The sequence below is a fragment of the Eleutherodactylus coqui genome, chromosome 5, assembly GCF_035609145.1.
Source record: "Eleutherodactylus coqui strain aEleCoq1 chromosome 5, aEleCoq1.hap1, whole genome shotgun sequence".
Classification (NCBI taxonomy): Eukaryota; Metazoa; Chordata; class Amphibia; order Anura; family Eleutherodactylidae; genus Eleutherodactylus; species Eleutherodactylus coqui.
This window is the reverse complement of record NC_089841.1, coordinates 69,132,496-69,420,853: the sequence shown is the minus strand read 5'-3', so window position 1 is coordinate 69,420,853 and position 288,358 is coordinate 69,132,496. Positions and strand designations below refer to the sequence as shown.

The 288,358-nt window shown below is 47.0% G+C and overlaps 1 protein-coding gene across 2 annotated transcripts; it reads left to right on the top strand.

Annotated features, from left to right (window-relative positions):
* Positions 1–62,456: 62,456 nt before the first annotated feature.
* On the top strand, positions 62,457–279,722 carry LOC136627520 (von Willebrand factor A domain-containing protein 5A-like). 2 transcript variants are annotated; one of them, XM_066602699.1, is made up of 24 exons: positions 62,457–62,516; positions 88,091–88,167; positions 131,844–131,988; positions 153,289–153,365; positions 192,175–192,377; positions 196,885–197,107; positions 197,976–198,145; positions 203,266–203,401; positions 206,269–206,438; positions 206,605–206,693; positions 206,950–207,094; positions 208,386–208,465; positions 209,654–209,768; positions 211,119–211,277; positions 211,494–211,597; positions 213,042–213,250; positions 232,169–232,186; positions 238,006–238,038; positions 240,235–240,279; positions 240,838–240,858; positions 263,907–263,948; positions 276,884–277,026; positions 277,664–277,790; positions 279,186–279,722. In XM_066602699.1, the coding sequence occupies exons 2-24, from the start codon at positions 88,104–88,106 to the stop codon at positions 279,263–279,265; spliced, it is 2,598 nt and encodes an 865-aa protein (XP_066458796.1). In that variant the 5' UTR covers positions 62,457–62,516; positions 88,091–88,103; the 3' UTR covers positions 279,266–279,722. The 2 variants fall into 2 exon arrangements, with proteins under 2 accessions (XP_066458796.1, XP_066458795.1); XM_066602698.1 differs by having other exon boundaries at positions 263,907–263,951.
* The last annotated feature ends 8,636 nt before the right edge of the window (positions 279,723–288,358 follow it).

Below are 288,358 nucleotides of genomic sequence, written 5' to 3'. Positions count from 1 at the left end.
CTTGTTGAAAAAATTGGTTCATGTTCAAGTATCAATACTTATGAAACTTTAAAAAATTGTAAAAACATTGGTAGATGAGCCTTTTGGGCTGCAGAAAAATTGGCAGTTCAGCGTAATGACATGTTTCTGGAGGAGGAGTAGCAGGAGGAGGACTAATGTCAGAGACAGATTGACAAAGATAAACCCCTTTTTTTCCTGCTTTTATCTGCGGTTGCAGCGAAAAGAATCTTTTGGTTCCGCTGCTCTCCGCTGGTGGAGAAGAGAAGTCTGGGGAAATCCCGGCTTTGTTCATCTTTATGAGTGTAAGCATGGCAGCACTGGCAGTTGACAGGCGGGTACGCTTGTCCTTGATGATTCCCCCAGCTGCACTAAACACCCTCTCTGACAAGATGCTAGGGGCAGGGCAAGCCAGCACCTCCAGGGCATACAGTGCAAGTTTGTGCCACGTGTCCAGCTTTGACACTCAATAGTTGTATGGAGCTGAGGCATCACGGAGGACGGTGGTATGATCAGCTACGTACTCCCTCACCATCTTTTTACAGTGCTTCCTCCGACTCAGCCTTGACTGGGGAGTGGTGACGCAGTCTTGCTGGGGAGCCATAAAGCTGACAAAGGCCTTAGAGAGTGTTCCCCTGCCTGCGCTGAACATGCTGCCTGATCTCCGTGCCTCCCCTGCTACTGGGCCCTCGGAACTGCGCCTTCTTCCGCTAGCGCTGTCAGATGGGAAGTTTACCATCAGTTTGTCCACCAGGGCCCTGTGGTATTGCATCACTCTCGAACCCCTTTCCTCTTTGGGAATCAGAGTGGAAAGGTTCTCCTTATACCGTGGGTCGAGAAGGGTGTACACCCAGTAGTCCGTAGTGGCCAGAATGTGTCTAACGCGAGGGTCACGAGAAAGGCAGCCTAACATGAAGTCAGCCATGTGTGCCAGGGTACCAGTACGCAACACATCGCTGTCCTCACTAGGAAGATCACTTTGAGGATCCTCTTCCTCCTCCAAAGGCCATACACGCTGAACAGATGAAAGGCAAGCAGCATGGGTACCCTCTGCAGTGGGCCCAGCTGTCTCTTCCCCCTCCTCCTCCTGCTCCTCCCCCTCCTCCTCCAAAACACGCTGAGATATAGACATGAGGGTGCTCTGACTATCAAGCGACATACTCTCTTACCCTGTTTCCTGTTCCGACCGCAAAGCATCAGCCTTTATGCTTTGCAGCGAACTTCTCAGCAGGCATAGCAGAGGAATGGTGACGCTAATGATTGCAGGATCGCCGCTCACCATCTGGGTAACTTTGAGGTAGACTCCTCAAAGTTTACAAGGACCTGGCAGATATCTGCCATCCAGGCCTACTCCTCGGTAAAGAATTGAGGAGGCTGACTCCCACTGCGCTGCCCATGTTGGAGTTGGTATTCCACTATTGCTCTACACTGCTCATACAGCCTAGCCAACATGTGCAGCGTAGAATTCCACCGTGTGGGCACGTCGCACAGCAGTCGGTGCTCTGGCAGATTAAACCGATGTTTCAGGGTTCTCAGGGTGGCAGCGTCCGTGGTGGAGTTGCGAAAATGTGCGCAGACGCGGCACACCTTGCCAAGCAGGTCAGATAAGTGCGGGTAGTTTTTCAGAAACCGCTGAACCACCAGATTAAAGACGTGGGCCAGGCATGGCATGTGTGTGAGGCTGCCAAGCTGCAGAGCCGCCACCAGGTTACGGCCGTTGACACACACGGCCATGCCCGGTTGGAGGCTCAGCGGCAAAAGCCAGCGGTCGGTCTGCTCTGTCAGACCCTGCAACAGTTCTTGAGCCGTGTGTTTCTTGTCACCTAAGCTGAGTAGTTTCAGCACAGCCTGCTGACGCTTGCCCACCGCTGTGCTGCCGCGCCGCGCCACACCGACTGCTGGCGACGTGCTGCTCACATTTCTTAATTGAGAGGTAGAGGTTGCATAGGAGGAGGAGGAGGGGGAGGGGGTTTTAGAGGAGGTGGCATAGACCGCCGCAGATACCAGAACTGAGGTAGGACCCGCTATTCTGGGTGTGGGTAGGACATGTGCAGTTCCAGGCTCTGACTCAGTCCCAGCCTCCACCAAATTCACCCAGTGTGCCGTCAGGGAGATATAGTGGCCCTGCCCACCAGTACTTGTCCACGTGTCCGTGGTTAAGTGGACCTTCCCAGTAACTGCGTTGGTGAGGGCACGATTGATGCTGCGGGAGACGTGCTGGTGTAAGGCTGGGATGGCACACCGGGAAAAATAGTGGCATGTTTTTGAAAGCCTCCGTTTCCACAAGCCTGTTCGGCAGCATCTCCAGGCTGATCAATTTTGCAATGTGCACGTTTAAAGCTTGAGCGTGCAGGTGCGTGGCGGCGTATTTGCTCTTGCGCTAGCGACAGCTAGACCCTGCGTTGAGAGACATTGCTGGATGTGGTGGAGGACAGCGGAGGTGAGGGTGTGGGTGCAGGCCGGGAGGCGCTCGTGCCTGTGTCCTGAGAGGGGGGTTGGATATGAGTGGCAGGTTAGGGCACAGGGGGAGAGGCAGTGGTGCGACCCGGAGGCGGTGAACGGCCTTCATCCCACCTTGTGTGGTGCCTGGCCATCATATGCCTGCGCATGCTGGTGAGGCCGGTAGTGGTGGCTCCCCGGCTGATCTTGGCGCGACACTGGTTGCACACCACTGTTCGTCGGTCGTCCGCACTCTCACTGAAAAACATCCACAACTTTGAACACCTTGGCCTCTGCACGGTGTCTTGGCGCGAGGGGGTGCTTTGGGAAACAGTTGGGGGATTCTTTGCTCTGGCCCTGCCTCTATCCCTGGCCACCCCACTGCCTCTTCCAACCTGTCCTGCTGCTGCACTTGCCTCCCCCTCTGAAGACCTGTCCTCAGTTGGCTTAACAAACCAGGTGGGGTCAGTCAGCGGCTCTTCCTCCGAATCCTCTATGCGCTTCACCCTCGGACTTACCGCCATTACTACTACCTCACTGATAGACAACTGTGTCTCATCATCATCGTCCTCCTCACCCACTGAAAGCTCTTGAGACAGTTGCCGGAAGTCCCCAGCCTCATCACCCGGACCCCTGGAACTTTCAAAAGGTTGGGCATCGGTCACGACAAACTCCTCAGGTGAGAGAAGAACCATTTTTTCCCAATTAAGGCAGGGGCCTGAGAACAGTTCCAGGGAGTCTGTCTGCTCATTAGAATGTGTCATTTTCATGGAGTGAGGAGGCTGGGAGGAAGGGGGAGCAGCAGCGAGAGGATTCAGAGTTGAAACAGTGGACGGCGTAGAAGATTGAGTGGTCGATACATTGCTGGATGCACTTTCTGCCATCCACGACAGGACCTGCTCACACTGCTCTGTTTGTAATAAAGGTCTACCACGTGGAGCCAAAAATAGTGATATGAAGCTGGGGACCCCAGAAACTTGCCTCTCTCCTAATCCCGCAGCAGTCGGCTGTGATTCACCTGGACTAGGAACTCGGCCGTGCCCACACCCTCACTTGAACCTCGCCCGCGTCCACGTCCACGTCCTCTAGCCCTACCCCTCAGCATGGTGGATTACGAATAGAGCAGACACAGAGCGGTGTTAATAATTATGGAATTATTGGCGTACAGTTGGAGGCTGACAGCGGTATTATAACACTAACTCCAGGCAGAAACAAAGAATACGGAAGGCTGCAAATAGGCCTAGCCGTGCAATAGTGATGCACTACAACTCCCACCAGACACCCTGTAAAATGCACACGGTTACAGGTAGCTGTAAGAAGGAGCTTTTATTAAAATTTTTTTGAAAAAGAATACAGGCTATATAGCGTGTATATGACTTTCCCTCTATCAGTGGCTGTCGCTGTACGCTGTGTGTGAAGTTGACGGCAGACACAGAGCGGTGTAAATAATTATGAAATTATTGGCGTACAGTTGGAGGCTGACAGCGGTATTCTAACGCTAACTCCAGGCAGAAACAAAGAATACGGAAGGCTGCAAACAGATCTAGCCGTGAATAGTGATGCAATACAATTCCCACCAGACAACCTGTAAAATGCACATGGTCACAGGTAGCCCTAAGAAGGAGCTTTTTTTAAAAAATGTTTGAAAAAGAATACAGGCTTTATAGCGTGTATATGACTTTCCCTCTATCAGTGGCTGTCGCCGCATGCTGTGCGTGAAGTTGACGGCAGACACAGAGCGGTGTAAATAATTATGGAATTATTTATGTACAGTTGGAGGCTGACAGCGGTATTGTAACGCTAACTCCAGGCAGAAGCAAAAAATATGGAAGGCTGCAAAGATGCAAATAGTGATGCACTGCAACTCCCACCAGACACCCAGTAAATTTCAGACGGTCAGGGGTAGCCCAACGAAGGAGCTTTTATTTAACTTTTTTGAAAAAGAATATAGGCTATATAGCATGTATATGACTTTCCCTCTATCAGGGGCTGTGGCCATACGCTGTGCGTCAAGTTGACGGCAGACACAGAGCGGTGTTAAAAATTATGGAATTATTGGCGTACAGTTGGAGGATGACAGCGGTTATGTAACGCAAACTGCAGCCAGAAAAAAATTATACGGAAGGCTGGAAAAAGGTCTGGCTCTGCAATAGTGATGCACTACAACTCCCAGCAGCCACGCAGGAAAACACACACGGTCACAGGTAGCCCTAAAAAGGACTGTTGGGGTTCTTGTAGACAGGATTCTACACTACCACTGTCCCTGTCTCACCAGCATTGTCCCTATACTCTGTATAATAGACTGCAGACTGAGAACACTATAGCTGTAATAGCCTGCACAGTCCGAGATGAAAAAAAAAAAATTTTGGTGCAAAACTGCTCACAGCAGCCACAACAGTAATGCACACGGTCAGATGTGGCCCTAAGAAGGACACTTGGGGTTCTTGAAGACGCTAACACTATCCCTAAATGAGCAACAGCACCTTCCCTAATCTCTGCCAGCGTGTGTATGAGGCGAGCCGCGGGCGGGACCGCTTTAAATACTAGGCGGTCACTTGATCTTGCCAGCCACTCACTGCAGGGGGGTGGGATAGGGCTGGAACGTCACAGGAGGAAGTTGTAATGCCTTCCCTGCATGTCTATTGGCCAGAAAATGTCGCTAAACATGCAGGGAAGGAAATGGAATTGACTCAAGTACCGCGTGGTGCTCGTCTCGAGTAACGAGCATCTCGAGTACCCTAATACTCGAACGAGCATGCTCGCTCATCTCTAATTTAGATGTATCAATTCTTAATATGATGGTTGCCTCAATGATAATAATCGTCAGATACTAAAATATAAATTTCAATGTATTAAATATTTTAATCTGTAATGTGAGATATATCATCCCTACTGTCAAGTATATCCCATATTCTGGTAGGAATATTAAGTATCTGGTATCAATTATATACCACACACAGCCTGTTGAAGATATGGCCAATTGTATGCCTTTCTAAAGATTCAAGTTCTATTGCTTATCTATAGCTAAACTAGCTGTTATATTAGGAGAAGGGCGGCTTGTCCGATATTTACTGTGCTGCCCGTTCCCAACACCTGAGCTTGGTGGTTATATTCCTAGTAGTCTTTGTTCATTTATTCCATCGACGCGTTTCTATAGCTATTTCATCATGATGGAGTGTATAAACTGTACTGGGTAACCTAATCCTTAACCCAGTTAGATATCATCAATAGGTGTTCAAGCCCTAACATACAGTACACGACCGGCAGCCTTTCCGGCTGCAATGATATAGATAGAGATGATATGTGGGTCTGTAGACCAGCCTTAAATACTTGTGCCTCAGCCCCCACCATCAAGGGATTGTCACTCTTTCTCCAATCAGTGTAAAGCCCCACTCCAACTACTGTGCCGAGATCTCGCGAGACTATGACGACACTGCGCATGCGCACTGATATGCCCGGCCCGGTATCCTTGTCGCTTATTAATGACGGTATCGCGCATGCGTATTGGTAAACCAGGCCCGGTGTTGTTGTCACTCAATAATGATGCCGAGACATAGCGTCACCATGACAACCTGGTATAGTACGCCGCGCGATACTGCTGTATAGCAGAGTCTGTGTTAACAATTCATGCAGTTCATATTGAGGACCCTTTTTAAGAGACAGATATATCCCATAGGTGATGATATAGAGATAAACAGGTAAAATCTTATTTCTTAGAACATTAACACAAAAATCACATAATGTTATCATTAGCACAGTCATTACCTACCATTAACAATCATCTCAATAAAGCGGTACAGATCACATTTTTCTTTCATTCTATAAGTAGAGATGAGCGAGCACCAAAATGCTTGGGTGCTCGTTACTCGGGACGAAATTATCGCGATGCTCGAGGGTTCGTTTCGAGTAACGAACCCCATTGAAGTCAATGGGCGACCCGAGCATTTTTGTATTTCGTCGATGCTCGCTAAGGTTTTCATGTGTGAAAATCTGGGCAATTCAAGAAAGTGATGGGAACGACACAGCAACGGATAGGGCAGGCGAGGGGCTACATGTTGGGCTGCATCTCAAGTTCACAGGTCCCACTATTAAGCCACAATAGCGGCAAGAGTGGCCCCCCCCCCCCTCCCAAAAACTTTTACTTCTGAAAGGCCCTCATTAGCAATGCATACCTTAGCTAAGCACCACGCTACCTCCAACAAAGCACAATCACTGCCTGCATGACACTCCACTGCCACTTCTCCTGGCTTACATGCTGCCTAACCGCCCCCCCTCCCCCCCACAGCGCACACCAAAGTGTCCCTGCGCAGCCTTCAGCTGCACTCATGCCACGCCACACTCATGTCTATTTAGAAGTGCGTCTGCCATGAAGAGGAACCGCAGGCACACACTGCAGAGGGTTGGCACGGCTAGGCAGCGACCCTCTTTAAAAGGGGCGGGGCGATAGCCCACAATGCTGTACAGAAGCAATGAGAAATATAATCCTGTGCCACCGCCATCAGGAGCTGCACACGTGGGCATAGCAATGGGGAACCTATGTGCCACACACTATTCATTCTGTCAAGGTGTCTGCATGCCCCAGTCAGACCGCGGTTTTTAATTCATAGACACAGGCAGGTACAACTCCCTATTGTGAAGTCCCTGTGGACCGACAGCATGGGTGGCTCCCTGGAACCCACCGGCGGTACATAAAAATATCCCATTGCATTGCCCAACACAGCTGAGGTAGTAATGTTGTGCTTAATGCAGGTGGGCTTCGGCCCACACTGCATGCCCCAGTCTGACTGGGGTTCTTTACAAGTGGAAACAGATGCATTTATAATTCCCTGTGGACCCACAGCATGGGTGGGTGCCAGGAAGCCACCGGCGGTACATAGAAATATCCCATTGCATTGCCCAACACAGCTGAGGTAGTAATGTTGTGCTTAATACAGGTGGGCTTCGGCCCACACTGCATGCCCCAGTCAGACTGGGGTTCTTTACAAGTGGACAGATGTAGGTTAAACTCCGTGTCCACCTACAGCATGGGTGGCTCCCTGGAACCCACCGGCGATACACAAAAATATCCCATTGCATTGCCCAATACAGCGGATGTAACGTCAGCTGTAATGTGGTGGGCTAAAAATTCATTTGATTACACTGTAGGCGAGGGCCCACAAAAATTGCTGTATCAACAGTACTAATGTACATCCAAAAAATTGGCCATGGCCAACCAAGAGGGCAGGTGAAACCCATTAATCGCTTTGGTTAATGTGGCTTAAGTGGTAACTAGGCCTGGAGGCAGCCCAGTTTAACAAAAAATTGGTTCAAGTTAAAGTTTCAACGCTTTTAAGAGCATTGAAACATATAAAAATTGTTTAGAATAATTAGATGAGTGAGCCTTGTGGCCCTAAGAAAAATTGCCCGTTCAGCGTGATTACGTGAGGTTTCAGGAGGAGGAGCAGGAGGAGGAGGAATATTAGACACAGATTGATGAAGCAGAAATGTCCCCGGTGAGAGAGAACGTAGCTTCCATCCGCGGGTGCAGCCTACGTATTGCTTACGTATCGCTGCTGTCCGCTGGTGGAGAAGAGAAGTCTGGGGAAATCCAGGCTTTGTTCATCTTGATGAGTGTAAGCCTGTCGGCACTGTCGGTTGACAGGTGGGTACGCTTATCCGTGATGATTCCCCCAGCCACACTAAACACACTCTCTGACAAGACGCTAGCCGCAGGACAAGCAAGCACCTCCAGGGCATACAGCGCGAGTTCAGGCCACGTGTCCAGCTTCGACACCCAGTAGTTGTAGGGGGCAGAGGCGTCACGGAGGACGGTCGTGCGATCGGCTACGTACTCCCTCACCATCCTTTTACAGTGCTCCCGCCGACTCAGCCTTGACTGGGGAGCGGTGACACAGTCTTGCTGGGGAGCCATAAAGCTGGCAAAGGCCTTGGAGAATGTTCCCCTGCCTGCGCTGTACATGCTGCCTGATCTCTGCGCCTCCCCTGCTACCTGGCCCTCGGAACTGCGCCTTCGGCCACTAGCGCTGTCGGATGGGAAGTTTACCATCAGTTTGTCCACCAGCGCCCTGTGGTATAGCATCATTCTCGAACCCCTTTCCTCTTCGGGAATGAGAGTGCAAAGGCTCTCCTTATACCGTGGATCGAGCAGTGTGTACACCCAGTAATCCGTAGTGGCCAGAATGCGTGTAACGCGAGGGTCACGAGAAAGGCATCCTAACATGAAGTCAGCCATGTGTGCCAGGGTACCTGTACGCAACACATGGCTGTCTTCACTAGGAAGATCACTTTCAGGATCCTCCTCCTCCTCCTCCTCTTCCTCCTCCTCAGGCCATACACGCTGAAAGGATGACAGCCCAGCAGCATGTGTACCCTCACCAGTGGGCCAAGCTGTCTCTTCCCCCTCCTCCTCATCCTCCTCATGCTCCTCCTCCTCCTCCTCAACGCGCTGAGATATAGACAGGCGGGTGCTCTGACTATCCAGCGACATACTGTCTTCCCCCGCCTCTGTTTCCGAGCGCAAAGCGTCTGCCTTTATGCTTTGCAGGGAACTTCTCAAGATGCATAGCAGAGGAATGGTGACGCTAATGATTGCAGCATCGCCGCTCACTACCTGGGTAGACTCCTCAAATTTTCCAAGGACCTGGCAGATGGCTGCCAACCAGGGCCACTCTTCGGTAAATAATTGAGGAGGCTGACTCCCACTGCGCCACGCAAGTTGGAGTTGGTATTCCACTATAGCTCTACGCTGCTCATAGAGTCTGGCCAACATGTGGAGCGTAGAGTTCCACCGTGTGGGCACGTCGCACAGCAGTCGGTGCACTGGCAGATTAAACCTATGTTGCAGTGTCCGCAGGGTGGCAGCGTGCGTGTGGGATTTGCGGAAATGTGCGCAGAGCTGGCGCACATTTCCGAGCAGGTATGACAAGTGGGGGTAGCTTTTCAGAAAGCGCTGAACCACCAAATTAAACACATGGGCCAGGCATGGCACGTGCGTGAGGCTGCCGAGCTGCAGAGCCGCCACCAGCTTACGGCCGTTGTCACACACGACCATGCCCGGTTGGAGGCTCAGCGGCGCAAGCCAGTGGTCGGTCTGCTCTGTCAGACCCTGCAGCAGTTCGTGGGCCGTGTGCCTCTTCTCTCCTAAGCTGAGTAGTTTCAGCACGGCCTGCTGACGCTTGCCCACCACTGTGCTGCCACGCCGCGTGACACCGACTGCTGGCGACGTGCTGCTGCTGACACATCTAGATTGCGAGACAGAGGTTGCGTTGGAGGAGGAGGAGGAGGAAGGTGCTTTAGTGGAGGAAGCATACACTGCCGCAGATACCACCACCGAGCTGTGGCCCACAATTCTGGGGGTGGGTAGGACGTGAGCGGTCCCAGGCTCTGACTCTGTCCCAGCCTCCACTAAATTCACCCAATGTGCCGTCAGGGAGATATAGTGGCCCTGCCCGCCTGTGCTTGTCCACGTGTCCGTTGTTAAGTGGACCTTGGGAGTAACCGCGTTGGTGAGGGCGCGTACAATGTTGCGGGAGACGTGGTCGTGCAGGGCTGGGACGGCACATCGGGAAAAGTAGTGTCGACTGGAAACCGAGTAGCGCGGGGCAGCCGCCGCCATCATGCTTTTGAAAGCCTCCGTTTCCACAAGCCTATACGGCAGCATCTCTAGGCTGATCAATTTTGCAATGTGCACGTTTAACGCTTGAGCGTGCGGGTGCGTGGCGTCGTACTTGCGCTTGCGCTCAAACTGTGGCACTAGCGACGTCTGGACGCTGCGCTGAGAGACATTGCTGGATGGGGCCGAGGACAGCGGAGGTGAGGGTGTGGGTGCAGGCCAGGAGACGGTAGTGCCTGTGTCCTCAGAGGGGGGTTGGATCTCAGTGGCAGGTTGGGGCACAGGGGGAGAGGCAGTGGTGCAAACCGGAGGCGGTGAACGGGCATCGTCCCACCTTGTGGGGTGCTTGGCCATCATATGCCTGCGCATGCTGTTGGTGGTGCCTCCCCAGCTGATCTTGGCGCGACAAAGGTTGCACACCACTGTTCGTCGGTCGTCAGGCGTCTCTGTGAAAAACTGCCACACCGTAGAGCACCTTGACCTGTGCAGGGTGGCATGGCGCGAGGGGGCGCTTTGGGAAACAGTTGGTGGATTATTCGGTCTGGCCCTGCCTCTACCCCTGGCCACCGCACTGGCTCGGCCTGTGCCCACACCCTCACTTGGCCCTCCGCGTCCTCGGCCGCGTCCACATCCTCTAGGCCTACCCCTACCCCTCAGCATGCTGTATTACCAGTGATTTGATTTCCCAGGCAGGAAAGAAATTGGCGCAAGGCTGCACTCAACCGTAGCTGGTTGCGTCTGATTTTTTTACGTTCTCCACGCAGCACACACGTACCCAGAGCCCTTAGGACTGACACAGGCAGGGCAAATAGAATTTTTTCCCTGCTTTTTACAAGGAACACCCACACTGCGTCTATTCAATGAATAATGTATGTCTTCTGGCCCTGCCTACACAATTCTATCCCTGTAGTATTTATGCCGGGTGCAATGCTCTGCATAGCCGGTTTTGAGAAAAAAAAAAAATGCAACACTGCTAACAGCAGCCTGGACAGTACTGCACACGGATAGATGTGGCCCTAGAAAGGACCGTTGGGGTTCTTGAAGCCTACACTAACTCCTAACACTCTCCCTGCCTAACCCCCACTTCTGTCCCTATTGCAGGGCGCAATGCTCTGCAGATTCAATTTTGGAAAAAAAAAATAAAAATACTGTGCTAACACAGTACTGCACACTAGTAGATGTGGCCCTAAGAAGGGCCGTTGGGGTTCTTGAAGCCTACACTAACTCCTAACGCTCTCCCTACAGCAGCTCCAGCACGATAGTACTTTCCCTCAGCTAAGTCACAAGGCTTGTGTGGCGAGCCGCGGGAGGGGCCGGTTTTTATACTCGGGTGACATCAGATCTCCCCAGCCACTCACAGCAGGGGGGTGGTATAGGGCTTGAACGTCACAGGGGGAAGTTGTAATGCCTTCCCTGTCTTTCAATTGGCCAGAAAAGCGCGCTAACGTCTCAGAGAGGAAACTGAAAGTAACCGGAACACCACGTGGTACTCGTTACGAGTAACGAGCATCCCGAACACCCTAATATTCGCACGAATATCAAGCTCGGACGAGTACGTTCGCTCATCTCTATCTATAAGTCCTTGTTTCTACGTACATTATACTACTATATCCATATAAGGGTGTTTCTCATTCTTCAGATGTTTCATGTGTGCTCTGCCCCATAGAGGCAACTTCTTCATATGCCCTTATAAATATATCTTTGTTACTTAGAACATTTAAGATGTATTCCTGCTGTCTCTGCATTCCTATTCATCTCCAGTCAGGGCAGCGCGGCCACTGGTTGCAATGGACGCGTGGCACTCCTACATCACCTAAGTCACCTGACTCAGGTTTCCGGGATCTCCCTGTCTCTGAGCTTCTCAGTGCGCATGCGCGCGATCGCATACCAATGCGATACTACGGCATAGGAAGGTATGTGACGATGTGCTCATTGGAGCAATAGGAACGAGCCCCTTGTCAAGGCAGGCGGGGAAACGGATACTTAAACCCCTGTTGTTACGGTAGATACCATCTCTGTCCATTCTATCACAGACAGCCGAACGGGCTGGTCATGTTTATTTTTGCTTAAACCATCCTAATGAAACAGCTCTTTTATCTTTAGTTGTGGAAACGAGTAGATGGAAATTAAAGGGGTTGTCCCGCGCCGAAACGGGTTTTTTTTTTTTTCAATAGCCCCCCTGTTCGGCGCGAGACAAACTCGATGCAGGGGTTAAAAAAGAAAACCGGAGAGTGCTTACCTGAATCCCCGCGCTCCGGTGACTTCTTACTTACCTGGTGAAGATGGCCGCCGGGATCTTCACCCTCGGTGGACCGCAGGGCTTCTGTGCGGTCCATTGCCGATTCCAGCCTCCTGATTGGCTGGAATCGGCACGTGACGGGGCGGAGCTACAAGGAGCCCCTCTCCGGCACGAGCGGCCCCATTCAGAAAAGAAGAAGACCGGACTGCGCAAGCGCGTCTAATCCGGCGATTAGACGCTGAAAATTAGACGGCACCATGGAGACGAGGACGCTAGCAACGGAACAGGTAAGTGAATAACTTCTGATAACTTCTGTATGGCTCATAATTAATGCACAATGTACATTACAAAGTGCATTAATATGGCCATACAGAAGTGTATACCCCCACTTTGTTTCGCGGGACAACCCCTTTAAGGGACACTATTAATCTTGGCTATCTGGTCCCCTTTAGATATATAGCAGCTAGAGGAATTATCATCTATTAGCTTATGCTAATTTGAGATAAAGGTCATAAATGTTAGCTACTAGGGGGTTAGTAGATCATCAACACTATTAGTATCTAATATTTACTACTTATCCTATGTATGTTCCTTGTTTAGGATCTACACTAGGTGGCGCTGATATACCAACATCATACAGTTAATCGGTTATTTGCCTATCCGTATAATCGAGTAGCATTCAATAAACTGCAGAAAATAAGCAGATTGAATGCGGAATATAACTTGATCTCCTGAAATATTTAAGTTTATCAATACTCCCAACTGTATAATACATTAGACTGGATACACATTTATTCAGTCACCCCATTTATTACATGGGATTGATGATTGTTACCAACTGATTATTATATGTAACTAAGCTCCACCATTTGCATAACCCACATTGTTGATTGGGATAGGTATGGTGTTACTGCTGTTTGAAGTGCAAACCCATATTTATATAGTATTTTCCACAGAACAGCATTTTCTGTGGTTGATTTGACAAATCTCTTCAACGGCTGTTTTTCCATTTTTATATTAGTGTGGGATATTTGTCCCATATAGGATTTAAATATGTGGATACGCCATTTTTACTATAATCAATAAAAGTTATATTTTATTCCTTTTTGGTCCTTACGGTGACAACTCATCAGTAATCAGACTCACACCTGGAAGGTAGTACTTTTGAAGATTAGGATTTATCTGGTCCCATATTTCGAGAAAAGGCACAAATTTGTCTGTAGCCCTTCGAACACTCCTTGACGACTTGTCATCAAATCTCAAAATGTTCATTAGGTCTTCAAATCTTCCCTTACTCATCACTGCATGGAAAATTGGGGGACTGTATTTCTTGCTCCACAGAATTTGGACATTTTAGAAAAGGGTGATTATTAGAGATGAGCGAGCACCAAAATGCTCGGGTGCTCGTTACTCGGGACGAACTTTTCGCGATGCTCGAGGGTTCGTTTCGAATAACGAACCCCATTGAAGTCAATGGGCGACCCGAGCATTTTTGTATTTCGCCGATGCTCGCTAAGGTTTTCATGTGTGAAAATCTGGGCAATTCAAGAAAGTGATGGGAACGACACAGCAACGGATAGGGCAGGCGAGGGGCTATGTGTTGGGCTGCATCTCAAGTTCACAGGTCCCACTATTAAGCCACAATAGCGGCAAGAGTGGGCCCCCCCCCCTCCCAAAAACTTTTACTTCTGAAAAGCCCTCATTAGCATGGCATACCTTTGCTAAGCACCACACTAGCTACAACAAAGCACAATCACTGCCTGGATGACACTCCGCTGCCACTTCTCCTGGGTTACATGCTGACCAACCGCCCCCCCCCCCTCCCCCCCACAGCGCACACCAAAGTGTCCCTGCGCAGCCTTCAGCTGCCCTCATGCCACACCACCCTCATGTCTATTTAGAAGTGCGTCTGCCATGAGGAGGAACCGCAGGCACACACTGCAGAGGGGTTGGCACGGCTAGGCAGCGACCCTCTTTAAAAGGGGCGGGGCGATAGCCCACAATGCTGTACAGAAGCAATGAGAAATAGAATCCTGTGCCACCGCCATCAGGAGCTGCACACGTGGGCATAGCAATGGGGAACCTATGTGCCACACACTATTCATTCTGTCAAGGTGTCTGCATGCCCCAGTCAGACTGGTAATATGTACCTTAACAGTAACCGCGTTGGTGGTAATGTGGTGGTGACTGCGGACCTAGTAGCGCGGTTTTATTTTGTTGGTTTTCGGAATGTGGCCAGGATTAAGTGGGCCGTGGCGGGGGGATGTTTTTGAGGCACTACGTGTCCTCTCCACGTGTCCGTGGTTATATGCACCTTAACAGTAACCGCGTTGGTGGTAATGTGGTGGTGACTGCGGACCTAGTAGCGCGGTTTTATTTTATTGGTTTTCGGAATGTGGCCAGGATTAAGTGGGCCGTGGCGGGGGGATGTTTTTGAGGCACTACGTGTCCTCTCCACGTGTCCGTGGTTATATGCACCTTAACAGTAACCGCGTTGGTGGGAAATGGCCTCGCCGCCATCATGTCTTTGGGAAGCCTCTGTTTCCACACCCCAGAGACATACCATTAGCAGCGGTACAGGCAGAGCCCATAATTCGTAACATTTCAGCCGTAGCATTAGGACAGGCCCCACTAACATATCACTAGCAGCATTATAGCGGGAGCGCAGTCTTCGTTCCATGTCAGCAATAGTAGCACTCAAGACAGGCCCCAGTAACAATTCCAAAGCAGCAGTATAGCGGGAGCGCAGTCTTCGTTCCATGTCAGCAATAGTAGCACTCAAGACAGGCCCCAGTAACAATTCCGAAGCAGCAGTATAGTGGGAGCGCAGTCTTAGTTCCATTTCAGTAGCTGCAGTATAGCCAAGGCCCAAGTTACATTTATGTAGCTAAAGTGTAGGCCAACCCCACACACACTTCTGTACCATGAGTGCAGGCGAAGAACATACAAATTGCTATGATTACACTGTAGGTGAGGGCTCCAAAAAATTGGTGTACCAACAGTACTAATGTACCTCAGTAAAAATTGGCCATGCCCAACGAAGATGGCAGGTGAAACCCATTAATCGCTTTGGTTAATGTGGCTTAAGTGGTAACTAGGCCTGGAGGCAGCCCAGTTTAACGAAAAATTGGTTCAAGTTAAAGTTTCAACGCTTTTAAGAGCATTGAAACATATAAAAATTGTTTAGAAAAATTAGATGAGTGAGCCTTGTGGCCCTAAGAAAAATTGCCCGTTCAGCGTGATTACGTGAGGTTTCAGGAGGAGGAGCAGGAGGAGGAGGAGGAATATTAGACACATGCTGTACATGCTGCTCGATCTCCGCACCTCCCCTGCTACCTGGCCCTCGGAACTGCGCCTTCTGCCACTAGCGCTGTCGGATGGGAATTTTACCATCAGCTTGTCCGCCAGGGTCCTGTGGTATAGCAACACTCTCGAACCCCTTTCCTCTTCGGGAATGAGACTGGGAAGGTTCTCCTTATAGCGTGGGTCGAGCAGTGTGTGCACCCAGTAATCCGTAGTGGCCAGAATGCGTGCAACGCGAGGGTCACGAGAAAGGCATCCTAACATGAAGTCAGCCATGTGTGCCAGGGTACCCGTACGCAACACATGGCTGTCTTCACTAGGAAGATCACTTTCAGGATCCTCCTCCTCCTCCTCCTCCTCATCCTCCTCAGGCCATACACGCTGAAAGGATGACAGGCAAGCAGCAGGCGCACCGTCAGCAGTGGGCCAAGCTGTCTCTTCCCCCTCCTCCTCATCCTCCTCATGCTCCTCCTCCTCCTCCTGAATGCGCTGAGATATAGACAGGAGGGTGCTCTGACTATCCAGCGACATACTGTCTTCCCCCGCCTCTGTTTCCGAGCGCAAAGCGGCTGCCTTTATGGTTTGCAGGGAACTTCTCAAGATGCATAGCAGAGGAATGGTGACGCTAATGATTGCAGCATCGCCGCTCACCACCTGGGTAGACTGCTCAAAGTTTCCAAGGACCTGGCAGATGTCTGCCAACCAGGCTCACTCTTCTGAAAAGAATTGAGGAGGCTGACTCCCACTGCGCCGCCCATGTTGGAGTTGGTATTCCACGATATCTCTACGCTGCTCATAGAGCCTGGCCAACATGTGGAGCGTAGAGTTCCACCGTGTGGGCATGTCGCACAGCAGTCGGTGCACTGGCAGATTAAAGCGATGTTGCAGGGTGCGCAGGGTGGCAGCGTCCGTGTGGGACTTGCGGAAATGTGCGCAGAGCCGGCGCACCTTTCCGAGCAGGTCTGACAAGCGTGGGTAGCTTTTCAGAAAGCGCTGAACCACCAAATTAAAGACGTGGGCCAGGCATGGCACGTGCGTGAGGCTGCCTCCACTAAATTCACCCAATGTGCCGTCAGGGAGATATAGTGGCCCTGCCCGCCTGTGCTTGTCCACGTGTCCGTTGTTAAGTGGACCTTGGGAGTAACCGCATTGGTGAGGGCGCGTAAAATGTTGCGGGAGACGTGGTCGTGCAGGGCTGGGACGGCACATCGGGAAAAGTAGTGGCGACTGGGAACTGAGTAGCGCGGGGCCGCCGCCGCCATCATAGCTTTGAAAGCCTCCGTTTCCACAACCCTATACGGCAGCATTTCAAGGCTGATAAATTTGGCTATGTGGACGGTTAACGATTGAGCATGCGGGTGCGTGGCGGTGTACTTGCACTTGCGCTCCAACACTTGCGCTAGCGACGGCTGGACTGTGCGGTGCGAGACATTGGTGGATGGGGCCGAGGACAGCGGAGGTGAGGGTGTGGGTGCAGGCCATGAGACGGTAGTGCCTGTGTCCTGAGAGGGGGGTTGGATCTCAGTGGCAGGTTGGGGCACAGGGGGAGAGGCAGCAGTGCAAACTGGAGGCGGTGAACGGCCTTCGTCCCACCTTGTGGGGTGCTTGGCCATCATATGTCTGCGCATGCTGGTGGTGGTGAGGCTGTTGGTGGTGGCTCCCCGGCTGATCTTGGCGCGACAAAGGTTGCACACCACTGTTCGTCGGTCGTCAGGCGTCTCGGTGAAAAACTGCCAGACCTTAGAGCACCTCGGCCTCTGCAGGGTGGCATGGCGCGAGGGTGCGCTTTGGGAAACAGTTGGTGGATTAATCGGTCTGGCCCTGCCTCTACCCCTGGCCACCGCACTGCCTCTTGCAACCTGCCCTGCTGCTGCCCGTGCCTCCCCCTCTGAAGACCTGTCCTGTGTAGGCGTTGCACACCAGGTGGGGTCAGTCACCTCATCGTCCTGCTGCTCTTCCTCCGAATCCTCTGTGCGCTCCTCCCTCGGACTTACTGCCCTTACTACTACCTCACTGCAAGACAACTGTGTCTCATCGTCATCGTCCTCCTCGCCCACAGAAAGTTCTTGAGACAGTTGGCGGAAGTCCCCAGCCTCATCCCCCGGACCCCGGGAACTTTCCAATGGTTGTGCATCAGTGACGATAAGCTCCTCTGGTGGGAGAGGAACCACTGCTGCCCAATCTGAGCAGTGGCCCGAGAACAGTTCCTGGGAGTGTTCCCGCTCCTGAGCATGTGTCATTGTAGTGGAGTGAGGAGGCTGGGAGGAAGGAGGAGCAGCAGACAGAGGATTCGGATTTGCAGCAGTGGACGGCGCAGAACTGTGGCTGCACGATAGGTTGCTCGAAGCACTTTCTGCCATCCAGGACAGGACCTGCTCACACTGCTCATTTTCTAATAAAGGTCTCCCGCGTGGACCCATTAATTGGGCGATGAATGTGGGGACGCCAGCAACGTGCCTCTCTCCTAATCGCGCAGCAGTCGGCTGCGACACACCTTGATCAGGAGCTCGGCCTGTGCCCACACCCTCACTTGGGTCTACGCGTCCTCTGCCGCGTCCACGTCCTCTAGGCCTACCCCTACCCCTCAGCATGCTGTATTACCAGTGATTTGATTTCACAGGCAGGAAAGAAATTGGCGCAAGCCTGCAGGCCAAATATAATTTTTTAACTTTTTTTAAAAAGGAAAGGCCCACTGCCACTAGTGAATGAATAATAAGTTTAATAACTGTGTTGCGGCCCTGCAAAAGTGTCACAGAACTTTACTGTTGCAGAGTTATTAACTGTGGCAGAGCAGGTATTTCCCAGGCAGGAAAGAAATTGGCGCAAGGCTGCACTCAACCGTAGCTGGTTGCGTCTGATTTTTTTACGTTCTCCACGCAGCACACACGTACCCAGAGCCCTTAGGACTGACAGAGGCAGGGCAAATATACTTTTTTCCCTTTTGTTAAAAAAGAAAAGGCCCACTGCGTCTATTCAATGACTAATATAACTGTGTTGCGGCCCTGCAAAAGTGTCACAGAACTTTACTGTTGCAGAGTTATTAACTGTGGCAGAGCAGGTATTTCCCAGGCAGGAAAGAAATTGGTGCAAGGCTGCACTCAACCGTAGCTGGTTGCGTCTGATTTTTTTAGGTTCTCCACGCAGCACACACGTACCCAGAGCCCTTAGGACTGACAGAGGCAGGGCAAATATAATTTTTCCCCTTTTGTTAAAAAAGAAAAGGCCCACTGCGTCTATTCAATGACTAATATAACTGTGTTGCGGCCCTGCAAAAGTGTCACAGAACTTTACTGTTGCAGAGTTATTAACTGTGGCAGAGCAGGTATTTCCCAGGCAGGAAAGAAATTGGCGCAAGGCTGAACTCAACCGTAGCTGGTTGCGTCTGATTTTTTTAGGTTCTTCACGCAGCACACACGTACCCAGAGCCCTTAGGACTGACAGAGGCAGGGCAAATATACTTTTTTCCCTTTTGTTAAAAAAGAAAAGGCCCACTGCGTCTATTCAATGACTAATATAACTGTGTTGCGGACCTGCAAAAGTGTCACAGAACTTTACTGTTGCAGAGTTATTAACTGTGGCAGAGCAGGTATTTCCCAGGCAGGAAAGAAATTGGCGCAAGGCTGCACTCAACCGTAGCTGGTTGCGTCTGATTTTTTTACGTTCTCCACGCAGCACACACGTACCCAGAGCCCTTAGGACTGACAGAGGCAGGGCAAATATACTTTTTTCCCTTTTGTTAAAAAAGAAAAGGCCCACTGCGTCTATTCAATGACTAATAACTGTGTTGTGGCCCTGCCTACACAATTCTGTGCCTGTAGTATCAATGCAGGGTGCAATGCTCTGCACAGACGATTTTGAGAAAGAAAAAAAAAAAGCAACACAGCTAACAGCAGCCTGCACAGTACTCCACACAGTTAAATGTGGCCCTAGAAAGGACCGTTGAGGTTCTTGAAGGCTACACTCACTCCTAACACTCTCCCTGCCTAAGCACCACTTCTGTCCCTAATACCGGGTGCAATGCTCTGCACTGCCGATTTTGAGAAGAAAAAAAAATTTCTCCACTGCTAACAGCAGCCTGCACACAGGTAGATGTGGCCCTGAGAAGGACCGTTGGGGTTCTTGAAGCCTACACTCACTACAAACACTCTCCCTACAGCAACTCCAATAGAACAGCACTTTCCCTCACTAGCTCACAAGGCATCTGAGGCGAGCCGCGGGAGGGGCCGACTTTTATACTCGGGTGACATCTGATCGCCCCAGCCACTCACAGCAGGGGGGTGGTATAGGGCTTGAACGTCACAGGGGGAAGTTGTAATGCCTTCCCTGTCTTTCAATTGGCCAGAAAAGCGCGCTAATGTCTCAGAGAGGAAACTGAAAGTAACCGGAACACCGCATGGTACTCGTTACGAGTAACGAGCATCCCGAACACCCTAATATTCGCACGAATATCAAGCTCGGACGAGTACGTTCGCTCATCTCTAGTGATTATACCTACCCGATAATCGGGTTTCCAGGAGTCTCCACGACAGCACCACCTGAGATCGCCTTCCTCCTGATAGGACAGGAACACACCGAGAGGTTAAAATCTCCCCCCCCCCCCGTCCCCCCTTCCTCAGTGTATTTTAACGAAACTGCCAGGGTAGGGACTAACTTAAATTTCTTTACCTATCTGGTATATGTAAAATTTTATTTATTATTATATATATATATTTCTTTCGGGAGGGAATGTACGGGTGCTGTCGTGGAGACTCCTGGAAACCCGATTATCGGGTAGGTATAATCACCCTTTTCCCAGGTCGTCTCCACGACAGCACCACCTGAGACGTACCAACTAAAGCTATTTTTTAGGGTGGGATTGCCGCCGAGAGGACCTTACGCCCGAAGGTTATGTCCTCATCAAGTTGCACTTTTACCCTATAATGTTTGACAAAAGTGTGTGGCTTTTTCCACACTGCTGCCTTGCATATTTGTTCCACGGAAGCCGAGCTATGCTCGGCCCATGAAGTCGCTACTGCCCTCGTGGAATGAGCTTTAAGAGTCGCGGGGGCCTCTTTCCCCAGGGTCCTGTAGGATTCGCTAATGGCCAGGCGGATCCACCGGGCTATTGAGCTTTTAGCTGCTTTTTTTCCCCTGTTAGGGCCTGAGAATTGGACGAATAGGTTGTCGTCCTGCCTCCACGGACCTGTGGCCTCGATATACTTCAGGACCGCTCTCCTGACGTCTAAGCAGTTTAGGGCTCTCTCCTTCTCGCTTTTTGGGTTATTAAAGAACGAGGGGATTACTATGTTCTGTGCCCTATGAAATGGAGACACTACTTTAGGCAAGAAGGTTGGGTCCGTTTTGAAGACTAATTTGGTGTCTGTTATTTTGAGGAGCGGGTGGCGGATGGATAGGGCTTGTAGCTCGCTAACCCATCTGGCTGAGGAAATGGCCACTAGGAAAATTGTTTTAATTGTGAGCGTTCTTATTGAGAGCCCTTCAATTGGTTCGAAGGGTTCTGCCGACATAGCCCCCAGGACCAGGTTTAAGTTCCAGTCTGGACATATATTAGTAGGTCTAGGTCGCAACCTATCTGCCGCCGTCAGGAATCTACTGATCCACCTATCCCCCGCTAGCTTAGTATCGAAAAGGGCACTAAGGGCTGCCGTCTGGACCCTTAGGTTGCTCGGGGAGAGGCCCATGTCCAGCCCCTCCTGCAGGAAGTCCAGGATTAATGGGATGTCAGCTACTCGAGGAGTCCTTTTCCTGACTCCAAGAGGTAAACCTCTTCCAGATCTTTTGGTAGATGCGGTTTGTTGTCTCTTTCCTACTTGCCAATAGCGTCCTGACTACCTTGTCTGAGAATCCTCTGCCTCTTAGTATGGATTCTTCAGTATCCAGGATGTCAAGTGGAGTCTGCTTATATTGGGATGATTCAGAGGCCCCTGTGTTAGAAGACTCGCGTGAGCAGGAATGGTGACAGGCTCCTGGATGCTCAGGTTCTTTAGAAGGCTGAACCAGCTCCTCCTTGGCCAGAAGGGAGCCACTAGTATCAGGGTGCATGCCTGTGACCTGAAGTGCTGCAGTACCCTTGGGATTAGTGGAATTGGGGGAAACGCGTACACCAGTTCTCCTCCCCAGTCCTGGCTCAGGGCGTCCACTGCTGCTGGCCGGTCCTCCGGTCTGAGGGAGAAGAAGTTCTCTACTTTGGCGTTGCGTCTGGATGCGAACAGGTCCAGTTGCGGGAGACCCCACCTGTCCATTATTACCCGGAATGCCACCTGGGATAGAGACCATTCCCCTGGGTCTATACGCCTTCGGCTGAGGAAATCTGCCCTTTGATTCAGGGATCCCTTCAGGTGTACTGCCGATAATGAGAGGATGCGGCCTTCTGCCCAGCGAAAGATTCTCTGCGAGATGCTTTGTAGGGCTGGCGACCTCGTGCCTCCCTGATGCCGAATATGGGCGACTGCTGTGACATTGTCAAATAGCACCCTTATGTGCTGGTTTCTTACCTCGTCCCCCAGTTGCTGGAGGGCCTTCCAGATCGCCTGCAGCTCTCTGTAATTCGAGGACTGGTATTTCATTCCCTGCGGCCATGGACCCTGTAGAAGCTTGTCTCCGACGTGCGCCCCCCATCCCCAGGAGCTTGTGTCGGTCGTGACCTGTGTGGCCGGGTTCTGTGTCCAGTGGACTCCCCTTCGCAGATTCCCTGGGGAAGTCCACCAGCGTAAGGATACCTTTACTGAGTTCCTTATCTGCATTCTTCTCTCTAGCGAGGTTTGCTTGCCGTCCCATGCCGCGAGAACTGCAGCTTGCAGAGATCTGGTGTGCGCCTGAGCCCATGCCACCCCTGGGATGCACGATGTTAGGCTTTCCAGGAGGGACATAGCCTCCCGGATTGAGCATGACCGTCTTTGAAGGAAGGATTCTACCCTCAGTCGGATCTTGTGCGCTTTTGACTCGGGGAGAAAGGAGCATTGAGCTTCTGAATCTAGTGTTATGCCTAGAAACACCTTCTCCGTGCTGGGGTCTAGGCTGGACTTCTCCCAATTTATTAGCCATCCTAGAAATTGTAGTAGGTTGAGTACCGTCGCCAGGTTTTCTGTCAGGAGTTCTCTGGACTCGGCTATAATTAGAATGTCGTCCAGGTAGGGGACTATGAGGATCGACCTCTGCCTTAGGTAGGCTGCAACCTCCGCCATGATCTTCGTGAAAATGCGGGGTGCAGAGGAGATTCCGAAGGGCAGGCATCTGAATTGGAGATGTCTTGTCCTCTTGCCCATCTCTATCGCGAATCTTAGGTATTTTTGTGAGTCCTTGTGGATAGGTACATGGAAATAGGCGTCCTTCAAGTCGATCGAAGCCATATAGGCTCCCTTGGGGATCAACCTCGTTGCTGACGTGATTGACTCCATCCTGAACTTTCGGTATTTGACAAAGATGTATAGGGGTTTTAGATTTATTATCATGCGTGTGCCCCCCCCCCCCCCCCTGGTTTTTCTATTAGGAAGAGTCTGGAGTAATGCCCCCAGGTCTCTTCCCTCTGTGGCACAAGGGACACTGCTTTTAGCTGTTGTAGGTCCCGAACCGCCTGCTGGAGCGGGTGCAGCTGTTGCGCTGGGCCTCTGGTAGTGACATATCTTCTCCTGGGGAGGGATACTAGTTCGATTCTGTATCCCAGCTGCAGGATCTGCGGGATCCATGGGCTCCTGCACACTGAGGCCCACCGATCCGCGAAGCCCTGCAGCCTCGCCCCCACTGGGATGGCGTCAAGGCTTCTGCTTGGCCGGATCCCCCTGGTGCGGGTTAAAGAGGAAATTCCTCCCTCTGCCTCCCTTGGGGTAACTCCAGCGGCCCGTCTTGCCCTTGCCTCTGTATGGTTCCTGCTGCTGGGCTTGGGCCCGGAAGAAGGTCTTCCCTTTATATTGTTTCTCTTCCGGGAATCCTTTCTTTTTGTCTGATGCCTTTTCTAGGATCTTGTCCAGATCCGGACCGAAGAGGAACTGGCCGTGAAAAGGGAGCGAACATAATTTGCTTTTTGAAGCCAGGTCGCCTGACCATGACTTCAGCCACAGAACTCTCCTGGCAGAGTTGGTTAGGGCCGTTGTTTTGGCCGAGAGTTTTACTGACTCCGCCGCTGCGTCTGCCAAAAAATTAGTGGCCATTTTCAGTATGGGGAGGGAATCTATAATTTGCTCCCTCGGTGTTTTATTTGAAATATGCAGCTCCAGCTGCTCTAGCCATACCCCCAGGGTTCTAGCAACACACGTGGCTGCGACCCCTGGTTTGAGTGTACTGGCGGCTGCCTCCCAGGATCTTCTTAATAGGCCCTCTGCCTTCCGATCCATTGGGTCTTTCAGTTGTGTGGCGTCTTCAAAGGGCAAGGTTGTCCTTTTCACCACCTTAGCCACTGGGATGTCCACTCTGGGTATTTCTTCCCAGCTTGAGCATACCCCCTCCTCAAACGGGTAGCGTCTCTTAACTCCCTTAGAGGAGAAGGATCCCATGTCGGGTTTTTTCCACTCTTTATATATCAATTTGGATATATTGTTGTGGACTGGGAAGGTATGTTTTCGCCTCTCCCCCAATCCCCCAAAGACCTCGTCTTGTATGGTGCGGGGTTCCTTGGGTTCTTCCATCTTTAACGTCGCTCTAACGGATTTAATAAGCTCTGTTAGATCTTCTCTATGGAAGAGGTATTTTTTATAGTCCTCTTCTTCTGAGGACTCCTCGAGCACCAGCTCTTCTGGTTCTGATTCTGAACTCTCTTCAGAGTCTGAGTGCTCCTCTGGGCTATACGCCTTCCTCCGGCGTTTCGCCCCTGATGCCGTTGGTGGCGTTTTTGGAATCGTCAGGGCTGACCGTAATTCCTCTCGGACAAGCTTCCTGACGTCTTGAGGAATCCCCCTGATTCCTCCTTGACTAATTTGGCTATGCATGTTTTGCATAAAGACCTCACATGCGAAGCCGGCAGTCTTGCGCCACATTCTGCGCATTTTTTCGCCTTGGATCTGGGAGGGGCATCCTTTTTATCCCCCTGGCAGATAAACAAGAAAATTTTTTGCGTATAAGGATGCAACATTCACACATAACACACCGAATATGCATACCTTATTTTGCCCCACTGGCTACTTACGGTTGCTGCGGCTGAGCATTCCGCAACCTCTGGTGCTGGAGCACTCATGTCTTAACGCTGGTGCTGCAGACACTCTTGGGGCAAAAGCCATATACTCACAGAGTGGCTTTTAGTTGATCTGCGCCATCTTCTCTCAGGTTCCTTTTGATTTTTTTGAATTTGGAGCCTTTAATTTTTAGCCCCGGCCCCTCCGCGCTCCGGCCGAGCCCGCCGCGATGACGTCATCGCGCTCGTCACGTGCCGCGGCGTCCCGCCCCCCTCCGTGCTCGTTAAGGGGGAGCAGGAAGTGCCGCGCTCGGTCCTAAGCCGGCGTCCGAGGAGAGCTGGGACCCGCTTTGAACCCCCCATGGGCCACCGCGGGAGGAACCTGGCCCGGGGGAACCACCCCATGTGGTGTCCCGGGAGTCGTTCTGCAGGAAGGGAGGGCAGGCTGGACCACTGCCCTCCGATCCGCCGGTAAGGATTTCAGGCTGGCGTCTCCACCAGCCCCTCTCGGTGATCCTGCCTCCTGGCAGGACAGGAAAACACTGAGGAAGGGGGGACGGGGGGGGGGGGGAGATTTTAACCTCTCGGTGTGTTCCTGTCCTATCAGGAGGAAGGCGATCTCAGGTGGTGCTGTCGTGGAGACGACCTGGGAAATTGCTTTTCAGGTCACCTGCGGTGATCAGCAGTCTAATCAAAGTCGAATTTCTACTGGGGGAAAAATTATGAACACACATGCTTGTTCTCCGACTACTGAAGGGAATATGACAAAAACCTAAAAGGATGTACTGAAAATTCTCAAAACCATTATGGCATGAGTCCGAGAGACTTACCTTAGGTGTTCCAGGGTTAAGAGTAAGGCCATACAGGTGGCTTTAAAGTAGCTGCAATGCATCCCTGTCACTTTGTGTCCGCTGAGGTTTTTAAATTAATTGATTAAGTAAACAGCAATTTCACCGACAAAACCGTAGGTCCGTTGACATTTATAGTTAATGGCCATGTTTTTTTACCTGTTTATAAACTGATGTTTATTAGAGATGAGTGAACGTACTCGTCCGAGCTTGATATTCGTGCGAATATTAGGGTGTTCGGGATGCTCGTTACTCGTAACGAGTACCACGCGGTGTTCCGGTTACTTTCAGTTTCCTCTCTGAGACGTTAGCACGCTTTTCTGGCCAATTGAAAGACAGGGAAGGCATTACAACTTCCCCCTGTGACGTTCAAGCCATATACCACCCCCCTGCTGTGAGTGGCTGGGGAGATCAGGTGTCACCCGAGTATAAAAATCGGCCCCTCCCGCGGCTCGCCACACATGCCTTGTGAGTTAGCTGAGGGAAAGTACTATCGTGCTGGTGCTGCTGTAGGGAGAGCGTTAGGAGTCAGTGTAGGCTTCAAGAACCCCAACGGTCCTTCTCAGGGCCACATCTACCTGTGGGCAGGCTGCTGCTAGCAGTGTTTTTTTTTTTTTTTTCTTCTCAAAATCGGCAGTGCAGAGCATTGCACCCGGCATTAGGGACAGAAGTGGTGTATAGGCAGGGAGAGTGTTAGGAGTGAGTGTAGCCTTCAAGAACCTCAACGGTCCTTTCTAGGGCCAAATTTAACCGTGTGCAGTACTGTGCTGGCTGCTGTTAGCAGTGTTGCATTTTTTTTTTTTTCTAAAAATCGTCTGTGCAGAGCATTGCACCCTCCATTGATACTACAGGGACAGAATTGTGTAGGCAGGGCCACAACACAAGTATTGTTCATTGAATATACGCAGCGGGTCCTTCCCTTTGCTAAAAAGGACAAAAAATTATATTTGGCCAGCCTGTGTCAGTCCTAAGGTCTCCGTGTACGTGTGTGCTGCGTGGACAACGTACAAAAATCAGACGCAACCAGCTACGGTTTACTGCAGGCTTGCGCCATTGTCTTTCCTGACTGGCAAATACCTGCTCTGCTAGAGTTAATAACTCTGCTACACTATAGTTGTGTGACACTTTTTGAGGGCCACACCACAGATATTAAAATTCTTGTTCATTGAATATACGCAGTGGGTGCTTCCCTTTGCAAAAAAGGAAAATAAATTATATTTGGCCTGCCTGTGTCAGTCCTAAGGTCTCCGTGTACGTGTGTGCTGCGTGGACAACGTACAAAAATCAGACGCAACCAGCTACGGTTTACTGCAGGCTTGCGCCATTGGCTTTCCTGACTGGCAAATACCTGCTCTGCTAGAGTTAATAACTCTGCTACACTATAGTTGTGTAACACTTTTTGAGGGCCACACCACAGATATTAAACTTCTTGTTCATTGAATATACGCAGTGGGGTCTTCCCTTTGCTAAAAAGGACAAAAAATTATATTTGGCCAGCCTGTGTCAGTCCTAAGATCTCCGTGTACGTGTGTGCTGCGTGGACAACGTACAAAAATCAGACGCAACCAGCTACGGTTGAGTGTAGCCTTGCGCCAATTTCTTTCCTGCCTGGGAAATCAAATCACTGGTAATACAGCATGCTGAGGGGTAGGGGTAGGCCTAGAGGATGTGGACACGGCCGAGGACGCGGAGGGCCAAGTGAGGGTGTGGGCACAGGCCGAGCCAGTGCGGTGGCCAGGGGTAGAGGCAGGGCCAGACCGAATAATCCACCAACTGTTTCCCAAAGCGCCCCCTCGCACAGGTCAAGGTGCTCTACGGTGTGGCAGTTTTTCACAGAGACGCCTGACGACCGACGAACAGTGGTGTGCAACCTTTGTCGCGCCAAGATCAGCTGGGGAGGCACCACCAACAGCATGCGCAGGCATATGATGGCCAAGCACCCCACAAGGTGGGACGATGCCCGTTCACCGCCTCCGGTTTGCACCACTGCCTCTCCCCCTGTGCCCCAACCTGCCACTGAGATCCAATCCCCCTCTGAGGACACAGGCACTACCGTCTCCTGGCCTGCACCCACACCCTCACCTCCGCTGTCCTCGGCCCCATCCAGCAATGTCTCTCAGCGCAGCGTCCAGACGTCGCTAGTGCCACAGTTTGAGCGCAAGCGCAACTACGACGCCACGCACCCGCACGCTCAAGCGTTAAACGTGCACATTGCAAAATTGATTAGCCTAGAGATGCTGCCGTATATCCTTGTGGAAACGGAGGCTTTCAAAAGCATGATGGCGGCGGCTGCCCCGCGCTACTCGGTTCCCAGTCGCCACTACTTTTCCCGATGTGCCATCCCAGCCCTGCACGACCACGTCTCCCGCAACATTGTACGCGCCCTCACCAACGCGGTTACTGCCAAGGTCCACTTAACAACGGACACGTGGACAAGCACAGGCGGGCAGGGCCACTATATCTCCCTGACGGCACATTGGGTGAATTTAGTGGAGGCTGGGACAGAGTCAGAGCCTGGGACCGCTCACGTCCTACCCACCCCCAGAATTGCGGGCCACAGCTCGGTGGTGGTATCTGCGGCGGTGTATGCTTCCTCCACTAAAGCACCTTCCTCCTCCTCCTCCTCCAACGCAACCTCTGTCTCGCAATCAAGATGTGTCAGCAGTACGTCGCCAGCAGTCGGTGTCACGCGGCGTGGCAGCACAGTGGTGGGCAAGCGTCAGCAGGCCGTGCTGAAACTACTCAGCTTAGGAGAGAAGAGGCACACGGCCCACGAACTGCTGCAGGGTCTGACAGAGCAGACCGACCGCTGGCTTGCGCCGCTGAGCCTCCAACCGGGCATGGTCGTGTGTGACAACGGCCGTAAGCTGGTGGCGGCTCTGCAGCTCGGCAGCCTCACGCACGTGCCATGCCTGGCCCATGTCTTTAATTTGGTGGTTCAGCGCTTTCTGAAAAGCTACCCCCACTTGTCATACCTGCTCGGAAAGGTGCGCCAGCTCTGCACACATTTCCGCAAATCCCACACGCACGCTGCCACCCTGCGGACACTGCAACATAGGTTTAATCTGCCAGTGCACCGACTGCTGTGCGACGTGCCCACACAGTGGAACTCTACGCTCCACATGTTGGCCAGACTCTATGAGCAGCGTAGAGCTATAGTGGAATACCAACTCCAACTTGCGCTGCACAGTGGGAGTCAGCCTCCTCAGTTATTTACAGAAGAGTGGCCCTGGTTGGCAGCCATCTGTCAGGTCCTTGGAACATTTCAGGAGTCTACCCAGGTGGTGAGCGGCGATGCTGCAATCATTAGCATCACCATGCCTCTGCTATGCATCTTGAAAAGTTTCCTGCAAAGCATAAAGGCAGACGCTTTGCGCTCGGAAACAGAGCCGGGGGAAGACAGTATGTCGCTGGATAGTCAGAGCACCCGCCTGTCTATATCTCAGCGCGTTGAGGAGGAGGAGGAGGAGCATGAGGAGGATGAGGAGGAGGGGGAAGAGACAGCTTGGCCCACTGCTGAGGGTACAGATGCTGCTGGGCTGTCATCCTTTCAGCGTGTATGGCCTGAGGAGGAGGAAGAGGAGGAGGAGGAGGATCCTGAAAGTGATCTTCCTAGTGAGGACAGCCATGTGTTGCGTACAGGTACTCTGGCACACATGGCGGACTTCATGTTAGGATGCCTTTCTCGTGACCCTCGCGTTACACGCATTCTGGCCTCTACAGATTACTGGGTGTACACATTGCTCGACCCACGGTATAAGGAGAACTTTTCCACTCTGATTCCCGAAGAGGAAAGGGGTTCGAGAGTGATGCTATACCACAGGGCGCTGGTGGACAAACTGATGGTAAACTTCCCATCCGACAGCGCTAGTGGCAGAAGGCGCAGTTCCGAGGGCCAGGTAGCAGGGGAGGCGCAGAGATCAGGCAGCATGTACAGCGCAGGCAGGGGAACATTCTCCAAGGCCTTTGCCAGCATTATGGCTCCCCAGCAAGACTGTGTCACCGCTCCCCAGTCAAGGCTGAGTCGGCGGGAGCACTGTAAAAGGATGGTGAGGGAGTACGTAGCCGATCGCACGACCGTCCTCCGTGACGCCTCTGCCCCCTACAACTACTGGGTGTCGAAGCTGGACACGTGGCCTGAACTCGCGCTGTATGCCCTGGAGGTGCTTGCTTGTCCTGCGGCTAGCGTCTTGTCAGAGAGTGTGTTTAGTGTGGCTGGGGGAATCATCACGGATAAGCGTACCCACCTGTCAACCGACAGTGCCGACAGGCTTACACTCATCAAGATGAACAAAGCCTGGATTTCCCCAGACTTCTCTTCTCCACCAGCGGACAGCAGCGATACGTAAGCAATACGTAGGCTGCACCCGCGGATGGAAGCTACGTTCTCTCTCACCATCCAAAACGGGGACATTTCTGCTTCATCAATCTGTGTCTAATATTCCTCCTCCTCCTCCTGCTCCTCCTCCTGAAACCTCACGTAATCACGCTGAATGGGCAATTTTTCTTAGGGCCACAAGGCTCAGTCATATAATTTTTCTAAACAATTTTTATATGTTTCAATGCTCTTAAAAGCGTTGAAACTTTAACTTGAACCAATTTTTCGTTAAACTGGGCTGCCTCCAGGCCTAGTTACCACTTAAGCCACATTAACCAAAGCGATTAATGGGTTTCACCTGCCCTCTTGGTTGGCCATGGCCAATTTTTTGGATGTACATTAGTACTGTTGATACAGCAATTTTTGTGGGCCCTCGCCTACAGTGTAATCAAATGAATTTTTAGCCCACCTGCATTACAGCTGATGTTACATCCGCTGTGTTGGGCAATGCAATGGGATATTTTTATGTACCGCCGGTGGGTTCCAGGGAGCCACCCATGCTGTAGGTGCACACGGAGTTTAACCTACATCTGTCCACTTGTAAAGAACCCCAGTCTGACTGGGGCATGCAGTGTGGGCCGAAGCCCACCTGCATTAAGCACGACATTACTACCTCAGCTGTGTTGGGCAATGCAATGGGATATTTCTATGTACCGCCGGTGGCTTCCTGGCACCCACCCATGCTGTGGGTCCACAGGGAATTATAAATGCATCTGTTTCCACTTGTAAAGAACCCCAGTCTGACTGGGGCATGCAGTGTGGGCCGAAGCCCACCTGCATTAAGCACGACATTACTACCTCAGCTGTGTTGGGCAATGCAATGGGATATTTCTATGTACCGCCGGTGGCTTCCTGGCACCCACCCATGCTGTGGGTCCACAGGGAATTATAAATGCATCTGTTTCCACTTGTAAAGAACCCCAGTCTGTCCTGGGCATGCAGTGTGGGCCGAAGCCCACCTGCATTAAGCACGACATTACTACCTCAGCTGTGTTGGGCAATGCAATGGGATATTTTTATGTACCGCCGGTGGCTTCCTGGCACCCACCCATGCTGTCGGTCCACAGGGACTTCACAATAGGGAGTTGTACCTGCCTGTGTCTATGAATTAAAAACCGCGGTCTGACTGGGGCATGCAGACACCTTGACAGAATGAATAGTGTGTGGCACCTAGGTTCCCCATTGCTATGCCGACGTGTGCAGCTCCTGATGGCGGTGGCACAGGATTCTATTTCTCATTGCTTCTGTACAGCATTGTGGGCTATCGCCCCGCCCCTTTTAAAGAGGGTCGCTGCCTAGCCGTGCCAACCCTCTGCAGTGTGTGCCTGCGGTTCCTCCTCATGGCAGACGCACTTCTAAATTGACATGAGTGTGGCGTGGCATGAGGGCAGCTGAAGGCTGCGCAGGGACACTTTGGTGTGCACTGTGGGGGGGAGGGGGGGCGGTTGGGCAGCATGTAAGCCAGGAGAAGTGGCAGTGGAGTGTCATGCAGGCAGTGATTGTGCTTTGTTGGAGGTAGTGTGGTGCTTAGCTAAGGTATGCATTGCTAATGAGGGCTTTTCAGAAATAAAAGTTTTTGGGAGGGGGGGGCCCACTCTTGCCGCTATTGTGGCTTAATAGTGGGACCTGTGAACTTGAGATGCAGCCCAACATGTAGCCCCTCGCCTGCCCTGTCCATTGCTGTGTCGTTCCCATCACTTTCTTGAATTGCCCAGATTTTCACACAAGGAAACCTTAGCGAGCATCGGCGAAATACAAAAATGCTTGGGTCGCCCATTGACTTCAATGGGGTTCGTTACTCAAAACGAACCCTCGAGCATCGCGAAAAGTTCGTCCCGAATAACGAGCACCCGAGCATTTTGGTGCTCGCTCATCTCTAATGTTTATCAGTTGACATTTATCAATCAATTTGTAAACCTTAGTGACCGATCTAGTTTTAAACACTAGCAGTATTTCTGTCACCACTAGGGGCAGATCGTTGCACTCCAAATTATTATTGAATTTAAAGGGAGGTGCCTCTTGCTGAAGCACAATTTAACTTCACATTTAACACTATTATGAAGTAATTCCAAAGGTAGTCAGTTCCGAGCTGGAGGGAGCATGGCTTAATGCCGAAACACCAGGAGCTCATTGGAGAATCCCAGCCTCTCATCCAACCATATATCATTCCATGCGTCGTCATGGGAAAATTAATCATATAAAATATGGTAGAGCTTAAAGGATTTTCCCAACACTGAAGCATGACTAATATACTATAATGGTTTCACCTAAATATCTGTACTTGCAGTATATTCATTAACTACTCATTACCAATCAAGTCCAATTTTGTCCTACTGCAAGGAAAACTGTACGTTCCAGCTCATTTGGAGGTCCTCAGTGAGGTACCCCTCTATGAAACCTATAGATTCTAATAGGATGTGAATAGGGGTTGTCTTTATGAAAGAACCTGCTTTAAACTGAAATCCTACGGTTCTCAAACATCATTATCTGCTTTTCTTTCCACAGCTCTAATAAGCTGACTTGCAGATATGATTCCATTCATTCTCATTGGGTTTCCATTAATTCCAATTATTAGGGCGCCCACCCACTGGCGTTTTTTTTTCCCTGCGAAATTCGCAGCATTTTTTTCTCTGCAGGGGTCTATGGGACTTGTAATGTTAAAATCGCGATCGCGCAAAATCGCAATTTACCGCGAAATCGCGATTTTGCGCGATCGCGATTTTAACATTACAAGTCCCATAGACCCCTGCAGAGAAAAAAATGCTGCGAATTTCGCAGGGGAAAAAAACGCCAGTGGGTGGGCGCCCTTATACTGTCATATTATACATTTATTTCTACTGTATATTATGTGAGTGTTTCCCAACAAGTGGTTCATAAGCTCCCAACACGCGGCTCCCCTGCTGTTTGCAGCTCTAAACATTATTGTGCAGTTGTGGGTGGGCATATTCTAACTAGGCACTAAGATAAAAGTCATATCCCTTGGCCATATTTAATAGGCTCAGCACCATATTTAAAATCATATTTAAAAGTGGAACACAAGCTACAAAAGGTTGGGGATCAATGTTGTTTACTCTGTTAGTTTACATTTTGGGGAGTAGTCTTTACTCTGGGTACTGTGCAGTCATCTGATATAGATAAAACTATACTATATATATATATATATATATATATATATATATATATATATATATATATATATATCTCCTCTTCTGCAATTTAGTAGCTACCTTCTTAGGAAGATATCGGTCTACAAATGTCTTGACTGTTTCCAGTAACAACCAACATAATTGTGACTGCAGTTTTGAAGTATAATTAAAGCTATAACTCAGAGTCAGTGCCAGATAAATAACGTATTTACAAAGTGACACAATGCTACCTGTATATATATATAGTGTAAGTACAAGTTATTGATACTGCTGTAATTAATTGTATTTTCCTGTGTTTTACCTATGGAAATGAGGAAATTCCATCTTTTTTCCAGTTGATTATACCTTCAAAATGCTGACGGATCCTGGAATCTCAAGCCTAAATTCTCCTCAATCCTGGGTATATCTCAGCAGGATGTTAGTAACAAGAATCCAGTTCAGGCATTGCTGCTGTGTCTGGGTGATCTTACTCGTGCTCAGACGGTCTTAGATATTTTATAAAGCACTTTACATTGCATGTCAGACTCTAAAAGCCCATAAAACAATTCAGCCATTATTATGCGATGGTCAAAACACTCTAATGGTTTTCCCCACATATTGGTGCCACATATAAAGAAAATAAACTACTCCTTTAAATCTACAGTGGATAAATTGTTTGATAGAAATTCCCAAGAGGTACAATTACTGATAAAAGACTGCCCGACTTCCAGGTGGCTACATGGCACAATAAAGGCATCACTTCCATGATACTTTTGCATATTTTATTCCGGAATGTTTAGCATCCCATAAATGTTTTCTGGTTCACACAGTACTACGCCATTTTTGCTATTTATCATCAACAATCAATTGCAGTTATTGGTCAGTTATTAGTGTTGCAGTCATCTGCGCCCATCACAGGAACATATTTATCAGTCGTAACAGTCACAGCTCACCGGTCATTCCAGTTTGGGATCAGAGTAACCACAGAAATAGCCCTGGCTCTCTTGATCCACACATCGGCGCATGATCAGTGTCATTTTCAGCATTGGACCTCAACAAGAACACTTCTCTGTGGGTGTGTAGATGGATTGGTAGGCTGGGAGGCGCATGTCCAAGCCGGTCAATCAGTGTCAGTCCCTGCACATTTATTCCAGCTCCTCCTAATGGAAGACGCTAGTTGTACTTGTAGTCTGAAAGGTGTTTCTGGTCTAGTCAGAGACTTCTGTCCTGTTCTACTGTCAGATAAGTGTGTTTGGTGTAAAGAATATTTTGGGTGTTTACCATCTACATCCTGCCGAAGCACTGTTTTTGTATTGGTATTCTATCTGGTTCATAGCCTGCTGCTTTGTCATATGCACTGCATATATTGTTATTTACTAAAGCAAATATTTTCCCTATCTTCTAAATAGGAGGTACAAGGTCACCCCAGTTCCTGAAGTGCGGTTACCCTCATCAGGGAAGTGCTCTGCTTTTAGGTAGGTTAGTAGGCTACGATCAGATTTCTCTTTCTCCCACTCTAGTATTTATTATAAATATTTTGTGTTCTCCGCTTTAGTATAGTGTTGTACATCCATCCTTCTGGATCAACAAATTACATCCGTTCCAGACGAGATATTTTACATCCAGTTCGGAAATAGAGATTAAAGATGAGAAAGTACAGTCAAACCTGGGGAACAGAGGAACCACTATTACAATATTACTTATGGGGAGGCACAGAGGGAGTAATAACACTTTGTGGGGCACTGAAATAAAGCAGATGCAGTTTTTTTTTTCTCTCTGTAGCTTTATGCAGCTGTGTCTATCAATATCCATGGGAGCTCTGGCTAATTATGGGGGATTAACAGTAAAGGGCGCTGTCCATTTCTGTATAACAGCAGTGAAATCAATGTCCTCATTTACCACCAGAGGAAAAAGAATGTGAGTGTGGAGAAGCAGTTACCAACAACTTCCAGAAAAAGGACAGTGATAAGAGACCCCATCTTTTCTCTCTAGTAGAGTGATCTGACCCATAGACTCTGAACATATTAATGGCATATCACTAGGATATTCCATCACTTTATGATCAATAGGGGTCCAACCTCTGAGTGTATGACTTGAGATTACTGGACATTGCTGAGTGTAATCTTTTATCTTATACAATGTAGCTATATTGTTTCATTTTTCCTAGAGATTAAATACATTGTACAGGGGGAGTATATTGATGGGTTATATTGCTAAACATTGTTACATTTAAAATCACATATAGTTTGCTTGTGGGTTCAATCTCCATTGCTTTTTACAGGTGATTAAGGGCAGAGTTACCCTTATCAAGGTCTGATATATTGCATTTGTGGAACATCCTGTGGCCTTTCCAAACAGAAGCGGAGCAGGAGTAGTACAGAGAAGCGCTATATAAAGCAAACAAAACTGAGTGTGTACTGTATGCTAAGTGTGCTGTTTCTTAAGTGTGTAACTTGAGTTGTAACTTTAGATATAGGGACTTATAAATTCACTTATATTTACTGCCTATTTTGTTTTTCACTTGCATATATTACTTTTATCTAGTCTATCTGTAAAAATCCCCATTTAAAATTTGCTCCAGGGGTTACAAGTGGGGTGGATGGTAGTTTTGAAGTGCAGGATGAACTCGGTGATAGTTAGAAAAAGGGGTAGAGTGAAGAGTGCCAGAGGAGGCTATGCCTGAAAAGGCGCACCCAAACAAGCTTGCAAAGTTGGCAGATGATGGGAATGCCATTGCAAAATTAGCACTGCTATGGCATGACAAGTCTTCTGACTGCCAGGGGAATGTCTGCTCCAGTAAGAATAGGAATAGGAGCACAGGACAGGCCAGACATTTACTGGTAGTAGGCGACTCCTTTATTAGGGGGACAGACTGGGCTATGTTCCACAAAGACTGGGATTGTTGAACGATATGTTGTCTTCCTGGCACTGGAGTTCAACACATTGCAGATCGGGTTGACAGATTACTGGGAGGGGCTGGTGAGGACCAGTGGTCATGGTGCATATTGATACCAATGGCAAAGTTAGAGGTAGGTGGAAGGTCCTTAAAAAGGATTTCAGGGACGTAGGCCATAAGCTTAGGGCAGAACCTCCAAAAGTAGTATTTTCTGAACTACTACCTGTACCACATCAGAAAGGCAGTGGGGGAATAGGGAGGTAAACAAGTGGCTCAAGAGTTGGTGTAGGAAGAAAGGATTTGGGTTCCTGGAGAACTGAGACAACTTTGCTGTTGGCTACGGGTTCTACCATAGGGATGGGCTGCATCTCAATGGAGAGGGTGCAGCTGTGCTGGGGTAGAAGATGGGTAGTAGGGTGGAGGAGTGTTTAAACTTGCAAGTGGGGGAAAGGGCAAGCAGAAAGATAGTGTAGACAGAGATCTGGTCTGATAGTGACCATAATATAATAAATGTCCACTTGACTTTCAAAAGGGAGTCTGATTGGGGAGCTACAAAAACCTTAAACTTTAGGTCAGATTTAACCAGCTCAGAGATGTACTTAACCTTATCGACTGGGACAAAGTCCTCAAAAATAAAAGTCCAGACAATAAGTCGGAAATTTTTAAAAGCATCATGAATACTCGCCATGAGTGGTTCATACCTCACAGAAATAAAAGGGTTCGGAATAGGAGAAAACTAATGAGGCGCAATAAATATGCAAAGGGGGGTACAAACAACAACAAAAAAAAATTAAACCAGTAAAACAAGAAGGCAGCAAAGAAGCACTAAAAACCCATAAGGAAAAAAAATTGTGTAAAAAGCAAATAAAAGGATCAAAGCTTGAGACAGAGAGACTTATTGCCAGAAAGAGTAAAACTAACACTAAACTGTTCAGCTATATAAATAGTAAATAGATTATAACAAAAAGTGTTAGCCCTTTGAAAACATTTAAAATTGTAGAGGGTGATAAAGGGAAAACAAATCTATTAAATATAGGTGGTATGTCCGAATGCCAAGGCAGATGGCTGCACATTAGTTGATCTCTCCGGGCACTGCAGCATCTTCAGCAGCTCACAGCAGGCACATCCATCACCTACCTGCACTCATAGCAAGCTCTAACCTCCTGTGTCCTGCAGAGATGCCTAGGGCGAAGAAAAAAGGCTCCAGCCTACCTAAGTTCACAGCTTTCTTAGCTGCTGCATCTTCTCTCCAAAATGGTGCTGGTTCCCATGCTCTGACTGGGGCTGCCAACAGGAGAGCCTGTGGCTCCTCTCCACCAAAGATAGCTGACCCAGCACCTCCAGACAGAAGGGAAGGCTGCAGCACCAGCCTCCAGAGAGGCCGGGAACAAGCAGGATCCTTGCAAGCTCACAAGTAGCGGTCTGTAAATGGATCTCCTTAATCTCAAGATGGATGCTGTGCTTCTCAGGCAGCATACAGTGGATCACCTTCATATTTTAAGGGTGCAGCTCTCTCCCTGTGTGTCTTACGTTACACCAAGCATGTTATCTCCCTCTGATGAGTTTAACAAATATATTACTTCAGAAATATTAAAGGCAATGTTTCAAGACCTTAAAGACGCTAAACGCCATGACATTGAAGAAGCTGTTTCAGCCATTCATGCAGGTATTGTTGCTATAGGTGACCATAAAGCTCACTTAGAGGAAAAGATGGAGGAATTTCTAACACGCTGGTACATGCACATAATAAAACCAAAGATGACATTGCCTTAATTAAAGCAAAATTAGCTGTCTTGGAGGATAGATCCAGAAGGAATAGATTCAGAAACATCCCTGAAAGCATTACAGACTCCCAACTTACTGAATTCTTCTTGGATCTCTTTGTTACTATTATACCAGAGGCGAAAAAAAACGATCTCCTAATAGAGTCCATAGACTACCTAAGCTGAAAAATATTTCAGCTGGGAATCCAAGGGATGTTCTTGCCAGACTCCATTTCTATCACTTTAAGGAATCCCTTTTAAGGGCATCATCCCACTCTGCCAAACTACCTAATCATTTCCGTCAAATTTTATTATTCTCTGATCTTTCTCCTGCCACCCTTGCCAAAAGGAGGGAATTTTTGCACTACACAAAACTCCTGAGAGAGGAAGAAATTAAATACAGATGGGGATTCCCTGTAAAGCTTTTAATTTTCAAAAATGGAATTACCTACACTGCTTTTTCTCCAAAAGATGCAGACATATATTTTTTTTAAAGTAGTATCTGCCCCCTTTTTTATAAAAACAATAAATCACCACTAAAAAAGAGATCTGCATCATTAACCCATGAATGGAACAAGATCCCTTCACATGACTCTCCTAAGAGTCCTCGATGAGTACCTCATATCTGTCATATCTGCTTATATGTGGTTTCTGATGCCGAGGGCAGATTTGTTATTCCAGTATGCTTAATTAACAATTCCCCTTATACTATTTGTACAGTATATGCACCAAACACAAAACGGCATGGCTTCATTAGAAATCTGTTAGAACAAATAGTAAGTATTAAGCAAGGGGCATTGATATCTGTGGAGATTTCAACATAGTCTCTGATTGTACTATGGATAGGATCACACACTTGGGCCCAAATAAAAATCTAAATATAGTTCTCCCTACATCATATAAGAAGTTATATGATGTTGTGAGAATACAACATATAAACAAATGTGATTATTCCTTTTTCTCTAACCCACAAAGTATACACCCGAATTGGCTTTTTTCTGGTAGATTAATGGCTTTTACAAAGAATTACTAATGCCAATATAGGCGTTATAACTTGGTCAGACCATGTGCCTGTATCTTTCTCTGTAGGAGAAGGCAATAATTTTACTTTGTCTTCACCATGGAGACGAAATAATTCTTTATTAAATGATCCAGTTTTTTGGAAGAAATTCATTGGAATTGAAGAATGTTTCCAGTTAAATTACTTACACGATACCCCCTATTCCTTCCATATGGTGTGCCCACAAAGCAGTTCTTAGGGGCCGCTTCTTGAAAAAAAAAAAAACAGTGTTTGAAAAACTACATAGATTAAAAGAAAGAGACTCCCTTTTAGGCAATATTAAACACATTGCAGACTTAAACAAAAAAAAAATTCCTTTCATAATCTGTCCATAATCAAAAAGGTGCGTTTCCACATATATTTCCAAGCCAAACTCTCCCATTATAGACAAGGAAATAAAACATCCAAGCTCTTAGCCAATAGAGTGAAGACTAAGTCTAGAATTCCTTACTTATTGAACTCTCAGGGTAGAAAAAGTTCTGAACCCAAAAAAATCTCTGAGAAATTCGCCAAATTTTTCAAGTCTCTGTATAACCTGAAAGATCAAGACGATATACCCCATTCAGATTCTCAGATTATAGACAACTTTTTGAGTGAGATTTCCTTACCCAGCATATCTAAGACTCAGATTAATCTTATAAAAACACAAATTTTACTGTACAGAAAACCACGGATACGATTTAAAGCTTTAAAAATTCATCTATTCACACAATTCATCCATGTGACACAGGTGTGATATTGCCTGTTGCCATTCAGACATGGTAGGAAAAACAGTTTCTCAAAGGATGTTAGTGCTGAACCAAAAGCGCAGTCATCTCTGTGGGTAGAGAAAAGAACACAGTTAGTAGTATTCTAACCAAGAAAGATTAAAGGTCAGCACATTTATTTCTAAGATCTTGGAAGGACGGAACCGAGGGGACACTAAGAATGTGATGAACCTGGGTGTCTTCTCATATCTCCGACATCAGGAAACGATCCCGGGTATTACCTGGCGGGAATGCTGGGTTGCGAAAAAAGGGGTGTAAGGGAACTATCCTCTCTAGATAAGATTTATTTACATAATTTGGAGTCCCAGAGTCTAATTGTCCATTTCAAAAGATAGTTCAAATAGATGGCTAGAGTCCTATCACTGGGTCTTATCCATGGGAGGAGTCTAGTAATCTACATGTACCAGGTTTACCCATTGCTTATTGGTAGCATGGCAGCTCAAATCCAAAGGTGCACCAAGACTGCAGCTGTATGATAAAGTCTGAAATTCAGCAAACTGGCCTCCCTGTTTGTCTTAGGGCTCACACCCACTTGCGTTTTTTTTAACGCTGCAATATCACTGCGTTTTTATAACGCGATTGTCAGTGGGACTTTCTAATGTTAAAAACGCATCGCAAGTTGGTGCTTTGCAATTTTCGTGCGATGCGTTTTTAACATTAGAAAGTCCCATTGACAATCACGTAAAAAAAACGCAGCAATATTGCGTGAAAAAAACGTGCAAGAAAAACACAAGTGTGCAGGAGCCCTTAGGATATGATTGACTACAGGTTCCCAGTTTTGGTCTCTGTTGTCCCCATACAAACTTGATCAAAGCTGATCGTAATCTGTTAAAGAACAATATAGGTAGCATAATGGGAACTGCCTGAAAGATGTATAAAAACCTGGGTGGCACATCCATTTTAAGGGTATTAATTCGCCAAATCATGACCGCTCCCTAGTGGCATATGAGGAAAGGTCTTTTAATGTGTGTTTCAAAAGAGCCAGATAATTCAAGGGAAACCATTTGGGATGGTCTGTTGGGATAAGTACTCGCAAGTATTGAGTAGCCTTCAGTTGCCAATTAAAGGGAAAATGTTATGAAATATGTTTTTCCTCTGCTGGTGATATGTTTAGAGCTTCTGGTTTTAAATAGTTCATTTTAAAGTTGGATAGATGGCCATATCGCTCAAACTCTTGTATCAAGAAAGGCAGAGAGATACCAGGCTGGGTGATGAAGAGTAAAAGGTCATTGGCATAAAGTACTATTTTAGAATAGACTTCCGCTACTGGCAGGCCTTGGATAGGGGAATTATTCCTGATTGCAGCTGAAAGGTGTTCCATCACCAACACAGAGTAATGAAGATGGGGGAAAGCCCTACCAGGTGCCATTTTTGATAGAAATGGGAGAAGACGATCTGCCATTCCCTCTGATTCTAGCTGTGGGACAGGTGTAGAGGGCAAGGACTCAATAAAAATTTAGGACCCAACCGTATTGTGTAAGAGTCTGACAGAAATCCCCAGTGGACCCTGTCAAAGGCTTTCTCTGCTTCTACAAATAGCAAACACATGGGTTCAGACCCAATCTGAGCCCTGGATGTCAAAAGTACAGTTTTTATAATATTAGCCCTAGCCTCTCTACCTTTAGTAAAGCCTACCTGATCTGTGTGTATAATGGAAGGGAGATAAGCAGAAAGTCTACAAGCTAACATTTTAGAGAAGTTTTATATCGAATTTTAGCAATGATATGGATCTATAATTGGCTGAGATTGTGGAGTCTTTGCCAAATTTCGGTAAGACACTAATACGTGCCTCTAAAGATTGTCATGGGAAAGGAGCTTCTGAGGAGATTGTGGAAAAGACCCTAGCCAAAAAAAAGGGTAAGCTGCTGCCAAAATTTTTTCATAAAAAACGAATGTGAAACCATCGGGCCCTCGAGCTCTTCCTTGCTGGGGTAGTTTTGATAACCTCCTGAAGCCCATATTCTGTAATATCTGTCTCTAACCTGTCCTAAATTCAGTGCCCATACTCGACAAGGCTGTCTCATAGAGAGATGCGTTCCTGTAACAGATGGTTTCAGATCTGCAAATTGTCTCTTTATGTCATACAGTTGAGAATAATAATTCTGAAATATCTCCAAAATCTCCTTAGGATTATGGGTGTCTATTAGAGATGAGCGAACGTGTTCTTCCGAGCTTGATATTCGTGCGAATATTAGGGTGTTCGTGATGTTCGTTATTCGTAACGAACACCATGCGGTGTTCGGGTTACTTTCACTTCCTTCACTGAGACGTTAGCGCACTTTTCTGGCCAATTGAAAGACAGGGAAGGCATTACAACTTCCCCCTGTGACGTTCAAGCCCTATACCACCCCCCTGCAGTGAGTGGCTGGGGAGATCAGGTGTCCGCCGAATATAAAAGTCGGCCCCTCCCGCGGCTCGCCTCAGATGCCGTGTGAGTTAGATGAGGGACAGTGCTGTTTGTACCTTATTAGGGCCACTGATAGCTGTGTGTTGGCTGCTGTTAGCAGTGGCAATTTTTTTTCTCTCAAAATCGCCTCTGCAGAGCGTTGCACCCGGCATTAGGGACAGAAGTGCTGCATAGGCAGGGAGAGTGTTAGGAGTGAGTGTAGCCTTCAAGAACCTCAACGGTCCTTTCTAGGGCCATATTTAACCGTGTGCAGTACTGTGCTGGCTGCTGTTAGCTGTGCTGCATTTTTTTTTACTTCTCAAAATCGCCTCTGCAGAGCATTGCACCCTCCATTGATACTGCAGGGAAAGAATTGTGTAGGCAGGGCCACAACACAGTTATTATTCATTGAATATACGCAGTGCTGCCTTTTGGTGGAAAAAAACGGAAAATATTTCTATTTGTCCTGCCTCTGTCCGTCCTAAGGGCCGTGGACACGTGTTGGCTGCGTGTGCAACCTTTAAAAATCAGACGCACCCAGCTACGTTTTACTCCTGGCTTCGCCATTTGCTTTCCTTAATTGGGAAAAAAAATACCTGCTCTGCCACAGTTAATAACTCTGCTACCCTCACGTTCTGTGACACATTAGCAGGGACACAGCACAGTTATTAAACTTCTCATGTTCATTGACTATACGCAGTGCTGCCTTTTGGTGCAAAAAAACGGAAAATATTTCTATTTGTCCTGCCTCTGTCCGTCCTAAGGGCGGTGGACACGTGTCGGCCGCGTGTGCAACCTTTAAAAATCAGACGCACCCAGCTACGGTTTACTGCTGGCTTCGCCATTTGCTTTCCTTAATTGGGAAAAAAAATACCTGCTCTGCCACAGTTAATAACTCTGCTACCCTCACGTTCTGTGACACATTAGCAGGAAAACAGCACAGTTATTAAACTTAGATTATACATTCACTAGAGGCAGTGGGGCCTTTCGTTTTCAAAAAAGGGAAAAAATTATATTTGGCCTGCAGTCTTGCGCCAATTTATTAGCTGCCTGTGAAATCAAATCACTGGTAATACAGCATGCTGAGGGGTAGGGGTAGGCCTAGAGGACATGGACGCGGCCGAGGACGCGGAGGGCCAAGTCAGGGTGTGGGCACAGGCCGAGCTCCTGATCCAGGTGTGTCGCAGCCGACTGCTGCGCGATTAGGAGAGAGGCACGTTTCTGGCGTCCCCACATTCATCGCCCAATTAATGGGTCCACGCGGGAGACGGTTATTAGAAAATGAGCAGTGTGAGCAGGTCCTGTCCTGGATGGCAGAAAGTGCTTCGAGCAACCTATCGTCAACCCGCAGTTCTGCGCCGTCCACTGCTGCAAATCCGAATCCTCTGTCTGCTGCTCCTCCTTCCTCCCAGCCTCCTCACTCCACTACAATGACACCTGCTCAGGAGCGGGAACACTCCCAGGAACTGTTCTCGGGCCCCTGCTTAGATTGAGCAGCAGCGGTTCCTCTCCCACCAGAGGAGTTTATCGTCACTGATGCCCAACCATTCGAAAGTTCCCGGGGTCCGGGGGAAGAGGCTGGGGACTTCCGCCAACTGTCTCAACAACTTTCTGTGGGTGAGGAGGACGATGACGATCAGACACAGTTGTCTTGCAGTGAGGTAGTAGTAAGGGCAGTAAGTCCGAGGGAGCAGCGCACAGAGGATTCGGAGGAAGAGCAGCAGGACGATGAGGTGACTGACCCCACCTGGTGTGCAACGCTTACTCAGGAGGACAGGTCTTCAGAGGGGGAGTCAAGGGCATCAGCAGGGCAGGTTGCAAGAGGCAGTGCGGTGGCCAGGGGTAGAGGCAGGGCCAGACCGAATAATCCACCAACTGTTTCCCAAAGCGCCCCCTCGCGCCATGCCACCCTGCAGAGGCCGAGGTGCTCTAAGGTCTGGCAGTTTTTCACAGAGACGCCTGACGACCGACGAACAGTGGTGTGCAACCTTTGTCACGCAAAGCTCAGCCGGGGAGCCAACACCAACAGCCTCACCACCATGCGCAGACATATGATGGCCAAGCACCCCACAAGGTGGAACGAAGGCCGTTCAGCGCCTCCGGTTTGCACCCCTGCCTCTCCCCCTGTGCCCCAACCTGCCACTGAGATGCAACCCCCCTCTCAGGACACAGGCACTACCGTCTCCTGGCCTGCACCCACACCCTCACCTCCGCTGTCCTCGGCCCCATCCAGCAGTGTAGTTCAGCGCACCGTCCAGCCGTCGCTTGCGCAACTGTTGGAGCGCAAGCGCAAGTACGCCGCCACGCACCCGCACGCTCAAACGTTAACCGTCCGCATAGCAAAATTCATCAGCCTTGAGATGCTGCCGTATAGGGTTGTGGAAACGGAGTCCTTCAAAAGTATCATGGAGGCGACGGCCCCGCGCTACTCAGTTCCCAGTCGCCACTACTTTTCCCAATGTGCCGTCCCAGCCCTGCACGACCACGTCTCCCGCAACATTGTACGCGCCCTCACCAACGCGGTTACTGCCACGGTCCACTTAACTACGGACACGTGGACAAGCACAGGCGGGCAGGGCCACTACATCTCCCTGACGGCACATTGGGTGAATTTAGTGGAGGCTGGGACAGAGTCAGAGCCCGGGACCGCTCACGTCCTACCCACCCCCAGAATTGCGGGCCCCAGCTCGGTGGTGGTATCTGCGGAGGTGTATGCTTCCTCCACTAAAGCACCCTCCTCCTCCTCCTCCTCCTCTGTTTCGCAATCAAGATGTGTTAGCAGCAGCATGTCGCCAGCAGTCGGTGTCGCGCGGTGTGGCAGCACAGCGGTGGGCAAGCGTCAGCAGGCCGTGCTGAAACTACTCAGCTTAGGCGATAAGAGGCACACGGCCCACGAACTGCTGCAGGGTCTGACACAGCAGACCGACCGCTGGCTTGCGCCGCTGAGCCTCCAACCGGGCATGGTCGTGTGTGACAACGGCCGTAACCTGGTGGCGGCTCTGCAGCTCGGCAGCCTCACGCACGTGCCATGCCTGGCCCACGTCTTTAATTTGGTGGTTCAGCGCTTTCTGAAAAGCTACCCACGCTTGTCAGACCTGCTCGTAAAGGCGCGCCGGCTCTGCGCACATTTCCGCAAGTCCCACACGGACGCTGCCACCCTGCGCACCCTGCAACATCACTTTAAGCTGCCAGTGCACCGACTGCTGTGCGACGTGCCCACACGGTGGAACTCTACGCTCCACAAGTTGGCCAGGCTCTATGAACAGCGTAGAGCTATAGTCGAATACCAACTCCAACATGGGCGGCGCAGTGGGAGTCAGCCTCCTCAATTCCTTTCAGAAGAGTGGGCCTGGTTGGCAGACATCTGCCATGTCCTTGGTAATTTTGAGGAGTCTACCCAGGTGGTGAGCGGCGATGCTACAATCATTAGCGTCACCATTCCTCTGCTATGCATCTTAAGAAATTCCCTGCAAACCATAAAGGCAGCTGCTTTGCGCTCGGAAACGGGGGCGGGGGAAGACAGTATGCCGCTGGATAGTCAGGGCACCCTCCTGTCTATTTCTCAGCGCGTACAGGAGGAGGAGGAGGAGCATGAGGAGGATGAGGAGGAGGGGGAAGAGACAGCTTGGCCCGCTGCTGACGGTACACCGGCTGATTGCCTGTCATCCTTTCAGCGTGTATGGCCTGAGGAGGAGGAGGAGGAGGAGGAGGAGGAGGATCCTGAAAGTGATCTTCCTAGTGAAGACAGCCATGTGTTGCGTACAGGTACCCTGGCACACATGGCTGACTTCATGTTAGGATGCCTTTCTCGTGACCCTCGCGTTGCACGCATTCTGGCCACGACGGATTACTGGGTGTACACACTGCTCGATCCACGGTATAAGGAGAACCTGCCCACTCTGATTCCCGAAGAGGAAAGGGGTTCGAGAGTGTTGCTATACCACAGGACCCTTGCGGACAAGCTGATGGTAAAATTCCCAGCCGACAGCGCTAGTGGCAGAAGGCGCAGTACCGAGGGCAAGGTAGCAGGGGATGTGCGTAGATCGAGCAGCATGTACATCCCAGGCAGTGCAACAGTCTTTAAGGGCCTGGCCAGCTTTATGGCTCCCCACCAAGACTGTGTCACCGCTCCCCAGTCAAGGCTGAGTCGGCGGGAGCACTGTAAAATGATGGTGAGGGAGTACGTAGCGGATCGCACGACCATCCTCGGTGACGCCTCTGCCCCCTACAACTGCTGGGTGTCGAAGCTGGACACGTGGCCTGAACTAGCGCTGTATGCCCTGGAGGTGCTTGCTTGTCCTGCGGCTAGCGTCTTGTCGGAGAGGGTGTTTAGTGCGGCTGGGGGAATCATCACAGATAAGCGTAGCCGCTTGTCAGCCGACAGTGCCGACAGGCAAACACTCATCAAGATGAACAAAGGCTGGATTTCCCCAGACTTCTGTTCTCCACCAGCGGACAGCAGCGATACGTAAGCAATACATAGGCTGCACCCGCGGATGGAAGCTACGTTCTCTCTCACCATCCAAAACGGGGACATTTCTGCTTCATCAATCTGTGTCTAATATTCCTCCTCCTCCTCCTGCTCCTCCTCCTGAAACCTCACGTAATCACGCTGAACGGGCAATTTTTCTTAGGGCCACAAGGCTCACTCAAATAATTTTTCTGAACAATTTTTATAAGTTTCAATGCGCTTAAAAGCGTTGGAACTTTAACTTGAACCAATTTTTCGTTACACTGGGCTGCCTCCAGGCCTAGTTACCACTTAAGCCACATTAACCAAAGCGATTCACCTGCCATCTTGGTTGGGCATGGCCAATTTTTACTGAGGTACATTAGTACTGTTGGTACACCAAATTTTTGGGGCCCTCACCTACAGTGTAATCATAGCAATTTGTATGTTCTTCGCCTGCACTCATGGTACAGAAAGGTGTGTGGGGTTGGCCTACACTTTAGCTACATAAATGTAACTTGGGCCTTGGCTATACTAAGGCTACTGAAATGGAACTAAGACTGCGCTCCCGCTATACTGCTGCTTCGGAATTGTTACTGGGGCCTGTCTTGAGTGCTACTATTGCTGACATGGAACGAAGACTGCGCTCCCGCTATACTGCTGCTTCGGAATTGTTACTGGGGCCTGTCTTGAGTGCTACTATTGCTGACATGGAACGAAGACTGCGCTCCCGCTATACTGCTGCTTCGGAATTGTTACTGGGGCCTGTCTTGAGTGCTACTATTGCTGACATGGAACGAAGACTGCGCTCCCGCTATACTGCTGCTTCGGAATTGTTACTGGGGCCTGTCTTGAGTGCTACTATTGCTGACATGGAACGAAGACTGCGCTCCTCCTATAATGCTGCTACTGATATGTTAGTGGGGCCTGTCCTAATGCTACGGCTGAAATGTTACGAATTCTGGGCTCTGCCTATACCGCTGCTAATGGTATGTCTCTGGGGTGTGGAAACAGAGGCTTCCCAAAGACATAATGGCGGTGAGGCCATTTCCCACCAACGCGGTTACTGTAAAGGTGCATATAACCACGGACACTTGGAGAGGACACGTAGTGCCTCAAAAACATCCCCCTCCTCCTCCAACAGGGAAAACATTCTTGGCAAATGTCTTTGCATTGGTTCGTCTGGTGGCAGTCCAAGAATTTCACCTTTACCGACACAACAAGAGAGCCCCCACACCATCCCCCCGCCACGGCCCACTTAATCCTGGCCGCATTCCGAAAACCAACAAAATACAACCGTGCTACTAGGTCCGCAGTCACCACCACATTACCACCAACGCGGTTACTGTAAAGGTGCATATAACCACGGACACGTGGAGAGGACACGTAGTGCCTCAAAAACATCCCCCTCCTCCTCCAACAGGGAAAACATTCTTGGCAAATGTCTTTGCATTGGTTCGTCTGGTGGCAGTCCAAGAATTTCACCTTTACCGACACAACAAGAGAGCCCCCACACCATCCCCCCGCCACGGCCCACTTAATTCTGGCCGCATTCCGAAAACCAACAAAATACAACCGTGCTACTAGGTCCGCAGTCACCACCACATTACCACCAACGCGGTTACTGTTAAGGTACATATTACCAGTCTGACTGGGGCATGCAGACACCTTGACAGAATGAATAGTGTGTGGCACATAGGTTCCCCATTGCTATGCCTACGTGTGCAGCTCCTGATGGCGGTGGCACAGGATTCTATTTCTCATTGCTTCTGTACAGCATTGTGGGCTATCGCCCCGCCACTTTTAAAGAGGGTCGCTGCCTAGCCATGCCAACCCTCTGCAGTGTGTGCCTGCGGTTCCTCCTCATGGCAGACGCACTTCTAAATAGACATGAGTGTGGCGTGGCATGAGGGCAGCTGAAGGCTGCGCAGGGACACTTTGGTGTGCGCTGTGGGGGGGAGGAGGGGCGGTTGGTCAGCATGTAACCCAGGAGAAGTGGCAGCGGAGTGTCATCCAGGCAGTGATTGTGCTTTGTTGTAGCTAGTGTGGTGCTTAGCAAAGGTATGCCATGCTAATGAGGGCTTTTCAGAAGTAAAAGTTGTTGGGAGGGGGGGGGGCCCACTCTTGCCGGTATTGTGGCTTAATAGTGGGACCTGGGAACTTGAGATGCAGCCCAACATGTAGCCCCTCGCCTGCCCTATCCGTTTCTGTGTCATTCCCATCACTTTCTTGAATTGCCCAGATTTTCACACATGAAAACCTTAGCGAGCATCGGCGAAATACAAAAATGCTCTGGTCGCCCATTGACTTCAATGGGGTTCGTTGTTCGAAACGAACCCTCGAACATCGCGGGAAGTTCGTTCCGAATAACGAACACCCGAACATTTTGGTGTTCGCTCATCTCTAGTGTCTATACTTCCTGAATTCTTAATTCGGAGGATATATGTTTGTGTGGCTCTTGGCTGTATAAGACGAGATAAGGGCTTGCCTGCTTTTTTGGAATATTCATAATAAAAACTTTTGCACTGGTATCTAAAGTGGAGATATTTTTGGTCTTATTTTTGATTTAAGCTCCTTTCTAGTCCTGACTAGGTTCGCCAATGTAGCTGGAGATAGCATTTGTTTATGTCAAATTTCAAAAATATTAATTTGTTGGAGAATATACATATATTATCTTTCAAAAGATCATCATTTAGTCGTCAAGTCCATTGGTGATCTATTTGATCAGGTATCGAGAGAAAAAAACATCTGAGCATGATCTCACCATATCATATCTCCAACAGCATGAGATAAATATAGGAAAAAATGTGGTAGTTGGCGCAATCCTTTTGACTCCAAGAGGCACAAGCTCGTGTTTTTAAGCTCATCTCCTCTGTTTTTATTAAAAGTTAATCCAGCATATAGTGATAGATGTGTTTCGGGGCTGTCGCACCCCTTCCTCAGTGTTTCAGCTAGGAACACACAGCCAGCATTGCTGTGTTCTCTTTGCAGAGGAGTGGAGCACTCATATTTCTAATAGCGGCCGTAGGATGCCAGGATAGGGCATAATACCCCAGTAAAAAAAACTGTGAGAAAAAAGTGTAGTCTGTGTCTTGTGGGTGCAAGATGCAACAGACGTCCACTAATTGACATCTGGCACATCTTTCTCATTATGCTCTTCTTCACTTGGTACCGATGGACATGACAGATAATATATTGGGGCTGATAAGGGTCAAGCTCAAGGGAAGAGTCCTGGGGGACTTCTAAAATGGAGCTGAAGATATGGCAAAGCATTTACTCCAAGTTTTGCAGCTCTATTTCTTCAGAAATAACCCGCATTCTAATGTCATTTCTCCTTCCCCTATTTTCTATGTCATCTGTGATTGTGACCCTGGAGTCCATTTGTTGTGTCTCGTTACAAACTAAGGCCAACTCTGTTTTATATGAGTTCTCCAATTTAGATATATAAGCCTCCATGTCCTCCGTTGTAGGTATAGCGTTACTATGCAAACTAAGAGCTCTAATCTCTGCTAGGACTGCAGTAGGGGCATAACTACAGGCTCAGGGGCCTGGGTGCACATCTTTCCTGGACTACATGAAAATTTGTTTGTAGCTGCTCAGGCGGTGTTTATGTTTTTTTGTTGCATTTTTGAACCAGAATTTAAAAAAACATCCAAAAATTATTCAAAAACCACATGTATTTTTTGAAGAAACGGCATATACTAGAGCCACATGTGGATTTAAACAATAAATGCATTTTTTTTGTTTGGTCAAAAACCACAACTGCAGTATCTCAGTGGAAGGGAGGTCCATGCGCTAGGGAAGTCTGTAGCTTGCAATTGGCTGCTGGCTCTCTGGGTAACATCCCACCCCTTCCTGAGTGCCTCCTACAGCTGGCCCGCAGTGGTGAAATGGCGGTGCCCATGGGCCCCCATTCGCTAAAGGACCAAGTCACAATTGCAAACCCTATGGTATACCAGTAAGCTGCAGGGCTTTGAGTTGGTTCATCTAACATGGGAGGTCTGTTGTATAGGATAGGGGAGGTGTGTTGTTGGCCATGTTTAATGCATTCTCCCTGTCCCAGGTGGATGGTGAGGAAGTCTTGCAGCACTTGTTGTCCCTGGTCAGATTTGAACCTAATACCAATCTACAAGAAGCTCCTCCTCTCCCTCCCCCTCCTCCTCCTTTTTCCCCCCTCCTCTCTCCTTCCCTGTCCTCCCTCAGTTCATCATCTTCAGTGTCCAACTTTGCAGCGGTAAGTAGAGATGAGCGAGCACCAAAATGCTCGGGTGCTCGTTGCTCGAGTCAAACTTTCCGCGATGCTCGAGGGTTCGTTTCGAGTAACGAACCCCATTGAAGTCAATGGGCGACTCGAGCATTTTTGTATATCGCCGATGCTCTCTAAGGTTGTGATGGAAATGACACAGAAACGGATAGGGCAGGCGAGGGGCAACATGCTGGGCTGCATTTCAGGTTCCCAGGTCCCACTATTAAGCCACAATAGCGGCAAGAGTGCCCCCCCCCCCCTAACAATTTTTACTTCGGAGAAAACCCTCATTAGCAAGGCATACCTTAGCTAAGCACCACACTACCTCCAACTAAGCACAAGCACTGCCTGCGGGACACACCGCTGCCTCTTCCCCTGGGTTACATGCTGCCCAACCTCCCTGCAAGGTGTCGCATAGCTCAATCGACACTGCAAGCAGAAAGCCGTCTGTGCTCTGCCCCCTACCCAACTCAGTCAGTGTCTTTGTGTCAGACAGGTCAAACACCGCGATGGGAACTAAGTTTGCACTAACAGCATAGGTGGTTCCTAGGAAACCCAAGAAATGAACAAAAAATTGATCTGAGCGGCCAAACATGGCAGACTTGCCCCTCGCCCACGGCATAGGCCTCGGCCCACAGATTCAGCAAACCTAGGCAGGAAGCGGACTTTCACTGCACCCAGGACAGAGGCCTCTGCACAGACCCTCAGCAATCGCGGGCCTACAGCGGACTCCAATGCTAGCGTAGCTGTGCACGTCTCATTAGCGCTGTATTGCTCCTGTAGTTTGTCCCAATGCAGTGCCCCGGATAGTAGAGCTAACGTCAGATTAAATACAGGTGGGCTTCGGCCCACACTGCATGCCCCAGTCAGCCTAGGGTTTTTTATAAGTATACACAGGCAGGTACAACTCCCTAATGTGAAGTCCGTGTGGACCCACAGCATGGGTGGGTCCCAGTAAGCCACCGGCGGTACATAAATAAATCCCATTGCAGTGCCCAGCACAGCTGAGGTAACGTCAGTTTAAATGCAGGTGGGCTTTGGCCCACACTGCATGCCCCAGTCAGACTGGGGTTCTTTATAAGTAGACAAATGCAGTTACAACTCCGTGTGGACCAACAGCATGGGTGGCTCCCTGGAACTCACCGGCGGTACATTAAAAAAATCCCATTGCATTGCCCAGCACAGCTGAGGTAACGTCAGATTAAATGCAGGTGGGCTTCGGCCCACACTGCATGCCCCAGTCAGACTGGGGTTCTTTATAAGTAGACACATGCAGTTACAACTCCGTGTGGACTGACAGCATGGGTGGCTCCCTGGAACCCACCGGTGGTACATAAATAAATCCCATTGCATTGCCCAGCACAGCTGAAGTAATGTCAGATTAAATGCAGGTGGGCTTCGGCCCACACTGCATGCCCCAGTCTGACCGGGGTTTTTAATACATAGACACAGGCAGGTACAAATCCCCTATGTGTAGTCCCTGTGGACCGACAGCATGGGTGGCTCCCTGGAACCCACCGGCGGTACATTAAAAAAATCCCATTGCATTGCCCAGCACAGCTGAGGTAACGTCAGATTAAATGCAGGTGGGCTTCGGCCCACACTGCATGCCCCAGTCAGACTGGGGTTCTTTATAAGTAGACACATGCAGTTACAACTCCGTGTGGACCGACAGCATGGGTGGCTCCCTGGAACCCACCGGCGGTACATAAATAAATCCCATTGCAGTGCCCAGCACAGCTGAAGTAATGTCTGATTAAATGCAGGTGGGCTTCGGCCCACACTGCATGCCCCAGTCTGACCGGGGTTTTTAATACATAGACACAGGCAGGTACAAATCCCCTATGTGAAGTCCCTGTGGACCGACAGCATGGGTGGCTCCCTGGAACCCACCGGCGGTACATTAAAAAAATCCCATTGCATTGCCCAGCACAGCTGAGGTAACGGAAGATTAAATACAGGTGGGCTTTGGCCCACACTGCATGCCCCAGTCAGACTAGGGTTTTTTATAAGTATACACAGGCAAGTACAACTCCCTAAGGTGAAGTCCATGTGGACCCACAGCATGGGAGCGTCCCAGGAAGCCACCGGCGGTACATAAATAAATCCCATTGCAGTGCCCACCACAGCTGAGGTAATGTCAGATTAAATGCAGGTGGGCTTCGGCCCACACTGCATGCCCCAGTCTGACCGGGGATTTTAATACATAGACACAGGCAGGTACAAATCCCCTATGTGAAGTCCCTGTGGACCGACAGCATGGGTGGCTCCCTGGAACCCACCGGCGGTACATAAATAAATCCCATTGCATTGCCCAGCATAGCTGAGGTAACGTCAGATTAAATACAGGTGGGCTTTGGCCCACACTGTATGCCCCAGTCAGACTGGGGTTCTTTATAAGTAGACACATGCAGTTACAACTCCGTGTGGACCGACAGCATGGGTGGGTCCCAGGAAGCCACCAGCGGTAGACAAATAAATCCCATTGCAGTGCCCAGCACAGCTGAAGTAATGTCAGATTAAATGCAGGTGGGCTTCGGCCCACACTGCATGCCCCAGTCTGACCGGGGATTTTAATACATAGACACAGGCAGGTACAAATCCCCTATGTGAAGTCCCTGTGGACCGACAGCATGGGTGGCTCCCTGGAACCCACCGGCGGTACATAAATAAATCCCATTGCATTGCCCAGTACAGCTGAGGTAACATCTGATTAAATACAGGTGGGCTTTGGCCCACACTGTATGCCCCAGTCAGACTGAGGTTCTTTATAAGTAGACACATGCAGTTAGAACTCCGTGTGGACCGACAGCATGGGTGGGTTCCAGGAAGCCACCGGCAGTAGCCTAAATAAATCCCATTGCAGTGCCCAGCACAGCTGAGGTAACATCAGCTTAAATTCAGGTGGGCTTCGGCCCACACTGCATGCCCCAGTCAGACTGGGGTTTTTTATAAGTATACATAGGCAGTTACAACTCCCTAATGTGAAGTCCCTGTGGACCGACAGCATGGGTGGCTCCCTGGAACCCACCGGCGGTACATAAATAAATCCCATTGCATTGCCCAGCATAGCTGAGGTAACGTCAGATTAAATACAGGTGGGCTTTGGCCCACACTGTATGCCCCAGTCAGACTGGGGTTCTTTATAAGTAGACACATGCAGTTACAACTCCGTGTGGACCGACAGCATGGGTGGGTCCCAGGAAGCCACCGGCGGTACACAAATAAATCCCATTGCAGTGCCCAGCACAGCTGAGGCAACGTCAGATTAAATGCAGGTGGGCTTCGGCCCACACTGCATGCCCCAGTCTGACCGGGGATTTTAATACATAGACACAGGCAGGTACAAATCCCCTATGTGAAGTCCCTGTGGACCGACAGCATGGGTGGCTCCCTGGAACCCACCGGCGGTACATAAATATATTCCATTGCAGTGCCCTGGACAGCAGAGCTAACGACAGATGAAATACAGGTAGGCTTCGGCCAAGTATGTTTTCATTGTTGGAGGAGGACGGGGAAGTTTTTGAGGCAGTACGTGTCCTGTCCCCGTCTCTGTGGTTATATGCACCTTCCCAGTGACCGCGTCGCTGAAAAGTTGTCGCGCCTGTGGAACCTAGTAGCGCGGCCTCGCCACCATCATGTCTTTGGGAAGCCTCCGTTTCCACTACCCTGTAACATTGCAGTAACAGCAGTATAGGCAGAGCCGAGTAACACTTACGTAGAAGCAGTATGGGCAAAGCAGCAGATTCACATTTCCCTGGCAGCAGTGTAGGGAGAGCAAAGCATATGTAACATTTCAGTAGTAGCAGTGTAGTCAGACCGCTGTAACAGTTACGTAGAAGCAGTATGGGCAAAGCAGCAGATAAACATTTCCCTGGCAGCATGTAGTGAAAGCATAGTATTGGTAAGATTTCAGTAGTAGCAGAATAGACAGGCCCCAGTAAGATTTACGTCAAAGCAGTATGGGCAAAGCAGCAGATTCACATTTCCCTGGCAGGAGTGTAGGGAGAGCATTGTATTGGTAAGATTTCAGTAGTAGCAGTATAGACAGGCCCCAGTAACATTAACGTAGAAGCAGTATGGGCAGAGCCCACTATTAGTTACATTTTTGTTATAGCAGTATAGACCTGCCCCAGTAACATTTCCGTTGAAGCATTAGGGGCAGAGCCACTAAAATTACAGTAGTAACTGTATACACCAACTAAGGTAACATTTCAGGAGCAGAAGTATCGGCAGACCGAAGTTACATTTCTGTTGCTGAAGTATAGTCAGACCCCTGTAGCATTACTGTGGCAGAAGTAAAAGGTAGGCAGAACAGAGTTACATTTCTGTAGCAAAAGTGTAGGCCAACCCCAGACACAGTGGTGTACTTGGATTACATTGTAGGCGAGGGCCCGAAAAATTGGTGTTCCGACAGTACAAATGTACCCCAGAAAAATTGCCGATGCCCAACCCAGAGGGCAGGTGAAACCCATTAATCACTTAGCGTACTGTGGCTTAATTTTTAACTAGGCCTGGAGGCAGCCCAGTCTAAAAAAAATTGGTTCAGGTGGAAGTTTCAATGCTTTAATGAGAATTGAAACAGATAAATATTATTTAGAAAAGTTATATGAGCCTTTTGGCCCACAGAAAAATTGCCCGTTCGCTGTGAACGAGATGTTTCAGGAGAAGGAGCCGGAGGAGGAGGACGAATATCATACACAGATTGACAAAGCTCTTTAGGTAGCGCTGCTGTCCGCTGCTGGAGAAGAGAAGTCTGGGGAAATCCAGGCTTTGTTCATCTTTATGAGTGTAAGCCTGTCGGCACTGTCAGTTGACAGGCGAGTACGCTTGTCCGTGATGATTTCCCCAGCTGCACTACACACCCTCTCTGACAAGACGCTAGCCGCAGGGCACACCAACACCTCCAGGGCATACAGCGCGAGTTCGGGCCACGTGTCCAGCTTTGACACCCAGTAGTTGTACGGAGCAGAGGCGTCACGGAGGACGGTGGTACGATCTGCTGCGTACCCCCTCACCATCTTCTTACAGTGCTCCCTCCGACTTAGCCTGGACTGGGGAGGTGTGAGACAGTCTTGCTGGGGAGCCATAAAGCTGGCAAAGGCCTTGGAGAGTGTTCCCCTGCTGCGCTGAACATGCTGCCTGATCTCCGCGCCTCCCCTTCTACTTGGCCCTCGGAACTGTGCCTTCTGCCACTAGCGCTGTCAGATGGGAAGTTTACCATCAGTTTGTCCACCAGGGCCCTGTGGTATTGCATCACCCTCAAACCCCTTTCCTCTTCTGGAATGAGAGTGGAAAGGTTCTCCTTATACCGTGGGTCAAGCAGTGTGTACACCCAGTAATCCGTAGTGGCCAGAATGCTTCTAACACGAGGGTCACGAGAAAGGCATACTAACATAAAGTCAGCCATGTGTGCCAGGGTACCTGTACGCAATATATGGCTGTCCTCACTAGGAAGATCACTTTGAGTATCCTCCTCCTCCTCAGGCCATACACGCTGAATGGATGAGAGGCAAGCAGCATGGGTACCCTCTGCAGTGGGCCCAGCTGTCTCTTCCTCCTCAGGCTCCTCCCCCTCCTCCTCCTCCACATGCTGAGATATAGACATGAGGGTGCTCTGACTATCCAGCGACATACTGTCTTCCCCCGCCTCTGTTTCCGCCCGCAAAGCATCAGCCTTTATGCTTTGCAGGGAACTTCTCAAGAGGCATAGCAGGGGAATGGTGATGCTAATGATTGCAGCATTGCCGCTCACCATCAGGGTGGACTCCTCAAATTTTCCAAGGACCTGGCAGATATCTGCCATCCAGGCCCACTCCTCTGTAAAGAATTGAGGAGGCTGACTCCCACTTCACCGCCCATGTTGGAGTTGGTATTCCACTATAGCTCTACGCTGCTCATACAGCCGGGACAACATGTGAAGCGTAGAGTTCCACCATGTGGGAACGTCGCAAAGCAGTCGGTGCACTGGCAAATTAAACCGATGTTGCAGGGTGCGCAGGGTGGCAGTGTCCGTGTTGGACTTGCGGAAATGTGCGCTGACCCGGCGCACCTTGCCGAGGAGGTCTGACAAGTGTGGGTAGCCTTTCAGAAACCGCTGAACCACCAAATTAAAGACGTGGGCCAGGCATGGCACGTGCGTGAGGCTGCCAAGCTGCAGAGCCGCCACCAGGTTACGGCCGTTGTCACACACGACCATGCCCGGTTGGAGGCTCAGTGGCGAAAGCCAGCGGTCAGTCTGCTCTGTCAGACCATGCAACAGTTTGTGGGCCGTGTGCCTCTTCTCTCCTAAGCTGAGTAGTTTCAGCGCGGCCTGCTGACGCTTGCCCACCGCTGTGCTGCCGCGCGACACCAACTGCTGTCGACGTGCTGCTGCTGACAAGTCTTGATTGCGAGGTAGAGGTTGCGTTGGAGGAGGAAGGTTTAGTGGAGGTGGCATACACCGCCGCAGATACCAGCACCGATCTGGGGCCCGCAATTCTGGGGGTGGGTAGTACATGAGCAGTCCCAGGCTCTGACTCGGTCCCAGCCTCCACTAAATTCACCCAATGTGCCGTCAGGGTGATATAGTGGCCCTGCCCGCCTGTGCTTGTCCACGTGTCCGTTGTTAAGTGGACCTTATCAGTAACCGAGTTGGTGAGGGCGCGTACGATGTTGCGTGAGACATGGTCGTGCAGGGCTGGGATGGCACACCGTGAAAAATAGTGGCGACTGGGGACAGAGTAGCGCAGGGCTGCCGCCACCATCATGTTTTTGAACGCCTCAGTTTCCACCAGCCTGTAGGGGAGCATCTCCAGGCTGATCAATTTGGCTTGAGCGTGCGGGTGCGTGGCGGCGTATTTGCACTTTCGCTCCAACGATTCTCTTAGCGACAGCTGGACGCTGCGCTGAGAGTCATTGCTGGATGGGGCCAAGGACAGCAGAGGTGAGGGTGTGGGTCCAGGCCAGGAGATGGTCGTGCCTGTGTCGTGAGAGGTGGGTTGGATCTCAGTGGCAGGTTGGGGTCCAGGGGGAGAGGCAGTGGCGCAAGCTGGAGGCGGCGAACGGCCTTCGTCCCACCTTGTGGGGTGCTTGGCCATCATATGCCTGCGCATACTGGTGGTGGTGAGGCTGCTGGTGGTGGCTCCCCGGCTGATCTTGGCGCGACAAAGGTTGCACACCACTGTTCGACAGTCATCCGCCGTCTCAGTGAAAAACTGCCACACCTTAGAGCACCTTGGCCTCTGCATGGTGGCTTGGCGCGAGGGGGTGCTTTGGGAAACTGCTGGTGGATTATTCGCTCTTGCCCTCCCTCTACCCCTGGCCACCCCACTGCCTCTTCCAACCTGTCCTGCGGCTGCAATTGCGTCCCCCTCTGAAGACCTGTCCTCAGTTGGCTTATCACACCAGGTGGGGTCAGTCACCTCATCGTCCAGCAGCCCTTCCTCCGAATCCTCAGTGTGCTCCTCCCTCGGACTTACTGCCCTCACTACTACCTCACTGATAGACAACTGTGTCTCATCGTCATCGTCCTCCTCCCCCACTGAAAGGTCTTGAGACAGTTGCCGGAAGTCCCCAGCCTCATCCCCCGGACCCCGGGAACTTTCCAAAGGTTGGGCATCGGTCACGACAAACTCCTCCGGTGGGAGAGGAACCATTGTTGCCCAATCTGGCAGGGGCCCGAGATAAGTTCCTGGGAGTCTGCCTGCTCCTCAGAATGTGTCATTTTCATGGAGTGAGGAGGCTGGGAGGAAGGAAGAGCAGCAGCCAGAGGATTCAGAGTTGCAGCAGTGGACGGCGTAGAAGACTGTGTGGTCGATCGATTGCTGGATGCACTTTCTGCCATCCACGACTGGACCTGCTCACACTGCTCATTTTTTAATAAAGGTCTACGACGTGGACCCAAAAATTGTGATATGAAGCTGGGGACCCCAGAATCTGTCCTCTCTCCTACTCCCGCAGCAGTCGGCTGTGATTCACCTGGACCAGGAACTCGTCCTATGCCCACACCCTCACTTGGGACTCTGCGTCCTCGACCGCGACCGCGTCCACGTCCTCTGCCCCTACCCCTACCCCTCAGCATGCTGGATTAAGAATCGAGCAGAGACAGAGCAGTGTAAAAATGTTTGTGAATTATTGCCGCGCAGTTGGTGGCTGTCAGCGGTAATATAACGCAAAATGAAGCCAGAGATAAATTATAAGGAAGGCTGCACTTAGGCCTTGCTGTGAACTATGCAGTTTGGATGGACGTGAAGTCCCACAGGCCACGCACGCAAATGCACTGGGTCTCCGGTAGCCGTAAAATGGAATTTAAAAAAAAATCTTATTATTTTTCTATGCAATGCAGGCTGAAGCTATGCAGTGTGTACTGCACTTTCAATCTATGGGCGTCGGGCACACCGTGCACTTGTGAGACAGCACACGTATAACACAGAGCATTGTAGAAAATGTGTGGTTTCTTGGCGTACACTTAGAGGCAGACTGAACTGACGCAACACAAAGTGCAGACAGAAAAATGTTTAAATGATGGCTGCACGCAGGTTCTGCTGTGCAATACAGAGGTACTACAACTCCCAGCAACCACGGAGTTAAATGCACATGGTCACAGGTTGCCCTAAGAAGAACCGTTGGGGTTCTTGTAGACAGGATTCTACACTACCACTGTCCCTGCCTGACCAATACTGCCCCTATACTGAAGTACAGACTGCAGCCTGAGAACGCTACAGCCTGCACGCCCGATATACATAAAAAAAAAATTGTGCAAAACTGCTCACAGCAGCCACAACAGTAAAGCACTAGGTGAGCTGTGGCCCTAAGAAGGACCGTTGTGGTTCTTGAAGACGCTAACACTGTCCCTATAGCAGCAGCAGCATCAGCAGCACTTTCCCTGATCTCTCTTAGCGTGTGTCTGTGGCGAGCCGCGGGAGGGACTGATTTATATACTCGGGTGACACCTGATCTCGCCAGCCACTCACTGCAGGGGGATTGGATAGGGCTGGAACGTCACAGGAGGAAGTTGTAAAGCCTTACCTGTGTTTCTATTGGCCAGAAAAGGGCGCACAAATCCTCAGGGAAGGAAATGTAATGGAGTTGAGTGCCGCGTGATGCTTGTCTCGAGTAACGAGGATCTCGAACACCCTTATGCTCCAACAAGCATCAAGCTCGGACGAGTGCGCTCGCTCATTTCTAGCGGTAAGCTGTGATTGGAAAGATGGCTGCATTGACTATCCGGCATTTTATTGCAATGCTTGTGTCTCCCTTTTTCAGATCTCATCCACACTTAACACTTCGCTGTGGCGTAATTGGATTCATTGTTTTATTTCGGGTCCTGATTAGGCATTGCGGTTGATTTTTGATCCGAGGAAGATGAAGTCTTGAATTGCTTTGATTTCTTCATTGTTGCTTTTGAGTTTTCCTGTACCATTACCGACTGTTGTCATGATCTTAGTTTTCTTGCTATTCACATACGAGGCCGGCGTCTTCAGTTCCTTCTTTATCTTTTAGCATGTGCAAGATCTTTCTGACTTTCTGCCAGCAACACAGTTTTGTCACATGGGTGTGACATGGTAAGAGATGCTTTAGCATGTAGCCTGCAGCTACAGAGTGTGTGACGGATGGCACCTGGTATCAGGAAGTGTTGCAATGTCTGCCTGAGGCTTTACTAGGAAAAGCTCCCCCTGTGTTATCACCTCCTCAGACTCACCTACGTTCCTTGCTATCTTGGAACCATATTCAGTTAGGCACTCGCGGTGCCTGCGATTTGCCTCGGACTCTTCATCAGGCCTGATTCACATGACTGATAGCTAGTTGCGCACTCCGTCCGTGTGCTGTGCGGGACGCCACACATTTCAGGTCTCATTCTCATTAGTTGGCGCTATTTAAATAACCATTTTGTTCATTTTCCATGCGAACTCTGACCATGTCACACAGTATGCACCATTACTGTACCCTTCACCATCTTGCAGGAATAAACATGTCTTAATCCCTCATGTCTTCCTCTTTATGGCCCCCCTGACTGAGGGCACATCCAGCGTCCTCTTCTCCCCCTCCTTAGATGACACACAAAGAGACCCTGAAGATATATTTGTGATGTCACATCCGCCGGCCTAGTGTGAAAGGTGGAGCCTCCAGCAGAGGGGCCTTTCCTGAAGCCTCAGCCTGCTTTCCCTCTCACCCCCCCATGCTGCTGTCAGGAGCTGCTAACACACATCTACTCAGGAGGACGGTCACAGCACAGACGGCTTAGTTACACTTATCATATTATACTGTAAGCTTGGATACACTTGCCTTACAGACAGTATCACACATAAGATTAGATACACTGGCTCACAGCACAGTATCACACATGACAGGATTAGATACACAGGCTCAACAGCACAGTATCACACTTGACAAGATTAGATACACAGGCTCACGGCACAATATTACACATGACAGGATTAGATACACAGGCTCAGCAGCTCAGTATCCCACATGACAGGATTAGATACACAGGTTTAGCAGCACAGTATCACACATGAAAGGATTAGATACACAGGTTCAGCAGTACAGTATCACACATGACAGGATTAGATACACAGGTTCAGCAGTCCACTATAGCTTATTACTGATGCTGTGCCAGATTTCTGGTGTAATCTGCACCCAAAAGAACAGATGTTACGCCTATTCCGTTTTCAGAAGTGTCTGGGGAAGGGGGCGAGGTGTGAGCGGAGTGAAGCTTTTAGAGACATTTATCATGTGACTTTTTAAAAAGTTGCAAAATCTGTTGCCATCTCCCCCAGTAGCCGGCGGTGTACAAAGTGTCTCCACATCTAGACATGCCGTGTTTAATCATACAACACATTTATCAGCATTGTGCGACATTTGATACATTTGTTGCATCTTTAAATTGAGGAAGAAGAGAAGAAAAGCTGCCAGAAAGCGGGTGTAAAACATCTCCTGATGATAAATACCCGCAGTATTCCTGCAGATTATCACAGTTCACAGCTCCGTACAGTATCATATTGCAGGATATGGTGTAAAACATCTCCTGATGATAAACACCCGCAGTATTCCTGGAGATTATCACAGTTCACGGGTCCGTACAGTATCATATTGCAGGATATGGTGTAAAACATCTCCTGATGATAAATACCCGCAGTATTCCTACAGATTATCACAGTTCACAGCTCCGTACAGTATCATATTGTAGGATATGGTGTAAAACATCTCCTGATGATAAATACCCGCAGTATTCCTGCAGATTATCACAGTTCACGGCTCTGTACACTATCATATTGTAGGATATGGTGTAAAACATCTCCTGATGATAAATACCCGTGTTACTGCAGATTATCACAGTTCACGGCTCTGTACAGTATCATTGCAGGATATGGTGTAAAACATCTCCTGATGATAAATACCCGCAGTATTCCTGCAGATTATCACAGTTCACGGCTCCGTACAGTATCATATTGTAGGATATGGTGTAAAACATCTCCTGATGATAAATACCCGCAGTATTCCTGGAGATTATCACAGTTCACGGCTCTGTACAGTATCATATTGTAGGATATGGTGTAAAACATCTCCTGATGATAAATACCCGCAGTATTCCTGGAGATTATCACAGTTCACGGCTCTGTACAGTATCATATTGTAGGATATGGTGTAAAACATCTCCTGATGATAAATACCCGCAGTATTCCTGCAGATTATCACAGTTCGCGGTTCCGTACAGTACCATATTGCAGGGTATCCCGGTGATTGATGGCCGGCTGATGTGTTCTGTGCCCACAGACTGCAGAGCTGCTGGGGGAATCTGCCACCGACACTCCCATCATCTATGACACGGCAGCCTCCTCCTATATACAAGCTTATGGGAAGTAACAGAAACAAATCCGGAGCTCATTACACAGGAGAGGCAGACGCACTGAGAAGACTGAGGTAATGTACATGCAACAGTATATGTATATATTGTATAGCGCATGTACTAGTATGGATAATATATATAAATAAATACAGTACAAATAGTATACAGTACATATATACAGGAAAATGTAGTATACAGTATAGTGTATATATAATAGGCATAGTACATGCAGCATACAGTAAATGTACACTCAGTGGACCCTTTATTTGAGTCCCCGCCCTTTCACGATTGGAGCATTGCAAGATGAGATCACATGACAAGTTTTCTGTGGATCAGTTTCAGAAATCTAATTGACGAAAGTGGTCAGAGGAGGATGTTAAGAATGGTTCTGCTGAAGAGCCAGTGCACAGTCCAAGCAAACTACAGCCGTTTATAAGACTGGTGCTCTTTTTAACGCATCTTACACACAACTTGTCATTTCCTAGCACTGATGGCTATAACAGCAGACCAGTTCCATCTTCATTGCTGCCTCAGGCTAACTGCACGTGGTGAGCATGATATCAGGCTGAGAAACTTGGCCCAATATCACACTCGTTAACTTGTCTTATACCCACAGATGAGAGGCGATTTTTCAGGCAAAATCTCCTAGCATCCCTTCTGTGAAAAGATTGGCAGTGTTTCCCATTGATTTCAATTGGTAACCTCACATCGCACGGCATGCGAGAGCCATATAATGCATTTTAGGTCCCATTAACATCAATGGGTCCTGAGTTCAAAGGAATGTAAAAAAATAGAACATGCCACAATTTTTTCCCTTGCTGCATTACAGTGAGGGAAAACATCGCTCATGTGTATGATCCATTCAGAAGTATGGAGTTCATATTCTCACTAGTTTTATGTGTCTAACAATGCACAAAACTCATGCATGATTCTCAGCTTTGTGAAGCCAGACTAACCTTTTACAGCACAGCGCTAAACACTGTACAACGCTCCCATTCATTTCAGAGGGACTGTTCACGCAAGGCTGAAAACGCTGAGTCTGCACTTTGACAGTGTTGCATGTTATATTTTCGGACGTTTTCAGCCCTGCGTTGTCCATTGAAATGAATGGGCAGCGGTTTCAGTGCTGATGAAAATGCGGCACAACTTGGTATCGCGCTTTTGGCAGCAATAAACGCTCTAGCTGCACTTCCTGAGTCAAAAAAAAAAATCAATACTCACCTTACAGGTGATCTCGCTGTCCCTGGCAGCGCTCTCAGGACTTGTCAGACAGCAGGGGAACTTTCGTAGTGACAGGGATTCAAAATCCCCACCTCCAGCGAGAGATTGCTCTGATTGGCTGAGTCGGCTGAGTGACAGCCGGCTGAGCCAATCAGAGCCAGCGCTGGATGCGTCCAATCATAGCCATTCATTCATTGAATGGCTATGATTGGACTCATCCAGCGCTGCCTCTGATTGGCTCAGCTGGCTGTCAGTCAGCCAATCAGAGCAATCTGCCGGCTTCACAAGGTCCCAACAGCGGCGACGGGGACAGCAGTTTAACCTGCTAGGTGAGTATTGATTTTTTTCCTTAATCAGCAGCCTTGGCTGTGTTTTCAGCTATGCTAAAAATGCAGCCAAAACGCTGGCATAACACATGCCAGCGCTGCTAAAACCGTGCAGAATCTGCAGTAAACACAGCGTTGAAAAACGCTGCATTTCTGCAAACGCCTGTGTGAGAAAGGCCTAATTCTTCATTCATATGTGTGCTGTACAAAAAACACTGTTTTTAATTTTTTTTTGGCAATTGTGTCATTTTAAAATCTATTTTTTTTTTCTGTTTAGATTAATTAAATAAACTGTGGGCGCAAAATACGCAATACACTCCTAGATGAATTAGCTAAGGGGTCTAGTTTTCAAAATGGGGTCATTTGTGGGGGTTCTCTATTGTTTTGGCCACTCAAGGGCTCTACGAGTGGGTAATGGGGCCTAAATCACCTTCAAGCAAAATGTCTGTTCTGAAAGCCACAGCTGCTCCTTTCGGTTTGGGCCCTGTAGTGCATACAGCCATAAGATTAGGGCCACAAAGGGTATATTTCTGAACACGGGACAAACAGGGGTATCCATTTTAGGGTGTAAATCCTCATTTTCACATGCATTATAAAAAAACGGTCTTTAAAATCACATATTTGCAAAAATATGACATTTTATTTTTTCTCCTCTAAATTGCATTAACTCCTGAAAAGAAACACTGCGGTCAAAATACTCATGACCCACCTCAGTGGATACATTAAGGGGTGTATTTTTTAAAATGGGGTCATTTGTGGGGGTATCTATCATTTTGACACCTATGAACCTTTGCAATCTTGGCTTGGTGTAGGAAAATAAAGTGTTCCTCAAAATGTTAATAATTATTAATGTTAAATTTGTACATCTCCTAAATGGTTAAAAAAAATAGTTTTTCTAATGTAAACAGATGGAAATATATAACTTATCAAAAACTTGCATAGTATGTTTGCACATATTTGACATATTGCAATTGAAAATGTGAAAAAAATGACAATGTTTTCAAAATGTTCCCAATTTTGGCACTTTTAATAAATATACACAAATTCTATTGCTCTATTTTTACCACTTAAGGGCTTATTTAGACGACCGTATATCAGCTCGGTTTTCACACCGAGCCGCTATACGGTGTCCTTGTCTGCAGGAGGGGGGGATGGAAGAGCCAGAAGCAGGAACTGAGCCCCCGCCCCTTCCCCTCGCCACTATTTGCAATGGGAGGGTCGGGGCAGAGCTAAGCGGCGGGACTTAGCTCCACCCCTGTATCACCGCTCCTATTGCAAATAGTGGCAAGGGGCGGAGAGGGGGCGGAAGCTCAGTTCCTGCTTCTGGCTTTTCCATCCTCCCCCCCCCCTGCAGACAGGGACACCGTACATCGGCTCGGCGGGAAAACCGAGCCAATATACGGTCGTCTAAATAAGCCCTTAATGAAGTACAATAAGTTGCGAAAAAATATTGTCAAAATTATTTGGATATGCAAAACCTTTATAGAGTTATTCTATGTTAAAGTGACACATGTCATATTTCCAAAAATTGGCCTGGTCATTTAGGCGCAAACAGGCTTGGTCCCTAAGGCGTTAATAGGCAGTATACCTACTTGGTGCAGCACACCTTTCTATGCCTTATCTATGTGCAAGTAGCGCCCTCTCCCCACACACCCAACACACACACACAGCATATTGTAGGTGTGTGGATGGTTGTTCATCAGTATATTGCACCTGTGCAATTGTCCTCCATATAGCAGTCTGCCTGTCTGCACGCTGTTGGGAAGTGGTGCTATACCTGCCCTTGTATCTGGCTATCAGCATACCAGTAAGTATGGCTGCTGGCAGTGATTTTTGATGGAGGTGGATTAGTGGTGTGGGGAATATTTTTTGCCACACACTCAATCCTCTGATACCTGTGGATGGATGTTAGGATGAATTGATGCAATGATTTGTAAATCTCATATAACCGTATTTTATTCACAATAGAACAGAACCCATATCAGAAGGTGAAAGTGAGACATTTTTCCATTTAATTTCAAAAAATGAACTCCTTTAGAAATTGATGGCAGCAACAAATTTAAAAAAAAGTTGTGACAGGGTTAACAAAAGGCTGCAAAAGTAAGTGTTGCTAATGAAAAGCAGCTGGAGGGTCAATTCTCTACTAAGTTACATGACTGTGTATAAGGGCTTATTCAGACGACTGTATATCAGCTGGGCTTTTACGCCGATATACCGTGTCCCTCTGTTCAGGGGGAGGAGGCTGGAAGAGTTGGGAGCAGTGCTCTGAGCTCCCTCCTTCTCTCTGCCTCCTGCCACTATTTGCAATGGGACGAGGCATTTGCATTATGAATTCCTCCGATGTTCAGTATTACTGTATTTGCTTACATGGGAGTATGTGTGATTCCTCTGACAATTCTCCTGTTAGAAACTGATGGGCGTAGACAGGAAAAACTGTTTGCCTGGCGATTAATATTGTCAATGACCCATTAAAGAAATGCAGGTGATTTATAACCAGGAGTTGCCGTAACGCACAAGAAACGCCCTTCAGTTATTACTGTCATGGTGCCGCTCACAGCTCCTGCATTTCACTTATTTCATACATATAGAAACCCTTGTGTACATTACCTACATAAATATTTGCATGCTTACTGCCGTGAATAGTGCGGCCTACGTGTGTGCAGGTGGAGACATTCATGTATTTGGTCATTTAGCCTCACATGACATCTCCATAATAACAGTACATCTTACGGGATGTGATCAGAATCTATTAGTAGTGCAGCCTCAGGCTTTGTGGGTGTAATATCAAGTGATCAAATCTCACAGTGATGGTTCATTCAGATGGGCAACAGAGTTGTGTCCTACATTCTCAGGCACAACTCACAAAGCGCTCAAACACCCCACCCATGTGCTATGCGATGTGCATATCTGCATGTTCTGTTGTGCAAGACTACCATGGAAATAGCACGCGCTGCGGTCTTCCCGTTTCGCAGCATTGTTGTGAGAAAAAAATCCACCACGTGAAAACACCCGTTGTAATAAGCTGTATTTTTGTGAGTTTTTTTGTGTATCTCGCAATGCACAAAGCTTGCACAATTTTCTCATCGATGTGAAGTCTCCCTAAGGCCCCTTTCGCACGACCGAAAAAAAAATTGCGTGAGATTTGTGTGTTGTGAGATGCACAAATCTTGCACGAATACGAACCCCATATAAATTAGCGGGTTTTTTTTCTGTATCACATTACGGGGAAAAAATCGTGGCCTCTCCTATCTTTGGGTGTTCCCTCGGAATGCCTCGTTCATTGTATTCAATAATAAAATAAAAGACCCGATGGTTTTGCATCCTGTACCTCACAGTTTGGATGATGACATGCCATTGGCCATCTGCATTGGAGGGCGTGTGAGAGAACGACATGGTGAACAAACACCTGAGTTCTCTATGGAATCAGCGGATGCAGAAGAACCCATGTAATTGGGATCTGTGTCCGGTGATTCCAAGAGAGGGGGCAGAGTCTGATTTGGTGGACGTTGTTTTCTGTGCAGCCGAACGGACACTTTGTCCAGACTTGTCCACATTACAGATCTCGGTCTGAAATGCTAGGTGGCCTGGAGGTTGGAGGGAAGGTTCCCCTGGGTCTGCATGTCATCTGGATATCATCCTCCAGGCTGGATCTTCCATACAAGATCTTTTCTGCTTATGGAAAAAATGTTGTTAGTGTTCCTAGTGGAGCTGGAATTAACTTGATTCATCATGAAGTGGTCAAATGCATGAGTTTAGGGGTACCCAATTCCAGTGCTATTGACACCACTTCTTGTCACAGAAAGTTTTGGAATATTTTGTCCCAGATGTATGTATTAAAATTGGTTTATTTCACACCGAGATTATTGCATTATGTCATGGAATCCCTCCCGACACAAGTGGTGTTTGGCTTGCCTTAGTTGCGGTTGCATAACCTAGTGGTGGATTGTGAAAAGGGGCACTGGAGCAGTATCCACCGGGTTGTTTTGTGCTTGAGAAAGGAGCTTGAAGAGCTCCGAAACGCGTTGCCCTACCTTGGGTCCATCTAATAAAATACTATTCACATCATCACTGAGGTGTCTTCCACCTTATTTAAGGAGATATTGATCTCAATTAGAACTCTTTTATTTGTGGTCTCATTAAGCAAGGCTTATGATAGGTGTTTTTTGAGGTTACCCTTAGCGCAGGATTTTTTTCTTTCTTTTACTTCTGTCAGGGCTGGTTAGGAACGAGTGACTGGAAGTCCCTACAACCAACCCTGTCCCAACCTACTTGCCCCCCTGGGCTAACCCCCAGGGCGACAACTGGGCGGCGGTCCCTACTCTGCACTAAAGGAACCCCGGGGACAGGGACAGGAGAGACCAACTAACCAGAAGACAGAAAACAACAAAACTCCAAGTCAAAACACACAGGAGGGACGTATCTCTTCAAAAAAGATTTATGAAAGACTTTATGAATCCTCCATGACTCCGGCTACACCAACTCAAAAGCCACCAGATTGCTGACTCTGGTAACGGGGAAAAGGTCCCACGAAACGTGTATAGATACACCAACTGACCAACGGAGAAGGAATCTGAGATGGTGCGTTTATTAGCATCACTCTTTAACATAACTCTTCTGGCCTGTTCTAAATTTTGTCTGACCTCACCCCAAACCTCTTGTAGCTTGGCAATTCTAGCATCAGCTGTGGGGTTCTCAGAAACAGAAGAACCCCCCAACAAACATCTGGGGTGATAACCCACATTACAGAAAAATGTCGAGGTACTGGATGCGGAATTGCAATGGTTAGTAATAGCAAATTCTGCCAACGCCAAAAACTCTGCCCACTGCTGTTGCCGAACGCTCCCATAGAGCCTGACATACTGAATAAGTTCTTGGTCCATGCGTTCCGTCTGTCCATTGGATTCAGGGTAAAAGGCTGTAGAGAATGATAACCCCTCCCCCAATTCTTACAGAATGCACAACAAAAACGGGTCACAAATTGTACCACCCAATCAGACACTACATCATCGGGGATACCATGCAACCGTACCACTTCCTTAATGAAAATGGACGCCAATTCAGTAACCTCTTCAATGGAACAAAATGAGCCATCTTAGTAAAACGGTCAACTACCACCCATATTACCGAATATCCTTGAGAAACGGGTAAGTCGGTAATAAAATCCATGGATACGTGCAACCATGCTCTGGATGGAACAGGCAGTGGCAGTATAGGCCCCTCAGGGCATCTTCTTCTACTCTTCCCATGAGCGCAGATGGTACAGGCCTCCACAAAACGTCTGCATAATTCTAACATACAACAGATTCCCGGGTGACCAACTAAGGCTGATGTATGGACCTCCTCCAGTACCTGCAACTGCCAGGCACTGGGTACGAAAAGCTTCCCTTCTGGAAGAGAAACCGAGACGTCAGCCTGAGCCGCCAAAATCTGGTTGGATATGTCTGATGTCAGGGCCGCCACCACTATCCCAGGTGGCAAGATCCCCTCAGAGTGCGAATCCTCCTACTCGGGAGCTCCAAAACTGTGAGATAAAGCATCAGCCCTGACGTTCTTACACCCTAGGATATATGTAACGACAAAATTAAAGCATGAGAAGAACAAAGCCTACCGGGCTTGTCACGAATTAAGACACTTGGCGAACTCTAGGTATATCAAATTTTTAGGATCCGTAAATACTGTAACTTGATGCTTAGCCCCTTCCAGAAAATGTCTCCACTCCTCAAACGCCCATTTGATGGCCAATAATTCTCTATTGCCAATATCATAGTTTCTTTCCGCCGGACCAAATTTCCTGGAAAAGAAAGCACGTGGCTGTAATTTGCTGAGAGGTGGAGCTTTGTGACAAAATCGCACCCACCCGATTTTCGGATGCGTCTACCTCCACCACGAAAGGCAGGTTAAGATCAGGTTGTATCAATATAGGGGTTGACGAGAATGCCTCCTTTAGGGTGCGTTCACACGAACGTATATCGGCTCGGTTTTCACGCCGAGCCGATAAACGTTGTCCTCATGTGCAGGGGGGGGGGGTGGGGGAGGCTGGAAGAACCCAGGAACAGGAACTGAGCTCCGGCCCCCTCTCTGCCTCCTCTCCACCCCTCTGCACTATTTGCAATGGGGAGAGGCGGAACGGGGGTGGGGCTAATTCCCGGAACTTAGCCCCGCCCCCGTTCCGCCTCCTCTCATTGAAAATAGTGCAGAGGGGCGGAGAGGAGGCAGAGAGGGGGCGGGAGCTCAGTTCCTGCTCCTGGGCTCTTCCAGCCTCCCCCCCCCCCCTGCACATGAGGACAACGTATATCGGCTCGGCGTGAAAACCGAGCCGATATACGTTCGTGTGAATGCACCCTTAGACCTACAAAGCCTCTATTGCCTGAGGTGACCAATTTACTAAATCATCGCCCTTTTTGGTTAGGTTTGGCCAGCATAAAAAAATAAACTTAGGGTAAAAATTTGCGAAACCAAGAAAGCGCTGCAGAGCCTTTAGACTGGTCGGTTGGCACTATTCAGTTATGGCGCGGACCTTATCGGAATCCATCTAAATGGCAGAATGGGTTATAACATAGCCCAAAACTAACACTTCTCCAATTTGGCAAATAATTTATTGTCTCGAAGACGCGAAAGAACAACTTGTAAATGCCTCACATGAGATTCCCAATCAGGAGAGAAAATTAATGTCATCCAAATATACCACCATGAAACTCCCTGTGATATCGTGAAAAATGGCGTTCATGAAGCCCTGGAAAACGGCCAGAGCATTGCATAATGCAAATGGCATTACCAAACCTTCAAAATGCCCAAACGGAGTATTGAATGTGGTCTTCCATTCATCCCCTTCACGGATTCTAATCAGCTTGTAAGCTTCCCTCAAATCGAGCTTGGAGAACTATGAGGGTTAAAATTCTAAGTGCAACACCAATCCGGCCCACCCCACTTGCCCCGTTGCCGGCCGTAAGAAGAGACACCACACACAGGAGTCTGGTCTAGCTCCTCACACGGGAGAAAAAACTGTGCCCTTTATTACAGATTACATGAGATCTTATACACTAGGGGGTGATGGGCTCATAACCATATATGGGCAGTCCGGATTTGCGGACTGAGACAGTGAAAATCATATAACAGTCATGTACATTTGAACATCTTGATATCTTGTTCCAGCGCTTCTGGGAAATCGGCCAAGTACATGCGGCCTTGTGTCTGGTTCCGTATCTTCTCTGAATTTCTTAGAACATCTCTCTCAGCCTTGGGATATCTGATGTAAGGCGAAGTATTAAAGTTTTTTCTCATTTGGAATTGAATAAAACTTGCATACAGGTATAAAAGCATGAAAAACACATATGGCAATATATATATATACCCTCACAAACCCCCCTAAAAAACTTAATATGGAGATCAAGCATCAGACCTTGCACTCTTCCTCGGTCGTCTCTCCCTTGCGTCAGGGTTTCTCCACTGCCCGTAAGTCCCTACTCCTAAAAGGGAAGGGATCCCTACCTAACCTCAGAAGGAGGCCATGGATTCCCTGGGCTTATTTCCGGGCCTCCATACCCTCTATCTGTACAAGTTAACACCCCACAGGGTGTGCCCTCGCCGGAACCTAAGGTCTTCTGCACTTTCCCTAGGCAAATGGGAAGTCCACTGACAGTCCATCTTATGAGACTGAGGCAGACACAGTACTAGTCCATCTCTCCATTCTTCTGGTAACGTATCTGGTTGGCATTATCGGAACTGGCTCTTCATCTTTTTCAAACAAGGGAAATTTTGGTCACATTGTCCAGTCCCTTACTCATATTCTTTTTGATCAAAGGGAAAATACACATACAAGAAATTACATACCCCACCTCCTTCTGCTAAAATCATATCCAGGGCTACTCTATTTTGGAACGCCATGGATGCAGTGGGCTCTAACTGGTCAGCTAACCCTTGCAAAAGCATCTCTAGTGTAGTTTACAAACCTCTGCTGATTGTAATAGATATAATTCATCTAATCTACATTATTAACAGTGACAATAGCAAATAAGGACTCAAAACTTGCTTTAACCTGATCTCTAGAATTAAATTAATCTGGCACCCCCCTTGGCACTCCTATTGTATCTATGTGTACATGTGGATCAAAGTTACCACCTGGAGTGTCAATGTCTCTCCTAGCACGATGCGGTGTTGGATTCTCACCCTCAGTGTAGGCTTATTGCACATTTCATTATATTAATTTGTTCTGAAACAGGGGGCTAGTGTACAGTAGTCAAAGGTGTGTGTGTTAGAGGAATTGTACCAAATTATAGCATGTAAAGGATATACAGGATCATTAGTTTTTTCAGTGCGAAGTGTGGATCCAAGTGGGCTTTCCTTCGAGCTTGACTGCAGTTGGGTGAACAACATCTGGTAAGGACATTTAAACAGGGTTTCTCGCTCAAACTTTTTCACATAGACCCTGTCACCTGGTTTTAGATTGTGACACTCATCTGTAGGACCTGAGAGAAAAGCAGAGACTACAGAATACATTATTGACAATTCCTTGGAGGAGCCTATGACAAAATTAACAAGAAAATCATTCACCAAACTCTGATACTGTGGCATGTATCCTCCTAAGGAAAAAAAACTAATGAAAGACACTCAATTCAAGATTTACCCGTTTCCTCTATTGCCTTTTGTATCTACTTTCCCCCTACTCCGCGGATGGTAGGGTGTGTGAAAAGCCTGGAAAATACCCAAAACAGACATGATGTGTTGCATTATTTCACCTGTGAAGTGTGTACCTTTGTTTGACTCAATCACTTCCGGTACCCCGTATCTGCAGATTACCTCATTCATGAGCTTCTGTGCGATTACCTGCTTATTTACTTTGGTAACAGAGTAGGTCTCCAACCTGAAAAACATTAACAACAACAAGCACATATTCATGCTTCCCAACAAGTGGGAGCTGAGTGTAGCCAATTTGCAATCCCTGAAATGGGTTGAGTGGTCTAGGCAAGTGTTATGTGGCAAATTTACTTCTGCCCTGTTGCTTACGGCAAAGATCATGCAAAATTGGACAAATGATGCAGCAGCTACAGAAAACCAAGGAGCCACCCGTCCTTGTTCAAGCGTCGACATCATTACTGCTTTGAGAGGTGCGTCTTTCCGTGCGTCAGCTGGGCCATCATGGGGCACAGGGACTATGGTAAGCAAGTTCTGTTGACTGTTCACCATACGCCGTCCCTTTTTAGTCCATTTGTAGTTTTAATCAAAGTTCAAAGCTATAATCAAAGTCCAAGTTCATATCAAAGTCCAAGATTTTTATCAAAATCCAAGATTTTTATCAAAGTCCAAGATTTTTATCAAAGTCCAAGTTTAGTCAAATTCTTCTTTTCTGAGGGGGCGTGGCTAGCCAGCAGCAGGAAGAGAAGCAGCAGTGAAAACTCCTGGCTGCTAGAAAACTCCGGTGCCAATAACTCCGGCCCAAAAGCTCCCACAGGGCCGAAACCACTACTGCTAGCACCACTGGGACCTGGGCTTTAAAACGAGACCTCTCACAGGTCTCTAGCTGAAACCGCGATTTTGCGGCCTACTGCACCGGGCGCATCCCCAGGCTAAATTTATAAACGCGGCCGACCGGAAGTGAAGGCCGGCCGCGATCGGCAGCAACAGATACCTCCTGCAAAGAAGCAGGCAAGGAGGAGCAGCCACTGGCAGGAAAGAGACAGCCGGAGAGCAAGAGGAACAGGGGAAACAAGAGCAACAGGGACACAAGTAAGTGCTCTCCCAGGACAGCCCCCACAGACACCAGAAGTGGAGCAGGCAGTGGGCCACTGCAGGGGAATTAAACTCTTTACATGAGGGTCGGAGCCTGACCTCCGAGCGTGATGGCTGCCTGAGTCCAGCGCTCTGTCTGCGAGGTGTTCCTGCGGGGTCCTATCATCAGCTTGACACAGCGGACATGCCGAAAACGGCGAAGGAGAGGAGCGCAGAGCAGTTGAGCACCCCTCGGGCGCTGAAGAATCAAGTCGGGATGCAGCGGTATCTGAAAGATCGGGACTCGCGGTCACCGCGCCAGCCGGCTAAGATGGCGCCGTCCCAAGAGACTGCTGCACCAGCATACAGTAAGGAGAGGGGAGGGGAGTCCTCATCTGAAGAAGAAGAGGATAATGAAGCCATATCAAAAGGCTTTATGAAGCAACTCCTTGCCGATGCCCTGAAGCCCCTAATTTCAGACCTTTCTGAAATAAAGGAGGATGTGAAACATCTGGGGAGAAGGGTTGAAGACTTGGAGGTCTCTTCCTCCTCCATCACTTCTCACGCCCGTGCTCTGACGCAAGTGTTGAAGGAACAACACGAGCACCTGAACCGCGCCATAATAGCCCAAGAAGACTTAGAGAACCGTAACAGGAGATGTAACGTTCGCATAAAGGGGCTCCCCGAGTCATATGAGGCGGACTCCCTCCTTAAGGTAGGAGCTGAAATTTTTGAACTTTTATTAGGAACTGAGAAAACTCTACAAATGGGCATTGAGCGCATTCACAGGGCTCTAAGACCCCCTCCTTCCATAAACGAACCGCCCAGAGACATTATTTGCAAAATGTTCTCACACCAAGACACCCTTGCGATCTTAAACGCTGCGAGAGGTCACAAAGGATTAAAGTATGGAGGGCACGCATTGCAATTCTACCAGGACCTTGCGCCCTCTACCCTCTACAAAAGGAGACTCATGCGACCGCTACTTGAAGCCCTCAGGGCTAAAGACTTACGTTACGCATGGCTGTTCCCTTTTGGACTTGGGATTACTGTAGGAGGGCGCAGGCTTACTATAAGAACCCCAGAGGATTTGCATAAAGCTTGGCCCTTGTTGGATATCCCCCCTCTTGATCTGCCGTGCTGGCTACCACTTCCAGGGTTCCCGAACTTGCCAAAACTACCTTCGCCGGATGCCTGGCAACCAGCCTCCAGCACAAAATCCCCGAGAGGGAAACGCAAGAAGGGGAAGGAAACCAGCAATAACGAGGACACTTGAAGCTTCCGTACGCTACTGATATTGTTCACCTTTTTACAGGCTGTACACACACGGACTGGTTATACGTTGTTAAGAAAATGCTCGTGTGGAATTATGCCGGCGTCCGAGCCTTCAAGCCTCTCGGCTCCTGACCGACCTCGCCTTCGCCGATTCGGTTTTGTATATTCACCATACAGTGTCGCAACATGTTTTGTTAGGCTTACTATGTTAAAGCGGACTTTCTCGCTATGATTGCACCCCTCTCATGCTCTACTTGAGAGGGGATTCAAGATCGTTTCCCCCCCCCTTCCACGGATGTCCTAGCTTAAGGACCCTGCTGGACCCCTGCAGTTCAGACTGTACATAGTTGATCGGACTTTATTCGCGTAAAGGCCGACCAACCCGCCTCACACCCACCTTACCCTCCCTCTTTCCATCTTCTCACGAATAGACGACCTTGTCGTCGTGAGACCCTACAGTTCTCTCCATTAGGAGAGTATAACCTATCTTTCTCGTTTATACGTCCCCTATAGTCTACCCTCCCTCTTGTCTCTGTTAAGTTAGTCCTCCCTTCCCAGCCTCTCTCGGGTTGCTCTCTCCTCCCCCCCCCTATCCCTTTACCCATTAGTCTCGTGTACCCGGCTAGGCGACTCCGTACACAGGAGGCGTAGCTGACCTTTATCTGCTCACGACTGACGCTTCTTTTTCTCCCACGCTCTCCAAAGCTAGGTGTGCTAGAGCCTATCTTAGCATGAATGAACCACTGAAATGGACCACGTGGAACGTGAAAGGACTGAACTCCCCATCCAAAAGGCATCACATTGCGCTGCTGTTGAGAAGGTACGGTACTAAAATTGCTTTCCTGCAGGAAACCCATTTCAGGGGAAACAGACGCTTATCACTCCCTGGTAGACAATTTACGCAGGCATATCACAGCACGCATCCGACATCCGCCGCGAGGGGAGTCTCTGTACTGTTCCATCATTCAGTAGCTTTTACATGTGAAGCCCAACATTCAGACGAAGAGGGAAGGGTCCTCTTTTTAAGAGGTAAACTCCTAAATCAAAAAGTGACTATCGCTAATTTGTATGCTCCAAATGTGGGGCAGGTGCCCTGGTTGTTGGGACAGCTCGAGACCCTAAAGTATTTTGCAGAGGGCCCAATTATCCTAGGGGGTGATTTGAATCTGACTCTAAGTCCCATTCTCGATTCATCGACCGGTAGGTCCCACGTCTCTCAGACTAAACTCAGACGACTGTACCGCAGTCTTTCGGAGTTGGGTTTGGTAGATGCTTGGAGACATTTTAACCCGTCCACGAAAGATTTTACCTTTTACTCCCATGTACACCTCTCCTTCCAACGCCTCGATTATTTTTTCATTTCCTCATCCCTTTTAAACACCCTCAAAGGAGCTAAAATAGACTCCATTTTAATTTCTGACCATGCTCCACTCCACATCAGCATAGATTTTATCCCTCCCTCTCCTCGGGAGTGGTGTTGGAAATTAAACCCATCGCTCCTGGACGCGGAGGAGGATAAACAATTCCTTAGGTCCCGCTTGGAAGAATTCTTCCGATTAAATAAATCCCCAGAGGTTTCAACTCCAATGACATGGGAAGCACACAAGGCCTATGCAAGGGGCTTATTAATCGCGCTGAGCTCTAGAATTAAAAAAAGGCATCAAAAAGAGACAGAGGAAAAGCTCCAGCAAATTACTAAACTAGAACAAGCCGTGAAAAGCTCCCAATGCAAGGCCTCATTAGATAAACTAACTAGTCTCAGGAAGGAACTGAAAGGTGATTTCGACTCAAAGTACAACAAGAAATATCTACACTTGCAAAAAATAGTTTATATACAGGGAAATAGGGGGAGTAAATGGACCTCTGCTCTTATCAAAAAAGCCCAGAAAAGAAACTTCATCAGTTCCTTAAAGACCAACACGGGTAGGACCGTTACATCCTCTAAGGACATAGCGGCGGAATTTCAAGCCTACTACTCCCAACTGTATAACATTCGCCACCCCTACACCCCGGAAGAGAGACAGACAGCTCACACACAGATACAGGCTTTTCTGAGCGAGTTAGACCTCCCTTGTTTAGACGAAGATGCAGCTAATACCTTGACGAGGCCAGTCTCCTCTCAGGAGGTGGAAGACATTCTGACCTCATCTCCATCGGGTAAAAGTCCCGGCCCCGACGGCCTACCGGCCGCCTATTACAAAGTCTTTAAATCCTGCCTGACTCCCCATTTAACGGAATTGTTTAACTCCCTACTCCGAGGAGATTCACTACCCAAACAAGCGCAAGAAGCGCATATCACGTTAATACATAAAGAGAACAAAGATCCTGAAGCCTGTGGAAGTTACAGGCCTATTTCTCTAATTAACTTTGACGTGAAGATGTGGGCTAAACTTCTCGCAAAAAGATTGGAAAGATACATCCCATCCTTGGTGAATGAAGAGCAGGCTGGCTTCGTCAGGGGCAGGGAGGGTAAAGATAATTCCATTAGACTTATACATGCAATAAGACACGCACAAACATTAAACATCCCATTAGCTTTAGTCGGCTCCGACGCAGAAAAAGCCTTTGACCGGGTCGACTGGCTATACATGCAAACAGTTCTCTCTCAATTTAAAATACCTTTCACTTTTATCACTGCCATTTTCTCTCTCTACGCCGCACCGTATGCCAAACTTAAAATAAACGAGATCCTGTCGCCCTCCTTTAACATTGGTAACGGCACGCGACAGGGATGCCCCCTATCTCCCTCGTTATTTATCCTCGCCCTGGAACCGCTCCTACAGAAGATTCGTCTAGACGCAGGTATCCGTGGGCTAAAAGTAGGTCAGAAGACCCTCTCTTTGGCTGCTTACGCAGACGACATTGTCTTCGTAATCACAAACCCGGAGGAAGGCTTGCCACGTCTTACCACTCTGTTAGAGGAATTCGGAACCCTATCCAATTTCAAAATAAATTACTCAAAATCAAAGGTCCTGAGTGTCTCGATCCCATCTAACCGGAGTAGGGCACTAAAGTCAAATTCACCTTTTACATGGGCCACAGCAGATATTGAATTCTTGGGTATACGGCTGACCAAAAAAGTGGAGGATCTGTTCTCGGCTAATTTTTCTCCTCTCCTACCTATGATAAAGAATTTGTTGCGCTCATATGACCTTCCTTTTTTGTCATGGTTAGGGAGAAAGAATATCCTTCAATCTTACGTTATGCCTATTTTCATATATAAAATGCGTCTTCTCCCGATCCATATCCCTAATACTTTCTTTAAATCATTGCGCTCAATTATTTTGAACTATGTATGGAGGGGTAGAAGAGCGAGAATAGCTTACAGCTTGCTAGAAAAAAGGTCAGATGGTGGTATAGATTTGCCTAACCCAAGGGACATATATCTGTCAACCCAACTAAGTCATTGGATGGAGCTGGTACATCCTATTAAGGATCATCTGGTACATGACTTTGCACTATCTTCTTACGGCCCCACCCTCCTTCAGGACTTATGGTGCCCTAAGCAGATCTTACGGAGACGGGTTACGGTTAGTCCCCTCCTGAGGGGAGCTATGGAGACCTGGCTTAAGCTGGGAGAGGAGTTGGCCCCTTGGCCCTCTCCTCTCACCCCCTTAAACGCTCTACACGCGACAATAGGCTTACAACTGGACCCATGTTCTGCTGGCAGTTGGAAGATCCTGTCTGATAAAACAATATCAGACTTACAGATGAGGGCCCACCTGCCTCCCTCGGATATCTTGGAAGCACTATTACCCGGACATAAGCTACCTTTTCTTGTAACAGCGCACATGACACATATTTTTAGAAAGTTCTTGGCCATGCATAGGTCGACCAGACCCCTATCTAATTTTGAGAAATCTCTTAACGACCAAAATAAATCCAAGAGGAAACTAGCTGTCATTCGTAATCAGTATGTCTCACCACCACACAACTCTAAACCAGCATTCATCACCTCCTGGGAGAAGGAGCTCAAGATCTCTCTATCGGAGAGTGATACGAGGGTCATTCTCAACAACTCATTCGGCACTTCCCCCTGCGTCACTTCACAGGAATCACATTATAAGCTGCTATCTAGATGGTATAGGACTCCCCAGTGGCTCTCGGACCATAAACTCACTTCTAAGGACTCCTGCTGGAGGTGCGACTCCGCAACCGGCTCCTATCTACATCTGTGGTGGGAATGCCCGGTGCTGGTTCCTTTCTGGAAAGATGTGGGATGCGTGCTGAGCAGACTTGCTCCAGGGTTAGTCCTTTCCCCTGAGATGGTATTTCTGTGGAGGCCGACCGCTACCTTCCATCCGCAGAAAAACAAATTGATAGCACTTTTGATTGACGTCGCTAAGTCTCTCATCCCCCTTCTCTGGCTTAGAAGGGATCCCCCTTACCTAGTTAAATGGAGAGAAAAGGTTGATCTCCTGTCGAGTTTGGAAGAGCTGACTAGCTATGCCAGAGGTTCTCATGAGAAATATCTAGAGACCTGGAGCCCTTGGCATGCTATCAGGGTAACCCTGTGACTAAATTATAGGCCCCCCTGGGCGCCTTGGGAAGGATACCCGGTCACCCATACCTCTGCAGAACCTTGACTCAGGATCTACCCTCCTATTATATTATATGGCGACCCCCCCGAGTTAGCCCTCACGATCTGTGGGCTGCTCCCCTAGCCGTTCCAATCCTCTTAGAGCGGGCTCTCACTATACACAAAGACAAACGAAACACGAGACACCACCCCTCCCCCCCCCTACTCCCACCCCCCCAACTTTCCCACTTTGTTCTGTTACCTAATGTACCCGTACCCCAGGTTCGTAGTTAATTGATAGTCTCTGGAGGCATCTCGTACGGGGCAGCCCCCTGTATGGCGATCTCCCTCCCCAAGTGGCTTTTGCTACTTTATTGCTGCTTTCGTCTCTAATCTAAAACGGAATGATTTGCATTTCATGTGATCATTTTACGTTTATGTAATCCTTTTTTACATGCTTCTGGAGACGTTGATCTATATTCTGTCTGTTGATTGTTAAAAACTCAAAATGTCAATAAAAATTTGATTTAAAAAAAAAAAAAAATTCTTCTTTTCTTCTGTCTTCCACGGCTTGAGGGCCGCTGCTTTTGCTGTGTGGTCTGTGATGGCGTTGCCTCTTGCTTCTCCGGTGTAGGAATTGGTGTGAGCTTTCCACCTTGTCAGGTAGAAGTGGGGTCTCCATGAGACTGCACCGCTGCAACATTCTTAATTGGCTGTCCTGCTGTGGTAAAAAACTGTCTGGCCTTCCATTTTGGGCCGTAATCATGAGCTATGCCAAATGCATACCGGGAGTCAGTGTAAATGTTTGCCGTCTTACCTGTGGCCACTCCACACGCCTCCGTGAGTGCTTTTAATTCCGCTTCTTGTACTGCGACATGCGGAGATATTCTGCTTTTTAGGACATCTTGTTGTGTAACCACTGTATATCCAGTGTGGAGTCGTCCATCACCCTGGTACCATCTATAAAAAACAACTCAAAATATGCATTATTAACAAGGGCTTTCAGTAACTTTTTTAAACTTAAATTTTCTTGTTGCATCAATGCTGGACAATCAGGCTGATATTTTATTTCAAAAAGATTAGAACCTTGTTGCAAAAAATTTAAAAATTTAAAAATGACTTGCAAAAAATTTAAAAATGGCTGATTTGCAATACCTAAAATGGCTGACTTGCAATACCTAGATCACCTATGCCTTCTCCTCCCCCCCTTTGAAACAGGGTACGCAATTGGAACAAGAGCACCCGGTTTCAAGGTATTACAACATTGTAAAAAGATTTGATGGAAGCAGATAAGGCCTGTAAGATGTTAGCACCTATAACAGAAACATGAGTTACAACGGGGAAGAATAATCTACAAAACATCTACTAATATTTGAAATGTGATATCCCTTTAAGTGAATTCATTATTAGTCTGTTCCTGCCTGCAGTCTTTATCAAATTTGAGACAGGAGAAAAAAAAACAAAACAGGAAAAAAAACTAGCTGCTCAAAATTCTCCCCCCTCCCTTGTGCAGGAGGGATGAAACATTATTACGCACTATTACATCATATAGCTCCACCCCTTCGATATTGGCACATTGCGTCCGTCTTCTCAGAACCATTTCAGCTTAACCGTCCACACGTCCACATCTCAACCAAGCAAAGTCCCATGCATGGGGTAGGACTTTTACCCCCAGTCAATTATCTGCATCACACATCACACACTCACCACAGCTCAAACACGGGTCACTAACTCACATCCATGCTCTCAAGTCTGCTCCGTCGCCCCCCTTTGAAGATGTACCAGTCCATGCAGATGCACGGACAAAAAAAGTTTGACAAACATACATACATCAGTTGAAAAAACATTTGAGGTGAGTGCTATTATTTTATAAAGTACATAATTCTATTGAGATGAGATTGTGAATGAACGTTATTTATGACAAATTATGTGAAAAAAGTTTGCTGAGTGACTGTAATATTCTATATTTCTTATCTACTGAAGCTATTATATGCTGTATTAAACACTGAAGTATTTAGTTTCTGTGACCCTGACTTTGGAGTGAATTCTGAAAGCCCCCACTTTTTCAAAACAAATCTCTTATCTCTCCGCGACTATGAAACACAAACTGATTTGTTTTAGCTTAAACTATTGAAAAAACATTCGAAATCATAATTAACACATATGCTGGGACCTTGCAACATTCATTTTCAACCCCTGTATAAGTAAGAATATACATTAGAAATTGCTATATTTCCCTGCCTACTAAGACAGTATAACTAATTAAATTCATTTCAATTCATTGCAAGCAAGCCAAGATATTAACCAAGGATGTTATTACATTTTCTCTCTCGCTGTTATCTTCCTGACCTTGGAGACTGAACACAAGCTCACAGCTATATGTCAACAGACTCTTCTCCCCTTCAGCTAACTATTTGCACTTACAGTATATATATATACACATATATATCCACCTAGTATGGATTATACATTATCTATTATCTATCTTGTATTATACACATTTTCATCTCTCTTTACCAACAAATCACGTGCATTGTACTTCTCTCCCCTACCTAACTGCCAATATAACCTTCAATAGACACTCTCCTGATGCCCTCTTGATCACTTACTGTACTTTTCAACATTTCACTTACGGATACTTTCTTAAACAAATAATGTGTACATACCTAACTTACTCTGACTGTCTCTCTCTCTTCTAGCAAACCTTGATCTTCCAAGGCACCTCTCGGTCCTAAAGACCTCCCTCCCAGACACCATTTTGTAATCTGCCATGCGGTCGGTGTCACACATTTTCATTAGAGTTTTCTTACATTCTACAAATTCATCCACACGGCGGCAGCCCTTGAGGGGCTCTGTCTTCTTTAATAAGATCTTACGCATATTAGAACAAAAACAACAATGATAATAACACGCTCCACAGAATGTATCCTTCTTAATTCCAAATTGTCAGGCCCTTATATACTGGCAAGGCAACCGAAGGTCTCTTCTTCTTATGGAACCAGCCCCATAAAAATGCATCTCTCTGAAATCAAATCGCTAGCCCCATATATAAGGCAAAACAACCGAGATTCCCTATTTCTATGAGACTTCTCACAAAATGCATCCCTCTCAGCATGCGTCTCTCTTAATTTTCAAATTGTTAGCCCCTTAAATACTGGACAAACAACCGAGGGTCCCTTTTCTTGTGAGACTAAATACAACAAACAACCTTCACTATCGTTAAAACACCATGGACTTCAAAGTACAAATAAACTACAGACTAATTTCTGGGTGAGCCATTGGTGCGCATATCACGGTCAGTGGTCCATGACGGCAAACCCGGAGCCCACACGAGTTACCGTGTAGAACTCTTAACCCAACCCGTCCGGTCACAAACCACAGATAGTCCATCCTGCTGCAAGACTCTCAGCGTAAAACACAACATAAATATATGTCTGTCTTACCTGGAGTTCTTGTGAGTTGATCAGGCTCGGTTTGCAGCAGGACGATTTCTCAGTAGCGTGGATCCGGGTGAATTGCGCTGTAAGCTCCGATTTTACCGCCCCACGTTGGGCGCCATTTATGAGGGTTAAAATTCTAAGTGCAACACCAATCCGGCCCACCCCACTTGCCCCGTTGCCGGCCGTAAGAAGAGACACCACACACAGGAGTCTGGTCTAGCTCCTCACACGGGAGAAAAAACTGCGCCCTTTATTACAGATTACATGAGATCTTATACCCTCTGCCCTCTCACCACTAGGGGGTGATGGGCTCATAACCATATATGGGCAGTCCGGATTTGCGGACTGAGACAGTGAAAATCATATAACAGTCATGTACATTTGAACATCTTGATATCTTGTTCCAGCGCTTCTGGGAAATCGGCCAAGTACATGCGGCCTTGTGTCTGGTTCCGTATCTTCTCTGAATTTCTTAGAACATCTCTCTCAGCCTTGGGATATCTGATGTAAGGCGAAGTATTAAAGTTTTTTCTCATTTGGAATTGAATAAAACTTGCATACAGGTATAAAAGCATGAAAAACACATATGGCAATATATATATATACCCTCACAGAACCATCTAGCCCCCACAACCTGATTAAGTAAATTGGGAATCAATGGAAGGGAGTATTGATTTACAGTAATCATATTTAACACCCGATAATCAATACAAACCGGAGACTACCATCCTTCTCCACGGACTCAAGAACAGTCCGGCCCCAGCACGAGAATCTGTATGGCGTATATGGCCCTCGGCCAAACCCTCAGTTAGATACTCTTTCATAGCCTCCCATTCTAGCACAGTAACATTCTAAATACCCCCTTTGGGAATCTTACTTCCAGGAAGGAGATCAATCTTGCAATCCCACTCCCTATCAGGGGGCAAAGCTTCCGAAAGCTGTTTGGAAAATACATCTGCGAATCCTTCTAAATACTTAGGTAGGCCGACCACCTCACAACCAGAGGAATGCAAATGGACAGTTGTCAAATGGTCCTGGCATCCGGTACCCCACTGTATCAACTCGGAAGCTGCCCATTTGATAATGGGGTTATGTAACTGCAACCATGGTAGCCACAAAACAACATTAACCGATAAACCTTCCATCACCAAAAATGTAAAGATCTCTGTATGTACAGCTCCCATTAAAAACCTTAGTTCCAGTGTAATCTTCTTTATCAAACCCGCGGCCAGCGGGGTGGCATCAATTCCAGACACCTGTACATTGGGATTTAAATCTAGCAACTCAGAAGCTATTTACTTGACAAAGTCAGAATTCACAAAATTAACTGCCGCCCCTGAGTCGACAAAAACGTGACCAGAAATGAGGCAGGAACCCAGCAGAATAAAGCAGGGTAGAAGAAACTTGGAAAAACCCAGAAGTACCCGAGTTCCTTCAGGAGATCGCCTTGGAGCGGAAGTTTTCCTGCTGCTGTCTCTGGTCACAGGTGGCGACACGATGTCCAGGGTCCCCGCAGTAGAAGCACAACTTGTTTCTTTGTCTGAAGGCCCGACGCTCAGATACTAACAGGTATCCCAGTTCCATCCTCTCAATCTGGTTACCAGGGGAACTGAGGTGTGGCTCTTTACAGGCCAAGGTGAGACTCTCCGATCTAGTGACCCCTCTGGCCCTTAGCCGCCGGTCAGCTCGTACTGCTAACGTCATTGCTGTCTCTAATGTCTTAGACTCCGGATGACCCAACAACAATTCTTTACCGACTCAGAGAGCCTGGTCAAAAAATGGTCCTTTTAAGGCTCGATCATTCCACCCAGACTCTACACAAAACTGTCGAAATTGGCTCATCGTATATCTGACCTCAGGCGGAGAAAAAGGCATCCACCGACTGATGAGAGGGGGAATCTGATGGTAAAGAAAGTCCAATTCTGTGGGTCCCCTCTTAGTCTGGAAATAACAATTCCAACCCTCTGAAGTTCTGACCCAGAGGATTGTGGCCGAAAACTAAAATATAGTCTGCATCCCTCACGGAACGCAAAGAATGCATTACGGTCACCAGAAAAGAAGTCAGGTAAAGTCACCTTGGGTTTACAAACAGACAAGGGTCCCCATGATACCATTGCCGGAGTCTCTGCCACTGCCTGCTCTTGGTGCGAGAGACGAGCCGACAAATCTTGTACTACCTCTGTCAATTTCTGGACCTGATTTATAACCACAGTAACTGCTTCCATGATGAACAGATACTCGGGGTCAATCTTCTACCCCGAATTTTGTATGGCCAGTGGTTCTGTCAGGGCTGGTTACGAACGAGTGACTGGAAGTCCCTACAACCAACCCTCTCCCCTGTCCCTACCTACTTGCCCCCCTGGGCTTACCCCCAGGGCAACAACTGGGTGGCGGTCCCTATTCTGCACTGAAGATACCCTGGGGACAGGGACAGGAGAGACCAACTAACCAGAAGACAGAAAATAACAAAACTCCAAGTCAAAACTAAGAGTTGATAAACACCAAAGAACTATCAAGGAATCCAGAGGGAGACAATAGGTCAGAGTAAACTGGGCCCGAGGACTGGAGCGAGCAACCTGAGCGGATGTTAGCTGGAGAACAATTAGCAACCACTGGCAGGGACTGACAGTGTCTGCAGAGCTAAATACCCAAAACCCAGCCTAAGTCAGGGTGGAGCCTGGTGATGCGCCAGCCGGTGATGCATAAAGTCAGGCCCTCCTCTGGCCATGCCCCCTAACAGGGGAACTACGAGCCCGAACGCCAAGCCCTGCCCAGCAGTGCACGGACCACATGCCCGACATCAGCCCGGACGTCAACCACCCAGTGACTCCCGGGCGGCAGTGCCACGCCCACGCTGCGCACCACCACCGGTGACCAGAAGTCCCCTCCTGACAACTTCCATGTATTAAAATTGGTTTGTTTCACATCAAGACTATTGGGGATCTCATGGGATCCCTCCTGACACAAGTGGTGGTGGGCTTCCCTTGATTGCAGTTGCATAACCAAGTGGTGGATTGGGAAAAGGGGGATATTATTAAATGGAATCCTTCTTGTAGTCGAGACGTTTTGTCCATGAAGGTATCTGCTGTTCAGGTGGTTCATGTATCTGCCTTAATACAGGAGTTTGTGAGGAGGAAATGGACAGGTTACCACTTCATGGAGAAGGGGATTGTTCCATTGGGCTTATCCCAGGCTGTAGGTTACTCAAGAGCCGTAGGTACACTTTTACGGTTCCTGAAAGACTGTCCCTTAAAGATTATATCCAGGACAGTCTAAAAAACAGGGCATATTCGTCCTTCTCACTCTCCATTGGCCACTAGCTTTGTAAAGAAAAAGGATGGGGGCTTGTGGCCTTTTTGGATTTCAGGGAGTTAAATAAAAACCTGTACCCATTGCCAATCATCCTTGATCTTTTTAGTCGGTTAAGGGGTGCCAGTTGGTTTACTAAGTTAGATTTATGTGGTGCTTATAATTTAATTGGTGTCAATGAGGGGGATAAATGGAAAACTACTTTTAACACACTCTAGAGGGACATTTTGAAAACTTGATTATGCCTTTTGGTCTGACTAATGCGCCTGTGGTATTTTACGCCTTGATAAATGAAGTTCTGCATAAATTTCTTGGTCACTTTGTATCAGTGTATCTGGTCCATAGTCTTATTTTTTCTCCAGATTCTCATGTTACATGTTCGTCTGGTACTTCGGGTGGGCTCCTCCTCCGCTCATTTTCCTAATAGAGGGGCTGGTCTTTGTAGTGATGATGTGCCAGCCTAACTTGGGCGGGGGATGGTAAAGTCACCTACATTAAGCCTCCAACAAGCCACCACAAAATCGCACAGCCTGGAGGGCTCCAACATGGTGCTGGCAATGCATATGTGGTCTCCTGTCTCCCTTCCTCGGCCATGGCTCTGGCTGATGGAGAGGAGGCTTGTGCAGCAGTGCTACTTCTCTTTTTAGACAGGTGCTGGCGAGTGCCAGTCTCCTCTTACTCCCTGATCTTCCTTCTAGTCAGGTACCAAAGCGGGGCTTAAACTTCTGGCTGACAACTGCACTAATGACTATATGCTGCTCCAATAAGTAAGGGGGTAATGCTACTAGTTGTATGAAGGCTTTGATTTTTTTTTCTTCAAGAACACCATTTTGGGGTACACATCACTTAGTGTTTTTCTATTATTTGTTTTTCAGTGGGAGGGGCAATATTAGTAAATCTGCTATTTATTTTTGGCTCTTATTTTATGTGTGTGTTTTATGGCATCCACCATGCCATATAAATAGCATAACTTTATTCTTCTGGTTGTTTTGATTACAGTAACTCAACTTCAAAAAACATCTGACATGTCAGAGTGAATTGTCAGATTTGTTCAGTGTGGGGGTTCAGGTGGTGAGATCTTCACTAATTGCTAAAATAAATAGGCAGAAGCACTGAGCTGAGTGCTTTGCCCAATTGGCTGTTATCAGCAACTGGTGTATGCACTCCATACATTCTCTGTGGAGCTTCTACATTACTCCAAGCAGGGAGGAGCGCTACTGCCCATCCTTTTTGGCAAGCTGTGAGGTTTCAGCACCTTCACCCCCATTTAATGAAGATTTCTAGCATGTTAGAAGATACATGCTATGTCAGAAGGTTTTTTACACAATAGTATGGCTGACAGGCCTCATGGGGCCCTAGAACACTGATTTCAATTTTGTATGGAGGCCCTTGTAAGTGATAGAGAGAAAAACCAAATTGCAAAGTTGAAGAGTAGCATGTGAGAAACAGAAATCGCATAGGGCCGCTGCTATGACTGAAGTAAGAAAAGCATACTTGAAGTGGCCTCCTTCTGCTACGATAGGGGCAGATCATCCTGAGAGTCAACAACTCGATCAGTCTTTTTGACTACTCTGTATAGGAAAATTAATGTATGCGAACACTTATCGGCCCAGCATATGCCAAAAAGACTTGTATAATGAGTGTATGGGGCCTATGGATGTTTGTCATGTTCGCGTGAAGTAGTTTTTTTTTATTATTATTATTATTATTACCTCTGGCTTTGTTGTATTCAGTGGGTCATCTTATGTGCATCATTTAAACTTTCCTCTGCTCATATCATGGAGCTCTGAGATCGTGAACTGATGAAGCACATATAGATATCCTGATGACTGTTGTTTCATATCTCCTAATAGAACAAGAACAAAGATGTCATTTCCTTCATGTTGTCCTCCATGTTGTGGTCTCATTGTGGTTGAGTCCAAAAAGCCAGGTGAGAAAATTTTTCCTGTATTTGCTTGTAAGCAAATTGTATAATATGTGAGCCCGCAGTCTTTGATGAACCAGCTTGTTAAGACCTAGTCTCTTCCTCAGACATTACTTGTGGTCACTCAGCACGCACTATTTGCACTGTATTCTGTGTATTTAGGTGACTTATGGAGAGATCAGCTTTATTCATCCATTCATGCGCCATTTAAACAAACTCCACCCAGAATGCTTTGTTCAGAAGAATGTTGTAGAGCCTAACAATGCGGAAATTAACTCTAAGAAGCCTGGGAGGAGATGAAGAGAACATGTCTTTTCAGTGGATATGGCCTTAGATAACATGTGTCATTCTTTCATCATACAGTATCAACTCCTCTTTGTGAATCTCCCTCTCGGGAATACTAGTTTACCTTAAGGAAATCCAGCTGGTATAGGAAGTCTTACGGGCAATGCTTCCTGGGAAAAAGTATGCAAATTAACTCTTCTCCATAAAGACGAAAACTCTATAGGCTAAGGAGATGTCCCAGAGACCCTAACCTGTGCAAGGCCCCTCACGCGGAAGAAGCTCTGTACAGGGCGTAAGTCTCTAGGTAGCGGACCCCAAAGCTAAGCTGAAGAAGGGGTTCTAGCCTTAATTCATTCAGTATCTAAGGAGCCTATAATATCACTCTCTGATCATCATATAAATTTGGCAATTGCACCCAGCCAAATGTTCATAAAGTTCTTCACAATCCAGACTTAACTTAGGAGCATATAGGTTTTTAAAATAGTAAAAAAACAAAAAACCTTTTTTTATAACTGGAGAAATATCAGGCCTTCTCAATGATTTACCTTAGGGTGCGGGCAGACGAGCACATAAACGGCGCGTTTTTGCGACCAAACGTATATACGTGACCATCTGAGGCAATGGTTTCGAATGTATTCGTTCACATGGGCGATTTTACGGCGCGTAAAAACGGCAATTTGAAAAAAAACGGAACATATGCGACCGAAATACGCGCCAACGCATATTCGATCGCCGAAAAGACCGTTTGCAAAGTAGGAACAAACGAAAATTCGCTTTCTGGCTCTGGTCGTGATCGGTGAAAAACGATCGCTCGGGCGATTATACGTTGCGCTCGTGCGAACGTAAATACGCCTACGCTCGTCTGCCCGCACCCTCAATCCCAGAAGCCAAAACACAACCCTGTGCTTCCTTTTCCTCAAAGACCTTTCACTTCATAAAAAGACTCTTTTTTTATGCAACACCTTTCAGATTATCTGCAAGTTGAGACTCTGCCCATTTCCAATTTATTTTTGGCTAATTAATGGGATAATATATGTTTTTGATCTTCATCTAAAGCTTGTAGCTGAAATGCCCTCATGACCTCTATTTAGACTTTTGTGTAAGCTAATCTTCTATATACATTAGTATAAATGCCTTCATTGCATCCCACACTAGAGACACTGAGCAAGAGCCAATATTAATCTGAAAAAATTCCAAGAGAGCTTCCTCTGTTTTAGCACTACCATCAAGCAGGTTCAACCAAAACGGATTTAACCTCAACTCTATCAAAACCAAATCCCCCACCATTCATAATCAATGACAAATAAAATGGAGAGTGATCAGACACAGACAGATAGGGCAATCTGCCATAAAGACCGGGATCGTCGAACGGTGTGTTGTCTTCCTGGCGCTCGAGTTCGACACATCGTGGATCGGATTGACAGATTACTGGGAGGGGCTGGTGAGGATCCAGCGGTCATGGTGCATGTTGGCACCAATGAACAAATTAGAGGTCAATGGAGGGTCCTCAAAAATGATTTCAGGGACCTAGGGTCCAAGCTTAGGGCGTGGACCTCCAGGGTAGTTTTCTCGGAAATACTACCTGCACCTAAAGCCAAACTAGAAAGGCAGCAGGATCTTAGGGAGGTAAACAAGTGGCTCCGGAGTTGGTGTAAGAAGGAGGGATTTGGGTTCCTGGAGAACTGGGCTGACTTTGCTGTCGGCTACAGGCTCTACCGTAGGGACGGGCTGCATCTTAATGGGGAGGGTGCAGCTGTGCTGGGGGACAAGATGGCTAGAAGGCTGGAGGAGTGTTTACACTGGCTACCCCACTATTTCTCATTTTGCCCTCCCCCCCCCCCCCCAGTCCCTAGTTTAGATAGCGACCTGTGTCAAAGAAATGGGAATGGGGGTCAAGCGCGCGCGCGCGCGGGGGGGGGGGGTTAGTACAGTTAGAAATGTGAGGACAGCCATTAGTACGAATAGCAACAAAACGAATTTAAAAAACAAAAATAACGATATCAATTGTATGACCACAAATGCCCGAAGTCTGATTGGTAAAGTGGGTGAGCTTGAAGCAAGAATGACTGATGAGAGTTATGATATAGTTGGAATAACGGAAACATGGCTTGATGATAAGTGTGATTGGGCGGCGAATTTACAGGGGTACAAGCTCTTCAGAAGAGACCAAAGGAACCAGAAAGGGGGAGGGGTATGTCTGTACGTCAAATCGAACTTAAATCCGAGACTACGGGAGGACATAGAGGTAGGAGAAGAACAGGTGGAATCTCTGTGGGTAGAAATACAGGGAAGAAAAAATAACAAAATCCTGATAGGGGTCTTCTATAGACCACCAAAAGCAACAGAAGAAACTGAAAATTTACTATTAAGGCAGATAGAAGAGGTGTCAAACCGCAATGAAGTAATTATAATGGGGGACTTTAATTATCCAGATTTATGGGAAAATGAGTCCTGCAAATCTCACAGGGGTGATAAGTTCTTGAGAGTAATTAAAGATAATTATCTGAACCAACTGGTGCAGGAACCAACAAGAGGGAGGGCCATTCTGGACCTAGTACTAACCAACAAACTGGACCGAATAAAGGGGGTACAGGTTGAGGGGCACTTGGGGAACAGTGACCACAATATAATCAACTTCCAGCTGTCATTCAATAAGAAGCCTTATCAGGGAGCGACAAACAAACTAAACTTTAGTAAAGCAAAATTTGATGAGCTTAGAACTACTATCGGTAACATTAAATGGGACAACATCCTCAAAAATGCCAGTACGGAGGACAAATGGGAAAAGTTCAAAAGGATCCTAGTCACTTCATGTGAACAGTTCATTCCCTTTAAAAATAAAAGGATCTCAACTAAAAGGAAACCAATGTGGCTCGACAAGACGGTAAGGGGGGCAATAAACGAAAAAAAGAAAGCGTTCAAACTACTAAAGCAACAAGGCAGCGAAGAAGCGCTAAAATCGTACAGGGAAAAAAACAAAATATGCAAAGATAGGATTAAAACTGCCAAGGAGGAAGCAGAAAAACTGATCGCCAAAGAGAGCAAAAACAACCCTAAACTATTCTTCAATTATATTAACAGCAAAAGGATTTGTAGGGAGAGCACTGGCCCTTTAACAAATAATGCAGGGGAAATCATTGAAGATGATGGAGGGAAGGCAAATCTATTAAATAGTTTCTTTTCAAGCGTATTCACAAACGAAAAGGAAATGCCACACGAGATACAGGGGAATAAAATAAACCCCTCGCAAAATACGTCATACCTAACGCAGGAGGAAGTGCGGAACAGGTTAAAGAAGAATAAAATCGATAAATCGCCAGGCCTAGATGGAATACACCCAAGGATACTAGGGGAACTAAGTGATGAGTTAGCTAGGCCGCTATACCTAATATTTCTAGACACTATCAAGACCGGTGTTGTACCATTGGATTGGTGCATTGCCAACGTGGTTCCAATTTATAAAAAGGGGACCAAAAGTGAGCCTGGCAACTACAGGCTGGTAAGTCTCACTTCAGTAACGGGAAAATTTTTCGAGGGGATTCTGAGAGACGCCATCGTTGAGCACCTCAAGGAAAACAAGGTAATAACTCCTCACCAGCATGGATTCATGAAGGGTTGCTCATGTCAGACAAATCTGATCAGTGTCTACGATGAAGTAAGCTCTAAGCTGGACCTGGGAGAGTCTATTGATCTCGTATATCTGGACTTCTCTAAAGCGTTTGACACCGTGCCACATAATAGGCTAATATACAAAATGAGACAGCTCGGATTGGGTGAAAACGTGTGTAATTGGGTTAAAAATTGGCTCAATGGGGGGGCGGAGCCTGACTGTGGAGCATGATGGCAGCTTAGGACCGGAGCTCCCACAGAACGGTGCCCTCAGAGAGCTCCCAGCAGCGATAATAGCGGCAAAATGCCCAAACAAGCAAAGGAAAAAGGAGGAGAAAATACCAGCACACCGAAGACATCTAAGAGCCAGACGGGGATGCAGCGATTTCTAAAGGAACAGGGCTCCCGCTCTCCTCACCCGTCCAGCAAGATGGCTGCGGCCTCGGAGGCTGATTCTGCATACAGTAAGGAGGGGGAGGGTGATACATCCTCAGATGAAGAGGACTCAGGAACTGTTTCCCGGGGGTTTATGAAAGAGCTGCTGACTAACGCTCTGCGTCCTCTTATCAATGAGCTGTCAGAGATAAAAGGTGATATAAGGCAGATGGGCTGCAGAGTGGAGGAGCTTGAATCTGCCTCTGCATCAGTCACAACACATGCTTTAGCTATGGCTGCAGTCTTAAAGGAGCAGCACGCTAATTTAAATAAAGCTCTCATTCTCCAAGAAGATCTGGAGAACAGAAATCGGAGATGTAATGTCCGCCTTAAAGGCTTACCTGAATCCTGGGCGACGGAAGCCTTGCCTAAAGTCGCCTCAGAAATATTTGATCAGTTACTTGGGCAAGACAGAGCAGCGACAATTTCTGTGGAGCGTATCCACCGCGCTCTGAGACCCCCCCCCCCTCCTCCTACAGAGCCCCCCAGGGATGTTATCTGCAGGCTCCTCACCCTTCAAGACACGTCTGCCGTCCTTAAAGCTGCCAGACAACACAAGGACTTAAAATATGGGGACTCCCCGGTCCAGATCTTCCAGGATCTTTCCCCTGCCACCCTATTAAAGAGACGAATCATGCGTCCTCTGTTGGAGGCCCTAAGAGCACGAGACATTCATTACGCATGGCTCTTTCCCTTTGGCATCAACATCACCTACAAGGGACGCAGACTTCTCATCCGTACTCCAGAAGACCTCAACGATGCATGGGAACACCTTGAAATGGACCCGATTGAGCTGCCGAACTGGCTGCCTCTCCCGGAGTTCCCCAGGCTCCCTAAGCTGACCCCCCCGGAGGTCTGGCAGCCAGCGGGTAGCCTCAAATCGCCCAGAGGTAAAAAAAAGAAAGCAAAGGACCCTCCTGCTGGCCCTGACGGGTGAAGATGAGGAGACTCTCAGGTTTTCTTTTTTCCTATCACCATCCTTTGGATGTACCTGTTGTTCCGCTGCTTCCTGATCTGGCGACCTTTTATTGTTTTCGTAAGATCTCGGCAACGTGTTCGTATATGATGACTTTGTTATTTACCGCGTTAAACAAGTTAATGCATTAATGTTCCTTTTCTTCTCCCCTATAGCGATCAACTACCTAAGGCATTTGCCCCTCAGCTCTAGGCTCCTGGGGGCGCCTACCTGTTCAGGCTACTATTGACGCAGTTGGTGGGCCTTCCCGGTAAGGCACACACAACTCGCCCTCATCCCCCAGCAGGGTCTGCTCAAGTCTGCTGACCTGCTGACCTAAATTTACGTTTTTAGTGTCGTAGTTTGCGCCACATTTTTTTTTTTTTCTCAGCACTTGTTCTCCCTTTTGTGTCTACCCAGTGTTTTCCCCTCTCACTCTCTGCACTTCCCCTCCATCTCCTCTTCCCTCCGTGTCCGACCGAGTGACAAGGAATTAGTTCTAAGTCACTAAGCGCTCACTTACATAATCTTGCTTCCTCTCTCTACCCCCTTGCTAAGGTACTTCCGGCCACTCCTGCGTGTCCGTGATGGCAAAACCTCTACTATTTACTACCTTCAATGTGAATGGACTGAACTCTCCTAGCAAAAGACACCACGTGGCCCTTCTTCTGAAAAGGTATGGCTCTGGGGTAGTGTTTCTGCAGGAGACCCATTTTAAAGGGGACAGATGCCTATCCCTTCCTGGGGGGCAGTTCCCGCTAGCTTTCCACAGCTCCCACCCCTCCTCCGCCTCCAAGGGTGTGTCCACACTAATACACAAGTCCCTTAAGTTTAGTTGCCAGGCTCGCAGATGAGGAGGGCAGAGTTCTGTTCCTGAGGGGCTACCTAAACGAAACTAAAATTACCCTTGCCAACCTCTACGCCCCTAATAAGGACCAAGTAGAATGGCTCACAAAACAATTAGAAGCGCTCAGGATCTTCGCCACTGGGCAGGTCATCCTGGGTGGAGATTTTAATCTCACCATCTCCCCCTCCATAGACTCATCGACTGGAAAATCCCAGATTTCACAGAGGAAATTAAGTAAACTCAGCAGATCCCTCGCGCAACTCCATATCGTGGACGCCTGGAGGTACTCTAACCCATCCTCCAGGGATTATACCTTCTTCTCGCAGGTCCACTCCTCCTTCCAGCGGTTAGACTATGTTTTTATTTCCTCCTCCTTCCTACAATACACGAAAAAAGCTGAGATAGACTCCATTGCCTTGTCGGACCACGCCCCAGTCCACTTGTCTATCTACCTTCCAGGCTCCACTCCCCGCGACTGGAGATGGAGACTCAACCCCTCTCTCCTGGATTCGGCTGAGGATAGAGCCCAGCTCAACAAAGCGTTGGAAGAATATTTCCAACTCAACACCACTGAGGATATGTCAGTTCCGGTGGTATGGGAGGCTCATAAGGCCTATGTGAGAGGCCTTCTGATCTCTGCTGGATCCAGAGCAAAGAAGAAACAACAGAAAGACATTGATGAGAAACTTGGTCAAATTGCCAAATTAGAGCGTGTGACTAAGCTCTCACAAAGTGTAGCGGCCATGGAGAAACTCACCTCCCTCCGAACTGAACTTAAACTCCTTTTGGAAGCTAGGTTTAACAAAAAGCATCTATACCTCAGACATATCTCTTACGCCCAAGGTAACAAGGGTAGCAAATTCACGTCGTCCCTTATCAAAAAAGCCCAAGCAAGGAACCTTATTAAGGCCATTAAATCCCCCACGGGCCATCGCGTCACATCTACCCCTGATATTGCCAAAGAATTTCAATCCTTTTATTCCCGTCTATACAACCTTAAAGATCCTCCCACTCCTGAAGAAAGAGCTGTCTTGAAAAAACAAATCGACCACTTCCTCAAAGACCTAAACCTCCCCAAAATTCCAGATGACGAGACCACATCCCTCCTGTCCCCAATCACCCCGCAAGAGATACAAGACCTTATAAACTCATCTCCCCCGGGTAAAAGCCCAGGCCCAGACGGCCTCCCCCTTATATACTATAAGGCCCTGAGTACTTCGCTCATTCCTAGATTAGTAGACTTGTACAATGCTCTCCTGAGCGGGACCCCCCTGCCTAGACAAGCGCAAGAAGCGCATATTACTCTGGTGCACAAAGAGAACAAAGACCCTGAGTCTTGCGGGAGCTACCGCCCCATCTCCCTGATTAATTTCGACATGAAATTGTGGGCCAAAATCCTAACAAAACGCCTAGAAAAACATACTACCTTCTTGATCAACCCTGAACAGGCGGGCTTTGTGCGGGGAAGAGAGGGGAGAGACAGTTGTCTCAGACTCCTACATGCTGCTAGATTTGCCCAAAAACGAAACATATCACTCGCCTTAGTAGGTACTGATGCCGAAAAGGCGTTCGATCACGTGAATTGGACATATATGGAGCAAGTCTTGCTACACTTTAATCTCCCACCCCAATTCGTCTCAGCGATCTTCTCTCCCTACGCAATGCCCCATGCGAGACTCAAGATTAACGGTTCTCTCTCCCCTTCCTTTGAAATAGGAAATGGCACTAGGCAGGGGTGTCCCCTCTCCCCTACGCTCTTTGTCCTGGCCTTGGAGCCTCTTCTCTAAAAAGTGAGATCGGACCCTTCCATAAAAGGTCTCAAAATTGGGAACGACACTCTCTCGACGGCGGCTTACGCCGACGATATTATTTTCCTTATTACTAACCCGGAGGAGGGGCTCCCTCGCCTGGTTTCTATGCTAGAAAATTTTGGTGACCTCTCTAATTTTAAAATTAATTTCACCAAGTCAATTGCTCTAAATGTTTCCATTCCCGCCAACCAAATTAATGCTGTCAAAAAAGTATCCCCATTTGCGTGGTCCGACACGACAATCGCTTTCCTAGGCATAAAGATACCCAAGAAAGCGGAAGACCTATTCGCGACAAATTTCCTCCCCGTCCTGGCCAAAGTTAAAAAACTGCTAAGATCATATGATCTCCCTTTTATCTCATGGCTAGGTCGTAAGAACATCCTAAAATCCTATGTTATCCCAATAATCCTTTATAAAATGAGGCTCCTCCCCATTTCCCTCCCAGCCAGCTTCTTCAAAGCACTTCGCACAGTCTTTTCCAGATATCTCTGGATGGGAAGGAGGCCTAGACTGGCTTATGGCCTGTTGATTAAAAGGCGCACGGAAGGAGGAGTGGACCTCCCCTGTCCATGGGAGTTCTATCTTGCTACTCTCTTGAACCACTGGATAGAGCTTACACACCCTAGTAGAGATCCGCTGTTACAACGCCTGGCAAAAGGATCCTACGGCCCTACTCTGATAGAGGATCTCTGGTTCCCTGAGGGGACGAGCAGAAGAGATCGGAAGAAAAATCCTCTTCTGGAGGGAGCAATGGAATCCTGGGCTGTCTTGGGGAGGACCTTGCCCCCCCCCCCTTCCCCTCGCACGCCCCTGTCTGCCTTATATAAATTTATGAATCTTTCCCTAGACTCTTGCTCGACACGGGCGTGGAGGATGCTCTCTGGCAAACACTTCCACGATGTACCTACCCTTGAGCAGGGGGCCGACCTCACTCTTACGGATCTCCTACCAAATCGCCCCCTCCCCTTCTTGGTGTCGGCCCATGTGATGAAGGTCCTGAGCGAATTTCGGAAAACCCGCGGTCCCTCTAGACCACTTACCCCTTTTGAAACCGCAATTGGCATCTTCCCTAACCCCTCTTTGAGGAAAATTTCTCTCATCCGCAAAAAGTTCGTTTCCCGCCCCTCGTCTGGGAAACCTGCCTTCCTCTTCTCCTGGGAGAAGGAGCTACACATTTCCCTCTCAGAAAGCGAGACCAAAGCGATTTTGAAGACAGCTTTCGGGCTCTCCCCCTGCGTCACCGCCCAGGAGTCACATTACAAGCTCCTGGCGCGGTGGTACAGGACCCCGCAGTGGCTGCATGACCATAATTTGGTGGCGGAGGACATGTGCTGGAGATGTGGGAGTTCCACAGGCTCCTACCTTCATATTTGGTGGGATTGCCCGAATATCATTCCTTTCTGGAAGGATTTGGCAATCGTGTTAAAAAAACTCCTACCAGACTTAGTGCTCTCCCCAGATGTGGTCCTCCTGTGGAGACCTACCCCTGCCTTCCACCCGTACAAGCACAAGCTTGTCGCCCTGCTGATCGACTCTGCCAAATCTCTTATTCCACTTTTGTGGAAGCAGAGGGACCCTCCGACGATGGCCCTGTGGAGGTCCAAAGTTGATAGGTTAGCGAATTTAGAGGAGCTCTCAAGGTGGTCAAACGGAACACATGATAGATTCTTGAAGATCTGGGAACCCTGGCAGGAAATTAGGAAGGCGGACTCATGACCCAGGCACTCTAGTCCTCTGCGGTTGAACTCTCCTCCTGGTTCCCCTGTGTGGCGGTTGATCCCCGAAACGCCGTTTGCTCCCCTTAGCTCTAAAGAGGGAAGATATCGGGCGACCGTTTGATCGCGCATACGATCAAACGGCACAACGAGACACGGATCTACTCTGGAAGTGCAGTACCCCTCCCCTCCCCTTTCCTACCACATCTCTCCCCACCCCTCCCCTCTCTTCCCTTCCCCACTACTCTGTAATTTACTCCCCCGACTGTTTGTCTTGTACTGTCTGTATCTAAGAGGCGGCTGAGCGCAACCTATAGCTATCTCACCTCAGTTACAGCCTCACACTCAAGAAGGGGTCCACATACCCCTCTCTTATCGCTTAAGTGCCCCCCCCCCTCCCCCCAGCATGTAGATGTATTGAGAGTTACGTTATATCTTGCTCCAGAACTCACGGGGGAGGCGCACCTGTGCCTTTATGGTTTATATTTGTACCCCTTCTTTGATATGTTTGTTATGTATATTTGTGTTTATTCTAAAACCAATAAATATTGATTTATAAAAAAAAAAAAAGAAAATGCCAATGAAAAAAAAAAAAAAAAAAATGGGCTCAATGATAGAAAGCAGAGAGTGGTAATAAATGGTTCATACTCTGATTGGGCCACAGTCACTAGTGGGGTGCCACAAGGTTCAGTATTGGGCCCCATTCTGTTCAATATATTTATCAACGACCTGATAGAGGGGCTGCACAGTAAAATATCAATATTTGCAGATGACACAAAATTGTACAATATAATTAATGCAATGGAGGACAATGTGCGGCTACAAACGGACCTAGATAAGCTGGGGGCTTGGGCAGAAAAATGGCAAATGAAGTTCAACGTTGATAAATGTAAGGTTATGCACATGGGCAGCAAGAATGGATGTTACTAATATTTGCTTAATGGGGTACCGCTAGGGAAAAGTGATATTGAAAAAGACCTGGGGGTACTAGTGGACTATAGACTAAACTGGAGTAACCAATGCCAATCAGCTGCTGCAAAGGCAAATAAAGTTTTGGGATGCATTAAAAGAGGTATAGGGGCGAAGGACGAGAACATTATCCTTCCATTATATAAGGCACTTGTCAGGCCTCACATGGAATACTGCGTACAGTTCTGGTCACCGGTGCTCAGGAAAGATGTTACGGTATTGCAGGGGGTTCAAAGAAGGGCAACTAAAATAATACATGGAATGACGGGACTGGAATACCCAGAGAGGCTATCCAAATTGGGACTATTTACTCTAGAAAAAAGAAGGTTAAGAGGCGACCAAATAACCATGCATAAGTACATGAGGGGACAATACCAGGATCTCTCCCAGGATCTGTTTATACCCAGGACTGCAACGGTAACAAGAGGGCATCCGCTACGTTTAAAGGAAAGCAGGTTTCATCACCAACATAGAAAGGGATTCTTTACTGTTAGAGCAGTGAGACTGTGGAACTCTCTGCCTGAGGATGTAGTGATGGCAAAATCCTTAAAGGAGTTTAAAAGGGGACTAGATGTCTTTCTGGAGAGGAAGGATATTATAGGCTATAAATCTAAGATTATTTGTTAATCCGGGTATACAGGCAGGTAGGAACTATTAGGGGTTGATCCAGGGAACAGTCTGATTGCCATTAGGGAGTCGGGAAGGAATTTTTTTCCCCAAAAGGGCAAATTGGCTTCTGCTCTTGGGGTTTTTTGCCTTCCTCTGGATCAACAAAACAGGAGGCTAGACAGGCTGGACTAGATGGACATTGTCTTCATTCAGCCTTACGAACTATGTTACAGTCCATGGTAGATCTTCTACTCTATGAACCACCAGCGTACCACTAGAGGGAAAGCTTATGCAAAGGAGCTAGATTGTGTTTGTAAATTGATTTTGCAGCTGTATGCAGCACGGTTTAGGTATGTGTACGGAGGGGGGCGCCGCGAGTTGAACTTTTGCACCCAAGATCCTGAGCCTCTAGCTAGGCCTCTGTTATGAATAGAAGGAAGCATAGATGGAGTACCTATTGTGAGGTCTATTCTAGTAAGTGTATTATGTGAACTAGAATAACAAGAGTATTTTTGAACTTCTAGATTTTTCACCCTCCACAGATCACATAACCCTAATTCCATTAATAAATGTATGAAAGTAATTTTCACAGATGTAAACCTTGAAGAGGCTGCAGCATTCACACAAGCATGGCAGTCCCCTTCAATCAGTTGATTGGTGCGGGTCACCAATGGCATCCTTCCATCGACCAGATATTGGAGGGTCAGATAGGTTGGCATGATTTAGACGTTGGATAACCACTGTAATATAACACTTTGCAGTTTTATATGTATCTGTACTTTACCAGCATATATTTACGTTATATAGCCAACTTTACGTATAATAATCTTTATTTATATAGCGCCAACATATTCCGCAGCGCTTACAATACAGGAAAAATAACACAAAACAACGGTTACATGAAGTAATCAATTGGTGGAAACAGTAGGAGTGAGGGTCCTGCTCCAACGAGCTTACACACTACAAACAATAGGGTGATACAAAAGGTAAAGAGGCTAGAGATGTGCATGGTATGGCGAGGCGGAGAGTGAGGGATCTTATACACATGTATATGTATTCTACGCAATTATAAATAATTAAACAGTTCAAGATTTTGCTCTAACTTACTAGCTACACTACTACACATACAATCATTTACGCAGATAACTATTCTAGCTTCTACAGCTCTTCCCTAGTAATTAGCAGCATTACTAGCCTTTGGGCTGCTGCACACGACAAATGTGGCATTTTCCTATCACTAGCTAACACACTATACAATCTATCCAACTAGACCTTATCAAACATAGCAATTTTTCCAAATTTAGCAGGTTAACTTTGCCAACCCTTCTTATAAGGCATGGTGGCTGAGCCCAGGCCTCCTTGACTCAAACACTAATCAGGCTCCTCTACCACCTCCCATGGTCACACCGCCAAACTCTCCTGTTTATTGCTTCTTTTATCCCCTTCCTAACAGGGTTCTGACACAATGCTCAGTGCCACAACATTCACTACCAGATTAGCGTCAGGCTCTGCATAGTGCTCGGTACCTCCTTCTCATGTAAACTGGAGGCCAGGAAAGTGTTTCCCTAGTGCCCAGTGATACTGGCTGCACGTAGTATAAATAAAGACAAATGGCTAGGTTGAATAAAGATAAATGGCCATCCAGTTCAGCCTGTTTCCACCCCTTACTCCCCCCCCCCCTTGTTTCCACTCCTGCCCCGCCAGAAGGAGGCAAATAAAAACCCCTGGATCAACATTTGAAAAGTTCCTACCTGGCTCCAAGTCTGACAGTCGGAAGATACCTGAATCAACAACCCTTTTGGTTAATTAACCCTTTCCAATCCAATTTGTATCCTGGTTTTCCTAGAGGTTTCACAGTAGCAGGAAGAACACCTGGGTATTTATTTACTTCGTCACAGTGAGGGTTCTCAGGTAATCTCTAAAACGTAACCTTTATTCAATCTCAAGAATAAAAAGGATTTGTTCAAACGAAATCCTAACTTTACAGACACACGAACAAAACAAAAAAAAAAAATATTATAAAATCCCTATTAACTAATAGGGAAAGAACAGCCAATGAGCCACCTTTGAAGAAATAAATGGTTACAAGGTACCGGGGGATCCGGAATTTCCGGTTCTTTTCAAGTTTCTAGTCATAGAAAACTTGAGACAAAATTCATCCAAGTTTGGCTCAATGGGAATAAACGTATTGTTCCCAAATTCGTGAACAATCACTACAGCTATTCAAAACGGATGAATACTGTCGATTTCAACAACAGGCCGTGGCTGTGTCTCTTGATTGTATTGGGACACACTTTTTACGGCTAGTTGGAGAAAAAATACTAAATGCGAAGCTGACAATCGTCAATCATTACGGCTCAATATGGTGTTTCTGTGAGCCAATGATTAGCCACAAAAAGAGTGCAGTGCATTAACTGCTGAAAAAAAGCCAAACTGGGTTCAACGCGTTTCCGCTACAGATAGCGTAGCCTCATCAGGAACCAATAGAAATATAAATCGGTAGGTCAGCTATAGAGGGATCGATAAGTCCCAAAAATGGGGACCTAACCCTCTTTAAATAGAAAGAGAGTAGACCACTCTAGCGCTTCATGAGAACAGATAGGTCCACTTTCCCACAAAAGATAAAGCTGCAGGAATAAAGTTGACAGGTAAGTCCCAAGGTGGGGAGAAACCCTACATTCATTCAGAGGAGATAGACGATCCTATCACTAGGTATAGAGAAATGAGCCCAGTTTCCCCCAGAAAGATTTTTCAGGCACAAAATAAAAAAATGGCAGCAACCAGCCTCAGTGGTAGGCAGGTACAGGACAGGAAGCGGAAAAACATACAAAAAGCGACTCCGGCCACCGGCTCACCAGTGTCTTCCTGTCCCTACAGATCAGTCCAAGCGGAAAGCCTCCAGGTGTATGCTGGAGGCAGGAAAAAAGAAGAAAGAAAACTCCCATGCAGCCTGCCCGCCCGTGGGGGGACGACTCTCTGGTCGGGCTGGCAGAGCTTGCGCGGGTGAGACCCTACGTGGGGACCCTCACCCACAGGATCCCAAACCAGCACCACGTTCCCTGCAGGGAACCCTTCCCCAGTGCGCTGCCCAGTGGGGTTGTCGCACTGGAAAGATGCAGCCCCGTACCTGCGGGGCTTGGAAGCCGCCCTCCACATCAGGCACCCGCTCCGGACATCAGGCACCCGGGCCATTATACTGGCTTCCAGAGATCCTCCGTCGGGCAGAGCGGCTGAGCAGGTATGCCAGCGAGGGGGGGGGGGAGAGCGCGCGGCGCCGGCCGACCGGCGCGCTCGATCCGACATCCCCGGACATCATGTGTCCTCCTCAGAGCCCCGGCGTAGAGTGTATCCCCCGGGTCCGGCGCGGCGGCATGACGTCAGCGCGGCCGCGTCACGGGGGGGGGGGGGCCTCGAGAAAAAAGGCGCCAAATTTGAAAAATTCAAAAAAAAAAAAAAAGGAGAAAAGCAGGATTTTCCCCACATGTCTTCGGTCTACACCTTAGGAAAAGATGTCGGCCAGAGAAGACACGGAGAGCAGCCTGCTGGTGAGTAGACCTCCGGGGGTCTCGCACCAGGGGTAAGGAAGGGATCAGGTGCTGGAAAACCCCCCTTTTTGCTGTCTCCGTCTCTTAGGACAGAGAAGCACAAAAGGGCAGAGAGGCCAAGAAGCGTGTGCGCAAGTGTCCGGTCTGCCTGCTGCGACTGGACAAGCGGCACACCAAACCCTTATGCGCAGACTGCACGGAGAAAGTGGTCCATGAGGAAGGCCCCTCGGGCATATCGGACATCTGAGCTATGATCCGCGAGGAGATTGAGGCCTCTCTCTCGTCTCTTTCCGTTCCGCCCCCCACGAAAAGGGTAAGGCGGTCACGGATAGAAGAATCAGACTCTGAGGAAGGGCTCTTAGAAGATTCCCCCTCAGAATCCATACCGCCCATTGAAGACTCGAGGAAGTACTTCTTCTCATCGGCGGATCTGGGGCAGCTACTAACAGCGGTCCGTCACACCATGCAGGTGGAGGAACAGACCTTCCAGGATAGCTTGTTCCGGGGGCTCCTACCGCAGCCCAAACCATCATTCCCGGTCAATGATATCCTAAAACAGCTTATCTTGACTGAATGGAAACAGGCAGAACATAAGTTTTTCCTGTCTAAGGAATTTAAAGATCGTTTGGTCTTCACCCCGGAAGACATTGAGTTCCTGGACACCGTCCCGAAAGTGGATTTGGCGGTCCCAGGGTCTCAAAGAAGGCTGCCCTCCCCTTTGAGGACATCTCCCAATTGCGGGACCCACTGGATACACGAGTGGATTCGGCAATGAAGAGGGCCTGGGAGTCGGCGGCACTCACAATGAAAACCAACATCACGGCCACGTCGGTAGCGAGATCCATGACGGTCTGGCTAGACCAACTCCAGACACTGGTCTCGCAAAGGGGTTCGAGGGAAGATATCTCCAACTGCCTCCCCCTCCTCCAACAGGCCACCGGCTTCCTGGCGGACGCCTCGATGGAGTCAGTAAGGTTCGGGGCCCGTTCGGCAGCACTTTCGAACACAGCCAGGAGGGCCGTCTGGGTAAAAGCCTGGACAGGGGACAATGCCTCAAAGAACAGGCTTTGCTCCTTGCCCTTCCAAGGACGCCGCATCTTCGGGCCTTCCCTGGATACACTCCTGGAGAAGGCTTCAGACAAGAGTCAGGGACTACCAGCAGAGAAACCCGTCAAGCGGCCTTCCTCCTCCTACCCCCCTCCCTTTGTTCCCCCGAGAACATACAGGGGGAAGGGGAAACCCAGACGCTGGTCTTACCCAAAGGCGGAAAGGGTGAGAATCCGCCCATCGGGATCCGGCAGGTGGGGGGCAGACTTAGGGGGTTCGCCAATAAATGGAGCGAAATAACCTCCAATCCCTGGGCCTTACGCCTGGTCTCAGAGGGCTATAGAATTGAATTTTCCGCCCCTCCTCCCCGGAGGTTCGTGGTTACCCCCTGCCAGTCACCCGCGTCGACCCGGGCCCTCCAGTCGGGGGTACGGGACCTACTGTCCCTGGGGGCCATTATCCCGGTTCCCGCAGAAGAACGGTTCAAGGGGTGCTACTCCCCCCTTGTTTCTCATCAAGAAGCCTAACGGGGCCTACAGAATCATAATCAACCTGAAATACCTGAATAAATCTATAGCATACCAAAGATTTAAAATGGAATCAGTAAGATCAGCGATCCCCCTAATCGCACCAGATAGCGTCATGGCCACGGTGGACTTAAAAGACGCCTATTATCATATTCCCATACACTCAGACTCCCAACAGTTTCTTCAATTCGCCCTGGTGATAGAAGGGTCAGTCTCGCATTACCAATTCGCATGCCTGCCGTTCGGGATTTCCTTCGCACCTCGGGTATTCTCCAAACTAGTATTGGAGATGGTGGCAGCACTAAGGTCGGACAAAGTACTAATTGTCCCATACCTCGACGATTTCCTGCTTATAGCAGGATCATCTTCGGAGCTCCAGCATCGGGTCAACCTCACCCTCCACCTGTTCGAGTCGTTAGGTTGGATCATTAACTTCGACAAATCCAGTCTTCGGCCCGAACAAAGGAAAAAGTTCCTGGGGGTTATCCTGGACTCACCACCAGTGCTCTTCCCTTCCGCTAGAAAAGCAAAAAACGGTCCAAGACGAGAGCCGGGCACTTTCGTTAGCCTCCCAAATCTCCCTTAGGAGAGGCATGAGGGTCCTCGGTCTCATGACAGCCTGTATTGGAGTAGTCCCGTGGGCCCAGTTACATGGTAGAACTCTCCAGGACTTTATCCTGAGCAACTGGGACAAATCACCAGCTTCCCTGGATCAGAAAGTCACCCTTACTCACAAAGCAAGGTCTTCCTTGGGGTGGTGGACGTCTATCTCCAACCTCGCCAGGTCCACAAGTTGGGACCCGGTATCCCCAGTATCCATTTTCACTGACGCGAGCGCAACTGGCTGGGGGGCCCACTTAGGCTGTCATTATGTCCAGGGGGGCTGGAACCAGAAAGAAGCCACTCAATCCTCCAATTACAAGGAGCTTTGCGCTGTCTGGAGGGCCATCCGGGGCCTCGAGACAGAGATCGGGAGTAGACCCATTAAGATATTTTCGGATAACATAACAACTGTGTCCCTCATTCGCCACCAGGGATCCACGCAGAACCCCCGACTACAAGACCTGGCGGCGAAAGTGCTCGGGTGGATAGAGCAGCGGATGCCTTCCGTTTCAGCGTTCCACGTAAGGGGCCCAGAGAATTCCATGGCAGACTACCTCAGCCGCAGGAGGATAGACCCTGGGGAGTGGGCGCTACATCCAGAGGCATTCCAATTAATTACGGAAAGATGGGGGACACCAAAGGTGGACTTGTTTGCCTCTCGGGAGAACAACAAGTGTCCCCGTTTTTTTTTCCAGGGGGGCAGACGGGGGCTCCCTGGGAATAGACGCACTATCCCAAGCGTGGGAATGGGACCTAGCATACGCCTTCCCACCTATCCCCTTGATCCCTCGGGTTCTAAAGAAGATCCAGGGGTCCCCGGGCTCCGTTATCCTGGTGGCCCCGTTCTGGCCCAAGAGACCTTGGTTCCCACTCCTGGCCGCTCTATCAACACAGGAGCCTCTACATCTGCCATGGAGAGACGACCTCCTACAACAGGGTCCCCTGATTTGCCCAAAAGCCCGACAGTTCAGACTAGCGGCCTGGAGGCTGTGCGGGTAAAATACCTGAACCAGGGCCTATCAGGGAGGGTGACCACCACCTTATGTGAGAGCCTCAAAGAGTCCACCAGGAACATATACACCAGGGTGTGGGACGCCTTCTCTAGGTGGTTGGGGCACAGTATTCACGACCTCCAACAACCAGACATTAATAAGATTCTGGAGTTCCTTCAGGATAGACTGGACATGGGGCTAAAACCTGGTACCCTTAAGGTCCAGGTGGCCGCCCTGGGAGCCTTCTTTGACTTCCCCTTAGGCGACCATAGGCTAGTCAAAAAATACCTTAAAGGAGCAGTCAGACTCCACCCCTTTATAAGGAAAACCATGCCCCCATGGGACCTGAATCTTGTTTTGCAGGCCCTTTGCGTACACCCCTTCGAGCCCCTGGAAGAACTCTCAGTTAAGACCCTCTCATATAAGGTTGCCTTCCTAGTGGCCATTACATCCGCCAGGCGGATCGGGGAAATCCAAGCCCTCTCTATAAAAACCCCATATATGACCATCTTCCCGGACAAGATAGAGTTTAGGCCCGACCCCTTCTTTCAACCGAAAGTCCTCACAGACTTTCACAGAGAGCAAAGAATAGTACTTCCCTCCTTCTGCCAGGAACCCCGTAACACTACGGAACAGAGGTTCCATAACCTAGACGTGAGACGAGCAGTCCTGAAGTACTTAGAGGTCTCACATACCTTCAGGAAATCTAATAACCTCTTTATTCAATTTCAGGGTCCATGCAGAGGAGGGGCCGCTACTAAGGACTCCCTAGCGCGGTGGGTCAGGAGGGCCATAGAAGAGGCATACAGATCCGAAGGGATCCCACTCCCGGGTGAAGTTAGAGCCCATTCTACTAGGGCGGTCGCCTGTCCTGGGCGGAGAGAGCCCAGGCGACAACCGACCAGATCTGCAGAGCCGCCACATGGTCAAGCACCCATACCTTTGTAAAACACTATCGTCTGGACGTGGGGGCCAGCCGGGACACGGCCTTTGGGCGGAAAGTTCTGCAGGCAGTGGTCCCTCCCTAAAGCCCTTGGTTGTTGGTATTCCTCCATGTGTATGCTGTCAGGATGACGAGGGGAAGACAGGAATTAGGTTTACCTGTTAATTCCTTTTCTTGAAGTCATCCTGACAGCATAGGGGCTTTTCCCTCCCCTTCAGTTATTCTTCTCTACGTGAAGTAACGTATTGTACTATGATTTCGGTATTAAAAATGAGTGATTAAGCAAAGCCGGGTCACTGTAGTTATTTGGTACACACTGGTGAGCCAGTGGCGGGAGTCGCTTTTTGTATGTTTTTCCGCTTCCTGTCTCAACAGGGGTCCAGCGGACAACCTCCATGTGTATGCTGTCAGGATGACTTCAAGAAAAGGAATTAACAGGTAAACCTAATTCCTGTCTTTATAATATTTTTTTTGTTTTGTTCGTGTGTCTGTAAAGTTAGGATTTCCTTTGAACAAATCCTTTTTATTCTTGAGATTGAATAAAGGTTACGTTTTAGAGATTACCTGAGAACCCTCACTGGTTTTCCTAGAGGGGCTTACTCTTTTTCTGCCGTTATACAACGCGCTATCTGCTGGCTAAAGTCAATACTGCATGAGGTGACATGCTGGATAGGCAGAGAGGCTGGCAATATTCAGTAAGAGAACCCCGACAAACTTCTTCCAACATCGGAGCTGTACAACCTTAGATTATAATGTCTTTAGATGTCAGACAGTGGATTGGAAAGGATTAATTTCTATATCCTGTAATGTTGTAGTGCTTTAAAAAGACATCTAGTCCCTTCTTAAACTCCATTATCAATTTTGCCATCACCACGCCCTCAGGCAGAGCGTTCCACAGTCTCACTGCACTTACAGCAAAGAATCCCCTTCTATGTATGTGATGAAACCTTCTTTCCTCTAGACAGAGGATGCCCTCTTGTTACTACCACAGTCTTGGGTATAAACAGATCACGGGAGAGATCCTTGCATTGTCCCCTAATGTATTTATACATCGTTATTTGATTGCCCCTTAGCCGACTTTTTTTCTTAAAGTGAATAATCCCAATTTTTATAGCCTATCTGGATATTTCAGTTTTCCCATTCTGTATATTAAATTGCCGTCTTTGAACCATCTCAAGCACTGCAACGTCTTTCCTGAGTACTGGTGTCCAGAACTGTGCACAGTATTCCACTTAAGGCCTGACAAGAGCCCTATATAGTGGAAAAATAATGTTCTCGTCCCTATACCTCTTACAATGACCTCCATTTCTCCTGTATGTGCATAACCTTACATTAATCAATGTTGAACATCATTTGCCATTTTTCTACCATTTGCAGCCGTATATTGTCCAATGTATTATTAATTATCTTGTCTATTTTTTTTATAGATTGCAAATACTGTTATTTTACCATGCAGTCCCTCTATCAGGTCATTGATAAATATATTGAACAGAATGGGGCCCAATACTGAACCCTTTGGCATCCCTCTTCTTTCTATCGACAAGCCATTTATTTACCCAGCTACACATGTTTTCGCCCAGAAACCCCTCGAATATTTTTCCAATTATTCAAGTGAGACTTACTGGCCTGTAGTTACCAGGCTCTCTTCTTGACCCCTTTTTGTATATTGGAACCATATTGGCATTGCACCAATCTAGTGGTACAACCCTGGTCTCAATCGAGTCCCTGAACATAAGAAATAGCAGTCTGTCTATCACGTCACTTAGTTCCCTTAGAACCCATGAGTGGATTCCATCTGGACCCGTCAATTTGACGTTTTAAATCTTTTTTATGTTTCAAAAGTATTTATTGAAAGAAAATTTAGACTGTTGGCAACATTCCAGCTGCATAGACCCCACGAAGAGAGCGAAGAGTTTAGCAAAACAAATAGAAATTCTTACCATAGAAAGCATCAATTAGCTCTAAAATGAATAGTTATAAACTGGTACAAATTCAAAACTAGCATTGTACAGGGTAGAACAATGACAGGGGAGGGAGGGGGAGGGGCCGAAGGTCCGAGCCCAACTGTAAAATACAATATAATCTCTGTTCTGGCATATTAACACAAGTCAGGGTGGTGCTATATTTAATCTCTTTTCTTCCATCTCTCAAGTTATTCAATCAATAATCTCTCACAATGATGACATGCTTAAGGTACAAATGGACATAGTTAGAGTTGTAGGTTAGGAATATTAACAAAAGTGATTCACGGATCCCAGACTGACTCAAATTGTGCAACCTTGTCTTGGCATATGGCAGCCAATCTCTCGTTCAGGAGTGTCCTATTAATTTGGGTAATGAGAGGATTGAAATGAAGAAACAATTTACACCAATTATGAGCAATATGGGTATGAGCTGACATAGTTATACATTGCATAAGCTTAAAGGAGGCATTGCATATCTGATGAAATAAGGTGGATAACCTTCTTCCAGAAGGCCCACACTATGGGGCAAGTCCACCAGGTGTGTAAATGGGTTCCAATGTTGTCACATGCCCTAAAGCACAGGTTGGAGTCCTCAGGGTAGATGGCATGTATGCAAGCTGGCACCATATAGGCTCTATGTAACACCTTTAAGGAAGTCTCCGTAAAGGCCATTTAGACACAATGATCATCTCTCAAAATTTGTTATAACGATCAAAAGTAAGCGATGGTTTTGCTTTTAAAGACCGATGTTTTACCTAACGAAAATCATTGGAAAATGGACGAAGCGGCCGGACGTTTCAGTCGTTAGATTATCGTTGTGTAGCGTTTGCTTTAAACGATAATTGAGCGATAGTTTGTTTGAAAGGCGCATGCAATTAGTGAAGGGGAGAAAAAAGCCTCTTTGTATTGGCTTGTGAAAATTGTGGGCGCGCTTATCTTGCCTTTTAAAAAAAAAAAAATGGCTGCTTAGTGGTGACAGAAACTAGATGTCTTTAATATAAAAGTAAAAAAAGACACCAATTATAGGCGATTTGTGTTAAGGAATGGTGAAAGACTAGGTGGTACAAACTATAGTATTTTTGTCATTGGAATGTAAATAATCTCTTGGTCATCCATGTCAAAAATACATGTAGTTTTGTGTATTGACCTATTAGTGACTAAAAGAATCTGTGGTTGTGTTTAGGGAAAAACATAGGTTTTGTAAATTGACCTTTAAAAAATTCTGTACATGTCAAGTTTGCTAATTAGAAAAAATAATTAAACAATGGCTAGTGTAGGGTTTTCCCAGCTATGGCATTGAAAAAAAGACAGCTGAATGTACACCCCGCCAAACAATTAAACACTCCCATCAAATCGCTGAATGGCTGAAAGAATGGCATTTAAACCAAACGAAAAGCGAACTGTCGACCAATGAATTTTATGCAGACTGAAAAACAATGATGAACAAATAGGTAACGAAAAATTCACAATGGGCGCACGTTTACACACAATGATTATCGCTCAAAAGACAGCTTTGAGCGAATCTTGAGTGATAATCGTTCTGTCTAAATGGGCTTTAAGACTAACTTGCCAGCTGTTTTTGCTTAGACTCTCACTGCAATGACACCATCTTTCTACTGTTAAGGAGGCATTTAAATCTGATTCCCATTGAATCATGTAAGGTAATTTGTCTTGTTCTGATTTATTCAGTGCGTTATAGAGATGTGACAACGTGCCTGGGTAAATTGGACAATATTTGCAGAGTGCCTCTAGTGGGTTCATTTCAACCTTAGTCTCTGGGGAAACCAAGGAGGACCACAAGTGGAATACTTGGATAATTCTCCAGCACTCTGTTTGGGGTGGCTGGAAATGGTTTCTGAAGGCAGAAAGTGAAGTTAGTCTACCATGGAGCAAGAATTCACTTAGTGTAGTTATTTTATTAAACTGCCACCAGGTAAAGCTTGAGGTATCAAATCCTAGAGGGAATGCTGGGTATGACAGGAGTGGGGTCAGAGGAGATGGTCCTGAACGAGAAGTCAACTTGAATCGCGCCCATAGCAAAATGGTGAAAACTAAAAGAGGAGCTGACATTCTGAGGCTGGTTGGGAGGATGGTCTTGGTCCAGAACAGGGTTGGCCAATTATGGGGACGTAATTGTATGTTTCTATGGCGACCCATAGAGGGGAGCTAGTCCCTGGCTGCATAAATTGGTGGGATTTGGGCTAAACCAGCTGCTTTATAGTAATTAAGGAGATTAGGAACAGATAGTCCACCTGATTTTTGTGGAGAAACATGATGTTTTTTGATATCCTAGGAAATGTTCTAAATAGGTATAATATCCTTGGTAAAAGCACAATTTTTATACTGTGAATCCAGCCTATCCAGGAGAGGTAAGGGCATCCCACTAGAGATGAGCGAACGTACTCGTCCGAGCTTGATACTCGTTCGAGTATTAGCGTGTTCGAGATGCTCGTTACTCGTGACGAGTACCACGCGATGTTCGAGTTACTTTCACTTTCATCTCTGAGACGTTAGCGCGCTTTTCTGGCCATAGAAAGACAGGGAAGGCATTACAACTTCCCCCTGCAACGTTCAAGCCCTATACCACCCCCCTGCAGTGAGTGGCTGGCGAGATCAGGTGTCACCCGAGTATAAAAATCGGCCCCTCCCGCGGCTCGCCACAGATTTGTTCTGACATAGAGGAGGGAAAGTGCTGTTGGTGCCGGAGCTGCTATAGGGAGAGTGTTAGGAGTATTTTAGGCTTCAAGAACCCCAACGGTCCTTCTTAGGGCCACATCTAACCGTGTGCAATACTGTGGAGGCTGCTTTTTGCAGTGTTGCACATTTTTTTTTTTGTATATCGGCCGTGCAGAGCATTGCGCCCTGCAGTAATTATTCATACTCCAGGGCCAGAAGTGGTGGTTAGGCAGGGACAGAAGACATATATTGTGAGGCAGGGACAGAAGACATATATTGTGAGGCAGGGACAGAAGACATATTTATTGAATATAGGCAGTGGGCCTTAGCAAAAAGATTTGGGGAAAAAAATCTATTTGGGCTGCCTGTGACTGTCCTCAGTGTACTGGGTCTGTGCTGGGTGTAGTTGTTCTCCTAATTCATACGCAGCCAGCTAAGTGTTACAGCAGGCTTGCGCAAAATTATTTCCTGGCTCTGTGTTGGCTGTTAAATCACCGCTGTATTCCAGTCCACAGTGCAACAGAGTGCAGTTATTTGACATACTCCAGGGCCAGTAGTGGTGACGCAGAGAGAGAAGACATATACAGTGTATATAGGCAGTGGGCCTTTCCAAAAACATTTGGGGAAAAAAATCTATTTGGGCTGCCTGTGACTGTCCTCAGTGTACTGGGTCTGTGCTGGGTGTAGTTGTCCTCCTAATTCATACGCAGCCAGCTAAGTGTTACAGCAGGCTTGCGCAAAATTGTTTCCTGGCATTCCGTAAGCGAAGTCAGCCTCCAACCACAGGCCAATAAGCGGCACATTTAATTACAGCGTTCTGTTTCTGCACTACTGGTAATACACCATGCTGAGGGGTAGGGGTAGGCCTAGAGGACGTGGACGCGGGCGAGGACGCGGAGGCCCAAGTCAGGGTGTGGGCACAGGCCGAGCCAGTGCGGTGGCCAGGGGTAGAGGCAGGGCCAGACCGAATAATCCACCAACTGTTTCCCAAAGCGCCCCCTCGCGCCATGCCACCCTGCAGAGGTCAAGGTGCTCTATGGTGTGGCAGTTTTTCACAGAGACGCCTGACGACCGACGAACAGTGGTGTGCAACCTTTGTCGTGCCAAGATCAGCTGGGGAGCCACCACCACCAGCTTGCGCAGGCATATGATGGCCAAGCACCCCACAAGGTGGGACGAAGGCCGTTCACCGCCTCCGGTTTGCACCACTGCCTCTCCCCCTGTGCCCCAACCTGCCACTGAGATCCAACCCCCCTCTGAGGACACAGGCACTACCGTCTCCTGGCCTGCACCCACACCCTCACCTCCGCTGTCCTCGGCCCCATCCAGCAATGTCTCTCAGCGCAGCGTCCAGACGTCGCTAGCGCCACTGTTTGAGCGCAAGCGCAAGTACGCCGCCACGCACCCGCACGCTCAAGCGTTAAACGTGCACATTGCCAAATTGATCAGCCTGGAGATGCTGCCGAATAGGCTTGTGGAAACGGAGGCTTTCAAAAGCATGATGGCGGCGGCGGCCCCGCGCTACTCGGTTCCCAGTTGCCACTACTTTTCCCGATGTGCCAACATTGTACGCGCCCTCACCAACGCGGTTACTGCCAAGGTCCACTTAACAACAGACACGTGGACAAGCACAGGCGGGCAGGGCCACTATATCACCCTGACGGCACATTGGGTGAATTTAGTGGAGGCTGGGACAGAGTCAGAGCCTGGGACCGCTCACGTCCTACCCACCCCCAGAATTGCGGGCCCCAGCTCGGTGGTGGTATCTGCGGCGGTGTATGCTTCCTCCACTAAACCACCCTCCTCCTCCTCCTCCTCCTCCTACGCAACCTCTGTCTCGCAATCAAGATGTGTCAGCAGCAGCACGTCGCCAGCAGTCGGTGTCGCGCGGCACGGCAGCACAGCGGTGGGCAAGCGTCAGCAGGCCGTGCTGAAACTACTCAGCTTAGGAGAGAAGAGGCACACGGCCCACGAACTGCTACAGGGTCTGACAGAGCAGACTGACCGCTGGCTTGCGCCGCTGAGCCTCCAACCGGGCATGGTCGTGTGTGACAACGGCCATAATCTGGTGGAGGCTCTGCAGCTCGGCAGCCTCACGCACATGCCATGCCTGGCCCATGCCTTTAATTTGGTGGTTCAGCGCTTTCTGAAAAGCTACCCACACTTGTCATACCTGCTCGGAAAGGTGCGCCGGGTCAGCGCACATTTCCGAAACTTTGAGGAGTCTACCCAGATGCTGAGCGGGGATGCTGCAATCATTAGCGTCACCATTCCTCTGCTATGCCTCTTGAGAAGTTCCCTGCAAAGCATAAAGGCAGATGCTTTGCACTCGGAAACAGAGGCGGGGGAGGACAGTATGTCGCTGGATAGTCAGAGCACCCTCATGTCTATATCTCAGTGCATTGAGGAGGAGGAGGAGGGGGAGGAGCATGAGGAGTAGGGGGAAGAGACAGCTTGGCCCACTGCTGAGGGTACACATGCTGCTTACCTGTCATCCTTTCAGCGTGTATGGCCAGAGGAGGAGGAGGAGGATCCTGAAAGTGATCTTCCTAGTGAGGACAGCCATGTGTTGCGTACAGGTACCCTGGCACACATGGCTGACTTCATGTTAGGATGCCTTTCTCGTGACCCTCGCGTTACACGCATTCTGGCCACTACGGATTACTGGGTGTACACACTGCTCGACCCCCGGTATAAGGAGAACCTTTCCACTCTCATTCCCGAAGAGGAAAGGGGTTCCAGAATAATGCTATACCACAGGGCGCTGGTGGACAAACTGATGGTAAACTTCCCATCCGACAGCGCTAGTGGCCGAAGGCGCAGTTCCGGGGGCCAGGTAGCAGGGGAGGCGCAGAGATCAGGCAGCATGTACAGCGCAGCCAGGGGACCATTATCCAAGGCCTTTGCCAGCTTTCTGGCTACCCAGCAAGACTGTGTCACCGGTCCCCAGTCAAGGCTGAGTTGGCGGGAGCACTGTAAAAGGATGGTGAGGGAGTACATAGCCGATCGCACGACCGTCCTCGGTGACGCCTCTGCCCCCTACAACTACTGGGTGTCGAAGCTGGACACGTGGCCTGAACTCGCGCTGTATGCCCTGGAGGTGCTTGCTTGTCCTGCGGCTAGCGTCTTGTCAGAGAGGGTGTTTAGTGCGGCTAGGGGAATCATCACAGATAAGCGTACCCGCCTGTCAACCGACAGTGCCGACAGGCTTACACTCATCAAGATGAACAAAGCCTGGATTTCCCCAGACTTCTCTTCTTCACCAGCGGACAGCAGCGATACCTAAGCAATACGTAGGCTGCACCCGCGGATGGAAGCATCGTTCTCTATCTCCATCAAAAACGGGGACCTTTTTGCTTCATCAATCTGTGTATAATATTCCTCCTCCTCCTCCTGCTCCTCCTCCTGAAACCTCACATAATCACGCCGAACGGGCAATTTTTCTTAGGCCCACAAGGCTCAGTCATATAATTTTTGTAAACAATTTTTATACGTTTCAATGCTCATTAAAGCGTTGAAACTTTCACCTCAACCAATTTTTATTTTAACTGGGCTGCCTCCAGGCCTAGTTACCAATTAAGCCACATTAACCAAAGCGATTAATGGTTTTCACCTGCCCTCTTGGTTGGGCATGGGCAATTTTTCTGAGGTACATTAGTACTGTTGGTACACCAATTTTTGGGGGCCCTCGCCTACAGTGTAATCCAATTAATTTTTAGCCCACCTGCATTACAGCTGATGTTACATCAGCTGTGTTGGGCACTGCAATGGGATATATTTATGTACCGTCGGTGGGTTCCAGGGAGCCACCCATGCTGTGGGTGCACACGGAATTCCCATTGTGGAGTTGTACCTGCCTGTGACTATTTATAAAAAACCGTGGTCTGACTGGGGCATGCAGACACCTTGACAGAATGAATAGTGTGTGGCACATAGGTTCCCCATTGCTATGCCCACGTGTGCAGCTCCAGATGGAGGTGGCACAGGATTGGATTTCTCATTGCTTCTGTACAGCATTGTGGGCTATCGCCCCGCCCCTTTTAAAGAGGGTCGCTGCCTAGCCGTGCCAACCCTCTGCAGTGTGTGCCTGCGGTTCCTCCTCATGGCAGACGCACTTATAAATAGACATGAGGGTGGTGTGGCATGAGGGCAGCTGAAGGCTGCGCAGGGACACTTTGGTGTGCGCTGTGGACACTGGGTCGTGCGGGGGGGGGGGGGGGGGGGGTTGGGCAGCATGTAACCCAGGAGAAGTGACAGCGGAGTGTCATGCAGGCAGTGATTGTGCTTTGTTGGAGGTAGTGTGGTGCTTAGCTAAGGTATGCCATGCTAATGAGGGCTTTTCAGAAGTAAAAGTTGTTGGGAAGGGGGGGGCACTCTTGCCGATATTGTGGCTTAATAGTGGGACCTGGGAACTTGAGATGCAGCCCAACATGTAGCCCCTCGCCTGCCCTATCCGTTGCTGTGTCGTTCCCATCACTTTCTTGAATTGCCCAGATTTTCACAAATGAAAACCTTAGCGAGCATCGGCGATATACAAAAATGCTCGGGTCGCCCATTGACTTCAATGGGGTTCATTACTCGAAACGAACCCTCGAGCATCGCGATAATTTCGTCCCGAGTAACGAGCACCCGAGCATTTTGGTGCTCGCTCATCTCTACATCCCACTTTATTAGGTATTGCATAAGCTTTAGGAAAAGGGGTTCATAATTCCATTTATAAATAGAATCTATTTTGTTTGGTAATCTGATTCTAAGATAGGATAAATATTGTGGGCAGATGTGGAATTAGAAATTTCTATCAATGAGTTTTTGAATGTGTGGCGGAACATTACAATGACATATGTCGGATTTTGATTGGTTTATTTTGACACCGGATGCCCTTTCAAAGCTACCCAAAACCGACAACAGATTAGGGAGAGAGGTTAAGAATTTTGTCGGTGTCAGGAAGAGGTCATCGGCAAAGAGACTGAGTTTTGAATTTTTAGAATCCACAGGGACCCCAAATATGTTAGGGTTTTTACATATGGCTATAGCTAGGGGTTCTATTGCCAGCGCAAACAGGACTGGAGAAAGTGGGCAACCTTGCCTAGTGCCTCTTCGCATCTTAACAGGAGTAGGCCTGGTAGAGGGGATTTTAAGAAAAGCTGTAGGTTTAGGAAAGGCCTCCCAAATCCCATTCGATGAAGGAACATTGTAGGTATGACCACGATAGACTGTCAAATGCTTCCTCAATGTTGACTGTGAGAACTGTTAACAGTGTTTTTTGGAGATTTGCTATGTGGATTAGTTTCAGTATTTTGCGAACATTATCGAGTGCCTGTCTGCCTGGGATAAACCCCACTTGATCACGGTGTATAAGTGAAGGGAGGATTTTACTGAGTCCGAAAGCCATGATGGATGTGAGGAGTTTGAGGTCAATATTAGGAAGGGATATGGGCCTATAATTAAATGGGATTGTAGGGTCCTTCCCAGGTTTTGGTATAATCGTTATGAGAGCTTGTAATAAATCTGGGTGAATTTGGCCGTGTTGTAGAATGTGATTGTATAATTCAACCAGATGTGGGATTAATATAGGAGCAAATTTCTTGAAGTACAAGCTAGTGTAGCCGTCCGGTCCAGGGGCTTTACCTCTCGAGTCGTTTAATCAACTTCTTCTATAGGGACATCCAAGTTAAGGTCTGAAAGGGCAGAGTCTGATGGTCTAGGGAGGTTAAGTTAGGAAAGAAAGGCGTTTGTCAGGGCGTCAGAGTTAGACTGGGGTGCTGTGTAGAGTTTCTGATAATATTGGTGTAAATTTGAGTACCTTTTGTCTGGGTTGGAGATGAGAGTACCTGCTCGGGTTCGGATCTTATGTATAGTATTGAGCGTTTGCCTCTTCCTTAGTTTACACGTTAAAAGGAGGTCCGGCTTGTTTGCATATTGGTAGTACATAGATTGTGTCCAGGCTAATGCCTTTTCTGTTTTGTGAGTTAAGATGGCATTTAACTCTAACCAGAATAATCCAAAGGAAAGAGGAAGCTGACTGTGAGAAAACTTTTTAGCCTTTATTTATTATGTGCCATATATCAGTGAAACTTCGGTTGCAACCAGGACCTTGGTTACCTTACTACTGCAAGAAAACCACTTCCTTACAAGACATGTACAACTAAAAACCGCTGACAGTTAACTTTTCTCTATTCTTTATTGTGCATACATATCAACCCTTGTCCTTCTAAACAAAAAGCACCTACATAACAGTCCTAATCCAAAACCACATATGATACTTTGATAGAAAAATATTAATAAAAAGTAAATACTGTATATACTCGAGTATAAGCCTAGTTTTTCAGCACATTTTTTTTGTGCTGAAAAAGCCCCCCTTGGCTTATACTCGAGTCAGAGAAGGCTTAAAAAAACCCTCCATACTCCCCTCCCAGTCGGCGTCTGTGTCTCCGGCGGCGGTGCGGCAGGCTGCTTGAATTCTCTCCGCTGTGATCTTCCGCCGTCCTCTTTGCTCGGCACAGTCATCCCCCGCCATCAGCACTGTGTAAGTAGGAGCTATGATTGGATTGAGCACCGGCCAATCACAGCCGGTGCTTAATCATTCACAGCCAATCCAGCTGCTTTAGAATTCTCCCTGCTCAGCTTTCAAATCCCCTGCTGTCAGTGTTGTGTAAGTAAGCGCTGTGATTGGATCGAGCGCCAGCTGTGATTGCCTGACGTTCAATCCAATCACAGCGCTTGCTTACACAGCATTGACAGAGCCAAGCAGAGAGGACAGTGGGGGATTACAGCAGGGAGAATTCAAGCAGCTTGTCACACAGACGGCGGCTGGGAGGGGAGTATGGAGGGTATTTTTTTTACCTAGTATATACTCGAGTATAGCTCGGCTTATACTCGAGTCAATAAGTTTTCCCAGTTTTTTGTGGGGAAATTTATTGTCTCGGCTTATACTCAGGTCAGCTAATACTCAAGTATATACGGTAAATATGGATGAATAAATAAATCTATAATTAACATCAATAAAATCAATAAACTTTAATAGATATATTTAAAACCATATAACACAAATAGGGCACTACACAAAAAACCTCTATATATCAAGAGGTGTACAGGTCTCTATCAGAAGAGACTATCACCACTTCATTTTAGTACCAGGGGTCCCTAATATGGGTACAAGTACTGGTAGAGTGGTAAAGAGAAAAAACGCAGGAACTAGTAGATAGAAAATTCCTTTCTTGATTAGCTTTCCCTGTCCTTATATCTTTCTTTTGAACATATTCATATAGTGTGGAAGTATTTCATTGGGATGAGTTGAATGTCATCATCACCCCAATATTTCTTCTAGTACGTGTTCAATAAAGATATAGTATGGGAATAAGTTTATCTTCCCTTTGTTTTGGGATTATGGAGTTACACAGGTGATAGCATCATATGGACCATTGGTATGTAATATTGATATTAAACAATATCCAATTGTCTCAGTACTGCCACCTTCTATGTTCTCATAATATAAGAAGAGAAAGGTACAGATGGTAGCCCTCTTTTAGAGAAACTAATCTTGGGGTGACCACTTTGTGTTTTCTGATGGTGATTCCACTTTATTCAAACAACTCAAAATTCAATATCAGCTAATAGTACTATGTATAATCTCAGTCTCAACGCGTTTCCCCGTTCGTAGAACGGATCATCAGGAGATCTTATCAGTTAGTGCCATCTGTGTATAGTTATATCTGCTCCAGCGTTTTTTAGAACAATAGCACATATATTATATCTCACTCCTATAGCCTTTCGATTTGAAAAGGCAGAAAGACTCACTAGCAGGTATTTTCAATGTACTGTTTGACTGTTAGGTAAATGAGCACCCAATACATAAATGATATCTTAGCTTGTCAGAGTATCCTCAGTGAGCTTAAAGAGCATTTTATCTGGTGCACTTTAATGAGGATTTATGCTTTTGTGCACGTGATATTCTTTTAGTTTTCTTTTTTATAGCTCACAGGTGTGCTCTATTACCCAGCAGGAGAGTGTTCATATGCTATGATGATGTTGAGCATATGTATCTCTTTATTTTACACCTAGCTAGCAAAGGTACAAAGGCCTTGCAATAGATGCAATAGATGCAACTGATATACCATAGAAGGAGTCTGACCTGTATCTCATTGGCATCTCCTTATTGCATCAACAGCATCCATTATACTGTGGGACTGCAAAGTAAATGTAGAAATCACAGTATGCTAGGGGACAGACAGAGTAAAGAGCTAACATAAATAAGTTAGCGTTCTAGGTAAAGATGCACTTGTGCAGGTGATATTATTTTAGCTTTCTTTTTTATTACTCACAGGTTGCTCTATTACCCAGCAGAAGAGTATTCATATGCTATGATAATATTGAGCATATGTATCTCTTTGTTTTACACCTAGCTAGCAAAGGTACAAAAGCCTTGCAATAGATGCGGTTGATATACCATAAAAGGAGTATGACCCATATCTTATTATCATCTCCTTAGTATATCAGCATCCATTGTACTGTGGGACTGCAAAGTGTATGCAGAGATCACAGTATGCTAGGGAAAAAACAGAGTCAAGAGCTAACATAATTAAGTTAGCATTCTAGGTAAAGATGCAGTTTTCTTTGCTAGGATTTAGTTAGTCTTTTTCTGCTATGCTATAGGATTCTCCATATATTTAGGATCAAAAAGGTAGCGCCTCTGGCCTTGATGGTAGGTCAGGGCTATCTGATAAGTATACACAGGCAGGTACAACTCCCTAATGTGAAGTCCGTGTGGACCCACAGCATGGGTGAGTCCCAGTAAGCCACCGGCGGTACATAAATAAATCCCATTGCAGTGCCCAGCACAGCTGAGGTAAGGTCAGATTAAATGCAGGTGGGCTTTGGCCCACACTGCATGCCCCAGTCAGACTGGGGTTCTTTATAAGTAGACAAATACAGTTACAACTCCGTGTGGACCGACAGCATGGGTGGCTCCCTGGAACTCACCGGCGGTACATAAATAAATCCCATTGCAGTGCCTAGCACAGCTGAAGTAACGTCAGATTAAATGCAGGTGGGCTTCGGCCCACACTGCATGCCCCAGTCTGACCGGGGTTTTTAATACATAGACACAGGCAGGTACAAATCCCCTATGTGAAGTCCCTGTGGACCGACAGCATGGGTGGCTCCCTGGAACCCACCGGCGGTACATTAAAAAAATCCCATTGCATTGCCCAGCACAGCTGAGGTAATGTCAGATTAAATGCAGGTGGGCTTCGGCCCACACTGCATGCCCCAGTCAGACTGGGGTTCTTTATAAGTAGACACATGCAGTTACAACTCCGTGTGGACCGACAGCATGGGAGCGTCCCAGGAAGCCACCGGCAGTACACAAATAAATCCCATTGCAGTGCCCAGCACAGCTGAGGTAATGTCAGATAAAATGCATGTGGGCTTCGGCCCACACTGAATGCCCCAGTCAGACTGTTTTTTTTATAAGTATACACAGGCAGGTACAACTCCCTAATGTGAAGTCCGTGTGGACCGACAGCATGGGAGCGTCCCAGGAAGCCACCGGCGGTACATAAATAAATCCCATTGCATTGCCCAGCACAGCTGAGGCAACGTCAGATTAAATGCAGGTGGGCTTCGGCCCACACTGCATGCCCCAACCTGACCTTGGTTTTTAATACATAGACACAGGCAGGTACAAATCCCCTATGTGAAGTCCGTGTGGACCGACAGCATGGGTGGCTCCCTGGAACCCACCGGCGGTACATAAATATATTCCATTGCAGTGCCCTGGACAGCAGAGCTAACGAAAGATGAAATACAGGTAGGCTTCGGCCAAGTATGTTTTCATTGTTGGAGGAGGACGGGGAAGTTTTTGAGGCAGTACGTGTCCTGTCCCCGTCTCTGTGGTTATATGCACCTTCCCAGTGACCGCGTCGCTGAAAAGTTGTCGCGCCTGTGGAACCTAGTAGCGCGGCCTCGCCACCATCATGTCTTTGGGAAGCCTCCGTTTCCACTACCCTGTAACATTGCAGTAACAGCAGTATAGGCAGAGCCGAGAATTAGTAGCATTTCAGCGGTAAGAGTATGCACAAAACCCTGTAACATTTCATTGGCAGCAGTGAGGACAGACCCCACTAACATTTCATTTGCAGCAGTATAGACAGACCCCAGTAACATTTCAGTAGTATCAGTATAGACAGACCCCAGTAACAGTTCAGTTCCAGCAGTATTGACAGACCCCAGTAACATTTCAGTAGTATCAGTTGCGACATGCCCCAGTCACATTTCAGTTCCAGCAGTGCAGACAGACCCCAGTAACAGTAACGTTGAAGCAGTATGGGCAAAGCAGCAGATTCACATTTCCCTTGCAGCAGTGTACTGAGAGCACTGCATTTGTAACATTTCAGTAGTAGCAGTATAGTCAGACCCCAGTAACACTTACGTAGAAGCAGTATGGGCAAAGCAGCAGATTCACATTTCCCTGGCAGCAGTGTAGGGAGAGCAAAGCATTTGTAACATTTCAGTAGTAGCAGTGTAGTCAGACCGCTGTAACAGTTACGTAGAAGCAGTATGGGCAAAGCAGCAGATAAACATTTCCCTGGCAGCAGTGTAGGGAAAGCATAGTATTGGTAAGATTTCAGTAGTAGCAGAATAGACAGGCCCCAGTAAGATTTACGTCAAAGCAGTATGGGCAAAGCAGCAGATTCACATTTCCCTGGCAGGAGTGTAGGGAGAGCATTGTATTGGTAAGATTTCAGTAGTAGCAGTATAGACAGGCCCCAGTAACATTAACGTAGAAGCAGTATGGGCAGAGCCCACTATTAGTTACATTTCTGTTACAGCAGTATAGACCTGCCCCAGTAACATTTCCGTTGAAGCATTAGGGGCAGAGCCGCTAAAATCACAGTAGTAACTGTATACACCAACTAAGGTAGCATTTCAGGAGCAGAAGTATCGGCAGACCGAAGTTACAGTTCTGTTGCTGAAGTATAGTCAGACCCCTGTAGCATTACTGTGGCAGAAGTAAAAGGTAGGCAGAACAGAGTTACATTTCTGTAGCAAAAGTGTAGGCCAACCCCAGACACAGTGGTGTACTTGGATTACATTGTAGGCGAGGGCCCGAAAAATTGGTGTTCCGACAGTACAAATGTACCCCAGAAAAATTGCCAATGCCCAACCCAGAGGGGAGGTGAAACCCATTAATCACTTAGTGTACTGTGGCTTAATTTTTAACTAGGCCTGGAGGCAGCCCAGTCTAAAAAAAAATTGGTTCAGGTGGAAGTTTCAATGCTTTAATGAGAATTGAAACAGATAAATATTATTTAGAAAAGTTATATGAGCCTTTTGGCCCACAGAAAAATTCGCTGTGATTACGAGATGTTTCAGGAGAAGGAGCCGGAGGAGGAGGACGAATATCATACACAGATTGACAAAGCTCTTTAGGTAGCGCTGCTGTCCGCTGCTGGAGAAGAGAAGTCTGGGGAAATCCAGGCTTTGTTCATCTTTATGAGTGTAAGCCTGTCGGCACTGTCAGTTGACAGGCGAGTACGCTTGTCCGTGATGATTCCCCCAGCTGCACTACACACCCTCTCTGACAAGACGCTAGCCGCAGGGCACACCAACACCTCCAGGGCATACAGCGCGAGTTCGGGCCACGTGTCCAGCTTTGACACCCAGTAGTTGTACGGAGCAGAGGCGTCACGGAGGACGGTGGTACGATCTGCTGCGTACCCCCTCACCATCTTCTTACAGTGCTCCCTCCGACTTAGCCTGGACTGGGGAGGTGTGAGACAGTCTTGCTGGGGAGCCATAAAGCTGGCAAAGGCTTTGGAGAGTGTTCCCCTGCTGTGCTGAACATGCTGCCTGATCTCCGCGCCTCCCCTTCTACTTGGCCCTCGGAACTGTGCCTTCTGCCACTAGCGCTGTCAGATGGGAAGTTTACCATCAGTTTGTCCACCAGGGCCCTGTGGTATTGCATCACCCTCAAACCCCTTTCCTCTTCGGGAATGAGAGTGGAAAGGTTCTCCTTATACCGTGGGTCAAGCAGTGTGTACAACCAGTAATCCGTAGTGGCCAGAATGCATCTAACACGAGGGTCATGAGAAAGGCATACTAACATAAAGTCAGCCATGTGTGCCAGGGTACCTGTACGCAATATATGGCTGTCCTCACTAGGAAGATCACTTTCAGGATCCTCCTCCTCCTCCTCCTCCTCTTCCTCCTCCTCCTCAGGCCATACACGCTGAATGGATGAGAGGCAAGCAGCATGGGTACCCTCTGCAGTGGGCCCAGCTGTCTCTTCCTCCTCAGGCTCCTCCCCCTCCTCCTCCTCCTCCTCCACATGCTAAGATATAGACATGAGGGTGCTCTGACTATCCAGCGACATACTGTCTTCCCCCGCCTCTGTTTCCGCCCGCAAAGCATCAGCCTTTATGCTTTGCAGGGAACTTCTCAAGAGGCATAGCAGGGGAATGGTGATGCTAATGATTGCAGCATTGCCGCTCACGATCAGGGTGGACTCCTCAAATTTTCCAAGGACCTGGCAGATGGCTGCCATCCAGGCCCACTCCTCTGAAAAGAATTGAGGAGGCTGACTCCCACTTCACCGCCCATGTTGGAGTTGGTATTCCACTATAGCTCTACGCTGCTCATACAGCCGGGACAACATGTGAAGCGTAGAGTTCCACCATGTGGGAACGTCGCAAAGCAGTCGGTGCACTGGCAGATTAAACCGATGTTGCAGGGTGCGCAGGGTGGCAGTGTCCGTGTTGGACTTGCGGAAATGTGCGCTGACCCGGCGCACCTTGCCGAGGAGGTCTGACAAGTGTGGGTAGCCTTTCAGAAACCGCTGAACCACCAAATTAAAGACGTGGGCCAGGCATGGCACGTGCGTGAGGCTGCCGAGCTGCAGAGCCGCCACCAGGTTACGGCCGTTGTCACACACGACCATGCCCGGTTGGAGGCTCAGTGGCGAAAGCCAGCGGTCAGTCTGCTCTGTCAGACCATGCAACAGTTCGTGGGCCGTGTGCCTCTTCTCTCCTAAGCTGAGTAGTTTCAGCACGGCCTGCTGACGCTTGCCCACCGCTGTGCTGCCGCGCGACACCAACTGCTGTCGACGTGCTGCTGCTGACAAGTCTTGATTGCGAGGTACAGGTTGCATTGGAGGAGGAAGGTTTAGTGGAGGTGGCATACACCGCCGCAGATACCAGCACCGATCTGGGGCCCGCAATTCTGGGGGTGGGTAGTACATGAGCAGTCCCAGGCTCTGACTCGGTCCCAGCCTCCACTAAATTCACCCAATGTGCCGTCAGGGTGATATAGTGGCCCTGCCCGCCTGTGCTTGTCCACGTGTCCGTTGTTAAGTGGACCTAGAAAAAAGAAGGTTAAGAGGCGACCAAATAACCATGTATAAGTACATGAGGGGACAACACATGGATCTCTCCCGTGATCTGTTTACACCCAGGACCACAAAGGTAACAAGAGGACATCCGCTACGATTAGAGGAAAGTAGGTTTCATCACCAACATAGAAAGGGGTTCTTTACTGTAAGAGCAGTTAGACTGTGGAACTCTCTACCGGAGGAAGTAGTGATGGCAAAATCGATAGAGGAGTTTAAAAGGGGACTTGATGTCTTTCTGGAGAAGAAGTATATTACAGGATATAAATATTAGGTTAAGGGTCAATCCTGGTATACAGGCAGGTAGGAACTATTAGGGGTTGATCCAGGGAACAGTCTGATTGCCATTAGGGAGTCGGGAAGGAATTTTTCCCCCAAAAGGGCTAATTGGCTTCTGGCCTTGGGGTTTTTTGCCTTCCTCTGGATCAACACAGTAGGATAGACAGGCTGGACTAGATGGACATTGTCTTCATTCGGCCTTACATACTATGTTACTATGTTACTATGTTATCAGTAACCAAATTGGTGAGGGCGCGTACGATGTTGCGTGAGACGTGGTCGTGCAGGGCTGGGATGGCACACCGTGAAAACTAGTGGCGACTGGGGACAGAGTAGCGCGGGGCTACCGCCACCATCATGTTTTTGAACGCCTCAGTTTCCACCAGCCTGTAGGGGAGCATCTCCAGGCTGATCAATTTGGCTATGTGGACATTTAAAGCTTGAGCGTGCGGGTGCGTGGCGGCATATTTGCACTTTCGCTCCAACGATTCTCTTAGCGACAGCTGGACGCTGCGCTGAGAGTCATTGCTGGATGGGGCCAAGGACAGCGGAGGTGAGGGTGTGGGTCCAGGCCAGGAGATGGTCGTGCCTGTGTCGTGAGAGGTGGATTGGATCTCAGTGGCAGGTTGGGGTCCAGGGGGAGAGGCAGTGGCGCAAGCTGGAGGCGGCGAACGGCCTTCGTCCCACCTTGTGGGGTGCTTGGCCATCATATGCCTGCGCATACTGGTGGTGGTGAGGCTGCTGGTGGTAGCTCCCCAGCTGATCTTGGCGTGACAAAGGTTGCACACCACTGTTCGTCGGTCATCCGCCGTCTCAGTGAAAAACTGCCACACCTTAGAGCACCTTGGCCTCTGCATGGTGGCTTGGCGCGAGGGGGTGCTTTGGGAAACTGCTGGTGGATTATTCGCTCTTGCCCTCCCTCTCTGAAGACCTGTCCTCAGTTGGCTTATCACACCAGGTGGGGTCAGTCACCTCATCGTCCAGCGGCCCTTCCTCCGAATCCTCTGTTCGCTCCTCCCTCGGACTTACTGCCCTCACTACTACCTCACTGATAGACAACTGTGTCTCATCGTCATCATCCTCCTCCCCCACTGAAAGGTCTTGAGACAGTTGCCGGAAGTCCCCAGCCTCATCCCCCGGACCCCGGGAACTTTCCAAAGGTTGGGCATCGGTCACGACAAACTCCTCCAGTGGGAGAGGAACCATTGTTGCCCAATCTGGCAGGGGCCCGAGAACAGTTCCTGGGAGTCTGCCTGCTCCTCAGAATGTGTCATTTTCATGGAGTGAGGAGGCTGGGAGGAAGGAAGAGCAGCAGCCAGAGGATTCAGAGTTGCAGCAGTGGACGGCGTAGAAGACTGTGTGGTCGATCGATTGCTGGATGCACTTTCTGCCATCCACGACTGGACCTGCTCACACTGCTCATTTTTTAATAAAGGTCTACGACGTGGCCCCAAAAATTGTGATATGAAGCTGGGGACCCCAGAAACTGTCCTCTCTCCTACTCCCGCAGCAGCCGGCTGCGATTCACCTGGACCAGGAACTCGTCCTATGCCCACACCCTCACTTGGGACTCTGCGTCCTCGACCGCGATCACGTCCACGTCCTCTGCCCCTACCCCTACCCCTCAGCATGCTGGATTAAGAATCGAGCAGAGACAGAGCGGTGTAAAAATGTTTGTGAATTATTGCCGCGCAGTTGGTGGCTGCCAGCGGTAATATAACGCAAAATGAAGCCAGAGATAAATTATAAGGAAGGCTGCACTTAGGCCTTGCTGTGAACTATGCAGTTTGGATGGACGTGAAGTCCCACAGGCCACGCACGCAAATGCACTGGGTCTCCGGTAGCCGTAAAAAGGAATTTAAAAAAAAATCTTCTTATTTTTCTATGCAATGCAGGCTGAGGCTATGCAGTGTGTATTGCACTTTCAATCTATGGGCGTTGGGCACACCGTGCACTTGTGAGACAGCACACGTATAACACAGAGCATTGTAGAAAATGTGTGGTTTCTTGGCGTACACTTAGAGGCAGACTGAACTGACACAACACAAAGTGCAGACAGAAAAATGTTTAACCCCTTAATGACGCGGCCATTTTTCTTTTTCCATTTTCGTTTTTTCCTCCCCCCTTTAAAAAAATCATAACTCCTTTATTTATCCATCCACGTCACTGTATGAGGGCTTGTTTTTTGCGGGATGAGTTGTATTTTTCAATGGTGCTATTTAAAGTACCATATAATGTACTGAAAAACTTTTAAAAAATTCTAAGTGGAGTAAAATGAAAAAAAAACGACATTTTGCCATCTTTTAGTGCGTCTTGCTTCTACGGCGCACAAATGGCAACAAAAACGACATGATAACTTTATTCTATGGGTCGGTATGATTACTACGATGCCAAACTTGTTTAGCTTTTTTTTTACTATACTCCTCTCTTTTTTTTTTTTAAAGACATAAAAAATTTTTCAATTATTTTCTGTCGTCATTTTGTGCGCGCAATAACTTTTTTATTTTTCCGTCGACGTAGTTGAGCAAGGTCTCATTTTTTGCGGGATGTCCTGTAGTTTCTGATAGTACCATTTTGGAATACATATGACTTTTTGATCGCTTTTTATTGCGTTTTTTCTGGGAGACAGGGTAACTAAAAAAGTGCATTTCTGGCGTTCTTCATTTTTTTTTCGGACGACGTTCACGGTGCGGGAAAAATTATGTGCTACTTTGATAGATCGGACTTTTACGGACGCGGCGATATCAAATACATATTTAGATTTTTTAATAATAGATATGGCAAAAGGGGGGTGATTTAAACTTTTACAACTTTTTTTTTTCAATTAAAAAAAAACTTTATTGATTCTTTTTTTTACTTTACTTTGAAGTCCCCCTGGGGGACTTTAAGATGCGATGCTTTGATCGCTCCTGCAGTATGACGTAATGCTATAGCATAACGTCATACTGCTTTTTGACAGGCAGCCTATGAAGCCACCCCACGGGGACGGCTTGATAGGCAGTCTGCTAAGGCAGCCCTAGGGCCTTTCATTAGGCCCCCGGCTGCCATGATACGTGCATGGCTCCCCCGATCGCACCGCGGGGGGGGCCGCGCAGGACCCCCGAACATCGTTCGGGGGATTTAAATGCCGCTGTCAGAATTGACAGCGCATTTAAATGGTTAATAGCCGCGATCGGCCGCGCGGCCGCTCGCGGCTATTGCCCGCGGGTGTCAGCTGTTATAAACAGCTGATGCCCGCACTGTATGAAGAGAGGTTGCCACACAACCTCTCTTCATACATACCCCGACGCTCCATGACGTACCGGTACGTCATTTGTCGTTAAGGGGTTAAATGAAGGCTGCACGCAGGCTCTGCTGTGCAATACAGAGGTACTACAACTCCCAGCAACCACGGAGGTAAATGCACATGGTCACAGGTTGCCCTAAGAAGAACCGTTGGGGTTCTTGTAGACAGGATTCTACACTACCACTGTCCCTGCCTGACCAATACTGCCCCTATACTGAAGTACAGACTGCAGCCTGAGAACGCTACAGCCTGCACGCCCGATATACATAAAAAACAATTGTGCAAAACTGCTCACAGCAGCCACAACAGTAAAGCACTAGGTGAGCTGTGGCCCTAAGAAGGACCGTTGTGGTTCTTGAAGACGCTAACACTGTCCCTATAGCAGCAGTAGCATCAGCAGCACTTTCCCTGATCTCTCTTAGCGTGTGTCTGTGGGGAGCCGCGGGCGGGGCAGATTTAAATACTCGGCGGTCACTTGATCTCACCAGCCACTCACTGCAGGGGGATTGGATAGGGCTGGAACGTCACAGGAGGAAGTTGTAATGCCTTACCTGTGTTTCTATTGGCCAGAAAAGGGCGCACAAATCCTCAGGGAAGGAAATGTAATGGAGTCGAGTGCCGCGTGATGCTCGTCTCGAGTAACGAGGATCTCGAACACCCTTATGCTCGAACAAACATCAAGCTCGGACGAGTGCGCTCGCTCATCTCTAGCGGTAAGCTGTGATTGGAAAGATGACTGCATTGACTATCCGGCATTTTATTGCAATGCTTGTGTCTCCCTTTTTCAGATCTCATCCACACTTAACACTTCGCTGGGGCGTAATTGGATTCATTGTTTTATTTCGGGTCCTGATTAGGCATTGCGGTTGATTTTTGATCCGAGGAAGATGAAGTCTTGAATTGCTTTGATTTCTTCATTGTTGCTTTTGAGTTTTCCTGTACCATTACCGACTGTTGTCATGATCTTAGTTTTCTTGCTATTCACATACGAGGCCGGCGTCTTCAGTTCCTTCTTTATCTTTTAGCATGTGCAAGATCTTTCTGACTTTCTGCCAGCAACACAGTTTTGTCACATGGGTGTGACATGGTAAGAGATGCTTTAGCATGTAGCCTGCAGCCACAGAGTGTGTGACGGATGGCACCTGGTATCAGGAAGTGTTGCAATGTCTGCCTGAGGCTTTACTAGGAAAAGCTCCCCCTGTGTTATCACCTCCTCAGACTCACCTATGTTCCTTGCTATCTTGGAACCATATTCAGTTAGGCACTCGTGGGGTCTGCGATTTGCCTCGGACTCTTCATCAGGCCGCATTCACATGACTGATAGCTAGTTGCGCACTCCGTCCGTGTGCTGTGCGGGACGCCACACATTTCAGGTCTCATTCTCATTAGTTGGCGCTATTTAAATAACCCTTCTGTTCATTTTCCATGCGAGTTCTGACCATGTCACACAGTATGCACCCTTACTGTACCCTTCACTATCTTGCAGGAGTAAACACTTCTTAATCCCTCATGTCTTCCTCTTTATGGCCCCCCTGACTGAAGGCACATCCAGCGTCCTCTTCTCCCCATCCTTAGATGACACACAAAGAGACCCTGAAGATGTATTTGTGATGTCACATCCGCCGGCCTAGTGTGGAAGGTGGAGCCTCCAGCAGAGGGGCCTTTCCTGAAGCCTCAGCCTGCTTTCCCTCTCAACCCCCAGGCTGCTGTCAGGAGCTGCTAACACACATCTACTCAGGAGGACCGTCACAGCACAGACGGCTTAGTTACACTTATCATATTATACTGTAAGCTTGGATACACTTGCCTTACAGACAGTATCACACATAAGATTAGATACACTGGCTCACAGCACAGTATCACACATGACAGGATTAGATACACAGGCTCAACAGCACAGTATCACACATGACAGGATTAGATACACAGGCTCACGGCACAATATTACACATGACAGGATTAGATACACAGGCTCAGCAGCTCAGTATCACACATGACAGGATTAGATACACAGGTTTAGCAGCACAGTATCACACATGAAAGGATTAGATACACAGGTTCAGCAGTACAGTATCACACATGACAGGATTAGATACACAGGTTCAGCAGTCCACTATAGCTTATTACTGATGCTGTGCCAGATTTCTGGTGTAATCTGCACCCAAAAGAACAGATGTTACGCCTATTCCGTTTTCAGAAGCGGAAGGGGGCGAGGTGTGAGCGGAGTGAAGCTTTTACAGACATTTATCATGTGACTTTTTAAAAAGTTGCAAAATCTGTTGCCATCTCCCCCAGTAGCCGGCGGTGTACAAAGTGTCTCCACATCTAGACATGCCGTGTTTAATCATACAACACATTTATCAGCATTGTGCGACATTTGATACATTTGTTGCATCTTTAAATTGAGGAAGAAGAGAAGAAAAGCTGCCAGAAAGCGGGTGTAAAATATCTCCTGATGATAAATACCCGCAGTATTCCTGCAGATTATGGCCGCCTGCAGACGAGCGGAAATCCCGCCGCGGGATTTCCCGCGGGATTTCCGCCGCTGAAAGTCTGCATAGGAGTGCATTACAATACGCACTCCTATGCAGACGGCCGCGGTTTGGCCGCGCGAAATCTCGCGCGGCAAACAAACCGCGGCATGTTCTAATTTTGTGCGGAGCACGCACTCACCTGGCCGCCGGCTCCGGTCTGCGCATGCGCCGGCTGCGCGGCAGCCGGCACATCAAAGAGCCGGGGCCGCCAGGCGCGGGTGAGTACGCGCTCGCCCCTGCAGGCTCTGGGGTCGGATCGCGCGGCGAGATTTCTCGCTGCCGGATCCGACCCGCTCGTCTGCAGGCGGCCTATCACAGTTCACGGCTCCGTACAGTATCATATTGTAGGATATGGTGTAAAACATCTCCTGATGATAAATACCCACAGTATTCCTGGAGATTATCACAGTTCACGGCTCCGTACAGTATCATATTGCCGGATATGGTGTAAAACATCTCCTGATGATAAATACCCGCAGTATTCCTGGAGATTATCACAGTTCGCGGCTCCGTACAGTATCATATTGTAGGATATGGTGTAAAACATCTCCTGATGATAAATACCCGCAGTATTCCTGCAGATTATCACAGTTCACGGCTCCGTACAGTACCATATTGCAGGGTATCCCGGTGATTGATGGCCGGCTGATGTGTTCTGTGCCCACAGACTGCGGAGCTGCTGGGAATCTGCCACCGACACTCCCATCATCTATGACACGGCAGCCTCCTCCTATATACAAGCTTATGGGAAGTAACAGAAACAAATCCGGAGCTCATTACACAGGAGAGGCAGACGCACTGAGAAGACTGAGGTAATAGTATATGCAACAGTATATGTATATATTGTATAGCGCATGTACTAGTATGGATAATATATATAAATAAATACAGTACAAATAGTATACAGTACATATATACAGGAAAATGTAGTATACAGTATAGTGTATATATAATAGGCATAGTACATGCAGTATACAGTAAATGTACACTCAGTGGACCCTTTATTTGAGTCCCCGCCCTTTCACGATTGGAGCATTGCAAGATGAGATCACATGACAAGTTTTCTGTGGATCAGTTTCAGAAATCTAATTGACGAAAGTGGTCAGAGGAGGATGTTAAGAATGGTTCTGCTGAAGAGCCAGTGCACAGTCCAAGCAAACTACAGCCGTTTATAAGACTGGTGCTCTTTTTAACGCATCTTACACACAACTTGTCATTTCTTAGCACTGATGGCTATAACTGCAGACCAGTTCCATCTTCATTGCTGCCTCAGGCTAACTGCACGTGGTGAGCATGATATCAGGCTGAGAAACTTGGCCCAATATCACACTCGTTAACTTGTCTTATACCCACAGATGAGAGGCGATTTTTCAGGCAAAATCTCATAGCATCCCTTCTGTGAAAAGATTGGCAGTGTTTCCCATTGATTTCAATTGGTAACCTCACATCGCACGGCATGCGAGAGCCATATAATGCATTTTAGGTCCCATTAACATCAATGGGTCCTGAGTTCAAAGGAATGTAAAAAAATAGAACATGCCACAATTTTTTCCCTTGCTGCATTACAGTGAGGGAAAACATCGCTCATGTGTATGATCCATTCAGAAGTATGGAGTTCATATTCTCACTAGTTTTATGTGTCTAACAATGCACAAAACTCATGCATGATTCTCAGCTTTGTGAAGCCAGCCTAACCTTTTACAGCACAGCGCTAAACACTGAACAACGCTCCCATTCATTTCAGAGGGGCTGTTCACGCAAGGCTGAAAACGCTGAGTCTGCACTTTGAGAGTGTTGCATGTTATATTTTCGGACGTTTTCAGCCCTGCGTTGTCCATTGAAATGAATGGGCAGCGGTTTCAGCGCTGATGAAAATGCGGCACAACTTGGTATCGCGCTTTTGGCAGCAATAAACGCTCTAGCTGCACTTCCTGAGTCAAAAAAAAAATCAATACTCACCTTACAGGTGATCTCGCTGTCCCTGGCAGCGCTCTCAGGACTTGTCAGACAGCAGGGGAACTTTCGTAGTGACAGGGATTCAAAATCCCCACCTCCAGCGAGAGATTGCTCTGATTGGTTGAGTCGGCTGAGTCAATCAGAGCCAGCGCTGGATGCGTCCAATCATAGCCATTCATTCATTGAATGGCTATGATTGGACTCATCCAGCGCTGCCTCTGATTGGCTCAGCTGGCTGTCAGTCAGCCAATCAGAGCAATCTGCCGGCTTCACAAGGTCCCGACAGTGGCGACGGGGACAGCAATTTAACCTGCTAGGTGAGTATTGATTTTTTTCCTTAATCAGCAGCCTTGGCTGTGTTTTCAGCTATGCTAAAAATGCAGCCAAAACGCTGGCATAACACATGCCAGCGCTGCTAAAACCGTGCAGAATCTGCAGTAAACACAGCGTTGAAAAACGCTGCATTTCTGAAAACGCCTGTGTGAGAAAGGCCTAATTCTTCATTCATATGTGTGCTGTACAAAAAACACTGTTTTTAATTTTTTTTGGCAATTGTGTCATTTTAAAATCTATTTTTTTTTCTGTTTGCTTAGATTAATTAAATAAACTGTGGGCGCAAAATACGCAGTACACTCCTAGATGAATTAGCTAAGGGGTCTAGTTTTCAAAATGGGGTCATTTGTGGGGGTTCTCTATTGTTTTGGCCACTCAAGGGCTCTACGAGTGGGTAATGGGGCCTAAATCACCTTCAAGCAAAATGTCTGTTCTGAAAGCCACAGCTGCTCCTTTCGGTTTGGGCCCTGTAGTGCATACAGCCATAAGATTAGGGCCACAATGGGTATATTTCTGAACACGGGACAAACAGGGGTATCCATTTTAGGGTGTAAATCCTCATTTTCACATGCATTATAAAAAAACGGTCTTTAAAATCACATATTTGCAAAAATATGACATTTTATTTTTTCTCCTCTAAATTGCATTAACTCCTGAAAAGAAACACTGCGGTCAAAATACTCATGACCCACCTCAGTGGATACATTAAGGGGTGTATTTTTTAAAATGGGGTCATTTGTGGCGGTATCTGTCATTTTGACACCTATGAACCTTTGCAATCTTGGCTTGGTGTAGGAAAATAAAGTGTTCCTCAAAATGTTAATAATTATTAATGTTAAATTTGTACATCTCCTAAATGGTTAAAAAAAATAGTTTTTCTAATGTAAACAGATGGAAATATATAACTTATCAAAAATTTGCATAGTATGTTTGCACATATTTGACATATTGCAATTGAAAATGTGAAAAAAATGACAATGTTTTCAAAATGTTCCCAATTTTGGCACTGTTAATAAATATACACAAATTCTATTGCTCTATTTTTACCACCTAAGGGCTTATTTAGACGACTGTATATCAGCTCGGTTTTCACACCGAGCCGCTATAGTGTGTCCTTGTCTGCAGGGGGGGGGGGGTGGAAGAGCCAGAAGCAGGAACTGAGCCCCCGCCCCTTCCCCGCCCCTCGCCACTATTTGCAATGGGAAGGTCGGGGCAGAGCTAAGCAGCGGGACTTAGCTCCACCCCTGTATCACCGCTCCTATTGCAAATAGTGGCAAGGGGTGGAGAGGGGGTGGGAGCTCAGTTCCTGCTTCTGGCTCTTCCATCCTCCCCCCTCTGCAGACAAGGACACCGTACATCGGCTCGGTGGGAAAACCGAGCCAATATACAGTCGTCTAAATAAGCCGTTAATGAAGTACAATAAGTTGCGAAAAAATATTGTCAAAATTATTTGGATATGCAAAACCTTTATAGAGTTATTCTATGTTAAAGTGACACATGTCATATTTCCAAAAATTGGCCTGGTCATTTAGGCGCAAACAGGCTTGGTCCCTAAGGCGTTAATAGGCAGTATACCTACTTGGTGCAGCACACCTTTCTATGCCTTATCTATGTGCAAGTAGCGCCCCCTCCCCACACACCCACACACCTGATAGGGGCTAAAAGAAATTAATATATGTTGCTTAGTAATCCATTTGAATCAATAAGGATGATTACTGCAAAATATTTTATGTGTAAGAGGACTCATGACTGTTTTGAGGAAGAAGCCTGTGGTTTCCTGTCTTCTGGAGCTCTACGCCTGACCTGAGTGGAATCAGGAAGGTCACCAGAACAGATGTTCATCAGTTTAGCAAGAGATGGCTTAACCACAGAGAGTTATCAGCAATTTCTAAAAAATGTGCTTGTCTAAGTCATATATCACAAGTCTAAGTCAAATGTGAAGTTATAAGTTTTTGTCAAATGTGAAATCACGAGTTTTTCCCTGTTTAACCACAAGTTCCATCCTGCGAGAGGAGAGGGATCGGCTATAAAAACCAAGACATGCAAATAATAAACTTAGAGCTCATTGCTTCAAACCATATACTGTGTGTATAGGTCTATGCATGGTCTCTCAGGAGCGCTCCTACCTAGGTCAATTTGGAAACGGACAACATCACTGACCAGTCTGTTTGAGCAGGCTAACCCCCGATAGTTTTTGGCGCCCAACTAGGGGGCGGGGCTTACCTTTACGGGACATCGCAACCAGTAGACTGAAACAAACTCCTGGCCCGTTGACGTGGACACTGGATCCTGAGACCCCAGACTGAAAACACCGGTGTAAAGGTAAGAGCTTGTCTTACTATTATACAGTCTGGATTCTTTAGATCTGTGTGTCTCTAACGGACTAGAGGTTAGTTGTTGCCTGTTTCAATATATTTTCTGCCCCGCCCATATTTTAGAGTGAATAAGTTCATTTAACTGTCCTAGACGGAAGAACTCACTCATTGGGACTTAGAGTCATGTTGTCTGTATTGGAGATTGAAAGAATTGTTATTGTTATAGTCTCATTTCTGGCAGTCATATTGTTACTCTGGATCTGTTATAATATTACTAAAAGTTCCCTAAGAGGCGAAGTCTGGTCTCCCCTGAATCCTAGTGTTTGAAGTTGACCACGTTTTAGTTCTGTAAATCTATTCCGGGACAGGGAACTGTGTGTTCCCAGATAATCTCAGTGATTATCTTAGTTTACTGTGTGAAATATACGTCCTGTATACTTAGTGAAGAATAGTTGGAAGTGGTCAAACATGGGGTCTGAACAATCTAAGACATATCAGACTCCTATTGAAATAATTAAAGATAGAGAAGGGGAGGACATTTGCAGACAAGCCTATAAAGTTTACAAACGTATAGGCCTCAAGAAGGCAGGAACATTCAATTATGAATTTTGGTCACAATATGAGGATAAGCATAGAAAGGAAATAAGAAATAAGGGTTTGGAAAAGGGCATGAAGGCCATCCTGGACTGCTCTAAAACAGCAGAAGACGAACACTGGGACTCCGAGTCCCGAGGCGAGGGCATTTTAGTTTATTGTCCTATGGCCCGGCCACCAATAGACGTTCCCATGGAAACCCCTACGGTTCCATTGGTCCTTCCTGTCATCCCGGCCGCTCCACCAATGTCTCCAAATAATCCCTTTAATTCTCTGCATCCCAATTTGCCGCCCCTGCCCCCTACGTATCCACAGGCTACTGCCCAGATGGATACACCTCCCTACAGCCCTCAATCAGGATCCCCGGGCCCTGAAGTAAATAGAGGTCCGGCTTGGGATTGTCCACGTTGTGGTCAACAGAATGCCTGTTTTAGAGAACTCTGTACGGTATGTGGGACTCCACGTCCCAGGGACCAGTGTAGACAACCGGTTCCCTTGTTCCCCGTTACAACCTCCGCTACCCATTATAGAGAAACAAACAGACCGAGTCCACCATTGGGCACGGTCAGACAAGAGGACACCGACAGACCATCGTCTTCTAATGACAGACCCACGGACGCACATAGACCAACTCCCGGGTCTACAGTCACTACATGGCGACCCTGGAGCGCCACAGACCAGATGGCACTGTGTCAGCAACTGCCCGATCCCCAGACAGAGCCAGCAGCTTTCCATAGAAAGTTGGAAGTCATACAGAAAAACTACTCTGCCACTTGGACAGACATGGAATGTCTTATGAATGTAAAATGTCCTCTGGGCCTTTACAATAGTATTACTCAATTTTGTGGTCTTGAAGAACGCCCAGATGACCCCCAGACATTACTTAGTGGTACTCAATATGTGGACAAGGTTAAGGCCTGGTTTAAGGATAAAGCCCAAGAAAGACGTACAGCCCTAACCCAGTGTAGACAGAACAAGGGCGAGTCTATTGAATGTTACTTTGGCCGTTTAGAGGAAGTAGGCAGAGATCTGGGTTTGTATGATTGTCCAAAAGCCATACGTAATGCTGCTTTTTGTGAAGCCTTTATGCAAGGAATAGATAAGCGCCTGTCCGACCGCGTTAAAGCATGTACCCCCGATTGGCGACAGGCCAAACCGCGTGATCTATATAAGAACGCTGTAGGATTTGTCATGGACACAGAAGACCACGCAAAGGGTGTTATGGTTAAACATTACACCATGGAGGGGGACACAGCCCAACTTACAGACCCCAGACGGGAGACCCGTAAGTGTTATAACTGCAGTAAGACTGGACACTTGGCCCGTAATTGTAGGGCCCCTAAACGCCCTAGACAGAACATGTCAGACGAAAGGGGGCAACAGGGAAGTACGGCCAATACCACATCATCCCACCCACAGGGAAACAACGGGTATACCAATTACCAATGAAGGTCTGGCACTCCTTCCCCCGTGTCCCTTATAGTTACTGACACACGTGGGCCACAAATTTTTCAGCCTCTAAAAATCCAGGGGAAGGAGGTGCCCTTTTTAATTGACACAGGGGCCACTAAATCATGTGTCAGTACCTCACAAGTCAATGACTTTAGTATTCCCCTCTCAGACTCCATAGCCATAGCCGTTGGAGTGTCCGGTGAACCAACACCCATGCGTGAGACCGAACCCATAGAAGTCTCCTTTCAAGGGTCACGAGTCCTCACTCGCTTCCTGGTGTCACCCGCTGGGGATTGCATCATGGGAACCGATGTGATGGGACCCCTGGGGTGCTGTATTCAGCTCCATCCTTCCGGTGAGGCTCATGTCAGTACCTCTGCGGCCGACCACCAGGTATTCTGTCTCATGGCAGCAGACTTGGTCACTCCGCCTCCTTCTTGTACTGTATATGTGTTGACCCCAGAAGATACACAGGTTCTCTCAGCAGTACCAGAGACCCTATGGGCAAAAGGGAAGACAGACTTGGGCCATCTCCACGTACCCCCAGTCATGGTATATCTCAAAGATGGGGAAAAAGCCCCCATGATCCGCTAGTATCCCCTAGCCATGGCACAGGAAGATGCAATAGCCTCCACTATTACAGAGTTATGTGCCTTGAATGCTTTAAAACCTTGCGTCTCACCTGCTAACACGCCACTCTTCCCGGTTAAAAAGAAAGGCAAGAAAGGCGAACCTGATACCTACCGGATGGTTCACGATCTAAGAGAAATCAATAAGGTGACCATCCTAGAGACACCTCTAGTTCCCAATCCCTACACTCTGTTGTCCACCATACCCTCCGGAACCTGTTGGTACACCCTGGTCGATCTTACCAATGCCTTCTTTTCTGTCCCGCTACACCCCGATTGCCAGTACCTGTTTGCCTTCACGTTCTGAGGAAAACAGTACTGCTGGACTGTCCTACCTCAAGGGGCACAAAACAGCCCAAATCAATTCACCCGATGTATGATGCTTGTACTTGATGCATGGACGGTCCCACCGGGTGTGGCCCTGCTTCAGTATGTTGATGATCTCCTACTCTGTGCACCGGACAGACCTGCCTGCGTTGCGGCCTCACTCAGCCTCCTTTGTTTTCTTGCAGACAGCGGGTGTAAAGCCAGTAAAGACAAATTACAGTTTTGCAAATCTCATGTTGTGTTTCTTGGTCACTGCCAAGGTCCTGGTACAAAACACCTCACGCCAGAACGTACCAAGGTGGTGGAGGACATGCCACTCCCCGCCTCCCATGCTCAGTTGCGGACATTTCTGGGGTTAGTTTCATATTGTCGGCCGTGGATTCGCTCTGCCTCCATGACCATGCAGCCTCTGTACGACTGCCTGAGTTCTAAGCCAATTGCTTTGTCTCCGGAAGCCGAATCAGCTTTCCATCAGCTGAAAATACAGATCACCAGTGCTCCGGCACTGGGTCTGCCAGACTATGATAAACCCTTCCAGATGTTCGTGACTGAGATGGCGGGACATGCTACTGCCGTCCTCACACAAGAGCATGGTGACAAAAAGCGCCCTGTAGCATACTACAGTGCACATCTTGACGCAGTAGCCAGGGGTTCACCCTCCTGTGTACGAGCAGTTCTGGCCGTACAAGCACTGCTTGAGAAAGCTTCTGAGGTGGTCCTAGACTACCCTCTTGTCGTCCTCACGCCCCATGACGTACATGGAATTCTGACACAGGTGAGCCGTAGACATCTGTCTCTTGCTAGACAGATCAAAATGGAACTTGCAGTACACTCTTCATCCAATGTCTCATTTCAACGTTGCACAACTTTGAATCCGGCCACCTTACTGCCATTAGGTGACACTGATTCAAATGGGGGAGTAAGTACAGGGGACCAGCTTTTCGCGAATTCCCTGACTGATGAGGAGGAGGCCTTTGACGCAGAACACCAGCACGACTGTGCAGCACTCATGGAGCAGGAGACAGCTGGGTTCGCACATGTCACTGATAAACCTCTCCTAAACCCCCACCTTGAAATGTTTGTGGATGGATCACGATACCAGAATGAGATGGGCAGATTTGTGACAGGGTTTGCTGTAGTATCAATGAATGAAGTACTGATAGGCCGCGCCTTGCCCCCACATATGTCAGCACAGGAAGCGGAGCTGTGCGCTCTGACCGAGGCCTGCAAATTAGCCCGGGGAGTCACTGCTAATATCTACACGGACTCCAGGTACGCGTTTGGCGTTGCGCATGACTATGGGCCGATTTGGCGCGCGCGGAGCTTCCTAACAGCTCAAGGCAGACCGATAAAGAATGGTGAGGCAGTAAGTAGTTTAATGTCAGCTATCATGCTCCCAAAGCAGGTAGCCATAATAAAGGTAAAAGCACACACCCAAGGGGACTCCTTGGAAAGCAGAGGCAACGAGAAGGCAGACGGAGCAGCTAAGGCTGCAGCCCTGCTGGACTGGAGGACACCCGTGTGCAGAGTTCAGACCAGGTCCTGCCCAGCGGAGGAGGATCCTGATCCCCCTGCCAAGGACCAGACTCCCTCTGTCCCACCACAGAAGGAGGTGGACCTACTCCCCTCAGGGCAAGAGCAGGAGCGCTGGGCAAGTGCAGGGGCAGTAAAAGGAAATGAAGGTTGGATGATGGGTTCCCGTATGTGTTTGCCTGCGGCTGCCTATCCTAGTATGGCCCTTTTGGCTCATGGAAAGGTGCACGCCTCGCGCAATGCTATGGTAGCCCTGGTGGAGAAAATGTGGTACGCTCCGGGATTTGACAGGATGGCAAAGGCATATGTCAAGGCTTGTGAAATCTGTGCACTACACAACCCCGGTCAAGTAGTAAAGACCCCTCGGAAGTGCACTCCGCGACCTTTGTACCCCTTCCAGAGACTGCAGATAGATTACATCCAGCTGCCCAGGTCAGGAAGGTATGAGTATGTCCTAGTGTGCGTTGATCTGTTTTCTGGGTGGGCTGAGGCATACCCGGTTCCCAGAGCAACGGCACAGGCCACTGCAAAAAAACTTGTGTCAGAGTTAGTGTGCAGATTTGGGGTACCAGAGACCATTGAGAGCGACCGTGGTACTCACTTCACTGGAGAGGTAATGAAGGAAGTCATGTCCGCCTTAGGAGTAGAGCAGGCGTTCCACACCCCCTATCATCCGCAGAGCTCCGGAAAAGTGGAAAGACTCAATGGCACCCTCAAACTTAAGATACAGAAAGCCATGGTTGAAACAGGAAAACCTTGGCCCGAGTGCCTACCTCTGGCCCTCTACTCAGTACGGACCACGCCAAATAGGAAAACAGGACTGTCTCCATATGAGATTCTCTTTGGCTCCGTGCCCAGGCTAGGACTGTATCACCCACAAGCTCTATCCCTGGGTCATGATAAAGTTACTTCCTTTGTGCAGGACTTATGCCAAAGACTAAAAATAACACGCGACCTAGTTTTCTCTTCTATTCCAGACCCTGATAGTTTGGAAGGATCCCACTCTCTGAATCCCGGAGATTGGGTGGTGGTAAAGAGACACGTCAGAAAGACTTTGGAATCTCGCTTTGACGGACCATACCAGGTACTGTTAACCACTCCCACCTCGGTCAAGCTAGAAGGCAAACCCACTTGGATCCATGCCTTACACTGCAAGAAAGTTCCAACGCCTCAGCACCACGAGGGGGGTGGAGAATAAGCCCAACCCAGGGTGGGGGAGGGGGATGGCAACCTGGACACCAGCATTGATAGTCTGGATAGGTGTATTATTTACCCTTTGTTTTCTTGGACTACTCTCTTTTCGGGACAATTCCTCACCAACTGTCGATGTAAGAAGAAGATGGACTGTTTGGGCGGAAGGACACCCCAACATGTGGGAATACCTTGCAAAAGACGTACTGAATATCTCCCACATGTGCATGCCCAACCTTCGGAGTGGGGAAGATATTTTACGGACTTGCTTACTGTCTATCCCCACTCCAATAAAGACACTTCGTGATATATATTCAATAGTGCATAACGATAGTGATGTGGAGGAGAGCAATGTTGTCCAGGAAAATACCTTTCTTAATGTATATGAATATTGTCCCCATTGTGATGCGGTCGAACATACACTTTGGTCAAATATGACTCGTTTCCGGGTCAGGAATGTCGCTCCGGCTGAGGTATGCTATAACTTCACGTGTAATAAAGAACATATGGGAGGTTGTGCGCAGAGAACCAGGGTGACTAGTGATTCCCAGAGACTCTGTAATCGCACAGTCGAGCAATGTAGAAAGGTACAGACTCCTATGCTTTGTAACCACACAGTCCGAAGCCCCAGCCATTTTAGGCACGTCCAATTACCATTAGGCTGGGTCCTGTCCTGCGGTAACCTGACTTACACATATATTCCAGCTAACCTGACCGGAGGTCCCTGCTCCCTAGCTAGATTAAGTATACTAATGTACCAAAAACCTAATAGCCCACAACTCACCAACAGACAAAGACGGGAGGTAGAAGGACTGGATAGCAACTGTGAAGGACCACCCACTCTACTTAGCTACACAGAACATACGGCACTGGCAGTCAGTATTGTGGGTGTTCCCGGGTTGGCACAATATAACGCAAGAGTAATCAATGGATTAGCATGCGATATGGTAAAGGGCCTGAATGCTACATCACAGGCCTTGGACCTTCTCTTACTAGACATACAAGGAGTCAGGAAAGCAGCTTTACAAAATAGAGCCGCCATAGATTACCTGTTGCTCGCGGTAAACCACGGATGTGAGGAATTTGAGGGGATGTGTTGTTTCAACCTCTCTGATCACTCAGAATCCATTCACCAAAAGATCAATACCTTGGGAAAAATAGCTACTAGCATAAAACAGGATCAAGACCAGGGATGGTTTAGTTTTCTTAACCCTGCAAATTGGTTCTCTGGTCTGGGAGGATGGTTCATGGGAATTCTACAGAGTATGGTACAGATAATTGTCATGCTGTTGTGTATATATATAGTAATCAAAGTCATAATCTCTTGTGTGGGCAAATGTACGGCAAAAGCATTTTCAGCCCCTGTGTAGGCCGACCCCTGCTGGATGAAGGCAGACATACTGTCCAGGGACCTGACTAGGCTGTCAGCGCCATCGGGCGATAGAACTGGACCCTGCGTGTGTCTTCCTGATGTCCAAAATGGGGGAATGATAGGGGCTAAAAGAAATTAATATATGTTGCTTAGTAATCCATTTGAATCAATAAGGATGATTACTGCAAAATATTCTATGTGTAAGAGGACTCATGACTGTTTTGAGGAAGAAGCCTGTGGTTTCCTGTCTTCTGGAGCTCTACGCCTGACCTGAGTGGAATCAGGAAGGTCACCAGAACAGATGTTCATCAGTTTAGCAAGAGATGGCTTAACCACAGAGAGTTATCAGCAATTTCTAAAAAATGTGCTTGTCTAAGTCATATATCACAAGTCTAAGTCAAATGTGAAGTCATAAGTTTTTGTCAAATGTGAAATCACGAGTTTTTCCCTGTTTAACCACAAGTCCCATCCTGCGAGAGGAGAGGGACCGGCTATAAAAACCAAGACATGCAAATAATAAACTTAGAGCTCATTGCTTCAAACCATATACTGTGTGTATAGGTCTATGCATGGTCTCTCAGGAGCGCTCCTACCTAGGTCAATTTGGAAACGGACAACATCACTGACCAGTCTGTTTGAGCAGGCTAACCCCCGACACACCCAACACACACACACAGCATATTGTAGGTGTGTGGATGGTTGTTCATCAGTATATTGCACCTGTGCAATTGTCCTCCATATAGCAGTCTGCCTGTCTGCACGCTGTTGGGAAGTGGTGCTATACCTGCCCTTGTATCTGGCTATCAGCATACCAGTAAGTATGGCTGCTGGCAGTGATTTTTGATGGAGGTGGATTAGTGGTGTGGGGAATATTTTTTGCCACACACTCAATCCTCTGATACCTGTGGATGGATGTTAGGATGAATTGATGCAATGATTTGTAAATCTCATATAACCGTATTTTATTCACAATAGAACAGAACCCATATCAGAAGGTGAAAGTGAGACATTTTTCCATTTAATTTCAAAAAATGAACTCCTTTAGAAATTGATGGCAGCAACAAATTTAAAAAAAAGTTGTGACAGGGTTAACAAAAGGCTGCAAAAGTAAGTGTTGCTAATGAAAAGCAGCTGGAGGGTCAATTCTCTACTAAGTTACATGACTGTGTATAAGGGCTTATTCAGACGACTGTATATCAGCTGGGCTTTTACGCCGATATACCGTGTCCCTCTGTTCAGGGGGAGGAGGCTGGAAGAGTTGGGAGCAGTGCTCTGAGCTCCCTCCTTCTCTCTGCCTCCTGCCACTATTTGCAATGGGACGAGGCATTTGCATTATGAATTCCTCCGATGTTCAGTATTACTGTATTTGCTTACATGGGAGTATGTGTGATTCCTCTGACAATTCTCCTGTTAGAAACTGATGGGCGTAAACAGGAAAAACTGTTTGCCTGGCGATTAATATTGTCAATGACCCATTAAAGAAATGCAGGTGATTTATAACCAGGAGTTGCCGTAACGCACAAGAAACGCCCTTCAGTTATTACTGTCATGGTGCCGCTCACAGCTCCTGCATTTCACTTATTTCATACATATAGAAACCCTTGTGTACATTACCTACATAAATATTTGCATGCTTACTGCCGTGAATAGTGCGGCCTACGTGTGTGCAGGTGGAGACATTCATGTATTTGGTCATTTAGCCTCACATGACATCTCCATAATAACAGTACATCTTACGGGATGTGATCAGAATCTATTAGTAGTGCAGCCTCAGGCTTTGTGGGTGTAATATCAAGTGATCAAATCTCACAGTGATGGTTCATTCAGATGGGCAACAGAGTTGTGTCCTACATTCTCAGGCACAACTCACAAAGCGCTCAAACACCCCACCCATGTGCTATGCGATGTGCATATCTGCATGTTCTGTTGTGCAAGACTACCATGGAAATAGCACGCGCTGCGGTCTTCCCGTTTCGCAGCATTGTTGTGAGAAAAAAATCCACCACGTGAAAACACCCGTTGTAATAAGCTGTATTTTTGTGAGTTTTTTTGTGTATCTCGCAATGCACAAAGCTTGCACAATTTTCTCATCGATGTGAAGTCTCCCTAAGGCCCCTTTCGCACGACCGAAAAAAAAATTGCGTGAGATTTGTGTGTTGTGAGATGCACAAATCTTGCACGAATACGAACCCCATATAAATTAGCGGGTTTTTTTTCTGTATCACATTACGGGGAAAAAATCGTGGCCTCTCCTATCTTTGGGTGTTCCCTCGGAATGCCTCGTTCATTGTATTCAATAATAAAATAAAAGACCCGATGGTTTTGCATCCTGTACCTCACAGTTTGGATGATGACATGCCATTGGCCATCTGCATTGGAGGGCGTGTGAGAGAACGACATGGTGAACAAACACCTGAGTTCTCTATGGAATCAGAAGATGCAGAAGAACCCATGTAATTGGGATCTGTGTCCGGTGATTCCAAGAGAGGGGGCAGAGTCTGATTTGGTGGACGTTGTTTTCTGTGCAGCCGAACGGACACTTTGTCCAGACTTGTCCACATTACAGATCTCGGTCTGAAATGCTAGGTGGCCTGGAGGTTGGAGGGAAGGTTCCCCTGGGTCTGCATGTCATCTGGATATCATCCTCCAGGCTGGATCTTCCATACGAGATCTTTTCTGCTTATGGAAAAAATGTTGTTAGTGTTCTTAGTGGAGCTGGAATTAACTTGATTCATCATGAAGTGGTCAAATGCATGAGTTTAGGGGTACCCAATTCCAGTGCTATTGACACCACTTCTTGTCACAGAAAGTTTTGGAATATTTTGTCCCAGATGTATGTATTAAAATTGGTTTATTTCACACCGAGATTATTGCGTTGTATGTCATGGAATCCCTCCCGACACAAGTGGTGTTTGGCTTGCCTTAGTTGCGGTTGCATAACCTAGTGGTGGATTGTGAAAACGGGCACTGGAGCAGTATCCACCGGGTTGTTTTGTGCTTGAGAAAGGAGCTTGAAGAGCTCCGAAACGCGTTGCCCTACCTTGGGTCCATCTAATAAAATACTATTCACATCATCACTGAGGTGTCTTCCACCTTATTTAAGGAGATATTGATCTCAATTAGAACTCTTTTATTTGTGGTCTCATTAAGCAAGGCTTATGATAGGTGTTTTTTGAGGTTACCCTTAGCGCAGGATTTTTTTCTTTCTTTTACTTCTGTCAGGGCTGGTTAGGAACGAGTGACTGGAAGTCCCTACAACCAACCCTGTCCCGACCTACTTGCCCCCCTGGGCTAACCCCCAGGGCGACAACTGGGCGGCGGTCCCTACTCTGCACTAAAGGAACCCCAGGGACAGGGACAGGAGAGACCAACTAACCAGAAGACAGAAAACAACAAAACTCCAAGTCAAAACACACAGGAGGGACGTATCTCTTCAAAAAAGATTTATGAAAGACTTTATGAATCCTCCATGACTCCGGCTACACCAACTCAAAAGCCACCAGATTGCTGACTCTGGTAACGGGGAAAAGGTCCCACGAAACGTGGATAGATACACCAACTGACCAATGGAGAAGGAATCTGAGATGGTGCGTTTATTAGCATCACTCTTTAACATAACTCTTCTGGCCTGTTCTAAATTTTGTCTGACCTCACCCCAAACTTCTTGTAGCTTGGCAATTCTAGCATCAGCTGTGGGGTTCTCAGAAACAGAAGAACCCCCCAACAAACATCTGGGGTGATAACCCACATTACAGAAAAATGTCGAGGTACTGGATGCGGAATTGCAATGGTTATTAATAGCAAATTCTGCCAACGCCAAAAACTCTGCCCACTGCTGTTGCCGAACACTCACATAGAGCCTGACATACTGAATAAGTTCTTGGTTCATGCGTTCCGTCTGTCCATTGGATTCAGGGTGAAAGGCTGTAGAGAATGATAACCCCTCCCCCAATTCTTACAGAACGCACAACAAAAACGGGCCACAAATTGTACCACCCAATCAGACACTACATCATCGGGGATACCATGCAACCGTACCACTTCCTTAATGAAAATGGACGCCAATTCAGTAACCTCTTCAATGGAACAAAATGAGCCATCTTAGTAAAACGGTCAACTACCACCCATATTACCGAATATCCTTGAGAAACGGGTAAGTCGGTAATAAAATCCATGGATACATGCAACCATGCTCTGGATGGAACAGGCAGTGGCAGTATAGGCCCCTCAGGGCATCTTCTTCTACTCTTCCCATGAGCGCAGATGGTACAGGCCTCCACAAAACGTCTGCATAATTCTAACATACAACAGATTCCCGGGTGACCAACTAAGGCTGATGTATGGACCTCCTCCAGTACCTGCAACTGCCAGGCACTGGGTACGAAAAGCTTCCCTTCTGGAAGAGAAACCGGGACATCAGCCTGAGCCGCCAAAATCTGGTTGGATATGTCTGATGTCAGGGCCGCCACCACTATCCCAGGTGGCAAGATCCCCTCAGAGTGCGAATCCTCCTACTCGGGAGCTCCAAAACTGTGAGATAAAGCATCAGCCCTGACGTTCTTACACCCTAGGATATATGTAACGACAAAATTAAAGCATGAGAAGAACAAAGCCTACCGGGCTTGTCACGAATTAAGACACTTGGCGAATCTAGGTATATCAAATTTTTAGGATCCGTAAATACTGTAACTTGATGCTTAGCCCCTTCCAGAAAATGTCTCCACTCCTCAAACGCCCATTTGATGGCCAATAATTCTCTATTGCCAATATCATAGTTTCTTTCCGCCGGACCAAATTTCCTGGAAAAGAAAGCACGTGGCTGTAATTTGCTGAGAGGTGGAGCTTTGTGACAAAATCGCACCCACCCGATTTTCGGATGCGTCTACCTCCACCACGAAAGGCAGGTTAAGATCAGGTTGTATCAATATAGGGGTTGACGAGAATGCCTTCTTTAGGGTGCGTTCACACGAACGTATATCGGCTCGGTTTTCACGCCGAGCCGATATATGTTGTCCTCATGTGCAGGGGGGGGAGGCTGGAAGAGCCCAGGAGCAGGAACTGAGCTCCGGCCCCCTCTCTGCCTCCTCTCCACCCCTCTGCATATATTTGCAATGGGGAGAGGCAGAACGGGGGTGGGGCTAATTCCCAGAACTTAGCCCCACCCCCGTTCCGCCTCCTCTCATTGCAAATAGTGCAGAGGGGCGGAGAGGAGGTAGAGAGGGGGCGGGAGCTCAGTTCCTGCTCCTGGGCTCTTCCAGCCTCCCCCCCCCCCCGCACATGAGGACAACGTATATCGGCTCGGCGTGAAAACCGAGCCGATATACGTTCGTGTGAATGCACCCTTAGACCTACAAAGCCTCTATTGCCTGAGGTGACCAATTAACTAAATCATCGCCCTTTTTGGTTAGGTTTGGCCAGCACAAAAAAATAAACTTAGGGTAAAAATTTGCGAAACCAAGAAAGCGCTGCAGAGCCTTTAGACTGGTCGGTTGGCACTATTCAGTTATGGCGCGGACCTTATCGGAATCCATCTAAATGGCAGAATGGGTTATAACATAGCCCAAAACTAACACTTCTCCAATTTGGCAAATAATTTATTGTCTCGAAGACGCGAAAGAACAACTTGTAAATGCCTCACATGAGATTCCCAATCAGGAGAGAAAATTAATGTCATCCAAATATACCACCATGAAACTCCCTGTGATATCGTGAAAAATGGCGTTCATGAAGCCCTGGAAAACGGCCAGAGCATTGCATAATGCAAATGGCATTACCAAACCTTCAAAATGCCCAAACGGAGTGTTGAATGTGGTCTTCCATTCATCCCCTTCACAGATTCTAATCAGCTTGTAAGCTTCCCTCAAATCGAGCTTGGAAAACCATCTAGCCCCCACAACCTGATTAAGTAAATTGGGAATCAATGGAAGGGAGTATTGATTTACAGTAATCATATTTAACACCCGATAATCAATACAAACCGGAGACTACCATCCTTCTCCACGGACTCAAGAACAGTCCGGCCCCAGCACGAGAATCTGTATGGCGTATATGGCCCTCGGCCAAACCCTCAGTTAGATACTCTTTCATAGCCTCCCATTCTAGCACAGTAACATTGTAAATACCCCCTTTGGGAATCTTACTTCCAGGAAGGAGATCAATCTTGCAATCCCACTCCCTATCAGGGGGCAAAGCTTCCGAAAGCTGTTTGGAAAATACATCTGCGAATCCTTCTAAATACTTAGGTAGGCCGACCACCTCACAACCAGAGGAATGCAAATGGACAGTTGTCAAATGGTCCTGGCATCCGGTACCCCACTGTATCAACTCGGATAATGGGGTTATGTAACTGCAACCATGGTAGCCACAAAACAACATCAACCGATAAACCTTCCATCACCAAAAATGTAAAGATCTCTGTATGTAGAGCTCCCATTAAAAACCTTAGTTCCAGTGTAATCTTCTTTATCAAACCCGCGGCCCGCGGGGTGGCATCAATTCCAGACACCTGTACATTGGGATTTAAATCTAGCAACTCAGAAGCTATTTACTTGACAAAGTCAGAATTCACAAAATTAACTGCCGCCCCTGAGTCGACAAAAACGTGACCAGAAATGAGGCAGGAACGCAGCAGAATAAAGCAGGGTAGAAGAAACTTGGAAAAACCCAGAAGTACCCGAGTTCCTTCAGGAGATCGCCTTGGAGCGGAAGGTTTCCTGCTGCTGTCTCTGGTCACAGGTGGCGACACGATGTCCAGGGTCCCCGCAGTAGAAGCACAACTTGTTTCTTTGTCTGAAGGCCCGACGCTCAGATACTAACAGGTATCCCAGTTCCATCTTCTCAATCTGGTTACCAGGGGAACTGAGGTGTGGCTCTTTACAGGCCAAGGTGAGATTCTCCGATCTAGTGACCCCTCTGGCCCTCAGCCGCCGGTCAGCTCGTACTGCTAACGTCATTGCTGTCTCTAATGTCTTAGGCTCCGGATGACCCAACAACAATTCTTTACCGACTCAGAGAGCCTGGTCAAAAAATGGTCCTTTTAAGGCTCGATCATTCCACCCAGACTCTACACAAAACTGTCGAAATTGGCTCATCGTATATCTGACCTCAGGCGGAGAAAAAGGCATCCACCGACTGATGAGAGGGGGAATCTGATGGTAAAGAAAGTCCAATTCTGTGGGTCCCCTCTTAGTCTGGAAATAACAATTCCAACCCTCTGAAGTTCTGACCCAGAGGATTGTGGCCGAAAACTAAAATATAGTCTGCATCGCTCACTGAACGCAAAGAATGCATTACAGTCACCAGAAAAGAAGTCAGGTAAAGTCACCTTGGGTTCACAAACAGACAAGGGTCCCCATGATACCATTGCCGGAGTCTCTGCCACTGCCTGCTCTTGGTGCGAGAGACGAGCCGACAAATCTTGTACTACCTCTGTCAATTTCTGGACCTGATTTATAACCACAGTAACTGCTTCCATGATGAACAGATACTCGGGGTCAATCTTCTACCCCGAATTTCGTATGGCCAGTGGTTCTGTCAGGGCTGGTTAGGAACGAGTGACTGGAAGTCCCTACAACCAACCCTCTCCCCTGTCCCTACCTACTTGCCCCCCTGGGCTTACCCCCAGGGCGACAACTGGGCGGCGGTCCCTATTCTGCACTGAAGATACCCTGGGGACAGGGACAGGAGAGACCAACTAACCAGAAGACAGAAAATAACAAAACTCCAAGTCAAAACTAAGACTTGATAAACACCAAAGAACTATCAAGGAATCCAGAGGGAGACAATAGGTCAGAGTAAACTGGGTCCGAGGACTGGAGCGAGCAACCTGAGCGGATGTTAGCTGTAGAACAGTTAGCAACCACTGGCAGGGACTGACAGTGTCTGCAGAGCTAAATACCCAAAACCCAGCCTACGTCAGGGTGGAGCCTGGTGATGCGCCAGCCGGTGATGCATAAAGTCAGGCCCTCCTCTGGCCATGCCCCCTAACAGGGGAACTCCGAGCCCGGACGCCAAGCCCTGCCCAGCAGTGCACGGACCACATGCCCGACATCAGCCCGGACGTCAACCACCCAGTGACTCCCGGGCGGCAGTGCCACGCCCACGCTGCGCACCACCACCGGTGACCAGAAGTCCCCTCCTGACAACTTCCATGTATTAAAATTGGTTTGTTTCACATCAAGACTATTGGGGATCTCATGGAATCCCTCCTGACACAAGTGGTGGTGGGCTTCCCTTGATTGCAGTTGCATAACCCAGTGGTGGATTGGGAAAAGGGGGATATTATTAAATAGAATCCTTCTTGTAGTCGAGACTTTTTGTCCATGAAGGTATCTGCTGTTCAGGTGGTTCATGTATCTGCCTTAATACAGGAGTTTGTGAGGAGGAAATGGACAGGTTACCACTTCGTGGAAAAGGGGATTGTTCCATTGGGCTTATCCCAGGCTGTAGGTTACTCAAGAGCCGTAGGTACACTCTTACGGTTCCTGAAAGACAGTCCCTTAAAGATTATATCCAGGACAGTCTAAAAAACAGGGCATATTCGTCCTTCTCACTCTCCATTGGCCACTAGCTTTGTAAAGAAAAAGGATGGGGGCTTGTGGCCTTTTTGGATTTCAGGGAGTTAAATAAAAACCTGTACCCATTGTCAATCATCCTCGATCTTTTTAGTCGGTTAAGGGGTGCCAGTTGGTTTACTAAGTTAGATTTACGTGGTGCTTATAATTTAATTGGTGTCAATGAGGGGGATAAATGGGAAAACTACTTTTAACACACTCTAGAGGGACATTTTGAAAACTTGATTATGCCTTTGGTCTGACTAATGCGCCTGTGGTATTTTACGCCTTGATAAATGAAGTTCTGCATAAATTTCTTGGTCACTTTGTATCAGTGTATCTGGTCCATAGTCTTATTTTTTCTCCAGATTCTCATGTTACATGTTCGTCTGGTACTTCGGGTGGGCTCCTCCTCCGCTCATTTTCCTAATAGAGGGGCTGGTCTTTGTAGTGATGATGTGCCAGCCTAACTTGGGCGGGGGATGGTAAAGTCACCTACGTTAAGCCTCCAACAAGCCACCACAAAATCGCACAGCCTGGAGGGCTCCAACATGGTGCTGGCAATGCATATGTGGTCTCCTGTCTCCCTTCCTCGGCCATGGCTCTGGCTGATGGAGAGGAGGCTTGTGCAGCAGTGCTACTTCTCTTTTCAGACAGGTGCTGGCGAGTGCCAGTCTCCTCTTACTCCCTAATCTTCCTTCTAGTCAGGTACCAAAGCGGGGCTTAAACTTCTGGCTGACAACTGCACTAACGACTATATGCTGCTCCAATAAGTAAGGGGGTAATGCTACTAGTTGTATGAAGGCTTTGATTTTTTTTTTCTTCAAGAACACCATTTTGGGGTACACATCACTTAGTGTTTTTCTATTATTTGTTTTTCAGTGGGAGGGGCAATATTAGTAAATCTGCTATTTATTTTTGGCTCTTATTTTATGTGTGTGTTTTATGGCCTCCACCATGCCATATAAATAGCATAACTTTATTCTTCTGGTTGTTTTGATTACAGTACCTCAACTTCAAAAAACTTCTGACATGTCAGAGTGAATTGTCAGGTTTGTTCAGTGTGGGGGTTCAGGTGGTGAGATCTTCACTAATTGCTAAAATAAATAGGCAGAAGCACTGAGCTGAGTGCTTTGCCCAATTGGCTGTTATCAGCAACTGGTGTATGCACTCCATACATTCTCTGTGGAGCTTCTACATTACTCCAAGCAGGGAGGAGCGCTACTGCCCATCCTTTTTGGCAAGCTGTGAGGTTTCAGCACCTTCACCCCCATTTAATGAAGATTTCTAGCATGTTAGAAGATACATGCTATGTCAGAAGGTTTTTTACACAATAGTATGGCTGACAGGCCTCATGGGGCCCTAGAACACTGATTTCAATTTTGTATGGTGGCCCTTGTAAGTGATAGAGAGAAAAACCAAATTGCAAAGTTGAAGAGTAGCATGTGAGAAACAGAAATCGCATAGGGCCGCTGCTATGACTGAAGTAAGAAAAGCATACTTGAAGTGGCCTCCTTCTGCTACGATAGGGGCAGATCCTCCTGAGAGTCAACCACTCGATCAGTCTTTTTGAGTACTCTGTATAGGAAAATTAATGTATGCGAACACTTATCGGCCCAGCATATGCCAAAAAGACTTGTATAATGAGTGTATGGGGCCTATGGATGTTTGTCATGTTCGCGTGAAGTAGATTTTTGTTTTTTTTTATTATTATTACCTCTGGCTTTGTTGTATTCAGTGGGTCATCTTATGTGCATCATTTAAACTTTCCTCTGCTCATATCATGGAGCTCTGAGATCGTGAACTGATGAAGCACAGATAGATATCCTGATGACTGTTGTTTCATATCTCCTAATAGAACAAGAACAAAGATGTCATTTCCTTCATGTTGTCCTCCATGTTGTGGTCTCGTTGTGGTTGAGTCCAAAAAGCCAGGTGAGAAAATTTTTCCTGTATTTGCTTGTAAGCAAATTGTATAATATGTGAGCCCGCAGTCTTTGATGAACCAGCTTGTTAAGACCTAGTCTCTTCCTCAGACATTACTTGTGGTCACTCAGCACGCACTATTTGCACTGTATTCTGTGTATTTAGGTGACTTATGGAGAGATCAGCTTTATTCATCCATTCATGCGCCATTTAAACAGTCTCCCACCCAGAATGCTTTGTTCAGAAGAATGTTGTAGAGCCTAACAATGCGGAAATTAACTCTAAGAAGCCTGGGAGGAGATGAAGAGAACATGTCTTTTCAGTGGATATGGCCTTAGATAACATGTGTCATTCTTTCATCATACAGTATCAACTCCTCTTTGTGAATCTCCCTCTCGGGAATACTAGTTTACCTTAAGGAAATCCAGCTGGTATAGGAAGTCTTACGGGCAATGCTTCCTGGGAAAAAGTATGCAAATTAACTCTTCTCCATAAAGACGAAAACTCTATAGGCCAAGGAGATGTCCCAGAGACCCTAACCTGTGCAAGGCCCCTCACGCGGAAGAAGCTCTGTACAGGGCGTAAGTCTCTAGGTAGCGGACCCCAAAGCTAAGCTGAAGGGGTTCTAGCCTTAATTCATTCAGTATCTAAGGAGCCTATAATATCACTCTCTGATCATCATATAAATTTGGCAATTGCACCCAGCCAAATGTTCATAAAGTTCTTCACAATCCAGACTTAACTTAGGAGCATATAGGTTTTTTAAATAGTAAAAAAAACCAAAAACCTTTTTTTATAACTGGAGAAATATCAGGCCTTCTCAATGATTTACCTTAATTCCAGAAGCCAAAACACAACCCTCTGCTTCCTTTTCGTCAAAGACCTTTCACTTCATTAAAAAGACGCTTTTTTATGCAACACCTTTCAGATTATCTGCAAGATGAGACTCTGCCCATTTCCAATTTATTTTTGGCTAATTAATGGGATAATATATATTTTTGATCTTCATCTAAAGCTTGTAGCTGAAATGCCCTCATGACCTCTATTTAGACTTTTGTGTAAGCTAATCTTCTGTATACATTAGTATAAATGCCTTCATTGCATCCCACACTAGAGACACTGAGCAAGAGCCAGTATTAAAGGAGATGTCCCGAGGCAGCAAGTGGGGTTATACACTTCTGTATGGCCATAATAATGCACTTTGTAATATACATTGTGCATTAATTATGAGCCATACAGAAGTTATAAAAAGTTTTTTACTTACCTGCTCCGTTGCTGGCGTCCTCGTCTCCATGGTGCCGACTAATTTTTGGCCTCCGATGGCCAAATTAGCCGCGCTTGCGCAGTCCGGGTCTTCTGCTGTTCTCTATGGGGCTCCGTGTAGCTCCGTGTAGCTCCGCCCCGTCACGTGCCGATTCCAGCCAATCAGGAGGCTGGAATCGGCAGTGGACCGCACAGAAGAGCTGCGGTCCACGAAGATAGAGGATCCCGGCGGCCATCTTCAGCGGTAAGTATTGAAGTCACCGGACCGCCGGGATTCAGGTAAGCGCTGTGCGGGTGGTTTTTTTAACCCCTGCATCGGGGTTGTCTCGCGCCGAACGGGGGGGGGGTTTAAAAAAAAAAAAACCCGTTTCGGCGCGGGACATCTCCTTTAATCTGAAAAAATTCCAAGAGAGCCTCCTCTGTTTTAGCACTACCATCAAGCAGGTTCAACCAAAACGGATTTAACCTCAACTCTATCAAAACCAAATCCCCACCATTCATAATCAATGACAAATAAAATGGAGAGTGATCAGACACAGACAGATAGGGCAATCTGCCATAAAGACCGGGATCGTCAAACGGTGTGTTGTCTTCCTGGCGCTCGAGTTCGACACATCGTGGATCGGATTGACAGATTACTGGGAGGGGCTGGTGAGGATCCAGCGGTCATGGTGCACGTTGGCACCAATGAACAAATTAGGGGTCAATGGAGGGCCCTCAAAAATGATTTCAGGGACCTAGGGTCCAAGCTTAGGGCGTGGACCTCCAGGGTAGTTTTCTTGGAAATACTACCTGCACCTAAAGCCACACTAGAAAGGCAGCAGAATCATAGGGAGGTAAACAAGCGGCTCCGGAGTTGGTGTAAGAAGGAGGGATTTGGGTTCCTGGAGAACTGGGCTGACTTTGCTGTCGGCTACAGGCTCTACCGTAGGGACGGGCTGCATCTTAATGGGGAGGGTGCAGCTTTGCTGGGGGACAAGATGGCTAAAAGGCTGGAGGAGTGTTTACACTGGCTACCCCACTATTTCTCATTTTGCCCCCCCCCCCCCAGTCCCTAGTTTAGATAGCGACCTGGGTCAAAGAAATGGGAATGGGGGTCAAGCGCGGGGGGGGGGGGGGGTTAGTACAGTTAGAAATGTGAGGACAGCCATTAGTACGAATAGCAACAAAACGAATTTAAAAAACAAAAATAACTATATCAATTGTATGACCACAAATGCCCGAAGTCTGATTGGTAAAGTGGGTGAGCTTGAAGCAAGAATGACTGATGAGAGTTATGATATAGTTGGAATAACAGAAACATGGCTTGATGATAAGTGTGATTGGGTGGCGAATTTACAGGGGTACAAGCTCTTCAGAAGAGACCGAAGGAACCAGAAAGGGGGAGGGGTATGTCTGTACGTCAAATCGAACTTAAATCCGAGACTACGGGAGGACATAGAGGTAGGAGAAGAACAGGTGGAATCTCTGTGGGTAGAAATACAGGGAAGAAAAAATAACAAAATCCTGATAGGGGTCTTCTATAGACCACCAAAAGCAACAGAAGAAACTGAAAATTTACTATTAAGGCAGATAGAAGAGGTGTCAAACCGCAATGAAGTAATTATAATGGGGGACTTTAATTATCCAGATTTATGGGAAAATGAGACCTGCAAATCTCACAGGGGTGATAAGTTCTTGAGAGTAATTAAAGATAATTATCTGAACCAACTGGTGCAGGAACCAACAAGAGGGAGGGCCATTCTGGACCTAGTACTAACCAACAAACTGGACCGAATAAAGGGGGTACAGGTTGAGGGGCACTTGGGGAACAGTGACCACAATATAATCAACTTCCAGCTGTCATTCAATAAGAAGCCTTATCAGGGAGCGACAAACAAACTAAACTTTAGTAAAGCAAAATTTGATGAGCTTAGAACTACTATCGGTAACATTAAATGGGACAACATCCTCAAAAATGCCAGTACGGAGGACAAATGGGAAAAGTTCAAAAGGATCCTAGTCACTTCATGTGAACAGTTCATTCCCTTTAAAAATAAAAGGATCTCAACTAAAAGGAAACCAATGTGGCTCGACAAGACGGTAAGGGGGGCAATAAAGGAAAAAAAGAAAGCGTTCAAACTACTAAAGCAACAAGGCAGCGAAGAAGCGCTAAAATCGTACAGGGAAAAAAACAAAATATGCAAAGATAGGATCAAAACTGCCAAGGAGGAAGCAGAAAAACTGATCGCCAAAGAGAGCAAAAACAACCCAAAACTATTTTTCAACTATATTAACAGCAAAAGGATTTGTAGGGAGAGCACTGGCCCTTTAACAAATAATGCAGGGGAAATCATTGAAGATGATGGAGGGAAGGCAAATCTATTAAATAGTTTCTTTTCAAGCGTATTCACAAACGAAAAGGAAATGCCACACGAGATACAGGGGAATAAAATAAACCCCTCGCAAAATATGTCATACCTAACGCAGGAGGAAGTGCGGAACAGGTTAAAGAAGATTAAAATCGATAAATCGCCAGGCCTAGATGGAATACACCCAAGGATACTAATGGAACTAAGTGATGAGTTAGCTAGGCCGCTATACCTAATATTTCTAGACACTATCAAGACCGGTGTTGTACCATTGGTTTGGCGCATTGCCAACGTGGTTCCAATTTATAAAAAGGGGACCAAAAGTGAGCCTGGCAACTACAGGCCGGTAAGTCTCACTTCAGTAATGGGAAAAATTTTCGAGGGGATTCTGAGAGACGCCAGCGTTGAGCACCTCAAGGAAAACAAGGGAATAACTCCTCACCAGCATGGATTCATGAAGGGTCGCTCATGTCAGACAAATCTGATCAGTGTCTACGATGAAGTAAGCTCTAAGCTGGACCTGGGAGAGTCTATTGATCTCGTATATCTGGACTTCTCTAAAGCGTTTGACACTGTGCCACATAATAGGCTAATATACAAAATGAGACAGCTCGGATTGGGTGAAAACGTGTGTAATTGGGTTAAAAATTGGCTCAATGATAGAAAGCAGAGAGTGGTAATAAATGGTTCATACTCTGATTGGGCCACAGTCACTAGTGGGGTGCCACAGGGTTCAGTATTGGGCCCCATTCTGTTCAATATATTTATCAACGACCTGATAGAGGGGCTGCATAGTAAAATATCAATATTTGCAGATGACACAAAATTGTACAATATAATTAATGCAATGGAGGACAATGTGCGGCTACAAACGGACCTAGATAAGCTGGGGGCTTGGGCAGAAAAATGGCAAATGAAGTTCAACGTTGATAAATGTAAGGTTATGCACATGGGCAGCAAGAATGGATGTTACCAATATTTGCTTAATGGGGTACCGCTAGGGAAAAGTGATATTGAAAAAGACCTGGGGGTACTAGTGGACTATAGACTAAACTGGAGTAACCAATGCCAATCAGCTGCTGCAAAGGCAAATAAAGTTTTGGGATGCATTAAAAGAGGTATAGGGGCGAAGGACGAGAACATTATCCTTCCATTATATAAGGCACTTGTCAGGCCTCACATGGAATACTGCGTACAGTTCTGGTCACCGGTGCTCAGGAAAGATGTTACGGTATTGGAGGGGGTTCAAAGAAGGGCAACTAAAATAATACATGGAATGACGGGACTGGAATACCCAGAGAGGGTATCCAAATTGGGACTATTTACTCTAGAAAAAAGAAGGTTAAGAGGCGACCAAATAACCATGTATAAGTACATGAGGGGACAATACCAGGATCTCTCCCAGGATCTGTTTATACCCAGGACTGCAACGGTAACAAGAGGGCATCCGCTACGTTTAAAGGAAAGCAGGTTTCATCACCAACATAGAAAGGGATTCTTTACTGTTAGAGCAGTGAGACTGTGGAACTCTCTGCCTGAGGATGTAGTGATGGCAAAATCCTTAAAGGAGTTTAAAAGGGGACTAGATGTCTTTCTGGAGAGGAAGGATATTATAGGCTATAAATCTAAGATTATTTGTTAATCCGGGTATACAGGCAGGTAGGAACTATTAGGGGTTGATCCAGGGAACAGTCTGATTGCCATTAGGGAGTCGGGAAGGAATTTTTTTCCCCAAAAGGGGCAAATTGGCTTCTGCTCTTGGGGTTTTTTGCCTTCCTCTGGATCAACAAAACAGGAGGCTAGACAGACTGGACTAGATGGACATTGTCTTCATTCAGCCTTACGAACTATGTTACAGTGTCAGGGAAAAATTTCTAAGTACAGCACCAATCAGGCCCACCCCACTTGCCCCGCTGCCGGCGGTAAAGAAGAAAACACCACACGGAGGTCTGGTATAGTTCCTCACACGGGGACATGACTGCGCTGCCCTTTATTACAAATTACATGAGATCTTATACCCTTTGGTCTCATCGGTAGGAATGGGTGATGGGCTCATTGGCTAAAATTCACAGCATAACCATATATGGGAAGTCCGGATTTCCGGCCTGAGACAGTGAAAGTTATGTACATAGTTGAACAGTCGTTATCTTGCTACGGCGCCTCTGGAAAAACAGCCAAGTACGCGTCCTTGTGTCTGGTTCTTCCTTTGCTGGGTTTTAAGATACATTTTGTCTTTGTCTCGCAAGGCCTTTGGAATATCTGATGTAAGGCGACAGATTAAGTTTTTTCTCATTTGGAATTGAATAGAACTTGCATATAGGTATAAAGCATAAAAAACATATGGCAATATATACATATACCCTCACAACAGTCCATGGTAGATATTCTACTCTAAGAACCACCAGCGTACCACTAGAGGGAAAGCTCATGCAAAGGAGCTAGATTGTGTTTGTAAATTGATTTTGCAGCTGTATGCAGCACGGTTTAGGTATGTGTACGGAGGGGGGCGCCGCGAGTTGAACTTTTGCACCCAAGATCCTGAGCCTCTAGCTAGGCCTCTGTTATGAATAGAAGGAAGCATAGATGGAGTACCTATTGTGAGGTCTATTCTAGTAAGTGTATTATGTGAACTAGAATAACAAGAGTATTTTTGAACTTCTAGATTTTTCACCCTCCACAGATCACATAACCCTAATTCCATTAATAAATGTGTGAAAGTAATTTTCACAGATGTAAACCTTGAAGAGGCTGCAGCATTCACACAAGCATGGCAGTCCCCTTCAATCAGTTGATTAGTGCGGGTCACCAATGGCATCCTTCCATCGACCAGATATTGGAGGGTCAGATAGGTTGGCATGGTTTAGACGTTGGATAACCACTGTAATATAACACTTTGCAGTTTTATATGTATCTGTACTTTACCAACATATATTTACGTTATATAGCCAACTTTACGTATAATAATAATCTTTATTTATATAGCGCCAACATATTCCGCAGCGCTTACAATACAGGGAAAATAACACAAGACAACGGTTACATGAAGTAATCAATTGGTGGAAACAGTAGGGGTGAGGGTCCTGCTCCAACGAGCTTACACACTACAAATAATGGGGTGATACAAAAGGTAAAGAGGCTAGAGATGTGCATGGTATGGCGAGGCGGAGAGTGAGGGATCTTATACACATGTATATGTATTCTACGCTATTATAAACAATTAAACAGTTCAAGATTTTGCTCTAACTTACTAGCTACACTACTACACATTCAATCATTTACCCAGATAACTATTCTAGCTTCTACAGCTCTTCCCTAGTAATTAGCAGCATTACTAGCCTTTGGGCTGCTGCACACGACAAATGTGGCATTTTCCTATCACTAGCTAACACACTATACAATCTATCCAACTAGACCTTATCAAACATAGCAGATTTTCCAAATTTAGCAGGTTAACTTTGCCAACCCTTCTTATAAGGCATGGTGGCTGAGCCCAGGCCTCCTTGACTCAAACACTAATCAGGCTCCTCTACCACCTCCCATGGTCACACCGCCAAACTCTCCTGTTTATTGCTTCTTTTATCCCCTTCCTAACAGGGTTCTGACACAATGCTCAGTGCCACAACATTCACTACCAGATTAGCGTCAGGCTCTGCATAGTGCTCGGTACCTCCTTCTCATGTAAACTGGAGGCCAGGAAAGTGTTTCCCTAGTGCCGAGCGATACTGGCTGCACATAGTATAAATAAAGACAAATGGCTAGGTTGAATAAAGACAAATGGCCATCCAGTTCAGCCTGTTTCAACCCCTTACCCCCCCCCCCTTGTTTCCACTCCTGCCCCGCCAGAAGGAGGCAAATAAAAACCCCTGGATTAACATTTGAAAAGTTCCTACCTGGCTCCAAGTCTGACAGTCGGAAGATACCTGAATCAACAACCCTTTTGGTTAATTAACCCTTTCCAATCCAATTTGTATCCTGGTTTTCCTAGAGGGGCTTACTCTTTTTTTGCCGTTATACAACGCGCTATCTGCTGGCTAAAGTCAATACTGCATGAGGTGACATGCTGGATAGGCAGAGCCGCTGGCAATATTCAGTAAGAGAACCCCGACAAACTTCTTCCAACATCAGAGCTGTACAACCTTAGATTATAATGTCTTTAGATGTCAGACAGTGGATTGGAAAGGATTAATTTCTATATCCTGTAATGTTGTAGTGCTTTAAAAAGACATCTAGTCCCTTCTTAAACTCCATTATCAATTTTGCCATCACCACGCCCTCAGGCAGAGCGTTCCACAGTCTCACTGCACTTACAGCAAAGAATCCCCTTCTATGTATGTGATGAAACCTTCTTTCCTCTAGACAGAGGATGCCCTCTTGTTACCACCACAGTCTTGGGTATAAACAGATCACGGGAGAGATCCTTGCATTGTCCCCTAATGTATATATACATCGTTATTTGATTGCCCCTTAGCCGACCTTTTTTCTTAAAGTGAATAATCCCAATTTTTATAGCCTATCTGGATATTCCAGTTTTCCCATTCTGTATATTAAGTTGCCGTCTTTGAACCCTCTCAAGCACTGCAACGTCTTTCCTGAGTACTGGTGTCCAGAATTGTGCACAGTATTCCACTTAAGGCCTGACAAGAGCCCTATATAGTGGAAAAATAATGTTCTCGTCCCTATACCTCTTTTAATGACCTCCATTTCTCCTGTATGTGCATAACCTTACATTAATCAATGTTGAACATCATTTGCCATTTTTCTACCATTTGCAGCCGTATATTGTCCAATGTATTATTAATTATCTTGTCTATTTTTTTCATAGATTGCAAATACTGTTATTTTACCATGCAGTCCCTCTATCAGGTCATTGATAAATATATTGAACAGAATGGGGCCCAATACTGAACCCTTTGGCATCCTTCTAGCACTGGTATGAACCATTTATTACCAGCCTCTTCTTTCTATCGACAAGCCATTTATTTACCCAGCTACACACGTTTTCGCCCAGAAACCCCTCGAATATTTTTCCAATTATTCAAGTGAGACTTACTGGCCTGTAGTTACCAGGCTCTCTTCTTGACCCCTTTTTGTATATTGGAACCATATTGGCATTGTGCCAATCTAGTGGTACAACCCTGGCAACTAGCATTGTACAGGGTAGAACAATGACAGGGGAGGGAGGGGGAGGGGCCGAAGGTCCGAGCCCAACTGTAAAATACAATATAATCTCTGTTCTGGCATATTAACACAAGTCAGGATGGTGCTATATTTAATCTCTTTTCTTCTATCTCTCAAGTTATTCAATCAATCATCTCTGAGGGTGCGTTCACACGAGCGTAGGCGTATTTACGTTCGCACGAGCGCAGCGTATAATCGCCGGAAAGAACGTTTTTCGCCGATCACGACCAGAGCTAGAAAGCGTATTTTCGTTTGTTCCTACTTTTCGAACGGTCTTTTCGGCCATCGAATATGCGTTGGCGCGTATTTCGGTCGCGTATGTTCCGTTTTTTTTTCGGGTTGCCATTTTTACGCGCCGTAAAATCGCCCGTGCGAACGAATACATTGGAAACCAATGCCTCATATGGTCACGTTTATACGATTGGGCGCAAAAACGCGCCGTTTATGCGCTCGTGTGAACGCACCCTCACAATGATGACATGCTTAAGGTACAAATGGACATAGTTAGAGTTGTAGGTTAGGAATATTAACAAAAGTGATTCACGGATCCCAGACTGACTCAAATTGTGCAACCTTGTCTTGGCATATGGCAGCCAATCTCTCGTTCAGGAGCGTCCTATTAATTTGGGTAATGAGAGGATTGAAATGAAGAAACAATTTACACCAATTATGAGCAATATGGGTATGAGCTGACATAGTTATACATTGCATAAGCTTAAAGGAGGCATTGCATATCTGATGAAATAAGGTGGATAACCTTCTTCCAGAAGGCCCACACTATGGGGCAAGTCCACCAGGTGTGTAAATGGGTTCCAATGTTGTCACATGCCCTAAAGCACAGGTTGGAGTCCTCAGGGTAGATGGCATGTATGCAAGCTGGCACCATATAGGCTCTATGTAACACCTTTAAGGAAGTCTCAGAAAAGGCCATTTAGACACAATGATCATCTCTCAAAATTTGTTATAACGATCAAAAGTAAGCGATGGTTTTGCTTTTAAAGACCGATGTTTTACCTAACGAAAAACATTGGAAAATGGACGAAGCGGCCGGACGTTTCAGTCATTAGATTATCGTTGTGTAGCGTTTGCTTTAAACGATAATTGAGCGATAGTTTGTTTGAAAGGCGCATGCAATTAGTGAAGGGGAGAAAAAAGCCTCTTTGTATTGGCTTGTGAAAATTGTGGGCGCGCTTATCTTGCCTTTTAAAAAAAAAAAAATGGCTGCTTAGTGGTGACAGAAACTAGATGTCTTTAATATAAAAGTAAAAAAAGACACCAATTATAGGCGATTTGTGTTAAGGAATGGTGAAAGACTAGGTGGTACAAACTATAGTATTTTTGTCATTGGAATGTAAATAATCTCTTGGTCATCCATGTCAAAAATACATGTAGTTTTGTGTATTGACCTATTAGTGACCTAAAAGAATCTGTGGTTGTGTTTAGGGAAAAACATAGGTTTTGTAAATTGACCTTTAAAAAATTCTGTACATGTCAAGTTTGCTAATTAGAAAAAATAATTAAACAATGGCTAGTGTAGGGTTTTCCCAGCTATGGCATTGAAAAAAAGACAGCTGAATGTACACCCCGCCAAACAATTAAACACTCCCATCAAATCGCTGAATGGCTGAAAGAATGGCATTTAAACCAAACGAAAAGCGAACTGTCGACCAATGAATTTTATGCAGACTGAAAAACAACGATGAACAAATAGGTAACGAAAAATGCACGATGGGCGCACGTTTACACACAATGATTATCGCTCAAAAGACAGCTTTGAGCGAATCTTGAGCGATAATCGTTCTGTCTAAATGGGCTTTAAGACTAACTTGCCAGCTGTTTTTGCTTAGACTCTCACTGCAATGACACCATCTTTCTACTGTTAAGGAGGCATTTAAATCTGATTCCCATTGAATCATGTAAGGTAATTTGTCTTGTTCTGATTTATTCAGTGTGTTATAGAGATGTGACAACGTGCCTGGGTAAATTGGACAATATTTGCAGAGTGCCTCTAGTGGGTTCATTTCAACCTTAGTCTCTGGGAAAACCAAGGAGGACCACAAGTGGAATACTTGGATAATTCTCCAGCACTCTGTTTGGGGTGGCTGGAAATGGTTTCTGAAGGCAGAAAGTGAAGTTAGTCTACCATGCAGCAAGAATTCACTTAGTGTAGTTATTTTTATTAAACTGCCACCAGGTAAAGCTTGAGGTATCAAATCCTAGAGGGAATGCTGGGTATGACAGGAGTGGGGTCAGAGGAGATGGTCCTGAACGAGAAGTCAACTTGAATCGCGCCCATAGCAAAATGGTGAAAACTAAAAGAGGAGCTGACATTCTGAGGCTGGTTGGGAGGATGGTCTTGGTCCAGAACAGGGTTGGCCAATTATGGGGACGTAATTGTATGTTTCTATGGCGACCCATAGAGGGGAGCTAGTCCCTGGCTGCATAAATTGGTGGGATTTGAGCTAAACCAGCTGCTTTATAGTAATTAAGGAGATTAGGAACAGATAGTCCACCTGATTTTTGTGGAGAAACATGATGTTTTTTGATATCCTAGGGAATGTTCTAAATAGGTATAATATCCTTGGTAAAAGCACAATTTTTATACTGTGAATCCAGCCTATCCAGGAGAGGTAAGGGCATCCCACTAGAGATGAGCGAACGTACTCGTCCGAGCTTGATACTCGTTCGAGTATTAGCGTGTTCGAGATGCTCGTTACTCGTGACGAGTACCACGCGATGTTCGAGTTACTTTCACTTTCATCTCTGAGACGTTAGCGCGCTTTTCTGGTCAATAGAAAGACAGGGAAGGCATTACAACTTCCCCCTGCGACGTTCAAGCCCTATACCACCCCCCTGCAGTGAGCGGCTGGCGAGATCAGGTGTCACCGGAGTATAAAAATTGGCCCCTCCCGCGGCTCGCCACAGATTTGTTCTGACATAGAGGAGGGAAAGTGCTGTTGGTGCCGGAGCTGCTATAGGGAGAGTGTTAGGAGTATTTTAGGCTTCAAGAACCCCAACGGTCCTTCTTAGGGCCACATCTAACCGTGTGCAGTACTGTGGAGGCTGCTTTTTGCAGTGTTGCACTTTTTTTTTTTTTGTATATCGGCCGTGCAGAGCATTGCGCCCTGCAGTAATTATTCATACTCCAGGGCCAGAAGTGGTGGTTAGGCAGGGACAGAAGACATATATTGTGAGGCAGGGACAGAAGACATATATTGTGAGGCAGGGACAGAAGACATATATTGTGAGGCAGGGACAGAAGACCTATATTGTGAGGCAGGGACAGAAGACATATATTGTGAGGCAGGGACAGAAGACATATATTGTGAGGCAGGGACAGAAGACATATTTATTGAATATAGGCAGTGGGCCTTAGCAAAAACATTTGGGGAAAAAAATCTATTTGGGCTGCCTGTGACTGTCCTCAGTGTACTGGGTCTGTGCTGGGTGTAGTTGTCCTGCTAATTCATACGCAGCCAGCTAAGTGTTACAGCAGGCTTGCGCAAAATTATTTCCTGTCTCTGTGTTGCCTCTTACATCACCGCTGTATTCCAGTCCACAGTGCAACAGAGTGCAGTTATTTGACATACTCCAGGGCCAGTAGTGGTGACGCAGAGAGAGAAGACATATACAGTGTATTTAGGCAGTGGGCCTTTCCAAAAACATTTTGGGAAAAAAATCTATTTGTGCTGCCTGTGACCGTCCTCAGTGTACTGGGTCTGTGCTGGGTGTAGTTGTCCTCCTAATTCATACGCAGCCAGCTAAGTGTTACAGCAGGCTTGCCCAAAATTATTTCCTGGCGTTCCGTAAGCGAAGTCAGCCTCCAACCACAGGCCAATAAGCGGCACATTTAATTACAGCATTCTGTTTCTGCACTACTGGTAATACACCATGCTGAGGGGTAGGGGTAGGCCTATAGGACGTGGACGCGGAGGCCCAAGTCAGGGTGTGGGCACAGGCCGAGCCAGTGCGGTGGCCAGGGGTAGAGGCAGGGCCAGACCGAATAATCCACCAACTGTTTCCCAAAGCGCCCCCTCGCGCCATGCCACCCTGCAGAGGTCAAGGTGCTCTATGGTGTGGCAGTTTTTCACAGAGACGCCTGACGACCGACGAACAGTGGTGTGCAACCTTTGTCGTGCCAAGATCAGCTGGGGAGCCACCACCACCAGCATGCGCAGGCATATGATGGCCAAGCAACCCACAAGGTGGGACGATGCCCGTTCACCGCCTCCGGTTTGCACCACTGCCTCTCCCCCTGTGCCCCAACCTGCCACTGAGATCCAACCCCCTCTGCGGACACAGGCAGTACCGTCTCCTGGCCTGCACCCGCACCATCACCTCCGCTGTCCTCGGCCCCATCCAGCAATGTCTCTCAGTGCAGTGTCCAGACGTCGCTAGTGCCACAGTTTGAGCGCAAGCGCAAGTACGCCACCACGCACCCGCACGCTCAAGCGTTAAACGTGCACATTGCCAAATTGATCAGCCTGGAGATGCTGCCGTATAGGCTTGTGGAAACGGAGGCTTTCAAAAGCATGATGGCGGCGGCCCCGCGCTACTCGGTTCCCAGTTGCCACTACTTTTCCCGATGTGCCGTCCCAGCCCTGCATGACCACGTCTCCCGCAACATTGTACGCGCCCTCACCAACGCGGTTACTGCCAAGGTCCACTTAACAACAGACACGTGGACAAGCACAGGCGGGCAGGGCCACTATATCTCCCTGACGGCACATTGGGTGAATTTAGTGGAGGCTGGGACAGAGTCAGAGCCTGGGACCGCTCACGTCCTACCCACCCCCCGAATTGCGTGCCCCAGCTCGGTGGTGGTATCTGCGGCGGTGTATGCTTCCTCCACTAAACCACCCTCCTCCTCCTCCTACGCAACCTCTGTCTCGCAATCAAGATGTGTCAGCAGCAGCACGTCGCCAGCAGTCGGTGTTGCGCGGCACGGCAGCACAGCGGTGGGCAAGCGTCAGCAGGCCATGCTGAAACTACTCAGCTTAGGAGAGAAGAGCCACACGGCCCACGAACTGCTACAGGGTCTGACAGAGCAGACCGACCGCTGGCTTGCGCCGCTGAGCCTCCAATCGGGCATGGTCGTTTGTCACAACGGCCGTAATCTGGTGGAGGCTCTGCAGCTCGGCAGCCTCACGCACATGCCATGCCTGGCCTATGTCTTTAATTTGGTGGTTCAGCGCTTTCTGAAAAGCTACCCACACTTGTCATACCTGCTCGGAAAGGTGCGCCGGGTCAGCGCACATTTCCGCAACTCCAAGACGGACGCTGCCACCCTGCGGACCCTGCAACATCGGTTTAATCTGCCAGTGCACCGATTGCTGTGCGACGTGCCCACACGGTGGAACTCTACGCTCCACATGTTGGCCAGGCTCTATGAGCAGCGTAGAGCTATTGTGGAATACCAACTCCAACATGGGCGGCGTAGTGGGAGTCAGCCTCCTCAATTCTTTACAGAAGAGTGGGCCTGGTTGGCAGACATCTGCCAGGTCCTTGGAAACTTTGAGGAGTCTACCCAGATGCTGAGCGGGGATGCTGCAATCATTAGCGTCACCATTCCTCTGCTATGCCTCTTGAGAAGTTCCCTGCAAAGCATAAAGGCAGATGCTTTGCACTCGGAAACGGAGGCGGGGGAAGACAGTATGTCGCTGGATAGTCAGAGCACCCTCATGTCTATATCTCAGTGCGTTGAGGAGGAGGAGGAGGGGGAGGAGCATGAGGAGGAGGGGGAAGAGACAGCTTGGCACACTGCTGAGGGTACACATGCTGCTTGCCTGTCATCCTTTCAGCATGTATGGCCAGAGGAGGAGGAGGAGGAGGAGGATCCTGAAAGTGATCTTCCTAGTGAGGACAGCCATGTGCTGCGTACAGGTACCCTGGCACACATGGCTGACTTCATGTTAGGATGCCTTTCTCGTGACCCTCGCGTTACACGCATTCTGGCCACTACGGATTACTGGGTGTACACACTGCTCGACCCACGGTATAAGGAGAACCTTTCCACTCTCATTCCCGAAGAGGAAAGGGGTTCCAGAATGATGCTATACCACAGGGCGCTGGTGGACAAACTGATGGTAAACTTCCCATCCGACAGCGCTAGTGGCCGAAGGCGCAGTTCCGAGGGCCAGGTAGCAGGGGAGGCACAGAGATCAGGCAGCATGTACAGCGCAGGCAGGGGACCATTATCCAAGGCCTTTGCCAGCTTTCTGGCTCCCCAGCAAGACTGTGTCACCGGTCCCCAGTCAAGGCTGAGTTGGCGGGAGCACTGTAAAAGGATGGTGAGGGAGTACGTAGCCGATCGCACGACCGTCCTCGGTGACGCCTCTGCCCCCTACAACTACTGGGTGCCGAAGCTGGACACGTGGCCTGAACTCGCGCTGTATGCCCTGGAGGTGCTTGCTTGTCCTGCGGCTAGCGTCTTGTCAGAGAGGGTGTTTAGTGCGGCTGGGAGAATCATCACGGATAAGCGTACCCGCCTGTCAACCGACAGTGCCGACAGGCTTACACTCATCAAGATGAACAAAGCCTGGATTTCCCCAGACTTCTCTTCTTCACCAGCGGACAGCAGCGATACCTAAGCAATACGTAGGCTGCACCCGCGGATGGAAGCATCGTTCTCTATCACCATCAAAAACGGGGACCTTTTTGCTTCATCAATCTGTGTATAATATTCCTCCTCCTCCTCCTGCTCCTCCTCCTGAAACATCACATAATCACGCCGAACGGGCAATTTTTCTTAGGCCCACAAGGCTCAGTCATATAATTTTTGTAAACAATTTTTATACGTTTCAATGCTCATTAAAGCGTTGAAACTTTCACCTCAACCAATTTTTATTTTAACTGGGCTGCCTCCAGGCCTAGTTACCAATTAAGCCACATTAACCAAAGCGATTAATGGGTTTCTCCTGCCCTCTTGGTTGGGCATGGGCAATTTTTCTGAGGTACATTAGTACTGTTGGTACACCAATTTTTGGGGGCCCTCGCCTACAGTGTAATCCAATTAATTTTTAGCCCACCTGCATTACAGCTGACGTTACATCAGCTGTGTTGGGCACTGCAATGGGATATATTTATGTACCGCCGGTGGGTTCCAGGGAGCCACCCATGCTGTGGGTGCACACGGAATTCCCATTGCGGAGTTGTACCTGCCTGTGACTATTTATAAAAAACCGTGGTCTGACTGGGGCATGCAGACACCTTGACAGAATGAATAGTGTGTGGCACATAGGTTCCCCATTGCTATGCCCACATGTGCAGCTCCAGATGGAGGTGGCACAGGATTGGATTTCTCATTGCTTCAGTACAGCATTGTGGGCTATCGCCCCGCCCCTTTTAAAGAGGTATATACTCGAGTATAAGCCTAGTTTTTCAGCACATTTTTTTGTGCTGAAAAAGCCCCCCTTGGCTTATACTCGAGTCAGGGAAGGCTTAAAAAAAACCTCCATACTCCCCTTCCAGCCGGCGTCTGTATCTCCGGCGGCGGTGCAGCAGGCTGCTTGAATTCTCTCCGCTGTCATCTTCCGCCGTCCTCTTTGCTCGGCACAGTTATCCCTCGCCGTCAGCACTGTGTAAGTAGGAGCTATGATTGGATTGAGCACCGGCCAATCACAGCCGGTGCTTAATCATTCACAGCCAATCCAGCTGCTTTAGAATTCCCCCTGCTCAGCTTTCAAATCCCCTGCTGTCAGTGTTGTGTAAGTAAGCGCTGTGATTGGATCGAGCACCAGCTGTGATTGGCTGACGCTCAATCCAATCACAGCGCTTGCTTACACAGCATTGACAGAGCCAAGCAGAGAGGACAGTGGGGGATTACAGCAGGGAGAATTCAAGCAGCTTGTCACACAGACGGCGGCTGGGAGGGGAGTATGGAGGGTATTTTTTTTACCTAGTATATACTCGAGTATAGCTCGGCTTATACTCGAGTCAATAAGTTTTCCCAGTTTTTTGTGGGGAAATGTATTGTCTCGGCTTATACTCAGGTCCGCTAATACTCGAGTATATACGGTAAATATGGATGAATAAATAAATCTATAATTAACATCAAATTCTATATTTGTAATCAAATAGAGTATATAATAAGTATAAAGTGAACACAGATAAATAGGAATAAATAAACACATTATTGATGTCATCATTAATAGTATATGGTAAAGTATGAAATAAATGCAAAAATAGATAAAACTTCACATTCATATCACACTCATAAATATGAATATATGATTTTATAATAATTCATCAAAGAATAATTCTGAAATTATCAAAAATAGAAAAAATGTCTACATATATTTAGCAAAAAAAAAAAAACATATATCATTAATAAATCCGATTTCATATATAAACCTTTTGGGAACCGTTTGTCTAATGTGAGTATCCAAAAGGCTTCCTGTTTAAGAAACTGATCTTGACCGCTTCTCAATCTCCTGATATTCCGTACTTTTTCGATTCCGTTAAAGGAGAAATTATCCACATTGCCCTCATGCTCTTCAACGAAATACTTAACTGCACCTGAGCTACAATATATTTAAGTTTGCATATGGTACACTCGATGACATAGATTACATTAGACTAATCGCAATTAATAAAATCTCTTATCAAAAAGTTATTTGTATTATTACTATTACTAAAGCTGAGTGTTTTATGTGCCTTATTGCATGCCCCACAACTCTGTCTGCCGTATTTAAAAAACTTTGAAATCAAACCACTGTGAATTAATTTTTGGGGGGTTTTAACCCCTTTCCGCTCCAGGGCATAAGTTTACGTCCTGGCAGCAGGGTACTTCATAAGTGATCTCACGCTATTCCGCAGATACCGGCATTCTGTATTACCATAGCCTGTAATCGCTGTATAAGCGATAAGGCATTGCAGGGCAGTAGCCCTGCAAATGCCTTATCACAGCGATCATCAGTGCTGTGCTGTAAGTCCCCTAGAGGGACACAAATAGTGTAAAAAAAAACGATAATAAAAATGAACAAAAAAGAAAAATGTAAAAAACAACCTTTTTTGTGCTTTTTCTCATATTAGCATAAAAAAATTAAAAAAAAAATTTAAATCCCACATATTTGGTATTGTCACATCCGAACGATGCGTACAATAAGTTGCACATGCTTTTGACTCTACACAGAAAAAATTGTTGAAAAAAATGCTAAAAACTAAGCAAAATGCTAATTTTTAGCGTTTTGCCTCCCTAAAAACGCAATAAAAGTGATCAAAAAAGCCGTATGTACCCCAGCATGGTACCAATAAAAACTACAGCTCGTCTTGCAAAAAATAAGCCCTCACATAGCTCCGTACATAGAAAAATACAAAATTTACAGGAATTTTGGTATCATTGTAATCGTACCGACCAACAGAAAAAAATTTATTGTGTCATTTATGCTGCATTATTAACACTGTAAAAAAAAATCTATGGCAGAATTGATGCGTTTTCTCTCCCTGTTATCATAAAAAAATAATAAAAGTTTTACAATATAGTCAATGTACCCACAAATAGCTCTATCATGTTAGGCGTTCGCTACGAGAGATGAGCGAACGTACTCGTCCGAGCTTGATACTCGTTCGAGTATTAGCGTGTTCGGGATGCTCGTTACTCGTAAAGAGTACCACGCGATGTTCGGGTTACTTTCACTTTCCTCTCTGAGACGTTAGCGCGCTTTTCTGGCCAATTGAAAGACAGGGAAGGCATTACAACTTCCCCCTGCGACGTTCAAGCCCTATACCACCCCCCTGCAGTGAGTGGCTGCGGAGATCAGGTGTCACCCGAGTATAAAAATCGGCCCCTCCCGCGGCTCGCCTCAGATGCGTTGTGAGATAGCTGAGGGACAGTGCTATTGGTGCCGGAGCTGCTATAGGGAGAGTGTTAGGAGTTAGTGTAGGCTTCAAGAACCCCAACGGTCCTTCTTAGGGCCACATCTAACCGTGTGTAGTAGTGTGGAGGCTGCTTTTAGCAGTGTTGCACATTTTTTTTTTTGGTATATCGGCCGTGCAGAGCATTGCGCCCTGCAGTAATACTCCAGGGACAGAATTGTGTAGGCAGGGACAGAAGACATATATTATAGATTGAATATACTCAGTGGTCCTTTTGAAAAAAATCTTGAAAAAAATTCTATTTGGCCTGCCTGTCACTGTGCTCAGTGTTCTGGGTCCGTGTCTGCTGGGGGTAGTAGTTCTCCAAATAAATACGCAGCCAGCTAAGTGTTACAGCAGGCTTGCGCCAAATTATTTCCTGGGGTTCCGTAAACGAAGTCAGCCTCCAACCACAGACCAATAAGCGGCACATTTAATTACAGCGTTCTGTTTCTGCACTACTGCTAATACACCATGCTGAGGGGTAGGGGTAGGCCTATAGGACGTTGACGCGGGCGAGGACGCGGAGGCCCAAGTCAGGGTGTGGGCACAGGCCGAGCCAGTGCGGTGGCCAGGGGTAGAGGCAGGGCCAGACCGAATAATCCACCAACTGGTTGCCAAAGCGCCCCCTCGCGCCATGCCACCCTGCAGAGGTCAAGGTGCTCTACGGTGTGGCAGTTTTTCACAGAGACTCCTGACGACCGACGAACAGTGGTGTGCAACCTTTGTCGCGCCAAGTTCAGCTGGGGAGGCACCACCACCAGCATGCGCAGGCATATGATGGCCAAGCACCCCACAAGGTGGGACGATGCCCGTTCACCGCCTCCGGTTTGCACCACTGCCTCTCCCCCTGTGCCCCAACCTGCCACTGAGATCCAACCCCCCTCTGAGGACACAGGCAGTACCGTCTCCTGGCCTGCACCCACACCATCACCTCTGCTGTCCTCTGCCCCATCCAGCAATGTCTCTCAGCGTAGCGTCCAGACGTCGCTAGCGCCACAGTTTGAGCGCAAGCACAAGTACGACGCCACGCACCCGCACGCTCAAGCGTTAAACGTGCACATTGCAAAATTGATCACCCAAGAGATGCTGCCGTATAGGCTTGTGGAAACGGAGGCTTTCAAAAGCATGATGGCGGCGGCGGCCCCGCGCTACTCGTTTCCCAGTCGCCACTACTTTTCCCGATGTGACGTCCCAGCCCTGCATGACCACGTCTCCCGCAACATTGTACGCGCCCTCACCAACGCGGTTACTGCCAAGGTCCACTTAACAACAGACACGTGGACAAGCACAGGCGGGCAAGGCCACTATATCTCCCTGACGGCACATTGGGTGAATTTAGTGGAGGCTGGGACAGAGTCAAAGCCTGGGACTGCTCACGTCCTACCCACCCCCCGAATTGCGTGCCCCAGCTCAGTGGTGGAATCTGCGGGGGTGTATGCTTCCTCCACTAAACCCTCCTCCTCCTCCTCCTACGCAACCTCTGTCTCGCAATCAAGATGTGTCAGCAGCAGCACGTCGCCAGCAGTCGGTGTCACGCGGCACGGCAGCACAGCGGTGGGCAAGCGTCAGCAGGCCGTGCTGAAACTACTCAGCTTAGGAGAGAAGAGCCACACGGCCCACGAACTGCTGCAGGGTCTGACAGAGCAGACCGACCGCTGGCTTGCGCCGCTGAGCCTCCAATCGGGCATGGTCGTGTGTGACAACGGCCGTAACCTGGTGGCAGCTCTGCAGCTCGGCAGCCTCACGCACGTGCCATGCTTGGCCCATGTCTTTAATTTGGTGGTTCAGCGCTTTCTGAAAAGCTACCCCCACTTGTCATACCTGCTCGGAAAGGTGCGCCAGCTCTGCGCACATTTCCGCAAATCCCACACGCACGCTGCCACCCTGCGGACCCTGCAACAATCGGTTTAATCTGCCAGAGCACCGACTGCTGTGCGACGTGCCCACACAGTGGAACTCTACGCTCCACATGTTGGCCAGACTCTATGAGCAGCGTAGAGCTATAGTGGAATACCAACTCCAACTTGCGCGCCACAGTGGGAGTCAGCCTCCTCAATTATTTACAGAAGAGTGGGCCTGGTTGGCAGCCATCTGTCAGGTCCTTGGAACATTTCAGGAGTCTACCCAGGTGGTGAGCGGCGATGCTGCAATCATTAGCGTCACCATTCCTCTGCTATGCATCTTGAAAAGTTCCCTGCAAAGCATAAAGGCAGACGCTTTGCGCTCGGAAACAGAGCCGGGGGAAGACAGTATGTCGCTGGATAGTCAGAGCACCCGCCTGTCTATATCTCAGCGCGTTGAGGAGGAGGGGGAGGAACATGAGGAGGAGGGGGAAGAGACAGCTTGGCCCACTGCTGAGGGTACAGATGCAGCTTGCCTGTCATCCTTTCAGCATGTATGGCCAGAGGAGGAGGAGGTGGATCCTGAAAGTGTTCTTCCGAATGAGGACAGCCATGTGTTGCGTACAGGTACCCTGGCACACATGGCTGACTTAATGTTAGGATGCCTTTCTCGTGACCCTCGCGTTACACGCATTCTGGCCACTACTGATTACTGGGTGTACACACTGCTCGATCCACGGTATAAGGAGAGCCTTTGCACTCTCATTCCCGAAGAGGAAAGGGGTTCCAGAATGATGCTATACCACAGGGCGCTGGTGGACAAACTGATGGTAAACTTCCCATCCGACAGCGCTAGTGGCCGAAGGCGCATTTCCGCGGCCCAGGTAGCAGGGGAGGCGCAGAGATCAGGCAGCATGTACAGCGCAGGCAGTGGAACACTCTCTAAGGCCTTTGACAGCTTTATGGCTCCCCAGCAAGACTGTGTCACCGGTCCCCAGTCAAGGCTGAGTTGGCGGGAGTACTGTAAAAGGATGGTGAGGGAGTACGTAGCCGATTGCAGCACCGTCCTCGGTGACGCCTCTGCCCCCTACAACTACTGGGTGTTGAAGCTGGACACGTGGCCTGATACTCTATTTGATTACAAATATAGAATTTGATGTTAATTATAGATTTATTTATTCATCCATATTTACCGTATATACTCGAGTATTAGCCGACCTGAGTATAAGCCGAGACAATAAATTTCCCCACAAAAAACTGGGAAAACTTATTGACTCGAGTATAAGCCGAGCTATACTCGAGTATATGCTAGGTAAAAAAAATACCCCCCATACTCCCCTCCCAGCCGCCGTCTGTGTGACAAGCTGCTTGAATTCTCCCTGGTGTAATCCCCCACTGTCCTCTCTGCTTGGCTCTGTCAATGCTGTGTAAGCAAGCGCTGTGATTGGATTGAGCGTCAGCCAATCACAGCTGGTGCTCGATCCAATCACAGCGCTTACTTACACAACACTGACAGCAGGGGATTTGAAAGCTGAGCAGGGGGAATTCTAAAGCAGCTGGATTGGCTGTGAATGATTAAGCACCGGCTGTGATTGGCTGGTGCTCAATCCAATCATAGCTCCTACTTACACAGTGCTGACGGTGGGGGATGACTGTGCCGAGCAAAGAGGACAACGGAAGATGACAGCGGAGAGAATTCAAGCAGCCTGCCGCACCGCCGCCGGAGACACAGACGCCGGCTGGGAGGGGAGTATGGAGGTTTTTTTAAGCCTTCCCTAACTCGAGTATAAGCCAAGGGGGGCTTTTTCAGCACAAAAAAAATGTGCTGAAAAACTAGGCTTATACTCGAGTATATACAGTATTTACTTTTTATTAATATTTTTCTATCAAAGTATCATATGTGGTTTTGGATTAGGACTGTTATGTAGGTGCTTTTTGTTTAGAAGGACAAGGGTTGATATGTATGCACAATAAAGAATAGAGAAAAGTTAACTGTCAGCGGTTTTTAGTTGTACATGTCTTGTAAGGAAGTGGTTTTTTTGCAGTAGTAAGGTAACCAAGGTCCTGGTTGCAACCGAAGTTTCACTGATATATGGCACGTAATAAATAAAGGTTAAAAACTTTTCTCACAGTCAGCTTCCTCTTTCCTTTGGATTATTCTGGTTAGAGTTAAATGCCATCTTAACTCACAAAACAGAAAAGGCATTAGCCTGGACACAATCTATGTACTACCAATATGCAAACAAGCCGGACCTCCTTTTAACGCGTAAACTAAGGAAGAGGCAAACGCTCAATACTATACATAAGATCCGAACCCGAGCAGGTACTCTCATCTCCAACCCAGACAAAATATACTCAACTTTACACCAATATTATCAGAAACTCTACACAGCACCCCAGTCTAACTCTGACGCCCTGACAAACGCCTTTCTTTCCTAACTTAACCTCCCTAGACCATCAGACTCTGCCCTTTCAGACCTTAACTTGGATGTCCCTATAGAAGAAGTTGATTAAACGACTCGAGAGGTAAAGCCCCTGGACCGGACGACTACACTAGCTTGTACTTCAAGAAATTTGCTCCTATATTAATCCCACATCTGGTTGAATTATACAATCACATTCTACAACACGGCCAAATTCACCCAGATTTATTACAAGCTCTCATAACGATTATACCAAAACCTGGGAAGGACCCTACAATCCCATTTAATTATAGGCCCATATCCCTTCTTAATATTGACCTCAAACTCTTCACATCCATCATGGCTTTCGGACTTAGTAAAATCCTCCCTTCACTTATACACCGTGATCAAGTGGGGTTTATCCCAGGCAGACAGGCACTCGATAATGTTCGCAAAATACTGAAACTAATCCACATAGCAAATCTCCAAAAAACACTGTTAACAGTTCTCACAGTCAACATTGAGAAAGCATTTGACAGTCTATCGTGGTCATACCTACAATGTTCCTTCATCGAATGGGATTTGGGAGGCCTTTCCTAAACCTACAGCTTTTCTTAAAATCCCCTCTACCAGGCCTACTCCTGTTAAGATACGAAGAGGCACTAGGCAAGGTTGCCCACTTTCTCCAGTCCTGTTTGCGCTGGCACTAGAACCCCTAGCTATAGCCATATGTAAAAACCCTAACATATTTGGGGTCCCTGTGGATTCTAAAAATTCAAAACTCAGTCTCTTTGCCGATGACCTCTTCCTGACACCGACAAAATTCTTAACCTCTCTCCCTAATCTGTTGTCGGTTTTGGGTAGCTTTGAAAGGGCATCCGGTGTCAAAATAAACCAATCAAAATCCGACATACGTCATTGTAATGTTCTGCCACACATTCAAAAACTCATTGATAGAAATTTCTAATTCCACATCTGCCCACAATATTTATCCTATCTTAGAATCAGATTACCAAACAAAATAGATTCTATTTATAAATGGAATTATGAACCCCTTTTCCTAAAGCTTATGCAATACCTAATAAAGTGGGATGTAGAGATGAGCGAGCACCAAAATGCTCGGGTGCTCGTTACTCGGGACGAAATTATTGCGATGCTCGAGGATTCGTTTCGAGTAATGAACCCCATTGAAGTCAATGGGCGACCCGAGCATTTTTGTATATCGCCGATGCTCGCTAAGGTTTTCATTTGTGAAAATCTGGGCAATTCAAGAAAGTGATGGGAACGACACAGCAACGGATAGGGCAGGCGAGGGGCTACATGTTGGGCTGCATCTCAAGTTCCCAGGTCCCACTATTAAGCCACAATAGCGGCAAGAGTGCCCCCCCCCCCCTTCCCAACAACTTTTACTTCTGAAAAGCCCTCATTAGCAATGCATACCTTAGCTAAGCACCACACTACCTCCAACAAAGCACAATCACTGCCTGCATGACACTCCGCTGTCACTTCTCCTGGGTTACAAGCTGCTTGAATTCTCCCTGCTGTAATCCCCCACTGTCCTCTCTGCTTGGCTCTGTCAATGCTGTGCAAGCAAGCGCTGTGATTGGATTGAGCGTCAGCCAATCACAGCTGGTGCTCGATCCAATCACAGCGCTTACTTACACAGCACTGACAGCAGGGGATTTGAAAGCTGAGCAGGGGGAATTCTAAAGCAGCTGGATTGGCTGTGAATGATTAAGCACCGGCTGTGATTGGCTGGTGCTCAATCCAATCATAGCTCCTACTTACACAGTGCTGACGGCGGGGGATGACTGGGCCAAGCAAAGAGGACGGCGGAAGATGACAGCGGAGAGAATTCAAGCAGCCTGCCGCACCGCCGCCGGAGACACAGACGCCGGCTGGGAGGGGAGTATGGAGGTTTTTTTTAAGCCTTCCCTGACTCCAGTATAAGCCAAGGAGGGCTTTTTTAGCACAAAAAAAATGTGCTGAAAAACTAGGCTTATACTCGAGTATATACAGTATTTACTTTTTATTAATATTTTTCTATCAAAGTATCATATGTGGTTTTGGATTAGGACTGTTATGTAGGTGCTTTTTGTTTAGAAGGACAAGGGTTGATATGTATGCACAATAAAGAATAGAGAAAAGTTAACTGTCAGCGGTTTTTAGTTGTACATGTCTTGTAAGGAAGTGGTTTTTTTGCAGTAGTAAGGTAACCAAGGTCCTGGTTGCAACCGAAGTTTCACTGATATATGGCACGTAATAAATAAAGGTTAAAAACTTTTCTCACAGTCAGCTTCCTCTTTCCTTTGGATTATTCTGGTTAGAGTTAAATGCCATCTTAACTCACAAAACAGAAAAGGCATTAGCCTGGACACAATCTATGTACTACCAATATGCAAACAAGCCGGACCTCCTTTTAACGCGTAAACTAAGGAAGAGGCAAACGCTCAATACTATACATAAGATCCGAACCCGAGCAGGTACTCTCATCTCCAACCCAGACAAAATATACTCAACTTTACACCAATATTATCAGAAACTCTACACAGCACCCCAGTCTAACTCTGACGCCCTGACAAACGCCTTTCTTTCCTAACTTAACCTCCCTAGACCATCAGACTCTGCCCTTTCAGACCTTAACTTGGATGTCCCTATAGAAGAAGTTGATTAAACGACTCGAGAGGTAAAGCCCCTGGACCGGACGACTACACTAGCTTGTACTTCAAGAAATTTGCTCCTATATTAATCCCACATCTGGTTGAATTATACAATCACATTCTACAACACGGCCAAATTCACCCAGATTTATTACAAGCTCTCATAACGATTATACCAAAACCTGGGAAGGACCCTACAATCCCATTTAATTATAGGCCCATATCCCTTCTTAATATTGACCTCAAACTCTTCACATCCATCATGGCTTTCGGACTTAGTAAAATCCTCCCTTCACTTATACACCGTGATCAAGTGGGGTTTATCCCAGGCAGACAGGCACTCGATAATGTTCGCAAAATACTGAAACTAATCCACATAGCAAATCTCCAAAAAACACTGTTAACAGTTCTCACAGTCAACATTGAGAAAGCATTTGACAGTCTATCGTGGTCATACCTACAATGTTCCTTCATCGAATGGGATTTGGGAGGCCTTTCCTAAACCTACAGCTTTTCTTAAAATCCCCTCTACCAGGCCTACTCCTGTTAAGATACGAAGAGGCACTAGGCAAGGTTGCCCACTTTCTCCAGTCCTGTTTGCGCTGGCACTAGAACCCCTAGCTATAGCCATATGTAAAAACCCTAACATATTTGGGGTCCCTGTGGATTCTAAAAATTCAAAACTCAGTCTCTTTGCCGATGACCTCTTCCTGACACCGACAAAATTCTTAACCTCTCTCCCTAATCTGTTGTCGGTTTTGGGTAGCTTTGAAAGGGCATCCGGTGTCAAAATAAACCAATCAAAATCCGACATACGTCATTGTAATGTTCTGCCACACATTCAAAAACTCATTGATAGAAATTTCTAATTCCACATCTGCCCACAATATTTATCCTATCTTAGAATCAGATTACCAAACAAAATAGATTCTATTTATAAATGGAATTATGAACCCCTTTTCCTAAAGCTTATGCAATACCTAATAAAGTGGGATGTAGAGATGAGCGAGCACCAAAATGCTCGGGTGCTCGTTACTCGGGACGAAATTATCGCGATGCTCGAGGGTTCGTTTCGAGTAATGAACCCAATTGAAGTCAATGGGCGACCCGAGCATTTTTGTATATCGCCGATGCTCGCTAAGGTTTTCATTTGTGAAAATCTGGGCAATTCAAGAAAGTGATGGGAACGACACAGCAACGGATAGGGCAGGCGAGGGGCTACATGTTGGGCTGCATCTCAAGTTCCCAGGTCCCACTATTAAGCCACAATAGCGGCAAGAGTGCCCCCCCCCCCTCCCAACAACTTTTACTTCTGAAAAGCCCTCATTAGCAATGCATACCTTAGCTAAGCACCACACTACCTCCAACAAAGCACAATCACTGCCTGCATGACACTCCGCTGTCACTTCTCCTGGATTACATGCTGCCCAACCCCCCCCCCCCCCCCCCCGCATGACCCAGTGTCCACAGCGCACACCAAACTGTCCCTGCGCAGCCTTCAGCTGCCCTCATGCCACACCACCCTCATGTCTATTTATAAGTGCGTCTGCCATGAGGAGGAACCGCAGGCACACACTGCAGAGGGTTGGCACGGCTAGGCAGCGACCCTCTTTAAAAGGGGCGGGGCGATAGCCCACAATGCTGTACAGAAGCAATGAGAAATCCAATCCTGTGCTACCTCCATCTGGAGCTGCACACGTGGGCATAGCAATGGGGAACCTATGTGCCACACACTATTCATTCTGTCAAGGTGTCTGCATGCCCCAGTCAGACCACGGTTTTTTTATAAATAGTCACAGGCAGGTACAACTCCGCAATGGGAATTCCGTGTGCACCCACAGCATGGGTGGCTCCCTGGAACCCACCGACGGTACATAAATATATCCCATTGCAGTGCCCAACACAGCTGATGTAACGTCAGCTGTAATGCAGGTGGGCTAAAAATTTATTGGATTACACTGTAGGCGAGGGCCCCCAAAAATTGGTGTACCAACAGTACTAATGTACCTCAGAAAAATTGCCCATGCCCAACCAAGAGGGCAGGTGAAACCCATTAATCGCTTTGGTTAATGTGGCTTAATTGGTAACTAGGCCTGGAGGCAGCCCAGTTAAAATAAAAATTGGTTGAGGTGAAAGTTTCAACGCTTTAATGAGCATTGAAACGTATAAAAATTGTTTACAAAAATTATATGACTGAGCCTTGTGGGCCTAAGAAAAATTGCCCATTTGGCGTGATTATGTGAGGTTTTAGGAGGAGGAGCAGGAGGAGGAGGAGGAATATTATACACAGATAGATGAAGCAAAAAGGTCCCCGTTTTTGATGGTGATAGAGAACGATGCTTCCATCCGCGGGTGCAGCCTACGTATTGCTTAGGTATCGCTGCTGTCCACTGGTGAAGAAGAGAAGTCTGGGGAAATCCAGGCTTTGTTCATCTTGATGAGTGTAAGCCTGTCGGCACTGTCGGTTGACAGGTGGGTACGCTTATCCGTGATGATTCCCCCAGCCACACTAAACACACTCTCTGACAAGACACTAGCCGCAGGACAAGCAAGCACCTCCAGGGCATACAGCGCGAGTTCAGGCCACGTGTCCAGCTTCGACACCCAGTAGTTGTAGGGGGCAGAGGCGTCACCGAGGAGGGTCGTGCGATCGGCTACGTACTCCCTCACCATCCTTTTACAGTGCTCCCGTCAACTCAGCCTTGACTGGGGAGCGGTGACGCAGTCTTGCTGGGGAGCCATAAAGCTGTCAAAGGCCTTAGAGAGTGTTACCTTGCCTGCGCTGTACATGCTGCCTGATCTCTGCGCCTCCACTGCTACCTGGGCCGCAGAAATGCGCCTTCGGCCACTAGCGCTGTCGGATGGGAAGTTTACCATCAGTTTGTCCACCAGCGTCCTGTGGTATAGCATCATTCTGGAACCCCTTTCCTCTTCGGGAATGAGAGTGGAAAGGCTCTCCTTATACCGTGGGTCGAGCAGTGTGTACACCCAGTAATCCGTAGTGGCCAGAATGCGTGCAACGCGAGGGTCACGAGAAAGGCATCCTAACATGAAGTCAGCCATGTGTGCCAGGGTACCTGTACGCAACACATGGCTGTCCTCACTCGGAAGATCACTTTCAGGATCCTCCTCCTCCTCCTCTGGCCATACACGCTGAAAGGATGACAGGCAAGCTGCATCTGTACCCTCAGCAGTGGGCCAAGCTGTCTCTTCCCCCTCCTCCTCAGACTCCTCCCCCTGCTCCTCCTCCTCCTCCTCCTCCTCCTCCTCTGGCCATACACGCTGAAAGGATGACAGGCAAGCTGCATCTGTCCCCTCAGCAGTGGGCCAAGCTGTCTCTTCCCCCTCCTCCTCATGCTCCTCCCCCTCCTCCTCCTCCTCCTCCTCTGGCCATACACGCTGAAAGGATGACAGGCAAGCAGCATCTGTCCCCTCAGCAGTGGGCCAAGCTGTCTCTTCCCCCTCCTCCTCATGCTCCTCCCCCTCCTCCTCAACGTGCTGAGATATAGACATGAGGGTGCTCTGACTATCCAGCGACATACTGTCTTCCCCCGCCTCCGTTTCCAAGCGCAAAGCGTCTGCCTTTATGCTTTGCAGGGAACTTCTCAAGAGGCATAGCAGAGGAATGGTGACGCTAATGATTGCAGCATCCCCGCTCACCATCTGGGTAGACTCCTCAAAGTTTCCAAGGACCTGGCAGATGTCTGCCAACCAGGCCCACTCTTCTGTAAAGAATTGAGGAGGCTGACTCCCACTACGCTGCCCATGTTGGAGTTGGTATTCCACAATAGCTCTACGCTGCTCATAAAGCCTGGCCAACATGTGGAGCGTAGAGTTCCACTGTGTGGGCACGTCGCACAGCAATCGGTGCACTGGCAGATAAAACCGATGTTGCAGTGTCTGCAGGGTGGCAGCGGGCATGTGGGACTTGCGGAAATGTGCGCAGAGCTGGCGCACTTTTCCGAGCAGGTATGACAAGTGTGGGTAGCTTTTCAGAAAGCGCTGAACCACCAAATTAAAGACATGGGCCAGGCATGGCACGTGCGTGAGTCTGCCGAGCTGCAGAGCCGTCACCAGGTTACGGCCGTTGTCACACACGACCATGCCCGGTGGGAGGCTCAGCGGCGCAAGCCAGCGGTCGGTCTGCCCTGTCAGACCCTGCAGCAGTTCGTGGGCCGTGTGGCTCTTCTCTCCTAAGCTGAGTAGTTTCAGCACGGCCTGCTGACACTTGCCCACCGCTGTGCTGCCACGCCGCGTGACACCGACTGTTGGCGACGTGCTGCTGCTGACACATCTTGATTGCGAGACAGAGGTTGCGTAGGAGGAGGAGGAGGAGGAGGGTGCTTTAGTGGAGGAAGCATACACCGCCGCAGATACCACCACCGAGCTGGGGCACGCAATTCGGGGGGTGGGTAGGACGTAAGCGGTCCCAGGCTCTGACTCTGTCCCAGCCTCCACTAAATTCACCCAATGTGCTGTCAGGGAGATATAGTGTCCCTGCCCGCCTGTGCTTGTCCACGTGTCGGTTGTTAAGTGGACCTTGGCAGTAACCGCGTTGGTGAGGGCGCGTACAATGTTGCGGGAGACGTGGTCGTGCTTGGCTGGGACGGCACATCGGGAAAAGTAGTGGCGACTGGGAAACGAGTAGCGCGGGGCCGCCGCTGCCATCATGCTTTTGAAAGCCTCCGTTTCCACAAGCCTATACAGCAGCATCTCCAGGCTGATCAATTTGGCAATGTGCACGTTTAACGCTTGAGCGTGCGGGTGCGTGGCGGCGTACTTGCGCTCGCGCTCAAACAGTGGCGCTAGCGACGTCTGGACGCTGCACTGAGAGACATTGCTGGATGGGGCCGAGGACAGCGGAGGTGAGGGTGTGGGTGCAGGCCAGGAGACGGTAGTGCCTGTGCCCTGAGAGGGGGGTTGGATGTTAGTGGCAGGTTGGGGCACAGGGGGAGAGGCAGTGGTGCAAACCGGAGGCGGTGAACGGCCTTCGTCCCACCTTGTGGGGTGCTTGGCCATCATATGCCTGCGCATGCTGGTGGTGGTGTCTCCCCAGCTGATCTTGGCGCGACAAAGGTTGCACACTACTGTTCGTCGGTCGTCAGGCGTCTCTGTGAAAAACTGCCACACTGTAGAGCACCTTGACCTCTGCAGGGTGGCATGGCGCGAGGGGGCGCTTTGGGAACCAGTTGGTGGATTATTCGGTCTGGCCCTGCCTCTACCCCTGGCCACCGCACTGGCTCGGCCTGTGCCCACACCCTGACTTGGGCCTCCGCGTCCTCGCCCGCGTCTACGTCCTCTAGGCCTACCCCTACCCCTCAGCATGCTGTACTACCAGTAGTGCAGAAACAGAACGCTGTAATTAAATGTGCTGCTTATTGGCCTGTGGTTGGAGGCTGACTTTGCTTACGGAATGCCAGGAAATAATTTGGTGCAAGCCTGCTGTAACACTTAGCTGGCTGCGTATGATTTTGTTTTAGAACTACTACACCCAGCAGAGACCCAGAACACTGAGCACAGTGACAGGCAGGCCAAATAGATTTTTTGCCCAATATTTTTTAGAAAAGGCCCACTGCCTATATTCAATCAATAATATGTCTTCTGTCCCTGCCTCCACACTTCTGTCCCTAGGGTATGTCACAGAACTGCAGAGTGTTGCACTGTTAACTGCAACACAGCGGTGATTTCAGAGCCCAGACAGAGCCAGGAAATTATTTGGCGCAAGCCTGCTGTAACACTTAGCTGGCTGCGTATGATTTTGTTGTAGAACTACTACACCCAGCACACACAGACCCAGAACACTGAGCACAGTGACAGGCAGGCCAAATAGATTTTTTGTCCAATATTTTTTAGAAAAGGCCCACTGCCTATATTCAATCAATAATTAATATGTCTTCTGTCCCTGCCTAACCACCACTTCTGTCCCTGGAGTATTACTGCAGGGCGCAATGCTCTGCACGGCTGATATACCAAAAAAAAAAAAAAGTGCAACACTGCAAAAAGCAGCCTCCACAGTACTGCACACGGTTAGATGTGGCCCTAAGAAGGACCGTTGGGGTTCTTGAAGCCTATAATAACTCCTAACACTCTCCCTATAGCAGCAGCACCAGCAGCAGCACTTTCCCTCAGCTAAGTGAGAACGCATCTGTGGCGAGCCGCGGGAGGGGCCGATTTTTATACTCAGGTGACACCTGATCTCACCAGCCACTCACTGCAGGGGGGTGGTATAGGGCTTGAACGTCGCAGGGGGAAGTTGTAATGCCTTCCCTGTCTTTCAATTGGCCAGAAAAGCGTGCTAACGTCTCAGAGATGAAAGTGAAAGTAACCCGAACATCGCGTGGTACTCGTTACGAGTAACGAGCATCCCGAACACGCTAATACTCGAACGAGTATCAAGCTCGGACGAGTACGTTCGCTCATCTCTAGAGCCATCCAAAGGAGTGTGTTGCAAGTAGAATTCTGAGCTATCTAATATCTCGGGCAAGAACAAGAGAAGTAGTGGTTTAATCCCTTAGTCACGAAGCCTGTTTGCGCCTTAGTGACGTAGCCAAATTTTGGAAATCTGCATGCGTCATTAAACGTAGCATAACTCCGTATAGGCTTTACATATCCAAGTGATTCTGACCTTGTTTTTTTGCCACATGTTGTACTTCATTTTGGTTGTAAAAAAAGACCAATATAATTTGTGCATATTTATTAAAAGCGCCAAAATTGGGAAACTTTTGAAAAAATTGTCATTTTTTTTCACATTTTCAACTGCAATATCTCAAATATGTCCAAACATACTGTACAAATTTTTGATAAGATATGTATTTCCATCTGCTTACTTTATTCTGAATGCACATTTGAAAAACTTTTGTGTTTTTTTTAACCATTTAGATGACGTACAAATTTAACATTACTTTTCAGCATTTTGAGGAACACTTTGTTTTCCTGCACCAAGCCAAGTTTGCAAAGGCTCATGAGTGTCAGAATAAGGCCTTAGTCAGACGGGCGTTTTTTCGCGCGATTTGCGGATCGCATGACGGATGCGCATCCGCAAATCGCGTGACCGGTGCGCGCAAGTCACCTGCAAATCGCCCGAAAATCTGCTCCTAGCCGCGTTTCATTAGAAACGGGCCGGAGCTGTCCAGCGCATTGCATTCAATGGAGACGGCAATAGAGCCGCCTCCATGTAAAGCAATGCGCTGCGGGCGAGCCCGGGATGAATTGTCGGTAAGGGCTTAAATATATAAGCCCTTCCCTGCAATTCATCCTAAAATGTGTTAAAATAAAAAAAAATTGTATACTCACCTTCTCCCGGCAGCCGGAGCTCCGTGCGGCCGTCCTGCAGTGGGTGTGAAGGGGGTGTGAGTAAGACCTGCCCCCTGATTGGCTCAGCGCTGAGCCAATCAGAGGCATGCCTCACTCACACCCATTCATGAATTCATGAATGGATGTGAGTCAGACCTGCCCCTGATTGGCTCAGCGCTGAGGCAGCAGTCACTCACCCATTCATGAATTCATGAATGGGTGTGTGAGTGAAACCGGTCTCTGATTGGTCAGGGCTGTGACCAATCAGAGGCAGATCATTCAGCAGGCGGGGATTTTAAAGCCCCTCCGGCTGAATAGTGCCTAGAAGCAGTTCAGGAGAACTGACAGCGGCCGCAGCTGAACTCCGGCTGCAGCGGAGAAGGTGAGTATACAATTTTTTTTTATTTTAACACATTTTAGGATGAATTGCAGGGAAGGGCTTATATATTTAACCCCTTCCCGACAATTCACCCCGCGCACGCCGGCAGCCCATTGCTTTCAATGGAGCGGCTGTATTGCCGCTCCATTGAATTCAATGGGCAAACATTGTTCTTCTCTGCCACAGCTGTTACAGCTGTGGAAGAGAAGAATGATTTGTCTTCTATATGTTCTCAATGGGGTCGGCGCTGCTGCCGCCGGCCCCATTGAGCGCATATACAGAAGAGAACAGGAATTGCAGATAGGTGCGATCTGCCATTTTTTGTTCTATAATTTATTGGACGAGCACATAAAAAGCGCTCATGTGTCCGATACCATTGCAAAGCAATGATTTTATAAAATCGCCGGACGCATGCGCATGTGGAAATCGCGGCTAAAAACGCCCGTCTGACTAATGTTCAGAGACATACCCATTGTGGCCCTAATCTTATGTCTGGATGCACAATGGGGCCCAAAATGAAAGGAGTAGTCGGTGGTTTTCAGAACATAAATTTTCCTTGAAGGCGTTTTAGGCCCCATAGCACTTTTGTAGAGCTCTTGAGCGGCCAAAACCAAACAGAACCCCCACAAGTGACCCCATTTTGAAAACTAGACCCCTTAACAAATTTACCTAGGGGTGTACTGACCATTTTGACTCCACAGTTTTTGAATATATTCAAGCAAAGCAAAAGGAAAAAAATGTGATTTTCGTTTTTTTGGCAATTCAATCATTTTAAAAACTGCTTTTTTTTGTACAGCACACACATGAATGAAGACTTGCACCCCAAAATGGATACCCCTGTTTCTCCCGTGTTTAGAGACATACCCATTGTGGCCCTAATCTTTTGTCTGGATGCATAACGGGGCCCAAAATGAAAGGAGTAATCGGTGGCTTTCAGAACTGAAATTTAGCATGAAAGTGATTTAGGCCCCATTGCCCACTTGTAGAGCCCTTGAGCGGCCAAAACAACAGAGAACCCAAACAAATGATCCCATTTTGAAAACTAGACCCCTTATCGAATTTATCTAGGGGTGTACTGTGTATTTTTACCCTACAATTTTTGAATAAATCTAAGCAAAGCAGTAGGAAAAAAATTACAATTTTCATTTTTTTGGCAGTTGTATCAATTTATAAACTCTTTTTTTGTACAACACACATAGGAATGAAGACTTTCACCCCAAAATGGATACCCCTGTTTGTCCCGTGTTCAAAACCATATCCCTTGTGGCCCTAATCTACTTAAAGGACACATGGCTAGGCCTATAATGGAAGGAGCACCCGTTGGATTTCAAGGTACAACGGAATAAATTCCAGGCTCCATCGCCCACTTATAGAGCCATTGAGCGTCTAAAACGATAAAGAACCCCCTCAAATGACCCCATTTTAAAAACTAGACCCCTTAACGAATTCATCTAGGGATGTACTGCGTATTTTGACACCACAGTATTTGAATGAATCTAAGCAAAGCAGAAGGAAAAAATTACAATTTTCATTTTTTTGGCAATTTAAAACAGTTTTTTTTGTACAGTGTACATCGGAATGAAGACATTCACCCCAAAATGGATACCCCCGTTTGTCCCGTGTTCAGAAACATTCCCGTTGTGGCCCTAATCTAATTATAGGACACATGGCAAGGCCTATAATGGAGGGAACACCCGTTGGATTGCAGGGCACAACTGAATAAATTCCAGGCCCCATTGCCCACTTGTACGAAATAAAAATTGACACCTTAAAAAAACCTCCCCTCAGACACTCCGCACCCTTTTCGGCATTCCCCAAATCTTAGATAAAAGTAATAATGTGAACTGTGTAGTATTTCTGAAGACAGAGGTAACTACGGAGGCTGGTTGGGATGGGCCCATGGGGCAATAAAACCGTGTATCCCCCCCTCCTCTCATGCTTTTTGGGGGTATTTCGTGACCTCAGTAGCGGGTATGGGGTGTAAAAAGTGGCGCTCTGTGAGTCTCCGTAAGCCTGCTGAGGTGCGGCGGTCTCGCACAGAAGACTCTCAACAAGCTGCTCCTGGAACTGCAGGAAGGCGAGCATTCCAAGGGCTTCTTGTAAATTACATATTACAGGTAGCAGTCTGAATAATGCCGGGCTCACACGGCCGTAGGTGGAATCCGCTTGCGGAGGCCCGCAGCGGATTTCAGCTGTGAGCCAACCGTGACCCTGCGTACGGCCATGTAATGTACTGCGCATAACTGCCTACTCACACAGGCGGTCATGCGCAGTACATTTTTTTTTTGTTGTTTGTATTTCCCGCACCGTCACTTAGCGATGACGCGGGTACCCGCAGCCCGTATACAACGTAGTTGCGTATGGGCAGCGGGTATATCCATGACCACGGAGCACAATGGGCTCTATGCTGCGGATATCCGCGGTAAAATAGAACATGATGCGTTCTCTTTTCTGCGAGTGGATTACACAATTCCGACCCACTAATGTGAGCAGAATTGTGTAATCCAATGCGATTGATCTGCGTATTACCGCGGATCAGACGCATGCAGAATCCGTAATTCCTATCCGGTCATGTGAGACCGGCCAAAGGTAGATCGCTACCTTTTTTTCACGTGACCGGGGACCGCTCAACGAGGCCACCCGTCACTGCTCCAGGCTCTCGCCGACCGTTGGTCGCTGGGAGCAAGGAGATTTTAAATTTCCTGTGCTCCCCGACTCCTGCGCATGTGTCTGGTATTTTGCCGGCGGTCGCATGGGCAGAATCCGGGAAAGTTCACGGATGAGGATCGCGTCGGGGTGCAAATACGGAGGCCTCCGTTAAAAAGATCGCATCGGTGAGGGGAGATGAAGCTTCACCTTTTTTTAACTTTTACGTGATCGCCATTATCCATTGAACAAGTGACCAGGAACCGCTCACCGCGGCCCCCCGTGAAATCTCCAGGCTCTCGGCTAAATTTTGTAGCCAGGAGCAGGGAGATTTTAAATTACGCTGGCAATCCACAGCTTTTGCGCATGCGTCCGCCACTTTGGCGACGGGCGCGTGCGCAGAAGCTGGGGTAAGGTCCGCATATAAATCCGCGGGCCTTAGGTACGTCATTTCATCCTCCCTCACGGATATGATCCGTGGGGGGTGATGAGATGTAAGATTTTTTAACTTTTTTTTTAAACTTTTTTTTTTACTTTTTACACTTTTTTTACTTTACATGATCACTGTCATCCATTGGATGACAGTGATCATGTCCCTGGTGACATCCCTCTGCTCCGGGCTACACATGGCAGCCTGGAGCAGAGGAATTTTAAATTTCCCGGTGCTGGAGCCCCTCTGTGCACGCGCCCGATGTCAATCATCGGGCGCGCATGCGCAGAGGGGGACTTCGGGTCCCGGAACATCGGGACACCGCTGAGGACCGGGGGTGAGTATTTTCACCTCCCCTCATGGATCCGATCCATGAGGGGAGGTGAAACGGACACTTTTTAAAAAACTTTTTAAAACTTTTTCGCGATCGCCGCTATCCAATGGATAGCGTCAATCGCGGGCCCGGTAACACCTCCTGGCTCCCGGCTACCTTCAGGAGCTGGGAGCCAGGAGATTTTAAATTTGCCGGGGGCTCCCGGGCTTCTGCGCATGCGGGTGACGTCATCATCTGGCTCGCATGCGCAGAAGACCGCTGGCGGGTCCGGGGGGACCAGATTCATCGGGGGCAGCGCGGAGAAGGCAGGTGAGCATTTTCAGCTGCCCTGATGGATCCGATCCATCAGGGCAGCTGAATCTTTACTTTTTTCACACTTTTATTTACTTTTTTGCGATCGCAATGCTGATTGCAATGCCAGGGGGACTGCCCACATCCTGGGGTGACAGCTCCATGCTGTCGGCTACCTGCGGGCACCGACAGCATGGAGCTGTCACGTCCTCAGGCAAGTGGGCATTAATCCAAAGAGGACGCATAAAACTACGTCCTCTAGGATTAAAGCCCACTTTCTGAGGACGTAGTTTCCCGATGGGGCAGTTGTTAAGGGGTTAAGAAAAGTTCTCCTGTGCTCAGGGTTCAAATTGACCAGTATTATGACGTTGAAGTGACACTTACTTAAGAGAGGGGGTCCGGGTGGATACTCATAGACACCCCCCTTACAAAGTCTAAAGTGACATGGTGATATAAATAAATAGTGGAGGAGTCTAGACAAAAAAGGATATGAATAAAATCAAATTTATTGGTAAAACCAGCACATAGTTACAGAAACAGAGATAAAAAGGTCAGACGCAACACGTTACGGAGTCTATAATGACTCCTATCTAGGGTACCTCCCAATTCCATCCTCTGATATGTGTCTGCTATTTTTTTGTTACGTTTTATTTATTTATTTATTTTATTCCTCTCCCTCAACCACGCTCTCCTCACTCTTTCTTTCTCTGGCTACTTTCTGATAAATTTTACTTCTAAGTTAACAATACTAAACCTACTTAGAGTTCAATATGGTTACTTTAAAATCTGGAAGTAAGTTACTAACTCCTTTTAGGATGTTAACGGGATGCTTAGTTATCTCTCTAATTTTAATAACCACCGAAAAAACGATCCATAGATCATGCAATGTGAAAGTTAAAATTGCTGATTTCATAGGTTCTAGGAAATTTTTCCCATCCTTTGGCAGTATCATGTAAAAATTAATAAGAAATGTATAAAATATGTTTTGAAATTACATAAGAAAATGTTAAGGTTACCGTTTTTACACATTTATATGGTCCTGCAAGACCGTTCTGCTATTGCTTATTTTATAATATTTGCAAAACTTTTATAAAAACGGATTAAACATAAAATAACACATAACATGTTAACAGCAGCAATTAAATTAGAACACCCTCCGCTTTGAAAGTATATAAGAAAGTTGAAGAACTTTTATATTCTCCAATAATTAAGCTTTATTCACATAAAACCAAACACCGCTTTCACAGATTAAACATTATTATTGTAGTAAAAGTGAACATCTGTAAAAAAAAAAAAAAATGTTTACGTCTAAGAGTCCCAAGTAGCTATGCATAGACCTACCTCGGCTTTGAATAGTACAAAAATGTACAAATCCAACAACAATGCAGTAATTTATACAATGCACAACGTGTATAATGAGGGTGACAAAAGTAAATGACACAGCATGAAGGCTAAAACAAAAATAAACAAACTTGACTCAGTTTGGACCTATCTTTCTAGTGTATTTGCGCGTGCACCGATGTATTTAAGCCCTAACAAAAAAGAAGCTAAACCATTGATGGGTCAGAATGAAACAATCTAATCTGAAGACCCCATACATTTCATTAGCGATACAAATGAGGTCTTCACAGGGTCAGCCAGGGCTCTTGGACTACAGAGTCATAGTAAGCCCCATGTCTGCCCCACCCATGATTTAACTAATTCGGGACACTTCTCACACACAAACAATTTTATGGGAAATGCAATATATACGTACATGTGAACTTGCCCTTTCTGTATATGTAACATGTACTCAATCCCATCAAGAACATCATTGACCAGATGTAAACATACAAGGTTGGTTCAGGTAGATGAAGCACAACTAATTTCTTCACTTTCTTTGGAACAATTAGTTCCTCTCAAGGGGATCTCCGTTGACGTCCAGGTGAAAGGCTTTGTGGCTGATGTGTCTGCGACGCTCAAGTACAAGAATGAGGAGGAGAAGGCGCTGGAGGCCATCTTTGTGTTCCCCATGGATGAAGACTCCGCTGTCTACACCTTTGAGGCCACAGTGGGGGGAAAGACCATTGTAGCCGATCTCCAGGAGAAGAAAGAGGTAAATTCTTGGTGTTTCTGAACTTATAACCTTGACAAATAAAGCTCATGTTTAAACAAGAGCCCTATGGTTCTGAGAAGCATGGTGTAGGCTTAAAGTAAACCACGAAAATTGCTTTGCAAATGAAATGAATTGTCAAGGACTCGTATGTTATCAGGGATCTAGGCTGCAAATAAATTGGTCAGTATTTAAGTTCAGACTGCTGCTACTGAGGAAATTGTATCATGCACAAGGTGAACAATTGGGCAGAAAATCATGTACTGATTGATCCTCACACTGTTATACCACGTAGAGAGAGAATATCTGCTTTCTGCTGAACCACATAAGGTAAGGCCTCATGTCCACAGGCGGATCGGTTTCCACATGCAGATTTCTGTAGCGGAAGACCTCTGGAAACCATTTGCAGGAGATCACGGATATAATGGTTTTTCCACATGGAGATACTCGAAAGCACTGCGGATCATCCGCGTGGAAAAAAATCCGCAACCCCACCTCCCAACCTTTTCCCCACCTCCCTAATTCATTTTAACCTTCAAATCTGCAGTGCATTCGCAATTGTATTTGTGGATGTACTGCGGATTGTCCGCACCCATTGACTTTTATTGAGCCTGTCAACACGGAATCCGCACTGAAATTGAGCATGCTGCGATTTGTTTCCTGCACCAAACAGTCCGCAAATCAAATCTGCATGCTTAAGTTCAATGCTTCCCTATGGGCACTTTGAATTGCGGATCTTTGCACTCCGCAAATCAAATCCACCCGTGAACATTCGACCTAAGTCTGATTCTACACAAGGTGAAATTGCTGCGGAATTTCCATGTCATTTACAGTAGCAGCAAAGTGAATGAGATTTTGAAAATCTAGTCTACATGTTGCAGAAAACTTCTGCACAAAACCCACACGGAAATAGACATGTGATGCGGAATTTAATTCTGCAGCATGTCGATTGTATCGTCATTTACTCTGCAAAATTCACTTCTTGTCAATGAAGGGCGGATTCTCCATAAATACTCAATAAACCCCGCAGCAAAATCCAACTCAAATGGTTTGGGTTTTGGGGCAGACTTCCTGATGCTGATTTGCTGCAGAATCTCCGCTGTGGACCTGCCATAAATGTGAACAAGATGCTATATGTCATGCAGAGGGTTGGGTACAACAGGGGGTTAGTACTGTAATTGTGTGACAGGTGTAAATATGCCTTCCCTGTATGTTTGCAGTCTATTCTAGTAGCCGTGTAACCTGTACTGTACTTCTGTATAATTGTAGTGTTACAGTTCTCTGTTTGGATATAAGGAATATACTGTATTAGGGTGACCAAATTTTCCCAGGGTCAAAGCAGGCTAGATGGGTGTGGTCAGGGGGCGGGGCTTATCACTCCATATGATTTTACATTTGCAGTTATAAAAAGTACAGGACCGCTTCAAAAAAGACGGAGCAAATTCTGCAGCATTTCTGCATCCAAAAAACAGTCAAAATTCATACCGTTGGTGCAGATTTTGACTGGAAATCAGCCGCGTACCCACAACTGACTTCATACTATGCAGCGCTCCCCTTCACCTTCTCTGAAGGCTTCCCGCTGTCAGCGCTCCCCGACTTTCGGTTCCCAGCAGCGTGTAGTGGCCTCACCTGACTAGCAGCGCCACACCTGACCAGGCCGCTGGGAACTGGAAATCGAGAAGCGCTGACAGTGGGAAGCCTACAGAGAAAGTAAGGGGAGTGCCACATAGTATGAAATAAGCTGTGGATATTGACCCCCACAGTAGGCCCTCTATGGCGAATATACTTACCTCCTCCTCATCAACTTGCAGAACCAAGGAGGAAAGGTCAGGCAATATGGGATGAAAGATCCCATATGCACACACTGCCATCAGTGTGTGCATCCAGCCTCAGTGCCACTGAGTGATTACCAGTCGTGGAGCTGGGGCACCCCGGCTGGTGATCACTTTAATGTTGACCTTTGCATCCAGAAAGTGGAAAAAATGGCTGTTCCGCTTGGGACCCTGGGGAAGGCAGGGACACAGAGTCCCAAAGCGGGACCATCCCACCTAAATTAGGACATCTGATTACCTTATATTAGTACATGATACATATGACTGTGTGTACTGAGCATGCTCACACAGCCCAACATGGAAGAATGATCCAGAACTCAGCGGAAGGAAGGGCTTGATGTTCACAGGAAGGAGCGGCTGTGAGGAGCTGCTCTGCAGATGACAGTTGGTGTGGACGCCATGAGTGTTACCACGGTAGCCTGCTCCAGGCTGGAGTAAGGAATAGGCCCAAGTAGGTAGTAAGAATTTCCTCCAAAAAGCGCTGTGAATGTGCAAGATAGTGAGTGATTGTCTGCCCTCGGGCCTAGTGAGAGGCCTGAAAATACAGTTCAGCAGAGTGAGGTGCAGTACAGGTGCTGCACTGTATATTACAACCATATAACCAATAAAGGGGTTGTCTGGTTACTATTAATGTTTTAAAATTAGGGCCCAATGGATTAAAACATTAAAATAAATGGTACTTGCCTGTCCCCAGCCCTGGCAAAACAGCACTGTAGCCCTGTGATTCTCCTGGTCTCTATTAACAGCGGAAGTCGGGTGATCCCTATCTGCCGATCAGAGGCCGCAGCATCACTGCCTGTTCTTCTGATCTACAGCGCTTACACCCTGGGCGTCATGGTGCCAGGAGTTATGAACATACAGGCTCCATATCTTATCCTGTGGCACATTTGCCCACAGATATTGCAACTGAGCCTCTCGTTCCTGCACTGTCATAGGCTGCCAAAGCTGGTGTTCCAGCGAGTCCCATTAATACTCAATGAGCAATTAAATGTGCTGACCAGGCAGGCCAAGAAAGCATAGCAACCTGGCAGAGGAATTTTTATGGAACCCTTGCTTTACGTAAGAGTATTATCCTGCTGAAAAATGCCCGTTGGAAGCCCTACCGTGAAGGCAACACATGTAGCAGCAGGATTTCCAGCACATTTCATTGAGCTGTTATTGTCACTGGACTGCAATGGCTCCCCAGATCATCACACCAGCAGTCAGGGCAGTGTGTCACGCCACAGCTAAGCAGGATTGATGTTCTTACCACGAGGTCTCCATATTTGAATATTTCCGTCGTTGGATACCCAAAAGAACCTGGAATCATTACTAAAGACGATATGGTTGCAGTCCACAGTAGTCTGAGTTACGCATTCATGACACCACTGCAAAGGAAGGCGATGGTGTTGGAGTGCAGATGGCAGGACACGTAATGGACACGATGACGTCAAATGTCCTTCTGCTAAGTGGCTGGAAATGGTCTGGGTAGAGACAGGGTTCTGAAATCATTATTTGGTAATCTATAAGTACTCCTAAACTTAGTCCAGATTTACATATAAATATATGTTTTTAAGATTAAATAAAGTAAAACAAATAAAAAGTTCTAAGACAAAGTCCTTATTTAGTCAGCTGTCTGGCTACTCACTTCTGTGTGAAGGTCATTTGCAGCTTTTGCTCATTCTTCAGGCCTTGTAATCTTCTGAACAAAATATGTGCTTCATGTAAGAAGATTAAGGCAATACAAACAAAAGAGACAAGATGGTGTTCAACTGATAATATAGTTTCTCTCACATAACGATGATGTCACTTGTCTGTGGATGGCGGACAACAAAACAGTTGGAGCGGCTGTTTCTTGCTAGGTGATCGGACAATCCTTTCCATTGGTGGTCTTTCGAGGGCATCCTGAGCCCTTTTGCCTTATGTGCATGCTTGCGCACATCCACTATTCCCAACACCTCCTATGAGTCTGGACAGAACGGCCCGGGTTGTGAGCAATTTGTTGATATATCTATTCAACTACTCATATTCCAATACTGCACTCCCTCTCTCTGACTCTGTTAACTGAGCAAACTCCTCTCTGTGTCGTAGAGGTGTCTAGAGGTTAACAAGCTCTGCATAAGCAGAAAAAGAGGTTCACTTCACACAAGTAGCCTCTGTGAGCCTTTCTATAGGCCAGAGGTGGAACTATTTTAAGGCCTCAGGTGATAAGACCGTTCATCTAATCACGCCACATATCTAATCATTTGCATATCTGCCTGAGATGGAACTGCATGCCTAGTTTTGCAGCAAAATGACAACTCCTCCTAGGTGCTTGATTTTCTTTGACAAGGAGTGTATGTGTACTCTACTGTACATAAATAGTTGAGTCGCTTTGAAAATATATTGTGTTACTTGAACTGATTTGGAGTTAAGCTCTGTATTTTAACTTAGAGCCAAAGTTACAATTCTGCTGTTTGCTATTGGAAACAGGACACACCCCAAATGGCTCATCTGAGCTTCCATAATGTGGAACATTTCCTTCATTACGTAACTGGTATAAAGAAACCACTTCCCATAGTGCAAATCTCCAAACAATATCTGTGCAGACACTGAACCAGCAGGGATTGCCACTGTTAATTCAGCAATCATTATTTAATATATCCTGGATAACAGATCCTGATGTGTTATCTCATAACTCTCCTTTTCTCTTTCTATAGGCACACAAGACCTATGATGAGGCCATCAAACAAGGCCAGCAGGCTTTTCTGCTGGAAGAAGATGAGAGCTCAGCTGATGTTTTCAGCTGCAACGTTGGGAACCTACCGCCTGGTCAGGAGGCGGCAGTGACCTTAAAATATGTGCGGGAGCTTCCAGTCGAGGCAGATGGAGCTGTTCGTTTTGTGCTTCCTGCTATACTGAACCCTAGGTACACCCCAAAAGGTAATGCTGTCAAATATCAACTAGGGTTCGAAAAAAGGTTCATGCTTTTTGTTATCCTAGACATACATGCCAATACCATTCAAATGTATCCTGTGAACCATATGACTTTGTCCTAAAAGGATTAGTGAAGATGTGTCAAGGATGATGAAAAATGAGGATTATCAATGCTGACAAAACTCAGTGGTGAATGATCACAAGGATGATGATGATGATGATGATAGAAACCAATGATGAGAGGAAGGATGATTGATTTCAGCAATGATGGATGAGTAGGATGATGGTAGTAAATGATGGTGTAAGTATGATCATAGATGATGATTATAAATTATGTTGATGGATAAAAAGGGCGATGGATGATAGAAAATGACAATTAGGAGAGCAGATGATGATACATAAGAAGGATAATTAATTATGGTAATGGTGGATAAATTAGGCATAATACAGTAGATGATGGTCTAAGAATGTCCAAAGATGGTGAAGTTGGATGGTAATATGTGATGGTCCTTGGTGAAACGTATAATAGAAAAGCAGGGTGAAGGCTGGGGAGGCTAGATAATAGTGATGGATGATGATAGATGAGGGGGATAATTGATTTAATCAATCGTGGACAATAGTGATGGAGTAGGTGATGTGCATAGGTGATGATGATGGATGATATGTGGTCTACTGGATGAACGGGGTAATAAAAATGATAATGAACATGGAAAATGAGGCTAGAAGGTAACAATGGTTGATTGCATACAGATGTCATAGTGAATGATGGGTGATGATGGTGGATGATGATACATAGCAATAATCACATTATCTTCTGGTCTATCAGACCAATTTACTTTTCCTGGTTTTCTCCTTTTTCATCATTCCCATACAGAACATGATGTGAGTGTGACCACCACCCGTCCACAGGTGCCTATTGAAGAGATCCCATACAGCCTGAGTCTGAGCGCTCATTTCCAGTCTGCTTACGGCATTGCCAAGATAGTATCCAACTGTGATATCAGCCCTGTGGAGTACACTAATGAGGACAAGACCACAGCCAAGGTGTGGACTGGATAAATCTTTAGCAAATGTGTGGCATGATGCAAAAAGTAATGCTGTTTTACAATTTTATTGTTTGTGCTACTATATCCTTAAACTAGGAATGGGGAAAGGGCAACAAGAGAGATGAGGGGGGGAGACAGTGGAGATAGAGTTCTGGGATCAAGAAAGGAAAATGGGGGTCGAGTGGAGGGAGGTGTTAGTACAGATAGAACTAACAAAACAGCTAATAGAATCATAAGTAGCATAATGAATACAAAACCGCAACCATATAAACTGTATGGCAATGAATGCAAGAAATCTAATCAGTAAAGTTGGTGAGCTTGAAGTGAGAATGTCTGAAGTAAACTACGATATAGTAGGCATATCGGAAACATGGCTTGATGAAGAATGCGACTGGGCAGTGAATTTACAGGGTTGCAACCTCTGGGGACCATGGAAGGGTCCATGGAAAACTGAAAAGGGGAGGTGTATGTCTTTATGTTAAATACTATTTAATCCTGAGACAACAAGAAGATATGTGTAGAAGATGAACACATGGAATCTTTATGCATAGAAGTGCAGGGAGGGAAGACTTATAAAATCCTTATGGGAGTTTTTTACAGGCCACATAAAATAACAGAAGAAGCTGAATACTTATTACTAAGAGAAATAGAAGAGGTGTCAAACTGAAATGAAGTAATTACTATAGGGGAACTTTAATTACCTAGATATAATTTGGAAAAATGAAACCTGCAGATCTCACAATGGTGATAAGTTCTTGAGAATAATTAAAGATAACTACCTTGCCCAACTTAGGGTGCATTCACACGAACGTATATCGGCTCGGTTTTCACGCCGAGCCGATATACGTCCTCCTCATCTGCAGCGGGGGGGAGCCTGGAAGAGCCAGAAGCAGGAACTGAGGCTCCCGCCCCCCCCCCCTCTGCCTCCTCTCCGCCCCTCTGCACTATTTTCAATGAGAGGAGCCGGGACGGGGGCGGGGCTAAGGTCTGTGAATTAGCCCCGCCCCTGCCCCGCCTCTCCCCATTGCAAATAGTGCAGAGAGGTGGAGAGGAGGCAGAGAGGGGGCGGGAGCTCAGTTCTTGCTCCTGGCTCTTCCAGCCTCCCCCCCCCCCCCCCGTGCACATGAGGACGACTTATATCGGCTCGGCGTGAAAACCAAGCTGATATACGTTCGTGTGAATGCACCCTTATATGGGAGCCAGCTAGAGGAAGGGCCCTTCTGGACTTATTACCCAAAAGAACGAACAGAATCATGGGGGTGCAGGTTGAGGTACACTTGGGAAATAGTGACCACAATATCATTAACTTCCAGTTGTCATGCAATAGGAAACCTTATCAGCGAGCGACAAAAGAACTGGACTATTGTAAAGCAAAATTTGATCAGCTTAGAATTACTCTCGGCAACATTAAATTGGACAATGTCCTCAAAAATAACAGTACACATGACAAATTGAAGAAGTTAAAAACATCCTAAATACCTCAAGTGAGCAGGTTATACCCTTCAAAAATAAAGAAAACTACGAATAAAAGGAAACCAGTGTGGCTCAGAAACGCCTTTCCACTAGCGTTTTTTTAACGTTGCGTTTTTTTCACGCGATTATCAATGGGACTTTCTAATGTTAAAAACGCATCGCACAAAAATTGCAAGTTGGTGCTTTGCGATTTTTGTGCAATGCGTTTTTAACTTAGAAAGTCCCATTGACAATCGCGTGAAAAATATCGCTGCGTTAAAAAAACGCTAGTGGAAAGGCACCCTAAGCGTGACTAACCACTACAGTTCTTTTTCACTGCGAAATTTGCAGCGTTTTTTTTTTTTCCAGGGATCTATGGGACTTCTTAATGTTAAAATTGCGATCGCACAAAATCGCAATTTACCATGAAATCGCATGAAAAAGGAAACCATTTAAATTACTAAAACAAGAAGGCAGTAGAGAAGCGCTAAAAACAAATGGGGAAAAAAACAACATATGTAAGGAAAAGATCACAGCTGCCAAGGAGGAGGCAGTGAGACTGATTTCCAAAGAGAGCAAAAATAACCCTAAATAATTTTTCAATTATATAAATGGTAAAAGGATTTGTACTGAGAGCACTGGCCCTTTAACAAATAATGCAGGAGAAACCAATGAGGATGATGGGGGGGGAAGGTGAATCTTGTAAGTAGTTTATTCTCAAGTATATTCATGTGAGAAATGTAAAAAGGAACCCCACTAAATATCACCTGCTTAATGCAGGAGGAAGTACACAGCCGGCTAAAAAAGATTAAAATCGAAAAATCGCCTTGCCTAGATAGAATCCACCCAAGGGTTCTAAGACAGTTAAATGACGTGACAGACAAACCGCTATTTCTTATATTTAAAGGGGTAGTCTCACGCCGAAACGTGTTTTTTTTTTTTTTTCAATAGGCCCCCCCGTTCGGCGCGAGACAAACACAAGGGATGGGTTAAAAAAAAAAAACGTTTAGTACTTACCCGAATCCCCGCTCTGCGGCGACTTCTTACTTACCTTACCAAGATGGCCGCCGGGATCTTCACCCACGATGCACCGCGGGTCTTCTCCCATGGTGCACCGTGGGCTCTGTGCGGTCCATTGCCGATTCCAGCCTCCTGATTGGCTGGAATCGGCACACGTGACGGGGCTACGAGGACCAGCTCTCCGGCACGAGCGGCCCCATTCACCACAGAGAAGACCGCACAGCGCAAACGCGTCTAAAAAAGCAAGAAGACATCAGAATTAGACGGATCCATGGTGACGGGGACGCTAGCAACGGAGCAGGTAAGTGAATAACTTCTGTATGGCTCATAATTAATGCACGATGTATATTACAAAGTGCATTAATATGGCCATACAGAAGTGTATGACCCCACTTGATTTCATGAGACAACCCCTTTAAGATCAGGGTTGTACCACTGGATTGGCGCATTGCCAATGTGGTTCCAATATACAAAAAGGGGTCAAGAAGAGAGCCTGGTAACTACAGGCCAGTAAGTCTCACTTCAATAATTGGAAAAATATTTGAGGGATTTCTGAGAGACGCCACCCTAGAATACCTCAAGGAAAATAATGGTATACCTCCTCATCAGCATGGGTTCATGAGGGATTGATCATGTGAAACCAACTTGTTGAAGTAAGTTCTAGGCTGGGCCTTGGAGAGTCTATTGATCTGGTACATCTAGATTTTTGTAAAGTATTTGACACCATGCTGCATAAAAGGTTAATATGTAAAATGAGACAGCTCGGTCTGGGCGGAAACGTGCAGCTGGGTAAACAACTGGCTTGGATATAGAAAACAGAGGGTGGTAATAAATGGTTCGTACTTTGATTGGGCCACCATTGCTAGTGGGGTGCTAGAGTGTTCAGTACTAGGCCCATTCTGTCCAATATATTTATCAATGACCTGATAGAGGGACTGCACAGTAAAATATCAATATTTGCAAACGATACAAAATAATACAAGATAATTAATACAACGGAGGACAATATACGGCTGCAAATGGACCTAGATACTCTGGGGGCTTGGGTATAAAAATGGCAAATGAAGTTCAACGTCGATAAATGTAAGGTTATGCACATGGGCAGGAGAAAGGGATGTCACCAATATACACTAAATGGGGTGCTGCTAGGGAAAAGTGATATGGAAAAAGACCTGGGGGTACAAGTTGACTGTAGACTTAATTGGAGCAACCAATGCCAGTCAGCTGCTGTAAAGGCAAATAAAGTTTTGGGGTGCATTAAGAGGTATAGGGGTGAGGGATGAGAATACTGTTCTTCCACTATATAAGGCACTTGTCAGGCCCCACATTGAATACTGTGTACAGTTCTGGACACCAGTACTCAGAAAAGACATTGCAGTGCTTGAGGGTGTTCAAAGAAGGGCAACTAAATTAATCAATGGAATGGGGGGACTGGAATACCCAGAGAGGCAATTGCGATTATTCACCCTAAAAAAAAAAAAGACAGTTGAGGGGTGACCAAATAACCATGTATAAATACACTAGGGGACAATACAAGGATCTCTCCCATGATCTGTTTATTCCCAGGACTGCAACGGTAACAAGAGGGCATCCTCTATGTTTAGAGGAAAGCAGGTTCCATCACCAAAACAGAAGGGGGTTCTTTACTATAAGAGTAGTCAGACTGTGGAATTCTCTGCCTGAGGGCGTGGTAATGGCAAAATCAATGGGTACATGGATTTATACAGCTCTCATTAAACTTAGTCTTCAGATATCTCCTAAGCTCCCTGTAGTGGTGGCTGAAGGCTGATATAAATTTATCATGCAACTCAGCATCCTACTGATGGCGGCAGGAACACCGAATTCTGTCATGTAATGATATGACTGTGAAGGAAAACAGAATTATAGATCTATTTACTCTAGTTAGTGCCAAAAGAATAGAAACACTTTATGAATGAGATTCCAAAATTAAAATCTCAACATCTTCCGACTTATTAAACTGATATACATTTGTAATTTTTTTCTCTGCTCAGAAAAGTGCTTTGGAGTCTTACAAGTAAGCAAGTACTAACTATTAAGCTGCAGGGTGTCAAGGCAGGTACTGAACTCATTCTTTATGTAACCAGGATAGTGATTACTCTGGGATAAACTGACCCAGCATGGACCATGGCTGCAGTTATATGGACACTATGGCAGGCTCCTAGTTAAACTTGAGTGGGTTCAAAGGTGGAGCGGACTACAATATCCACAGCAGTTATCAAAATTACAGTGATATAGATTAGAAAAGAGACGGCCAAGGGGCGACCTAATAACTATGTATACATATACTGTATCTGGGATCAATACAAAGATCTCGCCCGTCACCATTTATACTCAGGACTGTAGCTATAAGGCTTCATTTAGAATGCATCTTGCAGCCCGTCTATGGCGTTCATCCCAGGGTTCTGTCTGAAATGCTAAAATCGCATTCAGATGGAACCACAGGCTTACATAGCTAAAGACAGTTCTGGTCTGTGTTTTAGCAGGTTTCTGTTAGTTTCCAGCATTCGGTAGCTACTGTAGTTGGCTTTATCATAGGAACACTATAACAGGTAATATTATAAGAGAACTACATATCTCTATTAGTGCATGTGATTTATTTTATGGTGTGTCTTCAAATATTTCCAGGTATCACTGGCTGAGGGACACAAGTTTCAGCGTGACGTTGAGCTCCTTGCTTATTACTCAGAGATGAACAAACCAAGTGTGACTGTGGAGGCCGGGCAGGTATCTTCTGATGCTGTCAAGGAGCTAGAATCATCAGGTGACTCATATGCATTGTACCATGACCCTATTCTGCCCTAAATGCTATTCTCTACGAGGGTGAAATTCTGTTCCAGATGTCGGTCGAGATCCCCGAAAATGAGATTCGGATGGAACCCTGGGAAAAAACCATATACTTGCATTTGTCACACGAAGACCAATAAGATCCACTTTTGATAAAGTTCCCATTATATTAAAATATGTTGTATCTGAAGGATAGAACAGCATAGCTGATTACATTATTCAATCCTCCAAATATAATGCAAACAAATGGAAACATTGTGAAATGGAGACCTAATTGGTTGTCTTCGTTGGACAAATGAAATTCTTTGGTTCTTTCCAGGGATTCTATCTGAATCCTGTTTTCAGGAATTTAGAAGAAAGCCAGAGACAAAACCTCTGGACATGATGTGAGCCCAGGATTAGAAACACAAGTTAATATTCGTGTAGATATGATAGCTTTTACTGGATAACAAAATAAAAGGAATGATGTTACTATCATCAGCTGGTTTGGCAAACTTTCCAGCAAGGTAAACAATTGTTGCTCCTCAGTCCAAGTGCTGAAACTAGCAGATTGTCATTTATCGTATCTAAAATTCCTAAAACGATTACCTCGGCCAATCAAATCTCCCTTCAGAGCATCCAATGCATTATGTAGGAGTACTAAGTTGCTGAAACAAGTTTTTAATTCTATTTTCAGGATGAAGGGTGTACTGTACAGACAGATCTTCTACAGCTAGATTGGGATGTGTTATTAGTGCTAAACCCAGTCATCACTTAGGGAATTGTATTGATCTTGAATTACTTTATGGACAAAAGCTATGTTCTTTGGTGAACCACAAATCCAAGTCATACCTTTAACATCAACCATTGCATCCTCACTATTTGGCTGTGGCAGTAGCTCAGTGCTAGCAAACCCGTAACTAGCTTTTGGTGGAAAGGGACATTGCCTTATATAGTCTCTGCCACCAGGTCCAGCTAAGTAACACTACAAACCTATGCCTATGTATTCGTATGCTGTTGTGAAGCAATCAACATGAAACGCCTCACCAATAAGGGCATCTGAGGCTGGACCTCCTCAGCACCATATTGGTTGGGCATAGCCATTGCACCAGAGAACCTCAAAGGCATTACAAATGATCAGTAATCAAGCACAGGATGTCAGCACAGAACAGTATTGTCTTACTCTCTTGACCTGCAGGGAATTGCCATGCGACCAGAGGTCCTGCAGCAGTACAGATCCTGGCAAATATACAATCATGAAACAGGATAGTTTAATAATAATAATCTTTATTTGTATAGCGCCAACTTATTCCGCAGCGTTTTCAGGCATCGGATAAATGCAAAACAATACAACAATTACAATGTGAGGTACATTTGGTTTGAAACAAATGGGTCGGCGGTGGTACATGAGGTGCAAGGAAGTGAGGGGGGTGGGTAGGAGCGAGGCATGGGGAACACAGGCAGTAGGGAATTTCATGTGGAAATCAGTTATTAGAAGGCAAACGGGGAAGAGGCGGTAAGGAGGTGCTAGGGTAGAGGTCGTATGCGATAGGCAGGGTGTAAGGTGTGGGGAGCCATAGGGAGGGGCGGGGGACTAGGTCAGGGGATTCAGTATGCTTCCCTGAAGAGGTGCATTTTTAAGGCACGTCTGAAATTTCATCGGAAATTATCCGGATGCCTTGGGGTAGAGTGTTCAAGAGGATGGGTGCTGCTCTGGTGAAGTTCGTATTACAGGGGTGTTTAGTCTGAGTGTGTTAGCTGATCGGAGTGAGCGGGGTGGGTGGTGTACTGACAGGAGGGAGGCGATGTATGGTGGCGCGGCGCCATGTAGAGCTTTGTGAGTGAGGTAGAGGAATTTAAATTTAGTTCTGCAGTGGATGAGCAGCCAATGCAGTGACTGGCATAGTACAGAGGCGTCTGAGTAACGGCTGGATAGAAAAATGAGCCTAACTGCCGCATTTAGTATAGATTGGAGTTGAGCAAGTCTAGAGTGGGGGAGGCCGATGAGTAGCGAGTTGCAGTGGTCAAGCCTGGAGTGGATGAGGGCGACCACGAGTGTCTTTAGCGTGTCTGTGGTGAGGAACGGCCGTATTTTAGCAATATTTCTGAGGTGCATGTGGCATGTTTGGGCCAGAGATTGGATATGGGGGATAAAGGAGAGGTCAGAGTCCAGTGTGACCCCAAGGCAGCGGGCATGCCGTTGGGAGGTTGTTTTATTCAAATGGTGGCTTTTATACCAATTACAACTTTTATAATGAAGAAAGCCTGGAAACAATCAGTATGCCAACAAATATCCCTACAACAACCTGTCACAGATGTCCTCAACTTTACAGACTGAACTTTTGTTCACAGAAGGCATGAGATGTTCAAGGAGCTGTTTTGAAATGTTTTCCCTTATTAATGTGGTTTCTGAAAGAGACTGTCGTTTTTCAAAACTAACTTTCATATACTTTAATGGAGAGTGACTACAAAGAGGATCTCTCACTCGGGAGGACCGGTCCTGCCTTGTATTACATGGACAACTCAATGATGTGAACATATACTGTATAATGCTTAGTTCCCATAAGGTGGCGCTGTAGCAAAAGTGAACACCAACTGCCAGGTTTCCACTTAGATTTCAGTTAATTGTTAATTGTCACAGGAGCAGGAGACTTTGTGATTAGCTTGTTGTCATAGGTTCCTTCAAACTTGTAAAGATTGCCCAAAGCAGGCTACTTTAATTTTAATGGTTTTATTGACAGGACATGCCAAAACACATGACATTCCTCCTATATTTCCGCATTTGAATATGTCCATACATGAAGACTGTGCCTTGCTTCTTCTGTTGTACGCAACTAATTGATTTCTTGTTTCCCTATTCTGTAGGATCTTTGATCACCGAGTCTGTTGCCATGTTGAACTTTTATCCCAGTTTCCCAGCTGGACAGGAACAGACAAACTGTGGGGAATTTATCTTTGTGGTGGACCGGTCTGGGAGTATGGAGTGTCCAATGAACTCAGAGCCAAATGCGCCACTACGTTTTCAAAGTGCGAAGGTCGGTGAGCTGATTCCAGGGGACCACTGGGAGAGATCATCTACTTAGTAGCCATTTTGAATGGTTTATCATATAATCCACGCACCTTATTTACTAGAGGGGACATACAGTGTTCTATTCCTTTAATCTATCAAGTCACTCAGTTTTCTCTCTGTTTCTTATGCAGGAGACCCTGGTCCTTCTATTGAAGAGTTTGCCTCTCGGTTGTTACTTTAATATCTTTGGCTTTGGTTCAGATTTTGAATCTATCTTCATGTAAGTTTAATATGAATGCTTTTAGTATCACATTTGTGCATGTATACATTTTTGTAAACTTTTGGGGAAATGTTAAATTGTGCTTTTTATCACTTTTATACAGTAACACTGATCTTGGTAGCTTTTCATCATGCAAATTCTCCTTTTGATGCTCCACCCATAAATTCTTGAGCCATAAGACAATCTAGTGCTTCAAATTTTGCTCTGTTATTTCATTATTTATCAGTTTATTACTTCGCTTATTTTTGTTCTTCAGGGAGAGTAAGGAGTATACACAACAATCCATGGAAGAAGCTGTTAAAAAGGTCAATGAGATGGAAGCAGACTTGGGAGGAACGGAAATCTTGCAACCCTTAAAGAAAATCTATAAAACTGCTGGGATGCCAGACTACCCGAGACAGGTTAGCCACTCAAACAATCTGAGAACCTGTTTGGGTTTTATATGTGAGTGCTGGAACTGCTGTATTACACTTTGTCTACTCAATAACCAGGTATCTGTATAGGTTACATTTAATATGTACAGCTGTACAGGGACCCAACAGACAAGACAGTCCACCAGTATCTTCAAAAATGTATAATAGTGTGTCCTAGTGTCTGTTATATTACATTATAATATTAGGGTCTACAAACCTTCCCATTGATCTCAATCTACAATTGAGATCTTTACTAGAGATGAGCGAACGTACTCGTTTAGGGCAATTACTTGATCGAGCATCGCTTTTTTCGAGTAACTGCCTAATCGGGCAAAAAGATTCGGGGGGCGCCGGGGGTGAGCGGTGGGGTTGCGCGGGGGAGTGGGGGGAGGGGGAAGAGAGAGCGAGCTCCCCCCTGTTCCCCATTGCTAACCCCTGCTCCACCTCCCACCCTCACCCCCACCCTCCCCCCGGCGCCCCCCCCTGAATCTTTTCGCCCGAGTAGGCAGTTACTCGAAAAAAGCGATGCTCGATCGAGTAATTGCCCTAAACGAGCACGTTCGCTCATCTCTAATCTTTACGTATAGAGTAAAACCATCTTTCTGTATATATGACATCTGATGGAGCATGTAATTATTTCTCTCTGTTAGATTGTTTGTATGAAATTTAGGGCTTAGAGGGGTCTCATAGCAGCCCTATTTTGGCTCCATACAAAATGAAGCCATAATACAGCTGTGTGCCTAACCTCTTAGATTGTGGGTCTTTAGACCCTTCCTGATATCCCTGCAACCTCTTAGATGCTGTGGTCAAAGCTGACCATGGAATGCAAGTGGCTATACAGAGGAGGGGACAAGGTGTTATGGGATGACACAATATATTACAATACAAATGGATTGCTGAGTATTGTACAAGCCATCAAGAGATCACATGTTCAAACTCCTTTTGTATATGTAATGAAAAGTTTATTTAAAAAAAAACCCTACTTTTTTTTTTTTTTTACATAAAAAAGTATGAATAATCCTCCACCCAAATCAAAATAATACAAAGGCTATGTTCACATTACATGAATGGAACCTTACTTGGATGGGGAAAAGGGATTTCTCACTTGTTTTTTCCCTCCGTTTTTTAATTTAGCATTACAAGGGAAAGTCAGTATACAATAGGGAAGAATTTCTAATTTTATTGGGGTAATTTAAAAAAAAAGAATTGAACAACATACAGATTAATTTTGCCATTCTATGATAACTTTTCACTATTTTTTTATTTATGATGTTTTAAGGTTTTTCTTTTCACGGATGGAGAGGTTGGAAACACAAAAGAAGTGGTCAATGAAGTCCAGAAAAATTCTGATAACCACCGGTAATACTAACGACCCTCTCATGTTACTGTTTCAATCTGCATGCCTTTTCTCCCAAATGCAGTGACTGCCAACCTTTTTTGAAACATTAAAGGAATTGTCCGAGTTATAACATCTCAGTACAATCCCTTCCCCACTGAGTAACATAACTAATAATGATATACTCACCTCTCGCCGCTCCCACTGTGTCCTGCACCAGTGCACAATCCCACCATCTGGTCTGTTTACACCTGCAGTCTTCTCCCATTCATGGGACATCACAGGGGCTTCAATAATTAACACAGCTCAGCAATCAATCGGGATACAGGAGAGGTGAGTATATCACTATCTGTTACTCAGTGAGAAAGCGGTTTTACCGAGATGTTAAAACTCAAACAACTCCTTTAATTAACCCTGGAATCTTTTTTTTTTTCTTTTCCTCCCAACTCATTGGACCAATAGCCTTAATCCCACCTCAAAGAAGACTTGTAAAATAACAACCAGCATTATAGTTTCACAAATATTTTGCTTTGACTGACCCACCATCAAGTATCTTTGTATAGGCAGAAATCCTACATTTCTTAAGACAAAGATGACCGCTCATGTGGATGCTGTCTTCCGACAAACACCTGACCAGGTCCACACTATTATTTATCTTGCTGTTTCTTTGCTGTAATCACTATATAGCTCCTGGTGTTCAACCCGCTACCTGGTGGTGGATAGGTTGATTAAACAGCTGATTCTAGAGGTGTACATTATATAACTATAATAGCCCATGCATCTTTCTCTAGTGAAACAATACATGACAAATCAATGGATAATGTAGTGCATCATCCACGAAGGCCCAATGATTTTATACAGTTTCCTTATTATTTCATCCCTAGTTGATTGCCTGTAACCAAATATTTCTGGTCCTTCAATGGTGAATAGAAGAAAATATTTCAAGAGGCCAGTTACCTGGCATCTAAAACCACAAGAAATTGGGCAAAATACCGAACAATAAGCTAACATTACTCTTGGTTGATCATGGTTTTGAGGTCAGAGTGGAGCACAAACACTAAAATAGCTGAAAAGTGATTGATAAATTCATGATCACCATCATATACTTTGCATTACATTTTACAATAACATACATAAAGCTCCGGGGTAAATACCTTTTTGTACAGGTTAATTATGATATTCTTGATTTCATATTCTTGATTTCTGTGTAGATGCTTCACATTTGGCATTGGTGAAGGAGCCTCCACATCCCTCATCAAGGGCATGGCCAGAGCAGGAGGTGGAATATTTGAGTTCATCACTGGCAAAGACAGAATGCAGACCAAGGTGAGTGGCGGTCTTCTCTGTTGGATGCTTTCCTCCTTGACTTTCTGGTATTGTTGTCATTAGCATGTACACTGTGTCAGATCCCAATGAGGATTGTATCTGGTACAAAAGGCATCTATTCAGTATTTATTCACATATGCCCTTTCACTGATAAACATCCCAATAATAAGATATGGTTGTATAGATAAACCCAGCTAATGGAGCGGTAATGACATCTTGGATATGGAAATCCAATTGTTTTAAGAAATAAATTACAAAACTTTTTTAATCTACTCGGTTCTTCAGGCTCTGAAATGTTCCAAAAAAGGATTGCATCTGATACAACAGGCATCTTTTCACTATTTGTCCTTTTTACTGATTAACCTGTTAAGAACCAGGGTGTTTTGGGATTTTTTTTCTTCAGCTACCAAAATTATTTTAGCTACATATTTTTTTCTGTGATACATAGGGCTATTTTTTTTCTTTTTTTGCTGAATTTTTTTCCCGTGTTTTTTAGTTTATTTGGCATAAAAAGCTAAAAAAATGTTTTTTTTTTATTTAGTTTATTTTTTAAATTAGTAAATTTAAGCTAAAATAAAGAATTGGAATGAGTTCCTCATTTTCTTTTGGATGTTTTTGATATATAATTTGTATAGTTTTGGATTACAGGCCGCATGTGGCAACGGTTTTGGTTAGAGTCGGTGGTGGGTCATTTTCTTTTTTTATGTATTTTTCTTTTATTCTGTAAATTTTTTTACTCATTTTTGTAATTATTCTTTTTACCATCTATATTCCCCATGACGTCATATAAGATCTTTGGAAGTCGTTCACATTGTTTTTTTTTTGTATTTTTTACTTTTCCACTGTAGCTGGAGCATACATAAGAGCCCAAGTTACAGGGAAAAACATTCCCCTGTAGTGACCATAATCACTAACAGAGCTTATCTGGGTCTGTTAGGACCCTGCAGCTCTTCTGTGACAGAAGGCACCCAGCGCTCACGCAATACTTCCACTTTCACTCTTTAGTACATAGCGCTCATTGAGCGTGATGTAGCTTTGAAAGAAGAAGATAGAAGCGGTTAAGAACTGCTTCCCCCTTCTCCTCTGGGTCCTTGGCTGTGTCTGACAGCTGAAGACCCAACCTCCTCCTGATTGCAGGTGCAGAGGCTTTAATCCCACACCATATTTATGCTGGGATTAAAGCTTAGGACCAAGCACTGTATATTTACCGCACTTGGTCCTTAAGAGGTTAACATCCCAATAATATAAAGTATGGTCGTACAGATTAACCCAACTAACAAAGCAATATTTTGTATATGGAAGTCCAATTCTTTTAAGAAATAAATTACAAAACTTTTTTTCTTCTACTAGGTTCTTCGGGCTCTGAAATGTTCCTTACAGCCCACTGTGAAGAATGTCTCACTGACTTGGTCCCTTCCTTCTGGCATGGAAGCCATTCTCCTGTCTAAAGTCCCTACTGCCATCTTCCAGGGTCAAAAGGCCATTATCTATGCCCAACTGAAAGGAAAGGTAAGTATTATCAATTCCAAGAGCCCAAACCCCAAACACTCCACTCATAAAACCTCACCATTATCTTAACTTGCTTATCCCTAAGCCTTTTCTTCACCCCTTATATCTGTTGGGTCTATAAATAGTGTTCACAGCCACTTGTCCACTTGACTATGTTCATGTTTTATTGCATAACACCATTGGCAAGTCATTAAAGCTTACCTTTCCATTTCCTAGGTGGAGACTGAAGCGGAGGGGGAGGTTTGCCTGCAGTACAATTTTAAGGATGAACCTTTTAAAAACACCATTTGTTTCCCTCTTAAAGTTGAAAAAGTTGAAAGGTAATTTATTTCTATGGGGCAGTTCACAAGGAATCGCAAGAAACCTAGAGAGTAATGGGGCAACATAAAGAATTAAATCCAGCAGTGCATTTTGGGGGAAAATAACGTGAACATTAACAACCTGACTTACAGATTTAACATCCCCGCTATGTGTTCGGCTAGGGGTGTTAAGGGTGTCCGTAATACAGCTTTCACCTCTTCACCAGTTTGATCATACAGTGCCTCCATCCGAACCTTCTGCAGGCTTGTGACCATGGTGCGGTTAGACTCCTCCACCTGTGATTAATTTGGGAAAACTCCTAAAACTTATCTGAACTTTTTAGTAGAAAATGATTGTGGTCAATCAAAGCAAACTGCGACTTTATGGTTTCCCCTCTTCTTGGTAAATGTACTAACAGATGAAAACAGTTTGGCAAGTTTTGTAACATTCACCATGTGCATGAGGTAAACTGCAAGCTCATATAAACCCCCAGATAACCTGGACCCTATGCAGCGGGGCTTATCAGCTTCATGCAATTAGTTATAAAGGGATGTGGAGGATCCCTGGCTTTAAGGTTGGTTTAACCCATACATTTATACAAAATCTTTTATTCAGGTCATCCACGTTGTCTGTGGACAGGTGGATGCGTCTGTCAGTTGTCTCAGCCCCAGCTGCGCTGAACACCCTTTCTGATAGCACATGGGCAGCATGGCAGGCAAGCACCTCAGAAGCATGTTGTGCAAGCTCTGGCCACTTGTTTTTTTTTAAATCTTATCCACAAGCTGCAGAAATAATCCACACAAACCCTGTGCGGTAATTGTCAGGTGGTGTGTTATTCCTTCCTGCAGCATGTCAATTTTATCGCAGTTTCTGATGCAGAATTGTCTTCTCAATGAGGGGATGAATTCCGCACAGAAATATGCATTAAAATCCGCTTTCAAACCACCAAATGGAATGGGTTTTAAGGCAGGCTTTCCAATCCTGATCTGCAATGGAATGCTTGCTGCAGATATTGTGTTGCAAATCAGCCCTTGTGCTGCAAATCAGCCCCATGTGGACCCAGCCTCCAGGCCTCCCCTATCTTCTCCTTGTCTCCACTCCCTACTCCTCCTCCTTGACATGTCACAAACCAGCAGATCTCAGCAGCAGGTGTTCATACTCCGCACAAGATAAGCCTGAAAGTCTGTTCATTCATCTGAATGTAAATCTTCCTGCAACAGCACATGGATTTCCGAAAGCCCCATTCAGATGAATCAGCCAGTTGCAGTAATTTCTATAATAAATCTGTCATGTTTGAATATAACAAAAGAGTGAATTGTTGACTGATACAATTAATAACTTTTTGTTGTCCTGCCTCTTGATAGTAAGCCTGGTTTCTTCCTGGAAGAATTATATATAATGTCCATGCTGACAACAAACCAAGACACAGATTTACCCAACTTCTAATTCCCTTTCTTCCCCCAGACCCACCATCCATAGGCTGGCAGCCAAGTCTCTGATCTCAGAGCTGGAAAGTGGAACGGACTCAAAGTCTGAGGAGGTGAAGAAGAAAATCCTGGAGACCAGTCTGCAGTCTAGAGTCATCTCCTCGCTCACTGCCTTTGTAGCTGTTAATAAGGACACCAAGACTCCAGTGGAAGGTCCTCCAGTCCAAAGAGACATCCCCGCTCCAGGTACTGATCTCTTTACTGTCTGATTTACACCAGGATTTGTAGTAATGATGCCATGTAAAAATATTAATTATAACATACAGTAAATCCTCATAGAATATGATGGCATGGTGCATGGTACATTTTCAACTGTAATATGTCATATGTGCAAACATACTGTACAAATTTTTCATAAAACATATATTTCTATTTGTTTACTTTATTCTCGAAGGACATTTGAAAAACTTGTTTTAGTTTTCTTTTAACCATTTCGGAGACGTACAAATTTAACATTAATTATTAAAATTTTGAGGAACATTTTGTTTACCTACAAGAAGCCAAGATTGCAAAGGCTCATAAGTATTAGGGTTAGAGATGAGCAAGCACCAAAATGCTCGGGTGCTCGTTACTCGGGACGAAATTTTCGCGATGCTCGAGGGTTCGTTTCTAGTAACGAACCCCATTGAAGTCAATGGGCGACCCGAGCATTTTTGTATTTCGCCGATGCTCGCTAAGGTTTTCATGTGTGAAAATCTGGGCAATTCAAGAAAGTGATGGGAACGACACAGCAACGGATAGGGCAGGCGAGGGGCTACATGTTGGGCTGCATCTCAAGTTCCCAGGTCCCACTATTAAGCCACAATACCGGCAAGAGTGGCCCCCCCCCCTCCCAACAACTTTTACTTCTGAAAAGCCCTCATTAGCATGGCATACCTTAGCTAAGCACCACACTACCTCCAACAAAGCACAATCACTGCCTGCATGACACTCCGCTGCCACTTCTCCTGGGTAACATGCTGCCCAACCCCCCCCCCGCACGATAGTGTCCACAGCGTACACCAAATTGTCCCTGCCCAGCCTTCAGCTGCCCTCATGCCACGCCACCCTCATGTCTATTTATAAGTGCGTCTGCCATGAGGAGGAACTGCAGGCACACACTGCAGAGGGTTGGCACGGCTAGGCAGCGACCCTCTTTAAAAGGGGCGGGGCGATAGCCCACAATGCTGTACAGAAGCAATGAGAAATATAATCCTGTGCCACCGCCATCAGGAGCTGCACACGTGGGCATAGCAATGGGGAACTTATGTGCCACACACTATTCATTCTGTCAAGGTGTCTGCATGCCCCAGTCAGACCGGGCTTTTTAATTCATAGACACAGGCAGGTACAACTCCCTATTGTGAAGTCCCTGTGGACCGACAGCATGGGTGGCTCCCTGGAACCCACCGGCGGTACATAAAAATATCCCATTGCATTGCCCAACACAGCTGAGGTAGTAATGTCGTGCTTAATACAGGTGGGCTTCGGCCCACACTGCATGCCCCAGTCAGACTGGGGTTCTTTAGAAGTGGAAACAGATGCATTTATAATTCCCTGTGGACTCACAGCATGGGTGGGTGCCAGGAAGCCACCGGCGGTACATAAAAATATCCCATTGCATTGCCCAACACAGCTGAGGTAGTAATGTCGTGCTTAATACAGGTGGGCTTCGGCCCACACTGCATGCCCCAGTCAGACTGGGGTTCTTTAGAAGTGGAAACAGATGCATTTATAATTCCCTGTGGACCCACAGCATGGGTGGGTGCCAGGAAGCCACCAGCGGTACATAAAAATATCCCATTGCATTGCCCAACACAGCTGAGGTAGTAATGTCGTGCTTAATACAGGTGGGCTTTGGCCCACACTGCATGCCCCAGTCTGACTGGGGTTCTTTACAAGTGGACAGATGTAGGTTAAACTCCGTGTGCACCTACAGCATGGGTGGCTCCCTGGAACCCATCGGCGGTACATAAATGTATCCCATTCCAGTGCCCTACTCAGCAGAGCTAACGTCAGATACAATACAGGTGGGCTTCGACCCACAGTGCATGCCCAGTCAGACTGGTAATATGTACCTTAACAGTAACCGCGTTGGTGGTAATGTGGTGGTGACTGCGGACCTAGTAGCGCGGTTTTATTTTGTTGGTTTTCGGAATGTGGCCAGGATTAAGTGGGCCGTGGCGGGGGATGTTTTTGAGGCACTACGTGTCCTCTCCACGTGTCCGTGGTTATATGCACCTTAACAGTAACCGCGTTGGTGGTAATGTGGTGGTGACTGCGGACCTAGTAGCGCGGTTTTATTTTGTTGGTTTTTGGAATGTGGCCAGGATTAAGTGGGCCGTGGCGGGGGATGTTTTTGAGGCACTACGTGTCCTCTCCACGTGTCCGTGGTTATATGCACCTTAACAGTAACAGAGTTGGTGGGAAATGGCCTCGCCGCCATCATGTCTTTGGGAAGCCTCTGTTTCCACACCCCAGAGACATACCATTAGCAGCGGTATAGGCAGAGCCCATAATTAGTAACATTTCAGCGGTAGCATTAGGGACAGGCCCCACTAACATATCACTAGCAGCATTATAGGGGGAGCACAGTATTAGTTCCATTTCAGTAGTAGTAGCAGTCCAGACAGGCCCCAATAACAATTCCGAAGCAGCAGTATAGTGGGAGCGCAGTCTTAGTTCCATTTCAGTAATAGTAGCAGTCCAGACAGGCCCCAGTAACAATTCCGAAGCAGCAGTATAGTGGGAGCGCAGTCTTAGTTCCATTTCAGTAGTAGTAGCAGTCAAGGCAGGCCCCAGTAACAATTCCGAAGCAGCAGTATAGTGGGAGCGCAGTCTTAGTTCCATTTCAGTAATAGTAGCAGTCCAGACAGGCCCCAGTAACAATTCCGAAGCAGCAGTATAGTGGGAGCGCAGTCTTAGTTCCATTTCAGTAATAGTAGCACTCAAGACAGGCCCCAGTAACAATTCCGAAGCAGCAGTATAGTGGGAGCGCAGTCTTAGTTCCATTTCAGTAATAGTAGCACTCAAGACAGGCCCCAGTAACAATTCCGAAGCAGCAGTATAGTGGGAGCGCAGTCTTAGTTCCATTTCAGTAATAGTAGCACTCAAGACAGGCCCCAGTAACAATTCCGAAGCAGCAGTATAGTGGGAGCGCAGTCTTAGTTCCATTTCAGTAATAGTAGCAGTCCAGACAGGCCCCAGTAACAATTCCGAAGCAGCAGTATAGTGGGAGCGCAGTCTTAGTTCCATTTCAGTAATAGTAGCACTCAAGACAGGCCCCAGTAACAATTCCGAAGCAGCAGTATAGTGGGAGCGCAGTCTTAGTTCCATTTCAGTAATAGTAGCAGTCCAGACAGGCCCCAGTAACAATTCCGAAGCAGCAGTATAGTGGGAGCGCAGTCTTAGTTCCATTTCAGTAGTAGTAGCAGTCAAGGCAGGCCACAGTAACATTCCCATTGCAGCAGTTTAGGGAGATAACAGTCTCTTTCACATTTCAGTAGCTGCAGTATAGACAAGGCCCCAGTTACATTTATGTAGCTAAAGTGTAGGCCAACCCCACACACCTTTCTGTACCATGAGTGCAGGCGAAGAACATAGAAATTACTATGATTACACTGTAGGTGAGGGCCCAAAAAAATTGGTGTACCAACAGTAGTAATGTACCTCAGAAAAAATTGGCCATGCCCAACCAAGATGGCAGGTGAAACCCATTAATCGCTTTGGTTAATGTGGCTTAAGTGGTAACTAGGCCTGGAGGCAGCCCAGTTTAACGAAAAATTGGTTCAAGTTAAAGTTTCAACGCTTTTAGGAGCATTGAAACGTATAAAAATTGTTTAGAAAAATTATATGAGTGAGCCTTGTGGCCCTAAGAAAAATTGCCCGTTCTGCGTGATTACGTGAGGTTTCAGGAGGAGGAGCAGGAGGAGGAGGAGGAATATTAGACACATTGATGAAGCAGAAATGTCCCCGTTTTGGATGGTGAGAGAGAACGATGCTTCCATCCGCGGGTGCAGCCTACGTATTGCTTAGGTATCGCTGCTGTCCGCTGGTGGAGAAGAGAAGTCTGGGGAAATCCAGGCTTTGTTCATCTTGATGAGTGTTAGCCTGTCGGTACTGTCAGTTGACAGGCGGGTACGCTTATGTGTGATGATTCCCCCAGCCGCACTAAACACCCTCTCTGACAAGACGCTAGCCGCAGGACAAGCAAGCACCTCCAGGGCATACAGCGCAAGTTCAGGCCACGTGTCCAGCTTCGACACCCAGTAGTTGTAGGGGGCAGAGGCGTCACGGAGGACGGTCGTGCGATCGGCTACGTACTCCCTCACCATCCTTTTACAGTGCTCCCGCCGACTCAGCCTTGACTGGGGAGCGGTGACACAGTCTTGGTGGGGAGCCATAAAGCTGTCCAGGCCCTTAAAGACTGTTGCACTGCCTGTGCTGTACATGCTGCTCGATCTCCGCACCTCCCCTGCTACCTGGCCCTCGGAACTGCGCCTTCTGCCACTAGCGCTGTCGGATGGGAATTTTACCATCAGCTTGTCCGCCAGGGTCCTGTGGTATAGCAACACTCTCGAACCCCTTTCCTCTTCGGGAATGAGAGTGGAAAGGTTCTCCTTATACCGTGGGTCGAGCAGTGTGTACACCCAGTAATCCGTAGTGGCCAGAATGCGTGCAACGCGAGGGTCACGAGAAAGGCATCCTAACATGAAGTCAGCCATGTGTGCCAGGGTACCTGTACGCAACACATGGCTGTCTTCACTAGGAAGATCACTTTCAGGATCCTCCTCCTCCTCCTCCTCCTCCTCCTCAGGCCATACACGCTGAAAGGATGACAGGCAAGCAGCATGGGTACCGTCAGCAGTGGGCCAAGCTGTCTCTTCCCCCTCCTCCTCATCCTCCTCATGCTCCTCCTCCTCAACGCGCTGAGATATAGACAGGAGTGTGCTCTGACTATCCAGCAACATACTGTCTTCCCCCGCCTCCGTTTCCGAGCGCAAAGCATCTGCCTTTATGCTTTGCAGGGAACTTCTCAAGAGGCATAGCAGAGGAATGGTGACGCTAATGATTGCAGCATCGCCGCTCACCACCTGGGTAGACTGCTCAAAGTTTCCAAGGACCTGGCAGATGTCTGCCAACCAGGCCCACTCTTCTGAAAATAATTGAGGAGGCTGACTCCCACTGCGCCGCCCATGTTGGAGTTGGTATTCCACTATAGCTCTACGCTGCTCATAGAGCCTGGCCAACATGTGGAGCGTAGACTTCCACCGTGTGGGCACGTCGCACAGCAGTCGGTGCACTGGCAGATTAAAGCGATGTTGCAGGGTGCGCAGGGTGGCAGCGTCCGTGTGGGACTTGCGGAAATGTGTGCAGAGCCGGCGCACCTTTACGAGCAGGTCTGACAAGCGTGGGTAGCTTTTCAGAAAGCGCTGAACCACAAAATTAAAGACGTGGGCCAGGCATGGCACGTGCGTGAGGCTGCCGAGCTGCAGAGCCGCCACCAGGTTACGGCCGTTGTCACACACGACCATGCCCAGTTGGAGGCTAAGCGGCGCAAGCCAGCGGTCGGTCTGCTCTGTCAGACCCTGCAGCAGTTCGTGGGCCGTGTGCCTCTTATCTCCTAAGCTGAGTAGTTTCAGCACGGCCTGCTGACGCTTGCCCACCGCTGTGCTGCCACGCCGCGCGACACCGACTGCTGGCGACGTGCTGCTGCTGCTGACACATCTTGATTGCGAGACAGAGGTTGCGGAGGAGGAGGAGGGTGCTTTAGTGGAGGAAGCATACACCGCCGCAGATACCACCACCGAGCTGGGGCCCGCAATTCTGGGGGTGGGTAGGACGTGAGCGGTCCCAGGCTCTGACTCTGTCCCAGCCTTCACTAAATTCACCCAATGTGCCGTCAGGGAGATGTAGTGGCCCTGCCCGCCTGTGCTTGTCCACGTGTCCGTTGTTAAGTGGACCTTGGCAGTAACCGCGTTGGTGAGGGCGCGTACAATGTTGCGGGAGACGTGGTCGTGCAGGGCTGGGACGGCACATCGGGAAAAGTAGTGGCGACTGGGAACTGAGTAGCGCGGGGCCGCCGCCGCCATCATACTTTTGAAGGTCTCCGTTTCCACAAGCCTATACGGCAGCATCTCAAGGCTGATAAATTTGGCTATGTGGACGGTTAACGCTTGAGCGTGCGGGTGCGTGGCGGCGTACTTGCGCTTGCGCTCCAACACTTGCGCTAGTGACGGCTGGACGGTGCGCTGAGAGACATTGGTGGATGGGGCCGAGGACAGCGGAGGTGAGGGTGTGGGTGCAGGCCAGGAGACGGTAGTGCCTGTGTCCTGAGAGGGGGGTTGGATCTCAGTGGCAGGTTGGGGCACAGGGGGAGAGGCAGCGGTGCAAACCGGAGGCGGTGAACGGCCTTCGTCCCACCTTGTGGGGTGCTTGGCCATCATATGTCTGCGCATGCTGGTGGTGGTGAGGCTGTTGGTGGTGGCTCCCCGGCTGATCTTGGCGCGACAAAGGTTGCACACCACTGTTCGTCGGTCGTCAGGCGTCTCTGTGAAAAACTGCCAGACCTTAGAGCACCTTGGCCTCTGCAGGGTGGCATGGCGCGAGGGTGCGCTTTGGGAAACAGTTGGTGGATTATTCGGTCTGGCCCTGCCTCTACCCCTGGCCACCGCACTGCCTCTTGCAACCTGCCCTGCTGCTGCCCTTGCCTCCCCCTCTGAAGACCTGTCCTGAGTAGGCGTTGCAAACCAGGTGGGGTCAGTCACCTCATCGTCCTGCTGCTCTTCCTCAGAATCCTCTGTGCGCTCCTCCCTCGGACTTACTGCCCTTACTACTACCTCACCGATAGACAACTGTGTCTCATCGTCATCGTCCTCCTCACCCACTGAAAGGTCTTGAGACAGTTTCCGGAAGTCCCCAGCCTCATCCCCCGGACCCCGGGAACTTTCCAATGGTTGGGCATCAGTGACGATAAACTCCTCTGGTGGGAGAGGAACCACTGCTGCCCAACCTGAGCAGGGGCCCGAGAACAGTTCCTGGGAGTCTGCCCGCTCCTGAGCATGTGTCATTGTAGTGGAGTGAGGAGGCTGGGAGGAAGGAGGAGCAGCAGACAGAGGATTCGGATTTGCAGCAGTGGACGGCGCAGAACTGTGGGTGGACGATAGGTTGCTCGAAGCACTTTCTGCCATCCACGACAGGACCTGCTCACACTGCTCATTTTCTAATAAAGGTCTCCCGCGTGGACCCATTAATTGTGCGATGAATGTGGGGATGCCAGAAACGTGCCTCTCTCCTAATCGCGCAGCAGTCGGCTGCGATACACCTGGATCAGGAGTTCGGCCTGTGCCCACACCCTCACTTGGCTCTCCGCGTCCTCGGCCGCGTCCATGTCCTCTAGGCCTACCCCTACCCCTCAGCATGCTGTATTACCAGTGATTTGATTTCCCAGGCAGGAAATAAATTGGAGCAAGCCTGCAGGCCAAATACAATTTTTTCCCTTTTTTTTAAAGGAAAGGCCCACTGCGTATATTCACTAAATAATAAATGTGTTGTGGCCCTGCAATGTGTCACAGAACTGCAGTGTTGCAGAGTTATTAACTACAGCAGAGCGGTGATTTCCCCGGCAGGAAATAAATTGGCGCAAGCCTGCTGTTAAACTTAGCTGGCTGCGTATGATTTTTTTTACGTTCTCCACCCAGCACACACGTACAGCGAACGCTGAGGACTGTCAGAGGTCGGCCAAATACAATTTTTTCCCTTTTTTTCAAAGGAAAGGCCCACTGCTGCGTATATTCACTCAATAACAAATGTGTTGTGGCCCTGCAATGTGTCACAGAACTGCGGTGTTGCAGAGTTATTAACTACAGCAGAGCGGTGATTTCCCCGGCAGGAAATAAATTGGCGCAAGCCTGCAGGCCAAATACAATTTTTTCCCTTTTTTTTAAAGGAAAGGCCCACTGCGTATATTCACTCAATAATAAATGTGTTGTGGCCCTGCAATGTGTCACAGAACTGCAGTGTTGCAGAGTTATTAACTACAGCAGAGCGGTGATTTCCCCGGCAGGAAATAAATTGGCGCAAGCCTGCTGTTAAACTTAGCTGGCTGCGTATGATTTTTTTTACGTTCTCCACCCAGCACACACGTACAGCGAACGCTGAGGACTGTCAGAGGCAGGCCAAATTCAATTTTTTTCCCTTTTTTTTAAAGGAAAGGCCCACTGCGTATATTCACTCAATAATAAATGTGTTGTGGCCCTGCAATGTGTCACAGAACTGCAGCGTTGCAGAGTTATTAACTACAGCAGAGCGGTGATTTCCCCGGCAGGAAATAAATTGGCGCAAGCCTGCTGTTAAACTTAGCTTGCTGCGTATGATTTTTTTTACGTTCTCCACCCAGCACACACGTACAGCGAACGCTGAGGACTGTCAGAGGCAGGCCAAATTCAATTTTTTCCCTTTTTTTTAAAGGAAAGGCCCACTGCGTATATTCACTCAATAATAAATGTGTTGTGGCCCTGCAATGTGTCACAGAACTGCAGTGTTGCAGAGTTATTAACTACAGCAGAGCGGTGATTTCCCCGGCAGGAAATAAATTGGCGCAAGCCTGCTGTTAAACTTAGCTGGCTGCGTATGATTTTTTTTACGTTCTCCACCCAGCACACACGTACAGCGAACGCTGAGGACTGTCAGTGGCAGGCCAAATTCAATTTTTTTCCCTTTTTTTTAAAGGAAAGGCCCACTGCGTATAGTCACTCAATAATAAATGTCTTCTGGCCCTGCCTACACAATTCTGTCCCTGTAGTATTAATGCAGGGTGCAATGCTCTGCACGGCCGATTTTGAAAAAAAAAAGTGCAACACTGCTAACTGCAGCCTGCACAGTACTGCACACGGTTAGATGTGGCCCTAAGAAGGACCGTTGGGGTTCTTGAAGCCTACACTAACTCCTAACGCTCTCCCTATAGCAGCTCCGGCACCAGCAGCACTGTCCCTCAGCTATCTCACAAGGCATCTGTGGCGAGCCGCGGGAGGGGGCGACTTTTATACTCGGGTGACACCTGATCTCCCCAGCCACTCACAGCAGGGGGTGGTATAGGGCTGGAACATCACGTTGTAATGCCTTCCCTGTCTTTCAATTGGCCAGAAAAGCGCGCTAACGTCTCAGAGAGGAAACTGAAAGTAACCGGAACATCGCGTGGTACTCGTTACGAGTAACGAGCATCCCGAACACGCTAATATTCGCCCGAGCATCAAGCTCGGACGAGTACGTTCGCTCATCTCTAATTAGGGTGCATTTACATGAACGTATATCGGCTCAGTTTTCATGCCGAGCCGATATACGTCGTCCTCATCTGCAGGGGGGGAAGGCTGGAAGAGCCAGGAGCAGGAACTGAGCTCCCGCCTCCTCTCTGCCTCCTCTCCACCCCCTCTCCGCCCCTCTGCACTATTTGCAATGGGGAGAGGCGGGGCGGGGCGGGGCTAAGTTTAGTGAATTAGCCTCGCCCCGTCCCACCACTCCCCATTGCAAATAGTGCAGAGGGGCGGAGAGGGGGCGCAGAGGAGGCAGAGAGGAGCTCAGTTCCTGCTCCTGGCTCTTCCAGCCTCCACCACCCCACCCCCCCTGCAGATGAGGATGACTTATATCGGCTCAGCGTGAAAACCGAGCCGACATATGTTCGTGTGAATCCACCCTCAGAATGATATATACCCCCACAAATGAACCCATTTTCAAAAATACACTCCTTAATGTATTCACTGAGGGCTGTCATGAGTAAAAGTGAGGATTTGCACCCAAAATGGATACCCCTGTCTCTCCTGTGTTCAGAAATATACTCATTGTGGTCCTAATCTTATCTCTCTATGCACAACGGGGCCCAAACCGAAAGGAGCAGCCGGTGGCTTCCAGAACAGAAATTTTGCTTGAGGACGTTTCAGGGCCTATTGCACACTTGTAGTGCCCTTGAGCGGCCAAAATGATAGAGAACCCCTAAAATTACCCTATTTTGAAAATTAGACGCTTGACGAATTCATCTACGGGTGTACTGCATATTTTGACCCCACAATTTTTGAATTAATCTAAGCAAAGCAGAAGAAAAAAAAAATGTGATTTTCATTTTTTTGGCAATTGTGTCATTTTAAAAACTGTTTTTTTTTGTACAGCACACATATGAATGAAGACTTGCACCCCAAAATGGATATCCCTATTTCTCCTGTGTTCAGAAACATACTCATTGTATCCCTAATCCGCTGACTGGACACATGGCTTGGCCTATAATGGACGCAGCACCCTATTAGGCATTACCTAAATCTTAGATGAAAATATTAATAATAAACAGTAGTACTTACGGAGGCCTAGTTGGAATGGGCACAAGAGGCAATAAAACCCAGGATCCCTCCTCCTCCCATGCTTGCTGCAAACTCAACAATTTTTTCGGGGGTATTTTTTGACCTCAGTGGCAGGGATCGGATGTAACAAGTAGCGCTCTGTGAACCTTCACACCTCCCTAGACTGCTGAGGTGCGGCGGTCTCACACAGAAGGCGTTCAACAAGCTACTCCTGGAACGGCAGGGGACTTTTTGTAAATTACGTAGGCATTACAGGTAGCGATCTGAATAAGATAGATCACTACCTTTTTATACCACTTTACGATCACTGCTTCAGGCTCTTGGCTACTTTTTGGTAGCTGGGAGCAAGGAGCTGTCATGCTCCCTGAAACCGCAGCTTTATTCTACAGGGCCGAACTGTTTTCACAGCCCTGTAGAATAAAGCCCAGACACTTAGGACTTATCAGTCTTTTCATAATAGGAGCAGCCATGGCAGTGCTTACTGTATATATTAGAAATGAACAAAATTGATATTCAAAATCCGCACTGCAGTTTAGTTTTGCTATGGATTTTGTTTAGATTTCTTTTCTGCAGCATGTGGATGAGATTTGTTTAACCCTTAGCTGCCCAGAAACATTTGAGTGATAGCTGGCCTCCCGCTGCAACAGTGGGGATCCATAAGACACTGTTCCCCATTGTTAACACCTTACATATTGCACTCAATATTGATCACGGCATGTAAAGGGTTCACACAGAGGGAGGGTGCTCCTTCTGTGATGTCATCAGCCCTCTGCCATGTAATTGCTGAGGACAGAGGGGTGTGGCCATGGCAGCCAGTCACCAGTCAATGGCGTCCAGATTTGTCATGGCCTCTGATAGCTATTGTAAGCAATAGTGCATCGCAGTAAAGAAGTACTGCAATGCATTATCAGAGAGGTCATAGGATTACAGGTTTGAGTTCCGTACAGGGACATAAAAAAATTAAAGGAAAAAAACTGAAAAAAGTCACTTGTTTTACTCACGCTTTCCTCTTTGTTTAACAAAATATATATAAAAACTAGAGATGAGCGAATGTACTCGTTTAGGGCGATTTCGCAATCGAGCATCGATTTTTTCGAGTAACTGACTACTCGGGCGAAAAGATTCGGTATATATTTTCCAAAAAGAGGGTTGCTTTATGCAAACTAGAAAAACCTACATACATATAATATAGGTATCATTGTAATCCTACCAACCCCGTAGAAAAAATGCATCCTATCATTTATGCTGCTTGATTAGCGCTGTAAAAAAATGTCAGAAATCTTTTTTTTTTATCCTGCTCTGAAAAAAAATTAATAAGTTATGCTATAAGTATACGTACCCCAAAAATGGTGGCAATTAAAACTACAGCTTGTTATACAAAAAGCAAGCCTTCATTTGGTCATGTCAACGGAAAAATAAAAATGTTATAGCTTTTGAAATGTGAAGATAAAAATCCCCCAAAAATCGTTGCATACTTATGGCCACAATAGGCTGTAACTAAGGGGTTAATCTCACCCATTTCCCTGCTACGGTACTATAAATGCTGCAGATCTTCCATGTGGAATTTCCTCATGGAAAATCTGCAGCTGACCCATGTTAACATAGTAGGCTGAAAAACGAATTGTGGCCATCCAGTTCAGCCTCTTATCCTGCAATGGTGATCAGAGAAAGACAAAAAAACCCTCATGCGGTAGAAGACAATTTTTCTCATTTTAGGGGAAGAAAATTTCTTCATGACTCCAATCTGGCAATCAGAAAAATCCCCGAATTACCGACCTCTCTACAGTAATCAGTAACTATAACATGTAATATTGTAACGCTCAAGAAAAGCATCCAGGCCCCCTATAGTGAGTTCACCATCACCACATCCTCAGGCAGATAGTGTTAGGTATAGGGTTACCGCTGGGGACGCTGGCAGCCGGCGGTCGCGCTCTGCTCCTCCTGGCACCGCGGGTGTCAGGGCAGCTCTGGTCGAGGTTCCTCCATGTTGGTGGTTGCCCACTCCCGGCGGCGGCGCGTGCCCCTCTGTGCTCGGGGATGCACTCACTCTTGCCAGCTGCATGGCTCTCTGTATAGTACACAGCCCATGAAGAGCCAGTCTTATCATCTCTCCTATAGGCGTGTCACCTTTCCCCGCCCTTTCTGGGCGGGGACTTTCACATATAAGGCTGCTGAGTGCTAGCAGAGGTTGACAGGGTTTAGTTAGACTTAGCTCTGCTAGCACCCGCATATACTGTTCTCATCTGTTCTGTGCTTTGACCCATTTATGCCTTTGACTCTGTTCCTGTCTTGCTCCTTTTGTACTGCGCATGTGCCTCCCTGGTTTGACTCTGTTTTCCCTGACTACTCTCTGTGTTACCCTCTGTTGTTTTGCTCTTGGTAGGTTTTGACCCGGCTTGTTTGACCATTTGTCTTCTGTCCCTCACTCTTGGGATCCCTGTCATTAGGTCAGAGCAGGGACTGCCACCCAATTGTTGCCCTGGGGCTTAGCCCAGGGGGACAAATGGATAAGGATACGGGAGTGGACTGATTGTTGGGACCCCCTTCTGGTCGGCTGCTCCCTACCAGCCGTAACAGAAACACTGGCCCAAACGATTTTGGGTTTTTCTCTCAGACCTGCCCTGTTGAGTCCAGATATGGAGGCTGTATCCGCTCTGGCAAACCAGGTGCAAGCCCTAACTGGTTTGGTGCAGGATCTGTCAGCTCGACTTCAGCAGCAGGAACAAACCGCTACCAGAGCTCCACCGGCTGCCCTTGTGGTTCCGGGAGCATGTTGTGAGCATAAGGCCACCATGCCAGACTTCTTTTCAGATGACCGCAGAGCCTTCTTTTCTTTCCGGGAGGGTTGCAAGTTATACTTTAGTTTGCGACCCCACTCGTCTGGGTCTGAACACCAGAGAATGGGCTTGATTATCTCACGGTTGAGGGGTGATCCTCAAAATTGGGCGTTTTCGTTGCCTCTCGACTCACCACCCTGTCAGTCCGTCAAAGTTTTTTTTTCGGCCCCTGGTCAAATATATGATGAACCAGATAGGGCAGGGTATCCTGTCAGTAAGCTGTTAAAGCTTCGCCAGGATAGATGCTCAACGGAAGAATATTGTTCACAGTTCCGTCAGTTTTGCGTTGAGTCCTGGTGGAATGACAGTGCTTTAAAGGATTTGTTTCTGACTGGGTTGTCTGAGGCGGTACAAGATTTGTTGTTGTCACATCCAGAACCGGAGACGTTAGATCAAGCTATGACCTGGTCAGTTAGGGCGGACCGACGACTTAGAGCCAGACGCAACCCTCAGCACAGAGTACCTGCTGCTCCTCCAGGGAACCAGGCCCAGGCCTCACCTACCAAAGACGCAGAACCTATGGAACTAGGCTCCATGTCCCCACAGGAGCGTAAGGAGTATCGGCTCAAGCATCGGTTATACCTCTACTGTGGAGATCCAGGTCACCGGCTCGCCACCTGCCACAAGAGACAGCTGCAGGAAAACTCCTAAGTGATGACCGGAGTGATCACCTAGGAGCTCAGGTACTTCCGGTACATGGTTTCGGTTCCGGTTCATTCAGTTAGTGAGGAGGTTGTGTTACCTAAATATATTGAGGGTTTTGAGGACGTGTTTTCTAAACAACTGTCTGAAGCGTTACCCCCAACGGAAGTGGGATTGAAAGATAGACCGAACGGGAGGCTATGAAGGAATACATCACTTCAGATGTCGCCTGCGGGGGCAGGTTTGTTTTTCGTGGAAAAAAAGGATGGTGGTCTCCGGCCATGTGTTGATTATAGGGCCCTGAATAAGATTACTATCAAGAACCAATGCTCTCTACTCTTGATCCCGGATCTCCTAAATCAGATTGTGGGGGCCAAGAGGTTCTCCAAACTCGACCTCAAGGGAGCCTATAATCTGATTTGCGTCAGAGAGGGAGACGAGTGGAAGACTGCTTTTAATACACCGCTAGGACATTTCGAATGTTTAGTCATGCCGTTCGGGTTATGTAATGCTCCGACAGTTTTTCAGGGCTTTATGAACACCATTCTTCATGATTTGTTGGGCAGGTTCATAGTCATATATCTCGACGACATTTTGGTCTTTTCTCCTGATTGGGAGTCCCATGTCGAGTGTTTTTGTACTGCCTTGTTGCGTCTCCAGGAACATCACTTGTTTGCTAAGCTGGAGAAATGTCTGTTTGGGGGTACAGGAGATCTCGTTTTTAGGTTATGTCATTTCTCCTTCAGCCATACGTATGGATTCGGACAAGGTTATGGCCATTACTGAATAGGTGCAGCCCACCAATTTAAAGGCTTGCAATGCTTTTTGGGCTTTGCTAATTTTTATCGAAAATTTATCAAGAATTTTTCGATAGTGGCCAAACCCTTGACCGACCTTACGAAGAAGGGAGCAGAGATTGACTCCTGGTCTCCGGAGGCAGTAGAAGCTTTCGTACTTCTCAAGAGGGCCTTCTCTACAGTGCCGATTCTGGTTCAGCCTAATCTGAACCACCCATTCACCATTGAGGTCGATGCCTCGGAACAAGGAGTAGGGGCGGTTCTCTCCCAGGAATCATCAGGTCGGGCCGGTCTCCTTGTGCCTTTTTTCCTAAGAAGCTCAACCAGGCAGAACGCAATTATGATATTGGTAATAGGGAATTGTTAGCTCTAAAATGGGCCTTCGAAGAAAGGAGATACCTCCTGGAGGGGGCCTGGCACCCTATTACGGTCTTTACGGACCATAAGTACTTGGTTTATTTGGAGTCCGCTAAGCGCCTTAACGCCCAGCAGGCACGCTGGGCTCTGTTTTTCACGCGTTTCAATTTTGTTGTTACTTATGTGCCTAGATCTAAGAATGTGAAGGCAGATGACCTGTCATGCAGTTTGGGGGCCCTGAGGTGGACGATTTCCAGCCAGAGTGCATTTTGCCCCGGGTGTTGTGGTTGCAGCTCTGACATCTGACTTCTCCACTTAACTCCTGGCAGCCCAACAGGCGGTTCCCGAGGATCTCCCAGAAGGGAGGTTGTTCGTTCCTAGTGTACTACGTCTCCTTGTGGTGGAGGAAATCTATTCGTCTGTTCTGGCTGGTCATCCAGAGGTCCGAGGGACATTTGAACTGTGTGCCCAGTTGTATTGGTGGCCGCAGATGTCTCAGGATGTCAAGGACTTTGTTAGGTCATGCTCCACTTGCGCCCGGAGTAAGAGTGTACGTAGACTTTCTGATGGGCCGCTTCTCCCTCTTACTGTTCCAGATAGACCATAGTCCCATCTGTCGATGGACTTTATTACGGATTTACCCATGTCTCAGGGCTGTTCTGTTATTCTGGTGGTGGTTGACAGGTTTTCTAAAATGGGCCATTTTATACTGTTGAAGAAGCTTCTCTCAGCACCAGAGTTAGAAGATTGTGCGTCTTCATGGTGTTTGGATCGAAATAGTTTCTGACCAAGGAGTGCAATTCGTTGCCCGGTTCTGGCAGGCTTTCTGTAGGTGCTTGGGAATCGGGTTGTCTTACTCCTCTGCCTTTGACCCCGAAACCAATGGACAGACCGAACGTATGAACCAGGAGATTGTGCAATATCTCAGAATGTATGTAAGTGACCAGCAGAATCATTGGGCTGACTATTTGGTGCTGCCCAAGTTTGCCATGAACAATCGCACTAGTTCTGCGTCGGGTGTTTCTCCTTTCTTCTGCAATTCTGGGCGCCACCCCTGTTTTTCTGTCTTGTTCCCCTCCTCTTCCAACAATCCGTCAGCAGACACGTTTGTGCAGAACTTGCAGGAGGTGTGGGGCAAGGTGCGTAGTAACTTGGAGCATTCGCGGGTGGTGAAGCAGGGAAAGAGCATGAGCCAACATACAGTTTCAGAACCATTTGCCGTGGGCCAGTTGGTGTATCTGTCTTTTAAGAATTTGAAATTAAAGGTAACCTCACTAAAGCTAGTTCCTCGGCTCGTGGGGCCGTTTTCAGTCACCTGAGTTATTAACCCCATGGCATATGAGTTGGCCCTGCCAGACTCATGGAAGGTCCATAGGGTTTTTCACAAGTCACTGCTTAAAGGGGTTGTCCCGCGCCAAAACGGGTTTGTTTTTTTTTCAACCCCCCCTCCGTTACAGACTAGGCTCCCTCGTGCTGGCTCTCAGCCATCTGCTAGACTGCTTACTCACGAACTCCTGCCAGAAGATTAGCAGACTAACTTGCTAACTCCCTTGCACTCAATTTGCAAACACATATAAGATGCATGACACACCAGACATAACCCAGACGTTAACCCATTCAGTGCTGCAGAGGTGCAATACACATCAAATTCACTCACATAGAAGACACTGACAAGCCAAATGCACAAGACAAACACTTTTTTACTTATGGAGGGACCCCGTTAACTCTGGGCCACTATGCAAGTGCATAGGATATATACAAATCCTGATCATATGCTGTGTAAAATGTGTACTACAGTATATGAGAATCATAGAATGGTAGCGTTAGAAGAGAGCTCCAGGATCATTGCGTTCAACCCCTGCTCAATGCAGGAGTCACTAAATCATCCCAGACAGTTGTCTGTCCAGCCTCTGTTTGAAAACTTCCATTGAAGTTGAACTCACCACCTCCCGTGGTAACCTGTTCCACTCATTGATCGCCCTCACTGTCAGAAAGGTTTTGTCTAATCTGTGTCTCCTCCCTTTCTGTTTCATTCCATTACTTCTAGTCTTTCCTTGTGCAAATGAGAATAGGGAATAGGGCTGATCCCTCTGCACTGTGACAGCCCTTCAGATATTTGTAGGCAGCTATTAAGTCTCCTCTCAGTCTTTTTTTTGGCAAACCAAACCTTCTCAGATCCTTTAACCGTTCCTTATAGGACATGATTTGCAGACCGCTCTCCATCTTGGTAACTCTTCTCTGAACTTGCTGCAGTTTGTCTGTCTTTTTTAAATTGGGGTGCCCAGAACTGGACACAGTATTCCAGATGAGGTCTGACTACGGAAGAGTAGAGGGGATAATGACCTCACGTGATTTAGACTCTATGCTTCTCTTAATATATCCCAGAATTGTTTGCCTTTTTTGCTGCTACATCACACTGTTGACTCATATTCAGCCTGTGATCTATTAGTATACCCAAGTCTTTTTCACATGTGCTGCTGCTTAGCCCAATTCCTCCCATTCTGTATGTGCTTTTTTCATTTTTCTTGCCCATATGTAGGAACTTGTATTTCTCCTTGCTGAATACCATTCTGTTAGTCTCCGCATACTGTTCAAGCTTTTCTAGATCTTTTTGAATCTTCTCTCCCTTCTCTAGTGTTAACTATCCCTCCTAGCTTTGTGTCATCTGCAAATTTGAACAGCTTCTTCTCAATTCCCTGCTCCAGATCATTTATAAAAATGTTGAAGAACACTGAGCCCAGGACAGAGCCTTATAGTACCTCACATGATAGTCTTCCAATTGGATGTGCAGCCATTTATGACTACTCTTTGAGTACGATCACTCAACCAGTTGCGAATCCACCTAACAGTTGCCTTGTCAATCCCATATTTGGTCATTTTCTTAAATAAGGATGGTATGAGATACTTTGTCACATGCTTTACTAAAGTCAAGATATACTATATCTACCGCATTTCCCTGATCAGCCCAGTCCGTGATTCTGTCATGGAAGGAAATTAGAGTAGTCTGAAATGACTTGTTTGTTACAAACCCATACTTGCTCTGGTTAATTGCTCCATTCTCATCCAAGTACTTGCATACATGCTGTTTAATAATTTGTTCAAGGATCTTTCCCAGTATGGAAGTCAGGCTCACAGGACTGTAGTTTCCTGGATCCACCTTCTTCCCTTTTTTGAAGATGGGGACAACATTTGCCCTTTTCCAATCTTCTGGGACCCTTCCTGTACTGCAGGAATTTTCAAAGATTATGGCGAGTGGTTCAGCAATTACTTCTGCTGCTTCCTTCAGTATCCTAGGATGTACTTCATCTGGACCTTGAGACTTGAATTCATTTAAGTTAGCTAAGTTTCCTGAGTCCATCCCCTTTCTTTTTTTGAAAATAGGAACAACATTTGCCCTTTTCCACTCTTCTGGGACTTCTCCTGTTCTCCAAGAATTTTCAACAATAATGGCGAGTTGTTCAGCAATTACCTCAGCTAAATTACATGAATTCAAGTATGCAGGTTTAGATGAATTACATCCTTGGGTACTAAAGGAAGCAGCAAAGTGTTCCCACACAGTCTCTCTGCTTATAGATAGCCTGCATTCTTTTATCTTTTCAATAGCACAGGGAAGATCAGTTGATGTTACATTAACAAACTGAGAGAAAACAGATACAAAATAGGAATTTAAAAGTTCGGCCTTCTCAACATCATGTTTAACCAATTCACATTTTAATCCTTCAAACTTCCTATAGCATCTTTGGAGACCATTGCGGTTCTCTGCCATAGCTGTGACAGCTGTGGCAGGGAATTCCTTTATCCAAAACTGCTGGAAGTTAATATGCTACAACTACAGGTCTAGTCTATTGTACAAATATGGGTATAATCTTTTCTATTTGGACTTAGGTGGGTTTCAATATTTCCAAAAATGTTATCCAGGATCAAATTGATCATAACATTGAAGACAGATGTAGCAGAGCTGAATTGTTCATCTGGCTGTATTTTTTATGCATTGCAATAATCCATTCACTTCCACTCTTATTTTTATTTGATATACCTGAATTTACTCTGCAGTTCTTCCTTGTGATTGTTCCTAGAATGGACATTAATAACTGGTGTATTGACTCTTGTTCTCCAACTTCTCATCATTTGCTTTTCTGTTCACAGCTTCAAGGCGCGCTCCAGGTACAGTATAGTTCCATATATTCTGCTCAGGTTATCCTCTTGAATCCCTTCTTCTGTGTGAATTCAGCATACTGTGAGATATGCTTTAATACAGAGGTGGTACAGCTCCGACTTCTGGGGTCCCCACAGATCATAAAATGGATACCCTGCAATATCACAGTTAACATAGGTATGAGCAGGTGTAGTATAGCCAGGCAAAGAAAGCTCTTGGATGAGTAGTATAGCTTATTTAAAAGAGGTTTTCCAGGAAGAATACTATTGATGAACTATCATCAGAATAGGTCATTAATAGTTGATTGGCTGGGGTCCATGGCTCGGGATTTTGACCAATTAGCTAATCTGTACTCCAACCTCTGTGAAGTGTCCAGCGCTTGTAATTGCAAGTGCGACTCTCATTGAAATCAATGCGAGCCGTGTCTGCAGTTACAAGCGTCGGCCAGTACAGAGGTCAGAGCAGTGACTTTCACTGCTTCCACTTCGACTTCTATGTAATTGTGGCGCTGTCAGCGGGCGCACAGTCAGATTATTGTATAATTCTAAACTTAAGCACAGGTGAGTAACTAAAGTTGTAGTGCAGTCAGGGACCAAGTGAGAAAATAGGTGAATCATGATGTGCAGCTCAGTGCAGTCCTATGCATGTGTCCATCACTCAATTGTTGTCCAGGACTAAGATAAGAACCTCCATCACATCAGGAATCGCCAGATTTTCTTTTTGGATTCCAAGAGAAGTGATTACATGAAGGACTACAGGTCTGTTCTCCGTTATCATCTCTTTTCATACTGTAAGAAATTAAAATCCATTCCTGCTGCAGCGCGCCCAGCAGCACGCCAGTGAGGGGCATCCTCAGCTCTTATTCATCACTGGGAGCATACTATGGGCATAAGTGGGCAAAGATCACTCTACATGATTTATGGATCCAGGACATTTCATCTTATCTTCCTGTCATTATCATCTGCTTTTCTTTCGGGGGGGGGGGGGGGGGGGTGCAGAAGCTGGAAGGTTCAGTTATACTGTATCATAAAGGGAATATTTCATGCATTTCATTTTAGTTTCATGTAATATTAAATACTCTTGTATAAAACAAAAAAAGTAATATGGAGGTGATACCTTTATTAGCTACCCAGAAAATTAGATTACAAACTTTTGAAACCACATATGGTTTCGTCTTCAGACTATAGCCAGATTAAAAGACAGCTGGTATACAGCTGTGCGCTCCGAGCAGGGTATGCAGAACACAGCTGGAGCGCTATCTTTTTCATACTCCAGCTGTGTTCTCCGAGCTGGATACCAGCTGAAACAATAGTATCAGCAGTATTCCGCTGAGAACTCAGTGCGCGGCACTGATAAGACCCATAGTTGTCTTTCAGCTTGCTGAAAGACAACGATGATCGAATTGTTAATGAAATCTGCACGCTGGCACAATCACCTCCATTCAGAGTAAACGGGCAGTTGTTCACAGATAAATGATTGCATGTTTACACAAGCCGATCAGTGTTTGATTCTTATACCTGCATAAACTGAATGGCAAATGAATTTTCATTCATTGTTAAGTCACTGACAGTGTTTACACTGACTGATTATTGTTCACTTTTCCACAATCCAGCGATAAAATGAATTAATTGTTCTGGGTAAAAAGGCCCCCGATGTCTGGACAGTCATATCGTTTGATTTTCCCATATCCAGCGATAAGCTGAATGATGATCGGGACATGTTAAAGGGTCCTTAGAGTGTACAGGAAGTGATGGAGTATAGATCCTCCCCAAATATTCAGTAGTGACAGGGAAGCTGCAGAGCCTTATCTGGGGGTAATATTGTTACTATCCCGCCTTCTCTACTCTTCCATCAATACAATTGAGCGGTCATTAGCTCAGCTCTCCTTACTAAGAAAGAAATTTCACAGTTCATGCAGAAAAGCTGAGAAGTGAACTACAGACAATAGGAAATTGCTATAGTGGCAAGTGTGAAAACTGCAGTAGTGCAAGATTTCTTTTTGTGGATAAATGTATAAAAACATGACTGTATTAACAAATTAATTTATAATGAAAACCTGACGCAAATAAGATTTCATTTTCTGATGACAGATTCCCTTCAGAGGACATTTTCTTCTTTGCAGTAACTTATAACCCTTTTTATTAGTAGGACACTCTACCAAAATCCTAAACAGCTGAGTTGTATTCTCATTGATATTTTCCCTGCACAGTGCCACTTCTGACCAGCTGTTGTGTAGAGCACCACAATAGGGCACTATTCTAGTCAATTGGGCTGAGTTGTAAAATCGTAGAACAGAGTTAGAAGGGACCTCCAGCGTCATCGGGTCCAACCCCCTGCTCAACGCAGGATTCACTAAATCATCCCAGACAAATATTTGTCCAGCCTTTGTTTGAACACTTCCATTGAAGGAGAACTCACCACCTCCCGTGGTAACCTGTTTCACTCATTGATCATCCTTAATGTCAGAATGTTTTATCTAATATCTAATGTGTCCTTCTCCCTTTCAGTTTCATCCCATTGCTTCTAGTCTTTCCTTGTGCAAAAGGGTGGATCCCTCTGCACTGTGACAGCCCTTCAGATATTTGTAGACAGCTATTGTCTCCTCTCAGCCTTCTTTTTTGCAAGCTAAACATTCCCAGATCCTTTAACCGTTCCTCATAGGACATGATTTGCAGACCGCTCACCATCCTTGTAGCTCTTCTCTGAACTTGCTCCAGTTTGTCTGTCTTTTTTAAAGTGGGGTGCCCAGAACTGGACACAGTATTCCAGATGAGATCTGAGTAAGGAAGAGTAGAGGCAGATAATTATCTCTTGTGATCTAGGCTCTATGCTTGTCTTAAGAATTGTGCGAGCCTTTTTTGCTGCTGCATCTTACTGTTAACTCATGTTCAGACTGTAATCTATTAGTATACCCAAGTTTTTTCACATGTGCTGCTTAGCTCAATTCCTCCCATTCTGTTTTTTTTTCCCCTTTTTCTTGCCCAGATGTAGGACCTTGTATTTATCCTTGTTAAATACCATTCTGTTAGTCACCACCTACTGTTCAAGCTTTTCTAGATCTTTTTGAATCCTCTTTCCCTCTTCCCTAGTGTTAGCTATCCCTCCTAGCTTTGTGTCATCTGCAAACTTGATTAGTTTCCCTCCTCCAGATCATTTATAAAAAATGTTGGAAAAACACTGGGCCTAGGACAGAGCCTTGTGGTACCCCACTTGATACATTCTTCCCATTGGATGTGCAGCTATTTATGATCATTCTTTGAGTACAATCACTCAACCAGTTGCTTTGTCCATCCCATAATTGGTCATTTTTTTCAATAAGGATGGTATGAGATACTTTGACAAATGCTTTACTGAAGTCAAGATATACTATATCCACCGCATTTTCCCAATCAACCCAGTCGGTGGTTCTGTCATAGAAGAAAATTAGATTAGTCCCATGCTGGCTCTAGTTAATTGCTCCATTCTCATCGAAGCACTTGCATATATGCTGTTTATTAATTTGATCAAAGATCTTTCCCACTATAGAAGTCAGGCTCACAGGCCTGTAGCTTCCTGCATCCATGTTCTTCCCTTTTTCGAAGATTGGGACAACATTTGCCCTTTTCCAATCTAAGGGATAGGGACTTAAATTGCCCTATACTTTCTGCAGACTGCATTATATTTTTCTTTACCAAATGGAAAGCGGGGGGGAATATTTAAACATATTTTTCTTCCCTTTGAGCATGTAAGTTTTGTGTTGATCCCTCCAGGTATCTTTAAATGCTTCCCATTTTTCCTTCTTTTAGGGATTGTTAACAATTGTGCTTTGAAAATCTAATTTCACAATACTTTCCATCCTTCCTTTGGACATTTCTGTTCTTAAGAACATCCAGACATTGGATCCTTCTTATCCTCTTTTTGAGTCCATTAAAAGGTGCCTTTCTGAAATCCAACCTTGAGGTCTGAGTTTTCTCAGGTCTTCCTCCCCTTGTTCTCCAAAATTCAATGATAGCGTGGTCACTGCCTCCTAAGGTCCCAACCACTCTTCCTTCCTCAACCATTTACTACATGTTGGTAAGAATTTGATCCAAGATAGCAGATCCCCTTGTTTTATCTTCTAACTTTTGGGAGGTAAAGTTGTCAGCAAGAGCGGATAAGAATTTGTTGCATCCATTACTTTTACCTGAGATTCCCAACAAATGTCTGCATGGTTAAAAATCTTCCATAATCACTATGTCATGCTTTTTTGAGAGCTTGGCCATGTGATGTAGAAAGAGTTCATCAATATCTTCTGCTTGTCCAGGCAGCCTATAGTAAATGCCTACAATGGTGTCCTTTCTGTTCTCTCCTTGTATTCTTACCTAAATAGTTTCTACAGAACTCCCATGCTCTGAAGCTTCAATCTCTGTGGAGATGTATGCTTTCATAACATACAACACAACACCTCCTCCCCTCGTAATTCCTTTGCAGCTAAAGAGCTGCTCTTCCTTACTAGTGCTGGGGTGCTTTTGCTTTAGGGATTCAAGGGGGTTCCCAGCGGTTGAACACCGCAGTCAGTAATATATGGCATATCTTAATGTAGTGACAGTAGTAATAGTTTTGTAAGAAAGAGTTAACAAAAGAGTCACTTAATTTGGCAAAACTTGCACTAACTATATTAAGATAAATCAAACGACATAATATTTGATGCAACTCACTGCCTCTGTCACACTCCTTTGTATATTTTTGGCTATTGTACACTGATATTGTGTTCCAAACAATGGAGCTAGTCAGCAATATATTTTGCGCAGCCATTGTGAGTTGTTTAGTTGTGCCCTTTTGATGGATCCACCTGTTATGTCATAGAAGATTATAAATGGCCCATGGCAATCTTCTAATGCACGTTCTACCACTTTTTTGGTGCAATTTTTCCAGAAAGGTCTCCTAAGTTCACCATATAGTGGATAACAGGAATGGTAACAAAAAACGTAAAGATTAGAATATAAAACATGATTTATCGATCGCATCGCAGTGTGATAGGTTATAATGGGAGGTGTACTCAGATCCAATGTTGGCACTGAGTATACAGTATTAGGCCTCATTCAGACGAGCGCTGTTTTCGCGCTGCTAAGCTGCAAGCTCCATAAAGTCGCCCATTCACACGATCTGAGGCGCTTGCTCTGTGCTTTCAAGGCTCCCATAGGAGCCTATGGAAAACACGCAGCAAAGATAGGGCATGTCCTATCTTTGCACTCACCTCAGAACTGACATGTGAGTTTGCACTCGCATGTCCTATCTTTGTTAGACACGCTGATTCAGCGCGTCTAACAATTGTCCATGCGAACGCTTCTATAGGAACCTATTGGCTCCTATAAAAGTGCGTTCTGAGTGCTGCTTAGCAATGCTAAAAACACGCTCATGTGAATGAGCCCTTAGGGTAGGATCACATATAGCAGTAACCATGTAAATGGATAGTGTGGTCATAAATCAGCAATGCCCGCTAAGTGTAGACTTACTATTAGCTAATTTTTCTTATAAGAATCACCTGTAATTAGCCCTGGAAGGAGTCTTCCTCCATTTACAACTGCAGACAATGACAAGGTAAGTCCACCACCTATCAGCTAAAAATGGAGGCAATCAAAAGAAATCTGGATCATGCAGAGAATCCGCAGAGTGACAAACAGAAAACAAATTCATCTCCAATATACTTTTAGCAATAAATTCTATCATATTCCTTAGTTATTTAACTTGTAAAGTGAACATAGACTTGTAGTGTCACAGCTCTAATTCTCTTTCTATTTTTTCTTAACAGCTTACTTGATGTCTGGTATGTAAAGCTAATTCTCTTTTTTTTTTCTTCACCTAATAGCTTTCATGATGATGACCAGTTCATGTTTGTCAGGTTTGCAAAACCTTATCTTCTGCTTTAGCTTATTATGGAGAACAGATGGGATGTTATAGGAAGTGTACACACTATCACTATCCTATATTGTAATGACCCAACATACTCATCACCTAAGACATGCTCAAGTATCACCCTCAAAACCTACTACCGTCATTACTCACTAACATTCATTCCCAAACTCATGATGACCATCATCAACCAACACCATAACTGCCAAATACAATCTCAATCTGCATTGATAGGACCCACTACCATCCTCCTCCAACAATCAGCACCATCCTCACCCAACACCAGTCTGATCTAACAGGAGCCCTTCAGTAATTTACATCTGTGTATTGTGTCAGGCACTAGAACTCAGATGCTGCCATTCACTTAAAGGGGTTGTCCCGCGGCAGCAAGTGGGGGTATACACTTCTGTATGGCCATATTAATGCACTCTGTAATGTACATCGTGCATTAAATATGAGCCATACAGAAGTTATTGACTTACCTGCTCCGTTGCTGGCGTCCCCGTTGCCATGGTGCCGTCTAACTTCAACGTCTAATCGCCCGATTAGACGCGCTTGCGCAGATGGGTCTTTTCCCTTCGGCTCGGTCCGGCAGCAGCGGCGTTCTGGCTCCGCCCCCTTGTATGTGTCATCGCGTAGCTCCACCCCCGTCACATGTGCCGATTCCAGCCAATCGAGAGGCTGGAAGTACAGATGTAATTATTGCAGAGCAGTTTATAAAAAGAAAGCTGCACTGTGATTGGTTGCTATGGGCAATAAAGACAGTTTTTATGTTAGACAGTTTTGATAAATGAGGCCCACTGTTTGTGCAGTTTGCTCCATAGTAAGGCTCACTACCTAAATATTGCATAACATTTGTGAATAAAGTCCGAAACATTAAAGATTATAAAACACGGGGGCCCAGCATTCACTTCAGAACAGTCCTGTCTACACTCCTTTTTTTGCCCAAAGGACACACCTTTCACCACTCCTTAAACCCAGCAATGACGCTTTTAACTGAAATGGGCTTACCACCCATCCGGGATCAATTCAGTCTTTTTCTTCACACAGAGATTGGCAAAGCTGTGGATTCAGATGCCAACATTTATTGGTCCCCGTTCTCTCAAGGACAGGAGGTCATTGACCAAAGCTCCCTCAGCTCTTCTGTCCTACTCTCTGCTCAAGATTTACTCAGTTCAGGATCAGTCTTCCCTTTTATCAGATGGCCCACTCTCTCTGGTTTGATTCAGCTGAATTTCTCCTCAGCTGGTTCTCTTTCAGCACCTGTCATCTCTCCGCCGCTTACACACAGATCCTGAATGGATCCCCCCATTAGCTCTCCTCTGCTTATATACACACACACAGATCCTGAATGGATCCCCCCCATTAGCTGTCCTCAGCTTATACACACTCATCCTGATTGTCTCTCTCCATTAGCTCTCCTCTGCTTATACACACACACACACACACAGATCCTGGCTGGATCAACCCATTAGCTGTCCTCTGCTTATGCACACTCCCCCCCCCCCCCTCCCCTCATTAGCTCTCCTCTTCTTACAAGCACAGATCCTGACTGGCTCTTCCCATTAGCCCTCCTCCACTTACACACACAAATCCTGACTGTCTCTCTCCATTAGCTCTCCTTTGCCTACACACATATCCTGACTGTCTCTCCCCATTAGCTGTCCTCTGCTTACACACATGGACTCTGACTTGCTTCTTCTGCTTTCGGTTTTGCACATAGGAGCACTTATCACTCTCTTATTTGCTCTGTGTCTCATTTTGGTTTCACTTCCACATCACAGCAACTTGTGTCTCTATGGCAGCAACCAGGTCCTCAAGAGAGCCTCCCAGTGTAGCGACCGAGACGCAGGGCACAACACTAAGGAGATGGCAGGAGTAGTAGTTAGGAATGTCACGGGGGCTCTACCAACTCCTCCCTTGAGGGACCCGTGTGACCCTTTGCCAAGGCCCTGACAGCCCCCTTCAGGCCAACACTGGTGGTGAGATTTGCCTCTATATGGGGTTGTCACAGGTGATGCCATTTTAGTCAGTCATCCCATATAGGTATTACATGTGGATTTCAGAGCTGCTATCTCCTAAATAATTAATAACATCTATGTGGAACATTTGGAAGGGACCGATGTGAAGAAAAAAAAAATCACATGATCTATTTTTTCTTTTTTTTTTCCTTCTTACTTTTCAGAAGACTACGACGACTATTCAGACATGTATGTTAATTCTCCGGGTGGTAAGTTCTGTTTTTCTGAACTATGTTATTATCATCACATAAACTATTGAAGAAAAGTGTGCTAGTATACAGATGGGTGCCGTTTTGGCTCGCACTGGGGGAGTTTAGGCTGGGTTTAGGTGTTATTTTTGCAGCTGTTTTGCTGTGTATTTTGGGGGAAACTTCAGCTTCCCATCCAACAATATACTATTCTGTGTGCCCCATGTGAAAATATTATTCTATAGGGGTTTCTCAGGACTGAAACATTACTAATATTCTATAAAGCTTATCTGTAACAGCTGTATATGAATATTCATTATTCCATAACTACCCTACTACTCAATAATAGTCCAAACCAATTTTTTGTCCTGTTGCAGGAACAAATACTGCATAGTGACCATTCAGATAAATGGACATCCATTAAAAGCATGCCCGGCTCACTGGAGGGTCCCAAGTGGGGTACCCCCTCTATGAATTCTATATATTTAGGGTGACATGTAGATAGCGATTGTCCTTATGAGATAACCACTTTAATGTGAAATGCAGTTCTCAAACATTGCAATCTGCTTTTCTTTTCAGACATGGATTGCTTACCTGTAGGTAGGTATGATTCCATTTATTCTCATTGGGTTTTCCTTCATGCCAATTATTATACAATTATTACTATATTATACCAGTGGTTCAGGAGTCCCCTATATACAACTCTGCAGATGTTGGCAGCTCTACAGAGTTTTGTGCACTTCTGAGAGGTCACATCTAGAACTTGGCACTGTGCCAAGAGCAAAGACTACTCGAAAAAAAAGTCCAAGTAGTAGAGTAAACTTTTAAATATAGCAAATGGTGTTGAGCCAGACTGAATGGTGAAAGTAACAAATCCTATTTAATATCACCTAGAGATATGTCTTTTTATTTTATTACTGAACTATAGTTATGATAAGGCCCCCACTAGTGCACAATAGAGGATAGTGCAGAAGTAGTTATATCATTTTTATTACAAAACTAGTTCAATTACCTAAATTGTAACACATGGAAATTATAATTTAAAATTCAGAAAGTACATCAAATGTTTGTTTTTGACATAATGATCAACCATCGCACCCTCAAGATCGGTGCAACCTTGGAGATAAGTCACATGAACACATGCATCCCTACTAGAGATGAGGGAGCACCAAAATGCTCGGGTGCTCGTTACTCGAGTCGAACTTCCCGCGATGCTCGAGGGTTCGTTTCGAGTAACGAACCTCATTGAAGTCAATGGGCAACCCGAGCATTTTTGTATGGGATCTATGCTCCGCTAAGGCTTTCATTTGTGAAAATCTGGGCAATTCAAGAAAGTGATGGGAACGACACAGAAACGGATAGGGCAGGCGAGGGGCTACATGTTGGGCTGCATCTCAAGTTCCCAGGTCCCACTATTAAGCCACAATAGCGGCAAGAGTGGGGCCCCCCCTCCCAACAACTTTTACTTCTGAAAAGCCCTCATTAGCATGGCATACCTTAGCTAAGCACCACACTACTTCCAACAAAGCACAATCACTGCCTGCATGACACTCCGCTGCCACTTCTCCTGGGTAACATGCTGCCCAACCGCCCATTTCAGTAATAGTAGCCAACAAGACAGGCCAGTGGTAGGCCTTAAGTATTTTGCTTCAATTTTTTAAAATGGTGAGGTGAAAAACCAGACAGACACCGTATGCAGCGTATATATGCATACTTTCCCTCTGCCGGGATGACGGCGATCATGTAACGGACACAGCGGAGCCAGGAAACAATTATGCACAAGCCTGCTGTAACGCTTAGCTGGGTAATAATGAGCGACTACCACACCCAGCAGACACGCAGTAAACTGAACACGGTCACAGGCAGCCCAAAGATTTTTTTTTCCAATTAGTTTGAAAAAGCCCACTGCCTATATAGCCAGTATATCTCTTTCCCTGTACCACTGTCCCTGCCTCACCAGTACTGCCCCTATACTCAGTAAAATGACTGCAGACTGAGGACGCTATGATCTGCACGCCCGATATACAAAAAAAAAAAAATGTGCAAAACTGCTAAAAGCAGCCTCAACAGTACTGCACACGGTCAGATGTGGCCCTAAGAAGGACCGTTGGGGTTCTTGAAGACGAAGATAACAGCCTAACACTCTCCCTATAGCAGCTACAGCAGGACGGCACTTTCACTAATGTCTCTCAGCGTGCATCTGTGGCGAGCCGCGGCCGGCCCCAGTTAATATACTCGGGTGTCACCTGATCTCCCCAGCCACTCACTGCAGGGGGGTGGAATAGGGCCGGAACTTCACAGGAGGAAGTTGTAATGCCTTCCCTGTGTTTCTATTGGCCAGAAAACGGCGCAAACTTTTCTGGGAAGAAAATGGAAGTGACTCGAACACCGCGCGGTGCTCGTCTCGAGTAACGAGCATCTCGAGTACCCTAATACTCGAACGAGCATCAAGCTCGGACGAGTACGCTCGCTCATCTCTAATCCCTACACATTTGAACTGGAATGTTACTGAATTCCTCAGTGACAGCGAGCTTCAATTCGTCGCCTGTTGAAATTGGAAGCGTGTACGCTTTATGTAATTACAACGACGAGTGCTGTGGACTGATGTGGCCAAGTTCCATGTGTCCGAAGGTGGTACCAGACACAACTGTCTTTATTGGTGATCAGAAAACCCTGAAATGACAATTATCCTGGTGTGGTGTTCTGGGCAGGAATTTTGCATCAGGGATTGATGGGCCCATTCTTCTTTTTTGAGGGATCTGTGACAGCAAATAGTTACTTGGATCTGCTTCACCACTGTTTATCCTATCACCCAGGACTGGGATATTTTCAACAGCATGTGGTGGCTGCGGGATGGGGCCCCAGCTTATTATTCACTCTGTGTTTGTGACTGGTTAGATGAGATGTTTCCAGAACGTTGGATAGGCAGATGTGAGCCAGTGGAGTTTTTGAATCTCTAACCAGGAAGCGCTGACTGAAAACTACAAGCAAGTGCCGGAGCTGCAGAGGGGAAGTGCGCCGGAGTGATGTAGTATTTTGGGGGGGTTTTTAACCCCTTGATGACGCGGCCCCTTTTTCTTTTTCCATTTTCGTTTTTTCCTCCCCCCTTCAAAAAATTCGTAACTCCATTATTTATCCATCGATGTCGCTGTATGAGGGCTTGTTTTTTTGCGGGACGAGTTGTATTTTTCAATGGTGCTATTTGAAGTACCATATAATGTACTGAAAAACTTTTAAAAAATTCTAAGTGGAGTAAAATAAAAAAAAAAAAACGACGTTTCGCCATCTTTTAGTGCGTCTTGTTTTTACGGCACACAAACGGCAACAAAAGCGACATGCTAACTTTATTCTATGGGTCGGTACGATTACTATGATACCAAACTTGTATAGGTTTTTTCTTACCATACAATTTTTTTTTTTTTTTTTTCAAAGACATTTATTTTTCAAAGCCCTTCTCTAAAAATTCCTGTGGAAGCTGCCTGCATGCCATTGCTTTTAATGGGGCGGCAGCAGCGCTGGCCCCATGTAAAGCAATGGGAGACCATTGCGGTCCTCTACCACAGCTATGACAGCTGTGGCAGGGGATTCCTTCATCCAAAACTGCTGGAAGTTAATATGCTACAACTACATGTCTAGTCTATTGTACAAATATGGGTATAGTTGTGTCATGACATCTGTGCATCTACCTGTTGCAGAAACGTTGTCTGGATAAATTTATATCTATGGATGTGATTAGTGTATAATTCTAAACTTAAGCACAGGTGAATAACTAAAGTTGTAGTGTATCCAGGGACCAAGTGAGAAAATAGGTAAATCATGATGTGCAGCTCAGTGCAGTCCTATGGATGTGTTCATCACTCAACTGTTGTCCAGGCTTAAGATAAGAACCTCCATCACATCAGGAATCACCAGATTTTCTTTTTGGATTCAAAGAGAAGTGATTACAGGAAGGACTACAGGTCCTTTCTCCGTTATCATCTCTTTTCATACTGTAAGAAATTAAAATCCATTCCTGCTGCAGCGTGCCCAGCTCCTGCTGGTGGCAGTGCCAGTGAGGGGCATCCTCAGCTCTTATTCATCACTGGGAGCATACTATGGGCATAAGTGGGCAAAGATCACTCTACATGATTTATGGATCCAGGACATTTCATCGTTTGTTCTTGTCATTATCATCTGCTTTTCTTTCGGGGGGTGCAGAAGCTGGAAGGTTCAGTTATACTGTATCATAAAGGGAATATTTCATGCATTTCATTTTAGTTTCATGTAATATTAAATACTCTTGTATAAAACAAAAAAAAGTAATATGGAGGTGATACCTTTATTAGCTACCCAGAAAATTAGATGTACAAACTTTTGAAACCACGTAACGTTTCTTCTTCAGGCTAAAGCCAGATTAAAAGACAGCTTGTATACAGCTGTGCGCTCCGAGCAGGGTATGCAGAACACAGCTGGAGCGCTATCTTTTTCATACTCCAGCTGTGTTCTCCGAGCTGGATACCAGCTGAAACAATAGTATCAGCAGTATTCCGCTGAGAACTCCGCGCGCGGCACTGACAAGACCCATAGTTGTCTTGCTGAAAGACAATGATGAGCGAATCGTTAACGAAATCTGCACGCTGGCCATGCGTTAGACACCACGATTATCGCTCAAAAGACAACTTTTGGAGCGAATTTTGAGCAATGATCATTGTGTCTAAATGGGTCTTTATAGTCCTTTTATTTGGGACGATTGTCAGAACGTTCAATCGTTCAGTGAATGGAGGCAGATCGCTTCCAGGCACATACCTCCATTCAGAGTAAACGGGCAGTTGTTCACAGATGAATGATTGCATGTTTACTAGAGATGAGCGAGCACCAAAATGCTCGGGTGCTCGTTGCTCGAGTCGAACTTTCCGCGATGCTCGAGAGTTCGTTTCGAGTAACGAACCCCATTGAAGTCAATGGGAGACTCGAGCATTTTTGTATATGACCCATGCTCCGCTAAGGTTTTCATTTGTGAAAATCTGGAAAACCCAAGAAAGTGATGGAAACGACACAGAAACGGATAGGGCAGGCGAGGGGCAACATGCTGGGCTGCATCTCAGGCTCCCAGGTCCCACTATTAAGCCACAATAGTGGCAAGAGTGGGCCCCCCCCTAACAATTTTTACTTCGGACAAACCCTCATTAGCAAGGCACACCTTAGCTAAGCACCACACTACCTCCAACCAAGCACAATCACTGCCTGCGGGACACACCGCTGCCTCTTCTCCTGGGTTACATGCTGCCCAACCCCCCACACGACCCTGCGTCCGCAGCGCACACAAAAGTGTCCCTGCGCAGCCTTCAGCTGCCTTCATGCCACACGCTGGCCTCATAGCCACACCACCCTCATGTCTATTTATAAGTGCATCTGCCATGAGGAGGAACCGGAGGCACACACTGCAAAGGGTGGCAGGGCCATGCAGCGACCCTCTTTAAAAGGGGTGGGGCGATAGCCCACAATGCTGTACAGAAGCAATGAGAAATCCAATCCTGTGCCACCTCCATCAGGAGCTGCACACGTGGGCATAGCAATGGGGAACCCATGTGCCACACACTATTCATTCTGTCAAGGTGTCGCATAGCTCAATCGACACCACAAGGGGAAAGCCATCTGCACTCTGCCCCCTACCCAAGTCAGTCAGTGTCTTTGTGCCAGACAGGTCAAACACTGCGATGGAAACTAAGTGGGCACCAACAGCATAGGTGGGTCCTAGGCAACCAAAGACATGAACAATTAATAAATCTGAGCGGCCAAACATGGCAGACTTGCACCGCACCGACGACATAGGCCTCGGCCCACAGCTTCAGCAATCGTAGGCAGGAAGTGGACTTTCACTGCACCCAGGACATAGGCCTCTGCACAAACCCTCAGCAATCATGGGCCTAGAGCAGACTCCAATGCTAGCGTAGCTGTGCACGTCTCATTAGCGCTGTATTGCTCCTCTAGTTTGTCCCAATGCAGTGCCCCGGATAGTAGAGCTAACGTCAGATGAAATACAGGTGGGCTTCGGCCCACACTGCATGCCCCAGTCAGACTGGGGTTTTTTAAAAGTAGACACAGGCAGGTACAACTCCCCTATGTGTAGTCCCTGTGGACCCACAGCATGGGTGGCTCCCTGGAACCCACCGGCGTTACATAAATAAATCCCATTGCAGTGCCCTGCACAGCTGAGCTAACGTCAGATTAAATACAGGTGGGCTTCGGTCCACACTGCATGCCCCAGTCAGACTGGGGGGTTTTATAAGTAGACACAGGCAGGTACAACTCCCCTATGTGAATTGCGTGTGCACCCACAGCATGGGTGGGTCCCAGGAAGCCACCGGCGGAACATAAATAAATCCCATTGCAGTGCCCTGGACAGCAGAGCTAACGTCAGATAAAATACAGGTGGGCTTCGGCCCACACTGCATGCCCCAGTCAGTCTGGGATAGTTTTTTTATAAATAGACACAGGCAGGTACAACTCCCCTATGTGAAGTCCCTGTGGACCCACAGCATGGGTGGCTCCCTGGAACCCACCGGCGGTACATAAATAAATCCCATTGCAGTGCCCTGCACAGCTGAGGTAACATCAGATTAAATACAGGTGGGCTTTGGCCCACACTGCATGCCCTAGTCAGTCTGGGTTAGTTTTTTTTGGGCCATGTACTTTGAACACCGCGATGGGAACACTTAGTGCAACCCATAGTATGCACAGACCCCTGTAATAGTCCTGTAGCAAAGGTATAAGCTGACCCCACTAACAGTTATGTTGCAGAAGTCTAGGGAGACCCTATTAACACTTCTGTAGTAAAACGAGAATTTGTAGAGAAAGCAGTTCTTTGGATTTTGCAATCAATATCACCTGTCTTCTCGGATAATCTGGACGAAACCGCTACCCCATATCCAGGGTACGGTTGCGTTTGGGGTAAGTCCCTTCACTTATTTTATTTCAGAAAAGCGCCATTTCTCTCCACCCTACATTGGAGCGCCATTAATCTCATTTTTTTTGTTTTACTTCTGTAGTAATAGTATAGACGGACCCCAGTAACATTTCAGTAGCAGCAGTATAGGCAGAGCCCAATATCAGTTACATTTCAGTAGTAACAGTATCGACAGACCCCTGTAACATTTCCGTTACAGCAGTTTGGACAGAGCCCAGTATTAGTGAGATTTCAGTAGTAAGAGTATAGACAGATAGACAACACCTATGTGGAAAAGCTAGTATTTTCTGAGACGAGAGGGGCATTTGATTGCAATGAAAAGGATATTCAAGGTACTGAAAGTCTGCACTCCTCCTCATCTCAAGCTGAAATATGGAAAGGCTTCATTCATATGTTTTCTGTTGTCCATTTCAAAGTGTTAGCAAATAGCAATCCAAGTTTCCGACTACTACCACGGATCTTTCTTAGGAATTACCAAAGATGATCACAAGTAAAGGCCTCATCATCGGTCAGTCGAAAATCATTCAGGCAGTATGTGGTTCTCAGCTGGCCTGCTTCCACCAAGGATCGGTGCCTGCAGCTACTCTGTCCCTTGCCCTGCAGGTATGCTGTGTTCTATAGTCACCTGTATTCCGACCTCAGCTGTACGCTTATCTTTGGACTTAGCAGTACCAACAAGTTGGAAGCCACCATTGCTCTACCAGTCAGCTGAAAGCTTCAGCTAGGGATAACGGACTACTACCGCGGTTTTATTTAGTTGGTTTTCGGAATGTGGCCAGGGTGAAGTTGTGGAGTGTGGACCTATTAGCGCGGTTTTATTTAGTTAGTTTTCGGAATGTGGCCAGGATTAAGTAGGCCGTGGCGGGGGGTGGTGGGGGGGGCTTTCTTATTGTGTCGTTTAAGGTGAAATTCTTGGACTGCCGCCAGACGGACCACTGCGAAAGCATTTGCCAAAAATGTTTTCATTGTTGGAGGAGGAGGGTGATGTTTTTGAGGCAGTACGTGTCCTGTCCTCGTGTCTGTGGTTATATGCACCTTCCCAGTAACTGCGTTGGTGGAAAATTGTTGCGACTGTGGACCTAGTAGCGCGGTTTTATTTAGTTGGTTTTCGGAATGTGGTCAGGGTGAGGTTGTGGAGTGTGGACATAGTAGCGTGGTTTTATTTAGTTGGTTTTCGGAATGTGGCCAGGATTAAGTTGTGGAGTGTGGACCTATTAGCGAGGTTTTATTTAGTAGGTTTTCGGAATGTGGCCAGGATTAAGTGGGCCGTGGCGGGGGTTGGTGGTGGTGGGGCTTTCTTATTGTGTCGTTTAAGGTGAAATTCTTGGACTGCCGCCAGATGCACCACTGCGAAAGCATTTGCCAAGAATGTTTTCATAGTTGGAGGAGGAGGGGGATGTTTTTGAGGCAGTACGTGTCCTGTCCCCGTGTCCGTGGTTATATGCACCTTCCCAGTAACCGCGTAGCTGAAAAATTGTCGCGCCTGGGGACCTAGTAGTGCGGCCTCGCGACCATCATGTCTTTGGGAAGCCTCCGTTTCCACAACCCTGTAACATAGCAGTAGCAGCAGTATAGGCAGAGCCCACAATTAGTAACATTTCAGTGGTAAGAGTATGGACAGACCCCAGTAACATTTCATTGGCAGCAGTAGGAACAGACCCCAGTATGAGTTCTGTAGTATCAGTTGCAACAGGCCCCAGTAACATTTCAGTTCCAGCAGTGCAGACAGACCCCAGTAACATTTCATTTGCAGCAGTATAGACAGAACCCAATAACATTTCAGTAGTATCAGTTGTGACATGCCCCAGTAACATTTCAGTAGTATCAGTTGTGACATGCCCCAGTAACATTTCAGTTCCAGCAGTGCAGACAGACCCCAGTAAAATTTCATTGGCAGCAGTAGGAACAGACCCCAGTAAGAGTTCTGTAGTATCAGTTGCGACAGGCCCCAGTAACATTTCAGTTCCAGCAGTGCAGACAGACCCCAGTAACATTTCATTTGCAGCAGTATAGACAGACCCAAGTAACATTTCAGTAGTATACGTTTAGACAGACCCCAGTAACAGTTCTGTAGTAACAGTAGGGATAGACCCCAGTAACATTTCATTTGCAGCAGTATAGATAGACCCCAGTAACATTTCATTAGTACAAGTTTAGACAGACCCCAGTAACAGTTCAGTAGTAACAGTAGGGATAGACCCCAGTAACATTTCATTTGCAGCAGTATAGATAGACCCCAGTAACATTTCATTAGTACAAGTTTAGACAGACCCCAGTAACAGTTCAGTAGTAACAGTAGAGACAGGCCCCAGTAACATTTCATTTGCAGCAGTATAGACAGACCCCTGTAACATTTCAGTAGTCTAAGTATAGACAGACCCCAGTAATAGTTCAGTATTAACAGTAGGGAGAGACCCCAGTAACATTCCATTGGCAGCAGTAGGGACAGACCCCAGTAACATTTCAGTAGCAACAGTAAAGACAGACCCCTGTAACATTTACGTAGAAGCAGTATAGGGAGAGCCCAGTATTAGTAACATTTCAGTAGTAGCAGTACAGACAGGCCCCAGTAACATTTCCGTAGAAGCAGTATGGGCAAAGCAGCAGATTAACATTTCCGTTGCAGCAGTATTGGGAGAGCACAGTATTTGTAACATTTCAGTACTTGCAGTATAGACAGACCCTAGTAACATTTCCGTTGAAGCAGTATAGGGAGAGCCCAGTTTTACTTACATTTCAGTAGTAGCAGTATAGACAGACCCCAGTAACATTTCCATTGAAGCAGTATAGGGAGAGCCCAGTATTAGTTACATTTCAGGAGTAGCAGTATAGACAGGCCCCAGTAACATTTCCGTAGAAGCAGTATGGGCAAAGCAGCAGATTAAAATTTCCCTTGCAGCAGTATAGGGAGAGCACAGTATTTCTAACATTTCAGTAGTAGCACTATAGAAAGACCCCAGTAACATTTACGTAGAAGCAGTATAGGGAGAGCCCAGTATTTGTAACATTTCAGTAGTAAAAGTATAGACAGGCCCCAGTAACATTTCCGTAGAAGCAGTATGGGCAGAGCCCAGTATTAGTAACATTACAGTAGTAACAGTATACACAAACCAAGGTAACATTTCAGGAGCAGAAGTATAGACAGGCCTCCCAGTAACATTTATGTAGAAGCAGTATGGGCAGAGCCCAGTATTTGTAACATTTCAGTAGTAGCAGTAAGACAGACCCCAGTAACAGTTCCGTAGCAGCAGTATAGGGAGAGCCCAGTATTAGTTACATTTCAGTAGTAGCAGTATAGACAGGCCCCAGTAACATTTCCGTAGAAGCAGTATGGGCAGAGCCCCGTATTAGTTACATTTCAGTAGTAGCAGTATAGACAGGCCCCTGTAAAATTTACGTAGAAGCAGTATGGGCAGATTAACATTTCTGTTGCAGCAGTATAGGGAGAGCACAGTATTTTTAACATTTCAGTAGTAGCAGTACAGACAGGCCCCTGTAACATTTCCGTAGAAGCAGTATAGGCAAAGCAGCAGATTAACATTTCCATTGCAGAAAGATAGGGAGAGCACAGCATTTTTAACATTTCAGTAGTAGCAGTATAGACAGGCCCCAGTAAAATCTCCGTAGAAGCAGTATGGGCAGAGCCCAGTATTTGCAACATTTCAGTAGTAGCAGTACAGACAGGCCCCAGTAACATTTCTGTAGAAGCAGTATGGGCAGAGCCCAGTATTAATAACATTACAGTAGTACCAGTATACACAAACCAAGGTAACATTTCAGGAGTAGAAGTATCGGCAGACCGAAGTTACATTTCTGTTGCAGAAGTATAGTCAGACCCCTCTAGCATTACTATGGCAGAAGTATAGGTAGGCAGAACAGAGTTGCATTTCTGTAACAAAAGTGTAGGCCAACCCCAGACACATTGGTGTACCATGAGTGCAGGCGAAGCCCATAAAATTACTTGGATTACATTCTAGGCGAGGGCCCAAAAAATTGGTGTACCGACAGTACAAATGTACCCCAGAAAAATTGCCGATGCCCAACCCAGAGGGCAGGTGAAATCCAATAATCGCTTTGGTTACTGTGGCTTAATTTGTAACTAGGCCTGGAGGCAGCCCAGTTAAAATAAAAATTGGTTCAGGTGGAAGTTTCAATGCTTTAATGAGAATTGAAACATATAAACTTAAAAACATTGTTTACAAAAGTTATATGAGCCTTTTGGGCCACAGAAAAATTGCCCGTTCGGGGTGATTATGTGAGGTTTCAGGAGGAGGAGCAGGAGGAGGAGGACGAATATCATACACAGATTGAAAAAAGGTAAAGGTCCCCATTTTTTTAGGTGATAGAGAACAATGTTTGCATCCGCGGTTGCAGCGAAAATAATCTTTAGGTACCGCTGCTGTCTGCTGGTGGAGAAGAGACGTCTGGGGAAATCCAGGCTTTGTTCATCTTTGAGTGTAAGCCTGTCGGCACTGTCAGTTGACAGGCGGGTACGCTTATCCGTGATGATTCCCCCAGCTGCACTAAACACCCTCTCTGACAAGACACTAGCCGCAGGGCAAGCCAGCACCTCCAGGGCATACAGCGCAAGTTCGTGCCACGTGTCCAGCTTTGACACCCAGTAGTTGTACGGAGCAGAGGCATCACGGAGGACGGTGGTACGATCGGCTACGTACTCTCTCACCATCTTTTTACAGTGCTCCCTCCGACTCAGCCTTGACTGGGGAGTGGTGACACAGTCTTGCTGGGGAGCCATAAAGCTGGCAAAGGCCATGGAGAGTGTTCCCCTGCTGTGCTGAACATGCTGCCTGATCTCCGCGCCTCCCCTTCTACTTGGCCCTCGGAACTGCGCCTTCTGCCACTAGCGCTGTCGGATGGGAAGTTTACCATCAGTTTGTCCACCAGGGCCCTGTGGTATAGCATCACTCTCGAACCCCTTTCCTCTTCGGGAATGGGAGTAGAAAGGTTCTCCTTATACCGTGGGTCGAGCAGTGTGTACACCCAGTAATCCGTAGTGGCCAGAATGCGTGTAACGCGAGGGTCACGAGAAAGGCATCCTAACATGAAGTCAGCCATGTGTGCCAGGGTACCTGTACGCAACACATGGCTGTCCTCACTAGGAAGATCACTTTCAGGATCCTCCTCCTCCTCCTCCACAGGCCATACACGCTGAATGGATGAGAGGCAAGCAGCATGGGTACCCTCTGCAGTGGGACCAGCTGTCTCCTCCTCCTCAGACTCCTCCCCCTCCTCCTCCTCCTCAACGTGTTGAGATATAGACATGACGGTGCTCTGATGATCCAGCGACATACTGTCTTCCCCTGACTCCGTTTCCGACCGCAAAGCGTCAGCCTTTATGCTTTGCAGGAAACTTCTCAACAGGCATAGCAGAGGAATGGGGACGCTAATGATTGCAGCATCGCCGCTTACCATCTGGGTAGACTCCTCAAAGTTTCCAAGGACCTGGCAGATGTCTGCCATCCAGGCCCACTCCTCGGTAAAGAATTGGGGAGGCCGACTCCCACTACGCCACCGATGTTGGAGTTGGTATTCCACTATAGCTCTACGCTGCTCATACAGCCGGGACAACATGTGGAGCGTAGAGTTCCACCGTGTGGGCACGTCGCAAAGCAGTTGGTGCTCTGGCAGATTAAACCGATGTTGCAGGGTCCGCAGGGTGGCAGCGTCCGTGTTGGACTTGCAGAAATGTGCGCTGACCCGGCGCACCTTGCCGAGGAGGTCTGACAAGTGTGGGTAGCCTTTCAGAAACCGCTGAACCACCAAATTAAAGACGTGGGCCAGGCATGGCACGTGCGTGAGGCTGCCGAGCTGCAGAGCCACCACCAGGTTACGACCGTTGTCACACACGACCATGCCCGGTTGGAGGCTCAGCGGCGAAAGCCAGTGGTCGGTCTGCTCTGTCAGACCATGCAACAGTTCGTGGGCCATGTGCCTCTTCTCTCCTAAGCTGAGTAGTTTCAGCACGGCCTGCTGACGCTTGCCCACCGCTGTGCTGCCACGCGACACTGACTGCTGGCGACGTGCTGCTGCAGACACATCTGGATTGCGAGGCAGAGGTTGCGTAGGAGGAGAAGGAGGAGGAAGGTTTAGTGGAGGTGGCATACACCGCCGCAGATACCAGCACCGATCTGGGGCCCGCAGTTCTGGGGGTGGGTAGGACGTGAGCGGTCCCAGGCTCTGACTCGGTCCCAGCCTCCACTAAATTCACCCAATGTGCCGTCAGGGAGATATAGTGGCCCTGCCTGCCTGTGCTTGTCCACGTGTCCGTTATTAAGTGGACCTTGCCAGTAACCGCGTTGGTGAGGGCACGTATAATGTTGCGGGAGACGTGGTTGTGCAGGGCTGGGACGGCACACCGTGAAAAATAGTGGTGACTGCGGGCAGAATAGCGCGGAGCCGCCGCCGCCATAATGTTTTGGAAAGCCTCAGTTTCCACAAGCCTGTAGGGAAGCATCTCCAGGCTGATCAATTTGGCTATGTGGACATTTAAAGCTTAAGCGTGCGGGTGCGTGGCGGCGTATTTGAGCTTTCGCTCCAATGATTCTCTTAGCGACAGCTGGACGCTGCGCTGAGAGACATTGCTGGATGGGGCCGAGGACAGCGGAGGTGAGGGTGTGGGTCCAGGCCAGGAGATGCTCGTGCCGTGTCGTGAGAGGTGGGTTGGATCTCAGTGGCAGGTTGGGGCACAGGGGGAGAGGCAGTGGCGCAACCCGGAGGCGGCGAACGGCCTTCGTCCCACCTTGTGGGGTGCTTGGCCATCATATGCCTGCGCATGCTGGTGGTGGTGAGACTGGTGGTGGTGGCTCCCCGGCTGATCTTGGTGTGACAAAGGTTGCACACCACTGTTCGTTGGTCGTCCGCAGTCTCAGTGAAAAACTCCCACACCTTTGAGCACCTTGGCCTCTGCACGGTGGCTTGGCGCGAGGGGGTGCTTTGGGAAACAGCTGGTGGATTATTCGCTCTGGCCCTGCCTCTACCCCTGGCCACCCCACTGCCTCTTCCAACCTGTCCTGCGGCTGCAATTGCCTCCCCCTCTGAAGACCTGTCCTCAGTTGGCTTATCACACCAGGTGGGGTCAGTCACCTCATTGTCCAGCGGCTCTTCCTCAGAATCCTCTGTACGCTCCTCCCTCGGACTTACTGCCCTTACTACTGCCTCACTGATAGACAACTGTGTCTCATCGTCCTCCTCATCCACTGAAAGGTCTTGAGACAGTTGCCGGAAGTCCCAGCCTCATCCCCCGGAACCCGGGAACTTTCCAAAGGTTGGGGATCGGTCACGACAAACTCCTCCGGTGGGAGAGGAACCATTGTTGCCCAATCTGGGAAGGGGCCCGAGAACAGTTCCTGGGAGTCTGCCTGCTCCTCAGAATGTGTCATTTTCATGGAGTGAGGAGGCTGGGAGGAAGGAGGAGCAGCAGCCAGAGGATTCAGAGTTGAAGCAGTGGACGGCGTAGAAGACTGGGTGGTCGATAGATTGCTGGATGCACTTTCTGCCATCCACGACAGGACCTGCTCACACTGCTCGTTTTTTAATAAAGGTCTACGACGTGGACCCAAAAATTGTGATATGAAGCTGGGGACCCCAGAATCTTTCCTCTCCTACTCCCGCAGCAGCCGGCTGTGATTCACCTGGACCAGGAACTCGGCCTATACCCACACCCTCACTTGGAACTCTGCGTCCTCGTCCACGTCCTCTAGCCCTACCCCTACCCCTCAGCATGGTGAATTATGAATAGAGCAGACACAGAGCAGTGTAATAAATTTTTGAATTCTTATTGGCGTGCAGTTGGAGTGAGACAGCGCTTATGTAACGCAAACTGCAGCCAGAAAAAAAAATATTCAGAAGACTGCAAGCACGCCTAGCTGTGCAATATGCAATACTGATACTCCTGAGCTCACACCAGCCATGCAGTGAAATGCAGAGAGTCACAGCTAGCCGTAAGGATTTTCCTTTTTTTTTTTGGTAATTTTTGTACAATGCAATGCAATGCAGGCTAGATTGCGCCAATGTGAGTTTCGCTCTATGGGGGTCTGTCACCGTGCGTGCAGTTTGCAGCAGACACACAGCGGTGTAAAAAATGTTTGAATTCTTATTGGCCTGCAGTTGGAGTGAGACAGCGCAAACTGCAGCCAGGAAAACAATTATTCGGAAGACTGCAAGCACGCCTAGCTGTGCAATAATGAGGTACTACAACTACCAGCAGCCACGGAGTTAAATGCAGACGATCACAGATAGCCCTAAACAGGTGCTTTTTTGGGGTAGTTGTTGACAGGATTCTACAGTAGCACTGTCCCTGCCTCACCAATACTGCCCCTATACTCTGTAGAATTGGCTGCAGACTGAGAGCGCAATATTCTTCAGAGCCCAAGATGAAAGAAAAAATTTGGTGCAAAGCTGCTCCTAGCAGCAACAACTGTAATTCACATGGTAAGATGTGGCCCTAAGAAGCACCGTTGGGGTTCTTGTACACTACCCACTGTCCCTGCCTGACCAATACTGCCCCTATACTACATAGTACACACTGCAGCCTGAGAACGCTATAGCTGTAATGGGGCTGCACGTCCGATATAAAAAAAAAAATCTATTGTGCAAAACTGCTCCCAGCACCCACAACAGTAGTGCACTGGGTGAGCTGTGGCCCTAAGTAGGACCGTTGGGGTTCTTGCAGATGCTAACACTCTCCCTATAGCAGCAGCACTGTCCCTAATCTCTGCCAGCGTGTGTTTGAGGCGAGCCACAGGCGGGACCGCTTTAAATACTCGGGGGTCACTTGATCTCGCCAGCCACTCACTGCAGGGGGGTGGGATAGGTCTGGAACGTCACAGGAGGAAGTGGTAATGCCTTCCCTGCTTGTCTATTGGCCAGAAAATGGCACTAACATTTCAGGGAAGTAAATGTTATTGACCCGAGTAACGTGTGGTGCTCGGCACGAGTAACAAGCATCTTGAACACCCTAATACTCGAGCGAGCATCAAGCTCGGACGAGTGTGCTCGCTCATCTCTAATGTTGACACAAGCTGATCAGTGTTTGATTCTTATACCTGCATAAACTGAATGGCAAATGAATTTTCATTCATTGTTAAGTCACTGACAGTGTTTACACTGACTGATTATTGTTCATTTTTCCACAATCCAGCGATAAAATGAATTAATTGTTCTGGGTAAAAAGGTCCCCGATGTCTGGACAGTCATATCGTTTGAATTTCCCATATCCAGCGATAAGCTAAATGATGATCGGGACATGTTAAAGGGTCCTTAGTGTACAGGAAGTGATGGAGTATAGATCCTCCCCAAATATTAGGTAGTGACAGGGAAGCTGCAGACCCCTATCTGGGGGTAATATTGTTACTATCCTGCCTTCTCTACTCTTCCATCAGTACAATTGAGCTGTCATTAGCTCAGCTCTCCTTACTAAGAAAGAAATTTCACAGTTCATGCAGAAAAGCTGAGAAGTGAACTACAGACAATAGGAAATTGCTATAGTGGCCAGTGTGAAAACTGCAGTAGTGCAAGATTTCTTTATGTAGATAAATCTATAAAAACATGACTGTATTAACAAATTAATTTATAATGAAAACCTGACGCAAATAAGATTTCATTTTCTGATTTCCTTCAGAGGAGATTTGCAGTAACTTATTACACTTTGTATTAGTAGGACACTCTACCAATATCCTAAACAGCAGAGCTGTATTCTCATTGATATTTTCCCTGCACAGTGCCACTTATGACCAGCTGTTGTGTAGAGCAGGGGTCCCCAACCATCGGTCCGCGGACCGGGGCCGGGCCGTTAGGTGTCTAGCGCCAGTCCGTGGCACCGCCGGGAACTTTTCTTCTCAACACAAGGCCCGCGTGCCGAATCCGGCCCGCTGCCTCGTGTTATGTGGCCCGCGGCGTCGCTCACCACTGAAGCGATTACCAGCGGGGGCGCCGCAGCTCCCCGCTGGTAATCGCGCTGATCCCGGTGCACGCTGACGTCAGTGTGCAGCCAGGATCCTCCTCCCCGAGTCCCCTTTTCATTAGTTCCGCAGGAGAGGACTCGGGGAGGAAGCGTGCCGGGCTACACACTGATGTCAGGGCAAGCAGAGAGAGAGCGACGCTGACAGCAGGGAGGAGGTAAGTATATGGATTGGGGGGGTGCTTATTACTAGGGGGGCTGTTTATTTCGGTGGGAGTGGCTGCTTACTACTGGGGGGGACTGCCTATTACTGAGGGGGGCTGCTTGTTACTGGGGTGGGGGGCTGCTTATTACTGGGGGGGGCTGCTTACTACTGGGGGTGGGGCTGCTTACTGCTGGGGGGGCTGCGTATTACTGGGGGGGCTGCTAATTACTGGGGGGGGCTGTCTATTACTGAGGGGTGGGGACTGCCTGTTACTGGGGGCGGGCTGCTTATTACTGGGGGGAGCTGCCTATTACTGGTGGGGGGCCTGCTTATTACTGGGGGTGGGGGCTACTTATTACAGGGGGAGGGGCTGCTTACTGCTGGGGGGGGCTGCTTACTGCTGGGGGGGCTGCGTATTACTGGGGGGGGCTGCGTATTACTTGGGGGGTGCTTATTACTGGGGGGGCTGCTTATTACTGGGGGTGGGGGCTACTTATTACAGAGGGGGGCTGCTTACCGCTGGGGGGGCTGCTTATTGCTGGGGGGGCTGCTTATTACTGGGGGGGCTGCTAATTACTGGGGGGTGCCTGTTACTGGAGGCGGGCTGCTTATTACTGGGGGAGGGCTGCCTATTACTGGTGGGGGGCCTGCTTATTACTGGGGGTGGGGGCTACTTATTACAGGGGGAGGGGCTGCTAATTACTGGGGGGGCTGGTTATTACTGGGGGGGCTGCTAATTACTGGGGGGTACCTGTTACTGGGGGCGGGCTGCTTATTACTGGGGAGGGCTGCCTATTACTGGTGGGGGGCCTGCTTATTACTGGGGGTGGGGCTACTTATTACAGGGAGAGGGGCTGCTAATTACTGGGGGGGCTGGTTATTTCTGGGGGGGTGCTTATTACTGGGGGGAGCTGTCTATTACTGGGGGGGAGAGATAAATTATATGCTGCCCTATGTGTGTTGGGGGGGAGATAAATTATATGCTGCCCTATGTGTGTGCTGCCTGGCGGGGGGGGGGATATATTATACTGCCCTATGTGTGTACTGCCAGGACATTCTAAATCAGGGGTCCCCAACCACCGGGCCATTAGGTGTTTGGCGCCGGTCCGCGGCACCGCTGATGCGATTACCAGCGGGGGCGCTGCAGCTCCCCGTTGGTAATCGCGCTGATCCCGGCGCACACTGACGTCAGTGTGCAGCCAGGATCCTCCTCCCCGAGTCCCCTTTTCATTAGTTCCGCAGGAGAGGACTCGGGGAGGAAGCGTGCCGGGCTACACACTGACATCAGGGCAAGCAGAGAGAGAGCGACGCTGACAGCAGGGAGGAGGTAAGTATATGGGTTGGGGGGGGTGCTTATTACCAGGGGGGGCTGCTTACTACTGGGGGGGACTGCCTATTACTGAGGGGTGGGGGCTGCCTGTTATTGGGGGGGCTGCTTATTACTGGGGTGGGGGCTGCTTATTACTTTGGGGGACTGCTTACTACTGGGGGGGCTGCGTATTACTGGGGGGGCTGCGTATTACTGGGGGGGCTGCTTATTACTGGGGGGGCTGCTTATTACTGGGGGGGCTGCCTATTACTGGTGGGGGGGCTGCCTATTACTGGTGGGGGGGCTGCCTATTACTGGGGGTGGGGCCTGCTTATTACTGGGGGTGGGGCTACTTATTACAGGGAGAGGGGCTGCTAATTACTGGGGGGGCTGGTTATTTCTGGGGGGGTGCTTATTACTGGGGGGAGCTGTCTATTACTGGGGGGGAGAGATAAATTATATGCTGCCCTATGTGTGTTGGGGGGGAGATAAATTATATGCTGCCCTATGTGTGTGCTGCCTGGCGGGGGGGGGGATATATTATACTGCCCTATGTGTGTACTGCCAGGACATTCTAAATCAGGGGTCCCCAACCACCGGGCCATTAGGTGTTTGGCGCCGGTCCGCGGCACCGCTGATGCGATTACCAGCGGGGGCGCTGCAGCTCCCCGTTGGTAATCGCGCTGATCCCGGCGCACACTGACGTCAGTGTGCAGCCAGGATCGTCCTCCCCGAGTCCCCTTTTCATTAGTTCCGCAGGAGAGGACTCGGGGAGGAAGCGTGCCGGGCTACACACTGACATCAGGGCAAGCAGAGAGAGAGCGACGCTGACAGCAGGGAGGAGGTAAGTATATGGGTTGGGGGGGGTGCTTATTACCAGGGGGGGCTGCTTACTACTGGGGGGGACTGCCTATTACTGAGGGGTGGGGGCTGCCTGTTATTGGGGGGGCTGCTTATTACTGGGGTGGGGGCTGCTTATTACTTTGGGGGACTGCTTACTACTGGGGGGGCTGCGTATTACTGGGGGGGCTGCGTATTACTGGGGGGGCTGCTTATTACTGGGGGGGCTGCTTATTACTGGGGGGGCTGCCTATTACTGGTGGGGGGGCTGCCTATTACTGGTGGGGGGGCTGCCTATTACTGGGGGTGGGGGCTACTTATTACTGGGGGTGGGGGCTACTTATTACTGGGGGTGGGGGCTACTTATTACAGGGGGAGGGGGCTGGTTATTACTGGGGGGAGGGGCTATCTATCACTGGGGGGGAGATGAATTATATGCTGCCCTATGTGTGTGCTGGGGGTGGGAGATGAATTATATGCTGCCTATGTGTGTGCTTGGGGGGTGGGAATAAAATTATATGCTGAACTGTGTGTGTGCTGCGGGGGAGATAAATTATATGCTGCCCTATGTGTGTGCTGGGGGGGAGATAAATTATATGCTGCCCTGTGTGTGTGCTGGGGGGGGGGAGATGAATTATATGCTACCCTATGTGTGTGCTGGGGGGGGGAATAAAATTATATGCTGCCCTATGTGTGTGCTGGGGGGGGAGAGATAAATTATATGCTGCCCTATATGTGTGCTGGGGGGGGAGTTAAAAATATATGCTGCCCTATGTGTGTGCTGGGGGGCGGAGATGAATTATATGCTGCCCTATGTGTGTGCTGGGGGGGATAAATTACATGCTGCCCTATGTGTGTGCCGGGGGGGGGGGGGGAGATAAATTATATACTGCCCTATGTGTGTGCCGGGGGGGGGAGATAAATTATATGCTGCCCTATGTGTGTGCTGGGGGGGAGATAAATTATATGCTGCCCTATGTGTGTGCTGCCAGGTGGGGTGGGGGTGGGGGGATATATTATACTGCCCTATGTGTGTACTGCCAGGACATTCTAAATGTCATAATTAGATAAGTATGCACTAAACTTCAACCCCCTTCATAACCCCACCCCATATAACCAAAGCCCCACCCATGCCCCGCCCAACCCTTCCGGGCCTTGTAAAAATGGTCTTGCTTGAAGCCGGTCCCAGGTGCCAAAAAGGTTGGGGACCACTGGTGTAGAGCACCACAATAGGGCACTACTCTAGTCAATTGGGCTGAGCCCTTCAGTAATTTACATCTGTGTATTGTGTCAGGCACTAGAGCTCAGATGCTGCCATTCACTTAAAGTGGTGTTAGGGTTAGTGGAGGAAAGTACCAGTTTTCACCCATTCACTGGATGCATGAAAACTGGTAGATCAGTGGAGGTCCAACATCTGAGACCCCCACCGATCCTGAAGACGGGTGACCCATACTCTCGCTATTTTGCAATGCAGGATCCCTTCCTTCTATTTCGTTAATATATCAGCCACTGTTTGTGCGTGCATGGTAGTGACACCATTCAGTTCAATGAGGAAGACAGTTGTGCAAATATCAAACTTTTACTAAATACCCTGTGGGCCTGATTTGTCAAAAAGAGAGAAAAACTGTTGTTGGCCATAGTAACCGATCCCAGTACAGATGCAATTATTGCAGAGCAGTTTATAAAAAGAAAGCTGCACTGTGATTGGTTGCTATGGGCAATAAAGACAGTTTTTATGTTAGACAGTTTTGATAAATGAGGCCCACTGTTTGTGCAGTTTGCTCCATAGTAAGGCTCACTACCTAAATATTGCATAACATTTGTGAATAAAGTCTGAAACATTAAAGATTATAAAACATGGGGGCCCAGCATTCACTTCAGAACAGTCCTGTCTACACTCCTTTTTTTGCCCAAAAGGACACACCTTTCACCACTCCTCAAACCCAGCAATGACGCTTGAACTGGATACCGCAGTTTTTAACTGAAATGGCCTTACCACCCATCCGGGATCAATTTAGTCTTTTTCTTCACACAGAGATTGGCAAAGCTGTGGAGTCAGATGCCAACATTTATTGGTCTCCGTTCTCTCAAGGACAGGAGGTCATTGACCAAAGCTCCCTCAGCTCTTCTGTCCTACTCTCTGCTCAAGATTTACTCAGTTCAGGATCAGTCTTCCCTTTTATCAGATGGCCCACTCTATCTGGTTTGATTCAGCTGAATTTCTCCTCAGCTGGTTCTCTTTCAGCACCTGTCATCTCTCCCCGCTTACACACACAGATCCTGAATGGATCCCCCCATTAGCTGTCCTCAGCTTATACACACAGATCCTGAATGGATCCCCCCATTAGCTCTCCTCTTCTTACAAGCACAGATCCTGGCTGGCTCTTCCTATTTGCCCTCTTCCACTTACACACAAAGATCCTTACTGTCTCTCTCCATTAGCTCTCCTCTGCCTACACACAGGTCCTGACTGTCTCTCTCCATTAGCTGTCCTTTGCCTACACACATATCCTGACTGTCTCTCCCCATTAGCTGTCCTCTGCTTACACACATGGACTCTGACTTGCTTCTTCTGCTTTCGGTTTTGCACATAGGAGCACTTATCACTCTCTTATTTGCTCTGTGTCTCATTTTGGTTTCACTTCCCCATCACAGCAACTTGTCTCTCTATGGCAGCAACCAGGTCCTCGATAGGGCCTCCCAGTGTAGCGACCGAGATGCAGGGCACAACACTAAGGAGATGGCAGGAGTAGTTGTTAGGGATGTCACGGTGGCTCTACCAACTCCTCCCTTGAGGGACCCGTGTGACCCTTTGCCAAGGCCCTGACAGCCCCCTTCAGGCCAACACTGGTCGTGAGATTTACCTCTATACGGGGTTGTCACAGGTGATGCCAGACACACACACGGGTAAATCTTAGAACACACAGTTGCTGGGAATGGGTAGCAACCAGAACTTTACTTGAAGCTTTCCAACAGGTGAATTTACAGGCAGCTTGTTGGTAAAGTACACGCCAGTGCAGGAAACAGTTGAGGTCACGGAAGAGAACACAGGATAATATCAGGCCCACAGTCCAAGTTATCTGTGCAGCACCGCTCCTGGAAAGCAGAACACTCCAGAGGAGGGGAAAGAGATACTCCACTGAACACTCATACCTTTCTTCCAGACACTGCATGGCAGACTTCACTTATTCCTTAGGGATTCCTTATTATGCCTTAGGGAGATGAGGTCTTGGGAAAAAAGTCGATAGCTCTCTTCCATTCTTCACCACATGTAGTTTGAAGGTACCTACAGGTGGCTGGCAATCCCTTTCACAACAAGAACCCAAGAAGCACTCAGAAGAAGAACCTGAAGAACTCTCTTGCACACCTTATAAGCACATGTATCACCCAACGTCATGTGACAAGACAAAATTGTTACATTTCCAGACATTCGTAGACAGTAATCTCTTGCTCACTGCAGCTGTGCAATACACATAACTAGTGACAGGACAATCTGCACAGTGCATCCACAGTGAGAACATGACATGTGAGACAAATACAAGACAGTTATGGAGGGGCTAGATACATAGACTTCAGGCCACTACACCAGCACTTAAACGATCTTGGTCTCTGGATTCCGGTTAGCTGGTTTTCTTTCGTGATCATCTCCCACTTTCTGTAGCTTTCTACAGGCAGATCCTGCATGGATCTTCGTCATCATGCATATATGCTGGCCACTAAATATTTCTTCTGTCTCAACTTGTCTCTGTTCACAAGAGCTCTTTTTTTGTCTCTGCTCTGTATTCGGCCCTTTTAGGCTGCCTGTCCACGGGCATTGCATTACTAACGGCTATAATCCGTTAGACATAATAGCTTTGCTATGGAAAGCGCAGCCCTCTGTCCATGAACAGAAAATCATAGCGATTCTCCACTCGCAGGATTCAAATCGCGGCATGCCGCGATTCTCTGCGGTAATCCTATCTGTCAGATAGGCTCACTGCAGAGGACTGACAGCTCTCCCCCCTCATCGCCCACGGCAGAATATCGCTAGCGATATTTCGCAACGGCCGTGGACAGGGGGCCTAACTCTCAGTCACGAAGCTGCCCTCTTCTCTGATCTCTTCTGGACCCCACTCTCTCTTTCAGCAACACAAAGGAGCGCCCTCCTTCAATTTGCTCACTGTGTGTCACATCAACACTTCATTTGCACAACGCCCGCTGCACAGACCTTTACATGTCCCCCTTAACTGGCAGGCTTCTGATTACTCTGCCCCCGATTCTTTTCCCATTTTAGTCAGTCATCCCATATAGGTATTACATGTGGATTTCAGAGCTGCTATCTCCTAAATAATTAATAACATCTTTGTGGAACATTTGGAAGAGACCGATGTAAAGAAAAAAAAAATCACATGATCTATTTTTTCTTTTTTTTTTCCTTCTTACTTTTCAGAAGACTACGACGACGATTCAGACGTGTATGTTAATTCTCCGGGTGGTAAGTTCTGTTTTTCTGAACTATGTTATTATCATCACATAAACTATTGAAGAAAAGTGTTCTAGTATATAGATGGGTGCCGTTTTGGCTCGCACTGGTGGAGTTTAGGCTGGGTTTAGGTGTTATTTTTGCAGTCGTTTTTCTGTGTATTTTGAGGAAAACTTCAGCTTCCCATCCAACAATATACTATTCTGTGTGCCCCATGTGAAAATATTATTCTATAGGGGTTTCTCAGGACTGAAACATTACTAATATTCTATAAAGCTTATCTGTAACAGCTGTATATGAATATTCATTATTCCATAACTACCCTACTACTCAATAATAGTCCAGACCAATTTTTTGTCCTGTTGCAGGAAAAAATACTGCATAGTGACCATTCAGATAAATGGACAGCCATCAAAAGCATGCCCGGCTCACTGGAGGGTCCCAAGTGGGGTACCCCCTCTATGAATTCTATATATTTAGGGGGGCAGGTGGATAGCGGTTGTCCTTATGAGATAACCACATTAATGTGAAATGCAGTTCTCAAACATTGCAATCTGCTTTTCTTTTCACAGCCATGGAATGTTCACCTGATTCCATTTATTCTCATTGGGTTTTCCTTCATTCCAATTATTATTATTGCACAATTATTATACAATTACGATCTGTCACACAACCCTTTTGTACGACAATGCAATCCTATTATACAATTATTACTATATTATACCAGTGGTTCAGGAGTCCCCTATATACAACTCTGCAGATGTTGGCAGCTCTACAGAGTTTTGTGCACTTCTGAGAGGTCACATCTAGACCTTGGCACTGTGCCAAGAGCAAAGACTACTCGAAAAAAAAGTCCAAGTAGCAGAGTAAACTTTTAAATATAGCAAATGGTGTTGAGCCAGACTGAATGGTGAAAGTAACAAATCCTATTTAATATCGCCTAGAGATATGTCTTTTTTTATTTTATTACTGAACTATAGTTATGATAAGGCCCCCACTAGTGCACAATAGAGGATAGTGCAGAAGTAGTTATATCATTTGTATTACAAAACTAGTTCAATTACCTAAATTGTAACACATGGAAATTATAATTTAAAATTCAGAAAGTACATCAAATGTTTGTTTTTGACATAATGATCAACCATCGCATCCTCAAGATCGGTGCAACCTTGGAGATAAGTCACATGAACACATGCATCCCTACACATTAGAACTGGAATGTTACTGAATTCCTCAGTGAGAGCCAGCTTCAATTCATTGACTGTTGAAATTGGAAGCGTGTACGCTTTATGTAATTACAACGACGAGTGCTGTGGACTGATGTGGCCAAGTTCCATGTGTCCGAAGGTGGTACCAGACACAACTGTCTTTATTGGTGATCAGAAAACCCTGAAATGACAATTATCCTGCTGCGGTGGTCTTGGCAGGAATTTTGCATCAGGGATTGATGGGGCCCATTCTTCTTTTTTTTGAGGGATCTGTGACAGGAAATAGTTACTTGGATCTGCTTCACCACTGTTTATCCTATCACCCAGGACTGGGATATTTTCAACAACATGTGGTGGCCGTGGGATGGGGCCCCCGCTTATCATTCACTCTGTGTTTGTGACTGGTTAGATGAGACGTTTCCTGAATGTTGGATAGGCAGATGTGAGCCAGTGGACTGTCCAGCTCGCTCCACAGATCTTACACCACCTGACTTTTTCCTATTGGGAAATGTTAAGGATAAAGTTTACACAAATCTCATTTGTGAGATGAATTGAAGCTGGCTCTCACTGAGGAATTCAATGACATTCCAGTTCAAATATGTAGGACGCATGTGATCATGTGACTTATCGTCTCCAAGCTTGCATCGATCTTAAAAGGGTTCTGTCAGCTAAAATAAATCAATACTTACCTATTCCTCACCCTGTCAGTCTTCTTACTGCATCTTCTCCCGGCCGATTTTTTATTTTTTTTCCCCTGTCTTCTGCAGTCCCCCCGGAATCACGTCACCTCCAGACAGCTGGATCCTCTTCTTCCTGTGACATTATGTCCATTCTCGTCATTCTGATTCCTGCAGGGCAGTGAAGGTTACATCACTAGTGACGTAGCGCTCACTGCCTACCAGGGAATGCCGACTCCTAGGCCGTGCTATTGCTGAGACTGCGCATGCGCGTTGTCTTGTGGCAATAGTATATGAACATTTGCGGCAAGACAGCGCGCATGCACAATTTCAGCAATTGCCCGGCATTCCCTGCTAGGTAGTAAACGCTACGTCAATAGTGACATAGCGTACAGTGATGAGCCGTAAGGAGACTGACGAGAATGGACGTTCCAAAACAGGAACAAGAGGAGCCGTCTGGCTTGTGGTAATGTTACCCGGGAGAGTGGAGGAGCCAGGAGAATATCGGTGAGGAGAAGATGCAGTAAGAAGACTGACGGGGAAGGAATAGGTAAGTATTGATTTTTTTCTAATGACAAAGCCCCTTCAAGGCTGCGATTGTTGATCATTATTAGAGATGAGCGAGCACCAAAATGCTCGGGTGCTCGTTACTCGGGACGAACTTTTCGCGATGCTCGAGGGTTCGTTTCAAGTAACGAACCCCATTGAAGTCAATGGGCGACCCGAGCATTTTTGTATTTCGCCGATGCTCGCTAAGGTTTCCTTGTGTGAAAATCTGGGCAATTCAAGAAAGTGATGGGAACGACACAGCAACGGATAGGGCAGGCGAGGGGCTACATGTTGGGCTGCATCTCAAGTTCACAGGTCCCACTATTAAGCCACAATAGCGGCAAGAGTGGGCCCCCCCCCCCTCCCAAAAACTTTTACTTCTGAAAAGCCCTCATTAGCATGGCATACCTTTGCTAAGCACCACACTACCTCCAACAAAGCACAATCACTGCCTGCATGACACTCCGCTGCCACTTCTCCTGGGTTACATGCTGCCCAACCACCCCCCCTCCCCCCCACAGCGCACACCAAAGTGTCCCTGCGCAGCCTTCAGCTGCCCTCATGCCACACCACCCTCATGTCTATTTAGAAGTGTGTCTGCCATGACGAGGAACCGCAGGCACACACTGCAGAGGGTTGGCACGGCTAGGCAGCGACCCTCTTTAAAAGGGGCGGGGCGATAGCCCACAATGCTGTACAAAAGCAATGAGAAATATAATCCTGTGCCACCGCCATCAGGAGCTGCACACGTGGGCATAGCAATGGGGAACCTATGTGCCACACACTATTCATTCTGTTAAGGTGTCTGCACGCCCCAGTCAGACCGCGGTTTTTTAATTCATAGACACAGGCAGGTACAACTCCCTATTGTGAAGTCCCTGTCGACCGACAGCATGGGTGGCTCCCTGGAACCCACCGGCGATACACAAAAATATCCCATTGCATTGCCCAACACAGCTGAGGTAGTAATGTCGTGCTTAATGCAGGTGGGCTTCGGCCCACACTGCATGCCCCAGTCAGACTGGGGTTCTTTACAAGTGGAAACAGATGCATTTATAATTCCCTGTGGACCCACAGCATGGGTGGGTGCCAGGAAGCCACCGGCGGTACATAGAAATATCCCATTGCATTGCCCAACACAGCTGAGGTAGTAATGTTGTGCTTAAAGGAGATGTCCCGCGCCGAAACGGGTTTTTTTTTTTTTAAACCCCCCCCCCCGTTCGGCGCGAGACAACCCCGATGCAGGGGTTAAAAAAACCACCCGCACAGCGCTAACCTGAATCCCGGCGGTCCGGTGACTTCAATACTTACCGCTGAAGATGGCCGCCGGGATCTTCTACCTTCGTGGACCGCAGCTCTTCTGTGCGGTCCACTGCCGATTCCAGCCTCCTGATTGGCTGGAATCGGCACGTGACGGGGCGGAGCTACACGGAGCCGCTCTCTGGCACGAGCGGCTCCATAGAAGACTGCTGAAGACCCGGACTGCGCAAGCGCGGCTAATTTGGCCATCGGAGGCCAAAAATTAGTCGGCTCCATGGGAACGAGGACGCTAGCAACGGAGCAGGTAAGTAAAAAACTTTTTATAACTTCTGTATGGCTCATAATTAATGCACAATGTACATTACAAAGTGCATTATTATGGCCATACAGAAGTGTATAGACCCACTTGCTGCCTCGGGACATCTCCTTTAATACAGGTGGGCTTCGGCCCACACTGCATGCCCCAGTCAGACTGGGGTTCTTTACAAGTGGACAGATGTAGGTTAAACTCTGTGTGCACCTACAGCATGGGTGGCTCCCTGGAACCCACCGGCAGTACATAAAAATATCCCATTGCATTGCCCAACACAGCTGAGGTAGTAATGTCGTGCTTAATGCAGGTGGGCTTCGGCCCACACTGCATGCCCCAGTCAGACTGGGGTTCTTTACAAGTGGAAACAGATGCATTTATAATTCCCTGTGGACCCACAGCATGGGTGGCTCCCTGGAACCCACCGGCGATACACAAAAATATCCCATTGCATTGCCCAACACAGCTGAGGTAGTAATGTTGTGCTTAATACAGGTGGGCTTCGGCCCACACTGCATGCCCCAGTCAGACTGGGGTTCTTTACAAGTGGACAGATGTAGGTTAAACTCTGTGTGCACCTACAGCATGGGTGGCTCCCTGGAACCCACCGGCAGTACATAAAAATATCCCATTGCATTGCCCAACACAGCTGAGGTAGTAATGTCGTGCTTAATGCAGGTGGGCTTCGGCCCACACTGCATGCCCCAGTCAGACTGGGGTTCTTTACAAGTGGAAACAGATGCATTTATAATTCCCTGTGGACCCACAGCATGGGTGGCTCCCTGGAACCCACCGGCGATACACAAAAATATCCCATTGCATTGCCCAACACAGCTGAGGTAGTAATGTTGTGCTTAATACAGGTGGGCTTCGGCCCACACTGCATGCCCCAGTCAGACTGGGGTTCTTTACAAGTGGACAGATGTAGGTTAAACTCTGTGTGCACCTACAGCATGGGTGGCTCCCTGGAACCCACCGGCGGTACATAAAAATATCCCATTGCATTGCCCAACACAGCTGAGGTAGTAATGTCGTGCTTAATGCAGGTGGGCTTCGGCCCACACTGCATGCCCCAGTCAGACTGGGGTTCTTTACAAGTGGAAACAGATGCATTTATAATTCCCTGTAGACCCACAGCATGGGTGGGTGCCTGGAACCCACCGGCGGTACACAGAAATATCCCATTGCATTGCCCAACACAGCGGATGTAACGTCAGCTGTAATGCAGGTGGGCTAAAAATTCATTTGATTACACTGTAGGCGAGGGCCCACAAAAATTGCTGTATCAACAGTACTAATGTACATCAAAAAAATTGGCCATGGCCAACCAAGAGGGCAGGTGAAACCTATTAATCGCTTTGGTTAATGTGGCTTAAGTGGTAACTAGGCCTGGAGGCAGCCCAGTTTAACTAAAAATTGGTTCAAGTTAAAGTTTCAACGCTTTTAAGAGCATTGAAACATATAAAAATTGTTTAGAAAAATTATGAGTGAGCCTTGTGGCCCTAAGAAAAATTGCCCGATCAGCGTCATTACGTGAGGTTTCAGGAGGAGGAGCAGGAGGAGGAGGAGGAATATTAGACACAGATTGATGAAGCAGAAATGTCCCCGTTTTGGATGGTGAGAGAGAACGTAGCTTCCATCCGCGGGTGCAGCCTACGTATTGCTTACGTATCGCTGCTGTCCGCTGGTGGAGAAGAGAAGTCTGGGGAAATCCAGGCTTTGTTCATCTTGATGAGTGTTAGCCTGTCGGCACTGTCGGTTGACAGGCGGGTACGCTTATCTGTGATGATTCCCCCAGCCGCACTAAACACCCTTTCCGACAAGACGCTAGCCGCAGGACAAGCAAGCACCTCCAGGGCATACAGCGCTAGTTCAGGCCACGTGTCCAGCTTCGACACCCAGTAGTTGTAGGGGGCAGAGGCGTCACCGAGGATGGTCGTGTGATCGGCTACGTACTCCCTCACCATCCTTTTACAGTGCTCCCGCCGACTCAGCCTTGACTGGGGAGCGGTGACACAGTCTTGCTGGGGAGCCATAAAGCTGGCCAGGCCCTTAAAGACTGTTGCACTGCCTGGGCTGTACATGCTGCTCGATCTCCGCACCTCCCCTGCTACCTGGCCCTCGGAACTGCGCCTTCTGCCACTACCGCTGTCGGATGGGAATTTTACCATCAGCTTGTCCGCCAGGGTCCTGTGGTATAGCAACACTCTCGAACCCCTTTCCTCTTCGGGAATGAGAGTGGGAAGGTTCTCCTTATAGCGTGGGTCGAGCAGTGTGTACACCCAGTAATCCGTAATGGCCAGAATGCGTTGAATGCGAGGGTCACGAGAAAGGCATCCTAACATGAAGTCAGCCATGTGTGCCAGGGTACCTGTACGCAACACATGGCTGTCCGCACTAGGAAGATCACTTTCAGGATCCTCCTCCTCCTCCTCCTCCTCAGGCCATACACGCTGAAATGATGACAGGCAAGCAGCATGGGTACCGTCAGCAGTGGGCCAAGCTGTCTCTTCCCCCTCCTCCTCATCCTCCTCATGCTCCTCCTCCTCCTCCTGAACGCGCTGAGATATAGACAGGAGGGTGCTCTGACTATCCAGCGACATACTGTCTTCCCCCGACTCGGTTTCCGAGCGCAAAGCGGCTGCCTTTATGGTTTGCATGGAACTTCTCAAGATGCATAGCAGAGGAATGGTGACGCTAATGATTGCAGCATCGCCGCTCACCACCTGGGTAGACTGCTCAAAGTTTCAAAGGACCTGGCAGATGTCTGCCAACCAGGCCCACTCTTCTGAAAAGAATTGAGGAGGCTGACTCCCACTGCGCCGCCCATGTTGGAGTTGGTATTCCACTATAGCTCTACGCTGCTCATAGAGCCTGGCCAACATGTGGAGCGTAGAGTTCCACCGTGTGGGCACGTCGCACAGCAGTCGGTGCACTGGCAGATTAAAGCGATGTTGCAGGGTGCGCAGGGTGGCAGCGTCCGTGTGGGACTTGCGGAAATGTGCGCAGAGCCGGCGCACCTTTACGAGCAGGTCTGACAAGCGTGGGTAGCTTTTCAGAAAGCGCTGAACCACCAAATTAAAGACGTGGGCCAGGCATGGCACGTGCATGAGGCTGCCGAGCTGCAGAGCCACCACCAGGTTATGGCCGTTGTCACACATGACCATGCCCGGTTGGAGGCTCAGCGGCGCAAGCCAACGGTTGGTCTGCTCTGTCAGACCCTGCAGCAGTTCGTGGGCCGTGTGCCTCCTATCTCCTAAGCTGAGTAGTTTCAGCACGGCCTGCTGACGCTTGCCCACCGCTGTGCTGCCACGCCGCGCGACACCGACTGCTGGCGACGTCCTGCTGCTGCTGACACATCTAGATTGCGAGACAGAGGTTGAGGAGGAGGAGGAGGGTGCTTTAGTGGAAGAAGCATACACCGCCGAACATACCACCACCGAGCTGGGGCCCGCAATTCTGGGGGTGGGTAGGACGTGAGCGGTCCCAGGCTCTGACTCTGTCCCAGCCTCCACTAAATTCACCCAATGTGCCGTGAGGGAGATGTAGTGGCCCTGCCCGCCTGTGCTTGTCCACGTGTCCGTAGTTAAGTGGACCTTGCCACTAACCGCATTGGTGAGGGCGCGTACAATGTTGCGGGAGACGTGGTCGTGCAGGGCTGGGACGGCACATCGGGAAAAGTAGTGGCGACTGGGAACTGAGTAGCGCGGGGCCGCCGCCGCCATCATAGCTTTGAAGGACTCCGTTTCCACAACCCTATACGGCAGCATCTCAAGGCTGATAAATTTGGCTATGTGGACGGTTAACGATTGAGCGTGCGGGTGCGTGGCGGCGTACTTGCGCTTGCGCTCCAACACTTGCGCTAGCGACGGCTGGACTGTGCGGTGCGAGACATTGCTGGATGGGGCCGAGGACAGCGGAGGTGAGGGTGTGGGTGCAGGCCATGAGACGGTTGTGCCTGTGTCCTGAGAGGGGGGTTGGATCTCAATGGCAGGTTGGGGCACAGGGGGAGAGGCAGCGGTGCAAACCGGAGGCGGTGAACGGCCTTCGTCCCACCTTGTGGGGTGCTTGGCCATCATATGTCTGCGCATGCTGGTGGTGGTCAGGCTGTTGGTGGTGGCTCCCCGGCTGATCTTGGCGTGACAAAGGTTGCACACCACTGTTCGTCGGTCGCCAGGCGTCTCGGTGAAAAACTGCCACACTGTAGAGCACCTCGGCCTCTGCAGGGTGGCATGACGCGAGGGGGCGCTTTGGGAAACACTTGGTGGATTATTCGGTCTGGCCCTGCCTCTACCCCTGGCCACCGCACTGCCTCTTGCAACCTGCCCTGCTACTGCCCGTGCCTCCCCCTCTGAAGACCTGTCCTGTGTAGGCGTTGCACACCAGGTGGGGTCAGTCACCTCATCGTCCTGCTGCTCTTCCTCCCAATCCTCTGTGCGCTGCTACCTCGGACTTACTGCCCTTACTACTACCTCACTGCAAGACAACTGTGTCTCATCGTCATCGTCCTCCTCACCCACTGAAAGGTCTTGAGACAGTTGCCGGAAGTCCCCAGCCTCATCCCCCGGACCCCGGGAACTTTCCAATGGTTGGGCATCAGTGACGATAAACTCCTCTGGTGGGAGAGGAACCACTGCTGCCCAATCTGAGCAGGGGCCCGAGAAAAGTTCCTGGGAGTGTTCCCGCTCCTGAGCATGTGTCATTGTAGTGGAGTGAGGAGGCTGGGAGGAAGGAGGAGCAGCAGACAGAGGATTCGGATTTGAAGCAGTGGACGGCGCAGAACTGTGGCTGGACGATAGGTTGCTCGAAGCACTTTCTGCCATCCAGGACAGGACCTGCTCACACTGCTCATTTTCTAATAAAGGTCTCCCGCGTGGACCCATTAATTGGGCGATGAATGTGGGGACGCCAGAAACGTGCCTCTCTCCTAATCGCGCAGCAGTCGGCTGCGACACACCTGGATCATGAGCTCGGCCTGTGCCCACACCCTCACTTGGCCCTCCGCGTCCTCGGCCGCGTCCACGTCCTCTAGGCCTACCCCTACCCCTCAGCATGCTGTATTACCAGTGATTTGATTTCCCAGGCAGGAAATAAATTGGCGCAAGCCTGCAGGCCAAATATAATGTTTTCGCTTTTTTGCAAAGGGAAGGCCCCACTGCGTATATTCAATGAACAATACGTTTAATAACTGTGGTGTGGCCCTGAAAAAGTGTCACACAACTTTAGTGTAGCAGAGTTATTAACTCTGGCAGAGCAGGTATTTGCCAGTCAGGAAAGACAATGGCGCAAGCCTGCAGTAAACCGTAGCTGGTTGCGTCTGATTTTTGTACGTTCTCCACGCAGCACACACGTACACGGAGACCTTAGGACTGACACAGGCAGGCCAAATATAATTTTTTCGCTTTTTTGCAAAGGGAAGGCCCCACTGCGTATATTCAATGAACAATACGTTTAATAACTGTGGTGTGGCCCTGAAAAAGTGTCACACAACTTTAGTGTAGCAGAGTTATTAACTCTGGCAGAGCAGGTATTTGCCAGTCAGGAAAGACAATGGCGCAAGCCTGCAGTAAACCGTAGCTGGTTGCGTCTGATTTTTGTACGTTCTCCACGCAGCACACACGTACACGGAGACCTTAGGACTGACACAGGCAGGCCAAATATAATTTTTTAGCTTTTTTGCAAAGGGAAGGCCCCACTGCGTATATTCAATGAACAATACGTTTAATAACTGTGGTGTGGCCCTGAAAAAGTGTCACACAACTTTAGTGTAGCAGAGTTATTAACTCTGGCAGAGCAGGTATTTGCCAGTCAGGAAAGACAATGGCGCAAGCCTGCAGTAAACCGTAGCTGGTTGCGTCTGATTTTTGTACGTTCTCCACGCAGCACACACGTACACGGAGACCTTAGGACTGACACAGGCAGGCCAAATATAATTTTTTCGCTTTTTTGCAAAGGGAAGGCCCCACTGCGTATATTCAATGAACAATAACTGTGTTGTGGCCCTGCCTACACAATTCTGTCCCTGTAGTATCAATGGAGGGTGCAATGCTCTGCACAGACGATTTTTAGAAAAAAAAAAATATGCAACACTGCTAACAGCAGCCAGCACAGTACTGCACACGGTTAAATTTGGCCCTAGAAAGGACCGTTGAGGTTCTTGAAGGCTACACTCACTCCTAACACTCTCCCTGCCTAAGCACCACTTCTGTCCCTAATGCCGGGTGCAATGCTCTGTACTGCCGATTTTGAGAAGAAAAAAAAAAAAAACACTGCTAGCAGCAGCCTGCACACAGGTAGATGTGGCACTAAGAAGGACCTTTGGGGTTCTTGAAGCCTACACTAACTCCTAATGCTCTCCCTACAGCAGCTCAGGCACCAGCAGCACTGTCCCTCACTAACTCACAAGACATCTGAGGCGAGCCGCGGGAGGGGCCGACTTTTATACTCGGGTGACATCTGATCGCCCCAGCCACTCACAGCAGGGGGGTGGTATAGGGCTTGAACGTCACAGGGGGAAGTTGTAATGGCTTCCCTGTCTTTCAATTGGCCAGAAAAGCGCGCTAACGTCTCAGAGAGGAAACTGAAAGTAACCAGAACACCGCGTGGTACTCGTTACGAGTAACGAGCATCCCGAACACCCTAATATTCGCACGAATATCAAGCTCGGACGAGTACGTTCGCTCATCTCTAATCATTATGTCAAAAATAGACATTGGATGTACTTTCTGAATGTTTCATTCTAATTTGCATTTGTTACAATTTAGGTTACTGACTGGTATTGTACTTGCATTACATTAAGGCCTCTCTCACACAGGCGCCAGCAATATAGGCAAGAGAAAATCACAGTGATGGTGCATCCGTGTTCTGTGCGATATCGCTGCGTTTTCTGACAGTGATATCACAATTATGTGTAGCGCTCTTTTGCTGTGATTTACAGGTAGTCCCGATGTATAAGCCCTACCTCGATCATAAGCCCTGGCTGCAATTTTAAAAAACACAATGTATCACGTAATAGGCAATGTCTGCTCAGTCAATGGCTGTGATTGGCTGAGCCGCGGCGCTCGAGAGCCAATCACTGCAGCCCTTGATGAGCCAATCAAAGCTAGTGCTTCCTGGAAGTGGAGTTTTGAATCTCTGACCAGGAAGCGCTGACTGAAAACTACAAGCAAGTGCCGGAGCTGCAGAGGGGAAGTGCGCCGGAGTGATGTTGTATTTTGGGTTTTTTTTAACCCCTTAATGACGCGGCCCCTTTTTCTTTTTCCATGTTCGTTTTTTCCTCCCCCCTTCAAAAAATTCGTAACTCCTTTATTTATCCATCGACGTCGCTGTATGATGGCTTGTTTTTTTGCGGGAAGAGTTGTATTTTTCAATTGTGCTATTTAAAGTACCATATAATGTACTGAAAAACTTTTAAAAAATTATAAGTGGAGTAAAATGAAAAAAAGACATTTCGCCATCTTTTAGCGCCTCTTGTTTCTACGGCGCACAAACGGCAACAAAAGCGACATGCTAACTTTATTCTATGGGTCGGTAAGATTACTACGATACCAAACTTGTATAGGTTTTTTCTTACTATACTACTCTTTTTTTTTTTCAAAGACATTTAATTTTTTTCAATTATTTTCTGCCGTCATTTTGTGCGCGCAATACCTTTTTTATTTTTCCATCGACATAGTTGAGCAAGGGCTCATTTTTAGCGGGATGTCCTGTAGTTTCCGATAGTATCAATTTGGAGTATATACGACTTTTTGATCGCTTTTTATTGCATTTTTTCTGGGAGACAGGGTAACTAAAAAAGTGCATTTCTGGCGTTCTATATTTTTTCTTTTTCGGACGACGTTCACCATGCGGGAAAAATAATGTGCTACTTTGATAGATCAGACTTTTACGGACGCGGCGATACCAAATACATATTTTTATTTTATGATTTAGATTTTTTTAATAATAGATATGGCAAAAGGGGGGTGATTTAAACTTTTATAACTTTTTTTTTTTTTTACAATTAAAAAAACTTTATTGATTTTTTTTTTTATTTTACTTTACTTTGAAGTCTCCCTGGGGGACTTTAATATGCGATGCTTTGATCGCTCCTGCAGTATGACGTAATGCTATAGCATTACGTCATATTGCAATTTAACAGGCAGTCTATCAAGCCACCCCACGGGGATGGCTTGATAGGCAGTCTGGTAGGGCTGCCCTGGGGCCTAATCCCCGGCTGCCATGACACCTGCACGGCTCCCCTGATCTCACCACGGGGGGGGGCTGTGCGGGACCCAACAGCGGCATTTAAATGGTTAATAGGCGCGATCGGCCAAACGGACGATTGCGGCTATTGCCCGCGGGAGTCAGCTGTTATAAACAGCTAACGCCTGCACTGTATGAAGAGAGGTTGCCATGCAACCTCTCTTCATACATACCCCGCCGCTCCATGACGTACCCGTACGTCATGGAGCTGGAAGGGGTTAAAGGCAGCTAGGGCTTACTTTAGGGACAAACAGTAAAATTTGTACTGTAAAATTTGCGTTGCACCGCACAAAAACATTTTGTCGCCCATGTAAAAGCTGGCTAAAAATGATATAACTGCTTCTGCTCCACCCTGTAGTTCATATGCTGTACATAGTGTATATAACACCCCTCTACATTGTAGTAGCTAAGCTCCTAAAGAGCTCCCTCTACATGCTTTCTGACTGTTTCCAATAGCAATCAAAATTGTGACTGCAGCTCTGGAGTATAATAAAAGCTAAAACTCGGATTCAGTACCAGATAAGTAATATAATGTATTTACAAAGTGACACAATGCTACCTGTAAATTACCTCTATATATAAAGTGTGAATGCAGGTTTTAGATATTTCTGAAATCTTCACTACATAATGCTTATTATTTTAAGTACAATGTTGTTAACTGTATTCTCCTGTGTTTTACTTGTGGTGAATGTACAGATACAGCTGCCGTTGAGGAAACCCCAACTTTTGTCAGATTGATTTCTCTTCAAAATGCTGACGGTTCGTGGAATCTCAACCCCGAATTCTCCTCTATCCTGGGTATATCTCAGCAGGACATCAGTAACAAGAATCCAGATCAGGTATGATTTGATGTTGTATGGAAATAACTTAATCAGTGTCTAATACGTTCTGCAACCTTCAATTATACTTTCTGTTTTAGCCCCTTGGCAACATCTACCATCCATGTACGGTGGATGTGCACAGGGTTTATATGGAGTGAGCCTGGGAGCTGATCCCGCTCCATATACAGAGTCTTGGCCATCTTTGACTGATGATTTTCAGTGGAACAGCTGTGATTGGAGATAATTCCAATTGTAGCCATTACCATTTAGAGTCCTCATTCATTGTTTAGTTTCTGTATGCAGAAAACTGAATGATGGATTGGCACATGTAAAAAGGCATTCAGTCGTTCATTTATAAACGACTGCCTGTTTACTGTGAAGGGGGGCCCGACAGGTTGTCTTATGCAAAAGGGACCTAGGTGAGCCCCCTTTTCTATATCCGTTATCACCATAATCACAGGGGACCTATTGTCTTCAAAATCTCGCAGCAAGTTGTAACCATTACTTGAGCGATAAGATCTCAACTTCAGATGTGTTTCTCATAATTTCCTGTAACTTCCTTGGATCACAGATAGTTTTTTCTTGTGTCCTCCAATCTAATGTCCTGCAATGTACCTGAAATAATATATATTCCTATTTATACTTTCCTCATTAGAATATGGACTCATCAGTGTGGGCGACAGTCCTGGCGCTGATCTGGCTCCACTCATCTTGTCTAAACCAGAAAGAGGAATGGGAATTACTGGAGTATAAGGCCATGTCCTGGCTTAAGGCCAAAGCAGGTAAGTTCCTGATTAGTGTTGAGCAAAATTTTCAAAAGTTTGATTCAGTCCGTTTGTCAACATACGACAGAATGTTTTAGATATTCTGTACTAGTTTTAGGTGTATCGGTGAAGTTCCAGTACAGTTCAACTAATTTTAAGCTTACTAAACTGTCTACGAACCATAAGACTCCTCCCACTCCATCATAATAACAGTGGCTCAGTGGTTAGCACATTTGTATTTGTAGCACTAGGGTCCTACTCGTAGGTTCAAATCTGACTGACGGCATAAAGCTAGGAGGGATGGCTAACACTGGAGAAGAGAGAGAAGATTCAAAAAGATCTAGATAAGCTTGAACAGTAAGTGACGACTAACAGGATGGTATTTAACAAAGAGAAATACTACACCTGGGCAAGAAAAATGAAAAAAAAAAAAACAGAATGGGAGGAATTGAGCTAAGCAGCAGCACATGTAGGTATACTAATAAATCACAGACTGAACTTGAGTCAACCGTGTGATGCAGTAGCAAAAAGAGGCAAACCTAATTGTGGGAATAGACACATAGAGTTTAGATCACATGAGGTAAGTATTCCCCTCTACTCTTCCTAAGACCTGGGTCACGTGAGCAAAATTTAATTGCATATTGGATGCCCAAATGTACATGCGCATAATACGCGGTTAATGGAGTCAATGAAAGTACAGTCACACATTTGCGTATATTCGTTGCGTATAAAATGTGCATAAAAAGGAATGCAGCATGTTCTATTTTACCGCCTATTATATACAATAGAACCCTATTGTTCTTTATGGTGTGTACGAAAACGCTGTAATACACAATTACATTGCATATGTACAGCGTTTTTATGCATGTCGTTAGGAGACAGGAGTTAAAAGTAAAAAAAGGGAACCAGGAAGCCAGTGCATGACAGCATGCATGAGATACGTTGTCATGCACCTTCATATGTGATCACAAACACATGTTTATGCATCCGGTAGAAAATATGATGGTAATTTCCTTGTTATTGGCAGGATCGTTTTTTCTCTACTGTTCCATAGATGCAAAAGGGGAAGAGATTTGTCATCATCACTGTTTGAAAAGTTACTTAATATCATATGTTAGATGTATAGGAACTACAGATGAGTGAATCTTTGAGTATTTTCTGGACACAATTTTGTCGAAGGGAGATATTTCATATTGCCGAGCTGTATTTGCTCCATGTAAGACCAGGGAAACCAAAATATTAATCCATGCTTCAACATTTCAACTTACATTGACTTACATGTGACAAATATGGCTCCATAATACACTATTCTCCTTGTAGTGAAGGCCCTTGAGGTCCTTGCTTTGATCAGTCAGTTGTGAGATATCTAATATTATTGGTGGCTCTAACAGGGAACGTCTCCTATTTTTGCAGGTTCCTCTCTGGATCGGTTTGTCAGAGCTGGGAATGAGCTGCTGAAATCATCTGTGGATCCCAAAGTGTTTGGCCTGTGAGAGGAAGACTAAAGATGGCAGAAGGCTTCTCCTCCTAAATCCTGGAATATTGCCCCCTTCCAGAATGTCGCTGCTTCTCATCTTTGTTCTGACATAATTTGGCCTAATAAGATCTCTGTGCCTTATTACTTTTCATATAGGATATGTAAGAGTAACCTAGCAGCTGTTTGTGCATATTATCCCCTAGGATTAACAAAATTCACTTGACTTCTGCACATTATCCCTCAGGGTCAATATAGTTCACTTAAAAGACTCAGGAAAATGGTCAAAAGCAGGACAGGTTGGCTAGAACTTGCTTGTAAGGGGAATGTGAAATGAACTAATATATGAAATGTCATAAACAACCTTCACTGTGAATTGAAACAAAATCCTGGAAAAAATGCTGAGCTGGATAATGGTTATCTCTACTTTGCATTCCTCTATATAAACTGTACAACAATAAACCTGCTTCAGAAGAGCTTAGAAGCATCACTTGAGTGTTTCTTACTGTGTTCTTATCCAATGCATCGCATATTCAATTAGGCATACCTGATTAATAAGGCTATGATACCCTTTTAGCATAACCTAAATTGAATGAATATTCCAACATTCTTGATGGAGAACATCTGGAATGTTCTAAGAACTGACAAGATCTCTGGACAGTAGGCACCAGACAAACTAAAAACCGCTGTATGACCCTTGTTTCTTACACGTTTTTTTCTGCTGTCTTGAGAAGTACAATCCTCTGTTTCTATTCCACTTGCTAAATTATCAATCAGTATATTCAGTGTACTTTGTGTGACTAAATAGACAATGTCCGGACCAAAAGATTCTTAAAGTTTTATATACAATGGTCCAGGCTAAGGAATTATCCGTAAAGTCTCGGTTAGATTAGTGTCGTTTTGGGAAAGACTGTATTGCCCATCTGGGATGGGCAATCAAAGAACTGTCCTGGGGACAGAGAAATGACTGCATGGTCACGAGTAATAACTCTGGTAAAGGGAAAAGGCGGGTATGCCCAAAACTGTCTGCCTTGATGTTGAGGGAAAAAAGGTTTAAAAGCGAATGTGAAGGCTGGATAACTGATCATGGATTCACTTTGTATAGAAGTCCCTGCTTAGAAAGATGTGAGATTATAGTCAGAGCATGTAGAAATTAAAAAATAAAATGGTCAAATCATTTATACTCTTAGGAGTGCCTGCATATAGAGTGCATTCCGGAGAAATTCTGTGTGAGTTGGTACAAGTCTGTGATATTGCTGCACAAGAGATGGGATATAATTTTGCTGGATCTAATCACTAATAAGGGTGAATGCAGACGGCCGGGTCGGATCCCGCTGCGAGAATTCTCGCAGCAGGATGCAACCTGTGCCCCTGCAGTGACATGCGCAGAGCAGAACTGGCGTGTCAGCGGTGATGTTTCTGTGCGGGCCTCTGGGAGGCTCACACAGCAATAGGATATGCCGTGATTCGTTTACCGCGTGAATTTTCACGCAGTCAAATTGTGGTTGTCTGCATGGGATTGCATAAACCAATGCAATCCTATGGTAGCATACACGAGTGGAAATTCTGCAGGAAATCTCACCGCAGAATTTCTGCCCGTGTGCATTCACCTTAATGTGGATTTTGTTAACACCACCTTAACACAGACCAGCCTAGCAGAGAAGAAGTGTATCTCTATTTGTATGGAATGTACGTGCATTAGTGAGTAAGTCCGTGTGTATGTAAATATATTGTAGGCAGTTAAAGGGTGAAGTTGTGGATGGAGTATATCTCCCTTCCAAAGTCTTAGTCTGGACAGGGTGGAGATCCAGTCCATAACTTCACCCTGGTTCTCAACTCAGCTGTAGGCACTGACCCCATTACTGGGGCATAAAAGGCTGCAGGAGTCAGTGTCTGACAGCCTGAGGAGGAAACTCTCTGAGCACCCTGTGTTGTGCAGCATTTCACCTGTTATAGTGCATGGACTTTTGTGTTGCTGTTTTGTTGCCTGTCAAGCTGAGGAAGGAGCAACACCTCACTGCAAGGACCTGAGCACCCTGCGTTTTGTTGTTTTGAGAGGACTTCTCTAGTTTGCTGTATGTATGTATGTATGTATGTATGTATGTATGTGTGTGTGTGTGTGTGTGTGTGTGTGTGTGTGTGTGTGTGTGTATGTATATATATATATATATATATAATAAATACATTTATTATATTCTGGATGTGCGCACAAAGTACATGGTATATTCAATATATTGGGTTTTACTTATTTGAATACTATTGAATTATAATGGTAAAACAATAATGAGATGACAAACCTGATAAGTACTTTACAAACAGAATCAAATTAATCACAAGGGTTTACTTAAAGCGTATTACATTGACACCAAAAAAAAAAAATCTTCCCAGATTGAGAGAGACCTGCCCAGTCAACCTATTAGGAGCAGACCTACTTAAAGCGATACAAGTGACAATCGAGTATACTCCAAATGGTATAAGGGTGACTAGCCCTCTAACTAGCCAACAGTTAATTACCATTTGTGTTGTGCTTACTGTTACATTTTCCTGAGAAACTGTATCTCCTTACATCAAAATTCTTGCATCGGTGACAGAGATATTGTAGACAAGGGACAAAATGGATGCTGGATGTCTGCCTGTCACTACTTTGGACATGAAATTCAAACCTAGCATGCAGTCACCCAACATCTGGCAATACCCTTTGAGGCCTACCTTGAAAAGAGGATTATAATGGATTGATATTTCCCTTACAGCAGTCCATTGTTTCCAGTGAAGAAATAGGTTGTCAAAGGCAACCTCAAACCTTTCTCATGGTTGACAATTGTGACAGCACTAACTGCTCATAAATCAGGAACACCCCACAAGTGTCAAATCTGCAAATGTTGTTGTCACAAGAACCAGCCAGCTCCACCTTCTTCACAGTGGTGAATCTCACAAATGCTTTCTTCAGTGTACTCCTACAAGAAGGTGCCAGTTCTTATTTGCTTTCACGCATCACGGCAAGAAATATTGATGGTATGTGCTGACACAGGGAGCAACCAACTTCCCAGGGCAGCACTCTGAGGCCCTACAAATAATTCTGCAAAACTGTGCCACAAAATATCCAAGCACCTTACAGCTGCAATATGTTCATGATTTGCTTTTGTGTTGCAACACTATTGAACAGTGTTTGGATGAAACGATCAGTCCGTTGCTTTTTCTTGCTGAGAATGGCAAGGCATTCAAGTCCATTTTCAGCTTTGCCAACCCACAGTCGTCTTCCTAGGCCATTGCATTTCATGGGGTACTAAGAACATTACTACTGACAGAATTCAGGCAGTTCAGGTTACGCCACTCCCCAGAAACCCCTGAAACTGCGCACTTCCATTGGATTGGTAGGATATTGTAGAGAATGCATACCCCAAGCCTCCAGCCTTCTGCAAGCCTTCTATGACTGCCTGTCACTCACATATCACAATTAAAAGATGCACTGTTCTTAATCTATCTTCATTACTTCCACTGAATTCAGAACAGGGGAAAAATAGGAACAGAAGATGAACATTAAATGCATGATTTGAATAGAGTTAATAAAAAATGAGACCAGGGGTCTTGAAAATGTTGTTAAAACCCCCATTGCTAATGCGGATTTTGAGTTTTTTATAGATAGTTCCAGATACTATGAAAATGGACAAGTAAAAACTGGCTATGCAGTGGTAACCAACAATGAGGTAACTGTACAAAACAACTCCCTTCTGGCAAGTCTGCTCAGGAGGCTGAGCTCATTGCACCTGCTAAAGGTAAAATTGTAATGTCTCCACTAATTCGAGGTGTGCTTTTGGAATATCTGTCGATTCCACACCTTTGTGGCACAGTAGAAATTTTGTTGAATCATCAGGTAAACCAATCCGGACTGCAGAAGCAGTTGTACAAAGCTTTAGCTCTTCCCAAACAGGTAGCCATCATCAGGGTTCATGCTCATAATAAGGTGACTACTCTTGAGACCCTAGGCAACCGGAGAATAGAAACAGCAGTCAAAGCAGCAGCCTGTCTCCACTTGAATGTCCATTAACCTGGTTGCAACAGAACTGGGCATGGATATCTCTCTGTTGTGTATTTTACAGCAATGGGCCTCAAAGGGAGAAAAAGAGGAGTGGCACAAGGGTACAGAGCTGAATGATGAGAATGGAGTCTGGAGGAAAGGTAAATACCTGTGCTACCCCCAAACACTCTACTCTACGATGCCACAGTTGAGTCACGGACCAACTCATCAGTCAAAGGAGGTAATGTGTGGTGTTGGGTCTTCTGTTTGGATTGCCTCAGGGTTCAACAATGCTGTGACCAGGTTAGTGCAGGGATGCATAACTTGCACTCGACACAACCCAAGCAAATTTGCTAAAGAATCGCCTCACTGTACTCAAAGGTCAGACTACCAAATCCAGTGACTGCAGATTAACTACATATAACTGCCTAAGGTAGGTTTGTGGGAGTTTGTGTTGGTTTGCATAGACCTCTTCTCAGGTTAGCTGGAAGAGGTACACATTTTATTGGCCAAATACTTCGAGAGGGTTAGGAATTTCTCAAGCATTTCACACTCCTTATTTACCACAGAGTAGTGGTAAGGTAAAAAGATTAAATGGCACCTTGAAATTGAAAATACAGAAAGCCATGGAGGAGACAGGCGAACCATGGCCATAGCATCTACCATTAGCTCTCTACTCAATAAGAACCATGCTTAATAGAAATACCAAGCTGTGTCTGTATGAAGTTATTTTTAGTAGGACCCCTGTAACAGGCCTATATTTTCCTCAACACCTACAGGCCCAGCATGGGGATCTTACCTCCTATGCGAGTACTCCAGATTAGAATTTGACTGCTACTCATAAATGTCTTTTCCTCAAGTCTAGATCCAGATATAAAAGAGGGGTCGCATAACTTGCTTCTTCTACACTAGGCTGTACTCAGAAGACATGTGAGAAAAAGTTTGGAAGAGATTTGATAGTCCATACCAGATCCAGTTGACAACTTCCATTTCTGTCAAATTGCAACGAAAGGACACCTGGATACATGCGAGCCATTGCAGAAAGGTTTTGGCTCAAGAGTCTTAGAAATACTTGGAAGGCTTTTTCTACTGTCATGGACAATCCTCAGTATATAGAGGGACTCTGTGATGTGCTAAATGAAGATTGGGACAACAAGTTTGATAAGCATCATGAGATTACTGTAAAGGCTTTTGATTAAACAGAGGAACTTTAAAAAAAAAAAAAACCTCCATACTCCCCTCCCAACCAGCGTCTGTGTCCCCGGCGGCGCGGCAAGCTGCTAGAATCCTCCGCCATGTCCTCTCTGCTCGGCTCTGTCATCCCCCATCATCAGGCTGTGATTGGCTGTGAAAGATTGGGTGTCGGCTGGGACTGTCCGGCGCTCGATCCAATCACAGCGCTTTCTTCCACAGCGCTGATGGCAGGGGATTTGAAAGTCGAGCATGGAGATGACAGCGGGGAGAATTCTAAAGCAAAGGTGAGTTGTTTCAGATCTGTGAGGGAAGATGAAATTTTAACTTTATTTAACTTTTTTAAACTTCTAACCGATCGCCCTTATCCATTGGATAACAGTGATCGCGTGACTGGGGGTCGCACACCTCAGCGCCCAGTGACAGCTTAAGACTCTTGGCTACCTCTGGTAGCAGGAAACTATTGCATACACAGACCCCAGGGCTTTACTCTACAGGCTCGGGGTGTTTTTACAGCCCTGTAGATTAAAGCCCAGACATCCAGGACGTGAAAACATGTATGGGTGGTCACTAAGGAGTTAAAGTCAGCGATCAACAACCACGAACGAGTATAATGAAAGGTTCTACATCCTCCAAATACACTTTGGGCGAAATTTACTAAGCAGCAAAAGAACTAGTTACAACGTCATACTGTTCTCCTATAAATCACCAATACATATACTGTAGGAGAGGGTGATGAGTACAATTAACCCCTTCAATGGCAGGTTTATTATTATGTCATGCCTCACAGGGCAGGTTTTAAATAAGAGTCAACAATGCAATTTAATCTTGCAAGTATTTATTAACCCTTTAATGACCAAGCCTGTTTGCGCCTTAATGACCAGGCCAAATTTTGCAAATCTGACATATGTCACTTTAACATGGAAAAACATCAGAAAGGTTTTGCATATCCAAGCGATTCTAACATTGTTTTTTCGCCACATGATCCATGAGGGGAGATGAAATGTAAGCGTTTTAAACTTTTTTTTTTACTTTTTAAACTTTTTTTTTTTTACTTTTTTACACTTTTTTTAATTACTTTTTTACACTTTTTTACTTTAAATGATCACTGCTATCCATTGGATAACAGTGATCATCTCTGCAGGGACATCCCTCTGCTCCTGGCTACACATGGCAGCCAGGAGCAGAGGGATTTTAAATTTCCCGGGGCTCGAGCCCCTCTGTGCACGCGCCCGATGTCAATCATCGGGCGCGCATGCGCAGAAGGGGACTCCGGTCCCGGAAGACCGGGACACCGCTGAGGACCGGGGGTGAGTATTTTCACCTCCCCTCATGGATCCGATCCATGAGGGGAGGTGAAATTAACTTTATTTTTACTTTATTTTAAACTTTTTCACGATCGCCGCTATCCACTGGATAGTGGCGATCGCGGGTCCGGGGACCGCTCGCCGCGGTTCCCAGGGACATCTTCTGGTTCCCGGCTACCTTCAGGAGCCAGGAACCAGGAGATTTTAAACTCCCCTGGGTTCCCATTCTTCTGCGCATGCGCGTGACGTCAATCATCTGGCGCGCATGCACAGAAGAGCCGCGCCGGGTCCCGGAGGTCCCTTTCACTGCGGCAGACATCGGGGAAGCCAGGTGAGTATTTTCAGCTGCCCTGATGGATCCGATCCATCAGGGCAGCTGAATCTTTAACTTTTTTTTCACTTTATTGCGATCGCCGCTATCCATTGGATAGCGCCGATTGCAATGCCGGGGGGGACTGCCCGCAGCCCAGGATGACAGCTCCATGCTGTCGGCTGCCTGCGGGCACCGACAGCATGGAGCTGTCACTTCCATAGCCCACGGGGCTTTATTCTCTGCAGAACGCATGTTTTTACATCCTCAGAGAATAAAGCCCACTTGGGCAGGACGTAAAAACACTATGGACTGGTCGTTAACCCCTTAATGACGCGGCCCTTTTTCTTTTTCCATTTTCGTTTTTTCCTCCCCCCTTTAAAAAAATCGTAACTCCTTTATTTATCCATTGACGTTGCTGTATGAGGGCTTGTTTTTTGTGGGACGAGTTGTATTTTTCAATGGTGCCATTTAAAGTACCATATAATGTACTGAAAAACGTAAAAAAAATTCTAAGTGGAGTAAAATGAAAAAAAAAACGACATTTCGCCATTTTTTAGTGCGTTTTGTTTCTACGGCGCACAAACGGCAACAAAAGCGACATGATAACTTATTTCTATGGGTTGGTACGATTACTACGATACCAAACTTGTATAGGTTTTTTTTTTTACTATACTCCTTTTTTTTCAAAGACATTTAATTTTTTTCAATTATTTTCTGCCGTCATTTTGTGCGTGCAATAACTTTTTTAGTTTTTCATCGACATAGTTCAGCAAGGGCTCATTTTTTGCAGGATGTTCTGTAGTTTCTGATAGTACCAATTTGGAGTACATACGACTTTTTGATCGTTTTCTATTGCGTCTTTTCTGAGAGACAGGGTAACTAAAAAAGTGTATTTCTGGCGTTGTTTATTTTTTTTTCGGACGACGTTCACTGTGCAGGAAAAATAATTTGCTACTTTGATAGTTCGGACTTTTATGGATGCGGCGATACCAAACACATATTTTTAATTTATTATTTAGATTTTTTAATAATAGATATGGCAAAAGGGGGGTGATTTAAACTTTTGCAACTTTTTTTTATTCAATTAAAAAAAACTTTATTGATTCTTTTTTTTACATTGCTTTGGAGTCCCCCTGGGGGACTTTAATATGCGATGCTTTGATCGCTCCTGCAGTATGACGTAATGCTATAGCATTACGTCATACTGCTTTTTGACAGGCAGCCTATGAAGCCACCCCATGAGGATGGCTTCATAGACAGTCTGTTAAGGCAGCCCTGGGGCCTTTCATTAGGCCCCCGGCTGCCATGACACCTGCACGACTCCCCCGATCTCACCGTGGGGGGCCATGCGGGACCCCCGAACATCGTTCGGGGCATTTAAATGGTTAATGGCCGCGCGGCCGCTCGCGGCTATTGCCGGTGAGTGTCAGCTGTTGTAAACAGCTGACGCCCGCACTGTATGAAGAGAGGTTGCCACTCAACCTCTCTTCATACATATCCTGCGGCTCCATGACGTACCGGTACGTCATTGGTCATTAAGGGGTTAAGGGGTTAAGGGGTTAAGGAATGGAACAATCACATTGCAACATTTTTTTGTAATGAAAGAATACATTATAACAATTTTGGAAAATAATTTCCAAATTTTGGAGGAAGGAGATTTTGCGGGCGTGCCAGTAAAGGGGTTAAAACTTAACTTTTATTCTGCCCTAAATAAAATATATGATGTTAATAGGACCAACCAGTAGCTAAGATACAGTTGTCCCAAAATGCAGCAAAATAAAGTTAAATATTGGGGGGCAATAGGTTGAACGGGATGGACATATGTCTTTTTGGGCCTTACTTACTATGTTATTATGTTCCAGGAAAGAAACCAGAGCACTATAAGTATTAAAACCGTCTTATCGGATGTGGCAGAGATGGTGAATGGATATCTATTTCCTGATGTCAGTAGCGAAGCAAAGGTTCCTATCTGTGGGGAGAAAGAAGACAGTGTGGTCCCTTGGCACAACTGTTCCTAGATATCCCAATAGTCTAAATCGCCCTAAGTAGATAAGATGGAGCGATTCACCTGAAAAGGCCGGCCCCACAGAGACCCTGCTTCTATGAGACCCTAAAGAGGGTCCTAACAATTCATAGTACACAGTAAAGTTCCAACATGTTTCGCCCAATAAAGCACTCCTCAGGGGACGAGTCTGAATAGAGTTCTAAATACAGTAAATAATTGCAGCCACATAATGATGCTTGGGGTGAACCTCTCTGATTTTTAGCCCCATCACAGTGATGCAG

Excerpts from the sequence above, each read along its gene's own strand:
- LOC136627520 (XM_066602698.1), top strand. The coding sequence starts at position 88,104 with ATGTCATTTCCTTCATGTTGTCCTCCATGTTGTGGTCTCATTGTGGTT. Across the intron at positions 206,694-206,949 it reads GATTTTGAATCTATCTTCAT|GGAGAGTAAGGAGTATACAC; the intron begins GTAAGTTTAATA and ends TTTGTTCTTCAG. Across the intron at positions 211,598-213,041 it reads AAAGTTGAAAAAGTTGAAAG|ACCCACCATCCATAGGCTGG; the intron begins GTAATTTATTTC and ends TTCTTCCCCCAG.